At 40.7% G+C, this 288,358-nt stretch overlaps 2 protein-coding genes and 1 long non-coding RNA gene across 6 annotated transcripts; 2 read left to right on the forward strand and 1 right to left on the reverse strand.

Moving 5' to 3' along the window:
* The first annotated feature begins 7,831 nt into the window (after window positions 1-7,831).
* On the forward strand, window positions 7,832-105,726 carry zbtb7c.L (zinc finger and BTB domain containing 7C L homeolog). 3 transcript variants are annotated; one of them, XM_041570269.1, is made up of 3 exons: window positions 7,832-8,180; window positions 97,050-98,222; window positions 104,978-105,726. In XM_041570269.1, exons 2-3 carry the CDS (start codon window positions 97,066-97,068, stop codon window positions 105,591-105,593), a joined length of 1,773 nt encoding a protein of 590 aa, XP_041426203.1. In that variant the 5' UTR covers window positions 7,832-8,180; window positions 97,050-97,065; the 3' UTR covers window positions 105,594-105,726. The 3 variants fall into 3 exon arrangements, with proteins under 3 accessions (XP_041426203.1, XP_041426201.1, XP_018122537.1); XM_041570267.1 differs by lacking the exon at window positions 7,832-8,180 and adding an exon at window positions 53,709-54,102; XM_018267048.2 differs by lacking the exon at window positions 7,832-8,180 and adding an exon at window positions 89,463-89,543.
* Window positions 89,404-116,558, reverse strand: LOC121395843. Its single transcript, XR_005962727.1, has 3 exons — window positions 116,426-116,558; window positions 90,132-90,213; window positions 89,404-89,538 (listed from the first exon to the last, which is right to left on the reverse strand). It is a non-coding gene; the product is annotated as an uncharacterized LOC121395843 (long non-coding RNA).
* A 186-nt stretch (window positions 116,559-116,744) lies between these two features.
* Window positions 116,745-167,415, forward strand: smad2.L (SMAD family member 2 L homeolog). Of its 2 annotated transcripts, NM_001090860.1 has the most exon segments (11): window positions 116,776-117,018; window positions 138,225-138,506; window positions 151,168-151,257; window positions 154,178-154,371; window positions 158,641-158,775; window positions 159,635-159,709; window positions 161,388-161,441; window positions 162,355-162,567; window positions 163,823-163,960; window positions 164,782-164,926; window positions 165,998-167,124. In NM_001090860.1, coding segments are annotated over 10 exon segments (1,404 nt in total). In that variant the 5' UTR covers window positions 116,776-117,018; window positions 138,225-138,270; the 3' UTR covers window positions 166,122-167,124.
* The last annotated feature ends 120,943 nt before the right edge of the window (window positions 167,416-288,358 follow it).

Below are 288,358 nucleotides of genomic sequence, written 5' to 3' on the forward strand. Positions count from 1 at the left end.
ACTTAACCTCTGCCTCTATTGCGGACAAGCTGGTCATCTGCTTCGTGGTTGCCCCGACCCGTCCAACGGGTAAGAGGATTTTTGAAAAAGACTTTTCTGGGTGTCATGTTCCTGTGCCTCTCCTGACTATCTCTTTGTCCTTACAGTGGGGAGACAAGAGGGTCGAACTCCAAGCAATCCTTGACTCTGGGGCAAGCGGTTGTTTCTTGGACAATAGAGTGGCATTACAATTCCAGATCCCGCTCCAGTCTAAGAAGAACCCTATAGCCCTTCGTGTGGCAGATGGTTCTCTGATTACTTCTCTCCCTGTGGTGCAAGAGACTATCTCACTTTTCATTTTGTTAAATAAAGGGCATGCTGAATTCATGAATTTCGATGTGGTTTCTTCTCCTTTGTTCCCTATCATCCTGGGATTACCGTGGTTGCAGAAACACAATCCGTCTATCAACTGGGCTACAGGTGAAGTAACTTTTCTTTCTAACTTTTGTCGTTCCCAATGCATCCTCCCTTCTAATGGTGTGTGCTCCTTATCTCCTGTCTCCGAGACCCAAAATCTTCTTCCTCAGGCATATTGGGAATTTTTGGACGTCTTCAATAAAAAAGGGGCCGACAGGTTACCTCCTCATCGTATTTGTGATTGTCCTATTAACCTTCTTCCAGGGGCTCAAATTCCTTTTGGACGAGTGTATCCATTATCTGAGTCTGAACTTTCGGAGCTTCGTTATTATTTGGATGAAAATTTGGCTAAAGGATTCATTAGGCAGTCTTCTTCTCCGGCAGGAGCTGGAATTTTCTTCGTTGATAAGAAGGATCATTCTTTAAGGCCGTGTATTGACTACCGGGATCTGAACAAAATTACAGTCAAGAATCGGTACCCACTTCCTCTCATTCCAGAACTTTTCCAACGCCTGGCTGAGGCTAAAATTTTTTCCAAATTGGATCTTAGGGGTGCATATAACCTAGTCAGAATAAGGGAAGGGGATGAATGGAAGACGGCCTTTCGCACTCGTTACGGACATTTTGAATATTTGGTCATGCCCTTTGGTCTTTGTAACGCCCCTGCAACATTTCAGCACTTCGTTAATGATGTCTTCAGGGACTTTCTTGATATTTTCGTCATTATTTATTTAGATGACATTCTCATTTTTTCTAATTCTTTGGAAGAGCACAGGTTACATTTGAAGAAGGTCCTGACTCGCCTACGCACTCATCAGCTTCATGCCAAGATCGAAAAATGTGTGTTTGAACAAACTTCTGTAGATTTTTTGGGTTTCTTCATTTCTCCTCAGGGAATTCAGATGGACTCCAGGAAGATTTCTGCAATTCTTGATTGGCCGATTCCATCATCTAAAAAAGCTGTCCAACGTTTCATCGGTTTTGCAAATTTTTACAGGAAATTTATTAAGAACTTTTCTCAAGTCATTCTTCCAATCACTGAGCTGACTCGTAGTAATCAAAAGTTTTGTTGGTCATCTCAGGCTCAGGGGGCTTTTGAGAAACTGAAGAAACTTTTCACTTCTGGTCCAATTCTTCACCATCCAGATGTTTCTCTTCCTTTCACCTTGGAAGTTGACGCCTCGGAACTCGCAGTGGGTGCTGTCCTGTCACAGAGAACTGGGGTTCAAGACGATCTTCATCCTGTTGCTTTTTTTCTGGTAAATTGGCCAAAAGCGAGTGTAACTATGATGTAGCTGACCGTGAATTACTTGCTATTAAGCTGGCGCTGGAAGAGTGGAGGCATCTTCTTGAAGGATCTAAACATCCGATTCTTATCTTTACAGATCATAGAAATCTGGAGTATCTACGCTCTGCTAAAAGGTTGAGACCTAGACAAGCAAGGTGGGCTTTGTTCTTCATGCGATTTAATTTTCATCTTACTTATCGACCTGGGTCAAAGAATGTTAAGGCAGATGCCTTATCTCGAATGTTCCCTCCTGAAGATGAGGTTCCTCTGGTTCCTGAGACGATTTTAAGCTCTGATAATTTCCTCTTGTTGCAGTCTACTTTGGTAGATGGAATTAAAGATGCATCTTTAAACGTTTCCGAATCCTCACTTGTTCCCAAGGATGGGTTTCTTCTTCATCAAGGCAAGATTTTTGTTCCTGAACAAATGCGTCTAGAGGTCCTTAAGAACATTCATGACTCCAAGCTGGCGGGTCATCCAGGTGTCAAAAAGACTATCATTCTGGCCAAGAGATTGTTTTGGTGGCCTGGGATGGCTAAAGACTGTTTTCAGTTTGTCTCATCATGTGAGGTTTGCACCAGATCCAAGGACTCTCATTCTAGACCTATTGGCCTTCTTCAACCTCTACCAGTGCCTTCTCGTCCGTGGGGGTCAGTTTCTTTGGACTTTATTTCAGAGTTACCATTATCATGTGATTGTTCCACCATTGCTGTTTTTGTTGACCGTCTAACTAAGATGGCTCATTTTAAGGCTTTACCGAGACTTCCTTCTGCCTCTGAGACTGCTGATACCTTTATTAAGGAAGTAGTAAGGCTCCATGGTCTTCCAGATGAGGTGGTGTCCGATCGAGGTCCACAGTTCACATCGCAGTTTTGGAAATCTTTGTGTGGAGCACTCAAGATTTCGGTGTCCCTGTCTTCCGCTTTTCATCCCCAATCCAATGGCCAGACCGAGCGAACCAACCAGACCCTGGAGCAGTATTTAAAATGTTATTCCTCGTACCTCCAAGATGACTGGGTTAATCTGCTTTCTCTTGCGGAGTTCGCTTACAACAATGCTCATCATTCCTCCATCCGACAGTCCCCTTTCTTCGCAAACTATGGTCTTCATCCAGTCACCTTTCCCTCTGCCATTGTTTCTGATATTTTGGTTCCTGCAGTTAAGGACCGATTAACTTTCTTATCTGATAATTTTCAGAAACTTCAAGAGAACATGAAGCGGGCTCAACAAGGTTTCAAAGCATATGCTGATCGAGGACGAAGAGGGGATCCAAAATTCAAGGTGGGTGACCTGGTGTGGCTGTCAACTGTTAACCTCAAGCTTTCCTGTCCCAGTAGGAAGTTGGGTCAACGTTTCTTGGGCCCTTTTCCCATCATTCGTCAAATCAATGCTGTGGCGTTCCAGCTTAAACTTCCAGCATCCTGGCACATTCATCCAGTGTTTCATACAGCACTTTTGAAACTGGCCTCAACGTTTCGATTTCCTGGACGTACGGCTCCTCCTCCGCTTCCTGTCGTGGTGAATGGTCAGGAAGAATTCGAGGTTGAAGAGATCTTGGATTCCAGGTTGAGAGGTAAACGTCTTCAGTACCTAGTTAAGTGGAAAGGCTTTGGTCCGGAAGAGAATTCGTGGGAACCAGTGTCTAACATTCACGCTTCTGATTTGTTGGAAAAATTCCATGGAACCTATCCTGGTAAACCTTCTGGTGGTCGCGTCCTGAGGCCGCTTCTTGATGGGGGGCAATGTGAGGATTCAGGTCTGCGTTCTTGCCGGCGCAGGCGCGTTAGTGCGCGTCGGCGCGTGACGCTGGGCGCTGGCGACGGTCGCGGAGGCGCCGGCGCCGGTCGCCGACGCAAAGACGCGGACGCGAGCGCCTGAGACGGACGTGACGTCAGCACAGCGACGCCGGCGGAATGACGCCAGTTGGCGCCAAATTGACATTATTTAAACCTGGTTCTGATTGAGATGCATTGCCTGGTTATTAGGTTATCTAACTGAAACCCTAGCATCTCTTCTCTTGTGATTTCCTGTTGTTGACCTTCGCCTGTTCCCGGATTACGATTTCTGCTGCCTGTCTCGACCCTTCGGCCTGTCTCTCCGTTTACGAACCTTGCTGCCTGCCTTTTGACCTCGGACCTCCTGACCACGACTCTGCCTAATCCTCTTGTACCTTTGCTAATCGTCTCATTGGCTACTCTCCACAACCCTGCTCCCTGTTCCACTCCAGGTGGGTAGCGGTTGTGTGAGGCGCTTGTGGGTTCACTATCTACGGCTCAAGCTCCTTCTACGACTGGATTATACTGGTAAGCTTGACAGATGGTGTCTATAGTAACAGTGGATAATAGTCTCTGGGAAGGGAGTGTGACTGTGGGATAGCACGTATAGTAGGGAGAGATGGTGTCTATAGTAACAGTGGGATTATAGTCTCTGGGAAGGGAGTGTGACTGTGGGATAGCAGGTATAGTAGGGAGAGATGGTGCCTATGGTAACAGTGGGATAATAGTCTCTGGGAAGGGAGTGTGACTGTGGGATAGAAAGTATAGTAGGGAGAGATGGTGTCTATAGTAACAGTGGATAATAGTCTCTGGGAAGGGAGTGTGACTGTGGGATAACAGGTATAGTAGGGAGAGATGGTGTCTATAGTAACAGTGGATAATAGTCTCTGGGAAGGGAATGTGACTGTGGGATAGCAGGTATAGTAGGGAGAGATGGTGTCTATAGTAACAGTGGATAATAGTCTCTGGGAAGGGAGTGTGACTGTGGGATAACAGGTATAGTAGGGAGAGATGGTGTCTATAGTAACAGTGGATAATAGTCTCTGGGAAGGGAGTGTGACTGTGGGATAGCAGGTATAGTAGGGAGAGATGGTGCCTATAGTAACAGTGGATAATAGTCTCTGGGAAGGGAGTGTGACTGTAGGATAGCAGGTATAGTAGGGAGAGATGGTGTCTATAGTAACAGTGGGATAATAGTCTCTGGGAAGGGAATGTGACTGTGGGATAGCAGGTATAGTAGGGAGAGATGGTGTCTATAGTAACAGTGGATAATAGTCTCTGGGAAGGGAGTGTGACTGTGGGATAGCAGGTATAGTAGGGAGAGATGGTGTCTATAGTAACAGTGGGATAATAGTCTCTGGGAAGGGAGTGTGACTGTGGGATAGCAGGTATAGTAGGGAGAGATGGTGCCTATAGTAACAGTGGATAATAGTCTCTGGGAAGGGAGTGTGACTGTGGGATAGCAGGTATAGTAGGGAGAGATGGTGCCTATAGTAACAGTGGATAATAGTCTCTGGGAAGGGAGTGTGACTGTGGTATAGCAGGTATAGTAGAGAGAGATGGTGCCTATAGTAACAGTGGGATAATATGCCTTTTCCCCAAAGTTCTACTTTTTCATCACACATTCTTGGATATTTTTATCTTTGTCAATTATCTGATCTAGCTTTTTCCCCCAGAGAGCCGCATTCTTTCACATATCGTTGGGAGTGGTGTGTAATCTATTATTTACACCAATGTAGTAAGACAAGGCCTTTAGAGATTTATTTAGCAGATGGAAGCCACAAGAATAGCAAACTAAGGACATCAATGAAGAGTAAGAAATACACTATGGAAAAATACACTGCTTAAGGCTATCATTAAACATAAATAGGACTATTAAAAAATGGAACACCTGTATCCTTACGATTCACTCACACAACATATTGAGGTATTACAGCAGCAAGAGAGCAGCAGTTAGGAGGTTGGTGGGGGTCATTCAATAAGGGGCTATAGCACTTCAACATATAATATTTTGTGAATGTCAGGGTGGGTCTTTTGGGCAAAGTCTCCTGTAATTTTTTGTAGTGTGTTCAGGATTTTCTTTTGGTTGATATTGCGTAAACATTTTATTTGAGGCGTATGGAGGTAGGAATGAGTGTACAAATGTTCTGGCAACCACTGCTGCTGCTTCTTTGCAGCTCTTTTGGAATTATTCCCTGGATTCTTCATCCATTTCCCTATATAAGGGGCTACTTTGATCTTGCCCTGTACTAAAATCCTGCTGAGACCCTGCCTTATTCCAATGGCCCATTCTTGTATGTTGTGGCCCACTCACTCTTGCCCGATTTTTACATCACATTACAGCAGCAGGTCGGGTACCCTACGGGTTGCAGGTAGAAGTTTCGGGAGCGGGTATAAACGCGGGTCGGCGGTTCTCTTGCTTTGCGGGTTACGGGTCTTCTCTGTAGCGAGTTTTACTCCTTTTTTTTCTGATCACGCCTGCTTCTAATGATGTCACATCTGGTTTATGACAGCACTTCCTGTTTCTTGATGGTCAGCGGGTCGCAAATCAAGTTGCGGATAAGGTACTTACGGGTCGGGTAGCGGTTCCAAGCGGGTCTGGGTGTGGGTTACACAATTTAGCTATCCTACACAATCTACTATTCATGCACAATCTTTTATTCCTCTTCAAGCTAGTTCTCATGCACAATCTATTTTTCCTGCACAATATTCTTTTCAAGCACATCCTAATATTCCTGTATAGTGTAGTATCCCTGTACAATCTACTATTCCTGCACAATATGCTATTCCTGTACAATCTTCTATTTTTGTACATTCTAGTTTTCCTGTACATTCTAGTTTTCCTATACAATCTAGTTCTCCTGTACACTATAGTTCTCTTGAACAGTCTATTTCTCCTGTACAGTCTAGTTTTCCAGAACACTCTAGTTCTCCTGTACAATCTAGTTCTCCTGTACAGTCTAGTTCTTTTGTAAACTCTAGTTCTCCTGTACAATCAAGTTTTCCAGTACAATATAGTTCTCCTGTACACTGTAGTTCTCCTGGAATACTGGAGAGGTGAGCAAGTCCCGTTTTTCCTCTTGAGCCAGACAACTCTTCTCTGCAGTTTAGTATAGGCTGTATCCATTAGTACATCTGATATTGCCTTTTGGTGGCATAGTAGTACCATAGTAAATTAGCCTGAATAAAGTACATCAACAAGGGCTGTGACCATTTTATGGGATTTTGATTCTCAGGATCACTTAACCTAGCAACCATATCATTCATTTAAAAGATAAAAAAATGAGACCAACTGCAAAACTGCTTACTTCTACACCATGCTACATGTTCATTTCAACGAGACATCTCAAACAGGGTGAGAGCCAGCTCTGATGCTCGGGTGCAACACTCAGGGGCAGATTTATCAAGGGTCGAATTAAAAAATTCGAAATTTATTTATGGAGATTCAATTTGAGTTTTTTTCAAAATTTAAATTCGATTTTTGAGATTAGAGTGCTGTTTTAGCCTATGGGGGACCTCCTAGAACCTATTCAGACTCATTTGGTGAACTTTGAAAAATCTTAGTTTTTCGTTTAGAATTCGATTTAGATTTGAACGATTCGAATACAGCCTATGCACCCGAAGTTACATACTTCGATTTTGATTAGTCTTTTCGAGGTCTATCGCGTTGATGGGAGTTTAAAATAAACTCCAATCACCTTGAAATACGACCCTTGATAAATCTGCCCCTTGCAGTATAAAACTCTGGCTCTTTAAGAACTCAAATTCGACTATTCGCCACCTAATACGTGCTGAATTTGCTGTTTATGTCAATGGGAGATGTCCAGGGATCCATTTGGAGTTGTTTGCTGCCTTCCTGACATTTAATTTTTTTTCGGAGTCAATTTAATTCATCCCAGTTTGAAAGATTGGATTTTTTAAAATAAATTTAGAATTTATGGGAGTTTAGGGGAGCTTTTAAAAATTCACATGAATTCGAAATTCGACCTTTTATAGATTGGGGTTAAACTCCGGCTTTTAGAATGAGACCTTTTTTATTGAATATGGTGCATTATTATGTATTAATGTGATTATAGGCTTTGGGATTAGCCTATTCATTGCACGGAGAGCCGGGGACTGAGCAAGAGAATAAAGGAACGTGTTCAGACAGAGGTTCTTTTTATTATAATGTGATTGTACAGAACACACACACAGTTCTGAGCAGCAGTGGGGCTTCCAGTCCAGGCACCCAGTCAGTTTGGTGAGGGGGAACCAACGGGTCACCTTTCCAACGCCTGAGGGTGACGTGTGTCACATTTAATGAAAATAATGGAGAGAGATGGATCTGAGGAGATAAGTGCTCACACACACACAGAGATGGGAAAGAGAGGAAGAGGAGAAGGGAGGGGGGCTGAGCAAGTGTCTTGGTGGGAGATGAGGAGCGAGAGACCCCCTCCACCACCACCTTGGTGACAGGGAACAAGTGAAGAAGGCGGTTGTGTGTGTGTGAGGGGGGGGCAGCCTGTGAGATCAGGAGGGATCAGGCAATGGGCACAGAGGTAGGCAGTGAGAGTAAAACATCCAGGCTATTGTGCTCAGTACATTTCAGCTGATCACTCTGGAACAGGAGACAGGAGGAGGCAGAGGAGACATTATCAGCAGTGCAATCCTGGCACTAGACAGACGGGCAGGAGACGGGCAGCAGGCGGGCAGAGACTGCATGTGAAGCTCAGCACAGGCAGGTAAGAACTTGTCTCATGAACATTTGTACCTTATTGATGCCCGTCCCTATGGAACCACTCGTGCAGATTCTGCCTTCTGCCCGCAAAGTTCTTTATGGCAGCGAATCTATAAGTTCAAGGAGATGCGGATAGTGTGAAGTTTTTAGGCTGGGGGTTATTAGAAGGGACATTAATGAGACGTGGCACTGCTATATATATACCAACTGCTATATACCATCCCAGGGGGTGACATTAATGATAGATAGTGCTCCCATATACCTTTCCAATGAGTATCAGCATGGGCATTAATTCTATATATAGTATATATAGTGCTCCCATATAGCTTTCCAATGGGTAGCAGCATGGCCATTAATTCTATATGTAGTAAACCCATTTACCTTTTCAATGGGTAGCAGCATGGGCATTCATTCTATATATAGTGCTCCCATATACCTTTCCAATGGGTAGCAGCATGGGCATTAATTCTATATATAGTGCTCCCATATACCTTTCCAATGGGTAGCAGCATGGGCATTAATTCTCTATATAGTGCTCCCATATACCTTTCCAATGGGTAGCAGCATGGGCATTAATTCTATATATAGTGCTCCCATATGCCAGGCGTCTGGAAGCAGCTGGCAAACAGTGGCAGAAAATGTCAAGACCGACTCCTTTGCAGTTAAAGGACTGAAGCCCAATGCAATGATCCAAGCCAAATACCTTTCCAATGGGTAATTCTATATGTAGTAAACCCATTTACCTTTTCAATGGGTGGCAGCATGGACATTAATTCAATATATAGTGATCCCATTTACCTTTCCAATGGGTATCAGCATGGGTATTATTTATATATATATATATAGTGCTCCCATATACCTTTCCAATGGGTATCAGCATGAGCATTATTTATATATATATATGTATATATATATATATATATATATATATATATATATATATATATATCTATCTATCTATCTATCTATCTATCTATCTATCTATATATATATATATATATATATATATATATATATATATATATATAGATATATATATATATATATATATAGTGCTCCCATATACCTTTCCAATGGGTATCAGCATGGGCATGAATTCTATATATAGTGCTCCCATATACCTTTCCAAGGAGGTACAGCATGTTAAAATGAATGGAGTGTGGTGCAGGCATATACAGTACCTTACCAGGAGGGGGCAGTGTGTTAGGAATGGCATTATTTATATGGTAGTACATAGGTACAGTAACTATGTATATCCTGAAGGGTAATATGTTAAGGTAAGATTATATATGAAGTTGATATATACCTTCCATGGGTGTAAGCAAGTAAGGCTTGTCATTAACAAATAAATATATTTGGCATATACCTTTAAATGATGTTTCAGTATGTGTGTATCACTGTCATATTTACCTTCCCAAGGGGGCCTGGTATGGTAAAATGGGCGCTAATATACCAGCCAGTTTGGGGTGGTGGGGTACAGAATGCTAGGACAGCTATTAATGACATATATATCTTTCAATATATAAGGATGACCCTAATGATAAATGGCACTGGAAACTAATTTCCATAGGTGGTGCAGTATGGCAGAAAGAGAAGAGTGTGTAGTATTTATTTAGTGTTTAAGATGTTAAAGGGGTGATTCACATTTAAGTTTTAGTATGTTATAGAATGGCTAATTCTAAGAAATGTTTCAATTGGTCTTCATTTTTTCTTTGTTATAGTTTTTGAATTATTTGCCTTCTTCAGCTTTCAAATGGGGGTCACTGACCCCATCTAAAAACAAATACTCTGTAAAGCTACAAATGTATTGTTTTTGCTACATTTGATTACTTATCTTTTTATTTAGGCCTCTCCCATTTATACTCCAGTCTCTTATTCAAATAAATGTATGGTTGCTAGGGTAATTTGGACCCTAGCAATCAGATAGCTGAAACTGCAAACTAGAGAGCTGCTGAATAAAAAGCTAAATAACTCAATATCCACAAATAATAAAAAAATGAAAATCAATTGCAAATTGTCTCTCTACATAATACTAAAAGTTAATTTAAAGGTGAACAACCCTTTAATGAGATATAGGTAATAATGTATTGAGGATAAAAATACATCTTCCCAGCGGATCCACTATATTAATCTATGTGCATTGAAAAGAAATGGTACTAGAATTATACCTTAGCGATGGGGGACGTAGAAATAGATGTTAATGCAGTTTTAAACAATTTCCCAATTCTTATTCATTACACATATTCACTGGTTATGAAGTTATTTTATTGCTATGGAAAACAGTAATTTTCTGGTTATGTTCTCTGACTCCTGAATCAATTTAGTATGACGATGTCCCCTTACTAGCAACTTTGCAATTGGTCTTCGTTTTTTTAAAAATAGTTTTTGCATTATTTGCCTTCCTCTTCTGCTTTTTCAGTTTTCAAATCACTGACCCAAGCAGCCAAACATTTATTGCTTTGAAAGCTTATGATTTAATTGTTATTTTTTTTTTACTGTCCCTCCTTTAATCCTATTCCTGTCTCTCATTTAGACCACTGCCAGTTTGCTAGGGTAAATAAGAACCTAGCAACCAGATAGCTGCTGAAATTCCAAACTCGAAAGCTGATAAGCAACAACCTAAATAAATGAAAAACCACAAAAGAAAGGAAGACCAATTACAAATGGTCTTAGAATATCAGTCTATATGATACTTGATTTAAAGGTGTACTAGCCCTTTAACAGACCTACAGGACGAGTTCTGCTTGTCTCAGAACAGAGAAGAAGATTCAAATGGACGGCATGGCGGGTTGAGTTTTTCTGCCAGTGCAAAAAAAGTATTTATTTTGATTGTATAATGGTTGTTTAACTTCACATATCAGTGCATAGCATGATACACATATGATTGTAATTGCTTCCTTTTTGGTACAGCAGTGTTGCCTTACTTTACAGCAGGGATTCTGGGTGTACACTCAGCTATATATGTGCTTGTACTTCCAGACTTTTTAGGCACTGCACTATTGCTCAGGTAGTGGGGAATGTAGTTAAGGTAATAGCGGTCACCCCAGTAAGGTGCCACTACGGTTTCCATGGAAATTGAATGAATCACTGGCAAGAGATGCGTCGCAAGTGCTCTGTACGGATTGACAAAGGGAACTGAGGGAACCCTGTCCATGAAACATAGGGGTCTTTCAAATGGGATCATTTGCCTAAAATGAAAGCCCCAACTGTGTACAGAATAATGAAAGTCAGCACCCACAGGGGAAAAAGGTAGGGGCTGAGGGAAACCAGTGCTGTATTCTTATGCACAAAATTTGATCCATTGCATCATTTGTTCATTGTCTTGTATAATAAAACTAGTGGCAATTTGTTCATTGGATGTGTTACTGGCGTGTAATAGGCCGATAATTGTACCCCTGTTTCTTCATTCCTTTACTGAACTCTGTAGCATTATTACAATCTTGTATAATCATGAACTTTACTTACCCTTTAGGAAAAAAAGAGTCTGAATTTATTGGCAGATATAACGGAAATGAACAGGGTTTAGCACAGGTTCCTGTAACCCAGTAAGTTCTTGTAGATCCTGTTGGGATTACAGTATAAGGGCATTGATGAAGGAAGGAATCCGCTCTCCTGTCCATAGAACAGAGAGGTTCTTATTGATCTTTAATGCAAAAGGAGAAGATGAAAGAACAGACTCTCAGGGAATAAAATGATCCATGCGAGAAGCTGTGAAGATTTCCAGTATAATATAAATATATAGTATATAGATATAAATATATAGGGGGTTATTTATTAAGCTCCAAATACCCAAAATAATTCAGATTTTTCGGACCTTAAAATGGCATGAAAAACTCTGAATCCGAAAACCCGGCATCCCAAAGCTCTCGGGGTCAATGGGGAAGGTCCCAGTGTCTGCGCTACTGGGACCTTCAACTTAAAATTCAAATCGAGTTTTGATAATTCACAATTCGAATTTGCGAGTTTTAACCAAAAAAAATGGAATTTAAATTTCCTATTCGACCCTTAATAAATCTGCCCCCTAGGCTGGAACTACGCGGTGCATGTCCTTCCGATCTGACGCGATGACAGGAAACGCAGGCGTCACATCGGATGTAAGTAATACAAATGTCGCATCTACAAACTGACTGCATCCGGCCTGACACGACTGTCAGATGAAGATGCAACGTGCAGCATTCAATCCGACAGTCGTGTTGGATGCAGTCAGTTTGTAGATGCGACATTACATTAGATTCGGCGTATCTAACGTGACGCCTGTGTTTCCTCTCATCGCTTCGGATCGGAAGGACGCGCACCATGTAGTTCCAGCCCTAATCTCTAATTTTGGAAGGAAGCTGCATGCTTTGGGGCAAATTCCCTAACCGGCGAAAATTCGCCAGCGATGGCTTCGCAGCCATCGCAACACTTTGACTGGCGTAAATGCTAATTCACTAAAGTGCCAAGTTGCAACCAGGGCACCGAACGCTGGCAAATTTTCGCTAGCATTATTTCGGCAATCAAAACAAAGATGCGCTAGCGTTGCCTAATTTGCATATGCGGGAAATGATAAAGTTGATTGGACTTATATGTTGCAGCAAATACATTACATTACACAAGTCCAGGGAACCTTAATAAATAAAATAGAGCCCAGTGTATAGTTAATGTTCCATATGTTAGAAAATGGAGGGGGGAACCCGGTTACCCAAAAAATTTTTTACGGACCTTTGCAGGCTACCAATCTGAAAAATCGAAAAGACGCCAGTGTTTTTGGGGACTTCCTCAAAATTTTGCACTTCCCCTGCAGGGTAGGCAGAGTAGGCACGTGCCGAGGGAGCAAAGCTGGGGGGGCCCCAGGCACGTACCTGCTCTGACGCCTACCCCATTGTCCGGTCCCGTCTCTCCCGACTTGCACGCGTATATTTTTGGAATTGCGCATGTGCGCACAAAGTTTCGCGCATGCGCATTTTCGTGCATGCGCGCCAGAAACTACGCTCAGCCGACGCCGTACCCGGCCAGGTTGCCTAGGGCGCCTGGCTGGGTTGGCCCGGCTCTGTTCCCCTGGTGTGAGCTGGCGAAGGCAAGTCTGGCGAATGAGATAATGTTCACTAAAATCCGCATCTTACTGAATTTGAGGAGTTACATGCATTCGCCAGAGTGAAAATTTGCCTGGCGTTTGAGTGTGAAGCAACGCTAGCGTCTATCTCCTTCGATAGCGAAGTGACGCCTGTGCCCGTTAGGAAATCAAAGAAGTTCCTGCGTGCGGTCACGCTAGTGAATTGACGCTAGCGTTAGCCACTTCGCCCTTTAGAGAATTTACTAAATTTACGGGCGAGGGCGAAATGACTAACCATTTTCAGGGACTTAGCCAACTTACTAACGGGCGCAGGCGTTACAGACAGATGCTAGTGGTAATTCACACTCGATCGCCAGGCGAATTTTCACTCTGGCGAATGGACGTTACTCAAATTCTCTAAGATGCGGATTTTACTGAACGTTACCTCTTTCGCCAGACTTGCCTTCGCCACCTCAGACCAGGAGAAGTACAATGGAGTGTATAGATCTTCCTCATTCTTCTGTTACTTACATCATATTTTTTAGTGGAAAAAGGCCAAAAAACTTTGGCGTCTTTTCCTTTTTTCAGAGTGATAGGCTGCAAAAGTCCTTCAATTCTTTTTTGGGTAACCGGGTTCCCCCAAACATTTTCTAACATATGGAACATAAACTATACACTGGGCTCATGTGTAGGGCAATATAACAACTCTATTGTCTTTATTAAGGTTCCCTGGACTTGTGTAATGTAATGTATTTGCTGCAACATATACATCTATTCAACTTTTAACTTTCTGCCATATGCAAATTAGCCTGAACGAAGACGTCTAACGAAGTTGCAATAGGCAGAAATGAGCACTACCGCACCTTTGCTTTGATTTGCTTTCATTGCCGAAGTAACGCTAGCGAAAATTCACCAGCGTTTGGCGCCCTGGACGCAACTTCACATTTTAGTAAATTAGCGTTGTCTGAGCGCTTAGTACATTTACCCCATGGCTTTTACGTCACTGTATTTGGAAATATGTCATTGCCCAGATGTTATTAGCAGAGTAAGATTGGGGGTTTTCTTTATGATCATCCGCTAATGTCTGATCCCTGGTTGTGTCAAAACACTGAACACATTCTTCCTGCCTGTGCTGTGCGTGGGAACAGTAATGTGACTGAACATGGAGACGGTGCTGAGTGAGTGTTTATGGATAATGAATATGCATAGATACAGCCCGCTGACCGTCCATACATACAGTAACTTGTTTGGCAGGAGGATGTAAGGGCAAGTATACACCTTTGCTACAATTGAGCACAATAAGTAGGACTTACATTCTGCCTATTTCTTTAATTTAAAAAAAATCCTATTTGTTTGCCATTTTAAAGCACTCATCTGAAAGTTGTGCTATTGTCACTGCTTTTACTCCCCTTCCTTTATAAACAGGGCAATTTATGCAGAACCGTCGATCTACATTCAAACAGACACACCTCTCCCTTATCTAAGCAGCAGCCTTTGAGCAGCTCATTATCAGGGGTTTCTCGGTGGACTGGTAAGTGGTTCCATCGTCTCCTGTAGGACTGGAAGTCAGAGCAAGTACTAAAGTGAAACTGGCTTCATATTCTCATTTACTGCCAGAAATAATGAAAACCATAGATATTTCTTAAAGGGATTGTTCACCTTCAAATTTACTTGTAGTATGAAGTAGAGAGGGATATTCTGAGACAATTTGCAATTGGTTTTCATTTTTTATTATTTGTGAGTTTCTGAGTATTATTATTATGAGTATTATTTGTTTCTGAGTTATTAAGCTTTTTATTCAGCAGCTCTCCGGTTTGCAATTTCAGCAATCTGGTTGCTAGGGTCCAAATTCCCCTAGCAACCATGCATTGATTTGAATGAGAGACTGGAATATGAATAGGAGAGGCCTGAATAGAAAGATGAGGAATAAAAAGTAGCAATAACCATAAATGTGTAGCTTTACAGAGCACTGGTTTTTAGATGGGGTCAGTGACATTTGAAAGCTGAGAAGAATAAAAAAAAAGGCTAATAACTAAAAAAAAAACTATAAAAAATAAATAATGAAGACCAACTGAAAAGTGGCTTAGAATTGGCCATTCTATAACATACTAAAAGGTAGTTTAAAGGTGAACCACACCTTCAAGGGGCTGTTCACTGTGCAACACTTTTTCAGTAGCTTGTATTTGTGATCGTTTTTCTAACATTGAAATTTTTTTCCCCCCATTTTATGTCTTCCTAAAGCAGCTCTGGGAGGGGGGTCGGCGACTCTGTAGCTGATCTTAATGGATACATTATTTTATAGAATGGCCAATTAAAAGCAATTCTTCAATTGGACTTTGTTTTTACAGTTTTTGAATTATTTGCCTTCTTCTGACTCTTTCAAGCTTTCAAATGGGGATCACTGACCCCATCTGAAAAACAAATGCTCTGTAAGGCTACAAATATATTATCATTGTTACTTTTTATTACTCATCTTTCTATTCAGGCCTCTCCTATTCATATTCCAGTCTCTTATTCAAATCAATGCATGGTTGCTAGGGGAATTTGGACCCTAGCAACCAGAGTGCCAAAATTGCAAACCGGAGAGCTACTGAATAAAAAGCTAAATAACTCAAATAACGAAAAATGAAAACCAATTCCAAATTGTTTCAGAATATCCCTCTCTACATGTGAACAACCCCTTTATAGTATGTAAGTCTCAAAGCACATTAGGGAAGTTTTTGTGGAAGTTATAGAAGTTCTGCTGTAACTTCATAAGGAACTTTTGCAACGTGGCTGGATCCCTCTTCGCTGGAGGATTTCTATGGGCTCCGATCATCTTGTCTCCCATCCCCCCACCCCGATGGTGACCCTAAATACACCCTGTTTTGTCTCTAACAGATGCTCTACCACTTTCACCTGTCAAAGTTCATCTTTCTGTACAAGGGGACAGCACCAGGCCTGTATTTGTGGAAAGGCCACCTAGGCCCGGGCCTAGGGCGGCAGGATTTTATGGGGGCGGCATGCTGTCCAACCACACCCACATTGGTTCAAAAACACTGGGGATACAATCATTTTATAAAACCTCATTGCTCCGGGCCAGATGATGAAAATTTGCACCAATAAAGGGGAGGGGGCAGGGGCGACAAACAGCAGTGGGCCTAGGGGCACTCACTATGTAAATCCGGCCCTGGACAGCACCCCAACCTAGAAGAAGTGTTGGACTGGGGTGTCTGGAGAGGAGGGAGGAGGAAGGGAAGCCGCAAAGAGAGGAGAATAAGAAGCTGTAAAGAGAGGAGAGAAGGAGGCCATAAAGAGAGGAGAGAGAGAAGACACAAAGAGAGGAGAGAGGGAAGACACAAAGGGGCAAATTCACTAAAGGACGAAGCGCCAAACGCTAGCGTTAATTCGCTAGCGTAGCGCATTTTCGTTAATTTGCCGATTCACATTTTCTGAACGCTACCTTTTACAATAGACTTCCTTCGCCACCTCAGACCAGTCGAAGTGCAATAGAGTAGATAGGGATTGCTTCAAAAAAAGTTGAAATTTTTTCAAAGTCCCAAAAAACGCTGGCGTTTTTTCTTTTTTTTGGGTGATAGGCTGAAAAAGATCGAAATTTTTTTTGGGGCTCCCCTCCTTCACCCTATATTTCCTAATGGCACCTTAACTATACAGCGGGCACATGTGTAGGGCAAAATAGAAATATTATTTGATGTTTTGAAGGTTTTCCCAGGCTTGTGTAGTGCTGCTACATATACTTCCATTGTAAATTCAATTTAGCGCCGTATGCAAATTAAGCATCGCTAGTGTAACTTCGCTTTGCCTGGCAAATTAACGCTAGTGCAACCTTTCGTTTCCCCTGAGCGCAACTTCGGATTTTAGTGAATTTGCGTAGCGCTGGTGAAAATTTGCCAGGTGAAGTGCGGCGAAGCGGACGCTGGCGCAACTACGAATCTTAGTGAATTTGCCCCAAAGTGAGGAGAGAGGGAAGCCACAAAATAAATGAGGGAGGGAAGCTGTATAGAGAGAAGAGAGGGGAGCTGCTGCAGTTTTCGTCAGGCATTGGGCCTGGGCTGGCTGGGTCCATGAGCAACTAGGGGGCTGTCCACCCTGCTTATAAAATAAGATAAATGAATGGAATCTCCCAGAAGTGGCATTTTAATCTGAAGGGGCAGCTGTATTCCCTGTTACCCACTGTGCCCAATGCACTAGACAGGAGTTTATTCAGGAGAGACTGGCACATGACTGGATTTAATAATAGTGGCACATTTACAGGTTGGGGTTACTGTCCCACTATAGAACTGGATTGTATAAAGAGCACATTGTATCTAGGACATTATAAGTTAAATGTATAAGGAATTGTATAAGGAATTGTCCAATGACTTTGCATAGGCATCATTCTGCAGCATGGCATTTTGGAGCTGTGCTGGCAGTTGGTGGGGATGAGACTTATCCATTCAGCCAATGCAGCCCGGTAAGCCTGACATCATATCCCAGCACCATAATCGGGAGTTGGGTAGAAGGAAATAAATAGGAAAATGAGGATAAATGGTACCAAAACAGCTAAAGAAATCAAGACATAAGATGAATAAAGAAATAAAGGAGACTGGTCCCAGGTTAAAGGTTGAAGGTTTCTTTTTGGGTCCCTCTGCCCCAATTCGACAAAGATTAAAAAAAGATTCCAACCCCCCCCCTCCATTTGTTTGCTAGTGCCCCTCTGTGCAGCTGCAAAGTGGAGCTTTATGTGAATTTACCGATTGCTTTGCCTCTTTAGTAATGAACGTTATATCTCACATCAGCTCCAGGACTTGTGTGCAGCCCTGCCGGAGATTTGCTGTGGGAATAAGTTCATTAAAGGTGAAGGATGGCTGAAGTTAATGCCGCCATAAAGGTGAAGTATTGGCGCAGTAATTCTACAGGCCGCCCGACAGATCCGAAATTTCCTACGCTGCTTATTTCCTCGGGCAGGCGAGAGGCAAAAAAATAAATAAATAGGAATAGGAAAGAAAAAATGTTAATGTTAATTTCGAACCAGATATTTTCATAGAATCCTAAAATTCTAGATTTATAATGTGAGAATACTATATAGCACTTAAAGGTTAAATGGATCCTGAATATTTAAGGCCCATTTCTCATGGGCTGTTGCAATGTCTCAGGTTTAGGGACATGAGCAGATGTAGGTCACTATGCTTACGCTGCATAATTTATAAGTCATAAATCAGGATAGGAAACAAATTAAAGAAATCATCTCCCGTTGTGCCATTTCCTTTGGTTTATTCCAGCCGTCTCCCCACCCCAGTCACCTCCTTGAGCCGGAAAATAGAGGCTTGGCCGACCTTGATAAAGGACTTCCTATTCTTTTCCTGTATTTATCTGCTTTCTCCAAGCGGGCCGGGAACTCTCTTTCTAACCAGGTTTAATTGGGGAGCTAGTGCTTTAAATCTTGATTTTATTGGGGGGGGAGACCAGAGTTGCTGGCCACATTTCTTCATCCGAAAAATATTGCTACAGGCTGTTGCTTTAAATGTTGTCTGGATATTTAAATCTGGGGGTCTGCAATTTTTGGGGAGATACTCCAAATACTTCAAATGTTATTGCAGTTGCAGCATTGCGCTGGCATACCCCCCAACATTTGAAAAGCAGAAAGAGGGAGAAAAATATCCACACCCCTATATATCACATCTATTTTACAAAATGTAGCAGGTTATGGAAAGTTTGAAGACATTTCTGTTTTTTTTTGTGTTATTCCAGCTTTACTAATGAAGGTGAATTGCCCTTTAAAGGGGTGGTTCACCTTTAAGTTAACTTTTAGTATGTTATAGAATGACCAATTATAAACAACTTTTCAATTGGTCTTCATTATTTATTTTTTTATAGTTTTTTTTAATTATTTGCCATCTTCTTTTGACTCTTTCCAGCTTTCAAATGGGGGTCACTGACCCCATCTAAAAAAACTGCTCTGTAAGGCTACACATTTATTGTTATTGTTACTTTTTATTACTCATCTTTCTATTCAGGCCTCTCCTATTCATATTCCTGTCTCTCATTCAAATAAACGCATGGTTGCTAGGGGAATTTGGACCCTGATTGCTGAAACTGGAAACTGGAGAGCTGCTGAATAAAAAGCTAAATAACCGCAAATAATAAAAAAAAATTAAAACCAATTGCAAATTGTCTCCGAATTTGCCCCTCTACATCATATAACAGTTAATAGCCCCTTTAAAGGAACAGTAACACAAAACAATTAAAGTGTTTTAAAGTCATGAAAATATTATGTACTGTTGCCCTGCACTGGTGTTTGCTTCAGAAACTGATAAGTACTACTATAGTTTATATAAACAAGCTGCTGGTTAGCCATGGGGGTAGCCATTCAAGCACAGGATACACAGTAGATAACAGATAAGTACTACTATAGTTTATATAAACAAGCTGCTGGCTAGCCATGGGGGCAGCCATTCAAGCGCAGGATACACAGTAGATAACAGATAAGTACTACTATAGTTTATATAAACAAGCTGCTGTGTAGCCATGGGGGCAGCCATTCAAGCACAGGATACACAGTAGATAACAGATAAGTACTACTATAGTTTATATAAACAAGCTGCTGTGTAGCAATGGGGGCAGCCATTCAAGCACAGGATACACAGTAGATAACAGATACGTACTACTATAGTTTATATAAACAAGCTGCTGTGTAGCCATGAGGGCAGCCATTCAAGCACAGGATACACAGTAGATAACAGATAAGTACTACTATAGTTTATATAAACAAGCTGCTGTGGATACACAGGATACACAGTAGATAACAGAGAAGTACTACTATAGTTTATATAAACAAGCTGCTGGTTAGCCATGGGGGCAGCCATTCAAGCACAGGATACACAGTAGATAACAGATAAGTACTACTATAGTTTATATAAACAAGCTGCTGTGTAGCCATGGGGGCAGCCATTCAAGGCACAGGATACACAGTAGATAACAGATAAGTACTACTATAGTTTATATAAACAAGCTGCTGTGTAGCCATGAGGGCAGCCATTCAAGCACAGGATACACAGTAGATAACAGATAAGTACTACTATAGTTTATATAAACAAGCTGCTGTGGATAGCAACAGGATACACAGTAGATAACAGAGAAGTACTACTATAGTTTAATATAAACAAGCTGCTGTGTGCCATGGGGGGGCAGCCATTGTTTATAGAATAAGTACTACTATAGTTTATATATAAAAGCTGCTGTTAGCCATGGGGGCAGCCATTCAAGCACAGGATACACAGTAGATAACAGATAGAGTACTACTAATAGTGTTCATAAACAAGACTAGCTGTGTAGCATAGGGGGCAGGCCGTTCAAGCACAGAGATAAACACAGTTAAGAGCATAAGTACTAAGTGATATATTATTTAAACAAGCTGTGCTGTATTCGAGTAAAGCAAACTAATCACAATACATACATTTAATTACTGTTATATACAATGTTGTTTATATTAAACTATTGTTTATGTATATGTCTGCTCCAAGCTGCAAGCACAAGAAATTAGTTTACACAGAATATCTATCTATATAAACAAGCTGCTGTGTAGCCATGGGGGCAGCCATTCAAGCACAGGATACACAGTAGATAACAGATAAGTACTATTATAGTTCAACAAGCTGCTGTGTAGCAATAGTAGTTTTTCTGAAGCAAACACACCAGTTTTACCAGTGCAGGGCAACACTGCATTACATTTTTATTACTTTAAAACAATTTAATTTATTTATGTTACTGTTTCTTTAAGCTGCAAGTCACAATTTCCCCAAGAAATAGTTACAATTGTATCTTTGCTTATCTTAAATTGTTACAAAGTGCAGCTGCTGAGTATTCTGGTCTCCTACTTAATAACAGTTGAGAAACAAGAAAAAAAAAACAATGGCCACCTCTCAAAAACTCACGCTCCCTTCACTGTTCACCCATGTAGGTCCAGGTTCTCTGTCCACAGCGTCCCCACTGTACATACGCAGGATTCTGCAATAAACCTGCTTCTTCGGAGAGTGCTGTCCTTTCTTTAAATAATGAAGACCAATTGAAAAGTTGTTAATAATTAATTAATAATAATGTTGCTTAGAATTAGCCTTTCTATAACAGTTAGGTGAACAGTCCCTTTAACATTATATATAAATGTAATTGCTTTTCAAAGCAGCGTGTCTGTCCCTTGCTAATCTCTGCACTGCTGCTTCTGCCTTTTTGAAATCCATCCGATTAACAGACCGGGGGAGAGCTGCTCCAGTGTCTGAACCAGCAGTGCAAAGAAGGGACAGCCAGATACTACTTTTAATAACAATTAGGGGCACATTTACTATGGGTCGAATATCGAGGGTTAATTAACCCTCGATATTCGACCATCAAAGTTAAATCCTACGATTTCGAATATCGAAGTCGAAGGATTTACCGCAATTCGTTCGATCAACGATCAAAGGAAAAATCATTCAATCGAACGATTAAATCCTTCGAATTGAACGATTCAAAGGATTTTAATCCATCGATCAAATGATTTTCCTTCGATCAGAAATTGCTAGGAAAGCCTATGGGGACCTTCCCCATAGTCTAACATTGATGCTCGGTAGGTTTTAGGTGGCGAAGTAGGGGGTCAAAGTTTTTTTAAAGAGACAGTACTTCGACTATCGAATTGTCGAATAGTCGAACGATTTTTAGTGCGAATCGTTCGATTCGAAGTCGTAGTCGAAGGTCGAAGTAGCCAATTTGATGGTCGAAGTAGCCAAAAAAATACTTCGAAATTCAAAGTATTTTTCATTCTCATCCTTCACTCGAGCTTAGTAACTGTGCCCCCAATATTGATATTTAGCTCAAAAACCACCATGTATATTGGGGAGTTGCTTAGAATTACATTTTTTTTCCATCAGGCATATTTTTATTTTTTGGGGTTTACCTCCCCTTTCATTTTCTGGTCTCTTACAGTGAGAAAGGGAAGGAGAGGGGATTGTGCAAAGTAAAACAGCCGGCGTATTCCGACTTTTTGTGCCTGATCTTCTGATTTAATCTTTATAACTCTCACCTGCTGCTAGTTACTAAGCAACCGTGTCACAACCCCAAAATATAGACATCACTCGGCCGCTAGCTTTGGTTTTTGTAACATTTATTTATGAAGGAAATAGACAAAAAATAAAAAGCCACTTAATGATCATAAATAAGATGTTGTCGCCGGGATACGGGAAATATGAGCTGTTTAAATGACTAGAAATAACATGATGATATTTGCTCCTATACGGGTATTGGACCTGTTATCCAGAATACTCGGGACCTGGGGTTTTCCGGATAAGGGATGTTACTGTAATTACCTTAAGTCTACTAATGAAAATAATATAAACATTTAAATAAAGCCAATAGGCTGGTTTTGCCACCAATAAGGATCAATTATATCTTAGTTGGGATCAAATACAAGCGACTGTTTTATTATTACACAGAAAAATCAATTTTAAAGAATTTTGATTATTTGGATAAAATGGCGTTTATGTGAAATGGCCTTCCAGTAATTCTGGATAATGGATTTCTGGATAATGGATCCCATACCTGTAACAGATACAGTAAATCAATAAAAAACTGATTATATCTAGAGGGGTCATCAAAACTGACTTTTATTTTTATGTTTAGATTTGATTTGGGGCGGGGCTATGACATGGGGGGCGGGGCTGTTGAATCACTTGGGCACCGTAGGGTTGATTTTTACCTGGATTTCAGAATGTTGAAAACTGGGCAGAGACGTTTGAACTGTACAGCCCCTTCCAAATCCTTACTGTCCCGTTTCAAACCAACAGCCATAGTCTTGACCAAAAAATAAATAAATAGTAAATTACTTTAGGAATACATTGTAACACCGGGAGCTGTTGAACCCATTATACTACATAGTTGCCGTACAAGTAAAAGGCAAATAGTACAACCAGCTCAGTAATTAGAACAGAGGGGAAAACTTTCATTCATTTTTTGCCCCTGAATACATTTTATGTATTTTGCATGCGGCTATTTATTACCTGATAAGGGTGCGGGGAGTTGTTGGGGGTAGTGCCCATTATCAGTCTCTTGATGTACAATTAGTTATGTTGATTTTATCATCTCTAAATTGTAAATATATTAGAATCAATTAGCAGTTCGGCAGGTTATATATAAATTTATATAGACTTATAGGCTGAACATGATGGACTTGTGTCTTTTTTCAAGTTAATATGTACATCACTGAGGGGTTCTGTAACCAAATTATACAGGGAACTCATGTATTATAAGGGATAATGTACCCCCTACTGTAAATGATAAGGATATTAGAAGTCACTGAGGGGTTGTTCTGTGACCATATAAAGGCACAAGGCTGCAGGCTGAGTTATACAGGGAACTCTGAGTATCACTCATGTATTATAAGGGATAATGTACCCCCTACTGTAAATGATAAGGATATTAGAAGTCACTGAGGGGTTGTTCTGTGACCATATAAAGGCACAAGGCTGCAGGCTGAGTTATACAGGGAACTCTGAGTATCACTCATGTATTATAAGGGATAATGTACCCCCTACTATAAATGATAAGGATATTAGAAGTCACTGAGGAGTTGTTCTGTGACCATATAAAGACACAAGGCTGCAGGCTAAGTTATACAGGAAATTATTCATATCTAAATAATGAGGAACGTAAATACTAATTATGGTAAATTGGCCCTTGAAGGTGTCGGCAATAAATCAGGAGACAGTAACTGGCAGACACGGACACATTGGAATAATCAAGGGCACATTTATTTCATTTCTTTTCCTGTGTGTTTCAAGAGCCACGGGAAACAGATGTATTTTCTTAGTAAATATTCCCTGTGTATGAGGCAGTATGTGGTGACAGACAAGTCAGATCACTATCACGCTAAGAGCCGGCTTTATTAAAGTGACTCTGCCTATTATTTCCCATTTGCTTATCACACAAAATGACAGTGTTTATCCACAGTCATATATCACAGCGTCTCCCAATCTGAGCACAGGCCAGAGGGAAGGGGAGAAATGTGTGGGCAAAGTAAAGAGCTGGGACTTTGCTCAAACACCCCCCTCACAATATGTACAATAATGACCCCCAGCAACAAACAGTGGGGTCCATACAGAATGGGGTGCTGCGGTGGGAGAGGAAGAACCCAGAGTTGCACCTGTTTGGTTTTGACCCGAACAGTTTGGTTTTTCTAAGGCCTATTCGGGTCTCAACTCTCTGTTTGGTTTTCAGCCTTGTGAAACCCGAACAATAATTTGGCCAATAAATGAAAAAAAATTAAATACCAAGATCACCTTGACGTGACTTAGTTATTATCAAGTGCAGTTAATTTCTTGTTAGTACATAAATAAGCAAATCAATTAAAAATAATAAATGAACATTGTTGTATTTCAAAGTTTTCTGGATAACTGATTTCTGTATAACAGATCCCATACCTGTAGTTAAAGGATTGGTCTTACTCATCGGGTAGAATAGATAGAGGAAAGGTTTCCAGTAGGGATGTACCAAATCCAGGATTCGGTTCGGGATTCGGACAGTATTCAGCCTTTTTAAAGAGGGTTTGGAATCCTTCTGCCCAGCTGAACAGAATCTGAATAGTAATTTGGATATGCAAATTAGGGGCGGAGAGGGAAATTACGTGACTTTTTGTCACAAAACAAGGAAGTAAAAAATGTTTTCCTATTCCCACCCCTAATTTGCATATGCATATGCAAATTAGGATTCGATTTTCTGCCAAAACTTTCGTGAAGGATTCGGTACATCCCTAGTTTCCAGCCATGTGGGTTTCAACTGGACGTCGCAGTTTGTCAAAGGGTTGTCCTTTCAAAACTTTCTGTCCCATTTTAAACATTGCTAAAACTGGACAGAAATCCAGCCAGTTGCATATAAGTGATGTAATAACCCTGACCCGGCATCATAACTCTACGACATCATTGTGCCTGCCTCTGATGTCATAATGCCTACCTCAACATCACTGTTCCACCCCCAATGCTATCTGACCCGTCCCCTTTTGTTCGGGTTTAGCCATCGGCAAAGGAGGAAACCCTAGAAGAACCTGACTGCCCAGAACCAGGGGTGCTTCGCCAATGAGGCGAGTTGAGGCTGTCGCCTCAGGTGGCAGCGCCCTACTAGGTACCAGGGGCAGCAAAAATGCTGCTCCTGGTACTTTAAGAGCGAATTTCCAGGGGAGGGGGGGGGCAGCAACTGCTGCTGCTGCCTCAGGTGGCGGAGGGGCCAGGATCACCCCTGCCCAGAACTCTGAACACAACCCAACTGAACCCCGATGTGATGAATTGGAACCCCGACTGAGCCAGGCGAGATCCCCATCATCACTGCCCAACCTCACTAATGCTATTAACCAAAAACCCTCTAGGCCGGTTCTGCATAGGTTTTTTGCCAGAAAGTAAGGATTATTTTGATAACAGAGTCAGTAGACATGCTTTATGTCACTGCAGAAATGTTGGCATTAGACGTTTATCCAAATTGACTCCAACAACTGATGTTGAACTATAACATTGGAACCCTGGGAGGCTGGTGGCTCAGAAAAAAATGTTCTAATCATAAAGGGGTAGTTCACCTTTAAGTTAACTTTTATTATGTTATCAACTGGTCTTCATGTTTTTTTTTTTTATTTGTTTTTTTTTACAGTTTTTGAATTATTTGCATTCTTTTTTTCAGCTTTCAAATTGGGGTCACTGACCCCATCTAAAAATCAAATGCTCTGTAAAGCTACAAATGTATTGTTGTTTTTATTACTCATCTTTCTATTCAGGCCCTCTTCTATTTATATTCCAGTCTCTTATTCAAAGCAGTGCATGGTTGCTAGGGTAAATTGGACCCTAGCAACCAAATTATTAAAAAAGCTAATTATTAAATAACTCAAAACAACAAAAAAGGGAAAAAATTAAGACTTAGTGCAAATAATCTTGGAATGTCACGCTCTACATTAAAGAAAACATTCATTTAAAGGAAACCAACCCATTTAGAACTGTGCTGATAAGGACATTATACTTTTTCTTTCTGAGAATAGAAACACTTTAAATAAATGAAACAAATCTGTGCCGGAGAGTGGAAATATATAAACACAGTTTTTTTTAAAAAAAGGGCTTTTTTTGCCCAGTTCAGTGCTATTTTGGGGACTTCTGTGGGTGTTGGAGTCCTGGACAGGAAATGCTGGGTGGGTGCTGAAAGGCCCTGGGGTGGGGGCACAAAGCTGAATATACAGACTGGGAAGGAAATGAGCTCAGAGATCAGAGTAGGGAGGTTTCTTTCTGCAACTCATCAGATCATCTTTAGATTCCATTAGTGCATCATCCCACTTCTAACCAACAGCCTTCCCTTCTGGCACATGGGCAAATCAGCCTCCTCAGATCATCCCAATACACTCACATATAAAGAGAAAGTGACCCACATAATATTTATTAAACATATAAATCATAGACTTTTATTATTGGTACAAAAGATTCTGTTATACAAGAATCTCAGCTGCCATAAAGCAGGACAGGACTGCTGCTTACAATGGGGATCAGATAGGATCTGTGCAACCCTATTTATTTTTAGGGTTAAGTTCTCGTTTAAGGAATCTCTCTCTCTCTCTCTCTCTCTCTCTCTCTCTCTCTCTCTCTCTCTTTCTCTATCTCTCTCTTTCTCTCTCTCTCTATATATATATATAAATATACTGTATATTTACCTGTATGAATAAAGCAATTATCACCTGCCACATTATCTGTATGGTGACCGTTTGGTGCTGCACAATTATCCCACCCCCCAAAACTGAAAGTAACGTATTATTATCTGCTCACTATCTGCCCTATGTTCCAGTGTGCAATTACTGAGCAGTGTGTAGGACCGGCTGGTGTCACACATTATACACAGGAGAAATCCTCACGACCCAAATAGAACCATTAGGACTGTGTCGGCACCTCCGGGAGTCTGTTGCTGTGCCGGGGGAAAAGGTCCAAGGTGCACTGATCTGTTTTCTGAAAATGCCGTCTCCAGGCTCATCAGTATTCAGAGATGGTTCAGTGAAGGGCATGAGAATGATCAGCCAGTCAGGAATATGTATTTCATAGGGGCTTCTCCTAGTGCCAGAGAATTGTATTTTATACTTTCACAACAATCCGGATATTTTTAACCTTCTCTTGTTCATGGCCAGGGTCATAGGCCAGCTGCGTGTGCTGTATACACAGGTATATGACCCGTTATCCAGAATGCTCAGAACCTGGGATATTCAGGATAAGGGATCTTTCTCTAATTTGGATCTTCATACCTTAATACTACTAAAGAATCATATACATTAAATAAACCCAATAGGCTGGTTTTGCCTCCAATAAGGATTAATTATATCTTAGTCGGGATCAAGTACAAGCTACTGTTTTATTATTACAGAGAAAAAGGAAATATTTTGATTAAAATAAAGATGTCCTTCCCATAATTTGGAGCTTTCTGAATAATGGATCCGATACCTGTACAACATAGTGGCTTGTTTACTAGTCATAGAGCTCAGGCTGCAAATTGCAACTTTGGATGCAAATCCCCATGTTTCTTGCCCATTATCTTACAGAATAATAACAGTTACATCTATAGACACAACTCACTGGGGGAAACTTGACGCTAGCAACAGCTTCAGGGTGGAGGCAGCACTGAGGATCTTAAAGGTATCTTAAAGGATAAGTAAACCTTTAAAACATGTGAATATAAAATTAATGAGGGTGATATTCTAAGCACCTTTGCAATGTACATTCATTATTTATTTATTTTTAATTCCAGATATTAAAGGATACATGTACTGTTAATATGAATGAATTTTGTTACAACAGCACCACCTGCTGGTCAGTTTCCCACCAGTCTGACCACCAAGTAGTCAAGGAAGTTGTCAGGAGAAAGAAAGAGGCTGCTCTGATGTTCTTCTGCTTAGGAAAGATGTGAGAAAGGTTTCTAATTTTATTCCTAAGCAGAAGAACATCAGAGCAGCCTCTTTCTTTCTCCTGACAACTTCCTTGACTACTTGGTGGTCAGACTGGTGGGAAAATGACCAGCAGGTGGCGCTGTTGTAACATAATTCATGGCTATTAACACTACATGTATCCTTTAATATCTTGGAATCAGGTCTGGACTGAGAATTAAAATAGGCTCTGGCATTTCAGGTGCACAGGGACCCAATCAGCCCACACAGAGGCCCAAACAGCCACCACCAGCCCACTAAATACTGACTTTCTATGGGACCTTATGGCAGCCCCTCTGGCATTTGCCAGAACTCACAGATTGCCAGTCCAGGCCTGCTTGGAATGAAAAAAATTAATGCATGTTCATTGCAAAAGTGATTAGAAAAGCCCCCTCATTACTTTTACATTCACTTACTTTTCAGGTTTACTTATCCTTTAATGAATGGCGACAATATGCATTGCACCACTTATGAGCCCTATATTCACTCTGTGCAAACAACGGTCCTGTCTTGCTTTATGGCAGGCATCCTTTCCATGAACGTTTCCCTTTAAGGGTTATTCAGTAGTCTGATACCGGTCCAATAATAAAACTTTTCCTCTTGCCAGTTGCCTTTAATCTGACTTTGCTGAACCTGCCAGCTCTCTGTTTGTTATTAATGAATATTGCCGGGCTGTTATTATTGCTGCTGCCATCTATTTATTACATTTGCTTAATTAATCACTTGAAAATATTGCTGCAAATGCTTCCCGGACTTAACTGGGATGAAACAGGAGAATACATACTAATAGACTGAAATAGAGCTAAATGTTGTGTAACCATAAAAACGAGTTTATTTGCATAAAATGAATTAGACCTTAGTTACATTGTTTTCTCCTATATTATATAACAGCCTATCATGTTATTTGAATATTCACAGGGCCAGACCAACCTTTAGCCAATCAAATCCTGGCACGAGTATGTTACCATGTTGAAATCACTAAATCCACACACACAGCGTCGAATTGGGGGCCCGGGGCCCGGGGCCCACCAGGACTAGCTGTACATTCCCCAAGGCAATTTCAGCAATCTGGTAGCTAGGGTCCAAATTCCCCTAGCAACCATGCACTGATTTGAATAAGAGACTGGAATATGAATAGGAGAGGCCTGAATAGAAAGATGAGTAATAAAAAGCAATAACAATACAATTGTAGCCTTACAGAGCATTTGTTTTTTAGATGGGGTCAGTGACCCCCATTTGAAAGCTACAAAGAATCAGAAGAAAAAGACAAATAATTCAAAAACAATAAAAAACAAACAATGAAAACCAATTGAAAAGTTGCTTGGAATTGGCCATTCTATAACATACTAGTTACCGTAAAGGCAACACACCCCTTTAAGTTACATTTAAAGCTACAGAATACAGAGAAAACGCAGGTTTTACTTCTGAGGTCGGTGGCACCAAAGTTTGGAATAAGATCTCAAAGTCCCCTTTCGCTAATCCCCCGACAGAGAAACATGGCTTCAGTTTTGTTGTTGTTGTTGTTGATGGAAAATCACTGACATTCACTAAAAGTAAAGATTTAAATGCTGAGTTTAAAATGCACAATTACCATTAAAGAGAAATAACTGTATTATACAGAACAAATCCATTCCCCGCGTGAGAGATAAGCGGAATAGTATGAAAGGTTGTGCCGCAGTATTAATGCTATCACAAGTCACACACACATAGCGGCACATGCAAAGGGGAATTGGATGCGGCAGATAAGAAGTGCGTTGAGGCATACAGGGAAATCATGCCGGGAGATACAGATAGGATCCCAACAGGAGAGAGGAACCGGCCCGCTAACCTGCCTGCTCCAATTATAACATGAGTCGCCTCTGCATGGATAGAGCAATGCCCCCTACTGTACCAACACTCCCAGTGCTAAATATGTATTTCATTATTAAAGGTGAATAGAAATTGATACCAAAACGCAGAGGTGTTTAAACAAATATGTTTCTAAAATAGTAATGTTTTATTAGGGTGTCCACTAAACTTATATGGTCACAGAACCCCTCAGTGACTTCTAATATCCTTATCATTTACAGTAGGGGGTACATTATCCCTTATAATACATGAGTGATACTCAGAGTTCCCTGTATAACTTAGCCTGCAGCCTTGTGCCTTTATATGGTCACAGAACAACCCCTCAGTGACTTCTAATATCCTTATCATTTACAGTAGGGGGTACATTATCCCTTATAATACATGAGTGATACTCAGAGTTCCCTGTATAACTTAGCCTGCAGCCTTGTGCCTTTATATGGTCACAGAACAACCCCTCAGTGACTTCTAATATCCTTATCATTTACAGTAGGGGGTACACTATCCCTTATAATACATGAGTGATACTCAGAGTTCCCTGTATAACTCAGCCTGCAGCCTTGTGCCTTTATAAGGTCACAGAACAACCCCTCAGTGACTTCTAATATCCTTATCATTTACAGTAGGGGGTACATCATCCCCTATAATACATGAGTGATACTCAGAGTTCCCTGTATAACTCAGCCTGCAGCCTTGTGCCTTTATATGGTCACAGAACAACCCCTCAGTGACTTCTAATATCCTTATCATTTACAGTAGGGGGTACATTATCCCTTATAATACATGAGTGATACTCAGAGTTCCCTGTATAACTCAGCCTGCAGCCTTGTGCCTTTATATGGTCACAGAACAACCCCTCAGTGACTTCTAATATCCTTATCATTTACAGTAGGGGGTACATTATCCCTTATAATACATGAGTGATACTCAGAGTTCCCTGTATAACTCAGCCTGCAGCCTTGTGCCTTTATATGGTCACAGAACAACCCCTCAGTGACTTCTAATATCCTTATCATTTACAGTAGGGGGTACATTATCCCTTAGAATACATGAGTGATACTCAGAGTTCACTGTATAACTCAGCCTGCAGCCTTGTGCCTTTATATGGTCACAGAACAACCCCTCAGTAACTTCTTATATCCTTATCATTTGCAGTAGGGGGTTCATTATTCCACAGATTGCTTCTTGTGCTATTGCTCAAAAAGTTGTCATTAAAATATAAATTACTCCAAACTGCAGTGAAGGAAACACAGATATGTCTATTGATGTCTATTAATGGGTGATTTTCTATTAAATACTTTTCATATTGCAGCAGTCCTGCCATGCTTTATGGCAGCTGAGATTCTAGCTATCTGTATAACAGAGTATTCTGTCCCAGTGGCTGCAGCAGTCCTATCCCTGACCCATATTAATGCCCAGCACAGCAGTAAGGCATCATACGTTTCACTCTTTATGTTTTTTTTTTGGTCAGTCAGGCCATTACTAAATGCTGTGTTTCAAAATAATGGTGCACCTGCTTTGTGGCTCTTCTATTACATCTTATCATTTTTATGCTGTGGAATTAGCACATAAATACAGTTATATGTCAGTAAATAACAGCTCCACTGTTTACAGTCTGAGATAATAGCGCCTCTTATCAGAAAGGCCAGCCAGGGTCGCCCGAATGTTTTCTGCCTTTAAGAGATAATCTGCACATCTAGAATTCTCAGCCGTTAATTTATTCTACACTCCGGATAACTTTAATATATCCTACAATTTACAATGTGCGGGGCTATGGATCAGCCTTATAAGTTACCCAAAGAGCAAGGAAACACATATTTACTCACAGCAGATCATACCATTGCTACAATATACACTGGGTTTTATTCTCTCTTTTATTTCTACTTAAAGGAGAACTAAACCCCCGTTAATCAAAAATCCCCATCCCTTTCCCTCCATAGTACCTTAGTTGAAAAAGCGTCCCTGGCATTACCATGGCATATTCATGCAGAGTACATTCGGATCCTCTTCTTTTCTTCAGCAATCTTCGGAGCTTTCCGGCACAAAGCTCTGTGCCGTCGCTCACTTCCACAAGGAACCCGAAGATACAGAAGATGGCACGAAGAGCTCTGCTACTTTGCATGAATATGCCAGGGTTAATGCCACTAAGGTACTATGGAGGGAGAGAGCGGGGAAGCAGCCAATGTAGAGAAGGGGATTTTTGATCAACAGGGTTTAGTTCTCCTTTAAAGGGACATCTAACCAATATAATCTAATCTTTGGCCTGGGGCACCACCCTTCTTTGACCCTGTACATGGGTGGCCATTTGGCATTGCCATCTTTTGATGATCATTCCAAACATCAGATTCGGACGGGGCCAGTGAAACACCAGGAAAAAACCCAGTGGGTCTCGGCCCCTTAATGTGCCTCTCTGGCTCAGGTCCGCTCCCCTAAACAGATGCCCGAGTGATGTGTTGTTATATGCCGTGTGCATGGGGGGTCCTGTGGACGTTGGGAGGAGGGCACATGGAAGACACCCAATGCCCCAGTCTGGCGCTGCCAAATGGGCAGATCTTCCCATATTTGCCCAGCTTTACTCTTTGGGGGATAAAGGAAACATACATGTCCGATTAGAGGACCCTTTACAATCATGTTACTACCCTCCTGCAAACCCTTGGTGCAACTCAAGTCTCTTAACTGATCAGTTCTAAATTTATTTTTCTTATAGGTCAACTGTGTGTAGGAGTCTACCCCTTTAAATGTTCTACGGTCTTTAACATGAACTGCCATTTAGCCAGCTCTAACGACTGGGATATCTGAGATTCCACTGGCCAGAGAGGCTAAGGACTTTACGCATCCTTTACTAATGGTGAACTGTATTATTATATCCGTTTATTCTTTGGGTTGATATACTTTGTCCTCGTTTGTCAACAGCATCGATTAGCACACTGAGCATGTGCAGTGCTACTGACACTACTTAAACAATTACAAAATCCAAGATAGGGACAAATTTGAAGACCTGGATCATAACTTTTAAACGGCTGCTGAACGTCTGAGCTGAGTACAGTATATTAAATACAGCATTTCCAGCCATACTCATTTTAGGTTTTACTTCCCCTTTGTACCTGTACTAGATAAGGTATGGCTCATTACAGCTGAGGAAATGAGTTTCCCATCTGAAATACTATACAGGGACTCTACTCGGCTACTCTATTCATGACTGCAGCCAATGCTGATGGGTAGTGTATGGATATTTGCAGTTACACAGGGACTATTGGGCTGGGATCCCTCTATGGAGAATGTTAGGGACTGGGATCTTTATCTCATGTAATGTTCAGCTTTAGAGAGCAGAGTTGGCTGCCTTGGATAGAATAGACCCGATGGAACAGGCAAGTTCATTCTTTCCTCTATCATCGAGGATTTGAGGCTGTCACTTTGCCACTTGGGCCTTATTAAAGTGGCACTGATTTAGCTGCAGCCAAACCCCAGAAGGTTCAGCACTGACTTCCAAACCTGCTGGGAGGCACATGGATAGGAATCTCTTCTAATAAAAGGGAAATATACCTGATTTATACATAGATTTAGCATTCATTTATTTTCCCTTAAACAGGCAGGGATATTTGCTGGTGAGTGTATACTTTAGCAGACTTATCTGTATATTGATTATTCATGTGAGAGCAAGCTGCAGTATTTCTCAGATGTAGAACATAAAGCAGAGCCAAGCAGCTGCTGCTTATATGTATAGTAAATGCAAAACAACCTGGCAGCTCCCACCCATCATCATCTTTCCCTGCTGTCTCCATCTACTCCTACTGTCTCCATCTCATTCTACTTTTATCATCTACTCCTACTGTCTCCACCTCATTCTACTTTTATCATCTACTCCTACTGTCTCCATCTCATTCTACTTTTATCATCTTCTCCTACTGTCTTCTCCACCTCATCCTAATTTTATCATCTTACCCTACTGTTTCCATCTATTGCTACTGTCTCCATCTCATCCTACTTTTATCATCTTCCCCTATTGTCCCCATCTTATCCTACTTTTATTATCTTCCCCTACTATCTCCATCTTGTATGTATGTATGTATAACTTTATTTGTAAAGCGCTGTTAAGGAGCCACATCGCTGAATGGTGCATAAAAGTACAATATATAAATAAAAGTATACATGGGGGAGACAAATCACATAATAAATATATCTTGTCCTACTTTTATCATCTTCCCCTACTTTCTCCATCTCATCCTACTGTCTCCCTCGTGTCCTACTTTTATCACCTTTCTCTACTGTCTACATCTACTGTCTACATCTACTTGTACTGTCTCCATCTCATCCTATTTTTATCGTCTTCCTCTACTGTCTCCATCTACTCCTACTGTCTCCATCTCATCCTATTTTTATCGTCTTCCTCTACTGTCCCAATCTACTCCTACTGTCTCCATCTCATCCTATTTTTATCGTCTTCCTCTACTGTCTCCATCTACTCCTACTGTCTCCATCTCATCCTATTTTTATCGTCTTCCTCTACTGTCTCCATCTACTCCTACTGTCTCCATCTCATCCTATTTTTATCGTCTTCCTCTACTGTCTCCATCTACTCCTACTGTCTCCATCTCATTCTATTTTTATCGTCTTCCTCTACTGTCTCCATCTACTCCTACTGTCTCCATCTCATCCTATTTTTATCGTCTTCCTCTACTGTCTCCATCTACTCCTACTGTCTCCATCTCATCCTATTTTTATTGTCTTCCTCTACTGTCTCCATCTACTCCTACTGTCTCCATCTCATTCTATTTTTATCGTCTTCCTCTACTGTCTCCATCTACTCCTACTGTCTCCATCTCATCCTATTTTTATCGTCTTCCTCTACTGTCTCCATCTACTCCTACTGTCTCCATCTCATCCTACTTTTATCACCTTTCCCTACTGTCTTCATCTCATTCTACTTTTATCATCTTCACCTACTGTCTCCATCTCCCCCCACAAGTCAATTTATCTTAATTGTCTTCATCTTGCTGATTGTCTCCATTTTGCTATACTGTCACAATCTTGCCCTTATGTCAGCATATATCCCTTTTCCCTTATCCCTATTCTTTTCATTTTGCTCTACTCTTTCCATCTTGCCCTACTGTCACCATTTTTGCTTTTCTGTAAGCATCTTGCCCTTCCCTTTCATTTTTGCCTTTCTCTTTCCATGTAGCCCTACTATATCTACTACACTCTATCAGCTGCTGCTCAGAGGGGCCTCACAGTATTTGAATTCCAGGGCAGCGGCTCTGTGTGCGCTCTCCAATGACAGCTTTGTGTGTCCAGAGCAAAATCCCTGGTTTCATCATTAATGATCCTATAACGGAGGCCAATTGATTTAGAAGCTCGACTTACTAAAAATACCAGTGAATTGGGTCTGGGGCAGAGGAAGCGATTGGGTTGTTTAACCAGGCATTTCCATAGAGCTGCTTAGCTGGCAATAAGCAAATGTGTAATTAAAGAGCAACCCAAGAGAGAAAGAGACGCTCCCAGTAAGAGGTCTGGTTAGCTCAGAGCCTCAAATTGCTACTTCCAAAGGAAAATTCCTCCCACGTGTCTTAATCTTCCTACAGCTACAGGGACAGTTTGGCTCCACATATCTCTTTTTATAATGGTCATTTTCTCAAACACCCTTAAAAAGCACCGGCTTATTCTATGACGTTATGAATTGTGGTTTTGTTGGCCACTGGGAAGCCATAGTGGAATGAGGCCGGTGCAGCAGCCTTAAATGGTGATCTCCACTAAAGTGAGTCTGCACAGCTTGGTGTATAGGCTGTGACACGTTCATATGGCCAAGGTATTACACTCTGAACAGGTGTGTCACGGCCGGCACCCAATACCAGAACTAGAGCCAAGCACCGTGGTCAGAGCTCTCTTCACCAGTATGTGTGACCACTTTTGGGCTTCGGGAAGGCCCTCTGCCTACTGGGGTGCCACCTGGACTTATGAGTGGGCAAGGCTAGAGTTCTGGCAGGCAATGGGGCACGGCAAGTATCTAGAGTCTTTTGGGCCGAGGATCACGGTTACAGGCAAGGATGAGGCAGAGAGGATAGTCAGACAGGCTGGGTCGAGGCAGGCAGATAGCAAGGATCGTCAGGCAGGCAAGGGTCAAAACCGGGTATCAAGCAGAAGGGGTACAGGCAATAGAGTAGTCGGGTAACAGGCACAGGTCAGGATTCAGATGGGAGCGTCGTCAGGAAACAGGCTGAGGTCAAAAACCGGATAACTAGCAGAATAAACACGGACAAACAGCACAAGGCTTCAGGCAAAACCACAGGATAAATCCTATCACGGGCAACCAGCAGTACCAATGAATGGGCTTAAATACAGTTTGAAATTCGCGCCATTACGCGCTGACGTAATTACGCCAGCGCGCCTGCGCCTTTAAATAATGCGCATGCGCGCCGCGCGCGCACTAGGACCCGGAAGCCGACGGAGAAGGAGCGCGGCGGCGTGGCGGCCGTCCACGCCGCCGCGACCCAGGTATATTTCTTACAAGGTGTGTCCCATGACTCCTTGGTAAAAACTTGGTATCGCTGTGTGTTAACACAGGGTCAGTTAGGCTTCAAACATGTTGTGCTAATAAACACATAAAACCTGCAGCTAGTTTTGCGTTATAGCTTTTCATGCGACCTTTTTGTAAGTTTAACTTTTGTGGCCAAGGTAAGCATTGAATTCCCGGTGGGTCCACTCACTGCCATAATGGACCCCACTAATATTCTACTTCCCTCAACTCTGTCCTTAACCAGCCTCTCATACACCTCTATGTCTCACCCCACTCACATTGCTGCCCCTCACACAGAGCCATGACTGCTTGCTTTTGGGTGGAAAGACTTTCTCCTCTTTAGAACCATGGCCATCTTTGATTTGTATGCTGTTGTTTTCACTATCCAGGAGCAGCACAGTACTAAGAAGAAGGACATTTTGTGAAAGTGTGGCTGATTTTAAGCATCCATAATTTGCAGTGATCTTACTGGCATGTCTGAGGATTATATGCTCTCTGTCCATTTCTACAGTGATCATGCTGGCATGTCTGGGAAAATTGTGTTCATAGTCCATTTTCTACCATAATCTTACTGGCATGAATAGGGTTCATATGCTAGTTATCAATTTTCTGCAGTGATCTTACTGGTATGCCTGGGGTTAATATGCTAGTTATCAATTTTCTGCAGTAATCTTACTGTTATGCATGGGGTTAATATGCTAGTTATCAATTTTCTGCAGCGATCTTACTGGTATGTGTGGGGTTAATATGCTAGTTATCAATTTTCTGCAGTGATCTTACTGGTATGCCTGGGGTTAATATGCTAGTTATCAATTTTCTGCAGCGATCTTACGGCTATGCCTGGGGTTAATATGCTAGATATCCATTTCTGTGGTGATTTTACTAGTATGTCTGGGGTTAATGTGCTCATAATCAGGGGCATTTCTGTAAACACCTTGCTTCAGACGGCAGCTCCCCAGAAGTTACCAGGGGTGGCAAAAACCTGCTCCTGGTGACTTTAAGAGCAGAATTTCCGGTTATTAAACTGGAAATTTAGCTTTTCTAGCGCAGAGAGCGCAATTTCACTCTGTGTGCTAGCAATGCGCACTGTCCATTTCTACAGTAATCATGCTGGCATGTCTGGGGATAACGTGTTCATAGTCTATTTTTTGCAGTGATCTTACTGGCATGCCTGGGGTTAATATGCTAGTTATCAATTTTCTGCAGTGATCTTAGTGATATGTTTGGGGTTAATACGCTATTTATCAAGTTTCTGCAGTGATCTTACTGGTATGCCTGGGGTTAATATGCTAGTTATCAATTTTCTGCAGTGATCTTACTGATATGTTTGGGGTTAATACGCTAGTTATCAAGTTTCTGCAGTGATCTTACTGTTAGGCATGGGGTTAATATGCTAGTGATCCATTTCTGCAGTGATTTAACTAGTATGTCTGGGGTTAATGTGCTCATAGTCAGGGGTGTTTGTGCCGTGAGGTAAAGTGACCACCTTGCCTGAGACAACAGCTCCCCAGAAGTTACCAGGGGAGGCAAAAAGCTGACCCTGGTATCTTTAAGAGCCGAATTTCCGAATTTTCCGAAGTTCGGCTTTTCTAGGGCAGGTGAGCAATTTCATTCTCTGCGCCAGCGATGCGCCTCTGGTGGTGTTACAGCCTGAAACGCGCCTGCGCATAATTTTCCGCAGTGATGTTACTGGTACATATGGGTTCAATATGATCATAATCTATTTCTGCAGTGATCTTACAGGTATGTCTTGGGTTAATGTGTTTTAAAGACATGTTTGTTTTTTTTTTAAAATAACATTTTTTATTCGAGCAATATTTCCAAGGGAAATTTTCCATTACTACACATATATTTTCCTGAGCAGAAATCATGTACATCTTCACAGTAAAGGTATGACAATGACCGCAATTAAGACATGTTTGTTAATGATCTTCTGTGCATGTCTGGATGGGGGGGTGTCAGAAGCTGTGAGGGGTCGTGGCTTATGTGTTTGCTGAGTCCCATGGTGAAGTTCTGTGATGAGTCCCAGTCTGACAGTTTAAGTAACAGAGACAAAATACTGTCCTAACAAATGGAAAGCAGGACAAGTAAGTGATGATCATTTCTCTTCAGTAGGAACCAGTGCCAGAGCTCTTGCCATTCATTCCAATAAACAAATAATCAGGCTGTGGTTTCGTACGTGTTTATTTCATACAGGGGGGGACGTAGAGAACAGGTTCCCTGGCGCAGTGTCTGTGGGCAGATAAAAATAACAAGTCTGCCCTAAATTTACCTGGCGCGGAGGAAAGGCTCCAGGCAGCCCATGATTGTGCCCTGATATTTACTGAGGCTGCTTATTAATTTGGGCACATTTACTGATAACTGTGAAGCTCAGTAACACATGGACATCAATAACATGCGAATGTTTCTGCAAAACCTGTATATAAAGAGCAGGGCGTAGCCATTTATACAGCTCTGCCTGTGCTTGTCATCACTATATTCATGGGGGAAGGGATTAGACACATATGAGCCCTTTGCCCCCTAATTTTCCCTAATGTGCCTCATTTAGAGATGTAAATAATAGAGGACACACTGGTGCCTTGTGGTCAGCAGGGACATCTTTGTTACTCTTTGAACTTTTAGGAACAGTTCAGTGTAAAAATAAAACATGGTAAATAGACAGGCTGTGCAAAATAAAAAATGTATCTAATATAGTTAGTTAGGCAAAAATGTAATGTATAAAGGCTGGAGTGACTGGATGTGTAACATAATAGCCAGAACACTACTTCCTGCTTTTCAGCTCTCTTGCTTTCCACTGATTGGTTACCAGGCAGTAACCAATCAGAGACTTGAGGGGGGCCACATGGGTCATATCTGTTGCTTTTGAATCTGAGCTGAATGCGGAGGATCAATTCCAAACTCACTAAACAGTTATGTCCCATGTGGCCCCCCTTATAGTCACTGATTAACTCAGAGTTAGAGAGCTGACCTATTCGGCCAAAAAAAACCCCTTTTTTTAATAAATTTTGGTTGGTCGAAGTGGGATGCAGCATGTTGCATTACTCCTGCATTCTGCGCATACATATTTGAGTGCATCTACTCCTGCGCTCCCCTGCGGCTGAATGGAAGAAATCGCAACGCAGGGGAGCACAGGAAAAACCGCCAGTGTGTAAGAGCCCTTATAGCATACTGCACCATTTTAAATAAATTCAAAATGAAAAAGCCCCGTTACAAGCGAGCACATGTGACATCTAATGGGATTCATGTGTCTCTATTTATCATACTACCCAGAATCCTCTCTGAGTGGTGCCCCTTTATTCTGCCCCTATCTGGAACTGCTTAGACTTGCCTGAAACATCTGCTCTGTCACCTTCATCTTTCCAATCAATTTACTGTACAACCATTCTGTCTCCTCTTTCCCAATGTTATGGCTTCATTATCCAAACCAACCGTTCATTCTCTCGTGCGCCATTAAAAGTGGTTCCGCAGTCACAGTCCTTTAATCACCCGCCTTCTCCTTCACTTCTCCCTTATTATACTGAAAAGTCAGATTTAAATGAGCTTCCGTGTTATAAACCCACTGCCAATGGAAAGATTCATTTCAAAGAATAAGAACAGCGCCTGATCTTTATATGATTTACCTTCCATCACACAGAGCAGGAGTTCTAACACTTGCATGGATTGGCTGACATATTTAAGGGGTTCATTCATGACTTGAGGGGTGCAAGAATACAAAGGGGTGCAAGAGCGTACTCATTTTCTACACATACAAACGCAGGTGCAGTGTGCAAAGTGCAATTTTAGATAACAATATTTATTTTCTGCAATAATCCCAGTATAACTCTGGCCATTCTCAGAGTTGCTACATCTTCATATCAGGGGGGTTCTTACTGTATATCTTGGGGTGTATTGCCTGATTCAGATACATATGACAATAAAATGTTAGCTATTACAGGTATGGGATCCGTTATCTGGAATTATGGGAAGGCCTTCTCCCATAGACTCAATTTCAATGAAATAATTTAATTTTTTTAAATTATCTCCTTTTTCTCTGTAATAATAAAACAGCAGCTTGATTTCCAGCTAAGATATAATTAATCCTTATTGGGGGCAAAACCAGCCTATTGGGTTTATTTAATGTTTATATGATTTTCAAGTAGACTTAAGATCCAAATTACAGATCCATTATCCAGAAAACCCCAGGTCCCGAGCATTCTGGATAACAGGTCACATACCTGTAAAGGTGTAAGATCTGTTATCCAGAAACCTGTAATCCAGAAAACTCAGAATTATGGAAAGGCCATCTCCCATAGATTCCATTTTATCCAAATAACATTCATTTAAAACAATTATTTCCTTTTTCTCTATAATAATAAAACAGTAGCTTGTACTTGATCCCAACTAAGATATAATTAATCCTTATTGGAAGCAAAACCAGCCTATTGGGTTTATTTAATGTTTACATGATTTTTTAGTTGTCTATGGCCCATTATACAAGGGCGTTTTTTCTGCGTTTTCTTAAACACATGCTTAGCAAGAAAAAAACTAAGTACGTTTTTTCCGTTACAAACACGACCCTCTGTTGAATTGATAACTGAACGCACGTCAAGTACGAGAAAATACAACATGCTGCGTCTAAACTAGGGATGCACCGATTCCACTATTTGGGATTAGGCCGAATCCTTCATGAGAGATTTGTCCGAATTCCGAACCGACTCCTAAATGCAAATTAGGGTCAGGAAAGGAAACCTATATATGCAAATTAGGATTCAGATTTGATTTGGTTCGGCACAAGTATACGGTTGAATCAGAATCCTGCTGAAAAAAAACAAAATCCGGGCCAAATCCCAAACCGAATCCTGGATTTGGCGCATCCCTAATCTAAACAAACACAATAAAATACAAATGGGGTAAAACGCAACTCCGAACACTCATAAGTACACTCAGGCCGAATAGAATGAAATCAATTCACGAATGCATTTATTTGAGCTCAAACCTACAGTTTAAACGCAAGAAAAAAAAACACCTATGGGTAAGAGCCTTTAAGGTACGGAGATCCAAATTATGGAAAGATCCCTTATCTGGAAAACCCCATGTCCCGAGCTAAAGCAATATCAGGGTGATGGATAAATTCCAAGCTGCCATTCTTTCCAGTTGGGGAGACCAAAACCTCCCAGTGATACTAAACAACCAATCACACTGGGAATGTGACCATAAAGAGTGTATCCAAATTCTTTAAGGTGCTGCTGCGCTGGAAACCTATACAGGTATGGGACCTGTTATCCAGAATGCTTGGGACCTGGGGTTTTCCAGATAACGGATCTTTCCGTAATAAGGATCTTCATACCTTAAGTCTACTAGAAATTCATGTAAACATTAAATAAACCCAATAGGCTGGTTTTGCCTCCAATAAGGATTAATTATATCTTAGGTGGGATCAAATACAAGCGACTGTTTTATTATTACACAGAAAAAGGAAATCATTTTTAAAAATTTGAATTATTTGTATAAAATAGAGTCTATGGGAGACGGCCTTTCCATAGTTGAGAGCTTTCTGGATAACGGGTTTCCGTATAATGGATCCCATACCTGTATAGGGAAATGCTGTGGAACTTTCGGGCACCTGGAGTGTCACTATATAGAAGTGGCCCCTGTGCCATTACCTAAGAAGTAACATCTCGTCTCTGTTAATTAGTAAACGAATGTAATGATGTTGCAGAATGAGCGCAGCTGCCCTTTCCTTCCTGCAGGCCTTGACTAAGTCAGTTTCACGCTGATGATAATTAATCATGGTGATTAGAAGAGCGTCCCTCGTAGATACTCCAGCGAGAGATTCACAGCGAGACTGCCTTCATTATGTCTGTGTGCCACTATTTATTACCGCTATGATTCCTTTTTTTTTTGTCCCAGGGTGAGAATATTGCTTAGAAAATGAATCGAAATTTCCATTTTGTAACTGATGAAGCCTTTATAGAATATCAGAGTGCAAGTCCTGTAGCAACATGGAGACGCTCCGCACTCGGGTCAAGAATCCTTTGCTGTGACGGGATAAATCCCACACAATCAAAATTGTCATGTATGGTCATTTGGACCCTAGCAACCAGAGAGCTGAAATTACAATCTGGAGAGCCGCTGAATAAAAAGCTAAATAACTCAAAAACCACAAATAATAAAAAATGAAAACCAATTGCAAATTGTCTCCGAATATCACTCTCTACATCATACTAACAGTTAATTTAAAGGTGAACAACCCCTTTAACACTATGTGCCAAGAAGCGTTGCTAGTTAGAGGCTACTATAACAGTTTGATCTCTGATATCCCAGGCTATGTTGTTGCTGCCCTTTCTATTTACTCAATTCTAAGAGTTACAGATACAGAGGGAGCCGTAAAATCAAAACGGTGTTTTTTTTTTTATGCCTCAAATAAAAACAGCAGGTGGCGTTGCTGAAAATGCGTCGGGTTTCTCTCCTTCTTGAGTAGAAAAAAGGAGACGAGCGTTTGACATCCGGCTGGCGCGAAAGCAAATGATTTCTAGATCAATAGGAGAAATCACTGGAGGACTGAAGAAGGAGACGTGGGAAGCTTCCCAGTGACAGTATGCGGGGAGTTGCACCCCGGTGTGACCCTGAGAACATTCTGCCGCTTTATTAAAGCTGGAAAGGTTTTGTCCTTTAAATTTTGTCAACGAAATCACATTTAATTTATAGACGTGTTTGCAGAGAAGGGTTTGCAGAGAGTGTCTCTTAAATCGGGTTCAGCAAACGTCTGTTAGTCTGGTGTCTGGGCACGACTCCCAGTAATGCTCTTGCTGAGCTGCCCAGTCTGTCTGACTATTTCCTAGGACTTAGTAGCAATAAAATAGCTGAATGCCACAACCTTTTACTTCATTCACAGGGTCCCCTCTCCCCAACATCTCTAAGGTGGTTGCTGAAATTATGACTCCAAGCTTTACACTTCCACCCCCTAGTACCAAAGAGAACGAGCCACGTGCTTTCTACCATTATACAAACTAGGAACAGAAATTTGCTACTACACCCCTGTGTCAGTTGGGAAACCTCTTTCCCATAAGGCATAGGTTACAGATGAGGGGCAGTTCCCCTTTAAGTTAATGTTTAGTATAACGTATAGTTATAGAATGGCTAATTTTAAGCAACTTTTCAATTGGCCTTCATATTTACCTTTGCATTGTTTTTTAATTATTTGCCTTCTTATTCTGACTTTTTCCAGCTTTCAAATTGGGGGTCACTGGCCCCATCTAAAAAAAACCAAATGATCTGTAAGACTATAAAGTTATTGTTATTGCTACTTTTCATTACTCTTCTTTCCATTAAGGCCTCTCTGTTCAGAGTTCCCTGTATAACTCAGCCTGCAGCCTTGTGCCTTTATATGGTCACAGAACAACCCCTCAGTGACTTCTAATATCCTTATCATTTACAGTAGGGGGTACATTATCCCTTATAATACATGAGTGATACTCAGAGTTCCCTGTATAACTCAGTCTGCAGCCTTGTGCCTTTATATGGTCACAGAACAACCCCTCAGTGACTTCTAATATCCTTATCATTTACAGTAGGGGGTACATTATCCCTTATAATACATGAGTGATACTCAAAGTTCCCTGTATAACTCAACCTGCAGCCTTGTGCCTTTATATGGTCACAGAACAACCCCTCAGTGACTTCTAATATCCTTATCATTTACAGTAGGGGTACATTGTCCCTTATAATACATGAGTGATACTCAGAGTTCCCTGTATAACTCAGCCTGCAGCCTTGTGCCTTTATATGGTCACAGAACAACCCCTCAGTGACTTCTAATATCCTTATCATTTACAGTAGGGGGTACATTATCCCTTATAATACATGAGTGATACTCAGAGTTTCCTGTATAACTCAGCCTGCAGCCTTGTGCCTTTATATGGTCACAGAACAACCCCTCAGTGACTTCTAATATCCTTATCATTTACAGTAGGGGGTACATTATCCCTTATAATACATGAGTGATACTCTTGAATAAAGTGAGAGCCTATTGGAGCCGTATAACTGGAACCTTTATGCCGTGTGCACAATTTATATGGAGAGGGTGCAACTACGGGTGCTAATTATCTTCACTTGGGGAAAGTGACATGTTTCTCTGTCCCTTAAGGCTTTTCAATTCATTTTCTCTCAGTGACAAATTGTACTGCAGTGTGACAGAGTGATTTGTATGTGTTTGTTGTAATTAGGCCGGCACCTACGCTGTGTCCTTAATGCAGGAGAGACGCCTCCCTTCCTTGTGTTGCTACAAGATGCCGGGTGCTGGGAATGATCTGGTTAGTTTGGGAGAGGAACACATCCCCTCCGGCACATTGTCTCCCGAGCTTGAATTAAATGCAGCCAGGTATAGACTTGTGTTCGAGCTCTTCTCGGGGATGGAGTTTAGTTGTGAGACCTTGGGAAATGCCATTATTTATGTCACTAACATTGGTGCAGCGCAGGTGCGGGGCCGGGGGACTTTACTCCATGGGAAAATGGAACTGTGTCAGCAGCAGGAATTTTATAAAGGAAGGCAATGCTTTATTTCCAGTCCTATTAAATACATTAACTCCCTGTTTTCTCATTAACGGTTCTTACAAAAACAGGATCCACACCCACCATGTTATAAGTGAATCAGTGAAGGCAAAACACACCTACACAAGGGACACCTCATATGAACTACAGCTGTGGGACCTGTTATCCAGAATACTCGGGACCTACGGTTTTCCATATAAGGAGTCTGTATTTGGATCTACATACCTCAAAAGGATTTTTCGCTTTAAAATTAACTCGTAGTATGACGTAGAGCAGGGGTCCCCAACCTTGTTTACTCGTGAGCCACATTTAAATGTAAAAAGACTTGGAGAGCAACATTAGCATGAAAAAGTTCATGGGGTGCCAAAAAAGGGCTGTGATTGGCTGTTTCATAGCCTCTATATGGACTGGTAGTCTAAAGGAGACTCTGTTTGGCAGTACATCTGGTTTTTATACAACAGCCTGGAATTCAAAAATAAGCTCCTGCTTTGAGGCCACTGGGAGCAACATCCAAGGGGTTGGAGAGCAACATGTTACTCACGAGCTACTGGTTGAGAATCACTGACGTAGAGAGTGAAATTCTGAGTCAATTTGCAATTGGTTTTCATTTTTTATTTGTGGTTTTTCAGTTAATTAGATTTTTATCCATCAGCTCTCCAGTTTGCAATTCAAGCAATCTGGTTGCTAGGATCCAAATGACCCTAGCAACCATGCATTGATTTAAATAAGAGACTGGAATATGAATAGGAGAGGCCTATGCGTAATAAAAGTTGCAATAACAATACATTTGTAGCCTTATAGAGCATTTGTTTTTTTAGATGGGGTCAGTGACTCACATTTGAAAGCTGCAAAGAATCAGAAGAAGAAGGCAAATAATTAAAAAAAACAACATAAAAAACAATTAATGAAGACCAATTAAAAAGTTGCTTAGAATTGGCTATTCTATAACATACTAAAAGCTATCTTAAAGGTGAACCACCCCTTTAAGGCTCTAGAAAGGATTTCTTTCTAGAGTTAACTGTACTCCTAGTGTAACTCCCTTTCCTTCTATATAACCCTGTACTCTTTGTGTATCTTACTTTCCTTCTAGGGTAGCCTGTACTCCTGGTGTATCTTCCTTTCCTTCTAGGGTAGCCTGTACTCCTGGTGTATCTTCCTTTCCTTCTAGAGTAGCCTGTACTCCTGGTGTATCTTCCTTTCCTTCTAGAGTAGCCTGTACTTCTGGTGTATCTTCCTTTCCTTCTAGAGTAGCCTGTACTCCTGGTGTATCTTCCTTTCCTTCTAGAGTAGCCTGTAGTCCATGTATCTTGCTTCCTTCTAGACTAGAGTAACCCGTACTTGTGGTGTATTTTGCTTTTCTTCTAGAGAACCCTGTACTCCTGGTGTATCTTACTTTCCTTCTAGAGTAGCCTCTACTCATGGTGTATCTTGCTTCCCTTCTAGAGAGCCCTGTACTCCAGGTGTAATTTGCTTTCCTTCTAGAGAACCCTGTATTCATTGTTTATTTTGCTTCCTTTCTAGAGAACTCTGTACTCCTGGTGTAATTTGCTTTCCTTCTAGAGAACCCTGTACTACTGGTGTATTTTGCTTTCCTCCTAGAGAACCCTTTACTCCTGGTGTATCTTACTTTCCTTCTAGAGTAGCCTGTACTCATGTTGTATCTTGTTTCCCTTCTAGAGTGCCTTGTACTCCTTGTGTATTTTGCTTTCCTTCTAGAGAACCCTGTACTCCTGGTGTATCTTGCGTCCCTTCTAGAGTAGCCTGTACTCCTGGTGTATCTTGTTTTCCGTCGAGTGTATCTTCTACTCCTTATGCGAATTGTTCTTCTGGTGCATTGTTCACTCTTGGTGTATCTTGTTAAACTGCTATAACTTCTGCCTTTCTTGTTCGAGTATCAGGTTCTTTCAGAGCATCTTGAGTTCCTGGTTTGTCTGGTTCATCTTCTAGTGATTTTCTCACTCTGATAAATTCATGTTTCCATGTGCTTTTGTAACAGAAATATAAATAGGTAAATATATCATTTTTTTTTTGTTTTTGCAATTATTTTCTTATATATGGTGTCAAGGTCCAAGTATGGGGCTTTCAACAGCCTGACAAATTAATAATTGGACACAAACCAGCTATATATCTATTGGGCAGTCAATCAGCTGAGGCCTATACTAGTGCTTTGATTCAGCCTGTGCTTGATGAGTCTCCACAGACCTGAAATATGATCTGATCGCTGTCTCTTGTCTAATTACTCATTGTCTGGCAACAACTTCCCTTATGCCTCTGATTGTCCTCATTAGCAGTTACAGACCCCTAAATGTCCTTATACCCTGTATAGGAAAGAACAAAAACTATGGCAGCATAAGTATTCCCATATACTAAGCACAATTCTACAGGAACAGCCCCTAACTCTGTTCATTGCCTTTACAAAGAAATACCATGTTGCTTTGAAGAAATACCTATTAAGCAAAATTTTGTTCAGATGCTGAATTTAACCCTCTGTAAAACAGTTCTAAACGGGGCTAATGCCTGACAGATACAAAGGCCCCAGTGCATAAGTAACAAACTCCCTAAATACTATAAGTGGCATTTAATAATACCAGGTGTACAAATGGGTGCAGGAAGGTGCCCAATAAATCACCCAAAACCTGCCAGTGGATAAGACTGCAATTGAGCCAGCGGTGTGACTATAGAGGAAGCAGACCCAGCAGTCGTGGGGGGTCCCGGGGAACAGGGGTGCCTGGACCGTAGGGTTTGCTTCCTCTACAGCAGTAAAAAACATCCCCCTCTCCAGTCACTTTCCTACCTGCAACTGGGGAGGGAGAACGCAGCAAGCAAAAGATGCCAGTGGGAGGGGGGAGTAAGATGGAAGAGACATGGAGTGGGCTGGAAGAGACAGGGAGTGGGCTGGAAGAGGTGTGGAGTGTGCAGGAAGAGGCAGGGAGTGGGCTGGAAGAGGTGTGGAGTGTGCAGGAAGAGGCAGGGAGTGGGCTGGAAGAGGTGTGGAGTGGGCAGGAACAGGCAGGGAGTGGGCAGGAAGAGGCAGGGAGTGGGCTGGAAGAGGCAGGGTGTCGGCAGGAAGAGGCAGGGAGTGGGCTGGAAGAGGTGTGGAGTGGGCTGGAAGAGACAGGGAGTGGGCTGGAAGAGACAGGGAGTGGGAAGAGGCAGGGAGTGGGCTGGAAGAGGCAGGGAGTGGGCTGGAAGAGGCAGGGAGTGGGCAGGAAGAGGCAGGGTGTGGGCAGGAAGGGGGCCTATGAGCCAGGCACCTCCAAAGATTTTTTGTGGCCGGCCTGGTGCACACTAGTTGCCTTGTTGCCACTGGTGCTGCAATAAGCCGAGGGTGCAGGGTGCAGTCAGATATTGTGCACATACGCCTTTAAGTGGGGAGCAAAGTGTGTCCCTTAGTGCTTCTATACATGTGTCCAGGGTCAAAGTAAATTATTTCTTAAGCATTTGCGCCTAGTTACACATACTTTATGCAGGAGACACAAGTTGCAGTATGTGCCAGAGCAAGGGGTGTCCCAAGGTGGGTGCTAGTAGAACTGAATGCAGCTAAATGACCTGTATGTTTATGTCTGTGAGCTGCAACTCTGTGACACTGGCACCTGACTTTACATGTTGCACCGGTGGCAGGTGCAGTTATGCTGGAATTTTGGGTAATGAATATTGGAGGGAAATAAAAACATGAAAAACTGCTCAAGTTTTTTTTAAATGAACCCCTTATATAACCATTATTGTGCCCCTGTCAGTTCCCGGCAGATAAGGAGTTTGCTCAATGGAGCAGGTAATATGCACTTTCTCAGGGTCACATTTCCTCTTCCTGCAGGATCTAATTGCAGGGTTTCTTCAAAGCGTTAATGGCTCATGAAGGCCACAGAACTGGGCACAGGGGGAACCTCCCACCCCCCCATAACCCGGGTGGGGGCGCAGCGTCAGTGCATTTGCTGTGTGAATCTGTGTAGGAGAGGCTTAGAAAAACATTCCAGTTTGAGCAGAGGGAGAGATTGGGGAGGGGAGGACACTGGGAGGGATGGGAGAGAGCTGAACTAATAGGGTGTTTTGTGGTAACAGCGCATTCCTCATTTTGTCTTCCCTTAAATCTGGATGGTAACTGGCAGGGGAAGAGGTGGGTTGGCAGCTCATTGGGGTGGTTCCCTGGCACACGTAGATGCAGAATGGCTGGCACTGAATCCCAGTAACTATACCTTTTCCTACTTTACTCATTCCCCTCCTGTCTGCCCTACATCTCAAGCTCTGGCCGGGGAGATTCAAACATAAAAGAAAGGAAAACTTGCCCTTGTTTTTTTTTTTTTAACAAGGGCAAGTTTTCCTTTCTTTTAAAAGGAAAACTTGCCCTTGTTTTTAGAAAAATGTGAGCGTTCTGAAAAAAAACAGCATTGCCCAATGTTCTCCCCATCTCCAGTATTCCAAATATCCATGGGCCAAATGAGCTCATACATGAAAATACAGAAGAACCAAAGAAAATCTGTATCGGTTGTACGAGAGTTGCAGTTGAACAACAGCTTTGGGGAGCTCCATTATTATCCCCATACTCCCAGTTTGGGAAGCAGGCCATCCTGCATAGTGACGGAGCTCTAATTCCCTGGTGTATAGAAAATGCCCCTAGAGATTTACAGAGCACAGGAAAAAGGGGAAGTTTGCCTTTAAAATAAACGTTTAGAATTTAAACGTTACCCAAAATAAATTATTCCAAATCCTATTTTATCACATTAGTCAAGCAAAGAGGCATAGAGGAGGGGCAGGCAATATTTGATTGACAGCTGAGATTTTTAAACGCGTTTACAACTATGAACGCTTTAATAAAAAAAATTATTTGGATTTCATGTTTAATTTGAAAATAACTTTTATTATAAAGCTTTTAATGTCTGGGTGACAGGTCTACTTTAATAGACGTGCAATTGGTCCTTTTCTTTCTTCGTTTTTTACATATTATCCTTTGTATTCTGCCTAGAACATGAAATAATCATTATAAAGCAGCAGAAAATGGTATTAAATGTGGTCAGGGGTCGCTGACTCCAATTACCAAAGAGCACAATGGGGGAAATTTACTTAAAGCCGACGCTAGCGAAAATTCGCCAGAAATCCAATCTGCAGGGACATCACTAATTCACTAACAGGCGTAGAGGACAATTCGCTAGCGAGAGAGTTCATCTCTAACGAAGCTTCACGCCCTTTCTCCAAGCGAATTTTTGATCAGACCGATGCAAATTTATCAAAGTGAGAATTTTCTACAACGTTACCCTTTTCGCCAGAGTCTGCTGATCTGAAGCCACATCCTCCTCAACCTTCTGTCAGTGACATCATATCCAGTAAACAGGGTAAAAACAGGCGTTTTTTTTTATATTTTAAAGTGGGATTATGTTGTAACTGTTATATAAATATATATTTTTATTTTTTTTAACCATTTGAAGCACGTGCCACATTAGTTTTAGGATCTCTTTTGTCTTTATTTTGCTTCCTTGGACATGTGTAATAATAAGTGGCCACTTCCAGCATTTGCACCAACATCTCTAATAAAGACGTATATATATATATATATATATATATATATATATATATATATATATATATATATATATATATATATATATATATATATATATATATATATATATATATATATATATATATATATATATATATATATATATAAAGAGTCCCACAGTGCCTGCACTCAAACCAAAGAACGAAGCCAGAGGTGCACGGTCCAAATATAATGCATATGTAGAAAGAAGATCAGCACTCTCTGTAGTTTTGGTGAAAATTGTGTTGATTTATTAATCAAAAATCACATCTTATCCAATAAGGATAAGATGTGATTTTTGATTAATAAATCAACACAATTTTCACCAAAACTACAGAGAGTGCTGATCTTCTTTCTACATATATATATATATATATATATATATATATATATATATATGTACCCGCCCTATGCAAATTCACCTAAGTGTAAATGTTAATGAAGTTTCGATAGGCAGAAATGAACGGAAGCGAAAGTTCGATATGAAAGGATCTTACTTACGAATTTTCGCTGGCGAAGTTCGTCTGCCGAGTTGTAACGAGCATATACGCTATGAATTAACGTCTGATGAAGTGTGGTGGGGCTTTCCCAGGTGAAAATTCACCCTTTAGTGAATTTCCTAAAGCTACAAGGTTCCCTATACCTACAAGGGTTACATTTCATTGGTTTTTTTTCGTTCTTTACTTTTCATCTTCCATTCTGATTTCCAAACTGCTGTCTGGTTGCTAGGGTTATTAACCAGTAACCATATATGGCAGCCCTAGCCTAAACACATTATAAGCAGAACTGCAAATATACAGAATATCAGAGCTCTGAGCACATAATTAGTGATGTCCTAGTGGATAATTAGAGGATAATACTCCCAGCACTTTCCTTCCCAGAACAGGTGTCCCTAGGCTCCCGCATCCCAACCTCATAACTCCCTTAGGAAACCTCTCGGCATCTGGGAACCGTTCCATGAAAGGACAAGGAAAGTCTAAAATAGAATAATGCTAGAAATACTGTATTTTGTATACTAAACATAAGCATGAACTTACTGCACCACAAAGCCTAATCAAACATATGATTTATGCTTTCAAAGTTGGCCACAGGGGGCTGTCATCTTGTAACTTTGTTATACATCTTTGCCTGACCCTGACCCTGCACATGCTCAGTGTGGTCTGGGCTGCTTAGGGATCGTCATAAACAAAGCTGCTTGAAATCTGCATGGCTGGGAAGTAAGGCAGGGGCTCCCCCTGCTGTTCATAAGTATGATTGTTTCCCTGCTCAGCAGTTAGGGACCGTCTGACAATTCCTATCCACAGCAGTAAATGAAGGGAGAATTTCACTGCATACAGTCAGGTTTCTTATAAAAACGGAACATATTTTTTAATTAAAGTATATTGGAGATAGGTTTCTTTTTCATTAAAGAAAGTAAAAATGGGATTTTATTTGTTTGCCTTTCCTTGTCCTTGAAGCACAGTTAGGTCTCTCCAAACCATTCTGTCTCTATGTCACACGTGCGGGAGACGTCATACTGACACATAAACCCAATGCTAATTAGATCTACAGGTATGGATAGCAAATCCAGGATTCGGTTCTGGATTCAACCTTTTTCAGCAGGATTCGGATTTGGCGGGATCCTTCTGCCCGCCCAAACCGAATCTGAATCCTAATTTGCATATGCAAATTAGGGGTGGGGAGGGAAATCACATGACTTTTTGCACAAAACAAGGAAGTAAAAAATGTTTTCCCACCTCTAATTTGCATATGCAAATTAGAATTCGGTATTCGGCCGAATCTTTCGCGATGGATTCGGTGCATCCCTAACAGATATAGAGATCAGATTGTCCAATGATCAGCTGGACAATATACAATAGATACAATATCCTAATTTTTTTATAACAAGGAGCCCTCCATTCTGATTGGCTGGTTCCCTATTGCTTCCATCTTTTATTTAATATATATATTTATTTATGTTTCCAGGTCCACCTGAGCGAGGCCCACCCATGGACTATTATAATGATCTGAGAACAATGGTCACCTCTATACCCCGTCCCTGCCAGTAACACACACACCCAAAAGCCAAATAAGCAGACACACCTGTTTGGAGGAATAAGCCCAGACTCTTACTAAATATTAAACTGAATTTACATCTCATGCCAGAATGAGTCAGTGGGTGCAGGGGAGACCCAGAGCTGCCAGTGCGAGGCCTATCCCTCGGCAAATAGCTCAAACCAGGGCTTTGGTAACACCATAACTCCATGTATTCCATGCCCTGTGCTGTCATTGGCTCTAATGCTCATGTTGTATCTTTATTTATTACACAAGTGATAATATGAAACTGTAACTACTACAAACCAAGTGTTTTATATACAGTGTACAATGTACCTTACCTGCATGAGACCAAGTGCAACATTGTACTGGAAATTGTGTTCATTTATAAGGATACTGCAAGTTCCAGAGGAGTTCCCTCACCATATAAAAATGTACCCCCTACTGTAAATGATAAGGATATTAGAAGTCACTGAGGGGTTGTTCTGTGACCATATAAAGGCACAAGGCTGCAGGCTGAGTTATACAGGGAACTCTGAGTATCACTCATGTATTATAAGGGATAATGTACCCCCTACTGTAAATGATAAGGATATTAGAAGTCACTGAGGGGTTGTTCTGTGACCATATAAAGGCAAAAGGCTGAGTTATACAGGGAACTCTGAGTATCACTCATGTATTATAAGGGATAATGTACCCCTACTGTAAATGATAAGGATATTAGAAGTCACTGAGGGGTTGTTCTGTGACCATATAAAGGCACAAGGCTGCAGGCTGAGTTATACAGGGAACTCTGAGTACCACTCATGTATTATAAGGGATAATGTACCCCCTACTGTAAATGATAAGGATATTAGAAGTCACTGAGGGGTTCTGTGACCATATAAAGGCACAAGGCTGCAGGCTGAGTTATACAGGGAACTCTGAGTATCACTCATGTATTATAAGGGATAATGTACCCCCTACTGAAAATGATAAGGATATTAGAAGTCATTTAGAGGTTCCATTGCTTTCAGGCAGAAATACAAAGATTAGAATTTGATGATATTGTGCCTTTAAATCCTACTTAGAATGAGAGAGAGATTTCCATGTTTTGGGATGAGAGTGAGGGTTTGGCTGGTGGAAAGCCGTCCTGTCCTGTTTATAGAGAGTGATTATTTGGAGAGTTTCCCTGTGCAGATTCAGGTGCTTTGTTCTGTGGGTGCTGGCAGGGTGCAGGGATTGCGTGTCAGATAAAACTGGTACTTGTCTCTCGGGTGCCTGGAGTGTAATTGTACAGGTGGACTGGGGAGGCCGGGTGCCAAATACTTTTGGTTTAGAGGGAGTGGTGGGAGTGAATTCTTGTAGCCACTCCTAGGAAAGCTTTGCTGCCTTCACACAAATCAATGACAACTTCCAGTCTGCCTCACACACATCCCACAGCTTCTCTGATATTTTATATCCCGTCCTTCGGAATCCCTGCTCCGTGCAACTGGAACGTCCCTGGGAAAACTACGGACGCAGAAAGGTCGGTAACCATATTCCCAATGAGGGGATCCCTATCATTTAGCAACAATAAGTCATTGTTTATTTCCATTACTGTTGATATACGGACCACAACTCCCAGCATGCTCACCCCATACCCCCCACTTGCATGATATTCCCAAGGAAGGATTATTCCAACTACATTTCCCAGATGTCCTTTGCAAGGACAGAAGCTGATATATTCCTGTTCTGCACTAAATATAATATCCCAGCCACTCAATTATTTATTAATATTATAGAGCATGAGCTACAAATGCCAATATCCTGGCCAAACTGCTCTGGGAGTTGCTATTTGCAGCCTGGGGTATGGGGGCAGAACGGCGCAGGAGTAGACATAGCAGTGAGCGTAACTTCATGATGTTTAATATGATTGTGCCTATCTTTTATTTTATTACAGAGATGATTTTGGACAATATTCATATTCACTCTAGAGGGCAGATTTATTAAGGCTCGAAAAGTAAATTTGAATTTTGGTCAAAACTCTCAAATTCGAATTGTGAATTATCCAAACTCGATTCGAATTTTAATTCGAATTTCGAGGTTTATCAAACCTATACCCTGGGAATAATTCGAATTCGACTATTCGCCACCTAAAACCTGCCGAGTTCATGTAGAAGTCAACGGGAGAGGTCCAGCGACCCATTTGAAGATGTTCATAGCCTTCCTGACATTCCAGGAATTCTGTTTGATTTTTCGGGTCGGTAATATTAGTTCGAGTTTTAGATATTCAATGTTTTTCTTAAATAACCTCCCAAACGAATTCCAAGTATATTCAATGTTATTAGAGTTAAAAAAAAATCCAAATGAATTTGAAATTTGACCTTTGATAAATGGGCCTCTAGGTGTCGTCTCAGCTAGTTTTTAAGCAGGGCAGAGGGGGGTGTATGCCTCCAGGGCCCCTTACTCGAAAACGGCCCTAAATTACTCGTTACCTTGAATAATCATTGTTATTTATTTTAGGACTGTTTGCTTAAGTGTCTACTTGTAGTATGATGTTCACATTGGTGCCAGACAATTTGCAAGTGGTCTTTTTGTTTCTATGTCCTGTTCTCCTGCTCTCTGGTTGCTAGGACTATTGACCCTAGTGATCAGATTGGTGTGTAGAGTCAGACCGAGGTCCCTCTGGCAGGGTAGCATCTTAGGTGACTCTGGGCCAGCAGGAGAGCCAGCATGAGAGCCAGAGCCCACCTGGTTTATTCCCGGTGTCCCGTCGGCCCAGTCCATCTCTGTTGGTGTGAATGGCAGAATGAAGGATGGAGAGGAGACAACGTGAACACAAATGTAATAAAGTTGAAGCCTCAGTGTTACTCTTTCTGGTTGGTTCTGGTTGGGTTGCTGACTTTACCTTTGAAGGGATTCTCGGTCTGTGGTCCATTTCATCCACAGGAACACAAGAGCTTAATGCTTTAGATGTCTGTTAGAATTCAATAATTTCAAATAATTCCTCCTTTTTTCACTGGGTCCTTAGAAATGCATGCCTCCCAACTGACCCGTTTTTCACAGGACAGTCCCGATGTTGACAGCTCAACTGGCAGTCCCTAGGGGCAAATTCATTAACCTCCGAAATTTCGCCAGCTTCGCTCACATCGCAACACTACGCCAGTCGTAGATTCGCCTTGACAACGCTAATTCACTAAAATACTAAAATCACAAGTTGCGTCCAGAGCGCCAAATGCTGGCGAAGTAGCATTAGTGTTACTGCGGCAAGCGAAGTTGCGCTAGCGCTGGCTAATTTGCATATGGCGGGAAGTTAAAGTACAATGGACGTATATGTTGCAGCAAATACATTACATTACACAAGTCCAGGAAACCTTAATAAAATAAAATAAAGTTGTTATATTGCCCTACACATCAGCCCAGTGTATAGTTTATGTGCCATATGTTAGGAAATGTAGGGGGGAAGCCGGGTACCCCAGAAAAAATTTACGATCTTTGCAGCCTATCAACCTGAAAAATGAAAAGTCGCCAGCGTTTTTTGGGACTTACAACATTTTCAACTATTTTTTGAGCAAGCCCTATCTACTCTGTTGCACTTGGCCTGGTCTGAGGTGGCAAAGGCAAGTCTGGCGCAAGAGATAACGTTCAGTAAAATCTGCATCTTAGTGAATTTGCGTAGTTACGTCCATTCGCCAGAGCGCAACTTTGCCAGGCCTAAGGGAGCGAAGTATTGCTAGAGTCTATCTCCTTCGCTAGCAAATTTACGCCTGCACCTGTCACACTGGTGAATTTTCGCTAACATTAGTCACTTCGCCCTTTAGTAAATATGCCCCCTGGTTTGTTACTGAAATGTCCAGACTTTCTCTTTGATCTCCTGCACTGAACAGTCAGAAAAATATACAAAGTTTCTGACTTAATTTGCTTTTGGCAGAGAGCCCAGAATAGATACTTAGATACTTTTGTAACAAAAACAAGCCGGTCTCTTGGGAGAACTTAGACTTGCAGCTTAAAGGGCAATTCACCTTCATGAGCAAGACTGTAATAACGCATAAAAACCAAGAAATGTGTTCGAACCTTAATAACCTGCCAAATTTTGTAAAATGGACATGGTAATTAGGGGGTGTGGCCACACAATGGGCGTGGTCAAACATGTTCGCCTCGCTACGCTCGCCAAACCTTTTTTGTGCCTCTTTCTATTTCCAAAATATTGGGAGGTATGGAAATGTGTCTCCCCTGAACCATCTGATGTTTCCTTCTTGGTTGTGCAGTTATTCAGAAGGGGGCTCTCTATGGAAGGTGGCGTGGGACCTATCTGGCCTTTACGTTATTCATAGAAGAAAATATGACTTTTAGCTCTGATGGCTGTAATGGGGTTCATGGCACCTCTAAGCTCGATTGTAGGCTGGCACAAAAAATGGACTTCACTCCAAAATATGATGCAAATAAAAAAAGATTAAGGAACATCTCAAAGGGTGGCCTAACGCGTCTCGTGCCTTGTGGGCACCTAGTCCTAGTCATAGTTGTGACATAGTTGTGAAGGCCCTGCAGATCTCCATGTGAAGCACAAAGCAACCCTGACCTACTGGTTATACAGATCAGGGAATTCTAATATAATAAGAATCATAACTAAACACTTTAGACTTGTGTCTATAACTACAGCTCATTTACTAAAGCTTAGGAACCCCCTACTATAAATGATAAGGATACCACAAGTCACTTCAGCGTTCTGTGACCATATAACCCCATGAATATTTCCCATAACTTCCAATAAAATTTAGTGGTTCATAATTTCCATGAATAGAACTATTAGTAGTTAAAAAAAAGAATAAGTTACACCTTTGATCTGCTTTTGTTCATTGACTGGGGGGCAGTGACCATGACAACCAGACAGTGTTTTACTTGTAGACTGGGAAGAGGCAGAATAGGAAGCTTTAAATTCATATAGAACATAACTGAATCTCAAGATAACATACACTTGAACTTCCTCTATCTGTTTATACATTTTCATTTTGACTTTTGTTTGACACAAACTCAGAGGGTTTTAGGGAAGCAGAAATGAGAAGTAATTATTTGCTTTCTCATTTAACAAATCTCTGTACAATGGGACGGCAAACAATCGCCAGTGAATAGCTCTTCCCGTGCCAAACTGCAGCCGATAGGGGGCTGGGGAACAGGTGAAACCTGGGTTTGTACAAGGGATTAATTTATTATTGTATGCTCTGCTTAATAAAAGCAAACAATGTCCTCACACTCTATTCTTCTCTTATGGTTGCATTTGCCAGTAAATAAGGTAAATAAGTATGTGGAAGCTTACATTAATTCTTGTTAGCATTCTCTCTTCTCAGTAGCTATAGCACGGCAAGAAGGTTATAGTAAAATGGAGACAGTAGGGCAAGATGGAAACAGTAGGAAAAGACAGGGACAGTAGGACAAAATGGAGAAAGTAGGGTAAGAAGGTGACAGTAGAATAAGATGGAGACATTAGGGTAAGAAGGTGATAACAGAACAAGATTTAGAAAGTAGGGCAGGAAATTGACAGTAGGACAAGATGGAGAAAGTAGGGCAAGAAGGTGACAGTAGGACAAGACGGTGAAAGTAGGGCAAGAAGGTGACAGTAGGACAAGACGGTGAAAGTAAGGCAAGAAGGTGACAGAAGGACAAGATGGAGAAAGTAGGGCAAGAAGGTGACAGTAGGACAAGATGGAGAAAGTAGGGCAAGAAGGTGCCAGTAGGACAAGACGGTGAAAGTAGGGCAAGAAGGTGACAGTAGGACAAGATGGAGAAAGTAGGGCAAGAAGGTGCCAGTAGGGCAAGAAGGTGACAGTAGGACAAGATGGAGAAAGTAGGGCAAGAAGGTGCCAGTAGGGCAAGAAGGTGACAGTAGGACAAGATGGAGAAAGTAGGGCAATAAGGTGACAGAAGGACAAGATGGAGAAAGTAGGGCAAGAAGGTGACAGTAGGACAAGATGGAGAAAGTAGGGCAAGAAGGTGCCAGTAGGGCAAGAAGGTTACAGTAGGACAAGATGAAGAAAGTAGGGCAAGAAGGTGCCAGTAGGGCAAGAAGGTTACAGTAGGACAAGATGGAGAAAGTAGGGCAAGAAGGTGCCAGTAGGGCAATAAGGTGACAGTAGAACAAGATGGAGAAAGTCAGCAAGAAGGTGAATGTAGAACAAGATGGAGAAAGTCAGCAAGAAAGTGACAGTAGGACAAGATGGAAACAGAAGGACAAGATGTAGAAAGTCAGGCAAGAAGGTGACAGTAGCACAAGATGGAAACAGTAGGGCAAGAAGTCAGTAGAGTAGACGATGACAGTAGAACAAGATGGAGAAAGTAGGGCAAGAAGGTGACAATAGAACAAGATGGAAAAAGTATAGCAAGAAGGCGACAAGATGCAAACAGTAGGAAAAGATGGGAGAATAGAACAAGATGATGACTGCATAACAAGTCGTGACAGTAGGGAAAGATGATGACAGTAAGAAAAGACAGAGAAAGTATAGTGGCAGTGGCACGAGATGGTCACTATATTGCAAGATGATAACGGTAGGACATGATGAGGAAAGCAGAGCAAGACAAATACAGTAAGGCAAACTGGGGACAGAAGGACAAGTGCTTGACAATAGAGCAAAACAGAGACAGTAGGGCAAAATGGCAACTGTATGGAGAATAAAGTTCCTCCCAGGTAAAATGCAGACACAGCCAACCTACATGCATGTTGCTGGATTCAAAGACCTCTAGACCTGGCACCGAGACCAACCTCAAGATTCTGACTAGGATCAGCATCAGATCTCCAAAACAGAGAATATGTTGTCCTTACCCTTAATATTCACTTTATTAGAGACAGGATTATCAATAGTCTCTCCTGGTCTGTGTGGACAGTTGTGTTCATAAAGGCAATTGTAAGTGGTTAAATGTTATCTTTCTCCTATTGTTGTAAGTACCCTGTGATTAACTTTGGGTGTCAGTTAAGCTAGTGAGTAGGCTTTGGGATACTGAGTCACTATATGAACTGCCCATCTATGCCTTTAGGGTCCACTTTTAGTGGTTTTGGTGACACAGTGATCTATGTGATGCATCTCCCGGGGATGAGACACTGGAATATGGGAGATACCAAGTAGAGTTGAGGGGGTGGTATTCACAAAGCTGGAGCAATTTTGCTCTAGATTTGCAACCCCTAGCAATCAGTCAGTGATGAGCTTTGATTGGTAGAACTAATGAAGTAAAATAATGAAAAAGGTAGCAGCCCTACATAAAGCAGTAACTCTGGGGCCACATCTCTCCAATATTGTGCCACAGTGAGGTTTTGTATTTGGTCGTTCTTGCATAAATATCTCTTTCCTTCGCCCTTTCTCCCTTTCCCTCTCCCTTCCTTCCCCTCTTTCAGTTGTTTACAGGATGTGTGTGTGTGGGAGAGAGGGCGAGACTGTGGGACCCCACCCTGGATGATTACCACCCAGGTAATTTGGGCTGTGGGTGCTCTCCGTCTGGCAAGTCCACAAAAATATCACAGTAGAGGTTCTAAAGTTGACACAATGCTCATAAACTATCCCAGGCCAGAACGCTCAGGCACTAACCTGTTCTCATCAATGACTTCTCTCTCTTCATTCCTTTTGGCCCAAGAACTTCTGGGTCAGTATTAAAGCAGGGCCGAAGGGGTAGATCCATAAAATAACAGTAAGTGACAGTAAGGGCTACTTAGATCTTTATTCCAGAGTATGAGATATTTCCCTCTATCTAAGGGCCAGAAACACCCTTCTATAAATTCTCTCTACATATTCCTTCTGCACTCATACAAATTCTTTACATCATCAGCTAGGGTCAGGTCAGTATTATAAATTTACTGGCAATGTACTTGTCCTTTCCTCCCCTTCTTCTATTGTTCTGCCATTACACTCATATTTTAAACTGTCCATCCCCGAGGCAACCGCATACAGCTCCCAACTATCCCTGATCCATCCATTCGCTCCACTGTGACATCACCGACCCACGCTCATGAAGTCATCGCCTGCCCCCCTCACCAGTATAGAAAGGTGGAGACCCTATCAACTGCCCCCTCCAGCCTCTGTTCTGGAGAGGAGGAGTTTTGTATTTAAATCTATGGAATTACAATTTAAATGAATTAGTGATAGGGATTTCAAAACAAAGGGTGGAATGAGGTCCCTGCCCTGAAGAGCTTACAATCAATGAAGAAAATGAGAGAGACAGAAACAAAAAGAGAGGGACATTAATGCATAAATCAGGGGTGTATTGTAGATAAATGTTGTGCGTAGTTTACCTGAAATCTACCTGCCCAGTTTTTGGGTTTGGTTGGTATTTTCCTTTGGCTGGAGGCACTAGATATGAATAGAGGGAGGGGATCAGGGGGACTCGGTGCCAACAGAACTTGGGCGACTCCTCCATGTTAGTCAGAGGTATTTATGTGTTGGGACAGGCTGTGTAACCATGTCATACTGTTGTACTGAATACAAAATCAGGGCACAACCTAATTCTTCTCATAATTCAGTGGACGGTTGTGTGGGGGTCACTTTAAGAGCGAATATCTGGCACTAGCGATGGGCAAATTTGTCCCGTTTAGGTTCACCAAAAAATTTGTGAATTTTCTGCCAAATTCGAGAAACGACAAAAATTTGCAAGACACGAATTTTGACCGCCTGCGTTCGATATTCGAAGTCGAAGGATTTCAATTTGGCAGTCGAATATCGAGGGTTAAATGAGACCCCCTCCCCCAGGCTGCCTTTATGGGTTTCAGAATTAAGAATCTTCTGCTTGGACCCCCAATGAATGTACACGGATTGCTTAGAATTACATTTACTTTCATTGGGGAAACAAATTTGAGTGCAGTTCCCCTTTTACTGTCTTGGATTTGATTTTACAGACTCTGCCCTGTGGGAGCCAAGGGATCTGCCTACTAAATAGTAACCTAATAGCTGAGAGTTCAATTTCCAACTTCATTGTGCCCATTTCTAAGCAGGGGCCCATTCCGTGCAGCAATGTGTTAGCGCCACTATTGTTCTTCTCTAATCCCACTGCGCAGGGCAGGTGAGGGGAACCCTGAGCGCACCTTAGTTGAACTTGGCCTTGACTACACTGTATTGTATACACAGGCATTGTTTCCCTATCACACAGCACTAGTTCCGCATAGTCTCAGCTTCATGGCCTGCAGCACTGGGACACTGAGCTCAGCCCACAGACACTACAGGGCGTAGGTACATTCTCTAGTCACAGCACTGGGGCCAGGATTAGGGAAGGGCACAGATAACACCCCAACAACAGAATAGAGGGGAGCCCTAGGGGAATAACATTATTATTTTTATATATAGCACTCACCCCAGTGGCGCTTACAATCTGAGGTCCCTATCACATTCGCACTTAGCTTCACCTTTAAATTCTTAGCATGACCTAGATGTTGATATTCTGAGCCAGTTTGCAATTGGTCTTGATTTTATATTCATTTCGTATTGTGCTTTTTGTTCGGAAGCTCTCCAGTTTGGCATTACAGCTGCTATCTGGTTACTATGGTCTTATTTACCCTAGTAATGTCTCGGATTGGAATGAGAGACTGCAAAATGAACAGGCGAAGGACTGAACAGGAAGATAAGTGATAAAAAGTAACAATCACAATAATAATAATAAGCAATCGTTTTTTTTGTCTGCAGGGGTCAGTGACCCGCCTTCTAAAAGCTAGAACAAGGTAGACAAATAATGATATAAATGATATAAAAAAATGAAGTAACAATTATACATAATAAACTATAAATAAGACCAACTGCAAAGTTGCTAGAAGTAGTACATTATATAACATGCTAAAAGTTAACTGGCGAATCAGCTATTTAACCTGCCTGTCAGACCTATTCTAATTAACTTTTCAGTTGGTCTTCATTTATTTTTAGTGATGAGCCAATCTGCTCTGAAAAATGTGTGAAAAGCATTGAAGACAATGGGTGCCGATTTTTAGGCACGCAACAATTTTTCTTGCTCCAAATGTATTAAAGTCAATGGGCATTTTTTTCTTATGGCGAATTTTTTGTATAAATGCATTAAAGTCAATGGGCATTTTTTTCTTATGGCGACTTTTTTGTATAAATGCTTTAAAGTCAATGGGCATTTTTTCTTATGGCGACTTTTTTGTACAAATGCGTTAAAGTCAATGGCCGTTTTTTCTTATGGCGACTTTTTTGTACAAATGCGTTAAAGTCAATGGGCGTTTTTTCTTATGGCGACTTTTTTATACAAATGCATTAAAGTCAAGGGGCGGGTTTTCTTATGGCGACTTTTTTTGTACAAATGCATTAAAGTCAATTGGCGTCTTTTCTTATGGGCATTTTTCTTATGGGGACATTTTTTGTAGTCGCAAATTTCTCTGCAGCAAATTTTAGCCCCAGTTTTGCGAAAAATTTTGCAGATGGCGAATTCATGGCTGGAGGAGAAATTTGCTCATCACTATTTATTTAGAATTTTTTTAAATTAACTTACCGGTATTAGCAATCCTTTTTTGGATACTTCCATCCTTTAGCTAGAAATGCTGAGAATAAAGTAACCGATCGGCTTCTGTTTCGAGTTTTTTTCATTGAATTACTTCTTTTCCCATTTATTTCCTCTGCTCTTCAGCTCTTATTTCTACCTTTCATCTTTCATTGTGACGTTAAACCTGCTCACCCTGGTTGCTCGGCTGTAGATTCCAAAATTTGGCCCTGGATTTGGCTAAATTCCAGCAGTTCTTGAACGATTCAGATTTGGCTAAATCCAAACCAGATCTAAATCTTTAAAGTGAATTCAGAAAAACCAAAAATTTAATAAATTGACCTATTTTCTATTTTAAGTGACTTCTGTAGTGATGGGAGAATCTCTCCCATTTCACTTCGCCGGAAAATTCGCGAAAAATCGTGAAATTGGAAAGTTCACGAAAAAATTTGAACGTTTTAACTAAAAAATCGAGCAATTCTAACCTTTTCTCAAAAAAATCAAGCAATTTGAACGTTTCCACTTAGAAATTGTGAAAATCGGAAATTGACACCGGCGAATTTTCACTGGAGATTCGCGAATTTATTCGCCGGTGGCGAAACGCAGGAATTCGCTGAAAAATTAGTGCCAGGCGGATTTATTCGCTCATCACTAGACTTCTGTGATATTTGCCATTTTTTTCAGGTTTTTGGCTCAACAGGACCTCTTTGAAGGTCATTGTGTCTGTGACCCTAAGGGGGTTATTTATCAAGGTCTGAAATTTATCTCAATATCGGCTGCTACAAACTCCGATCTAACCCGTTCGGGTTTTTAACACTTATTTATTATTACATTTTCCTGAAAATGACCTTTGTGGGAAAAGCTCAGATTTTCACGATTTTTTCGTGAATTTTCCCCGAAAACTCAGAATTTTTCGGAGTTTTCACCTGAAGGCTCCGAAAACATAGTGAAATTGCCTGAAACCCCCGACACAATGAAAAATTAATGGGACTGTTCCCATTAACTTTTATGTAACCTCGACAGGTTTGAGAAGTCGTGTTTTTATATTCGGGCTTTTTAGCTCTCAGGGTTTAATAGTCAGTGACCCTCCATTTGAAAGCTGGAAAGAGTCAGAAGAATATGTAAAATATTTCATAAACTATAAAAAAAATAAATAATGAAGACCAATTGAAAAGTTGCAGGTGAACCACCCCTTTAAAATGCACAAAAAAGCAAACAAAATAATGAGAAAAAACACAATATATACAAAATGAAGACCAACTGCAAATTGTTTTAGAAATTTTCTTTCTACATCCTATTTATTTTTTCAGTGTCACTGATATGACATTCCAAGTTGGGAGGTAATTAGGAAGGTGATGGCGACTATGAGACAATGGAGGCTTATGTGAGGCTGAAGCGACAAGTCAGTAATAGACGTTGGGGGAATACAGCAATTTAAATGAATATATAATCAGAAAAAAGGGAGGTTTCAGGCCGGTCGTGCTTGACTGAGACTAAACAGGCAGCAAACAATGACACACTGCATTTTGTAATTCACTTTCAGAGAGAATAATGTAATATATTGGCTGCCATGTGCTTGGGCCTGTTAGTGACAGAGGGTTATTAGAAGGAATAAGGTGGAAGCTGCTTGGCATATTCTGTTATATGATATGTCACTCCAGCATCTGCATGGAAATATATCAATTGTCTTGTCTACATCCATTGTGACACACAGGGGGGACTGCTCTATAGATCGACTGCACTCAAGTGGCCAAAATATGGATCTAGTACTGTGACTGTGTACTGCCCCCCCCCCCCCCGTATGTACAGTTCTGGGATAAAGTAAAGTTTCCAGATCAGTTGTAATATCAGAGATACCTACAAATACAAGAAGGGCTGCACTGGGTTTTTTCTAGCCTGCACAGAGAAATACCATAAAACTATGGCAGCATAGGTATTCCCCTGTACTAAGCACAATTCAGCAGGAACAGTCCCCTAAATTTGCTCATAATCTGTACAGAGAGATCCCATAAAACTATGGCAGCATAGGTATTCCCCTGTACTAAGCACAATTCAGCAGGAACAGCCCCTAAGTTTGCTCATAGTCTGTACAGAGAGATCCCATAAAACTATGGCGGAATAGGTATTCCCTGTACTAAGCACAATTCAGCAGGAACAGCCCCCTAAATTTGCTCATAGTCTGTACAGATAGATCCCATAAAACTATGGCAGCATAGGTATTCCCCTGTACTAAGCACAATTCAGCAGGAACAGTCCCCTAAGTTTGCTCATAGTCTGTACAGAGAGATCCCATAAAACTATGGCAGCATAGGTATTCCCCTGTACTAAGCACAATTCAGCAGGAACAGCCCCCTAAGTTTGCTCATAGTCTGTACAGAGAGATCCCATAAAACTATGGCAGCATAGGTATTCCCCTGTACTAAGCACAATTCAGCAGGAACAGTCCCTAAGTTTGCTCATAGTCTGTACAGAGAGATCCCATAAAACTATGGCAGCATAGGTATTCCCCTGTACTAAGCACAATTCAGCAGGAACAGCCCCCTAAGTTTGCTCATAGTCTGTACAGAGAGATCCCATAAAACTATGGCAGCATAGGTATTCCCCTGTACTAAGCACAATTCAGCAGGAACAGTCCCCTAAGTTTGCTCATAGTCTGTACAGAGAGATCCCATAAAACTATGGCAGCATAGGTATTCCCCTGTACTAAGCACAATTCAGCAGGAACAGTCCCTAAGTTTGCTCATAGTCTGTACAGAGAGATCTCATAAAACTATGGCAGTATAGGTATTCTCCTGTAGAATTTCATAAGCAGTGTTGTACCATTTGAAAGGGGTGCCCAAGGCAAGCCCCCACACTCAATCGCACCCCACTCTCAGTGACTAGCAAGATGGCAAATGACCACCTAACAATACCACCCCCCTTGTTACCATCATTTGTTGCCTACCCCTAGTTCCAGCCCTGTTCATGGGGCAGCAATAAAACAGCACAACTATTGAGCACCATTATTATTGTTCCCTCTTTCCCCCAGACAAAGTGAGCGATGTGCCAGGGTTCCATGTGATTCTTGGGAAGGATATAGAGCAGATTTCAGCTCAGGGAAGAGAAGGGCAACCACAGCTGGTGTATCAGTTTATGTTAAGGGATATAAATATATCCAGACTTATTTATCTAGGGCACTAGGACAGTGATTTGTTACAGTAGTGCAGAAGGGTCGTGGGCACAGGAATTTCGTTCTACAGTAGGTAACGCTATTTTACCTACAACAGACCTGTCAACCCTGAAGGTTTTTGGACATTACCCCTAGAGGGCATGGCTAGTGTGTGACAGGACATGGCTAGTGTGTGACAGGACATGGCTAGGGCGTGACCAGGGCATGGCTAGGGTGTTTTATAGTTTTGAAATGATTTGCCTTTTTCTTGCTCTTTCCAGCTCTGAAATGGGGGTCACTGACCCCATCCAAAAAAACAAAAACAAAGCTACAAGGGGTAATTTGGACCCTAGCAACCAGATTGCTGAAATGTGCATATCTGCTGAATAAAAAGCTAAATAATTCAAAAAAAAATTAAAAACGAAATACAAATCATCTCAGAATATCACTCTCCGAGTCATAATAAAAGTTAATTCAAAGGTGAACAACCCGTTTAACTGCTGTTAGTGCTCCCTAGTCTTTGTATTGTGCATCCAAACGGATACCCATGTACCATTCCAGCCTGCCCATCATAAATACAGCACTGCCATGTTTTCATGAGTAAAGGCGCAATTCTTTACCATTCTGGAGCAGATAATTTGTACAAATTTTTTACGCTTTGTGACTAGACCCCTAATTTGTAAATGAGGCCTTTTGTCTCACATTCTTACACATAATATACCTTTTTTTTTTTTACACAAAACTCTCAAATTCGAATTGTGAATTATCCAAACTCGATTTGAGTTTTAAATCGAATTAGAATTCCGAGATTTATCATACTCTGGCCCTTTAAGAACTCAAATTTGACTATTCGCCACCTAAAACCTGTCAAGGGGAGAGGTCCAGGGATCAATTTGGTGATGATTGCAGCCTTCCTGACATCTAGTTTTTTCGAGAAAAAAAATCAGAATTGAGTTTTTTAAATTCGATTACAGTTTTTCTAATTCGAATCGAGTTTTCGGTTCGATTAAATTTGTCCGCGCTGAGAAAATTCAATTTTATTAAAACATTTAGATTGGTCAAATTTCTAATTTATGGGAGTTTTAAATAAATCACATGAGTTTGAAATTCGACCCTTAATAAATTTGCCCCATAGTATACAAATATGTAATATTTGTAATATGATAGACAAATATACCAATATACAAATTGTGGAATGGAAGGGGGGAAGAAAGTCCACTTAAAAATTTTGATCACCTTAAATACATGACCTAAAATCATGTGGGTTCGATTTGGCCAGACTGTTGGATTCGGCTGATTTGGAATTCTGCTGTAAGATGGCTCGGATTTGGCTGAATTCCAAACTGAATCCAGTATTTGGCCCATCACTACATATAATTATATGATGCTGCATCTGTACTTAACATTTGGTAATATTTTCAGAAAGCCTTTACTTTCAGAATACTTGCTCTTTAAATTGCCCCAGGGAAGGAGGAGCTTGTGTGAATCTCAGTTCTCAGTAATTATGGCAATTATGTGCTTCTTGCTCAAGCTGGAACAAAAGAGGAACAAAAACTTGTGCCATGTGACATTTTTGGCCACGCCCCTTTTATGGCCACACCCTAATTACCATGTCCATTTGACAAAATTTGGCATAATTTATGAAAGTCTGAACACATTTCTGGGAGTTTTAGTGCAATGTTTTATGTGTTATAATAGTTTTGCTAATGAAGGTGAATCATCCTCAGTTCTCGCAAGAGACCGGCTTATTTTACAATTGTATCTTTGCTTATCTTAAATTGTTACAAAAGTATCCACGTTCAGCTGTGAGTGTTCTGGGCTCTCTGACAAAAAGTCTCTTATTTAAATTGTTTCAAAAACATTGTGTCTTTTTCTGGCGTCAGTGCAGGAGATCAAAAAGAAAGTCGGGACTAGGGATGGGTGAATTTGACCCGTTTAGTTTAGTCAAAAATTCGCCGCCGACGCCCATTAAAGTCTATGGGCGTCAAAAAATTTTTGTCGCGTGGTGAAATATTTTTGAAGTCTATAGGCATAATGTTTGCGCCATAACAAGGTGAAAAAATGTGCCCATCCCTAGTCGGGACATTTCAGTAACAATCAGGGACTGCGGGTTGAGCTGTCAAAATCAGGACTGTCCCACAGAAAACGGAACAGTTGGGAGCTATGTCCAAGTAGAGATTTTGGCAGTGAGAGAGTAGAATTGCAGGATTAATAGGTAAAGATGGAGAGATTAGGGTTTTAGGCAGAGCAGGAACTAGGGGAAGGTAGAGTAGGCACGTGTATAGGGCACAAACTTGGGGGGCGCCAGGCAATATCTTCTCTGTCACCTACCCCATGTCCGGTCCCCTCTCTCCCCGACTTTGGGTGCTAATTTTCAGCATAATTGCGCTTCTGCGTATGCGGCGCTCTGCCGGTGCCATGACTGGCCAGGTTGCCTAGGGCGCCTGGCCCGGCATTGGTCTAAGAACACTTATTTAAAGTTTACAACTATTTCTTTATTGGGGGTTTGGCATACCTCCCAACTGTCCCTTTTTCGGAGGGACAGTCCCTCTTTTGACAGCTCAACCCGCAGTCCCTCATTTGTACTGGAAAGTCCCTCTTTTCTCTGCACTGAACAGCCATACAAAGAAACAAAGTTTATCACTTAATTGGCTTTTAGCAGAGAGCCCAGAACAGCTAACAGGTGCAAATAAGATACGTTGTAACAATTTTGAGACACAAAAACACAGTTTAGATAAGGAGAATATTTTCAAACTTTCATAACCTGCCAAATTTTGTAAAACAAACATGGTAATTAGGGGGTGTGGCCACAGAAAGGGTGTGGTCAAAAAATTGCTGCGCTACGTGCGGAAAAAAATTTTTTGTCCCTCTTTTTACTTCCAAAATGTTGGGAGGTATGGGTTTGGTCCCTTTAAGAGGGGGTGTGTTTTCCCTGAGATGTAGGAAGAGGAAGTGATATTCATATGAAAGAGTCTAAACTGTTCTTTGAGTTCTTATTAAGCTCATTCATTTCAGAAAATCCTATTTTATAAGTCATCTGCTTCCTCACCCAATGGCATGAGCAGCCAGCACTAGCTTTCTGTTTCTGCAGAACAGGAAGTGAACTGTACAAAGGGTTATTTCCTTACCTCCATTTAAGAAACGATATTGTACACCTGTATTTATACGTTTTAGCATGGGCCTCAAGGGATTCCTCACTTTTCCATGTAACAACCACTAATTACTCCCCATATATATTCCTAAATATTATTTTCCATAGGTTGAAGGCTTTCCTGTTAGGCCATTTTAAAGTTAAAGCTTAAAGGGGTTGTTCACCTTTAAAGTAACTTTTAGTATGATGTAGAGAGGGATATTCTAAGACAATTTGCAATTGGTTTTCATTTCATATTATTTGTGGTTTTGGAGTTAATTATCTTTTTATTCAGCCGCTCTCCAGTTTGCAATTTCAGCCATCTGGTTGCTATGGTCCTAAATACTAGGGATGCACCGAATCCAGGATTCGGTTCGTGATTCAGCCAGGGTTCGGCATTTTTCAGCAGGATCCGGATTCGGCCCGAATCCTTCTGCCTGGCTGAACCGAATCCGAATTTGCATATGCAAATTAGGGGTGGGGAGGGAAATCCCGTGAATTTTTGTCACAAAATAGAAAGATAAGCAATAAAAAGTAACAATAACAATACATTTCTAGCCTTACAGAATATTTGTTTTTTAAATAGGGTCAGTGACCCCATTTGAAAGCTGGAAAGAGTCAGAAGAAAAAGGCAAAAAAATAAAAAAACTATAAAAGATAAACAATAACAACCAATTGAAAAGTTGACCGTTCTATAACATACTAAAAGTTAACTTAAAGGTGAACCATCCCTTTATGAGTTAAAAAGACAGCCAGGCTGCAAAACTGCAGAAGAAAAGTAGAGTTTCTCCAGGTCTAGTAACCCCTAGCAACCAAGTGTTACCTGCTGATTTGTTGCTGTTGGTTACTAGACCTGGAGCAAACTTTGCACCCATTATTGCATTCCTAGCCTGGACTAGAGTCACAAAAATCCGGCCTGCTCTCAAGCTGTGACGGCAGAAAAATGCGAAGTTTCTGGCGTTTTGCCTGACAAGAGCTTTAACCAGAAATTCAGCTTTAAATGAACTATGTTATAGTCAGAACTAAATCAATTGGTTTTGATTCTGTAATATGAATATACTTCCTGGTGCAAAATAATAAACAAACATACAGAGAAGCCTATAGAGCTTGTATCATTGTGTTTGGTCCTTGAAGGGCACGCAGGTCAGCATAGGGTTAACAATATAAAATGACTGTTTCTCTATTAAAATAAAGCTTCTTAGGAAGTGGCTAAACTCTCGGGATCCCACTAACCATCGTTAGTGCTATTGATGGAGGGTGCTGAGAGCTGCGGGGCCACACCCGAGTTTGGCTGATCTGGTGGGGAGTCATTTGCTGGAAATGATTCACTTGATACCACTGTCCCGGATCTTAGTAACAGAGTGGTACTTACGTCTCGGCATCCCTGAGGTCTTGCCCGTGTGATTTAAAGAGGTGGTTCACCTTTAAGTCAACTTTTAGTATGTTATAGAATGGCCCATTCTAAGCAACTTTTCAACTGGTCTTCATTATTAATTTTTTATAGTTTTTGAATTATTTGCCTTCTTCTTCTAAAACTTTCTAGTTTTCAAAGGGGGTCACTGACCCCATCTAAAAAAACAAATGCTCTGTAAGGCTACAAATGTAATGTTCAGGCCTGGATTTGTGGAAAGGACACATAGGCCCGGGCCTAGAGCGGCAGGATTTTAGGGGGGCCGCAATGCTGCCCAACCACACCCACATTTGTTCAAAAACACTGGGGATGCGCTGGAGATACAATAATTATTTAAATTCCCATGCGCCAATCCGCATTGCTCCAGATGATGAAAATTTGCACGAATAAAGAGGAGGGGACGGGCGAAGAACGGCAGTAGGCCTAGGGGCACCCACTACATAAATCAGGCCCTGGTATTGTTATTGTTACGTTTTATTACTCATCTTTCTATTCAGGCCTCTCCTATTCATATTCCAGTTTCTTATTCAAATCAGTGCATGGTTGTTAGGGGAATTTGGACCCTAGCAACCAGATGGCTGAAATTGCAAACTGGAGAGCTGCTGAATAAAAAGCTAAATAACTCAAAAAACCACAAATAAGAAAAAATTAAAACCAATTGTAAATTGTCTCAGAATATCACTCTCTATATAGTACTAAAAGATCTTCACATTTCTCCTGTTTTATGGAATGTGAAATTTCTTATCAAATCTGAAGGCAAACACTTCAACATCAAGATTCCATGGGAAGGGAGCATGTGATAACCAGTATTATGCCAAGGTGGACTCATAAACATACCAGGAACATAACTAGGGGTTCTGGCATCACTACAATCCTCTCCATGTTCATTTTACAAAATGTGGCAGGTTATGAAAGTTTGAACACATTTCTGTGGCTTTTATGTGTTATTAGTTTTGCTAATGAAGGTGAATTGCCCTTTAAGCTGCAAGTCACAGTTTCCCCAAGAGACCTGCTTATCTTAAATTGTTACAATTGTTTCTTTGCTTATCTTAAATAGTTACAAATGTATCTGAGTGCACCGGCCATGAATTCTAGGCTCTCTGCCAAAAGCCAATTACGTTTTAGAATCTTTTTCTGGCTGTTCGGTGCAGGAGATCAAAGAGATCAAGTCTGAACATTTTCGTAACAATCCGGGACTGTAGGTTGAGGTGTCAAAATCAGGACTGTCCTGATAAAGACAGGACAGTTGGGAGGTATGAGATTGTATTTCCAAGTTAAGAATTTGGCGCACCTTTATCTGCCTCAAACTTCTCCTCTCCCCTTTAGGGTCGACTTCGGAAAACAAAGTGCGCCGAGTGCCTGTCCCCAGGTGATTTACATTTTAGACGGCAGAAGCCAGGGGAAGGCAGATCGAGGCGATTCGTCACCGCTAATCAGAGGAGTCGCCTGGCAACTAATCTCCCCGAATCTGCCCATGTGGCCAGACCCTTAGGGATCTATTACTAGGGAGTATACCACTTAAACTGGCACAATGGCAAACTGTTTTGCTTTTTCCCAAACACCCAACTCGCCTGTAACAAACTAATGAGCTCTCTATAAACAAAACCCTCCCTTCCCCAATCTGTATCTTTTGTTAGGCTTTGAGTTAAGGAGCATCTCTTTATTTAAAATTATCCAAACTCGATTTGAGTATTTTTTTAAAAAATTCGATTTCGATTTTCGAGATTTATCATACTCTGGCCCTTTAAGAATTCGAATTTGACTATTTGCTACCTAAAACCTGGCAAATTGCTGTACATTTGAGTTTTTTGTAGCCTTTCGGACATTCGAGTTTGATCAAATTTTAATCAAAAAAACAGGCTGTTTAACTTCGTCCGACGTTTACAAATTAGATTTTTTTGAGAAATCTCCCAAAGTCGCACAAGGCTAAAGTTTGAGCTTGTCAATAGCAGCAATGATCCAGGACTTCAAACTTGTCACAGGGGGTCACCATCTTGGAAAGTGTCTGTGACACTCACATGCTCAGTGGGCTCTGATTGGCTGTTGAGAAGCTAAGCTTAGGGCTCGTCACTAATTATCCAGCAGAAAATGAGCTTCCCTGGCTGTAATATAAGCTGATGCTACAGGTTTGCTGATTATTAAATTCTGATGCTAATTGCACTGGTTTCTGGGCTGCCATGTAGTAATTATGTGTATTAATTACTAATCAGCCTTATATTGTGACATTTCTATTCTATGTGTACTGTATATTGTGAGTGGCTCCCTAAGCTCAGTAAGTGACAGCAGCACAGAGCATGTGCAGTGAATCAGCAGAAAAGAAGATGGGGAGCTACTGGGGCATCTTTGGAGACACAGATCTTTACTGCTAAAGGGCTGTGGTTGCCTTGGGCTGGTACAGAAGCACAAAACATCATGTACAACATTTCTAGCTACTTCTTTAGTTAGGCTTTAATCACTGCCTACATAATGCAGATACTCACCTCTTATCCCAATCTTTCCCACCCCTCTGGATACTTACACAATCCCTCCAAAGTTGGGGGGTCAAAACACACTTTATATCACAAGGCTATAAAAGCTGATGACCCTTTCCTGGGAGCAATTGCAATTGAAATGAAGGAATATTAGTGCCAATGTAGATGTAACAGTTGGTGTGAGTGTGCGATGAGTATGGCAGTGCCAGCAGAGTAGTTATTCCTACTGGGGTTTCTTTCTATTGATTCTTCACTTACATCCACCTTTGGCCAACTTGCCGTTAGATCAAGAGCCAAGAGCTTGGCCAAACATTGTGACATTTAGTGTTTGTATTATTGCCTACACCCTGCTCCCCCCACCCAACACTAAGAATAAAACTCTGTGTTACCCTCTCCCCACCCTTCTGCCAGTGACTCAGCGCTGCACAGTCTTTCCACTCGCATCTGGTCGTCATTTAACTGCAACCAGCCAACCATTGCTTTATATATATATATATATATTCCACTGGGGCAACATGGGGGTAAACTAGAGCCAGATGTATCAACCAGTGCAGTACCAATTCCAATAGAAATGCTTGGGGTACGGATATAAGGGGATGTGCCAACCTCCATCTCAGCCAATGGCAGTGTTATTAGGGGCGCCACCGACACGGAGATGCAAAACCAAAAATAAAATGTTTCCTAATGAAAGAAAATAATTCTAAGCAGCTTCTCAATATTCATTATATTTAGTGGTTATAAAGTTATGCGTCGATGAAAGCGGCATCTGCCTGAATTTGTCTGTTCTCTGGCTCTGACTCTTGAAACAAAGTAGCAGAAGTCATACAAGTTTCCTCCCTCGGCTCGTTTCTACTACTTTGTTTCACGGCAGCAGTGAATATATATTTATATATATATATATATATATATATATATATATATATATATATATATATATATATATATATATATATATATATATATATATATATATATATATATATATACAAAAGTCATGAATATCTTGTAAATTATATCCTTATAAATGGTGAGTTCTGATGTCATCAGTTATAAACGGTGAGTTCTGATGTCATTTCTGTCACATGACTAACTGAAACTTGTGTATTATAATAAATAAAGTACCCCCAGTTGCAAAATATGAGGATATTAGAATATATATACAGTATATATATATATCTGAGCTGCCCCCGTGCACAGAAACCCAATGTATACAAAATAAAATAAAAAACCAGCACCGGGGTCTTGACTTGAAAAACGTGATATATTTTTATTACATGGTATGTAAAACCGACGTTTTGGTCCCCATTGGGACCTTTATCAAAATAAATATAAAGGTCTGTAAAACGTCAGTTTTACATACCATGTGATAACAATATATCTCTTTTATATATCAAGACCCCTGGTGCTGTTGTTTTGTTCTATTTTATATATACTGTGTCTATATATCTATATATCTATAAATATATATATATATATATAATACACTAAAGCCATGAATATACTGTAAATTAAATCCTTATAAATAGCTCTTAGTGATGCCATCAGTTATAAATGGGGCTTAGTGATGTCATTAAAAATTGTGCATTATAATAAATAAAGTATCCCCTGTTAGAAAATATGAGGATTTTAGAAATTACCTCGGAGTTCCCTGACCTGTCGGCCTCGTGCTTTTATATAGTCATGGAACGCCTCTGTGACTTATAATAACCTTATATTTTACAATAGGGAGAACTTTATTCGCTATATGTTAAAAATAAGTATATTGGAAAAATAGCTCAGAATTAAATTTTCTATCATTAGGCAAAAATAAGGGTTCTTTAATGACACACCCCCATATGCAATACAAGGCACTAAGTTTGCTCAGGAGCGGTAACCCATAACAACCAATAGGATATTTGCTTTTGAACAGGTGACAAGTAATTTCTACCTTCTGATTGGTTGCTATGGGTTATTGCTCCTGGGCAAACATAGTGCATTTATAATAGATGCCAAATTACTATTCACACTATACACACATCATTGCAGCTCCTTCCCCTAGAAACACCTCTCCCTATTATATAAAGTATCCCACCTTTACAGTCTGTACCCCCTAACCATATTGCTTATATACATATTATGCTATTTATATCCTCGTCCCTGACACCATCTTGCTCGGCAATATACACTATGCGACTTACCCCTAACACCATCTTGCCTTACCATACACACCATTCCCAATAAACAGATACATTTGTTCATTATTGCTGCATTAATTCCTGGGCTGCTAGACTACAAAAAGTGTAGGGAACGTGGCAGTTGCTTGTACTTATATCCCCCACTAAAGGCTCCATGATGATTGTACATTTCTTATAGTTTTAATATTTATGACATAGCAGATGCAGCTTCATCCTCTTGATTGTTTGTGGTTTTATTGGGCAAGGGAGTCTGTATTTGGAGAGGAAGGACCCCGCCCAGGGTAGGTTGCTACACTAATCATTTTCTGCAGTCCTTTTCCCCTTTGCTTTATTTAGAAAGGGTAGGAGGGAGAGCCGTTTCCTCCCATCACCTGCACAGTAACTGTCATTGGCTTTAAAGGAGAACTAAACCCTAAGAATGAATGTGGCTAAAAATGTCATATTTTATATAGTGAACTTATTGCACGAGGCTACAGTGTCAGCTTGTCAATAGCAGCAATGATCCAGGACTTCAAACTTGTCACAGGGGGTCACCATCTTGGAAAGTGTCTGTGACACTCACATGCTCAGTGGGCTCTGATTGGCTGTTGAGAAGCTAAGCTTAGGGCTCGTCACTAATTATCCAGCAGAAAATGAGCTTCCCTGGCTGTAATATAAGATGATGCTACAGGTTTGCTGATTATTAAATTCTGATGCTAATTGCACTGGTTTCTGTGCTGCCATGTAGTAATTATGTGTATTAATTACTAATCAGCCGTATATTGTGACATTTCTATTCTATGTGTACTGTATATTGTGAGTGAGTCCCTAAGCTCAGTAAGTGACAGCAGCACAGAGCATGTGCAGTGAATCAGCAGAAAAGAAGATGGGGAGCTACTGGGGCATCTTTGGAGACACAGATCTTTACTGCTAAAGAGCTGTGGTTGCCTTGGGCTGGTACAGAAGCCAAAACATAATGTAAAACATTTCTAGCTACTTCTTTAGTTAGGCTTTAGTTCTCCTTTAGGAAGAAAGAGAAGAAAATAGGGCAAGTGTTTGTTGCAGGGAAGCGCTGTGCTTGGGGTGGGTACAGGCAGGGAAGCAGCTGGAGGCACAGGGAATGTATATAAACTCTCTTGGGCTCTACTTCTTTCTCTATTTAAACACATTTACTAAGCTCGAGTGATGGATTCGAAGTAAAAAAAACTTTGAATTTCGAAGTTTTCTTTGGGGTACTTCGACCATCGAATAGGCTACTACGACCTTCGACTATGACTTTGATTTGAACGATTCGAACTAAAAATCGATAGTCGAAGTACTGTCTCTTTAAAAAAAACTTCGACTACATACTTCCGCAGTTTAAACCTACCGAGGGGGGACCTTCCCCATCAGTTTTCTAAGGTTTTTTTGATCGAAGAAAAATCCTTCGATCGACCGATTAAAATCCTTGGAATCCTTCGATCGATCGATCGTAGGATTTGCAGTAAATCCTTCGAATTCAATATTCGAATTCGTAGGATTTTACTTTGGGGTCGAATTCGAGGGTTAATTGAATAAATTAAGTAAATGTGCCCCCAAGTTTCACCTGGAATCTATGTAGGAGCTTGCTTGTGATTGGCCAGATCAGATCAATAGATAGCACGGTAATATAAATTCCTGCGCTGGATAATATATTATATACAAATGTATATAATATATCAGAGACTGTATATTTATCCTGTGTGAATAAAGTCATTTCTGGCAGGGATTCCTGGAAAGGATTCTATTTCTGATAGTCCGAGGCACAGAGAGAACGAGAGTGAGAGAGATAGGAAGGGAAGAGCCTGCTTCTCTATATAGATAATATACAAAAATAAAATGCTTCCCAAAACCCAAATCATGTTATTTTTGGCTACATAAATAAATGAGATCTCCACAAACCTAGATCTGTATAAAAAAAGCACAGCTCCAATAACAGTCTGTATGTAACTGGGTTTCTACTAGTGATTCTGAATTTAACTTACCCTTTATTTAAATAGTGCTGTTCTGCAGAGACTCCTCCCAGAGGAGCTAACAGTCTGACTTCTCTGGCAAACAGGGCTGTAATTGGGTCTGGTTCTGCCAATGGCACTGGACCTCTGACCTCCCCCCTCTCCTCTTTCAGGTACTGATCATGGAAGTGAGATGAGCCCCATGCACAGGTCAATGGCCACATGGAATGACCAGGTCAGCGGCACGTGTATGGGCCACTTCTTATTGAGTCTCAGGACACTTATTACTGATCCGTGGCACTCACTCCTATGGAGCTTTCAGCACTAAAACAGAGAGAAGACCCCAAACTGTGCTCAGACGTAGGGCCCGGCACAAGGACACTGGTTGCTCTTTCACACTGAGCTCTGCTTTATGTGTAAGGAAAGGCCAAGCAGTTAAAGTGATATTTAAGAGGTTTCCATGCAGCTTTAGTTTCCTTTCTCGGTCTGTATCACTGTGGAAAAATGTCGTCCACCCAAAATTATAATGTTTTCTGTCAGAATAGGATGTGTGTAGCCCACAGAAAGAGTTGTTTATAGCGACTCAGCTCACTCTGAACAATATTTAGATCAACTCCCACCCACCCATCCATAACTGGCAGTAACTACCCATTAAAGCTGGTTATTTCAGCTGCCTATTTGGTCCGTGTATGGGCACCTCGACTACCTTCCAAACAGATATAATAAAACTCCAAATAGTAAGATGATTACTCACCACATAAGGGAAGAGGCCCAGGTGCACAACCCTGAGCCCTCAGTATAGGGAGCGGACAAACCGAAAACACTTTAGAGCAGGCACTAGTATGAAGGCAATCTTCCACCAGGCAGTTAAATCAAAGTAAAGGTGGCCATAGACGCAAAGATCCGATCGTTTGGCCACATCACCAAACGAGCGGATCTTTCCCCGATATGCCATTAACAAACATGGCTATATAGGGGGTAATCTGATTGTTCGGCCATATGGCCGAACGATCCGATTACGATGTGCCGTGGGCTCCGGCGGGATCGGTCGGGTCAAAATCAAACCTGACCAAACAACCGATCTCCGCTGGACGAAAGATGTCGGCACACGTACGATAGGATCTGTGTGTCTATGGCCACCATAAAAGGCATGTAGATCTTTTATCTGTCTAGCCCTTGTTCATGGTCCTTGAGGATCAGTAGATAGGCCTCGCTAATAGCAGCCCCCCACCCTGCTCATTACTCTCTGTCTCTCTCACGTGTGCATTTGGGGTGTGCGGTTTGATCACAGACTACATTGGCGCAGTGTTGCAGTCCAGCCCAGAAGTTCCCGTTATGATCCAATTGTTGGACCAGAGACCAGAAGATTGGATCCATCCAATTTGGCCCAGCATATAAGTGGCTGAATCAGCAAGATCCGCTTGCTTGGTGATCACACCAAATCAGTTGATTCAGTGGCATAACTAGAAGTTAAATTAAATTTAGAGCCCCAAAATATTGATAAATTGGCCTATTCTATAAACATACATTAAAAATGATCATTAATTAGGGCCATACTGGGCCCCCTATGCTCCTGCCCACCTGAAACCACAGGGACTGTTTATAAACTCAAACTATAACTTAGTACCAACCAAAAAAATGGCAACTGTGTGCTTTCTCCTCTCCCAGTGGTGTCCATCATTCATTTCAGTGGTCTAATTTAACGTATCTGAAATCCACGTTATCTGTAATTTTCTGGATTAATTAGATCTTGGCCTAACTGAGATTTTTTGTCCTTTGATCTTATTTATCAGACACACAGAACCTAATGTCCCGACTCCCACTCCAGAGGTTTAGCAGCCCAATGTTATAATCCAGGCCATCAAAATTCACCCACAGGTGATTGTGTATGTTTGGCCAGTGGTACTGCACATGCTCAGTGTGCTCTGGGCTGCTCTTAAATGGTCCTTGGAAATCATCCGGCAGAAAATGAGCTTTGACTGATTATTAATCAATTGTAATGCACTGGATGAGATGAGATGTAGGGGCACATTTACCTAGGGTCGAATATCAAGGGTTAATTAACCCACGATATTCGACCATCGAAGTAAAATCCTTCGACTTTGAATATCGAAGTCAAAGGATTTACCGATATTCCTACGATCGAACGATTGAATCCTTCGAATCAAACGATTCGAAGGATTTTAATCCATCAATTGAAGGATATTCCTTCGATCAGAAAATTGTTAGAAAGCCTATGGGGACCTTCCCCATAGGCTAACATTGGCCTCGGTAGGTTTTAGGTGGCGAATTAGGGGGTCGAAGAATTTTTTAAAGAGACAGTACTTCGACTATCGAATAGTCGAATAGTCAAACGATCTTTAGTTCGAATCGTTCGATTCAAAGTCGAAGGTCGTAGTCGAAGGTCGAAGTAGCCCATTCGATGGTCGAAGTAGCCAAAAAACCCATTCGAAATTCGAACTATTTTTCCTCTATTCCTTCACTCGAACTAAGTAAATGGGCCCCGTAATGTGACACTAAATTATTAGCCTTGTACCAAGACTTTTAGATTATGAATATATATATTGTGTTCTGAGTGGGGCCCTAAATTCAGAGCTTGTGCCACGATTCAGAAAAAAAAAAACCGAGGGGGTTATTTTGAAGGCACAAATGTTACTGCTAAAGGGCTGTGGGTGCCTTGGTGAAGTTATAAAGCCCAAAACTTAAGGTGTAACAGTGTAACACTACCTCTTGGTTAAGAGTCAGTTCTCATATAAGAATAAAGTTGCAGAGAAATTAAACAGGATACCGAGAAGGTCAAGATTAATTAACACAGTTTAGAAGAAATGACTTGCCAAATGATGACCCCTTTAGTAAATGGGCAGGGTAATAAAACAAGAACTGGGGTAAAAACATGTTACTGAGACACGTTTAAGGGTAAATTCTAGTTGAACTACCTTACTAGTATAGTCCTTCAAGAGTTACAGGATGGCAGTAACTTTGCCAACACGAGCTTATGTGAAAACTTGTATATGTTTTTTGTTCCCGGCACTAACCTCTCCCCGAATTGAATAGACACTGGTATTTGCAGCTGAAGAAGCTCCTGCCTATTATTGCTGTGTGAATAAGTGAACTGAGCTGGTTTCCAGGTGCTGCACCACCTTATGGCTGCAGGCAAAGCACGGAGTATTAGGGTGGGTGGTTTTAATAACACATTATCCCTGAAACAAGATGTTCGCAATGCTGGAGTGCAAAAAGGAGGAGACAGAGCTTTGTTCTTTCATTCTGCTTTGTAGGTATTAAACCTTCCTGCGTGTGCCAAATATTCTCCTTGCAAAGGTTTCTAAACACACAGGCTCAATAAGAAGGGAAGAACTGGATAACTCACGGGGACCCTTTATTCTCCCGAGTGTTGAGATCAGCTCAAATAAACGCTTCTGCCCAATACTACGGCCAAGCCCAATGTGAAGCTGTGGGGTCTGGCCTGTGACCCTCTGGCTGTTGGATTAACACTGGGCTACAGGCTGACCTGGTAAATAAGTGACATTAGGACCGCCATCAGAAATCGCAGGGCCCCATACGACAACATTTCCTGTGCCCCCTGGACTGCGCCCACCACAAGCCCCACCTACAGGTCCGCCCTCCACACTCCACAGGTCCGCCCCCCACCACACAGTAAAAAAACAAAAAAAATATTGGTGGCTAGGGTTCCCACATGTCAGGGCCCCCCATAAAAAAACAATTGTGGCCAGGGCCCCCACTAAAAAATATTGGTGACTAGGACCCCACATGAGAAAAAAAATTGGTGGCCAGGGCCCCACCCTACATTATAAGAAAATTGGTGGCCAGGGCCCCTTAAACGTCCAGGCCTTCCCGAAGTCAGCAGCTCTCAGAAAGATGGGGGGCCCGGCTAATCAAGTAAGTGTGGCGTGGCTAGGCCCCCCCTTACCCTTGGGGCCCCCTACAACTCTACCCCCTGTCGGCGGCCCTGAGTGACAGCAACATTTATTATAAATACTAATTTAAAAGGTTTATTTTAAACTGTTATATTGGTACCAGCTTGTTAAACAGTGGTGCAGGTACAGGTACCCCACCATACTAAGGGGTGTGAGTAAACTGGAGACACAGAATAGCTACACTAGGGGGGTTATTTATTAAAGTCCGAATGTAAAAAACTCGAAGAATTCTAATTTTTTTTACCATAAAATATGATTTTTTTTTTTAAAAAAAAGGAATTTTCGTGATTTATTATACCCCGAGGATGGAAAAAGTCTGAATCCGAAAATCTGGCATCTCAGACCTGCCGAGGTTGTATATAAGTAAATGGGAGAAGTCCTGACCTGCGCTGGGTTTCGTGCAAAAATATGAAGATTTCATGATTTTTGGGAAAAATTTTAAAAATTGAAAATCTGAAAAATTCATATGTTTTGAAGTTTCCTATTATCTTCACTATTTTTTCAAGTTTTTTCCCACACTGTAATTTTTCAGGGGAAATGTATTGATAAATGAAGGGGAAATAACCTGTGCAGATTTGGTCAGAGTATATTTCACAAAATAACGAGATAAATTCAGATTTTGATAAATAACCCCCTAGGAGTGTCTCAGTGAGGTTTCTAGGGTAAGGAAGGGCATATATTTATATACCAGCTCTGGAAAACTGTTTATCACCTTGATTTACCCTGGCACAGAGTTTTTATTCCCCCTGCCCACTCGTTAGGGCATCCACTTATGGCACTTCCCTCCACACTAAAGGACTAGTACCAGTACAGAATGTGTTCTACCGTCCAACAAATCCTTATGTAGAATTAAAATAATCAGTTTTTTTAGTGGTGTATTCACTCATTTAATGAGCAGTTTTGTGTCTCTTTACACTGCTTTCCTTTTATACTGAAGTTGCAGACTCGTCCCTTTAAAGCCCAACACATATTAAATCCACATCCTGCACATCTAATTAACCCTTCATTAAAAACAGACTGTAGATTACAGTTCAGCTGAGAATGCCAGGGCTACATGTTCCAATCACACAATCACTGTCCCTTCCTTCTACTATCACCACTGTTACTATAGGCACCATCTCTCCCTACTATACCTGCTATCCCACAGTCACACTCCCTTCCCAGAGACTATTATCCCACTGTTACTATAGGCACCATCTCTCCCTACTATACCTGCTATCCCACACTCTCACTCCCTTCCCAGAGACTATTATCCACTGCTACTATAGGCACCATCTCTCCCTACTATACCTGCTATCTCACAGTCACACTCCCTTCCCAGAGACTATTATCCACTGTTACTATAGGCACCATCTCTCCCTACTATACCTGCTATCTCACAGTCATACTCCCTTCCCAGAGACTATTATCCACTGTTACTATAGGCACCATCTCTCCCTACTATACCTGCTATCTCACAGTCACACTCCCTTCCCAGAGACTATTATCCACTGTTACTATAGGCACCATCTCTCCCTACTATACCTGCTATCTCACAGTCATACTCCCTTCCCAGAGACTATTATCCACTGTTACTATAGGCACCATCTCTCCCTACTATACCTGCTATCTCACAGTCACACTCCCTTCCCAGAGACTATTATCCACTGTTACTATAGGCACCATCTCTCCCTACTATACCTGCTATCCCACATTCACACTCACTTCCCAGAGACTATTATCCACTGTTACTATAGGCACCATCTCTCCCTAATATACCTGCTATCCCACAGTCACACTCCCTTCCCAGAGACTATTATCCACTGTTACTATAGACACCATCTCTCCCTACTATACCTGCTATCCCACAGTCACACTCCCTTCCCAGAGACTATTATCCACTGTTACTATAGACACCATCTCTCCCTACTATACCTGCTATCCCACAGTCACACTCCCTTCCCAGAGACTATTATCCCACTGTTACTATAGACACCATCTCTCCCTACTATACCTGCTATCCCACAGTCACACTCCCTTCCCAGAGACTATTATCCACTGTTACTATAGACACCATCTCTCCCTACTATACCTGCTATCCCACAGTCACAGTCCCTTCCCAGAGACTATTATCCACTGTTACTATAGGCACCATCTCTCCCTACTATACCTGCTATCCCACAGTCACACTCCCTTCCCAGAAACTATTATCCACTGTTACTATAGACACCATCTCTCCCTACTATACCTGCTATCGCACAGTCACACTCCCTTCCCAGAGACTATTATCCCACTGTTACTATAGGCACCATCTCTCCCTACTATACCTGCTATCCCACAGTCACACTCCCTTCCCAGAGACTATTATCAAAAAGTTACTATAGACACCATCTCTCCCTACTATACCTGCTATCCCACAGTCACACTCCCTTCCCAGAGACTATTATCCAAAGTTACTATAGACACCATCTCTCCCTACTATACCTGCTATCCCACAGTCACACTCCCTTCCCAGAGACTATTATCCAATGTTACTATAGACACCATCTCTCCCTACTATACCTGCTATCCCACAGTCACACTCCCTTCCCAGAGACTATTATCCAATGTTACTATAGACACCATCTCTCCCTACTATACCTGTTATCCCACAGTCACACTCCCTTCCCAGAGACTATTATCCACTGTTACTATAGGCACCATCTCTCCCTACTATACCTGCTATCTCACAGTCACACTCCCTTCCCAGAGACTATTATCCACTGTTACTATAGACACCATCTCTCCCTACTATACCTGCTATCCCACAGTCACAGTCCCTTCCCAGAGACTATTATCCACTGTTACTATAGGCACCATCTCTCCCTACTATACCTGCTATCCCACAGTCACACTCCCTTCCCAGAGACTATTATCCACTGTTACTATAGGCACCATCTCTCCCTACTATACCTGATATCCCACAGTCACACTCCCTTCCCAGAGACTATTATCCAAAGTTACTATAGACACCATCTCTCCCTACTATACCTGCTATCCCACAGTCACACTCCCTTCCCAGAGACTATTATCCAAAGTTACTATAGACACCATCTCTCCCTACTATACCTGCTATCCCACAGTCACACTCCCTTCCCAGAGACTATTATCCAATGTTACTATAGACACCATCTCTCCCTACTATACCTGCTATCCCACAGTCACACTCCCTTCCCAGAGACTATTATCCACTGTTACTATAGACACCATCTCTCCCTACTATACCTGCTATCCCACAGTCACACTCCCTTCCCAGAGATTATTATCCACTGTTACTATAGGCACCATCTCTCCCTACTATACCTGCTATCCCACAGTCACACTCCCTTCCCAGAGACTATTATCCCACTGTTACTATAGACACCATCTCTCCCTACTATACCTGCTATCCCACAGTCACACTCCCTTCCCAGAGACTATTATCCACTGTTACTATAGGCACCATCTCTCCCTACTATACCTGCTATCCCACAGTCACACTCCCTTCCCAGAGACTATTATCCACTGTTACTATAGGCACCATCTCTCCCTACTATACCTGATATCCCACAGTCACACTCCCTTCCCAGAGACTATTATCCAAAGTTACTATAGACACCATCTCTCCCTACTATACCTGCTATCCCACAGTCACACTCCCTTCCCAGAGACTATTATCCAAAGTTACTATAGACACCATCTCTCCCTACTATACCTGCTATCCCACAGTCACACTCCCTTCCCAGAGACTATTATCCAATGTTACTATAGACACCATCTCTCCCTACTATACCTGCTATCCCACAGTCACACTCCCTTCCCAGAGACTATTATCCACTGTTACTATAGACACCATCTCTCCCTACTATACCTGCTATCCCACAGTCACACTCCCTTCCCAGAGATTATTATCCACTGTTACTATAGGCACCATCTCTCCCTACTATACCTGCTATCCCACAGTCACACTCCCTTCCCAGAGACTATTATCCCACTGTTACTATAGACACCATCTCTCCCTACTATACCTGCTATCCCCACAGTCACACTCCCTTCCCAGAGACTATTATCCACTGTTACTATAGGCACCATCTCTCCCTACTATACCTGCTATCCCACAGTCACACTCCCTTCCCAGAGACTATTATCCACTGTTACTATAGACACCATCTCTCCCTACTATACCTGCTATCCCACAGTCACACTCACTTCCCAGAGACTACTATCTCACTGATACTATAGACACCATCTCTCCTACATTTTTCTCCTAGTACTGGTCCTGCTACTGATGTTCTGTGTGGGCCCAGGGCAGTCACCCCTTCTTGGACCCCTTAGTACAGCTTTAACACTGTCTCTGGTTATGGTGATGTCCCTTTGTGCTGAGCTGAAAACATAAGCAATACAACTGAGCACCTCCCTCCAGAAAAGCCGACACTGCTGCCCTGATGAGCAGAGCGAGAAAGACCCCAAACAGTTGATCAGCTCTCAGTTCTGCTGCTAATGAGAAGGAATTAAACGCAGGTCACATTATTAACTACCTGGAAAAGAATCTCAGGCCAGCTTATTAGAGGACTATAATAACGACCCTGTCTCCATGTTCCAGGCTCACCCCTTTAGATCTTATCAATGTGCTCATTTCAGGTAGGTAATTACATTATCTGCGGTTTCCACTGTCTGATCACGATTCCCCTTCTTTATGCCAAGGCTTTGTGTTGCACTCCAGCTTCTCCCTTGGCAATAAGTGTCTGTCTCTCTGATAGGGAATGTGAGAAATGCTTTCAGCCAGGGCTCCTCAGAAATATATGTTGTTTTTAAGTGAAGAGTCTGCTGATTCTGGGAAATTGCTTTCATTGCAAATTATTCTGCAAATGACAGTTACTTTGCTTGCCCATAAGGTTGCACAAGCCATACCCCGTGGTGCTGTTCTGTTGTAGTCTATAGAAATGATCTGCCTCTTTATAAAAATGGTGGAAAGCGGTACTGCAGGTAATCAGATCTATTTCAACCCAACCTGTATCTGTAGCTGTTCTCTGGTTAAACCTGCAAACCTCTACTGGTCAAGCTCTAGCAACCTGTTCCTATCTGCATATTTCATTCATCTCGGCTATTTCTGTTTGGATGGGATGGTCTCAGTCTATAAGTTGATTGCTTTGTAATTTGCTGTTAATCGCAGTACCACATGTCACCACTATGGCCTGCAGCAGCACCAATGGTGTTAGACAGTGAATATGTTTTGAAGCTGAACCTTGGAAAGTAGGGCCTAAGGGCACACCAGCAATAAAACCAGCCCTAGGGCTGCCATCAGGAAGTATGAGACCTCATGCTACTTAGATATTCAGCCCTCCAAAATAACCCACTGGCCCCCTGATAAAAAAGTATAAACAGGCCCATTTAAAGGAACAGTTCAGTATAAAAATGAAAACTGGGTAAATAGATAGGCTGTGCAAAATAAAAAAAAATGTGTCTAATATAGATAATTAGCCAAATATGTAATGTATAAAGGCTGGAGTGACTGGATGTGTAACATAATAGCCAGAACACTACTTCCTGCTTTTCAGCTCTCTAACTCTGAGTTAGTCAGTGACTATAAGGGGGGCCACATGGGACATAACTGTTTAGTGACTTTGCAATTGATCCTCAGCATTCAGCTCAGATTCAAAAGCAACAGTTATGTCCCATGTGCCCTCCCCCTTCAAATCTCTGATTGGTTACTGCCTGGTAACCAATCAGTAGAAAGCAAGAGAGCTGAAAAGCAGGAAGTAGTGTTCTGGCTATTATGTTACACATCCAGTCACTCCAGCTTTTTTACATTACAATTTTTTCTAATTAACCTAATTTATAGTTTTTATTTTTATACTGAATAATTTCTTTAATTAAACAAAAATATACTGCCAATATTGCACCCCAGTGTGCGCACCTTGGGGGATTGAGGGCTGCTGGGGAGCGATGTCACATAAGGGGTAGGGATCCGGTCTGGGTTGACGGGGCCCACCAAGTTTTTCCCAGTGTCCCATTGGTCCAGTCCAACGTTGATCACTGCTACTTCCCATCAATGTCTGTATATTAATTCATTATTTAATTCTGGAACTTGTGAGTCAGAGCCCTAACTGTTGTTAACAGCTCTATTAATGCCCTACCCATTTATGTCTGAAAGTCACCCACCTCATTAAGACTGTAAGCTCTTCAGGACAGGGGCCTCTTTTCTTTTCCAGGTTTCCCACCTGCCACGTCATCCCCATTAATATTAAGGCGCAGATTTAAGTGTCGAAGTGAAAATTCGAATTTAAATTTCCATTTTTTTTGGTCAAAATCAAATTGTTAATTATCCAAACTCGAGTTTTAATTTGAATTCCAAGATTTATCATACTGTGGCCTTTAAGAACTCGAATTTGACTATTCGCCACCTTAAACCTGCGAAATTGCTGTATAAGTGAATGGGAGAGGTCCAGGGATTAATTTGGTGATGTTTGCAGCCTTCCTGACATTCAAATTTTTTACATTTGATACGAGTTTTTCTAATTAGAAACTAATTCGAGTTTTTGGGTCGATTCAGTTCGTCCGAGCAGAGAAAATTCAACTTTATTAATACTTTTTAAGTTTATAGGAGTTTTAAAAAAAAACTCACATGAATTCGAAATTGGACCCTTGATAAATGCACCTCCCCATGTATTATTAAGGAGAAGGAAAGACTTCTTTCACTTGGGTGTGCCAAATGTTAAAGGATATCAAGAGGAAGCAGGGCTCAAATGGATCCACAGGATCAGAGAAAATATATTGAAAAATATATTTTTATTCTACAAAGTTAAAATTGTATATTAGCATCTCCATCCGCCCTATGTGTTTCGTACCCATTTGGGGCACTTAATCATGGGCTCTTTTGTGCCAAATATTAGGCACCCCCAAGTGATTTTATTTACTTACTTGAAACCCTGGACTGGTGCTCCTATCAGCAGAAAACTGCACCGGCCCCGGGTTCTTCTAGTGAACACCACGGAGCGATCCTCTTCCACCTTCTTCTTTCTTCTTGCGGCTGCGCAGGTGCATTAAAGTGGAAAGTCGAACTTTAACTAAAAAGTCGCTATTTCGTTCAAATGCACATGTGTCTGCCCCGGGAAATTTGAAGAAAGAAGAAGCCGGAAGAGGATCGCTCCATGGTGCTCACTGGTATAACCCCGGGCCGGTGCAGTTTTCTGCTGATAAGAGCACCAGTCCAGAGTTTCAAGTAAGTAAATACAATCACTTGGGGGTGCATAACATTTGGCACCCCCAAGTGAAAGAAGACTTTCCTTCTCCTTTAATTAGGGATGCAACAAATCCAGGATTCGGTTCGGGATTCGGCCAGGATTCGGCCTTTTTGAGCAGGATTCGGATTCAGCCAAATCCTTCTAGCCAGCGGAACCGAATCCGAATCCTAATTTGAATATGCAAATTAGGGACGGGGAGGGAAATCGCTTGACTTTTTGTCACAAAACAAGGTATGCAAATAAAGATTCGGTTCGGTATTCGCTGAATCCAAAATAGTGGATTCGGTGCAGCCCCCTTCCTTTAATGCATGATTGAGTTTTGTGCCTGGTCTCTCCTATTAATATGCAAAATAAAAGTTCAGCTCTGTATATGTACATGGGTATATACGAGTGCTTTATATTCGTGCCGCTGCCCATGGAAGCCTGCTCTCACTCTTTCCATGTAAACAGCACAGGCATTATAAACTGTGCCAAAGGCACCAGAACTTTTCTTCTTTCTGACTGTTACAGAATCCAGGACTGCATTTTAGCTGTAGTTTGACTTTAAATAAAACAGGACACCCTCCCCTGAAGGGTTAAGTGGAACACGGGCACAGCCAGCAATCAGAATTTTTTTCAGCAGGGCCGGCCTGGGTTTGGCAGCGATTTCTTGAATATTGTCTCGGGTGTGGTTTTTTTTTTTTTTCGGCAGGTTTACAATCCCAGCCTTGGCCTGGATTTCATGTGCTGAATGAAGACACAAGGCTTGGTCTTTTTACCTTCTGATGTGACGTGCTGATGTGGTTGGGTGGGGGGAGAGCGAAATCCTTACAGCGCTTCAGTAGGTGGTGTGACAAGATTAAGAGCCAAAAAAAAATCCTCTGACTTGTTTGGAAATACAGTCTAACCCTAAGGGACTGGGTGTCTCAGCAGTTCTGCATTAGACTCCAGCAGCCGGTGACGAGAGACAGTGTTCCGGTGGTGGTGGGATCCGCATCGGAGAAGGTTCCGTGGAGACATCTGGGTGTTGCATTTGGACAGCCGGATAAATACTTGTCGGTGTCAGTGGGCCGCGATGAGAGATGTCTAAGGTACAGTAAATGTTAGATAGAAACTCCTGCAGACTTGTACTCACTGATCGTGTAACCTTCCAGATGAACTACAATTCCCAGCAGCCCCCAATCACCAAAGGCACTGTTACCCAAACAATAAGCATTAACAGACTCCAACCTGAACTGGTGCCCCTACAAGGCAGCAGCAACACCAATATTTATCGCTATGAGTGATCTGGGCAGCATATATTTGCTTTCCAGATCAATATATATATATATATATATATATATATATATATATATATATATATATGTGCATTGGCACAACAAGGGGTTAACCAGATTCTGAAACTGACTGTGCTTATTTCACTTCACTGTCAGTCTCATCTCCTCCTCGCTGTGCGTGGCATTTAGTATCACGGAGGCTTTTTTTTTTTCCGACTGCCAGCTGCAACCAAAAAAGTTATTAATACAGGATATTTTCAGGAAAATGGATTTTACGGAGTTAAAACAGGCGGCTTCCAGTGCACGGCTTTACAGGGTTAAAAACAAAAAGGTTGTAAATCATAAGCGTTATATAAAGTGCAAGCTTGTGTAAACCAATGAAATGAATGTTTAACCACTTACCTGCCGCAGATCATACAGTCTACAGTCAAGCGCCCGACTGCCACGCATGATAGAGGCTACATTTCCCAGGATCCATTGCATCCTAGGGGGGAAACACGTCATTATTATTTTTATTCATACCATATTAATCTATTTATTCTTTTATTTTTGTTCAGTTGAAGGGGCGTCATTAATAGTTACAGACAGGGGACAGCAAGTAACCAACTGCAATGAATGACTGTAGAAATGAGTGCCCCTGCACTGAAGAGCTTGCAATCTAAATGTATTTTTGAACTATACAAGGCTTTTCTTTTACCGTATTTCTCTGGTCTTTTTTTTTAACAATTTGTTACTATGAGACGGACGACTGTTTTGTAGGAACTGGGCATTACAGGGGGTATGGACAATGTTTTAGGCAGTGGCGTGCCACTAGAGCTGTATTGCCTGGCACGTTGTTAAATACACAGTTAGTTATAAGTGCGTTACCCGCAGCCAATGTCATCGTTAGGAAATATCTTGGTGCAAGACGAACACACACACACACACACACTCACACACACAACCATTGCACCTGAGACAGCACACCTGCTGCAATACCACGTGCCACCAACAGGTGGCAGAATATAGGTGTTCCACTTGCCTAATTCAGCTGGCCAATCCTTTGCAAATAAATATATAATTGGCTGGTGGAGGGGGAGATTTAGAAACAAGGGCAAAGTTGAAAGCACCAGTAAAACCTACCTGCTGACTGGTTGCCATGGGTTATATACAGGTCCCAGAACTCCAAGGTAACTTGGAGTTACCTTGGAGAACTTTATTTATTATAATACACACGTTTCAGTGAGTTATGAGACAGAAATGACATCACTAAGCTCCGATTATAACTGACGACATCACTAAGCACCATTTATAAAGATATAATTTACAGGATATTCATGGCTCTTGTATATTATATAGTGAATAAAGTACCCCCTTTTTTAAAATATAAGGATATTATAAGTTACCGAGGAGTTTCATGACCAAATAAAAACACTAGATAACTTCTAATATCCTCATAATTTGCAACTGGGGGTACTTTATTTATTATAAAACACAAATTGCAGTGAGTCATGTGACAGAAATTACATCAGAACTCACCGTTCATAACTGATGACATCAGAACTCACCGTTTATAAGGATATAATTTACAGGATATTCATGGCTTTTGTGTATTATAAAGATATAATTTACAGGATATTCATGGCTCTTGTATATTATATAGTGAATAAATTACCCCCTCTTGTAAAATATAAGGATATTATAAGTTACCGAGGAGTTTCATGACCAAATAAAAACATATTTTGCAACTGGGGGTACTTTATTTATTATAAAACACAAATTTCAGTGAGTCATGTGACAGAAATGACATCAGAACTCATCCTTTATAACTGATGACATCAGAACTCACATTTTATAAGGATATAATTTACAAGATATTCATGGCTTTTGTGTATTATATACACAAAAGCCATGAATATCTTGTAAATGTATTCACTATATACACATAGATCTAGATGCATTTCTATGTGCAGAATTCTTAAAGGACAAGTCAATGTGCCTAATAAAAGAAAACATCATTCTAAGCAATGTTCCAATATACATTTATTAAACATTTTTTGTGCGTTTAAATGTATATTTGTAAAGTTGCTTAGACTTATGTTTTCCTTCATTAGGCAAAAAAATATTTTTTGGTTTGATTCCCCAGTGTTCCTTAGGGATGCGGTTGGGCGGCATTGCCATCCCTAAAATTTTGCCGACCTAGGCCCAGGCATGAGGACACAATGGCACGGGAGGGGGATAAAAGATGTGAAATGCTCCTGGTATGTTTAATGGTCTGTTCCTCTAATTACAGTTCCTCCTCCTTCCCTCCCACTCACTCTGTAATATAATATTCCTGATAATTATCTGACTGTTTCAAGGGATAAAAGCACAACTAAATTTCCCACCAGACACAATTACACTTAAACCTATGTAACATGTATTTATCTACATTTTTTATTTTTATATTGCTACTTTGTAAGGTAAACACACACACATATATATATATATCCTATGTCTCCTTTAATTATTAATATAAATATAGGCTAAATTATGTAAATTATAATGATATCAGAAGTCACTGAGAAATCTTGTGACCATATAGGCACAAGGATACAGGCTGAGTTATACAGGGAACTCTGAGTATTACTCATGTATTATAAGGGATAATGTGCCCCCTACTGTAAATGATAAGGATATTAGAAGTCACTGAGGGGTTGTTCTGTGACCATATAAAGGCACAAGGCTGCAGGCTGAGTTATACAGGGAACTCTGAGTATCACTCATGTATTATAAGGGATAATGTACCCCCTACTGTAAATGATAAGGATATTAGAAGTCACTGAGGGGTTGTTCTGTGACCATATAAAGGCACAAGGCTGCAGGCTGAGTTATACAGGGAACTCTGAGTATCAACTCATGTATTATAAGGGGTAATGTACCCCCTACTGTAAATGATAAGGATATTAGAAGTCACTGAGGGGTTGTTCTGTGACCATATAAAGGCACAAGGCTGCAGGCTGAGTTATACAGGGAACTCTGAGTATCACTCATGTATTATAAGGGATAATGTACCCCCTACTGTAAATGATAAGGATATTAGAAGTCACTGAGGGGTTGTTCTGTGACCATATAAAGGCACAAGGCTGCAGGCTGAGTTATACAGGGAACTCTGAGTATCACTCGTGTATTATAAGGGATAATGTACCCCCTACTGTTAATGATAAGTCTGGGATAACTTATAGTATTCTTCAATTTTATGCAGAGGATTATTTCAATAAATCATGACGCATGTGGCATCACTAAACAATGATTATATCTTATTCCATCACAAAGCACTTCATGGATCTTGTGTATTATAGATTAAACTATTAAAATTGACAATTTCTGATTGGGTTAGAATTAATTATAAATAGTTATGATATGAGCTTTTGAACTATGTTGTAAAGATGTTTTTTAACTTATTAACTTTTTTAAAGTGTTTTGAAATGTATCAAATTCATATGATTGACGCGGCAATCAGGCAATTGCCGATCGCCAAATCATAGACCCATCCCTGATGTCACGAACCGCCAAGCATCACAACCCCTTGTTTATATAAACTATAGTAGTACTTATCTGTTATCTACTGTGTATCCTTTGCTTAAATGGCTGCCCCCATGGCTACACAGCAGCTTGTTTATATAAACTATAGTAGTACTTATCTGTTATCCACTGTGTATCCTTTGCTTAAATGGCTGCCCCCATGGCTACACAGCAGCTTGTTTTTATAAACTATAGTAGTACTTATCTGTTATCTACTGTGTATCCTGTGCTTGAATGGCTGCCCCCATGGCTACACAGCAGCTTGTTTATATAAACTATGGTAGTACCTATCTGTTATCTACTGTGTATCCTGTGCTTGAATGGCTGCCCCCATGGCTACACAGCAGCTTGTTTATATAAACTATAGTAGTACTTATCTGTTATCTACTGTGTATCCTGTGCTTGAATGGCTGCCCCCATGGCTACACAGCAGCTCATTTATATAAACTATAGTAGTGTTTTTGAAGCAAACACACCAGTTTTACCAGTGAAGAGCAAAAGTACATTACAGTATATGGTCATTTTCATTTTTTTGGTGTTACTGTTCTTTTAAGCATCCGTTCAAAGCCCATCCAGATGTAGGTGGTCCCCACAGCAGCAGCTGGCCTCCTCTATTTACAGATGTCTGCTTTCCCATAGTCCCGCTCTCCCTTCTCCCACACACTGATCATTACAGAGTTGCCATTTGGGTGTGTGGGAGGGTGGGCAGAGATAGCGGCGAGGCCTCACATGCACTTCCTGGGGTTAAAATGAAAACAACCCCCACCACCACCCCCGGCCGGATCATTCCATTCAGTCTCTGCCCTGTCATCTGATCACCAAAGCAGAACCGCAGAGACTCAAACCACATGCAGACAATTATGTATCCAGTTAAACAGATAAAAAGGGAAAGGGAGGGGGTCACATCATCCTCAAATGAGACATGAAATTCCCTTCCTGCAGCTTAAATAATGACTGGCAAGAACCACTGACTGGTAATGACCCCGTGGCTGCTGGGTCTTGTCTAATCCAGTGTGAGACAATTGTAAGAGGGGCTTGTGATCTATTCTCACTCTTTCTCTAGGTGTCGGGGGTTATTTAAAGGCGACGGAAACCCCAAAATAAAGAACAATCAATTGTAAGCAACATCCCAACATACACTCATTACAAATGTTCAATGGTTTGAAAGATATTTACAATAATTGCTATTGTCTGTCCATTTCTAGAGACAATGTAGCAGAAGTCAGCCTTGACTGTATCTTCACAGGTCTGTTAAAGGAGAACTAAACCCTAAGCATGAATAGGGCTAAAAATGCCATATTTTATATAGTGAACTTATTGCACGAGGCTAGTGTTGCCACCCGGCCGGTATTTTACCGGCATAGCTGGTAAAACACCAGCCAAGGCTGGGGCCGGTATTACAAATTTACCGGCAATGTAGCTGCCGGTAAATTTGTAATACACCTAAAAAAGCCCGTGGCCTGCCCCCAGCCTGCTCCAAATTCACCTTTTTTCCTGGGCTTCTTGCCAAATGCGCATGTTTGGCTCCGCCCCCTTTGACGTCACGACCCGGCCAGCCAATACCGCCCCTTTAGCGTCACGGCCTGCCCTTTTAACCCCGCCCCCTCCACCTGCCGGTGAAGATTATTTTAAAAGGTGGCAACCCTACACGAGGCTAAAGTCTCGATCAATGATCCAGGACTTCAAACTTGTCACAGGGGGTCACCATCTTGGAAAGTGTCTGTGACACTCACATGCTCAGTGGGCTCTGATTGGCTGTTGAGAAGCTAAGCTTAGGGCTCGTCACTAATTATCCAGCAGAAAATGAGCTTCCCTGGCTGTAATATAAGCTGATGCTACAGGTTTGCTGATTATTAAATTCTGATGCTAATTGCACTGGTTTCTGTGCTGCCATGTAGTAATTATCTGTATTAATTACTAATCAGCCTTATATTGTGACATTTCTATTCTATGTGTACTGTATATTGTGAGTGGGTCCCTAAGCTCAGTAAGTGACAGCAGCACAGAGCATGTGCAGTGAATCAGCAGAAAAGAAGATGGGGAGCTACTGGGGCATCTTTGGAGACACAGATCTTTACTGCTAAAGGGCTGTGGTTGCCTTGGGCTGGTACAGAAGCACAAAACATCATGTACAACATTTCTAGCTACTTCTTTAGTTAAGCTTTAGTTCTCCTTTAAGTGGGTGGTTCACATTGAAACTTTATTAAGGTTCAAGTTTTGTTTTCCATGAAAATTCAAGTGGATTTTTTGGTTAAAATTCACATTTTCAGGTGAATTTTTTTTTTCTCGAGATTTATTATTCCCTGACCCTGGAAATAGCTTGAATCCAACAATTCACCATCTAAAACTTGTTGAGGTCACGTAGGAGTCAGTGGCAGAGGTCCTTTGAACCATTTGAAGATGTTTATAGCCTTCGTGATGTTAGAGTTTTTTTAAGAGGATTTTGCCTTAAAATTTGAGCAATTCGAGCTTTTTCCAACTGAAACCTCTACAAAATTGATTTGTCGGGTTGTTATCCACGAACTCTCTGATTCAAGTTTTTTTGTTTTTTTAAATTAGAAACCATTCGAGTTTTGAGGTATATGAAACTCTAAAATTCAACCTTTGATAAATAACCCCAAGTGTGCTATAGAAAGTGATATTCTGAGACAATTTGCAATTGGTGTTTTCTTTTATTATTTGTGGTTTTTAAGTTAATTAGCTTTTGATTCAACAGCTCTTCAGTTTGCAATTTCAGCAGTCTCGTTGCTAGGGTCCGATTTCCCCTAGCAACCATGCATTGATTTGAATAAGAGACTGGAATATGAATAGGAGAGGCCTGAATAGAAAGGGGAGCAATAAAAAGCAGTAACAATACATTTGTAGCCTTACAGAGCATTTGTTTTTAGATGGGGTCAGCGACCCCCATTTGAAAGCTGGAAAGAGTCAACAGATGAAGGCAAATAGTTCAAAAACTATAAAAATAAAAAATGAAGACCAATTGAAAAGTAAACACTAAAAGTTAACTTAAAGGTGAACCACCCCTTTAATCAGTTGGGTTCTGCTACATTGTTTCAGGTCAGCACCACCAGGGCAGTGGACAGCAATGGACCCTCATGAGCCAGAACGAAAGCCGAGGGTCGGGTTCAATTTCCGGGTCAAAGCAGGTTCTGGTTGAGCTCTTCCTTCCATTCTCTCCGCCTCTATTGATAGGTGTGCACTTGCCCTGCCCCCTTTGTGACATCAAAAATGGGCGGGTCAGACATGAGTCTACATAGAGTTGCCTTGCCGGGGTAAAGGTTGTGTTTTGGTTGAGAGTGGACAGGTTAGGTCCAGGTGTACTGCTTTCATTACTAATTCATTTTTAATAAACAAATATTTGGAAGTTGCTTAGAATTTAAAAGTTTTCAGTGGATAATTTTTGGGTCTGCATCCCCTTTAAAAAGTATAAGTGAGTTTTATTCTACTCATCAGCTTGTAGTGTGCATAAACATCTTCTCTGTTTATTTGTATTTATACGAATGAGTAGGAGCTGCCATATTGTTTCCCTAAGACAGTACATTTTCAGGGTATGGATTTACGTATGTGGGTGTTTTTTCCCCATACCATTTGAGGGCTGTACTCAAAACTGCTCTGCAGTGCTCAGGACAGTCACCCCTACTTTGTTCCACCATTATATTAGCTCTATCTGGCTCACTATAAAAGCATAATGCAGTCATTTGGGGTGTAAATACTATGGGGTGTAAATGCTACCAGGACCCATAATTTACTTCTCTGCATCTCTCATTCTTTTTTCAGGAAGACACATGAGAATATGGCCAGCACCGATGATGATCTAATTGGTATTCCGTTCCCCAATCACAGCAGTGAGATTCTGTGCGGACTCAACGCACAGAGACAAGATGGCCTCCTCTGTGATGTCATCCTTATTGTTCAAGAACAGGAATACAGAACGCACAGGTCCGTCTTAGCCGCCTGCAGCCAATATTTCAAGAAGCTTTTTACCGCAGGCTCATTATTAGACCAGCCCTATATATATGAGATTGACTTTGTTGAGCCTGACGCATTTTCAGCCATATTGGAATTTGCCTACACGTCCACTCTGACCATCACCACATCGAACGTCAAACATATCTTGGATGCAGCTGAGATGCTGGAGATTCAGTGCATTATCAATGTATGTTTGGAGATCTTACAGACGCCCAGAGACGGGGAAGAGGAAAACGAGAAAGAAGAAGATGAGGATGATGATGACGACGACGATGAAGAAGAAGAAAGAAAAGACTTCATGAATGAGGAAAACCAGAGTGATATCCAGGACTCCAGCTGTCATCAAAGCCCACCAACATCAGACCACCTGGAGGGGCATTATGAAACGCAGAAGGACCTCCCAACACATTTCTCGTCCATGGCCAGTTCAACTGGTCACCAAAGCGCCATCAAAGATTTCTCAATTGAATCGTTACTAAGTGAAAACCTCTACCCCAAAAATAACATTGCCGAGAGAAGGTCAGCCATTTCTCATTTTCTACCTGGTTTCTTCCCCCATCTATGGAACGGTGATTTAGGGGCATTTTCCCAACTCCAAGACCAACCAGAAGACAACGGACCCTTGGATCTTGTGATAAAAAACAGAAAAATTAAGGAGGAGAAACAAGATGAGCTACCTGCACCCCCTTTCTCAAATGATTTTTTTAAGGAGGTGTTTGCCAACCATCCGGGCAACCACTTTGGGCAAATTAAGGCAGAAATGGACTATAGCGCTTATCTCAGCTTCCTCAGTGCGGCACATTTGGGAATGTTTCCTCCGTGGCCTTTGGAGGAAGAAAGAAAATTAAAGCCAAAAGCATCACAGCAATGTCCCATCTGCCACAAAGTCATCATGGGGGCGGGAAAACTGCCCCGGCACATGAGAACCCACACCGGAGAAAAGCCATATATGTGCAATATCTGTGAGGTCCGCTTTACTAGGTGAGTCACGGGCTTCTATTGGGGTGGTTCCATCATTGCTGGGACATGCAATTTCTCTGGGAGTCATCAGTATAACTGCACTAGGACTTCCATTAGAAGAAACTAGACTATTTGGGACCACAGACAGATTAGTCATTTAGGGCATAACATCTGCCCCTGCCAATACAGTGACTCTCTTAAAGGAGAAGGGAAGGTTAAAACTAAGCAAGCCTTATCAGAAAGGTCTATATAAATACATCATTCTCTAAGTAATGTTGCTCTGAGTCCTCTGTCAAAAGAAACAGCACATTTCTTTCCTTCTATTGTGTACTCATGGGCTTCTGTATCAGACTTCCTGTTTTCAGCTTAAACCTCCAGGGCTAGGGCTTGAGCATGCTCAGTTTGCTCCTCTCTCCCTCTCTCCTCCCTTCCCTGCTGTAATCTGAGCTCTGAGTGAGCAGGGAGAGACTCAGGCAGGAAGTGATGTCACACCAAGCTAATATAGCAGCTGCTATCCTAAACAAACAGAGACAGTGTCTAGAGCTGATTATTCAGGTTTGGTAAAGCATTCTGCAGAGTAAATATAGTGTTATATCTTGCACTAGTGTGGTTAATCTATTGGCAATGAACTGTCTCTGTAGCTTTCCTTCTTCTTTAAAGGTACATATTAATGTTGTTTGTAGGATCAGCAGCCCAGAACTCAATCCTTCGAATTACTTTTTCCATTCCACTCGCATGGTCTTCAGGTTCCCAGGGGGCCTATATTAAGGAAGCCTTAGATAGGAGTTTTATGGTCCAACTCTGGTAACCACGTGGGGACACCATACAGGAGCTTGAGGCCAGGGCCACCATTAGAAATCACAGGGCCCCGTGCAAAATAATTTTCAGGGCCACCTAGGCCCCACCCAACACAGCCCCCAAGCCCCACCCCAACCCAGATCCGACCCACCCTACAGTTAAAATTGTGCCACACAGACATCAGCGCAAAAAATCGGTAACCCCCCCCCCACACACACGTTATAAAAAACCATTGATGGTCAGGGCCCCCCTATATGTAAAAAAAAAACTGTTATGCCAGGGCCACCCATTAAAGTTTTTTTTAAAAACTGGTGGTCAAGGCCCCCATACATGTAAAAAAAATTGTTGGTGACCAGGGCCCCCATATAAGTTAAAAAAAAATGCTGTCACCAAGGCCCTCATAAAAGTTTTTTAAAAATCATTGGTGTTCAGGGCCCCCATAAGTTAAAAAAAATGTTGGCACCAGGGCCCCCCCATAAAAGTTTTTTTTTAAAAAAAAAAATCACTGGTGGTGAGGGCCCCTCATAAGTTAAAAAAAATGTTGACGCCAGGCCCCCAACAAAAACATTGGTGGCAGGGGCCTATAGAGTATTACAATAATACATTGTTGGCTAGGGGTTTAAAAAAAATTAAAAACACACATTGGTGTTCAGTAGAATTGAACTTGTGGCTTCAGGACTTCAACTTCACGCTCCTTTCGTGACTTTGGGTCTTTTTGCGGCTTCCGGACTTTAACTTCGGCTTGTTTCATGGCTTTGGGTCTTTTTGGCTGTTCGGGACTTCGGCTTATCGGCTTTTTGGGACTTCGGAAGAGGCAGGGCGGCTTTGGCGCAGTCAAGGGGGGGGCCTGGCTATTTCAAAAAGTGGGTGTGGTTGGTCAGCATACCGCCCCCTAAAATCCTGCCACCCTGGTCCAGGGCCTTGGTGGCCTTTCCTCAAATCCAGTCCTGGGTACAGGAGTACCCCCTGTGCCCCCTTGAAGGCGGCCCTGCTTGAGGCTGCAGGCTGGATAGTAGGTATGGTGAGGACTTTGTGCCGAAAATTCACAAACAGGCTGGAATATCTCTGTCCTAGTTGAAAAATGACAAGCTAGAGCTAGGGCTGTTATTATAACTTTAAAGGCAAAGTACTTGCTGGTAAATCTGCAATTATCAGTCCTTTCCTCCTCTGGCCTGAATTTGTGGGCAGGCCACAAAGGCCTGGGAATAGCAGTGGGGGAGCAGTGGAGAGTAGGTGAGGGAGATGTGAACACGAGGGGGTGTGCAAGTTGGGGGGCTGCAAAGGGACGATAGAGTGCAAGTGGCTTGGTGGGGGAGTTAAATCTGGTCCTGTTCCTCCCCTCTCAAACAGCTCAGAGAGGGGAACTCACTGTCAATGATGGCACCAGCCATGCTATATGAGAAGTATTTGGCCCATTACAGGTCTAAATCTGACATGGAGGAGACTATGGCAGATAAGTAAGACCAAGCCACTATCCCACCTCAAAGAAAAAAAAAACATTTTTTTCTCTTTTAAATAAGTTTATTTAAAAATACCATTCAGTTCTCTTTGTTATTTACCTACAGTTATGAGTTCAATGTTCTAGTTCCATTAACATAATCAGAGCATGTCAATGCCAAATCCATCAGTCAATTGGTGAAAATAGCTAAAAAATTGGCAGAAAATGCTAATTTGGGAGTTCTCTGGTTGAAAATCACCTGCTCCAGCTGCTGGTATGTCTCTACCCTGTGTGCCATAACCCTAAGGCCAAGGCCTCACTTGGATGATACTCAACTTGCAGATAAACACAAGCCGGGAATCAGCAGTAGCCTCCTCTCTCTTCCACATTAAACTGGCTCAGTGTGAAGAGACTCTGTGGGTTTCAGCGAAGAACTGTGAGTTTCTGCATTTTGAGCCGAATTCCTCCAGTCTGTTTACGACAAGCCAATTCATTGTGGATGAGAGAGGGGGCTACTGCCTGTGGTAGGGCAGAAATGAGCCAGTGGATTTCGGCTACCAGTTTTTATTCCCCATGTGGCTCTAGCCTGAGAGTCAGCCCAGTGTGCCCTTGGCCTTACTGAGCTCACAGCACTAAATGAAATAACGAGATTGCTACAATACAATTAATCACATGCCGTCAATCGGATCCTGTGTAAATTAGGCCTTAAAAACTAGATAATACTCCATAATACTAGAGTAAAGTATAATGGTAATCATACTATGTACAGTAAACATCTGCTGCCACCTAGTGGTACATACAGAAAGTTGTGTGTTCTACAATATTCAGCTACATTGGTTCAAGAAACAGAACCAGAGAACAGAAAAGCACGGGCAGATGCTGCTCTCCGTAGCAATTATATTTGCAAATAACTTCATAACCATTGAACAGTTTCATGGATGAATATTGGGAAGTTGCTTCGAATTATATTTTCTTTAATTATGCAAAGAAAAAAGACATTTATGGGTGGAGTTCCCCTTTTAGGCTCCAGACTGTACAGGGTAGAGAAAGAGAATTAACTGAGCTTGACTCCTTCAATAGTGCCACCTACATGGCTACAGATGCAGCAGATTCTATAGAGGCGGGGACAGGGCTAGATGGTTATATAATGGGGTAATTCACACTAAAATGTGGGTCAGGGTCGGACTGGGCCGGCGGGACACCGGGAAAAAACCTAGTGGGCTCCCCCGACCCAGATCCACGATTTGCCGGCTCCTTCCTGCTGCAAACGCCAGAAAAACATAGTGCATGGGCACGCTAGAGCACAAGGTGGGCCCTGGACAGTAGTCCCGGTGGGCCCCAGGCCCCCAAGTCCGACACTGCAAAAAGCGCAATATAGCAGGTGAGACTGTCAAAAGACACACAGCTTTCTTCACATAATGGAGAGAAGTAGCACATGCACCCTGCCCATAGGTACCACTAATGAACTGTACTGAGGATCTGGAAAAAGACATAGAGCACTGGGATGAACAGGTTTGAGCTGCAGGTCATCCAGAATGCTAGGGACCTGGTGTTTTCCAGATAAGGGATCTTTCTGTAATTTAGAACTCCATACCTTAAGTCGTAGGTGTCAACATCTATTAGAAAACCATTACAACCTCTGGATATGTTGGGAGCCCTAAAATTAATTTGCTGTGGGGCCCAGTAACATATAGTTACGCCACTGCCTTAAGTCTACTAAAAAATCATATTAAATAAACCCAATAGGCCGGTTTTGCTTCCAATAAGGATTAATTATATCTTAGTTGGGATCAAGAACAAGCTACTGTTTTATTATTACACAGAAAATTTTTAAAATGTTTAATTATTTCAGTAAAAATGGAGTCTGTGGGAGATGTCCCTCGTAAAAGACAGACTTGATTGGGGGATGCGTATGCCCCTCTTTTATGCAGCAATGCCAGGCTGAGTTGTATTGCCGGATAGTGGCATTCTATCCTTTATTCTGACTGCAAACACCCTGATCTGTTGAAGTTAACAGACAGTCTAGGTGGCCATAGAAGTAACAATTACGATCTTTCTTGGAAAAGATGTTTCCAAGAAAGATCGTTTTTTGCAATAAACACGTGTAGAGCTGAATGGTCAGATATACGGGTAGATATACGGGAAGAAACAATAGAATTCTACCTGTATCTGATGATTCAGCACTAACAATGGCCGATGTTTGGGTCCCTTCAAAGGCACCCGATCAAAATTTTCCTGCCAGCCCGATCCACGAGCCGACCGATATCCACATCTTCTGCTGATATCAGTCGGCTCTTTTCCCACCATACACCATATTGTTCGATATTATCTATGCGTCTATGGCCACCTTAAAAAAGTAACAAATCTGATTTTATAAAAAGGATTCTGAATGAACTGATGTAAGATTGATTGACAACGGCCCTGCTGTCGCCATGTAGTTCTGCTGTACAGCCGCTGGTCTGTGGGACACAACTCTATGCAGTGCCTGTGCCCCTTCTTTTGGCCTCTCTAGACAGCGCTGTATGTTTCTCAGAAAGAGACACAACATTAGCAGTGGAACACTCCATGCCTGGCATATAAGTGCTAGTAACCTTGATGGTACATATCAGCAGTACAATAAATAAAGCCCTTTCCCACACTTGACCCTGATGGAGTTCAGTCCCCATATCTGCCTGAGTTGTCCCGTTATCCTCTTACTTTGTCCTTCACATATAAAAATCTTTTCCTGTTACAACTAACCAAAATGCCTCTGCTAGACTCAACCAGCACCCCCACCAGTCTGCTGATCCCCTGCCAAATTCATGTAAAGGTCACACTCTGTTGTTCTGCCCCTCCTGTATGTGACTTATTACCTCCCCAGAACTGTAGGTTCTGCTCCTGACTTCAGCTGTTCTGCACCGTTCATTACCCAAGGCTCCAAATATCTCTGTATGTAAATCCCATACATTATCTCCCTGACCCCTAATCCAAAGGCATTCCCAATCTGTGGGGTTCCCCCTGCCCTGTAAAACAGGTATGAACTTGGTTATAAAAGGGAATAAATAGTGTGCCACCTGCAAAGTACGAGACACATCAGAATGGCACAATCATTTTACCTAGCTTAAGCCTTTTATTGGCCATCACAGCAGTAAAATTGCTCAAATCTAAAACTTGAACAACCAAAAAAAAAAAAAAAAAAATCAATAAAGTAGTGAGACCTGTTAAACAATAAAGGCAGTAGCTAAAAACCGTTAAAATGTTTTTTTCTACTTCTTGGTAAACCTGGGCCATTACTGGCAAAAATAAGCCAATATCCATATTTCAAGATACAGGTATGGGATCTTTATCTAGAAACCCGTTATCCAGAAAGTTCAGGGAAGGTCACTTCCTTTAGACTCCACTTTAATCAAACAATACTATTTTTTATACGATTTCCTTTTTCTCTGTAATTATAAAACTTTGTACTTGATCCCAACTAACATATAATTAATCCTTATTGGAAGCAAAACCAGCCTATTGGGTTTATTTCATGTTTATATGATTTTCTAGTAGACTTAAGGTATGAAGATCCAAATTATGGAAAGACTCCTTATCTGGAAAACCCCAGGTCCCGAGTATTCTGGATAACATGTACCTGTACAGGTGGAACTTTTCCACATGATTACAATAAGGGGACTACTCTCTATGTAACGAGCATCATTCAGAAGTGCAGTACCTGTTCTGTCCAGTTTTGCTAGGAGGCGCCACTGACTATGATTTAGGATTCAACACATTAATAAAATAATTAAAAAGCACCTGACGAAATAGCACACAAGTCTCTCCTATAGGAAGGGTAACAGGTATGGGACCTGTTCTCCAGAATGCTTGGGATCTAGGGTTTTCCAGATAACAGATCCTTACGTAATTTGGATCTTCATACCTTAAGTTTACTAGAAAATCATGTAAAGATTAAATAAACCCAATAGGCTGGTTTTGCCTCAATAAGGATCAATTATATCTTAGTTGGGATCAAGTACAAGTTACTGTTTTATTATTACAGAGGAAAAGCAAATCATTTTTGAAAAATTTGGGTTATTTGATTATAATGGAGTCTATGTGAGATGTCCTTTCTGTAATTTGGAGCTTTCTGGATAAGGGCTTCTGGATAATGGATCTCTTGCATGTACTTGCCAGATGCACACAATGGAAGCTTAAAGGGGTAGCTCACCATTGAGTAAAGTTTTAGTATGATGTAGGGAGCGATATTCTGAGACAATTTGCAATTGGTTTTCATTTTTTATTATTTGCAGTTTTTAAGTTATTTAGTTTTTTATTCAGCAGCTTTCCAGTTTGCAATGTCAGCCATCTGGTTGCTAGGGTCCAAATTACCTTAGCAATTGATTTGAATGAGAATATGAAATATTAATAGGAGAGGGACCGAACAAAAAAATTGAGTAATAAAAAGTAGCAATAACAATAAATTTGTAGCTTTAAGGAGCATTTGTTTTTAGATGAGGTCAGTGATCCCCTTTTGAAAGATCATCAAAATGACATATTAAGCATTTCTTTCTTTGCCTTGCAGGCAGGACAAGCTAAAGATACACATGCGGAAACACACGGGAGAGCGGCCATACTTGTGCATTCACTGCAACGCTAAGTTTGTTCACAACTACGACCTGAAGAACCACATGCGCATCCACACCGGAGTGCGCCCCTATCAGTGCGAGTTCTGCTACAAGAGCTTCACCCGGTCCGATCATCTTCATCGTCACATCAAGAGACAGAGCTGTCGCATGTCCAGACCCAGAAGAGGGAGGAAGCCGGCGGCCTGGAGAACGGCGAATCTCATGTTTGCCCGCAACAACCGCCAGGAGGAGAAAAATTTCCTGATGATGCCCCCTGGTCTGGATGGGACCATGTGTGCTCCGGGGCCGAGCAAAAAGCATTTTATGGAGGAGGCCAGAGGCATAATCAACCTGCAGGACTTGGAAAGCCAGTTTGAAGACTCCCAAATGAAACTGTTAGAAAAGGCCCATTTGGAGCCGGAAAGGAACGGCAGACTCTTTGCCTATCCGTTATCTCATAATACCGAGACCCTCTCTCCGAGTCAGTTCCTGGTGGGTGGGAACCCTTGGGACCTTTCCTATAACCACTCATCAGTCAAAGAAACAGTAAATAGCTACAGTAAAGCTTTGTAACACGGACTAACAATGTGTGACAATGTACTTTGTAGCTTACGGAATGTTTTATACATATGTAACCCCCAAGAAGGGGGTCTTAAAGGAGAACTAAAGCTTAAATAAGAAGTAGGTAGAAATGTTGTACATTATGTTTCAGGCTTCTGTACCAGCCCAAAGCAACCACAGCCATTTAGCAGGGAAGATCTGTGTCTCCAAAGATGCCCCAGTAGCTCCCCATCTTCTTTTCTGCGGATTCACTGCACATGCTCTGTGCTGCTGTCACTTACTGAGCTTAGGGACCCACTCACAATATACAGTACACATAGAATAGAAATGTCACAATATAAGGCCGATTAGTAATTAATACAGATAATTACTACATGGCAGCACAGAAACCAGTGCAATTAGCATCAGAATTTAATAATCAGCAAACCTGTAGCATCAGCTTATATTACAGCCAGGGAAGCTCATTTTCTGCTGGATAATTAGTGACGAGCCCTAAGCTTAGCTTCTCAACAGCCAATCAGAGCCCACTGAGCATGTGAGTGTCACAGACACTTTCCAAGATGGTGACCCCCTGTGACAAGTTTGAAGTCCTGGATCATTGCTGCTATTGACAAGCTGAAACTTTAGGCTGGTGCAATAAGTTCACTATATAAAATATGGCATTTTTTAGCCATATTAATTTCTAGGGTTTAGTTCTCCTTTAATCGCTGACACACAAATCCTCACCAAAGAGTGAGTGCACACTCACATAAACATGTCAGTATAATAGTGATATACGTATCTATGCCCCCGGGCACTCAGACCCATATATGCATGTACAGTTTTGCTCCCCCCTCCCCCGACATGGGGCGTCAGAAATATTTTAATTTATTATGATTTCAATATCTGAATCCCATTTATTAACGTACAGTGGAAATTGTTTCAAAGCACTTGACAAGGAACCTTTACCAATTTGCTGGTCCTAGTGGTTTACATGTAATTCATCTTAACTGGCGAGGGGATATGTAAAAATTCACACCTGTGAAAAGACATGGATTAAAGGGGAAGTTAACCATTGAACGAACTTGTAATATATGACGTGACAGCGATATTCTGCCATGTATTTGCTTTTCTATTCTGCTTTTTCTGACCCAGATGGCAGGTAAGAAAAATGCACAGACATGCTGTCTGATTATATAGGCTAGTGAGCCCAACAACCAGAGATCAGATGATTTTTGAGACTTTATATTTATTAATGATTTTTTTCTTAATCTTTATGTTTAGGTCCCATCCATCAACCAGTCTTTCATTGACATTGCAGCCTGGTTGCTAGGGAAAGTGGAACCTTAGCAACCAGATAGAAGTAGAAATGGCAAACTAAAAAGTGCATATGTAACATTCACACGCATGACTAGGCATAGGACTAAAGGGGAAGTTAACCTTATATTGAACTTGTAATATATGACGTGACAGTGATATTTTGCAGTGTATTGGCTTTTCTATTCTGCCTTTTTCTGACCCAAATGGCAGGTAAGATAAATGCACAAAAATGCTGTCTGATTATATCAGGCCAATGAGCCCAACAACTAGAAATCAGAGGATTTTTGAGACCATATATTTCTTGATGATTTAAAAAAAAAATGTATGTAATTAGGTCCCATTCATCGTCCAGCCTTTCATTCACACTGCTGCCTGGTTGCTAGAGTAAGTGGATCCTTAGCAACCAGATAGTTGAAAGGTCAAACTAAAAAGCTGCAAACCAAAAAAAAACCCCAACATTTAAAAACAAAACAAAAAGGTATTAAAGGAGCCAAGACAGTAGCTAAATATACAGACACATTACTTCTAGAGGTATCGGACCTGTATCCAGAATTCCCAGGACCTGAGGTTTTCTGGATAAGGGATCTTTCTGTAATTTGGATCACCATAGTCTACTAAACAATGATTAAAATATGAATTAATCCCAATAGACTGGTTTAACCTCCCAATAAGGATTAATTATGTCTTAGTTGGGATCAAGTACAAGATACTGTTTTATTATTACAGAGAAAAAGAGAAATCATTTTTAATAATTTGAATTATTTGATTAAAAAGGACTCAATGGGAGACGGCTTTCCCATAATTCTGAACTTTCTGGAAAACGGAGTTTCGAAGCCGGTTTGGCCAGGAGGGGACTGCAGATTTTGGATTAGTTAGAGTAGGGGAGCTGAGAGGAGCGGATCTGAGGGCAGAACAATAGGGATTACAAATTTACCAGCTAATACATTGCCGGTAAATTTGTAATAATGGCAACCATATCTGTAGGCCGTGCTTGTCCCATAGGGGTGCTGTGCAAGACTGCAGATACTACTGTCGGACTGGGACACCAGGGGCCCACCAAAAGACCTTATATCAGGGGCCCACTCTCAGTACTATTATAATTCCTCTCCTCACTCAACCTCTATTCTGCTAGTCTCTTTTCTTTACATACTATTATCTATTATTCAATCTATTTAGTCTCTTTGTTCTCATAGAAATAGGTAATGGCCATGAAATAGGCCAAATGTTTTGAAGCAGGAGGGTCCACTGACACCTGGGCCCACCGGGAGTTTTTCTGGTATCCCTGTGGGCCAGTCCGACACTGGCAGATACAAAAGCTTTATGGCACAGAAGTTCCAGATATGCCTCATTGTGCTTCTCTTCATGCCCTACCGATACACAGAATGAGCACTCAAGAGCTTACAATCTACAGTGGCCCAGCAGGGACAGACCTGTGGCCTGGTTAGTGGGGATTTATGTTAAACTTAGAACTCCAGTTGCATTTTGGAGGGTATTCCCTATACGATTCTAAGCTTTGTACATACATGGCTGGTGATTCTTTTTTTTTCTTTTCGTGTTTCCCGTGCATACAATTCGGAGGGGTTTTTAATTATCCAAAGAGGGAAAGTACTGTACGGTGTCAAGAACTTGAAACTAACGTTCGACTCGTTGATGTGCTGAAGATCATTACAAATTATTTTTCTATTTATCATAAATTTTACGTGTTGACTCTCTGTAAAGATATATAGAAAAATTAAAAAAAAAGTCTGCCTTAGTTGATTAAATGGAGAAATGTGCTTTGTAAATGGGTTTTAATTACCTTGTAATATCATTCATTTAATGTACTGTATATATTGTCATGAGTCGCAATTGCTGTCATTCTGAGAATCACAAGCACAGCAGCTTGGTTTTTCATACTAAGCAAATATTAAAGGAGAAGCAAAGGATCATTCACCCCAACTCTTACCCCATCCCGCCAGTGCTTATAATAACTTACCCCATACCTGCAAACATTTTGAAAATAGAAAGCAGGACAAAAAGTTTTGCTGCTCGCAGCAAAGCAAACTATTTGACCCAGCCCATTTTATAGCCACACCCCCTAATTACCACGTCCATTTTATGAAATTTGGCAGGGTAAGGACAGTTTGAACACATTTCTGGTGGTTTTAGGGTCAGGCTTTATGTATTATTACAGTTTTCCTAATGAAGGTGAATTGCCCTTTAAAGGGGTTGTTCACCTTTAAATTAACATTTAGTATGATGTAGAGAGGGATATTCTGAGACAATTTGCAATTAGTTTTCATTTTTTATTATTTGTGGTTTTTGAGTCATTTAGCTTTTTATTCAGCAGCTCTCCAGTTTGCAATTTCAGCCATCTGGTTGCTAGGATCCAAATCACCCTAGTAACCATGCACTGATTTTAATAAAAGGCTGGAATATAAATAGGAGAGGGCCAAATAGAAAGATGACGAATAAAAAGTAGCAGTAACAATAAGTTTGTCGCCTTACAGAGCATTTCAAAGCTGGAAAGAGTCAGAAAAAGAAGGCAAATAAGTCAAAAACTTTTATTATTGTAAAGTCCAATCCAGAATGTCAATAATGATAATAATCACTGGACTGATTGTTTTACTAATTGGGTTGTACTATGGGTGAAGAAGGCGGGGATTTGTGGGTTTAAAGGTGAATGTGCACTTGATTCTGTATCCTGATGAAGGGAGGGTTTCCCCCCTCCCTTGAAACGTTAATACTGTTGGTAGCAAAATAAAAGGGGTAAGCTCCCCGACTGCAAACAATTGTGTGTGCGCATCCATTTGAATACGTTTGCTGTTGCTAAGGGACCCGGCCAGGTCAATGGAGGACCAGCACATCCAGTGCAGTGGAAGTGAACTACAGGTGTGCGGTTGAATGATTACATCTCTCTGCCAAATGCCAATTATCTTTTAGAAACATTGTATCTTTTTCTGGTGTTAGTGCAGGAGATAAAAAGAAAGTCGGGACATTTCAGTAACAATCCAGGACTGCTGGTTGAGCGCTCAAAATCGGGACTGTCACGCGAAAAACGGGACAGTTGGAAGGAATGTTTACCTGATTCTCCAGGTCAGTGATACTGTTAGCAGAAAACTGCTCCAGCCCGGGGACTTCTCAGTGAGCAATGTAGATTGTCTTTTTGCTTCTTCCATCTTTACCCAGAAGTGTATGTGCAGTAGAGTTCGGAGTCCGGGGCCACCGAAGAAGAACGAAGAAGATGATTGTACAGTGTTACTCATACAGACTTACTCCAGGACGGTGAAGTTTTCAGGTGATTGTAATAACTGGGCGGTGCTATCATTGACTTTTAGTATGTTATAGATGTATGTTATTAGTATGTTATAGTATGTTTTATAGTTTTTTAAATGATTTGCCTTTTTCTTCTGATTCTTTCCAGCTTTCAAAATGGGGGTCGCTGATTTTTTTATTACTTATCTTTCTATTCAGGCCTCTCCTATTCATATTCCAGTTTCTTATTCATATCAGTGCATGGTTGCTAGGGTAATTTGGATCCTAGCAACCAGTATGTTACAGAGTAGCTAATTCTAAGCAACTTTTTATTTGACCTTCATTTTTTCTTCTTTATAGTTTTTGAATTATTTGCCTTCTTCTTTTGACTGTTTCCAGCTTTCAAATGGGGGTCACTGACTCCATCTAAAAACACCTGCTCTGTAAGGATACAAACATATACTTATTACTAATTTGTATTACTCTTCTTTCTATTCAGGCCCTCTCCTATTCATATCTAGGGATGTAGCGAATGTCGGAAAAAATGTTCGCGAACATGTTCGCGAACTTCCGAACAAAAATGCGAACGGTTCGCGAACGTCGCGAACCCCATAGACTTCAATGGGAAGGCGAATTTTAAAAGCTAGAAAAGACATTTCTGGCCAGAAAAATGATTTTAAAGTTGTTTAAAGGGTGCAACGACCTGGACAGTGGCATGCCAGAGGGGGATCAAGGGCAAAAATGTTTCTGAAAAATACATTGTTGACACAGCGCTGCATTTTGTGCTGTAAAGGGCAGAAATCACACTACGTCACTCAGGTGATGTTTCTGGACACGGAATGTGAAAAAGCTCACACAGCTAGGTGGCAGTTGTTTGAAAATGAAGAACACACTGGGCAAACAAATTGAAACAATGCCTGCAAGGTCAACGTATACACTACAGCAGTGGATACGGAATATATTATTGCTGCTTGAAAAACGTCACTCAGGTGGTGTTTCTGGAGACGGTATTATTATTGATATTTAGACAGAATGTGAACAAGCTCACACAGCTAGCTGGCAGTTGTTTGAAAATGAAGAACACACTGGGCAAACAAATTGAAACAATGCCTGCAAGGTCAACGTATACACTACAGCAGTGGATACGGAATATATTATTGCTGCTTGAAAAACGTCACTCAGGTGGTGTTTCTGGAGACGGTATTATTATTGATATTTAGACAGAATGTGAACAAGCTCACACAGCTAGGTGGCAGTTGTTTGAAAATGAAGAACACACTGGGCAAACAAATTGAAACAATGCCTGCAAGGTCAACGTATACACTACAGCAGTGGATACGAAATATATTATTGCTGCTTGAAAAACGTCACTCAGGTGGTGTTTCTGGAGACGGTATTATTATTGATATTTAGACAGAATGTGAACAAGCTCACACAGCTAGCTGGCAGTTGTTTGAAGAACTCACTGGGCAAATAATGCCTGCAAGTGCACTACTATTGGTGCACTACTATGAAGAACAGCAAACAGCACTGGACACGTTAAAGAACAGTGAGATAAGTAAAATAAAAATATATATATATATATTAAAAAAAAAAATTACTCTGGTTGGTGCTGAACTACTAGGAGCAGCACACCAGTCCCACTCCCCAACACAGCTAGACTAATAGCACTGGGCTCTTATAGTAGCAAAGTAAAAAAACAAAAAAGAAAATAAAAGCAGTCCTTACAAGGACTATTGGGTTACAGGCAGCAGTCAGCAGATGAGAGATCAGCAGCAGTGCCCACAGCAGCTACATACAGAGCACTGCAGTAGAAGGTAGATTACTAGCCAGCAAAGCAACCTAACCTAAAATGTCCCTCAAATCCCTGCAGACTTCTGTCCCTACAATACAGAGCAGTATCAAAACGATTACTAGCCAGCAAAGTTACTATCAACTGTCCCTCAAATCACTAACAGCTCTCTCCCTACACTAGCTCTTCCAAGCACACACAGGCAGAATGAAAAAACGCTGCAGGGCTTCAGTTTATATATGGAAGGGGAGTGGTCCAGGGGGTGTGGGGGTGGTCCATGAGGGAGAGCTTCCTGATTGGCTGCCATGTATCTGCTGGTCTGGGGTGAGAGGGCAAAAGCGCCAGCTAAGGCGAACCCAAATTGGCGAACGTCGCGCGTCGTTCGCGAACATTCGGCGGACGCGAACACCCGATGTTCGCGCGAACTAGTTCGCGGGCGAACAGTCCGCGACATCCCTATTCATATCCCACTCTCTCATTCAAATCAATACATGGTTGGCAGGGTAATTTAGACCGTAGCAACCAGATGGCTGAAATTATAAACTGGAGAACTGCTGAATGCAAATCTAAATAACTCAAAAGCCACAAATTACTAAAAATTGAAAAACAATTGCAAATTGTCTCAGAATATCACTCTCTACATCATACTAATGGTCAGATTCATCAAAGGTCGAATTTCGAATTTATGTGAATTTTTTTTACTGTTAAAAATTCGAATATACTCACAACCCGAATGGGAGGTTATGTAAGAAAAAAATTGAACGTATAATATTTGATCAAATAGTCCCGACCAGAGAATTCGAATCGAGTTTTCCCTCCGAAAAAATCTCGAATGTCAAGAAGGCAATTAACATATTCACAGAACCTCTGCCATTAAATTGTAAATGAACTTGGCAGGTTTTAGGTGGTGAATATTCGAATTACAACTGACTCCAGGGTCGAGGTGTGATAAATCTCAAATTAGAAATTGGGGGATTAAAATTTGAATGTGTGAATTTTTACACCAATTTGTTTTTCTCGAAAATTCGAATTTACTATTCGACTCTTAATAAATCTGCCCCTAAAAGTTAACTCAAAAAATATGGCATTCTCCAGCTCTGTTTAGGCCCTGGTGTTCCCTAGCTTGTGAGTATGAATGAAGGATACCTGTGAATGAAGTGCAGTACTCAAAGGCAGCAACAAAATGCATAGAATCACATTGTTTTTAAGCCATTACTATAGAAATTAATGGGAAGATTCTCAGTATTTGTCGCCAACCCACCAGACAGGGACCTGCTATGCCATTACCCTTAACTGAACATACAAATAAAGATTTCGTAACCTACATTCTGGGTCAAATTGGGCCGATCCACTTGTTTAGCTTGTTTTACTTGTTGGGAGAGGACTGCACCAATATGGAACAAGCAGGCACGTTTCAGGGGCTGCTGCCGCATCGCTAGTGCAGTGAGCGCTATTGCGCTCGCTGCGCTAGAAGAGCCGAAATTTCCGTTTTAAAAAACGGAAATTCGGCTCTTAAAGTTACCAGAGGCGGCTTTTTGCCGCCCCTGGTAACTGGCCGCTCCGTGCCGCCTGAGGCAAGATTCTCACCTTGCCTCATGGCCGGAGCGGCTCTGGGAACAAGAAATGGGGCCACCTGCTAAGAAATATTGTGAATACGGTGCAAATGGAAGCTGCCTTTCAGTACTTAATAGGGATGCAACGAATCCAGGATTCGGTTCGGGATTCCGCCGGGATTCAGCCAGGATTCAGCCTTTTTCAGCAGGATTCGAATCTTTCTGCCAGGCCGAACCGAATCCTAATTTGCATATGCAAATTAGGGGCAGGGAGGGAAATCGCATGACGTTTTGTCACAAAACAAGGAAGTAAAAAATGTTTTCCCCTTCCCACCCCTCATTTACATATGCAAATTAGGATTCGGTTCGGTATTCGGCCGAATCTTTCGCGAAGGATTCGGGGGTTCGGCCGAATCCAAAATAGTGGATTCGATGCATCCCTAGTACTTAATAGACAGTGGCCAAAGATAATGAAATAAATATATGATTATGAATATCAGGAATTGAAAGGGTTACCTTAGCTGTATTGCTGATTAAAAGTCAGGATTGGGAAAACAGCGGGATTCTGTGAGTTGAGGAAGATGCAGGTTGGACTGGTGCTCTGTGCAATCCCAGAAAGTCTGGGTCCCTGGGTGGGAAGTTGCTTCTCTTTGTTTCAGGAGTCAGAACCAGTGGTGCAAAGAATATAATCAGGCTTTCAATAGCAATTATATGTCAGATCACTTTAAAACCATTGAAAAGTGTAATAGATGTATATTGGGTAGTTACTTCAAGTGACATTTTCTCTTTCGATAAACTATTTTTGGGTGCAGTCAGACACAGGGTTCCTCGGGGCATTCATTGGGGGTGTGGTTAAGAATACCTGGGCGTGACCTGTAAGAATCAGGGGAATGGCCTAAATGACATGTTTTCATGATATTTCTTATACTTCTGTCGCACAGACTAAAACACAAAACAGGGTGCAAATACATTTCCTTGGTTTTAGTGATTTTCCACTGACACAAAAAAAAATATATATTGGGGGTGTCTCTAAGTGCGATCCCCCAACCATCTGCCGACAGAGCAACATTACTGATTTATTTGGGCCGGATATTGGCTGAACCAGAGCAAAAAGCAGGTGATTTCAAAAGAGTATTTTGCCTTTAAAGGGCCAGTAACATCAACATTTTTTCTATTTTTTCTAAAAAAAAAATTTGTTACTATTCAACGAAAAAAAAAGACAAATTAAACTTTAAAATAGCAAAGCCTTTATTAAGAAATAACTTACAGAAACTCCACTGCCGCTCCTCTTCAGAAAAGGCGACAGGGCGACCATCCATCCTGCAACGCTAGATTTCTCCTCCCTGGCTATTCACAGACAGGATGCGGCTTCTTCTCCTCCTTGTTGGATTCGGTGCCCAGCAGATTCTGGGTGAAGAAAGAAGATACCCTGGCAGTAGTGGTGCGCTGGGCTTCTGTGGGTTTGCTGTGTCGCCTGCATTGCACGAACGGGTCGCTGTTGGGCAGGAACATGTCTGTCTGCTCATGTTGTTCCCTCCCCAGTCCCCGCGCTCATCCCAGACACTCTTCTGGCGGATATGCCGCTCTGGGCAGCACTGTGTGTGGCTCCATGTATCTGAAACAAGTGATCACGGGGAGACCCCATGCCCGCGTATGGCCGCCTCTGAGCAGACAGACATGTTCCTGCCGAACAGCGACCCGTTTGTGCAACGAAGGCGACACAGCAAACCCACGGAAGCCCAGCGCACCACCACTGCCAGGGTGTCTTCTTTCTTCACCCAGAATCTGCTGGGCACCGAATCCAACAAGGAGGAGAAGAAGCCGCATCCTGTCTGTGAATAGCCAGGGAGGAGAAATTGAACGTTGCAGGATGGATAGTCGCCCTGTCGCCTTTTCTGAAGAGGACCGGAAGTGGAGTTTCTGTAAGTTATTTCTTAATAAAGGCTTTGCTATTTTAAAGTTTAATTTGTCTTGGTGTTTTTTTTTTTCATGTATAGTAATGAATTTTTTTAAAAAAAAAAATAAAATTTGATGTTACTGGTCCTTTAACTTAACTTTTAGTATGTTATACAATGGCTAATTCTATGTAACTTTTAAGTTGCTCTTCATTATTAGGGATGGGCGAATTTGACCCGTTTAGTTTAGCCAAAAATTAGCCGCCGGCGAAATGTCGCCGATGGCCATTAAAGACTATGCACTTCTAGTCTATGGGCGTAATTTCTGCAGTGAAAAAATTTGCCTATCCCTATTCATTATGTATTTTATTTTAATTATTTGCCTTCTTTATCTGACTCTTTCCAGCTTTCAAATGGGGGTCACTGACCCCATCTAAAAAACAAATGCTCTGTAAGGATACAAATTTATTGTTACTTTTTATTCCTCATCTTTCTATTCAGGTCTCTTCTATTCATATTCCAGTCTCTAATTCAAATCAGTGCATGGTTGCTAGAGTAATGTTGACCTTAGCAACCAGATGGCTGAAATTACAAACTGGAGAGCTGCTCAATAAAAAGCTAAATAACTAAAAAACCACAAATAATAAAAAATGAAAACCAATTACAAATTGTCTCAGAATATCCCTCTCTACATCATACTGACAGTTAAAGGGGAAGTTCACCTCTCAGTAGACTTACAGAGCATTTTTTAGATGGGGTCAGTGACCCCCATTTGAAAGCTGGAAAGAGTCAGAAAAAGGCGACAACAAATTCAGAAACTATAGAAAATAAATAAAGAAGACCAAGTGAAAATTTGCACTGAATTGGCAATTGTACTTATAAGTTAACTTAAAGGTGAACCAGCCCTTTAAACCCAACAGTTGAAAAGGACTTTAAATCCAAAGGAAAACACCTCAGACCAAGCTGAGACATGATCACCACATTAATAGCGATTTCAACACCTCAAGGGATAGTAAACAGCTTCCCTGTTACTGCGCACGCGCAATCTTCCGCTTTCGCTCGCCGCCTCACCTGTCAATCACCGACGAACCTTGAAAGCCGCGCCAAACTCGTCGCGACAGAGTGGGCTGACCCGCTCTCCATTCTCGCCACACCCTCAGCAATATGTGCGCCAGACGTCACTCGGCCGAGGGGAACGCCTTCATGGAACGTCGATGGGCGGAGCTCCTATCCCATCAAATATAATTTAATAAAAATGACGTAAAAGTGGGGTTGATTCGAATGGATGCGATTGACAAGACGTTTCTCCAATCGACGTTCGCTTGATGCCCCCGGCAGCCAATAGGCCGTAGGGATTGACAAAGAAGGGCGGAGCCAGTGGTTTTGGCGAGGCTGAGGTTGGCCGGGTGCGATAGCTGCGCGGTTCTGAGTGTGAGGAGCGCAGTGTGTGGGCGAGAAGGGAAAATAAGGACAACAATAATATATAGAGGAAGGAAAGGGGACAGGAACCCGGTGCCCGTTGGGGCCGAGGCGCTGAAGACCTGTCTGTATGAGCGGGGGCTTCCTCTGGCGCCATCTTGGTTCGGGGTCGTTGTTGCGTATTTCCCCCTCCTCCCTCCAGTCCAGTTAGGCCTGACCGGGCCGGGGAGCCGCCACATCTCCAGGTAATTGCGCTTTCCGGCCTCTGCAGAGTTGAGTCTGTAAAGCCGCGCGCGCTGGGCATTCTGGGAGTTGTAGTTCGGGGCACCGAGATATTGGCTGCTCTGTACTTTACATGGGAGAGATAAGCGCGCCTGGCAACTGTTTATTACACTTTATAGATCCCACACTCCAAGTTACAGCCATTGAGGGGTTATTGTGGGACTTGTAGTTCTGCAACTGCTGCATTTTGCTGAGTTTCCTTCCAGCTCTGTTGGATTTAGCGCTGGCGCTGCCCAACTTTCTGCTCTTTCTTTCTGGAACTTTTTAACATGTTTGTGCCACTTTTTAACCCCCAAATACCTTCTCTGTACAGTTCTTTGACTTGTGAAGTCACGACCACTTCCTGTGTCTGCTTTATGGTCTGCACATGGGCCTGGGCTTTTGATTGGTCCAATATGTTAGTTCGGTGCAGCTAAAGGGGATACAACTCCTCCCCCTCCAAACAGCTTTCCATTAATACATTTCATACTTTATTATTGCAACAGTGTCTGTCCATTCCTATTCTCTGGGCTGGTTTCTCGACTATCGAAACGTTAACGGCGAAACCCAACAGACCTGTGAATAGGGTTTCCACCTGGCTGGTAAAAATGATGGCTGATTCCAATGTTATTAATAGGGAAAAAAAAATAAATATATAGGAAGGCCAGTATTTTTTTTCCAGAAAAGGTGGCAACCCTACCTGTGAAGCACCATGCCAGCTGTATTGCTTCAAAGTCAGAACCCGCAGTGCAGAAAGTGCTGCTTTGCTGTTTTTTTCCCAACTTTAAAATCGCTGCATTTTTTAATGACTATATTGGAGGGTTGCTTGGACTTCAGTGTTTATTCTTTCTAATGCTGTTTCATATGCAGTTGATCTATTTATCATGCGATAAGGAGATTAATGGCCACACATTGGAGGAGAGTAATTCAGCAAGTTTTGATACGTTAGAAACGTAAGAATCTTAATAGACAGTAAAACCTAGATTTTACCGCATTTTTCATTTTTTATTTGTGGTCTCACCAATTTATAATGCATTTCCCTGATTTTAAGTAATGGTTTCCTGGATTTTACATCAAAATTTTGTCCTGATGTTCCCAAAAACTGCTTTTTTCCTCTATGAATGTTATTGTCAGTGAAATAAAGAGGTATAAAATACTAATCAGATGTATATGGTTCTGCCTGTAAATGGTCAGTTCCAATGAGTCTGCCCCTTATACAGTCCAGCACCAATCACTTATTGCTTTAGGTTGTGTATGTGACTGACAGAGAGACTTGCACCCCCCATAGTGTAACATTAACACTGCAATGTTTAACCCTTGTTATTAACACACTAAATATTGTATCTCAAAGTAAAACTCACTCCTGTGCTTATATCCTTTCAGTTTTTGAAGAAAATGTTACTTTAACACATTTCCCTGATTTTACATTTTCCCAGATTTTACATAATTTTTTTTTGGTCCCCTGAAAAATGTAAAATGGGGGTTCTACTGTACATAGTTTTTTTTGGGTCACTGGTGTGATTTGTGTGCTTTTTCAGCTGAAAAAGTGATTTTGAGGCTGAAATAGGGTTGCCACTTTTGCTGGCGCCTAAATCCGAACAAAGAGGGTGGGGCGGATAGCATTGGGGGTGGAGCAGTGGTGACATAAGAGGCAGACACATTGAAGTAGGTGGAGTTATGAGGCTAGGATGGGGTTATTGCGTCAATAAAGGGCCCCATACACGGGCCAATAAAAGCCGGCAGACCGAGTCGACAGCTTATTGGCCCATGTGTGGAGCCATCTGACAGGCGTTCCGGAGCGATACCTGGCCAAAAGTCGGCCCGATGTCGATCAGGGAGGGTAAAAAATCCCCTGTCGGATCGCGGCCGCATCTGTTTGTTGACGTGCCCTCGATCCAACCTCCTTTATTGCCTCCATTCTGATCCAATCGTTGGTCCCTAGGGCCCAAGATCTGATCAGCCCGATATTGCCCATCTCAATGTCGGCATATCAGGGAGAGATCCGCTTGTTTGGCCACCTTTAGACACAACTAGCAGGCTTTCCATCCAGTTTTCTCAATATTGTAAAGCAGACAGAAACTTTTGATGTCCAGTTCAAAACCACACTGGTGGCAACCCTATCTCTTATCTATATTCTGCCTGATGAGTAAGCCCAATCCTTTAATTACAGATGTGGGATCTATTATCCAGAAAGCTCTGAAATACAGCAATGCTAATTTTAACAAAGTTTCTTATTTTTGATTGATTTGCTCTTTTGTTGTTGTTTCTGTAATAAGACATTAACCTCACTTGATAATTTATTGGCCAGATTAGTGTTCGGGTTTCACAGGACCCGAACAGACCTTAGAAAAACCAAACTGTTTGGGTCAAAACCGAACAGGTGGCAACCCTATGCTGAAATGAACCAGTACCTCCACTGTCATGCTGAATGGGGTTGGATTAGGCTGCTTTAAAGAAGGAAAGTCTTTTTTTTTTTTTTTTTTTTTTTTGCTGGGGGTGCCAAAAGTTAGCTTATCTGACACCCCAGGCTTGTGCTCCTATCAGCAGAAATCTGCAGCGGCCTAGGGTTATTCCGGTGAGCATCCCGGATCGATCATCTTCGTTTTTCTTTCTTCTCATGGCTGCACATGTGCATTAGAGTGAATAGCTGAACTTAAATGGAAAAGCCGACTATTTCATTCTACTGCTCATGCGTCCGCCCCGAAAAAATTTGAAGAACAAAGAAGCCGATTGCTCCGTAGTGCTCTCTGGCAGAACCCCGGGCCTGTGCAGTTTTTTGCTGATAGGAGCACCGACCGGGGTGTCGGAAAAGTAAATAGAATCAATTGGGGGTGCCTAACATTTGGCACCCCCAAGTAAAAAATTACTTTGCTTCTCCTTCAAATACAGAGCCCAGCAAATATGGCCCATATGCCATCAGCCTAACTCACGAAGGAAAGTTAACCCCAACACTGTAGAAAAAAAGTCACTTAAAGGAGAACTAAAGCTTAAGTAAAGAAGTAGCTAGAAATGTTGTACATGATGTTTTGTGCTTCTGTACCAGCCCAAGGCAACCCCAGCCCTTTAGCAGATAAGATCTGTGTCTCCAAAGATGCCCCAGTAGCTCCCCATCTTCTTTTCTGCTGATTCACTGCACATGCTCTGTGCTGCTGTCACTTACTGAGCTTAGGGACCCACTCGCAATATACAGTACACATAGAATAGAAATGTCACAATATAAGGCTGATTAGTAATTAATACACATAATTACTACATGGCAGCACAGAAACCAGTGCAATTAGCATCAGAATTTAACATTCAGCAAACCTGTAGCATCAGCTTATATCACAGCCAGGGAAGCTCATTTTCTGCTGGATAATTAGTGATGAGCCCTAAGCTTAGCTTCTCAACAGCCAATCAGAGCCCACTGAGCATGTGAGTGTCACAGACACTTTCCAAGATGGTGACCCCCTGTGACAAGTTTGAAGTCCTGGATCATTGCTGCTATTGACAAGCTCAAACTTTAGCCTCATGCAATAAGTTTAGTATATAAAATATGGCATGTTTAGCCACATTCATTTTTAGGGTTTAGTTCTCCTTTAAAGGGGTTGTTCACTTGGCAAACACTTTTTTTCAATTCAGTTGTTTTTAGACTGTTCCCCAGAAATAAAGACCGTTTCAATTACTTTCCATTATTTATTTTTTACTGTTTTTCCAAAATCTAAGTTTAAAGTTGAATGTTTGAGTCTGGCAGCTCAGTAATTCAGGTGCAGACTCTGAACTGTTACAATTTTGTAACATTTAGTTGATATACAGCATCTCTGGAGTATTAGCAACTATTGTATCAATTCTAACAGTTGCCTTTAATGAAACCCACAGATTCTGCTCAGCAGGGACAGATAAGAAATGTATCGATTTAGAACAGTTTACAGGGTCGGCGACCTCCCCGCACTGCTTCAGAAGGTGAAAAATGACACTTTACACTTCATTATTAGAAAAACAGTCACAAAGAAAATATAAAGGCATTGGAAAAAGTCATATCTGGTGATCTATCTGAAAACTAGTTCTTTGAAGGTGAACAACGCCTTTAAAGGAATACTGACACTTAAGCTGGCCATAGATGTTGAGATTTTTAAAAGATCAGATCCTGATCGTGAGACCACGATCTTCTCGGAACGATCAAACGAATTTACCATCAACTAAAAAGACCAATTTGCCAGGAAAACAAAGGGGAGCTGCCTGCTTGGCCCTGCAAACATAGATACATTGCACTGGGACCGACAAAGATTTTTTGACCTGGCCGATCAATTTCCTGACAGATGTCGGCCGAAAAATCGTAAGATCCCACTAACCGCACGATAATTTCGAAGGATTGGTCGGACTTCCCTAAAATCGGTCGTTCGGCAAGAAGAATCGTCGCGTCTATGGGGAGCTTAAAACACTACTCTTTATAATATCAGTCCACATTATAAGTTTCCTGTAGGTCATGTTGACCATTTTTCACTGATTTTTGTAATTGTTCTTACACTTACTAACTCTGACTGTCTTTTGTCAATGCATCAGTTAACAGACTATTGCAGCTCAAATATGACGGCCTCCTTATAGAGGAACATGGGGGGATCAAGTAGGTAATGTAAAAGCAACAGACCATTATTTTACTGCAGAGAATGACCGGGCTATTGACTCGCAGTGACAGGAGGGAAAGTATGTAAATGATAAGAAATTTGTGTATTTGCTTTCTGATAGACTACTTGCCCTTTAGAAAATGCTATTTAAGTAGCTGTCCCTGTGTGACTTGTATTTAGGCTTATAGGGCTCCACTTGTATGAGTGCTAGCTGTTTGCAGGTTTTGCTTCTCAATAAGGTCGGTTTCCCATGGGGTGTTTGCAGTGCTCCAGTCACCCAGAGGAAACGGCAGCGGTCAATACACTCCTGTTTTTCATGATGCAAAAGAGCTGTGGAGTGTATTATTCTGGACCCGTATATGTATTTATGTGGTTTCCCATTTTGTCAGCATCGGCCTGTTTTACTCTGGGGACTCCTGCTATTCACAACCTATTGTGTCCCCCCTCCCCCAGCAGTGTTTACATTCCTGGCTGACCCTCCCCCTGGTGTTTTTGTGCACTGATACAGACACCAGAGCTCCAAGCCCTTCCGCTTGCCGTACATCAAGACAGTTCATGTTTAGATTATGCACAGATTAATTCTGTCCTTTACAAGAAATCGTAACACCAAAAAATGAAAGTGTTTTAAAGTATTGAAAATATCATGTAGTGTTGCCCTGTACTGGTAAAAATGGTGTGTTTGCTTTAGAAACACTACTATAGTTCATATAAACAAAATGCTGTGTAGCAATGGTGGAAATTGAAAAAAGTCTATATGGCACAGGTTAAATAGTAGATAACAGATACTATTATGTTCTACAGAGCTTATCCGTTATCTGTTGTGTAACTTGAGCCCTTTCTCCTTTAAATGGCTGCCCCCATGGCTACACAGCAGCTTGTTTATATAAACTATAGTAGTACTTATCTGTTATCTACTGTGTATCCTGTGCTTGAATGGCTGCCCCCATGGCTACACAGCAGCTTATTTATATAAACTATAGTAGTACTTATCTGTTATCTACTGTGTATCCTGTGCTTGAATGGCTGCCCCCATGGCTACACAGCAGCTTATTTATATAAACTATAGTAGTACTTATCTGTTATCTACTGTGTATCCTGTGCTTGAATGGCTGCCCCCATGGCTACACAGCAGCTTGTTTATATAAACTATAGTAGTACTTATCTGTTATCTACTGTGTATCCTCTGCTTGAATGGCTGCCCCCATGGCTACACAGAAGCTTGTTTATATAAACTATAGTAGTACTTATCTGTTATCTACTGTGTATCCTGTGCTTGAATGGCTGCCCCCATGGCTACACAACAGCTTGTTTATATAAACTATAGTAGTACTTATCTGTTATCTACTGTGTATCCTCTGCTTGAATGGCTGCCTCCATGGCTACACAGCAGATTGTTTATATAAACTATAGTAGTACTTATCTGTTATCTACTGTGTATCCTCTGCTTGAATGGCTATCCCAGATGTATTAGAGCTCACTCAAATAAATGATTCCAGTACAAACAAAATCTAACAAAATAACTGCCTTTTGCACAAATCCTTCATGTAGAGAGACATGATGTCTGTAGAGAGACATGATGTCTTATTCATCTTTTAGGAAAGGAATCCTTTCCTAGGAGATGGATTAGAGCTCACTCAAATAACTGATTCCAGTAAAAACAAAATCTAACAAAATAACTGCCTTTTGCACAAATCTTGCATGTAGAGAGACATGTCTGGTGATTTTAATAGAGTCGGCTCTAATACATCTTCTAGGCAAAATGAGCCCCCCATAAGATATATTTGATGTAACTGTCAATGAATATCTGACACCCAACTTCTGAATGAAGACAGAATGAAGAGAAACAGAGTGAGGGATAGTGAAGGTAAACTTTATTATTTCAGAAACACTACAGAATTTTTAATTGATTATATTTAGAAAGTTTCTTATTTCAGTGGGCTGAAGCTTATATACATTTCTTTTTATCCAATCCACCAGCAAGGGGTATGAATATCCGCACAGTGATCCTCTGATTTATCGGCTATGAATCTGAACAGAAATGAGAGGGGCCTCTACTTCTCTCTTCTGAATCCTAATTTCTCACACACTCACAGAGAAAAGGCATCAGCAGATGTAATTTTCGGTCCGACAGACATCTTGGATAGTTAGGCAATGAAGAGCTCCATTTGCCTGGATGATGTATTAGAGCTCATGCTTTTAAAATTACCAGAAATCTTTTTTCTGTTATATTTTGCTTGTGTTGGAGTTGTTAGCTTAAATTTGCTAGGAAAGGGCTCTTCCCCCTATAAGATACATGGGATCTTAAGCTCCCCATAGACGCGACGATTCTTCTTGCCGAACGACCGATTTATGGCCAGCTTTACTGTCAATGAAAATCTGACACCAGGCTCTTGCATCAAGAGAGAATGAAGAGAAACATATGCTGAGAGATTGATATTGAACATAAACTTGATTATTTCACAAATGTTTCTGACATTTTAATTGATTGTATTTAGAATGTTTCTTATTTTAGTATTCTGAAGCTTCTATTACATTCTCATTTTCACGATAGGTCCCCTTTAAGCAGCTCATGGCAGCTTTCAATGGCAAATGGGTTGTCTGCCACATGATATCTAGCAGAAAACAGCAGTAGATGGTCAGATCAATTTAGCATGGAGCTTCTAAGGGCTCCGTGGGCTTTTTTTGTTTGATATCATAAGGTTAATGTCAGTTGGCCCTTGAACATGCAGAATGGCAAATATTTGGCCTGCTGAGTGTAAAGAAAGATTGTACAGCACTGATCTACATCATGGAGGTAGCTATTCAAAATTCAAATCAGGTTACATAGCAGAAAACCTATGCTCTGTAGAATACAATTGTGTTTTACAGAGCTAATCTATCTTCTGTGTAACCTGTGCCCTTTATCCTTTTTTTCCAGTTTGCATGGCTGCCCCCGTGGCTACACAGCAGCGTATTTATATTAACTACAGTAATCTTTCTGAAGCAAACACACCGCTTTTACCAGCCTGGAGAAACATAACCTTATATTCTTAAACGCTTTCATTTTTTGGCGTTACTGTCCCTTTTATAAGTTTTATTTTAGTATTTATTCGAGTGCCAAATTTTCAGAATATCACTCTCTACATCATAAAGTAATAAAAAGTACATGAACAACCCCTTTAAGACTCTGTTTAGAAGTGCTGTTTCAGATATAACTACAGCACCTGCCAATTTAAAGGGATACTGTCATGGGGAAAAATTTTTTTTTTCAAAATGAATCAGTTAATAGTGCTGCTCCAGTAGAATTTTGCACTGAAATCCATTTCTCAAAAGAGCAAACAGATTTTTTTATATTTCAATTTTGAAATCTGACATGGGGCTAGACATACTGTCAATTTCCCAGCTGCCCCAAGTCATGTGACTTGTGCTCTGATAAACTTCAATCACTCTTTACTGCTGTATTGCAAGTTGGAGTGATATCACCCCCTCCCTTTTCCCCTTAGCAGCCAAACAAAAGAACAATGGGAAGGTAACCAGATAGCAGCTCCCTAACACAAGATAACAGTTGCCTGGTAGATCTAAGAACAGCACTCAGTAGTAAAAACCCATGTCTCACTGAGACACATTCAGTTACATTGAGAAGGAAAAACAGCAGCCTGCCAGAAAGCATTTCTCTCCTAAAGTGCAAGTCACGTGACCAGGGGCAGCTGGGAAATTGACAATATGTCTAGCCCCATGTCAGATTTCAAAATTAAATATAAAAAAATCTTTGCTCTTTTGAGAAATGGATTTTAGTGCAATTCTACTGGAGTAGCACTATTAACTGATGCATTTTGAAAAAAAACATGTTTTCCAATGACAGGATCCCTTTAAGTGTTTATGGTCACTCCCCAAATCGAAAACTAAACTTCTTTTAAAGTTCTGCATCTTTGCCCTTGTCATTGAAATATTCCAAAATCAAGACACAAAACAGGTAAGCAGAAGTTTTTTATAAATGTGGATTACCGGAGTACTGGTTATCTAATTGTCTGCTGCGCAAGAAGCCATCATGGAGTAGCTTCATTTTCCTTCATAAGAAAACAATAGGCAAAATGTGGCACTCGTGTTGGACAAGGGTCATAATGATCTTTAACAAAGTACAATTCAGTGTTTTTTGCAGCAATGGACTTTTTTGTCTTCCAAAGCCCCAGTTAGCAAATTTAGAGCTAATAAAGGGGTTGTTTACCTTTGCGTTAACTCTAGACAATTTGTAAATGATTTTAATTTATTTGTGTTTTTTTTATTTAGCTTTTTATTCAGCAGCTCTCAAGTTTTCAATTTCAGCAATCTGCTTGCCATAGTCCAAATTAACCTAGCAACCATGCATTGATAAGAATAAGAGACTGGGATATGAATAGGAGAGGCCTGAATAGAAAGATGAGTAATAAAAAGTAGCAATAACAATACAATTGTAGCCTTTTTATTCAATGGGACCCCCATTTGTAAGCTTGAAACAGTCAGAACAAGCGGATAAATAATTTAAAAACTATAAATAATTAAGACCAATTGAAAAGTTGCTTAGGATTGACCATTCTATAACATATCCCTTTAAGCCTGCCCTTCAGTTGTGAAGGCTCACTTGTACATACCCCAACCAGTGCGGATTGTTTTGTCTGTTTATTGAATACTTTTAATTTGTGGCTTTTATTCCCTGCAAAGCTTGAAGGTTAGTTTCTCTGTGAAAAAGAACTCTCTGCCTTCCATGTCCAAAATTTGTCCAGTCAGCAGCTTGCCTTGTTGAAAAACAAAAATATTTATGGTATTTGTTATTTATAGCACTAAACTATGCAGAAAAACTAACTTCAAACCTTTAATTTTACTTCTTGGTTATTTGGTGCAATTGTGAGAAGGCAGTTATTCTCCCCAGTTTAACCCCTCGTGCGATAATCTTTTCTGTTAACCCAATTCACACGCTTTCAAGTTCCCTTTTGATGCCCAACATTTGTCCAGGCCTGTCTTGGCTCATAACAGTGTTTCAGATATATGAAAACATTGCTGTATCAGCCATAGTTCCAGGAATATCGAGGACATTTTACCCTAAATGACCTGAAAGCTTTTCTCCAGCTGGCCACAGAGAAGCAGCGAGGAAATAGTGATTAGAAATGGGAACATGCGCAGTTAAGTGGATTTTATTATTATTAACATTAATTTATATAGCGCCAACATATTTCGTAGCGCTGTAAAGTAAATGTGTTTATACAACTAAATCACATGAATTACATACATAGAACATATGGAGTTATATACATCACAATCAATACCGTACAAAAGGTGAGGAAGGCCCTGTGCAGAAAGAGCTTACAATCTAAAGGGAAGGGAATAATACTCAAGGTGTGGGAGTGGGCAAGATCAGAAATAAGTGGGTGAGAGATGTGGTACTGTATGTGGTATTGCATTTGGTAGTGAAGAGTGAGGGTAGGCTTCTTTAAATAAGTGCGTTTTAAGAGATTTCTTGAAAGCAGAAAGGTTGGAAGAAAGTCGGACAGACTGCGGGAGAGAGTTCCAGAGGAGGAGTGCAGCCCTTGCAAAGTCTTGAATGTGAGCATGTGAGGAGGTAATGAGAGAAGAGTTGAGTAGCAGGTCAGTAGAGGAGCGTAGTAAGCGATTTGGTGAGTATATAGAGATGAGTTCAGTGATGTAGGATGGGGTCGTGTTATGAAGTGCTTTGAATGTAAGGGTCATTAATTTGAATTTAATTCTGAAGAGTAGTGGAAGCCAGTGCAGGGATTGGCAGAATGGCGAGGCAGAGGAGGAGCGGTTGCTGAGGTGTATGAGCCTCGCAGCAGTGTTCATTATGGACTGGAGAGGTGACAGTCTCTAGTGGGGAAGGCCAATTAAAAGAGAGTTACATTAGTCTAGATGTGATATGACAAGAGAGTGAATAAGAATTTTGGCTGCATCTTGGGTGATAAATGATCGTATTTTGGATATGTTCCTTAGGTGGAAGTGACATGATTTAATAAGTGACTGGATATGAGGAGTGAATGACAGGGCAGAATCTAGGATAACCCCAAGGCACCGGGCCTGGGGAGAGGGGGTGATAGTGGGTTTGTTGTTTATTATGGATACTTCTGGAATGTTAATAGTGTTAGTTGGAAGAAAGAGAACCATTTCCATTTTAGAGAGGTTTAATTTAAGGTAGCGTTGCGACATCCAAGTAGAGATAGAGGACAGACAGGAGGAGACTTGAGTTCTTGAGTTCTGGGTTGAGACCAGGAGATGTGAGAGAGATCTGAGTATCATCAGCATAGAGAGGATAGTGGAAACCATACAAGCTGATTCATTTGCTGAGGGAGGAAGTTTAGAGGGAGAATAATAAGGGGCCCAGGACAGAGCCTTGAGGAATCCCAACAGAAAGAGGTAGGGGAGAAGATGCTACTTCATTGTAGGAGACACTGAAGGAACGATTAGTGAGGTAAGAAGAGAACCAGGACAGGGCTATGTCACGAAGGCCAAGCAAATTCGGGGATAGGGTTTACAGGGCTAATGTAAGGTAATATAGATACTTTCATGAGGAGGGTTATTAACTAAACCTCAATTTTTTCTGGTTTGGCTTTTTTGGGGCAAAACTGTTTTCAAGGAAAAAAAAAAACTTGCATTTTTTGAGATTTATGCCCCAAAGCTGCAAAAAGCCAAAAACCAAAATTCCACCATCTCAGACCTTTTGAGGTCCTGTACAAGTCAATGGGAGACTCCTCTATCCCAAATTGACGTTATTATGGTCTTCGGTTGGTTTAGCCTGAAAATCCAACCTTTTCGGGGGTTTTCAGGCAAAAACATGAAACAAAATTGAGGAATTTGGGGAGCCTGAAAAATTGGAGCGATATGGGTTTTTGCTTAACTGAGTTTTTCTGCGATCCGATTAATTTGGGTAAATATATATATATATATATATATATATATATATATATTAATAAATAAGATCAAATCTAGTTTGGCTGTTGGTTTTTTTTTTGTAATAAAATATGAGAAACTAATTTAGAAGGCCCATTTATCAAAGGTCGAATTTTGAATTTCATGTGAATTTTTTTTTTTTTTTTTTTTAACTCTAATAAATCCGAATATACTTACAATTCGTCTGGGAGTTTATTTAAGAAAACGTCGAACGTCTAGAGCTCTAATGAATATTGCCGACCCGAAAACTCGAATCGAATTAGAATTGAATTTGACTAAACTCAAATCTATTGTCAGTAAGGCTATTTACATCTTCAAATGGGTCACTGGACCTCTGCCATTGACTTCTACATTAACATGGCAGGTTTTAGGTGGAGAATAGTCAAATTCGAATTAATCCCATTGTCCAGGTATGATAAATCTTGAATTCGATTTTGGATAATTCCCAACTCTAATTTCTGAGTTTTGACCAACTTTGCTGGAACTATGGCTAATACAGCAATATTTAAGGGGGTTATTTACTAGGGGGCAGATTTATTAATGTTCAAATTGGAAATTCAAATTTTGAGTTAGATAATTGGTCAAAACTCAGAAATTCGTGTTGGGAATTATCCAAAATCGAATTCAAGATTTATCTTACCTGGACCCTGGAATTAATTCGATTATCTTCTGCTTAGGAAAGATGTGAGAGCAACCTTTTTCTTTCTCCAATTTCCTTGACTACTTGGTGGTCAGACAGGTGGGAAAATGACCAGTAGGGGGCGCTGTTGTAACAGAATTCATTCATATTAACAGTACAGGTATACCATAATAGCTTGGTATTAAAACAAAATAAATAATTCATGTACATTGCAAAAGTGCTTAGAATAGCACCCTCGTTCATTTTACATTCACTTATTTTTAAGGTTTACTTATGCATTAAATTGCAAACTGGAGAGCAGCTGTGCAAAAAGCTAAATAATTAAAACAATATCTTTTTACCCTAATCTTGATGTATATGTTATTTGGATACAATATTTATTTTTGTAACAATGTGGTGGGATTCGGCCTTTTTCCGCAGAATTCGGATTCGACCGAATCCTTATCCCTGGTCCGAATCCTAAGTATTAGTATTTGGCACATACATGCGTCTGTGTGAGTACAGCCCCCTTTAAAATAATTGACTGCCTCTGCTCCTGCGCTCCCCTGCGGCTGAACGGAAGAAAGCGGAGCGCAGGCAAAAACGGCTGTGTGTAAGAGCCCTAAAGTCAGAACTCCAGCGCTGGAATACATTTCTGTTAATTGCAGAGCCACCATGCTGCCCTATATGTTATGAATTAAAGGCATACTGTCACTGGAAAACATTCCCCCCCCCCCCCCCAAAACGCACCAGTTGTTAGTGCTGCTGCAGCAGAATTCTGCACTGAAATCTGTTTTTTTTTTTATAAAAGCAAACAGATTTTCTATTTCATTTTGAAATTTGACATGGGACTAGACATATTGTCCGTTTGCCAGCTGCCCCCAGTCATGTGACTTGTGCTCTGAGAAACCTCAGTCACTCTTTACTGCCTCGCTGCAAGTTGGAGTGATATCACCCCTCCCTTCTCTCCCCAATTGTTTGGCTGTTGAACCATATCCCAACTAAGATATAATTAATCCTTATTGAAATCAAAACCAGCCTATTGGGTTTATTTCATGTTTACATGATTTTCTAGTAGACTTAAGGTATGAAGATCCAAATTACGGATAGATCCGTTATCTGGAAAACCCCAGGTACTGAGCTTTCTGGAGAACAGATCCCATACCTGTACTGGTTTTTTTTAATTCAGAGAAAAAGGAAATCATTTTAAAAAAAAATTGGTTTATTTGAATAAACTGGAATTTCTGTAATTAGGAGCTTTCTGGATATTGGTTTCCAGATAACAGGTCCCATACCTGTATAACTATTCCTCCACCCGTTCCGTGTTGAATTTAGTCTATTGTACATGTTTTTTTTCGAGTGTAGAATATGTTCAGGAAGCTATTCCATTAGAAGTATTCCAGACTCAATGTAACAAAGTATATATATATATATATATATATATATATATATATATATATATATATATATATATATATATATATATATATATATATATATATATATAAAATCAGCCCAGCTTTTCTCAAGGGATAGAAGTACATTGTCTTGCACTAATTCATCAACTGTTACTAATTATGTCAAGTTCAGTGGTTGCTTTTATTGGGAAACTTTCATCTTCCTTCTGAGACTGCACCGCCCAACTATCTGTAGAAGATGCCAAGGCCATGGAGTCTCCGACACCCCTCAGTTGTGTATTCTAAGCCCAGGCTCTGTGACTCTTGCACACAATTACACTAGGTGAGACACAAGAAGCCTGCTCCAAAAACATCCTTCAATGGAAAGCGTTGGCTTTGCGATCATTGCTTTATATTCACAGACTGGAGTATTTAAAGGAACACTGTCAGTGAGCCAGGAATTATTCATCTGCTCTTACAGGGAGAAGCAAACCCTGCTCTGCTTGTGCTCTTTGATTAAAAACATATTTTTGTAAAGAGGCAGTTCACCTTAAAGGGGAACTATCTCAAAAATGAAAATTTAATATAAGCTTCAGCATACTGAAATACGTTTTCTAAATATAATCAATTAAATATTCTGTACTGTTTCTGAAATAATCAAGTTTATCTTCACTATTCCTCTCTCAATATCTGTTTCTCTTCATTCTGTCTTCATGCAGCAGTTGGGTGTCAGATATTCATTGACAATTAGATCCAATATATCTTATAGGGGGGCTCCTTTTGCCTAGAAGATGTATTAGAGCTCACTCTATTAAACTCACCAGACATCATGTCTCTCTACATGCAGAATTTGTGCAAAAGGCAGTTATTTTGTTAGATTTTGTTTGTGCTGGAATCAGTTATTTGAGTGAGCTCTAATACATCTGCTAGGAAAGGAGCCCCCCTATAAGATATATTGGATAATGAATATCTGACACACAACTGCTGCATGAAGAGAGATAGTTCCCCTTTGAAATCAGCATACGTATATAACATGTTTTTCTAAATTTTGCACTATTTTTGTATATTCCCTAGCGACCAGGCTGTGGTTTAATGACAGATTGGCAGGTGAATAGTGAAAAAAATAGATAAAAAAAGTTACACTATATATCACTGTGTGCATCATGCTAATATTTAACCTTGACCGTTGCACTTTACATATTAGATGTCCTTATATAAAACTCATACATGTCTGTGGAGCCCTCAAGCAGCTTTGGGGTCAAGTATCTGTAGTGGGGCCTTAAAGGGGTAGTTCACCTTTAAGTTAAATTTTAATATGTTATAGAATGACCAAGTCTAATCAACTTTTTAATTGGTCTTCATTATTTTTTTTTTGTTATAGTTTTTTAATTATTTGCCTTTTTCTGACTCTTTCCATCTTTCAGATGGGGGTCACTGACTCCATCTAAAAAGAAATGTTTAGGGATGCAACGAATCCACTATTTTGGATTCAGCCGAACCCCCCGAATCCTTTGCAAAAAATTTGTCCGAATACCGAACCGAATCCAAACCCTAATTTGCATATGTAAATTAGGGGTGGGAAGGGTAAAACATTTTCTACTTCCTTGTTTTGTGGAAAAAAGTCACGTGATTTCCCTCCCCGCCCCAATTTACATATGCAAATTTGGATTCAGTTCAGCCGGGCAGAAGTATTCGGCCAAATAGGAATCCTGCTGAAAAAGCCGAATCCTGGATTCGGTGCATCCCTACAAATGTTCTTTAAGGCTACACATTTATTATTGTTGCTACTAGGTATGCACCGAATCCACAATTTTAGAACCTCCGAATCCTTTGCGAAACATCGGCCGAATGCCAAACTGAATCTGAATCCCATATGCAAATTAGGGGTAGGAAGGGGAAAACATTTTTTACTTCCTTGTTTTGTAACCTAAAGTCAAGCGCTTTCCCTTCCACCCCTAATTTGCATATGCAAATTTGGGTTTGGCCAGGCAGATGGATCCGAATCCTGCTGAAAAAGGCAGAATCCTGGCCAACCCCGAACTGAATCCCGGATTCGGTGAATCCCTCGTTGCTACTTTTTGTTACCCTATTTATTTATTTTTCTATTCAGGCCTTTCCTATTCATATTCCAGTCTCGTATTCAAATCACATTTGGACACCAGCAACCAGACAGCCGAAATTACAAACTAGTGAGCTGCTGATTAAAAATCGAAATGAGTCAAAAACCACAAATAATGATAAAAGAAAACCAATTGCAAATTGTCTCATAATATCCCTCTCTACATCATACTAACAGTTAGCTCAAAGGTGAGCAACCCCTTTAAAGGGATACTGTCATGGGAAAAAACATTTTTTTCAAAATGAATCAGTTAATAGTGCTGCTCCAGCAGAATTCTGCACTGAAATCCATTTCTCAAAAGAGCAAACAGATTTTTTTATATTCAATTTTAAAATCTGACATGGGGCTAGACATTTTGTCAATTTCCCAGCTGTCCCCAGTCATGTGACTTGTGCCTGCACTTTAGGAGAGAACTGCTTTCTGGCAGGCTGCTGTTTTTCCTTCTCAATGTAACTGAATGTTTCTCTGTGTCTCAGTGAGACATGGGTTTTTACTATTGAGGCAGCTGTTATCTTGTGTTAGGGAGCTGTTATCTGGTTACCTTCCCATTGTTCTTTTGTTTGGCTGTTGGGGGAAAAAGGGAGGGGCTGATATCACTCCAACTTGCAGTACAGCAGTAAAGAGTGATTGAATTTTATCAGAGCACAAGTCACATGACTTGGGGCAGCTGGGAAATTGACAATATGTCTAGCCCCATGTCAGATTTCAAAATTGAATATAAAAAAATCTGTTTGCTCTTTTGAGAAATGGATTTCAGTGCAGAATTCTACTGGAGCAGCACTATTAACTGATTCAGTATCCCTGTAATGTGTATAAATACAACTGCCAGTTCTGTTGTATTCAGCATTAACATCCTTTGATAGTGCCTTGCTAGCCGTCAACATATGGTTTCTAATGGGGGGAATAACCGAGATTTATTTCAATGTCATGGGCCTTTAAAAATGAGAACAGAATAAGTAGTTTTTACTGTCTTTCTGCTGCTCCTACTATAGTGGCTATTAAGAACATCTATTGGTAAATGTTTCCATTCATGAGGTCATTGACATTTTGTGTAATACTATAATTCAGTGTGTTTATAGACTCATTATCATTTTATGATGCTATGGAAGTATGTCTTGTTTTACTGCTAAATGGAACAGTTTAGTTTGTGCTATTTTAGAATACAGGGTTCACTCGGAATAGTGGGCCAGACACCACTATAAAATTGTCGTTTCACCCCGTTGCAACGGAGGCTTGAGTAAAGATTATTCTGGTGAATGTTTTCATTAAATCTGCTGATGGAACTATGGGATGGGATGCAACCTGTGTAAGCCCAATCGGTTTACCTTATGGGAAGAGCCTTTAGCATCGTGCTGTTTATACCATGCGGGGAGGCCCATTAATCAAAGGTCGAATTTGTGAATTTTTTTTCAATTCGAATATACTCACATTTCAACTGGGAGGTTATTTAAAGGTGTAAAAATAAAAACTAGGTAAATAGACAGGCTGGGCAAACTAAAAAATGTTTCTAATATAGTTACTTAGCCAAAAATGTAATGTATAAAGGCTGGAGTGATTTGATGTGTAACTTGTCAGTCAGAACCCAACTTCCTGCTTTTCAGCTCTCTTGGTTTATACTGACTGGTTTATACTGACTGGTTACCGTGGCTACCAGGCAGTAATCGGAGACTTGAGGGGGGCCACATGGGTCATATCTGTTGCTTTTGAATCTGAGCTGAATGCAGAGGATCAATTACAAACTCACTGAACAGAAATGTACCATGTGGCCCCCCTTATAGTCACTGACTGACTCAGAGTTAGAGAGCTGAAAAGCAGGAAGTAGTGTTCTGGCTATTATGTTACACATCCAGTCACTCCAGCCTTTATACATTACATTTTTGGCTAACTAACTATATTAGAAACATTTTGTATTTTGCACAGCCTATCTATTTACCCAGTTTTTATTTTCACACTGAACTATTACTTTAAGAAAAAATTTGAATGTCTAATATTCGATCTAGTGGTTCCGACCCGAAAATTCTAATCCTATTCGATTCGTATTTGATTCATACTAATAGCTCAAATGTCAGGAAGGCTATTAACCTCTCAACTGACCTTTTCCATTGACTTATGTATGGGACCCGTTATCCAGAAATCTGTTTTCCAGGAAGCCCCGAATTACGGAAAGGCCTTCTCCCATGGGGGCAAATTCACTAAAGGACGAAGCGCCTAACTAAGCGTTAATTCGGTAGCGCAGCGCATTTTTGTTAATTTGCAGATTCACTAACATACGCTGGCGTAAATTCGCTAGTGTTACTTCGCACCCTTACGCCTGGCGAATTTGCACAACGGACGTAACTACGCAAATTCACTAACGCGCAAGTTAAAAAATGTTCGAAGTCCCAAAAAACGTTGGCGTTTTTTCTTTTTTTTATGGGTGATAGGCTGAAAAAGATCGAAAATTTTTTTGGGCCTACCCTCCTTCCCCCCCTTCATTTCCTAACTCATGGCACCTTAATTATACAGTGGGCACATGTGTAGGGCAAAATAAAAATTTTCTTTGCTGTTTTGAAGGTTTCCCAGGCTTGTGTAGTGCTGCTACATATACCTCCATTGTAACTTCAATTTGGCCATATGCAAATTGCTTGGCGAATTAACGCTAGCGCAACTTCGCAACCTTACGCTTCCCCTGAGCGCAATTTCGGATTTTAGTGAATTTGGGTAGCGCTATCGAAAATACGCCTGGCGAAGTGCGGCGAAGCGGACGCTGGGGCAACTACGAATCTTAGTGAATTTGCCCCATAGACTCCATTTTATCCAAATAAAACCCATTTTTAAAAATAATTTCCTTTTTCTGTGTAATAATAAAACAGTACCTTGTACTTGAGCTTTCTGGATAACAGGTTGCCGAATAATGAAAAAGACTATAATCTATGACCAAATATTGTAGGTATAACACAATAGTAGGTAAACTGATCGATACAGGGGCTAAAGACGGTCCTGCTCAAGTGAGCTTACAATCAAAAAAAGATTTTTACCAGCATCTGAAATTGCAGTGAAGCCGCTGGTGATAACTGGGTCATTCGTGTATTCATTTTCCTGATCTGATTCATGGAAAACTAAATCCTTGCTGGCCCCATTGCAAATTATATCTTTTTGTTTTGTTTTTTTCGTAATTTTTAGCAGAAAACATGTTCAGTTGTAAGTGGTGCCTGGCTAATGTCAGAACCGATAGATATCTAAAGAGCCCAATCAAATGAATGACTTGTAGTTGCAAGCTTAAAGTAGATAACTGTTTCCTATGGGCCTGCCCGCTTTGCCCTTTATAGTTCACGTAGTTTGCCCAGTAGGAAACAATGAAACCTATTTTTAAATACGAACACGTCATTCCTGCAGTTTAAACCCAAAAACACATTTATTTATTTTTAGCTTTATTTCTTTAAGCGCAAACAGGTTTTAGTTACTTGGCAGATAAAAGCCAGTTGCATAAAATCACCCAGGTCATGATTATTTGCACTCAGAGCAGCCTGTGAGTGGTGAATACCTGGCAGCCTCATGTTTGTTTCTCCGGGGGATGCCAGTTGGGCAGTGACTAGCTCAGTAAAACTCATTTTCAATAGAAAAAGCCTAAGCTTGCTTCCTTAGAAGCTGCTTTTAGTTTATAAAAATAAAATAATGAGGACGGTCCCTAGTCTTGGGTTCTGGTTTAAAACACATACATATCATAAGCCAATGAACCGCACTCTCGGGTCTTCCATGATCGTGAAAAAAGTATATTCAATGTTTCGGCCCCTCTTTGCGGGCCTTCTTCATATTATAGATTCCTGAAGAAGCCCCGCAAACGGGGCAGAAACGTTAAATAAACTATATATACACATTCATACAGTTATGGGATTCCTTATCTGGAAACCCGTTATCCAGTCTATGGGAGACTTTCTGTAATTTGGAGCTGTTCATTCATATTAACTGTGTGCCTAAATTCAGAGTCAGTGGAAGACTGCAAGTGTGGATATAATATAAATAATTGTTTCATATTTTTATATATATATATATATATATATATATATATATATATATATATATATATATATATATATATATATATATATATATATATATATATATATATATATATATATATATATATATATATATATATATATATAACAAGGGAAAGTTGTGCTTATCACTAATATTTAAAACCATTAGGTGGGGGTGCAATTAGGCTGTAACCACAAAATACATATAGTCAAATACTCTAGTATTTGACTATATATATTAAATAGAAAATATAATATACTTTACAAGATTAAAAGTATATACAATTTTATTAAAATGTTTACACTTTGGGGGTTATTTATCAAAGGTCAAATGGTTTTTTTTTTTTTTTTTTTTTTTTTTTTTTTTTATACCTCAAATAAACTCACTAGTTGTGTGCGGGTTGATATCTTCGACCCGCACCTGACCCTAACTCGACCCGTCCGCTATTGCCCCCTTATTTATAGACCTGCCCCGCAGTGACGTCACAAATGGGGCGGGCTTGAGTCTATAAATTTAGGTTCCGGAAGTGCTAGGTCGCAACCCGAAGATTTGGTGCAGGAGTCTGCATCATGTAGGCTATTAACATCTTCAAATGGTTCAAGGGACCTCTGTCATTAACTTCTACATGACCTCGACAGGTCAAAAATATGAGTTTTGACCAAAAAAATATACTCAAATTTTCATTGAAAACACAACTCAAACCTTAATAAATAACCCCCTCAATTTATACCAGCAGCAAGATTCATAACTGAGAGCATTAAGATTTATAACTGAGAGCTTTAAGGTTCATAACGGAGCGCATTAAAGGGATACTGTCATGGGAAATAAAACATTTTTCAAAATGAATCAGTTAATAGTGCTGCTCCAGCAGAATTCTGCACTGAAATCCATTTCTCAAAAGAGCAAACAGATTTTTTTTTATATAAAATTTTGAAATCTGACATGGGGCTAGACATATTGTCAATTTCCCAGCTGCCCCAAGTAATGTGACTTGTGCTCTAATAAACTTCAATCGCTCTTTACTGCTGTACTGCAAGTTGGAGTGATATCGCCCCCCTCCCTTTTGCCCCCCAGCAGCCAAACAAAAGAACAATGGGAAGGTAACCAGATAACCGCTCCCTAACACAAGATAACAGCTGCCTGGTAGATCTAAGAACAACACTCAATAGTAAAATCCAGTTCCCACTGAGACACATTCAGTTACATTGAGTAGGAGAAACAGCAGCCTGCCAGAAAGCATTTCTCTCCTAAAGTGCAGGCACAAGTCACATGACCTGGGGCAGCTGGGAAATTGACAAAATGTCTAGCCCCATGTCAGATTTCAAAATTGAATATAAAAAAATCTGTTTGCTCTTTTGAGAAATGGATTTCAGTGCAGAATTCTGCTGGAGTAGCACTATTAACTGATGTGTTTTGGAAAAAACAAACATGTTTTCTGGTGACCGGATCCCTTTAAGATTCATAACTGAGAACATTAAGCAAGAGACTCAATTCTATCTGATTTCTTCCTTTTTTATAGGTAAGAAGCGGATCTTAAGCTACAGCAGCAGCAGCAGTGGCAAAACATGTCGTCCATCTTGCCTTTCACCCCGCCAGTAGTGAAGCGCCTGCTAGGATGGAAGAAGTCTGCAAGTGGCAACACAGGAGCAGGTGGCGGTGAGCAGAACGGACAGGAAGAGAAGTGGTGCGAAAAAGCGGTAAAGAGCTTGGTGAAAAAACTGAAGAAAACGGGACAATTAGACGAGCTTGAGAAGGCGATCACGACGCAGAACTGCAACACGAAATGCGTAACGATACCAAGGTAGAATCTCCATCAAATGCTCTGGCTTTGATGTGATTAGAGACCTTTTATGATTTAGAATTTAGCCGATTTTGTTTGTGTCGTGCTAAAGGCCAGGCATTGTTGCTTCCATTCAGTCCTATTCATTTCCTGCAGTTAGAAGCTGCTTTTACCTAAATGCATGTAACTAAGTAGAGGGGAAGTACAACTGAATTTTGTTATGATGTAGACCATGCAATTCTAAGACTATTCGCAGCTGGACATTTTTCTTTTTAATAAAAAAAAAATAGCTTTTTTAACTTTGTTGAGATGTAATGGCCCAGCAACCGGCCGAACATGCTAATTGGGTATCAATTATCTTTCTCTCTGTGTGAAAGAATAGTAAAATATATTTCATTTTACAATTTCTTAGATTACATATGTTATTTTAATGATGACCTTCCCTAAAGGTCCCTTGTAAAGTACAGGTATGGGGCCTGTTATCCAGAATGCTCGGAACCTGGGGTTTTCCAGATAATGGATCTTTCCATAATTTGGATCTTCATACCTTTAGTCTACTAGAAGATCATGTAAACGTTAAATAAAGCCAATAGGCTGGTTTTGCTTCCAATAATTAATTATAATTAATTATATCTTGGTTGGGATCAAGTACAAGCTTCTGTTTTATTAAAGAGGAAAAGGAAAAATTGAAAAAAAAAATTTGAATTATTTGAATGGAGTCTATGGGAGACCACCTTTACGTAATTCAGAACTTTCTGTATAACGGATCCCATACCTGTACCATGTATTGCCAATGCGTTTGTTCTTCTTGACCTACTTTAAGTCAAAGAAGTTGACATTTATTTCCTTTGGTTGTGGGTTGGAGCATTTTTATTTTATTTCCTTGGTCAACACCTCAGTGGAACTTTTGTACTGGGATACAATTCAGTCCGCAATCAAACAACTGCCCACTAAACAGATTCCGTTACCCCTGCAATGCTGCTCATGACATGACTTGAAATTTTTGTTTGGCTGGTTCCTCCTGTTGCAGGCCTCTGTGGGAAAATGGAGAATATGGGGCAGATTTATTAAGTCAAAACTCAAATTTGAATTGTGAATTATCCAAACTCAATTGGAATTTTAATTTGTGTTTCAAGATTAACCAAACTATACCATACGAATACTTTGAATCTGACTATTCACCACCTTAAATCTGCCGAATTCATGTTCATTTGAAGATGTTATTAGCCTTCCAGGGGAAAAAAACTAAATTCGCTTTTAGTTGAATTTGATTCGAATTCGATTGGACTTTTTGGGTTGGTAATATTAGTTCAAGTTTTAGATATTCGATTTTTTTATTAAATAACCTCGCAGTTGAATTTATATATTCGAATTTATTAGATTCTAAACAGGTGGGAATTAAAAGGTTAAAGGATAGGCTTTTTGTTCACAGCTACAAATATTAAGGGGCAGATTTATCTTTATATTTATCTTAATATTTATATTAAAGGAAAACTATACCCCCAAAATGAACACTTAAGCAACAGATAGTTCATATCATATTAAGTGCCATATTAAAGAATCTTACCAAACTGGAATATATTTTATAGTTAAGTAAATATTGCCCTTTTACATCTCTTGCCTTGAGCCACAATTTCGTGATGGTCTGTGTGCTGCCTCAGAGATCACCTGACCAGAAATACTGCAGCTCTAACTGTAACAGGAAGAGATCACCTGACCAGAAATACTGCAGCTCTAACTGTAACAGGAAGAAGTGTGCAAGCAAAAGACACAACTCTGTCTGTTAATTGGCTCATGTGACCTAACACGTATGGTTTGTTGGTATGTTTGTGAGTACAGTGAATCCTACGATCCCAGGGGGCGGCCCTTATTTTTTAAAATGGCAATTTTCTATTTATGATTACCCAATGGCACATACTACTAGAAAAGTATATTATTATGAAAATGGTTTATTTACATGAAGCAGGATTTTACATATGAGCTGTTTTATGCAATATCATTTTATAGAGACCTACATTGTTTGGGGGGTATAGTTTTCCTTTAAGGGTCGAATAGTAAATTCGAATTGGAATTATCAAGTTTCAAAATTCACACATTTTAATCCCCCTATTTGGTAGTATATTTGATTGTGAGATTTATCTCACCTGGACTATGGAAACGGTCCTAATTTCGAATATTCGCCACCTAAAACCTGCCAAGTTCACGTACATGTAGGAATGCCGCGTGAAAGATTCGGGCAAATACCAAACCAAATCTGAATCCTAATTTGCATATGCAAATTAGGGGTGGGCGGAAAAACTTTTTACTTCCTTGTTTTGTGACAATAAGTCAAGTGATTTCCCTCCCTGCCCCTAATTTGCATATGCAAATTTGGATTTGGTTCAGCAGGGCAGAAGGATTCGTCCGAATCCTGCTGAAAAAGGCCAAATCCTGGCCGAACCGAATCCTGGATTCGCCATTTGGAGATGTTAATAGCCTTCCTGACATTCAAGTTTATTTTCCGGAGAAATACTCAATTTGTACGAATCAAATACAAATCGAATTTTCGGGTTAGAACCATTCGATCTAATATTGGACATTCAAAATTTTTCTTAAATAGTCTCCCGGTCGAATTGTGAGTCTATTCGAATTTAATTCACGTGAATTTGAAATGCGACCTATTCTGAATGGGCCTCTTAGTGCTTAGTATTTGCCTGGGCTTCTCTTCTGTTGACATCAATGGGAAGCATAGCTAGTAACTCGGCGTGGGTGCGTTTTCGGGTTATGATAATTAATTTGGAGCTACACACTGAGCTTTCCATTGAAGTCAGCGGGAAGCAGTTCACAGTTCGGTGCAGCAATCAAAATACACAGTGTGGAATATCCTTTATTGGAGAATTCTGATTCTGAGCAGGTACGTTACAAGTGGTATGTAGCCCTGTTTTACTAACAAACACAAACATGGCCTCTATATACTTGTACTATACTAAACATCAGAGATCGCTGCATTGAATTGTGGTTTTAGTAGCAGTGTTGCGGATGAGTAAAGGTTTGGCTGTTTATGGTTTACCTTTTTGAATAAAAATACAAACTAGCTATCTCTTGTTAGACTGGGTTTATGATGATGCTTTCAGTTATATATTGTAGTTTACTAAAGGGGTTGTTCATCTATAACTGTTGGTATGATATAGAAAATAATATTCTGAGACAATCTGCAAGTGGTTTTCACTTGTTATTATTTGTTGTTTTTGAGTTATTTAGATTTGTATTCAGCAGCTCTCTAGTTTTCAGCAATCTGGTTGCTAGAGTCCAGATTCCCCTAGCAACCATGCATTAATTTTAATGAGACTGGAATATGAATAGGAGAGACCTGAATACAACGAGGAGTAATAAAAATACATTTGTAACCTTGCCGAACATGTTTTTTAGATGGGGTCACTGACCCCCATTTGAAAGCTGGAAAGAGTCAGAAGAAGGCGGCAATGATTAAAAAAACTATTCAAATGAAAAAATGAAGGCCAATTGAAATTTTGCTTAGAATTAGCCATTCTAGAACATACTAAAAGTTAACTTCAAGGTGAATCACTCCTTCAGATTCTAGTTGGATGCCACTCCTATGATTACTGCTGTGTTTATAGTAGAACATGGGGCATGTTTTGGGAGGCTAAATCTATATTTAGTAATTCATAGCCTCATTATTATTAACCCACATTATTATATTTTCAATGTTTGCATTTAAAAATGTTAGGGATGCACCGAATTCACTATTTTGGATTCGGCCAAACCCCCGAATCCTCAGTGAAAGATTCGGCCGAATGGCGTACCGAATCTAAACGCTAATTTGCATATGCTAATTAGGGGTGGGAAGGGGAAAACATTTTTTACTTCCTTGTTTTGTGACAAAAAGACAAGCGATTTCCCTCCCCACGCCTAATTGCATATGCAAATTAGGATTCGGATTCAGTTCGTCCGAGCAGAAGGATTCGGCCGAATCCTGCTGAAAAAGGCCGAATCCCGAACCGAATCCTGGATACGGTGCATTCCTTAAAAAAATGTTTTTGTGTATGATAAAAAAAACTGTACTGCAATACAGGTATGGGACCTGTTATCCAGAATGCTCGCTACCTGGGGTTTTCCAGATATATATTTCTGTAATTTGGATCTTCATACCTTAAGTCTACTAGAAAATCAGGCTGGATTAGCTTCCAATAAACATTAATTATATCTTCGTTGGATCACGTACAAGGTACTGTTTTTTGTTTTAGTACAGAGAAAAGGGACATTTTTGGATAAAATAGAAGTCTTTGGGAGGCAGCCTTCCCATAATTCAGATCTTTCTGGAAAAGAGGTTTCCATATAACTGATCCCATGCCTGTATCGTCTTTTTTGCATATTTATACATGAGGGTGCCAGTTTTTACTTTTTGCCTTATACGCTTATCACTAGGCACCCAGGTTACAGTTTCTACTGTGGATGTTTTTTTTTCTCTCTGTACCATTAGTGATTTATATTTATTTAAACAGATGCAACGTTTCTCCCCTGTTCCCAGGCCTGTATCAAGTATGTTTCATTAAGATCCCTATTAAAGACCTGGGAACCGGGCCAATAAATTACATCTGTTAAATTAAATATTAACAATTCTAATTATTATTATTAATAATTGTGAATATGCTGTGTCCCAACATTTTTTTTTTTGCACTTTTTTGGCGGGGGTGCAATGAGGGTGTGACCACAAAATATATATATATTTATTTATATATATATATATTTATTTATATATATATTATATATATATATATATATATATATATATATATATATATATATATAAGTCCAAGGGTTGCCAGCACTCTCGATAAAGTTATTTAAAGTTGCCTGGGTGCAGTGCCAATAAATTATCCATAACTACTACAAGAAGGTCCGCACTCTCAGGACTTATAAAAATCATAATATTTATTAAAAAATGACTAACGTTTTGGCTAGGTCCTTAGCCTTTTATATATATATATATATATATATATATATATATATATATATATATATATATATATATATATATATATATATATATATATATATATATATATATATATATATATATATATATATATATATATATAATTATTAAATAGACCCGCACTCCATTTTGTGCAAAATTCGAACTCTTTTTATTGTGTACATAAACACGACATTTTGTCCCCCATTGGGGTCTTTTTCACCCACCTGGGGACCTTTTTCAAGGATGAAAAAGGTCCTCAGATGGGGCCGAAACATCAGATTAAGATGTAAATCACTTGAAAATAAAAAGTGATTTTTCTTCACATCAATACAGTGAGTGCTGAAGCTTATATATATTCTCCAAAAAAGAACCAGCAACACCGGGATATTTTCAAAATCAAAAAGCGTGTATTTAGTGAAGCATGTCTTAGCTAAAAACAAGCAGACAACTGAGGGAACGAATCAGTATGCACCGTGCAACTATTCCAGCTGCATTGGATCCTAAACCAAAGAAGGAAACAAAGCAGGACATTTGGAAACAGCCAGTGGCACAACACTGGCTACAAGCTAAACATCCGGCTTCATCATTTAAGTGTATGCCCATAGACTGTATCCCGGATTTACCAAGAGGTAATTCTAAATTGAATTAGAGTGCGTATCCCCCCGGGGTCTGAATAGCGCTCTACAATTCAACTGCTTTTTATCGACCTAAACAAATACTATCTGGGATACACATAATATGTTGGTGTTTAAGTTGTCATGCTTGCTGGAGAGGATTAACCCTATGGGTATTTCTTTACAGGTTTTGCTGCTTTACTCTTGCTCTTCATTTAGGATGGATGCATCTATATATGTTATATGATATGGCGATAATTAGGATATAATATGCCATGACTTTAGATATATGATTAAAGGGGACCCGTCACCCAAAAAAATTATTCAAAATCCCATTTTATCAGATTAGTCAAGGAAAATGAACTTTAATTACACTATATAAATTATTTGAATCTTGTTTCCTTCAGTCTGGGAATTCATGATTATAACAAGCAGGCAGGAGCCATATTGTGGACACTGTTATTAAGACAAGACTTGTATCATCTCAGAATCTTGTTTGTGCACCAGAATGGGGGACCTGATGTCCATCCCCATGTACTGGCTACACAATTAAATGGTGAAGAGAATGGGGGAATGTGGGGAGAGCAGTGACATGTAGGAAGTGCTGAATGGAAAGTGAAAGTAATTGTCTAAGGCATAGAGGAGGGGCAGACAATATTTGATTGACAGCTGAGATTTTTAAATGTGCTTACAACAGCTATGAATGCTTTAATAAAAAATAGAAATGGGATTTCATGTTTAATTTGAAAAGGACTTTTATTATACAGATTTTTGTGTCTGGGTGACGGGTCCACTTTAAATATGTGAATTTAGAGCAGTAGAAAAGAAATATCAGGGGCTTCCTTAGGTTGAGTCAGCATTATAGGATACTGTAGTAGCTAACATGGATTTGTTATATGTATATGGAACATAATTTTAATTTTTAATATCTTTCTTGTTACACATGGTATTCTTAACACAATATGCATTGGATTGGTCTTCTGAAATTTTACAATTATTGTCAATTATTAAGCACAGGTCACTTTATTTACACTATATATGTGGATTTTTTTAATCCTTTTTAATCTTATTTAATTGATGTGTATTCAGCACTTTGATATCTGCACCAATCACTTTAATGCTATGGATGTGATGTCATTCCTTAATTGCACATGGTCTATTGCAGTGATCCCCAACCAGTAGCTCGTGAGTAACATGTTGCTCTCCAACCCCTTTGATGTTGCTCCCAGTGACCTCAAAGCAGGTGATTATTTTTGAATTCCAGGCTTGGAGGCAAGTTTTAGTTGTATAAAAACCAGGTGCACTGCCAAACAGAGCCTCAATGTAGGTTGACAATTCACATAGGGGCTACTAAATGGCCAATCACAGCCCTTATTTGGCACCCGAGGAACATTTTTCATGCTTGTGTTGCTCCCCAACTCCTTTTACTTCTGAATGTTGCTAACGGGTTCAATAGGTTGGGGATCCCTGGTCTATTGGCTATATATCACTTTATGTTAAGGGTGTGGTTGCCTAGAGAAAGGTCCCACTAAATACACGCTTTTTGGTTTTGAAAAATATCCCGGTGTTGCTGGTTCTTTTTTGGAAAATATATGTAAGCTTTAACCGTGCAACTGGGTGAGGTTTGGAAGCGCCCATCACACTATTATTTTTATATATATATACATACATACATACATACATACATACATACATACATACATACATATGATTAGGGATGCACCGAATCCACTATTTTGGATTCGGTCGAAACCCCGAATCCTTCACGAAAGATTTGGCTGAATACCTTGTCCGAATCCTAATTTGCATATTTAAATTAGGGATGAGAAGCGGAAAAAATTTTTTTGCTTCCTTGTTTTCTGACAAAAAGTCACGCAACTTCCCTCCCCAATTCAGCCGGGCAGAAGGATTCGGCCGAAAAAAACCCAGGTATCAAGCATTCCAGAAGTTTGTTCTTTTCCAGGACAGTTAATCATCAAGTTTCTGCCACATTGTTTCAGGAGTCGGAGGCAGTATTGCACATAATGTACATTTGCCATCAATTTGTATTTAAAAGTCACATACAAACAGTGTTTAGATGGCAGTACTCACTCCGCAAGGCTCTAAGGATCCAAATATTCATTCTGAAAGTATTGTGCTTTTAGATGTCTTGGATCAACATATTTTTGCCGATGACTGGGGTACAACCATGTCGTAGGGACACACTGTAGCCATTGACAACTGTAGAAATATTATATACCTGTTTGAGACCATGTCCAGTCAAGAACATTAGAATATTCACTGTTCAGATGTTATGAGAGCAAACAGCAACACTATTTAAATAGAGTTTTAGGGCTAGTCCACACGGGGAGATAGCGACGCGTTTGCGGTCGCGGCGACAAAGCGCCGCGACAGTCGCCGCGACCAGCGCAGGCGACAGTTTTGTATGGGCGCCTATGTAAAAACGCCTGTGCTAACCACACGAGGCGATGCGCTTTTCAACAGTCGCCTGAAAAAGCCTGGCGAGGCATTTTCAGGCGACTGTTGAAAAGCGCATTGCCTCGTGTGGTTAGCACAGGCGTTTTTACATAGGCGCCCATACAAAACTGTCGCCTGCGCCGGTCGCGGCGACTGTCGCGGCGCTTTGTCGCCGCGACCGCATACGCGTCGCTATCTCCCCGTGTGGAATAGCCCTTAAGCGTTAGGGGCATTGTATAATATTTTCTATACTGGTTGAATTCCCTGTAAAATCTAGCAGTGTCTCTGGATTAAGTTTGGGTGTCAGATAAGACCGTTTATCATGTGGGATATGGGTGGATCAGGGGTGTGTTTGGTTGTTATAGGTTATAGTTGTGGTGGATCAATAGCATAGTCGATGTATGGTCATTTTTTTAATTCTTTGGAGCCCTAAACTGCATGGTTGACAGGACCCGCTGCCTAGTGGGTTGGGCAAAGTGATTTCTTATGGCAGCCCACTATTAAAGGAGAACTAAAGCCTAACTAAAGAAGTAGCCAGAAATGTTCTGTACCAGCCCAAGGCAACCACAGCCCTTTAGCAGTAAAGATCTGTGTCTCCAAAGATGCCCCAGTAGCTCCCCATCTTCTTTTCTGCTGATTCACTGCACATGCTCTGTGCTGCTGTCACTTACTGAGCTTAGGGAGCCACTCACAATATACAGTACACATAGAATAGAAATGTCACAATATAAGGCTGATTAGTAATTAATACAGATAATTACTACATGGCAGCACAGAAACCAGTGCAATTAGCATCAGAATTTAATAATCAGCAAACCTGTAGCATCAGCTTATATTACAGCCAGGGAAGCTCATTTTCTGCTGGATAATTAGTGACGAGCCCTAAGCTTAGCTTCTCAACAGCCAATCAGAGCCCACTGAGCATGTGAGTGTCACAGACACTTTCCAAGATGGTGACCCCCTGTGACAAGTTTGAAGTCCTGGATCATTGCTGCTATTGACAAGCTCAAACTTTAGCCTCGTGCAATAAGTTCACTATATAAAATATGGCATTTTTAGCCACATTCATTTTTAGGGTTTATTTCTCCTTTAAGTTTTTTACTCTTTAGTATGATCCTGACATGCTGAAATAATTTGCAATGTAACTTATTTGTGAGGTTTTTGATATTTTTTTTTTTTTTTTTTCGTTCTGTAGCTTTCCGGTTTGCAGTTACAGGTATGGGACCTGTTATCCAGAATGCGCGGTACCTAGGGTTTTCCGAATAACGTATCTTTCTGTAATTTGGATCTTCATACCTTAAGTCTACTAGAAAATCATGTAAACATTAAATAAAGCCAATAGGCTGGTTTTGCCTCCAATAAGGATTAATTATATCTTAGTTGGGATCAGGTACAAGCTACTCTTTGGATTATTTGGATAAAATGAAGTCTATGGGAGACAGTAGTGATGTGCGATCCTAACCCGCCCTTCCTTGGCCCGCATCCACACTTCCCGCCTTCCTTTTATAGACCCGCCCCACCGATTGACGTCACAAAAGGGGCGTGGCTAGCTGGCGCAGCATTTGACTGAAGCGAGCGAGCAGAGCAGGAGCAAAGCTCCACCTGCACCCGCCAGCCACCCACGACAGTGTGCAAGGTCGCCCAAACCCGCCCGACCCACGGGTATTGGGTCGGCGTGCACATTACTATGAGACAGGCATTCTGTAATTCGGAGCTTTCTGGATAACGAGTTTCCGGATCCCATACCTGTATTTGGATGCCAGTGTCCCATTTGGAACCTCACGGAGCAATCGTTTTTTTGACTGCCGGGGTCAGTGACTCCCATTTGAAAGTTGGAAAGAGGCAGGAGACATTTGCAAATAATTCAGAAGCTATAAAAATAGCACTGTCCTTGCCTTTTGTGTTACATATATTTGGTATCTTACATAATATCGTAGCAGATCTTTGTTGACAGTCTATTTCCTCATCCCAGGTTATGTAACGGCGTCTATTCAATTATCTTGTGTTTGCTCTGCGGCTGCACAAATATTTAATGGGAATGCCAGGGGTCATCTATCACTTTTTCTATAGTTTCTAAAGCCAAAGTCTTTCTCAATAATTATTGTGTCTATTTGTAGGCCAGGGAATTGGGTTGGTGCAATTGGAGAGAGTGGCCTTTACTAGCCATTTAAATGTAACCCTTATGCTTAAATAACGTTTCATTATGATAAATTGTATTGTACCATTTCATTGCATACTGTACATCATAAAGTATCGTCATTCTCTATCAACATCATGAGGTATGCAATGTATTTATTTATTTATTTATTTTGGCTCTTTAAGTTTACCCGAAACCTGTGCAAATTAAATTTATTTTTCTAATATAGTTAGCCAAAAATGTAATGTATGAAGGCTGAAGTGACTGGATGTGTATTAGAACAGAACAGAACACTACTTCCTGCTTTTCAGCTCTCTAACTCTGAGTTAGTCAGTGACTTTAAGGGGGCCCATATGGGACATAACTGTTCAGTGAGTCTACAATTGATCCTCTGCATTCAGCTCAGATTCAAAAGCAACAGTTATGACCCATGTTCTCTTGGTTATGAAGATTGATAGTCTGTCCATAACTCCATCTGTATACACGAGTGGCCATTGCCATGACCAATAAATGCTTGGGTCTGACATCAGTAGACCACTAGGCATAGTAAATAAAGGAATTGCAACAGCAAAAAAAGTTTATATATACAAGCTGCTGGTTAGCCATGGGGGCAGCCATTCAAGCAGAGGATACATAGTAGATAACAGATACTGTAAGTACTACTATAGTTTATTTAAACAAGCTGCTGTGTAGCCATGGGGGCAGCTATGCAAGCAGAGGATACATAGTAGATATAAAATAAGTACTACTATAGTTTATATATACAAACTGCTGTTTAGCCATGGGGGCAGCCATTCAAGCACAGGATACACAGTAGATAACAGATAAGTACTACTATAGTTTATATAAACAAGCTGCTGTGTAGCCATGGGGGCAGCCATTCAAGCACAGGATACACAGTAGATAACAGATAAGTACTACTAGAGTTTATATAAACAAGCTGCTGTGTAGCCATGGGGGCAGCCATTCAAGCACAGGATACACAGTAGATAACAGATAAGTACTACTATAGTTTATATAAAAAAGCTGCTGTGTAGCCATGGGGGCAGCCATTCAAACACAGGATACACAGTAGATAACATATAAGTACTACTATAGTTTATATAAACAAGGGGTTGTGATGCTGTAGGGACGGTTTGTGACACGGCTGCTGTGTAGCCATGGGGGCATTCGAATTGTGGATCATCCAAACTTAATTTTAATTTCGAGATTTATCAAACCTTGACCCTGGGAACAAATTGAATTTTGACTATTCGCCACCTAAAACCTGCTGAGTTCATGTAGATGTCTATAGCAGAGGTCTATTGACCCATTTTAATGTTAACAGCCTTCCTGACATTCCAAGTTTTTTCAGGAAAAAAAACGATTTGAATTCAAGTTTTTGAGTCTGTAATATTTGTTCGAGTTTTAGACCTTTCTGTTTTTTTTCTTCAATAACCTCCCATTCGAATTTCAAGTACATTTGAATTTATTAGAGAAAAAAAAAAAATAATTCACATGAATTAGAAATTTGACCTTTGATAAATCTGCCCATTACATTATTTTGGTTTTACTGTTCCTAACGAAGGTCTACATAGCCTTTCTAAAGAGGAACAAGTTCAATGGCTCCTTGCACAGATTTATAAATGTAAATCGGTAGATAGAATGTTCTTTACACCTAATAGGCTTTTTATATATATATATATATATATATATATATATATATATATATATATATATATATATATATATATATATATATATCCCTGTGTAATCTGATTAAAGTAACAAGCCCTTTATTATATATCCGTATATGCAGTGTTCCAGGACTGGAGTTTACTTTGCAGGCTCCATAGAGTTTATTGGTCATACTTGCATTATACAGGTATGGGACCTGTTATCCAGAATGCTCGGGACCTGGGGTTTTCCGGATAACTGATCTTTCCGTAATTTGGATCTTCATACTTTGTCTACTAGAAAATCATGTAAACGTTAAATAAACCCAATAGGATGGTTTTGCCTCCAATAAGGATTAATTATATCTTAGTTGGGATCAAGTATAAGCTACTGTTTTATTAATATTATTATTATTATTATTATTATTATTGGATTATTTGGATACAATGGAATCTATGGGAGATGGCTTCTCCGTAATTCTGAGCTTTCTGGATAACTGATCCCATACCTGTAATACTGTCTTCTGATTAACTGTTGCAACCACAAGCACCATGACGTGTATATGTTGGCTGTGTTCCGCTTCATTGCCATCCGGGGGGACTTGTTGGCCGCAGCATTTTGAGCTCCATATAATCACACGGTATTCAACATTGCCATGACCCTCTCCCCTGTTCCATTGACTCTCTTCCTTTGCACGGGTGATGCTTTGTACCTGACACGTGAAGGAAGTATTCTGTGCATTTTCCCATGTTTCTGCATCATGGTATATCTCAAGTAACCACGCTTCCATGTTCACATCAATTTTTTTTTTGTTTTTTGTTTTTTTCAATTTATGCACAGCACTTGCTCTGAAATTTGGGGACTGAGTACAGCAAATACCATAGATCAGTGGGATACCACAGGCCTTTACAGCTTCTCTGAACAAACCAGGTGAATATTTTGCACTCTGTCGCACCCTAGAGCTCTTTGGGGAGAAAGAGGTTTAGGGGGTTTGGGGGATCTGCTGTAGCGAGATATTGTATTGCAGGATGCTTCTTCTGAAACCAGCCCTGTGCCAGAGATTTTAGCTGATGTTTTGACCAAAGAAATTCTATTTCTGTCTTATCCATTGGACCAATTCAATATTTTTCCCCCCCAAAACAGCCATAGGTTGCAGCCTAGAACAGTTTCAGGAGAGCAATAGACGTAGGTCATTTTTAGCCATTCCACAATTCTGTTTTCAGTCATAATGTTTTCATATTAAAGGGGTTGTTCACCTTCCAAACTATTTTTTTCAGTTCAATTGTTTTCACTTTGTTCACCAGAAATAGACTTTTTTTTCCAGTTACCTTCTGTTTATTTTGTACCGTTTATTTTTTATCAGAAAGGTCTCTATAAATACACCAGTAAAGCCTCAAAGTAATGCTGCTCTGAGTCCTCAGTCAAAAGAAACACCACATTTCTTTCCTTCTATTGTGTACTCATGGGCTTCTGTATCAGACTTCCTGTTTTCAGTTTAAACCTCCAGGGCTAGGGCTTGAGCATGCTCAGTTTGCTCCTGATGTAATATGAGCCCAGAGCTATGAGTGAACAGGGAGAGACTCAGGCAGGAAGTGATGTCACACCAATATGGCAGCTGCTGTCCTAAACAAACAGAGAGAGCTTCTAGAGCTATTTACTCAGGTATGGTAAAGCATTCTGCAGAATAAATATATTGTTATAGCTTGTACTATTGTGGCTTACCTATTGGCAATAAAACGCTTCAATAGCTTTCTTTCTCCTTTAAAATTTAATGTTCCTGTCTCTGGCAGCTCAGTAATTCAGGTGCAGAATCTAAACGGTTACAATTTTGCAAGATTAAGTTGATGCATTTCTCAGTAGGATCTATGGGGCATATTAGCAACTACTGTATCAATTCTAACAGCTGCCTTTAATGAAAGGGGGTTCTGTTCAGCAGGGACAAAGATAAGAAATGGATCAACTAAATGTATCCGTTAGATCAGTTTACAGGGCCGGCGACACCAGAGCTGCTTTAGAAAGTAAAAAAAAATTACACTTTACACTTCAATATTAGAAAAACCATCATAAAAATAATTGGAGGAAAAAGTCTATTTCTGGTGAACTATCTGAAAACAACTCAATTTAAAGTGGAAGAAACCTTCTAAATACAGTCAACTAAAAATTCTGCATTGTTTCTGAAATTATAAAGTTTATCTCCACTATCCCTCTCTCAGCATCTGTTTCTCTTCATTCTGTCTTCATGCAGCAGTTGGGTGTCAGATATTCAATGACAGTTAGATCCAATATATCTTATAGGGGGGCTCCTTTTGCCTAGAAGATGTATTAGAGCTCACTCTATTAAAATCACCAGACATCATGTCTCTCTACATGCAGAATTCGTGCAAAAGGCAGTTATTTTGTTAGATTTTGTTTATACTTGAATCAGTTATTTGAGTGAGCTCTAATACATCTGCTAGGAAAGTAAACCCCCCTATAAGATATATAGTGAATAAAGTACCCCCTCTTGTAAAATATAAGGATATTATAAGTTACCGAGGAGTTTCATGACCATTTTTTTTTTATACAGGTCATCGAACTCCGAGGTAACTTCTAATATCCTCATATTTTGCAACTGGGGGTACTTTATTTATTATAATACACAAGTTTCGGTGAGTCATGTGACAGAAATGACATCAGAACTCACCGTTTATAACTGATGACATCAGAACTCACCGTTTATAAGGATATTATTTACAAGATATTCATGGCTTTTGTGTATTATATTGGATCTAACTGTCAATGAATATCTGACACCCAACTGCTGCATGAAGAGAGAATGAAGAGAAACAGATGCTGAGAGAGGAATAGTGAAGATAAACTTGATTATTTCAGAAACAATGCAGAATTTTTAGTTGATTATATTTATAAAGTTTCTTACTTCATTATGAGGACGCTTATATAAATTTTTCTTTTGCAAAAGTTCCCATAAAAAAGTGTTAGAAGGTGAACAACCCTTTTAAATCTCCAGTCCCTCTCTTATAGGCTTCTTGGTTTGTCTTTTTTATTTATTCTTTTTGCTTTAATTTCTGTCCTTTGATCATTTCACAACCATTCACATCTGCATTTGTGAATATACATATGCAGTTAGTCTCTGGTGGTAACACGTGAGTACCGGCTGTACATTTGTGTTTAACGGAGCCCAAAATTTGAATTCACTTTTTTTTTTTTTTTTTAATTATTTATTTATTTTTTTTGACTGCTTCATAACATGCTTCTATCCAGTGGCAGCTTCTGGCTGATAGATTTGTGCCTTCAGTCTAGCGTAGAGGTGCAGCCTTGTTACTGTGCAGGTCAAAAGCATCCAATGTAGAGCAATGCAGGGAGTCACACTGTGATTTAATAAGAACCCTGCTGCTTTGGAAAAGCCCGCAGAGCATTTTGGTGGGAGCTGCTCTTGATTTAGGTTAAATGTCGCTCTGTGGCTTGCTTCTTGTTTCTGCTCCTTCCGTGTTCCTGCTCTCTTTTGTTTTTGCATGACAATAATGTGTTTAATTCTCTGTATGCCTTAATGCAGTTACTGTGCATTTATCTCATGCCCCCTCCTACTTTTTTTTCTTCTTAACTAATTTTCTCTTGGCAGGTTTGTGTGTAGAATTTAAGTTCCGACTGACCCCTTTGTTTCCAGTGTGTACCTACCTGTGTGTGGCTGTCAATAAAGCTTTGCTTTTTTTTTTTTATTGTGTTTTGTCCTCTGCTGTGAAGATTCCTCCTTCTTTCTCCTGCATTAGTGTTTTTCTTTCTGGTTGAATTGTTGGCCCTGTATTAATTATATATATATTTTTTTTTCTAATGTCCTCTTTTCCCCATGTAGGTCTCTTGATGGTCGACTCCAGGTGTCTCACCGTAAAGGATTGCCGCATGTTATCTACTGCAGACTGTGGCGCTGGCCAGACCTGCACAGTCATCATGAACTGAAAGCAATCGAAAATTGTGAATATGCTTTTAACCTTAAAAAAGATGAAGTTTGTGTCAATCCTTACCATTATCAGAGGGTGGAGACACCAGGTAAGAGCAATTTGTTTTCGTTACCAACCAAAAAGTCTGCGTGTCTGTGTGTGTCTGTCTGTGTCTGTGTGTCTGCGTGTGTCTGTGTCTGTGTCTGCGTGTGTCTGTGTCTGCGTGTCTGTCTGTCTGTGTGTCTGCGTGTCTGTCTGTGTGTCTGTGTCTGCGTGTGTCTGTGTCTGCGTGTGTCTGCGTGTGTCTGTGTCTGCGTGTGTCTGTGTCTGCGTGTGTCTGTCTGCCTGCGTCTCTGTGTCTGCGTCTCTGTGTCTGCGTCTCTGTGTCTGCGTCTCTGTGTCTGCGTCTCTGTGTCTGCGTCTCTGTGTCTGCGTCTCTGTGTCTGCGTCTCTGTGTCTGCGTCTCTGCGTCTCTCTGTCTGCGTCTCTCTGTCTGCGTCTCTCTGTCTGCGTCTCTCTGTCTGCGTCTCTCTGTCTGCGTCTCTCTGTCTGCGTCTCTGTCTGTATTGTGTATCTGTGTGTGTCTGTCTGTCTGTGGCATGTAACAATCCTTCATGTTAAGCTGGCCGTACACTGGCAAATTAAGGCTGACTTTTTGGCCTGTGCAGTACGAGTTAGCAGCCTATGTGCCTGAGTTTTGGTCCTCCCCAATAGATATCTGGCCAGAAATCAGCCAGACATTTATCGAGCAGATTTAAAAATCCTGAAAGCATCACCTTGTTGATGTGGCCCTCTTGCAACAGGTCTGCATTGGATCAGCCAGATTTGGCCCAGACTGTAGGTAGCCAAATTGGATAAAGATAAGTAGATCTAAATGTATATGACCAGCTTAACTTGACGACTGGGCATGATCTAATCTAATATATATAGGGAGACTGTGATATGCTTTGACTGTGTTCATCACATTGAACACACATTTTACTTGGTCGGCCTACGTAAGGGGTTGTTCAGCTTTAAGTTAACGTTTAGTTTATTATAGAATGGCCAAATCTAGGCAACGTTTCAATTGGTCTTCATTTTTTTTTTTTTTTTGTAGTTATTGAATTATTTGCCTTCTTCTGACTCTTTCCAACTTTCAAATGGGGGTCACCGACCCCATCTGAAAACATCTTTCTATTCAGGCCTCTCCTATTCATATTACCGTCTCTTATTCAAATCAGCACATAGTTGCTAGGTTAATTTGCACCCTACCAACCAGATTTCTGAAATTGCACACTGGATGCTGAATAAAAAGCTAAATAACTCAAACCACAAATAATAACGAAATGAAAGCCCATTGCAAATTCTCTCGGCATATTCATGTCTACATCATACTAACAGTTAACTCAAAGGTGAACAATTCCTTTAAAAGGTCACCTTGAAACACTTTTTTTCTGTTTAGTTGTTTTCAGATAGTTCACCAGAAATAGACTTTTTTTTTTAAACTACTTTCTAACTTATATTTGTGACCATTTTAATATTGAAGTGGAATTAAATGTCAATTAAATGTATTAAGTAACAGAGCAAATTGTAACCATTCAGAATCTGCACCTGGATCACTGAGCTGCCACTGAAACACCAGAGGGAGGAACATTAAAATTTAAACTTCAATTCTGGAAAGATGGTAAAAAAGATAAAAGGATGAAAAGCAAATGGGGAAAAAGTCTTTATTTCTGGTGAACAATCCGAAAACAACTCAACTGAAAAAACAACCCCTTTCACAAATTAGACTGAATTTGTCAGTTTTGTCAATTTATGACGTTTTGAATAAATCACAACTTGCTTATTAGGCCAGGTGAAAAGTGGGCAGTTACATGAAACGTTGTTTACTACCCACGGCCTTGTACATCAGCCCAGTATGTGAAAAGGTACAAAATCTTCCTCTTTAGCCTTTATTTGTATGTAGTAAAATCAGAAAAGAAGCAAACGTGCACCTTAGCGTCTGGAACTGGAAAGATCTGTCTTCGCCATGTTCAAAGGTTTAAAAATATTGAGAAAAACTGGTTAAACTAGTTAAAATACTTATTCGTGCCTTCCAAACTGCCTCACCATTATTAGTTTGTAGCAGAGTTGTCTGGTTGCCTTTCATGTATAAAGAAGGGACTATGTAAACCTCTAGCTTCAAATCTGGTAAGTTAGGGGAACTGTCGCAAAAATGAAAATTTAACATAAGCTTCAGCATGGTGAAATAAGAAACTTTCTCAATACAATCAATTAAATATTCTGTAGTGTTTCTGAAATAATCAAGTTTATCTTCACTATTTCTCTCTTGGCATCTGTTTCTCTTCATTCTCTCTTCATGCAGCAGTTGGGTGCCAGATATTCACTGACTGTTAGATCCAATATATCTTATAGGGGGGCTCCTTTTGCCTAGAAGATGTATTAGAGCTCACTCTATTAAACTCACCAGACATCATGTCTCTCTACATGCAGGATTTGTGCAAAAGGCAGTTATTTTGTTCGATTTTGTTTGTATTGGAATCAGTTATTTGAGTGAGCTCTAATACATCTGCTAGGAAAGGAAGCCCCCCCATAAGAGATAGATAGAGATATATAAATATATATATATACATATATATATAAATATATATATATACATATATATATATATATATATATATATATATATATATATATATATATATATATATATATATATATATATATATATATATATATATATATATATAATATATATATATATATATATATATATATACACAGAACTTCTATTTTGAGAGCAAAGCCTATTAGGTGTAAAGAACATTCTATCTACCAATTTACATTTATAAATCTGTGCAAGGAGCCATTGAACTTGTTCCTCTTTAGAAAGGCTATGTAGACCTTCGTTAGGAACAGTAAAACCAAAATAATGTAATGTAATGTAATGAGAAAGGTCCCAGTGGGGACCGAAACGTCACGTTGGCTGGAACATGCTTTACTAACTTACTAAATACACTTTTCTATTGAAAAAAACCTGTGTTGCTGGTTCATTCTGGAAATACATGAAAACTTTAACCGTGCAACTGGGTGCAGTCGAGAAGCGGAGTGCCACCCATCTTATCAATATATATATATATATATATATATATTACACAAAAGCCATGAATATCTTGTAAATTATATCCTTATAAACGGTGAGTTCTGATGTCATCAGTTATAAACGGTGAGTTCTGATGTCATCAGTTATAAATGGTGAGTTCTGATGTCATCAGTTATAAACGGTGAGTTCTGATGTCATTTCTGTCACATGACTCACTGAAATTTGTGTATTATAATAAATAAAGTACCCCCAATTGTAAAATATGAGGATATTAGAAGTTACCTCGGAGTTCCATGACCTGTGTTTTTATATGGTCATGAAACGCCTCGGTAACTTATAATATCCTTATAATTTACAATAGGGGATACTTTATTCACTATATATACATACATACACCCAACTGCTGCATGAAGAAAGAATGAAGAGAAACAGATGCTGAGAGAGGGAAAGTGAACATACACTTGATTATTTCAGAAATGATTCTTATATTTAGATGATTGTATTTACAAAGTTTCTTATTTCAGTATGCTGAAGCTTATATTAAATTAAAATTTTTGCGATAGTTGCCCTTTAAAGAAAAAAAGCTTCGGGAACATCCTCTCTGCATTCAGAAATTTTATTTTTTACACAATATAAATTTAAGTGTGACTTTAAGATTGCTTTATTTTAGCCAGTGTTGTATTTTATGCTAGTATTCCAACGGTCCCTTATATGTAATATGAAATCTTAAATGATCATTAAACATCCAATACCTCTCCCTGGATTCGGTTATTTCCGCTCACTTCAGCTCATGTATATAAAATGATAATATGCTAATTGACCCCCTTTTTTATATACTCATTTGTAATAAAATATTGTAAAGCATTGAGTAAACTGCTGGTGCCATATAAATAATGATGATGAATAGGAAACAACATAAGCCTGTCGGATTCAGCCCATACATGTTTCTACAGACAGCAAGAAATATCTCGCATACCTATGCATCATGGGCAATTGTATTACAATTATGATGTCATATAGAGATGCTTATCGGCAGTTCAGGGGCAATAAAAATCCCTTGGCAATTCAAGGTGCCATAAAAATCTTTTGGAAGGACATGTGCTAGGCCTTTGCTTGGTGAGGTTTTATGCCATTGATATCCCTGTTTGGAGCCCTCTGAGCCTCTGACAGACGTCAAACTAAAATTTATAATCATATATTTAGATTTTTTTTTTTTTTTTTCAAATTCCATCATAACTTAAATACATGACGTGTGTTTGTGGTGTGTGTAACCAGTCTCCTGTTTCCTTCCCTCAGTTTTACCACCTGTATTAGTTCCACGGCACACGGAAATCTTGACAGAGCTGCCACCTCTTGATGACTACACGCATTCCATTCCAGAAAACACTAATTTTCCTGCAGGGATTGAACCTCAGAGCAATTATATTCCAGGTAATTATTTTCATTTCCAGTCTGTCCATTGGGAGAGGCTATTAAAGAGCAATCTTTCTGTAGTTATACCTAGAGTTATACATTCCGTGTTGGCCTGCTTCTGTAGGTACAGATCCCACAGGTCACAATGAAACCAAATACAGGTATGGGATCCGGAATCCCGAAACCAGTTACCTAGAAAGCTCTGAATTACGGTCTCCCATAGATTCCATTTTATCCAAATCAAAATGATTTCCTTTTTCTTTGTAATAATAAAACAGTAGTTTGTACATGATCCCAACTAAGATATAATTAATCCTTATTGGAAGCAAAACCAGCCTATTGGGTTTGTTTAATGTTTACATGATTTTCTAGTAGAATTAAGGTATGAAGATCCAAATTACGGAAAGATCCGTTATCTGAAAACCCCCGGCTCCCAAGCATTTTGGATAATCGGTCCCATACCTGTACCATGTTACTTTGTGGTGGAAGGCAACAAAATCCCCTTCACATCAAACAGTTAAAAAGACCATGCGTACATACTTTAAAGGAACAGTAACATCAGAAAATTCGTTAGTATACATCAAAAAATAAACACCAAGACAAATAAAACTTTAAAATAGCAAAGCCTTTATTAAGAAATAACTTACCGAAACTCCACTTCCGTTCCTGTTCTATTTTTTTAAACATTTTTTTGATGTTACTGTTCCTTTAAAGATGGAGCACTCGGAAGTTACCTGGTTTGGCCAAACTATTTTGTTATCTGCTTGGCCCGTGACCCAGCCTTGCAGTCAGATCTTTTCTTGTGTGTCGTAAGAAATCATTCTCATGATGGGGTTGTTCCTGGAAACGTAAAACTGAGGAATTCTAATTTTTGCAGAAACACCACCTCCTGGATATATTAGTGAAGATGGAGAAACTAGCGATCAGCAACTTAACCAAAGCATGGACACAGGTATGAGTTTAGGCTTTTCATTCCTAGATGTAAAGTTTTATTTTAATAAGGTGAAAATACTGATGTGAGTACACAATTGCTGCGGTATGAATAAGCATGTATGTGGTTAAAGGAATTGTTCAGTATGAAAATAAAAACTCGGTAAATAGATATGCAAAATAAAAAATGTATCTAATATAGTTAGTTAGCCAAAAATGTCATGTATAAAGGCTGGAGTGACTGGATGTATAACATAATAGCCAGAAAACGACTTCATGCTTTTCAGCTCTCTTGCTTCCCACTGATTGGTTACCAGGCAGTAACCAATCCATGACCGGCGGGGAGGGGCAGATGGGTCATAACTATTGCTTTTGAATCTGAGCTGAATGCTGAGGATCAATTGCAAACTCGCTGAACAGTTATGTCCCATGTGGCCCCCATTAAAATCGCTAAAAAATATACCCCTCTAAACTATGTAGGTTTCTATAAAAAGATATTGCATAAAACAGCTCATATTTATAACCCTGCTTCATGTAAATAAACCATTTTCATAATAATATACTTTTTTAGTAGTATGCGCCATTGGGTAATCACAAATAGAAAACTGCCATTTTAAAAAATTAGGGCTGCCCCCTGGGATTGTATGATTCACAGTGCACACAAACATACCAAACAAATGATACTTGTTAGGCCAGATGAGCCAATTAACAGAGTTTTGTCTTTTGCTTCCACACTTCTTCGTGTTAGTCACTTCTTTGTGTTTCTGGTCAGGTGATCACTTCCTGTTAAAGTTAGAGCTGCAGTATTTCTGGTCAGGTGATCTCTTCCTGTTACAGTTAGAGCTGCAGTATTTCTGGTCAGGTGATCTCTTCCTGTTGCAGTTAGAGCTGCAGTATTTCTGGTCAGGTGATCTCTTCCTGTTGCAGTTAGAGCTGCAGTATTTCTGGTCAGGTGATCTCTGAGGCAGCACACAGACCATCACGAAATGGTGGTTCAAGGCAAGAGATGTAAAAGGGCAATATTGATTTAAATATATATTCCAGTTTGATAAGATTCTTTAATATTCCACTTAATTTGAATATTGTTCGAGTATTCCTTTTGGGGGGTGTCGTTTTCCTTTAACTCAGAGTTAGGATAGCTAAAAAGCAGGAAGTTCTGTTCTTTTACACATCCAGTCACTCCAGCCTTTATACATTACATTTTTGGCTCACTAACTATATTAGAAACATTTTTTATTTTGCACAGCCTATTTACACAGTTTTTTTTTTTTTTTTTTTTTTACACTAAACTGTGGCACTAACTACTCTGCAGATTGCAGCAATTCTGTGCCTTTTGTATTTTTTTTTTTACTCTCTCAAACATCCCTTCATATCATAGTATTCTTCTTGTATTAAGAAGTAGATGTCTCCGTGCAGGCTGTTTCTCTGCTGGGATGCCGTAGGTCCAGTGAATAAACAGGAGATTCATTATATGAATAAACAGGAGATTCATTACTTGCTCTTTGAGTACAGTGCAGTTTTCCTTTTGCAGTAGTGTGAAATCTCATTGATGACTGTGTGTTATTGTCTGCCGGACCTGGATATATTTTGTCTTTGTTTCTACAGAACCAAGTTATTTTGCACAAGTTTTATATACAGACAAACTGCATTAGGAAAGCAAGATTAACACCCCTGTGTATCTCATTTTCTTAAATTTACAGGGTCACCAGCTGAGCTGTCTCCGAGTACACTTTCTCCAGTCAACCACAATCTCGGTTAGTTTTCTACCTCTTCCTATGAAATGTATAAAGCAGCCTCTGGTTGTCCCTTAAAGGGATCCTGTCATCAGAAAACATGTTTTTTTCAAAAGGCATCAGTTAATAGTGCTACTCCAGCAGAATTCTGCACTGAAATCCGTTTCTCAAAAGAGCAAACAGATTTTTATATTCAATTTGGAAATCCGACATGGGGCTAGACATTTTTTAAATTTCCCAGCTGCCCTTGGTCATGTGACTTGTGCCTGCACTTTAGGAGAAAAATGCTTTCTGGCAGGCTGCTGTTTTTCCTTTTCAATGTAACTGAATGTGTCTCAGTGGGACATGGTTTTTTACTATTGAGTGTTCTTAGATCTACCAGGCAGCTGTTATCTTGTGTCAGGGAGCTGCTATCTGGTTACCTTCCCATTGTTCTTTTGTTTGGCTGCTGGGGGGGGAAAGGGAGGGGGTGATATCACTCCAACTTGCAGTACAGCAGTAAAGAGTGATTGAAGTTTATCAGAGCACAAGTCACATGACTGGGGGCAGCTGGAAAACCGACAATATGTCTAGCCCCATGTCAGATTTCAAAATTGAATATAAAAAAATCTGTTTGCTCTTTTGAGAAATGGATTTCAGTGCAGAATTCTGCTGGAGCAGCACTATTAACTGATTCATTTTGAAAATATGTTTTTTTCCCATGACAGTATCCCTTTAATGATTCTTTGGGCAGAAAAGCTTTTATTAAGGCCTGTATTATAGAAATTCATATGCACATGTAGTTTTCTCCAGTAGACTTTAGTGCCCAGGCAGTGGATCTCTGGTGAGTTTAAATATTGCAACAAATGGCCCTGTGTCCCTGCTGTTTCTCATAAATAGATGTTAATCATTTCTATTGTATCTTGTAACAAGAAAATTGCATTGTTTTCTCTAGATTTGCAACCTGTCACCTATTCGGAACCTGCTTTTTGGTGCTCTATAGCATACTACGAACTGAATCAGCGAGTAGGAGAAACTTTCCATGCATCGCAACCATCGCTTACCGTGGACGGCTTTACGGACCCCTCAAACTCTGAAAGGTTCTGCTTAGGTTTACTCTCAAATGTGAACCGAAATGCCACGGTGGAAATGACCAGGCGTCACATAGGTGTGACTTATTCGTGTTCTTATTTATTGTGCAGTTGGAATAATCTATGTATTTGGCACAAGCCCAGAAATATAGGACTAAAAAAAAGATGTTGAGCTTTATTATATGTTGTTAAAGGAGACATATAGGATAAATGGAAAAAAAAAAACTAATTTTGTAGGCAATTATAAGTAATATATGGTTACTTTTACATGGTGCTAAAAATGATTATCTTTAAAAATAGCCCCTTTATTGGAGCTCCCTATAGATGTTCTCTGGTCCCTATTTCAAATAAGGGGTGGGCGTGTCCTAACAGTCCCTGCCAGAAGCACAGTAGGAGGGGGACAGCCAATCACAGCCCTGCAGTCACACAAGCAAAGACAGGCTTCAGTTCCCTATCAGGTCCTGCTAGCTGCTGATTGGTTGCTGTCCTACAGTGCAGTGAGCTGAGAGCCGCCGGCTCCCCTGCACAGCCTGGGAATTCAGGGAGCAGGAAGTGGAAGAGAAGGGAGGGATTATTAGGGCTTTTGCAGAAATATTAAATAAATCAGCCTGAAACACTACTTTTTTTAAGCATAATTCTTCTTTATCTAAATGAGTATAATGCACAGGTACATTCTTATTTTTTACACAAAATGTCTCCTTTAATAACATTGCCACTTAATTAAAGGTGATCAGATCACTTTTACAGTTCTGTTCACTACGTAGTGAACTCTACTTATCTGTAATGCTGAGACATCAATTCTAGTAAGTGAGGTACAGGTATGGGATCCATTATCCGGAAACCAGTGATCCAGAAAGTTCCAAATTACTGAAAGGCCATCTCCCATAAACTTCATTATAATCAAATAATCCACATTTTTTAAATGATTTCCTTTTTCTGTGTAATAATCAAACAGTCTCTTGTATTTGATCCCAACTAAGATATAATTAATTCTTATTGGAAGCAAAACCAGCCTATTGGGTTTATTTAATGTTTACAGGATTTTCTAGTAGTCTTAAGGTGTGAAGATCCAAATTTCAGAAAGACCTGTTATCCGGAAAGCCCCAGGTCCCGCGCATTCTGGATAATATGTCCCATACCTGTACTTATACAGGTCTCTATCTCTTGGCAGTAAGGCTAAAAATATATAATAAATGCTTCGACAGAATGAGTGGAGAAAATATACTATTTTAAAATTGACCTTTTTGTTTATTTGGCTATGTTGAATAAATGTTTACTTGCTTCTTTTAACATCCTTGCTAACAAGCTTTTTTTGGCTGTTGCCGTGTCTAGGAAGGGGTGTCCGGCTATATTACATCGGTGGAGAGGTGTTTGCAGAGTGCCTAAGTGATAGTGCTATTTTTGTTCAGAGTCCAAACTGTAACCAGCGATATGGATGGCATCCAGCAACTGTATGTAAGATTCCTCCAGGTCAGTGGATAGCAATGCATTTTTGTACTTTTAAGCTTGGATTTGGATAGAGTTGTACTCTGCATCAGTCATTAATTAAATATCAACTTTGCAGATAATCAATAAAACACTATTGCATTAGACAGGGCTGTGCTGTGCCTTCTCTCCTTTCTCCCAGCTTGAATGGCTGCCCCCATGGCTACACAGTTGCTTGTTTATATAAACTATAGTAGTACTTATCTGTTATCTACTGTGTATCCTGTGCTTGAATGGCTGCCCCCATGGTAACACAGCTGCTTGTTTATATAAACTATAGTAGTACTTATCAGTTATCTACTGTGTATCCTGTGCTTGAATGGCTGCCCCCATGGCTACACAGCAGCTTGTTTATATAAACTATAGTAGTACTTATCTGTTATCTACTGTGTATCCTGTGCTTGAATGGCTGCCCCCATGGCTACACAGCAGCTTGTTTATATAAACTATAGTAGTACTTATCTGTTATCTACTGTGTATCCTGTCCTTGAATGGCTGCCCCCATGGTAACACAGCTGCTTGTTTATATAAACTATAGTAGTACTTATCTGTTATCTACTGTGTATCCTGTGCTTGAATGACTGCCCCATGACTACACAGCAGCTTGTTTATATAAACTATAGTAGTACTTATGTGTTATCTACTGTGTATCCTGTGCTTGAATGGCTGCCCCCATGGCTACACAGCAGCTTGTTTATATAAACTATAGTAGTACTTATCTGTTATCTACTGTGTATCATGTGCTTGAATAGTTCAACTATTTGGAAACCCAAGTAATTGCTGCAATTCTATATTCCCTATCACAGGATGCAATCTGAAGATTTTCAATAATCAAGAGTTTGCAGCTCTCCTCGCTCAGTCTGTGAATCAAGGCTTTGAAGCAGTTTATCAGTTAACTCGAATGTGCACCATAAGGATGAGCTTTGTAAAAGGCTGGGGTGCTGAATACAGGTAAATCTCTCCCCTCCTACATTTTCATTTTCAGTCAACATGTTTACACAATTTTTTTGAGTTTTGGTGATGGTGTTTACATTTTCTTAGCTAAACTTCTCTCTCTCCTGCTCTCCTTGTTACACTAAAGCAAGGACAGTGGTTATTATTGTGTGCCTCACAAATTTGTAGGGATGCACCGAATCCAGAATTTGGCCAGGATTCAGCCTTTTTCAACAGGATTCGGATTCGACCGAATTCTTCTGCCCGGCCGAACTGAATCCTAATTTGCATATGCAAATTAGGGGCGGGAGGGAAACCGAGTGACTTTTTGTCACAAAACAAGGAGGTAAAAAATGTTTTCCCTTTCCCACCCCTAATTTGCATATGCAAATAAGGATTCGGTTCAGTATTTGCCCGAATCTCTTACGAAGGATTCAGGGGTTTGGCCGAATCCAAAATAGTGGATTCAGTGCATCCCTACAAATTTGATTAACTTCTGACAAACTGCTTGAGACCTTTACTTTCCTTGCTGAGCAATTAAGTAGTAGCTGCACAGATCCTATCTGATCCCCATTGTAAGCAACAGTCCTGTCCTGCTTTATGGCAGCTGAGATTCTAGCTATCTGTATAACAGAACATTCTGTCCCAGTGGCTGCACAGATCCTATCTGATCCCCATTGTAAGCAGCAGTCCTGTCCTGCTTTATGGCAGCTGAGATTCTAGCTATCTGTATAACAGAACATTCTGTCCCAGTGGCTGCACAGATCCTATCTGATCCCCATTGTAAGCAGCAGTCCTGTCCTGCTTTATGGCAGCTGAGATTCTAGCTATCTGTATAACAGAACATTCTGTCCCAGTGGCTGCACAGATCCTATCTGATCCCCATTGTAAGCAGCAGTCCTGTCCTGCTTTATGGCAGCTGAGATTCTAGCTATCTGTATAACAGAACATTCTGTCCCAATGACTGCACAGATTCTGATACGAATTGTAATGAAGCATTACTCTGCTTTATCACTGACATTCTACTGTGCCGTTTAAAATTCTGTGTGCATGAGCTTGAGCTAAATCCTCCTCTTTCTCTGTCTGTAGGCGACAGACCGTTACAAGCACTCCATGCTGGATTGAGCTTCACCTGAATGGACCTTTGCAGTGGTTGGACAAAGTGTTGACACAGATGGGATCCCCTTCAGTCCGCTGCTCAAGCATGTCCTAATGGTCTCCTCTTTTTAATGTATTACCTGCGGGCGGCAACTGCAGTCCCAGCAACAGACTCAATACAGCTTGTCTGTCGTAGTATTTGTGTGTGGTGCCCATGAACTGTTTACAATCCAAAAGAGAGGAAAAAAAAAAGCAAAAACAGCACTTGAGATCCCATCAACGTAAAGCACCTTGTTGGATGATGTTTCTGATACTCTTAAAGTAGATCCGTGTATAAATGACTCCTTACCTGGGAAAAGGGACTTTTTTTTTTTTTTTTTTTTAAAGGACATTTAATATTGAGCAAAGAGTGTCCGAATGGTTAAACAATAAACACGTGTAGTCCCTATGTACATGTCCTGTATATTGTTACTCTATTGTGCAGTCCTACATTTTAGTTGCAGCAAATAGTGTGCCTGCTTCCTTCTTTTACTTAGTCCTTTCACAATCCAAACAGATTAAGTTTTGCCATTATTATTATTATTATTATTATTGCCCTCTTATATTTGTATTTTTCTTTTTGACTACTTGCTATTTTTATAAGTTGTTCTGATGAATGAAGCGCCTGTTTCGCTGAGGTGCCGCTCCTCTCTCCAAAGCAACCGTGAACATATCGCCCGAGCCGGTGTTAATCTGGTAAAATGGCAGACCTGTTTTTTTTTATGACCCAGCTCGGAAGTGTAACCGGCAAAGGAGGGGTTATTTTTTTTTAAGTGCATGTTATTGTGAACCCCTGGACACTACATTTGGAAACCCTATACAATATTTAGAATTCTGTTCTATGGATGTCTGAGGATAGGGAAAAGGGTTGGTGGTTTAGAAAGGGTACTCTGGCTTTAATATGTACATCTTACTAACCATTTTGTTCTCCTGCTAACTGTCAATCTTCTCTAATTGTGGCAGTTTTGCCTCCCCCCCCTCCCCAAGCTATAACTTTACACTAGTAGTGTACTTTGTGAGTACAGCTAGTGACTACTCCTTGGCTTTCTGAACAAACAATAAACCAATAAAAAACCAAATGCGGTCAGTGTTAGGATGTCTCCTCATTCAGCGAAATCCCGGAGAATGTGCGTCTCTGTTATTACGCCGCGTCGTTTAGAACATAGAGGCCATTCCAGAACCATGTGTCTGAAAGGTAAGCCGTAGGCCAATACCAGAAATAAACCGTGACTGGCAAAGCGATTCAACGTTCGTGAACTAGTTTTACCAGTAGATTTGTGTATTGGTAGAACTTGTCAACTAAAGACATAAGCTTTGTGCGTGTTGCATTTGCCGAATATGTGAATACGCTAATAAAATATTTCATTCTCGCTGTGGCGTCGCTTCTTTTGGCCGGCGTTGGATCCTCCCATGCTGTTTGCAGTTTATTTACACCCAAGTGTGCTGTGAATATCTTGTAAATTATATAATTATAAACGGCGAGTCCTGATGTCATCAGTTATAAACGGTGAGTCCTGATGTCATCAGTTATAAACGGCAAGTTCTGATGTCATCAGTTATAAACGGTGAGTACTGATGTCATTTCTGTCACATGACTCACTTAAACATGTGTATTATAAAAATAAAATTCCCCCCTGTTGCTAAATATGATTAGAAGTCACCTTGGAGTTCCATGACCTGTATATAAACCCTCGGCCTTCGACCTCGTGTTTTTATATGGTCCTGAAACTCCTCGGTAACTTATAATATCCTTATATTTTGCAAGAGGAGTGCAACGAATGTCCTTCTAATAATACACAAAAGCCATAAATATCTAGTAAATTATATCCTTATAAACGGTGTTATGATGTCATCAGTTATAAACCGTGAGTAGTGATGTCTTTGTGGTCACATGACTCACTAAAACGTGTGTATTATAATAATAAGGTACCCTTTGTTGGAAAATATGAGAATATTAGAAGTAACCTCTGGCCTTTGGCCTTGTGCTTTTTTATGGTTATGGAACTCCTCGTAATAATTAGGGATGCACCAAATCTAGGATTTAGTTCGGGATTCCGGCTGAACCGAATCCTAAATTGCATATTTAAATTAAGGTCCGGGAAGGCAAAATCGTGTGACTTTTTGTCACAAAACAAGGATTTCAAATAATTTTCCCATTTCTAATTTGCATATTCAAATTATGAGTCGTGTTCGGCCGAATCTTTTGCGAAGGATTCGGGGGTTCGGCCGAATCCAAAATAGTGGATTCGGTGCATCCCTACTTATAATATCCTTACATTTTATAATAGGGGGTACTTTATTCACTATATAATCGCATCTTAGTGATGTATCTAGACGTGATAAACATTCCTGAAAATATTGAAAATTGTGATCATAAATTCCAAGGTAAATATTTAATGTGTCCTTAAAGGGCACCTGTTACCCTTAAATAGGTCTAATAAAGTCTGCACTCCAGTTGGGAGAAACTACAAGTTTTTTTGTTTTAAATTTGCCCCTTCCAGTGCTAAGACACCCACACCAGGAGTGAGCTCCCAGTGGCCATGTTGTGTAGCACATAATGCGTGAATAAGCACGAGCTGCTTGTACAAGGAGCTCCGCCCCAGTGCGGGTGTCCTAGCACTTAAAGTGGCACATTTTAAAAATAGCAAAAAAAAATACGGTTGTGGGCTCTATTAGCCTAGGGGAAACTATTTTCAGGTGACAAGTTCCCCTTAAAGGAACATTTCACTGCAAAAATAAAAAGTGTGTAACTAGATAGGCTGTGCAAAATAAAAAATGTTTCTAATATAATTAGTTAGGCAAAAATGTAATGTATAAAGGCTGGAGTGACTGGATGTGTAACATAATAGCCAGAACACTACTTCCTGCTTTTCAGCTCTCTAACTCTGAGTTAGTCAGTGACTATAAGGGGGGCCACATGGGACATAACTGTTCAGTGAGTTTGTAATTGATCCTCAGCATTCAGCTCAGATTCGAAAGCAATAGTTGTGCCCCATGTGACCCCCCCCCTCAAGTATCTGATTGGTTACTGCCTGGTAAACAGTGTAACCAATCAGTGGAAACCACACATCAATACCGTACCCCATTTAAATCATAGTTTTAACACGGGGTTGAGGACACTGGTTTAGAGAGTCGCCTTCCTGCGACAGAGCTTGTATCAGAGGGAAGTGAATGAAACTACCGTAGTTGATTTTTTAAAACACAAATCTTGGATAAAGCAGTAAAAGTAGAAATAAACTGAAAAATTCTCTTTGTGGAGTAATGTTAGGAAATGATAACATGAAGACTTTAATAGTATGAATTTAACAGGTGGGTTTGGTTGCCGGTTCTCTATGGGTCTATTGAGCATCCTGAAGGTGTGTTGACAGCATCTTGATTGGTAATTGGGAGTCATCCGCTGGACAAATTATTCTCCCCCCTCTTAACCCCTTCTAATTCAGTATTTTTGGACTTTTGAGTAGTTCAAAAGTCCAAAGTAACTACCTACCACATTACACAAATTCTATACATTTTTAGATTACAGATATATAGAAACATTGGGGTAACAGTCACCCTGCTATAGTTCCAGGGTACAAATAAGCACCCACCCCAAATCTCCTCCTAACTGGCCTTCAGTCTGGGCCCCCTTAGCTCATAACAAGGTTACAGATATATAGAAACATTGGGGTAACAGTCATCCTGCTATAGTTCCAGTGGTACCCAGGGTACAAATAAGCACTCACCCCAAATCTCCTCCTAACTGGCCTTCAGTCTGGGCCCCCTTAGCTCATAACAAGGTTACAGATATATAGAAATATTGGGGTAACAGTCACCCTGCTATAGTTCCAGGGGTACCCAGGGTACAAATAAGCACTCACCCCAAATCTCCCCCTAAATGGCCATCAGGCTGCCTCCCTTAGTCCATAATTCACAATTGATTCCTGTTTTATGTTAATAAAAAGTATTCTATAGCAACACCAGTAGGTGGCACTGCCTTCCAAGAAATAATGGAAAGGATTGTAAAATTGAAAGATTTAACCCTTACAGCACAAGTCATTGTTTTTTAATTTGTTCATTCTGGAGTTTTTTTTTTTTTAGATTTTGACATTTTTTTCAGTTTATGTGCATTGCTTGTGGGCACATTTTAGTTTATATTTCAAGATGACATAAGATTTCTAAATATGACATAATTTAATATAAAAATGTATAAATATTCAGATGCCTGCCACTGCCTGTAGCTTTTATCATGTAAAGAATATCCATATCTGCTGCAACAAAAAGAACTGATAATGCCATAAGCACAAAATATGATGTGGATTCAACATGACTGGACTGATCTCTCTTATGGCCAACAAATGTTTTTCCCATCCCTCTTCCCAAATGCTCACTTCTCTCCCAGCCCCAGTGCCTGCAACACATATAACACAGAGAGGGAATATTATTGCATTAGTAGAACAAAAACACAAGATAAAAAAGACACCCATAAAAATATACTGCTAGATGGTACATAGACGCCACCAAATGCAACACAATCATGAAGATGTGTCACTAGATAAGAAAGACCAATAAAATGTACCACAAGATGGAATACAACCTATAAGGATGAGCCACCAGATGGAACACGATCCATAAATATATACCACCAGATGGAATGTGACCAATGAATATCGGCCACCAGATGAAACACTACCCATGAAGATGAGCCATAAGATAGAATATGACCCATCAAGATGAGCCAACAGATGGGATGTGACCCATGAAGATGAGCCACCGAATAGATCACGATCCATGAAAATAAACCACCAGATGGAACGTGACCCATGAAGACGAGCCACAAGATGGAATGTGACCCATATAGATGAACCACCAAATAGAACGTGAACCATAAAAATATACCACTAGATCGAATGTGACCAATATTCCCTATAAGCTGTGCCCGTGCACACATTTTGAGGCCAGCACAGACAAATTTGGGGCGCACAAAGTATTTTGTGTGTAAACGCAACATTTTGTAGTCATTCTGATGTGAGCACACCATTTTCTAAATTGCACTCATGTTTAAAATATGCACACAAAAGATTTTTTTGGCGTACATAGCCATGAAGCAATTAGAGTGAACACTGAACGTGACCCATGAAGATGTGGCACCAGAGGGAACAGAACCCATGAAGATGAGTCATCAATGGAACACAATCCATAAAAACTATACGACCAGATGAAACGTGACCCATGAAATTGTACCACAAGATTGACGAAGAAAAGCCACAAGATGGAATGCAACCCATGAATATGTGCCACCAGATGGAGCACGACTCATGAAGATGAGCCACCAAATAGAACATATAATTAACACATAGTTAAATATCTGTAACCTTATATTAATGTGGCTATGCCTGAAAGCCAATTATGGGGAGATTTGGGGTGAGTGCTTATTTGTACCCTGGGTACCCCTGGAACTATAGCAGGGTGACTGTTACCCCAATGTTTCTATATATCTGTAACCTTGTTATGTGCTAAGGGGGTCCAGCCTGAAGGCCATTTAGGGTGGGATTTGGGGTGAGAGCTTATTTGTGCCCTGGGTACCCCTGGAACTATAGCAGGGTGACTGTAACCTTGTTATGAGCTAAGGGGACCCAGCCTGAAGGTCCATTAGGGGGAGATTTGGGGTGAGTGCTTATTTGTTCCCTGGGTACCCCTGGAAATATAGCAGGATGACTGTTACCCCAATGTTTCTATATATATGTTACCTTGTTATGTGCTAAGGGGGCCCTGCCTTAAGGTCAGTTAGGGGGAGATTTGGGGTGAGTGCTTATTTGTAACCTGGGTACCCCTGGAACTATAGCAGGGTGACTGTTACCCCAATGTTTCTATATATCTGTAACCTTGTTATGAGCTAAGGGGGCCCAGCCTGAAGGCCAGTTAGGGGGAGATTTGGGGTAAGTGCTTATTTGTACCCTGGGTACCCCTGGAACTATAGCAGGGTGACTGTTACCCCAATGTTTCTATATATCTGTAACCGTGTTATGAGCTAAGGGGGCCCAGCCTGAAGGCCAGTTAGGGGGAGATTTGGGGTAAGTGCTTATTTGTACCCTGGGTACCCCTGGAACTATAGCAGGGTGACTGTTACCCCAATGTATCTATATATCTGTAACCCTCTGAAAGCAAATTTTTTTCAAATTGTAGCTAACAGTGCAAATTTATCTGATTGTCGAATGAAAACCAATGCAAACAGCCTGAAACTATCAAGAATCCTGAATGTAAAAAAACATGTTCCAATTGTTAAAGGGACCATCTGCCATTGACTTCTACATGACCTCGACAGGTTTCAGATTGAATTTGAGTTTTCGCCTCAACTCAACCAGAAGAAAATCTAGACTTTATAAATAGGCCCCTAAATGTCTTAAAAGCTATAAGAAACAAGTAGCCCATTGGAGGAAATGATTTGTTACCCATCCACTATATTCTTCCCCTTTATAAATATCAATAAAAGACCTCCTACGTAGTGATTGGACCATGAAACTTCAATCTAAAGCAACACGTTTTCTTTTTAATAAGGTACAACATGGGCTTTCTCCTTCAAAGCACACATTCCCCTAATAATTAAAGTCCAACAATAGAGACCGTGGTCATTTATTAATTGTTAATTAGAATATTGAAACATTCTACTTCTGACCTTCCTCTCAGCACAATGGTCTCCCTTCTTTGTGTGTCTCCTCTTTATTTCGTCAGTGTCAAATGTTGGATATAGGCAGGCTGCTTTTTCTTGTACCTTTGTCACACGCGTGGCCTGGTAATTCAAGGATATTCACCGACGTCAGCCTAATTAGTACAAAATTAATTTTCCACTCCTCCAGATCAAGGATAACAAGAGCTCCTGTCTTAGAATAACCAAGGCTTTCGAGAAAGGAATGCATGAGTAGAACTAATCAAGTAGAAAAGAGATATTGATATTTTTGCATGAACCACTCATCCCAAAATATTACTTATTTAATAAGGAGGCAAGGCAGCTAATGAGCTTCCAACTGTCCGGCATGAAAGGGGCTGTAAAATTCTGTATTGTAGTAGTACAGGAACTCATTAATAAATAAGAATTGTAAATGCAGTAAAAGGAGAAATAGCAAAGAGCCTTACAATTCCTTCCATTGTTCTAGGACTATACATACTAAATGCAAGGTTTGCTCTGATACCTAAACAGCTGGTTATAGGTAATGTACATCTTTACAGAGGCTTCGGATTGCATTGCTGTCATGTATCGACTAAATAAAGTATTACTGGAGAACAGTGGTTCAGGCTCCCTCTAACACCAACATTTGTTGAAGCCCTCATATAACTCGTATCAGGGTTAGAGATGTCTGAAAACATTATTTTGTTAGCTATTTTTCCATATCTAGGGCAGTAAAATTAATGTTTACCCTAAATCATTCTCCAACTGACCTTCAAGATGGGATTCAAGGAGTATCTAGGAAAGAATATATTCATTCTCCCAGGGAATATGTCCCTAACTGGCCTTCACCCTATGTCCCCCAGGAAAGGCTTTAGGCCTTACTAGTGTATCAATATGTTCACTCTAAATCATGCTCTAACTGACCTTCAAGATGGGATTCAAGGAGTATCTAGTAAAGAAAAAAGGCATTCTCCCACAAATATGTCCCTAATTGGCCTTCACCCTATGACCCAAGGAAAGGCTCTAGGTTGTACAAGTGGGTCAATACTGTATGTTAACCCTAAATCTTGGTCTAATTGACCTTCAAGATGGGATTCAAGGAGTATCTAAGAAAGAAAATATTAATTCTCCCAGGAATATGTCCCTAATTGGCCTTTACCCTATGCCCCCAGGAACGGATTTAGGCCTTACTTGAGGACCTTGATGTTCACCCTAAATCTTACTCTAACTGACCTTCAAGATGGGATTCAAGGAGTATCTAGGAAAAAAAATAGGCGTTCTCCAGGGAACTTGTCCCCAGGAGAATATCACAGCCTCTAACATCACAGCCGCACCCCCGACATCACTGAACTGCCCCTGCCTGTTTTCATAAAAAAAGTGGCAACTGTACTTGGTCTTTGCCCTATGTCCCCCAGGATAGGCTCTAGGTCTTACTAGTGGACCTAGTCTTACAGTTTTGGAATCACTGTTCTAGATGTTTTCGAAGGCCAACATGTGCTCCTCCACTCTTGTCTAGACCTTTTTTCCCCTGCAATTAGACCAACCCCACTAGTCTACTGGCACCTCTCATCCTCTCTGCTATGAACCACTCTTCAAGTTGCCATTAGACTAGTAACAAGGCCCATTGTATTTATTTCCAAACTCTTACACGCTCAAACTCCTGTTCTTAGTTCAAGTTAGAGATTTGCAAACCATTTGAATAATTAGGAAATTCTAAAAAGTTTCAATGGATTTCATCAGTTGTGAAGCCATGTTGCCAAATGATCAACTAAAAACTCCAAAGGGCAAGCAAAGTATATATTTACTTTTTGTTTAATTTTGAACTGACTATGAAATCATAGTTCTGATGATACAATAAGATTCACTAATGGCCTGGGATGGGCTCATACAATTGCATCCCATGTTAACCAATAACAATTTTGCTTTCATTAGCCAGTTGACCCGTCATAGTTATGTATGTGTTACAGCTATTGCTATCCTTGTAATTTCAGGTGCCGTTGGGAGAACATTCTGGGACCAAGCTGTATTGTTCTCAAATGTTTTTATGGGAAGGAGAATGTACAACTCAACAAAATGAATGTTTTTCCTAGTTTGCTCATGTTTCTTGTTTACTGGTTCATGTTCAGTAAATGATGCCATGTTTAACTGATAGCGATAATACTGGTTGGGCAATTGTAGGATTCCCTGTCCATGACAGTTGACTCTTGTGCCCCATGAAAGAAAGTGGAAGCCGGATGGGCCAAGTGATATATTCAGGGAAGCCTATGGGTGGTAGCGGTACCCAACTTGTTTTAGTTCCACATTTGGCAATGATTGTGTTATGGAGAATGCTCAATGGGATGACATGGCATGTCTATTTCTTAAATGGCTGTTCCAACACCAAAAGTCTAATTTATTTTGAAACCATTCTGGTTGCCAGATTGTTATAGAGGTCATGGTTGCATATCTTTGTGTCCCATTGAGTTTAGAACCTCCTTCAAGTTAAGGCAGAGCTGCCATCAGGGGGACAGTGGGGACAGTTGTCCGGGGGTGAGGGTTTTTGTGTCTTATGGGCACCCGGCTGTGCTGCACTTGATTAGCCGGCCCCCCTGCTGTAAGAAAGCTGCAGACTTCGGAAGGGAGGGCGGAGTTCATGTGTGTCATCCTCTTTACTGTAACTACTTTTTCTACTTGCTGCATGGGGATTGGATAGGCTGTAGGCCAAGTTCAAACTTGACTCATCCAATTCCTGTGCAGCTGTACCGGGACTTAGACTTCAGTGACCAATTGTAAGAAAGTATTTTTTGCAACTCCCTGACAGCAGTGGGGTAAGTCAAACAACTTTCACCCTGGCCACCAATTGTTATTGTTGTTTTTTTTTTAACTTATAGTGGGGGAACTCTGGCCACCAATATATTTTCTTATCTGGGGACCCTGCCACCAATAGATATTTTGTAAAACTTTTGTGGGGGGGGGGCTGGCCACCAATGGGTCTGGGGCTGGCCGGAGGTGGGTGGAGCCCAGGAGGCCCAGAAAATATTGACATAAAGGGGCCCTGAGATATTTTTATTATTATTAACATGTATTTTTAGAGTACGAACATGTTGCACAGTGCTGTAAAATAAATGTGTTTGTACAAAGAAATCACATGAATTACATACTGTACATAGAACATACAGAGTTACATACAGAACAACCAGTACCAGTGCAAAAGGTGAAGAAGGCCCTGTGCAGAAGAGCGTACAATCTAAAGGGGAAGCAAATGAGACACAAAGTGTGGGAGTGGCCAGATCTGAAATAAGCAGGTGAGAGGTGCAGCATATGGTATTGCATTTAGTAGCTTAACAGGGTGAAAGTAGGCTTCTGTAAATAAGTGGGTTTTAAAGGAGAAGAAAAGTCATCCTGCACTTGGGGATGATTGTATTTACTTACCTGAAACTCCGGGCCGGTGCTCCTATCAGCAGAAAACTGCACCGGCCCGGAGTTATACCAGTGAGCACCACAGAGCCATCCTCTTCCGGCTTCTTCTTTCTTCAAATTTCCCGGGGCAAACACATGCACAGTAGAATGAAATAGCTGGGGGTTTCAGGTAAGTAAATACAATCATTTGGGGGTGCCTAGGATGGGGTTTCCTACTCCTTTAGTAGATTTCTTGAAAGTAGAAAGAATTCCAGAGGAGGGGTGCAGCCCTTGTTCAAGTCTTGAATATGCGCATGTGAGGAGGTAATGAGAGAAGAGCTGAGGAGCAGGTGAATAGAGGAGAGTAGTAAGCAGTTTGGTGAGTATCTAGAGATAAGTTCAGAGATGTATGGCGGAGAAATGGTGAGTTAGTAAAATAGTCATGAAGCTAATGTGGTACTAGATTGGGAGCCTCATATACTAAAGGCAAAGTCACTATGTTGACCCTGTAACTCATAGCAACTAGACATTTCTTTTTAATATTATTCTAACTGCAGAAAAGTGGGTCATGCAAGAGATACCAGGAGCGTAATCTTACAGAACAGGAGCCCTTTAACGCCTGTTCAGAAGAAGGTACGATTTGATTTGCTTATTCCCATTGGTCATTGGAGACTCTCTCTAAAAAGAGAAATTGTCAACAATAATCCTAGTACGGCGATGTTGTATCCGCCCGAATCCTTCCAGGTAGCGATACTGCTGCTGCCGTCTGTAATTTAGTTGTTCTGCAGAAAAAGAACCTTTTCTCGGACAGCTCTGATGAACCAATAAAACCCAGATCATTTCACAGCTGAGATACGAAAGTAACGGCACAAAGAAACCAGACGAAACACAGGGAGAAGGGGATCCCTGACCGCAACACAACAGCAGATGTTGTTTGTTTATTTTAAACTCCAGGACCCCTCTCTACGTTGCATTATCTACAGCTTTCCCTTTTCCCTCTTTATTACATCTCGCTTTCCTTTGCACTCGGGGGAACAAGCAAGGAGCTTTGGAAGAAAGAACATAAGGAGTCAAGTAATTGGATTGAATTGAGTTAAGAAATAAGTAAAACACAGAAACCACATAAAAGTATTTAGATTTTGCTAATTGCAGAACTGGCGAGATGCTGGCTCAGCAGGACACAATTAAGCACTCACCCCAAATCTCCCCCTAACTGGCCTTCAGGCTGGGCCCCCTTAGCTCATAACAAGGTTACAGATATATAGAAACATTGGGGTAACAGTCACCCTGCTATAGTTCCAGGGGTACCCAGGGTACAATTAAAGCACTCACCCCAAATCTCCTCCTAACTGGCCTTCAGACTGGGCCCCCTTAACTAATAACAAGGTTACAGATATATAGAAACATTGGGGTAACAGTCACCCTGCTATAGTTCCAGGGGTACCCAGGGCACAAATAAGTACCCAAAATATCCAAGAATTTATGGCAGGATGGCACAATGGCAATTCTCCTGGAAGAGAGCAGGGTGGGCTTCCATCTCTTGCTCTATGTAAGGTTTTGCAGCTGGCTAAACTAGGTAGCTAGCTAAGTAATTAGTTAATTAAGGATAGTTAAAAGGAGGTGTGGAGCAACACCTCAGTGCTGCTGCTGCTGTTTCCTTCTAGAGACCTCCTGGAGTGGAGGAGGGTGAGGGGCCACATGTGCTTGTGAGCACCAGGGAACAAGAGTGATTCCCCTGAGTTGGAGAGAGCTCCAAAGGTCTGGGAGAGGACCAGAGAAACCGCTCCCAGGAGACAAGCGTCTCAAGTGTGATTCTGGGAATTGTGGATTCTGGGAATTGTGGTCCACTAAAAGCCAGTGAGGGCTAAAATTCAAACGTGAGTAAAGAGAACACCAGTGAGAGTGTAAAGCGGGACTGGTTATGTTTATGATTCCCCCATGTGAAAAAGGCACACTGGCACACAAGTTGTTAATGCAGGAGAAAACCTTACTAAATTTTATTACCGGAAGTTCAACGTTTCGGGGCAAGCCAGTGTGCCTTTTTCTCAGTATCTGTTTTGAGGTTGCCGGTTACCTCTATCACTGAGCACCAAGTGGACTTGGATTTATCTGTTAAGACAGGTGTGCGGGAGCAATCCCCAATTCCCCCATGTGAAGCCAGTGAGCTGAAGATTTGTTTTGTTGTTTTGAAAATAAAAGCCAGCAAAGCGGCAATTTAAACTCTACAAGGAGGTCAGTCTCCATTTATGTGCTGAAATCTGTGCCAGGGCCTTGGGTTTCGCTACCGGAAGCTCACAATGGTCACAAAAAGCCTAATTGATAGAGTACAAGTATAGAACACATGACAAAACTTGTCCTTGCAAACAGAGAGAAGGATGAAGCTGCTCATGCCTTACTAAATGGTGAGCTTAACCATAGAAACTTCTTAGAGCTGGTTCTGCTTCTCGCCAAATATGACCCCGTTCTCATGAAACGTGTCAAAGATATAGTGGCAATGGGTGAGGAACGATAGGAACAAAAGGAGAGGAGACCTAGTCACATTCCTATGTAAAACAACTATGAATAACTTGATCCTGCTAATGGGTAAGGTGGTGAAAGGAAAGCAAGAAAGTAAAAGTTGCACTGAAATATAGTGTAGAAATGGTCAGCACTCAATATGTTGGTGTGATGGAGCAGTGCAGCGAGATTCTGGAGAAGCCCTTGTCACATCTCTGAAAGAACAACTGGAAATTGTGTATTTGAGTGTTAGTGACGTCATTAGCTCCTCTTGCAAATATGAGTGAGGGCCCTGAAATGTTTCCTGCAATTCTGTCTACTCCTGGTTCTATGCTCTCATCCTCAATCTTCTCATTGTTGACGTAACCCTGTGTGTCATCCCTGTAAAGTCTTTATTTGGTCTCTTAGAGACCAGAATCTCAGGATCTAACAAGAGGCTCTTTTTGTGGACAGAGCAAGTCTCAGCCCATCATCAAGGACAAGAAAAAACCTTCATACCTAATAAAAATTGATGATACCCGCTGGTGGAGTAAGCCAAGAGCAATGGGTCATGCTCTGACCAATGAATATAGTTATATAGCACACTGGAACAGATTTCTTTATCGCCTCAGTTTAAAAGCAAAATAGAGGCAAAATATTTAATTCAGGGACGGACAAAATTTGCCACATTATATTACATTCATAGATTTTTTAAATTGCCGCACCGATGTCAGATTATCTGCCTACTAGTGGACTGGACATACTGTATTACAAGCTTGGAGAATGATGGAAATGGCAAAAAGTCAACTTCAAAAACTGAGGCCATCATTGCCCAAACTTCTAGCTTTGGTAAATGGTTTAATTGAAAAAGTAGACAGTTCTCTAGATGAAATATCTTTCCACGCAGAAGTAGAGAAAATTCTTCCAGAGAAAAGTGTGGCAAGAAAGAAACAGATGCCTGGAGAGTGGGTTAGGGATGAACCTCCTCTGGATCCAGTTAAAGCATTTGAGGTTCAAATATTCTACACAGTCATAGATCAGGCTTTAGGCCGTATTTAGCAAAAGTTCTCTAAGAACGAGAGCAGTGGCGTAACTAGATATTACTGGGGCCCACAGCAAATTATTTTTCAGGACCCCAAAATGTTTAGAGGTTGACTTGTTTTACCAATATTTATTGAAACTATATATGGATTAGGCCAGGGATCCCCAACCTTTAGAACCCATGAGCAACATTTGGAAGTAAAAGGAGTTGGGGAGCAACACAAGAATGAAAAATGTTCTTGGGGTGCCAAATAAGGGCTGTGATTGACCATGTAGTAGCCCCTATGTGGATTGTCAATTTACATTGAGGGTCTGTTTGGCAGTACACCTGGTTTTTATACAACCGAAACTTACCTCCAAGCCTGGAATTCAAAAACAAGCTCCTGCTTTGAGGCCACTGGGAGCAACATCCAAGGAGTTGGGGAGCAACATGTTACTCACGAGCTACTGGTTGGGGATCACTGGATTTGGGCCCGTGGGGCCCTAATGAGAAACTCATTCAAGATCTTGTGTTTTTAGACCCAAGGCAGTTTTGCCAAATCAGGAAAGAGCAAATTACAGCAGACACCTAAAAAATGATTCCGTATGCACCGAATCCAGGATTCGGTTCAGGATTTGGCCAGGATTCGGCCTTTTTCAGCAGGATTCGGATTCGGCCGAATCCTTCTGTCCAGCAGAAACGAATCTGAATCCTAATTTGTATATGTAAATTAGGATTCAGATTCGGTTCGGTATTTGGCCGAAGCTTTCCCGAAGGATTCGGGTGTTCGGCCGAATCCAAAATAGTAGATTCGGTCAGGGCCGCTCCGGCCATGAGGCAAGGTGAGAATCTTGCCTCAGGCAGCACGGAGCGGCCAGTTACCAGGGGCGGCAAAAAGCCGCCTCTGGTAACTTTAAGAGCCGAATTTCCATTTTTTAAAACAGAAATTTGGCTCTTCTAGCGCAGCGAGCGCAATAGCGCTCACTGCACTAGCGATGCGGCCCCTCCTCCACCCGCTCCGACGCTGGTAGTTAGAAGAGCGGAGCAGGAGGAGGGGCGGCATTGGGGCTGCTGCCTCAGGCGGCAGCAGCCCCTGAAACGTGCCTGGATTCGGTGCATCCCTAAAAATGATACTCTATAGTAAACTGAGTGGCACCATTTTCTAACTATGAGCTTTAACCCAATACTCTGCTCCGGATGTGCCCGCACTCAAGAGAACATACACAGCAGTAATGTTCTGACAGACAGAGGCTGTTCTGATGTTCTTCTGTTTAGGAATAAAATTAGAAACCTTTCTCACATCTTTCCTAAGCAGAAGAACATCAGCCTCTTTCTTTCTCCTGACAACTTCCTTGACTACTTGGTGGTCAGACTGGTGGGAAACTGACCAGCAGGTGGCGCTGTTGTAACAAAATTCATTCATATTAACAGTACATGTATCCCTTAATATCTTGGAATTAAAACAAAATAAATAATGAATGTACATTGCAAAAGTGCTTAGAATAGCCTCCTCATTAATTTTACATTCACTTATTTTGACTTTACATTCACTTATTTTGACGGTTAACTTATCATTTCAGATCCATGGCAGGCCAGGAACTGTTTGAGTCATTTCTTCTTCTTAATATTGAAAGGGACATTGCCGCTAGTTTATTATATTTATTTACGGCATAAATAACAACTTTGCCAAGTCATCTACACTCTTCACAAACTTCTTATATAAGAGGGCTGGTTCTGTGCACTTTTCAATCTGGGAAATCAATGAAAGGTAATGTTTTTGTGTTTTGTTGGTTAGAGTTTGCTTTGCTATAATTTATTTATGAACAAAAGTGTGATAAAAGGTTTACTTGTTTATAGTGCATGTGCGCTTACTTAAAGGGATTCTGTTACGCTTTTGTATTTATGACTAATATTTTAATTTGATGTTGTTATGGTCGTTCCAATTTTTAAATAAAAAATGTGAATAATGATATTTATTTGTGGGCATTATTTTGTACCGGGGAGGGGTGCGCACCCTTATGAGGAGGTTTCCTGGTGGGTCCCAGGCACCCCAGACTAACACTGATAGAAACATTAGGGTGACAGTCACCCTGCTATAGTTCCAGGGGTACCCAGGGTACAAATAAGCTCTCACCCCAAATCTGCCCCTAAATGGCCTTCAGACTGGGCCCCCTTAGCTCATAACAAGGTTACAGATATATAGAAACATTGGGGTAACAGTCACCAAGCTATAGTTCCAGGGGTACCCAGGGTACAAATAAACACTCACCCCAAATCTCCTCCTAACTGACCTTCAGGCTGGGCCCCCTTAGCTCATAACAAGGTTAGAGATATATAGAAACATTGGAGTAACAGTCAACCTGCTATAGTTCCAGGGGTACCCAGGGCACAAATAAACACTCACCCCAAATCTCCCCCTAACTGACCTTCAGACTGGGCCCCCTTAGCTCATAACAAGGTTACAGATATATAGAAACATTGGGGTGTCACCCTGCTATAGTTCCAGGGGTACCCAGGGTACAAATAAACACTCACCCCAAATCTCCACCTAACTGACCTTCAGACTGGGCCCCCTTAGCTCATAACAAGGTTACAGATATATAGAAACATTAGGTAACATTTTAACTGCTCCACTTTTTGACGACTATCTTTCTATCTATCTATCTATCTGTCTGTCTGTCTGTCTGTCTGTCTGTCTGTTTGTCTATCATTTTTTAAAGAGATTCATTGTTGTCCAAAACGTGAATACTCCAAGTGTAAAAAGCACATTTACCATGTTTTAACACTCAAATCACCTCCACTGATAACTGTGCCATGTATAAACAACAGGCACAACTGTATAAATATGGAGTCGCACAGGGAAGGGTCTGGACGCAGGAGAAGGGTCTTTATTATGGATCTGAGCGTCACGCTGTCATTTTACGTATCGGCCTGAAGATGGCAGCAGAGGGAGGGGGAGCTGGGCCCAGAGCAGCAGCTGTGTTTCCAGGGTATAAGCACACTTCTCTGCTAGGAGGGTAATTTAGAACAATTACAACAATTATTATTGCTTTTCTAATTAGTGTTTTTCCTACAGAATTAGCTGAGTGTTTATTAGAAGTCGCTGGCTGCCAACAGCTTAACCGCTTCACTACTGCCTGGCTGTTTCAGTGTTCTGTGCTCCCCCCCCCCCCCGTTAAATGGTTTATTATTGGCCCTTTGCATAAAAGCATCGATTAAATATTTATTTTCCCTGTTACTTTCCCCATTAATTTTTAACTACTTTTATGTCTTCCTTAAAAGGCGGCGTGTTAAATCCTTTCCCAGAGTAAACTTTTTTCCCTTTCCAAAACAGGGATACGAGGAGGGGACGTAAGGATGTCGGTCACTGAGGGGCAATAAAACCACAGCGGAAGCTCTACACCGTCCAGCCTTGGTCTTCTCTGAGGTTTAAACTACAATTCCCATGATACTTTGAAAACCGCAGAGTAGAAAATCTATTATTGGTCTTACGTCTGCAACTTGTAACCTAGATCTTTCTCTCTAACTCCCCTGTAAGCTCCGTGGCATTAATATAGGAATATAAAATACTGAATTTGAGGGTAATGTCCTGGAATAACCCAAGTAGAACCCAGTTAGAGGTAGTCTTTCTCCTTGTCTGCCCTTCCAACTGCCATATTTTCCTTTATATAGTAAATAAAGTACCCCCTCTTGTAAAATATAAGGATATTATAAGTTACCGAGGAGTTTCATGACCATATAAAAACACGAGGCAGAAGGCCGAGTCTTTTTATACAGGTCATGGAACTCCGAGGTAACTTCTAATATCCTCATATTTTGCAACTGGGGGTACTTTATTTATTATAATACACAAGTTTCAGTGAGTCACGTGACAGAAATGACATCACTACTCACCGTTTATAACTGATGACATCAGAACTCACCGTTTATAAGGATATAATTTACAAGATATTCATGGCTTTTGTATATTATATACATAATAAAGTGGAAAGTCTTCCAAAAACCCAGGCCCACTCCTGCACCCACACAGGGCTGTATCTATATATATATAGGCATAGGCGGGTTTTGACCCAGCCTGATACCAGCCTGGTATTTTTAAAGGGCCATACCCCGTTTTTAGAGGGACAGTCCCTCTTTAGACAGCTCAACCCGCAGTCCCTCATTTGTACTGGAAAGTCCCATTTTTCTCTGCGCTGAATAGTCAGAAAAAGAAACAAAGTGAATGTAAAAGTGAACCAACCTTTTAAATTAGCCACCAAGTTCCACAAAGACTCCACAAAGTGACAGACAGGACTGTATTTATGTATAAAGGCACCTGGGGGTCCATGTTTAGAGTGTCAGCTTTGGGGAGGAGGGGGCATGGGTGCCGAAATAGATCTAAACAATTCTCCTGCCCTCTGGCAGACCTCTGGTCACGGGTGTATCTACAGACGAAGCAGACCCTACGGCTGCAGGGGGCCCAGATATATAGGGGGGCCCCATGAGGCCCTAATTAATGAGCCATTTCAACATATTTTTGTAAAACAGGAAAACCTCTGGATTTGTTGGGAGCCCTAAAATTGATTTGCTGTGGGGCCCAATAACATCTAGTTTTACCATTGCCTTTGGCTAAATCCTGAAGCTGAGCTGACAATTAAGGGGTGGATTCCTCTTCCTTTGGGCACTTTTTACTTTACATCCAAGAGCCCCAACATAAATCACTCTTGATTTTCAATTCTGTTACTTACTCTAAATACAGTAGACGTGCACCTTTCCTATGCTGGTTGTGGAATCTCCATTCCTTCAGTTTTCAATGCCCTGTTTGGCACTTTGGATGAAATGTGGAGCAGTGGAACTTGTTTGCAACTGGCTGAAAGTGATAAGATTTTAGAAGGCAGTCTGATCGTGGTAAAGTAAATTGTAGACTGATCAACTACATTTCTTCTATTTGAGCAGAATTTCATATTTCATCTCAATGTGACTTGAATGTGACACACACACATAAACAAATATATCCCCCCTCTTACCTTCAGTATCTGATGAGATCAAAAACTAATTAAAGGTTTCCCAGTATTCCCTGTAGTAATTTACTGCAACGCCCAAAGTTCATACTTTCCATTTCTATTTTTTGTTCCTAAGAATTCCAGTTTTAGGCTTCATTAGTCTCTGACGACTGCTCATCGTGGACCCTAGGGGGGGAGTGCGCTGAATGCAATTAATAATTCAGCAATGATAATAGCTAATTATTAAAATAATGTTCCCCCTATTTCATGGCCTACTTTCAACTGTACCTTTTCTTAAATAACAGCCTGGAAGTTATTTGCAGAAATCTAGTTCATATTACACTTTGCTAAATTAAAGATCTTGCATTTACAGCATTTAGATGGGAAATAAGAAACAAGTTACAGGTCAGTGCCAGAAAAAAACACTGGGCTAATTTCAGGGAGTGTGACTGTGGGATAGCAGGTATAGTAGGGAGAGATGGTGCCTATAGTAACAGTGGATAATAGTCTCTGGGAAGGGAGTGTGACTGTGGGATAGCAGGTATAGTAGGGAGAGATGGTGTCTATAGTAACAGTGGATAATAGTCTCTGGGAAGGGAGTGTGACTGTGGGATAGCAGGTATAGTAGGGAGAGAGATGGTGTCTATAGTAACAGTGGATAATAGTCTCTGGGAAGGGAGTGTGACTGTGGGATAGCAGGTATAGTAGTGAGAGATTGTGCCTATAGTAACAGTGGATAATAGTTTCTGGGAAGGGAGTGTGACTGTGGGATAGCAGGTATAGTAGGGAGAGATGGTGCCTATAGTAACAGTGGATAATAGTCTCTGGGAAGGGAGTGTGACTGTGGGATAGCAGGTATAGTAGGGAGAGATGGTGTCTATAGTAACAATGGATAATAGTCTCTGGGAAGGGAGTGTGACTGTGGGATAGCAGGTATAGTAGGGAGAGATGGTGCCTATAGTAACAGTGGATAATAGTCTCTGGGAAGGGAGTGTGACTGTGGGATAGCAGGTATAGTAGGGAGAGATGGTGTCTATAGTAACAGTGGATAATAGTCTCTGGGAAGGGAGTGTGACTGTGGGATAGCAGGTATAGTAGGGAGAGAGATGGTGTCTATAGTAACAGTGGATAATAGTCTCTGGGAAGGGAGTGTGACTGTGGGATAGCAGGTATAGTAGTGAGAGATTGTGCCTATAGTAACAGTGGATAATAGTTTCTGGGAAGGGAGTGTGACTGTGGGATAGCAGGTATAGTAGGGAGAGATGGTGCCTATAGTAACAGTGGATAATAGTCTCTGGGAAGGGAGTGTGACTGTGGGATAGCAGGTATAGTAGGGAGAGATGGTGCCTATAGTAACAGTGGATAATAGTTTCTGGGAAGGGAGTGTGACTGTGGGATAGCAGGTATAGTAGGGAGAGATGGTGCCTATAGTAACAGTGAGATAATAGTCTGTGGGAAGGGAGTGTGCCTGTGGGATAGCAGGTATAGTAGGGAGAGATGGTGCCTATAGTAACAGTGGATAATAGTTTCTGGGAAGGGAGTGTGACTGTGGGATAGCAGGTATAGTAGGGAGAGATGGTGTCTATAGTAACAGTGGATAATAGTCTCTGGGAAGGGAGTGTGACTGTGGGATAGCAGGTATAGTAGGGAGAGAGATGGTGTCTATAGTAAACAGTGGATAATAGTCTCTGGGAAGGGAGTGTGACTGTGGGATAGCAGGTATAGTAGTGAGAGATTGTGCCTATAGTAACAGTGGATAATAGTTTCTGGGAAGGGAGTGTGACTGTGGGATAGCAGGTATAGTAGGGAGAGATGGTGCCTATAGTAACAGTGGATAATAGTCTCTGGGAAGGGAGTGTGACTGTGGGATAGCAGGTATAGTAGGGAGAGATGGTGCCTATAGTAACAGTGGATAATAGTTTTCTGGGAAGGGAGTGTGACTGTGGGATAGCAGGTATAGTAGGGAGAGATGGTGCCTATAGTAACAGTGAGATAATAGTCTGTGGGAAGGGAGTGTGCCTGTGGGATAGCAGGTATAGTAGGGAGAGATGGTGCCTATAGTAACAGTGGATAATAGTTTCTGGGAAGGGAGTGTGACTGTGGGATAGCAGGTATAGTAGGGAGAGATGGTGTCTATAGTAACAGTGGATAATAGTCTCTGGGAAGGGAGTGTGACTGTGGGATAGCAGGTATAGTAGGGAGAGAGATGGTGTCTATAGTAACAGTGGATAATAGTCTCTGGGAAGGGAGTGTGACTGTGGGATAGCAGGTATAGTAGTGAGAGATTGTGCCTATAGTAACAGTGGATAATAGTTTCTGGGAAGGGAGTGTGACTGTGGGATAGCAGGTATAGTAGGGAGAGATGGTGCCTATAGTAACAGTGGATAATAGTCTCTGGGAAGGGAGTGTGACTGTGGGATAGCAGGTATAGTAGGGAGAGATGGTGCCTATAGTAACAGTGGATAATAGTTTCTGGGAAGGGAGTGTGACTGTGGGATAGCAGGTATAGTAGGGATAGATGGTGCCTATAGTAACAGTGAGATAATAGTCTGTGGGAAGGGAGTGTGCCTGTGGGATAGCAGGTATAGTAGGGAGAGATGGTGCCTATAGTAACAGTGGATAATAGTCTCTGGGAAGGGAGTGTGACTGTGGGATAGCAGGTATAGCAGGGAGAGATGGTGTCTATAGTAACAGTGGATAATAGTCTCTGGGAAGGGAGTGTGACTGTGGGATAGCAGGTATAGTAGGGAGAGATGGTGCCTATAGTAACAGTGGATAATAGTCTCTGGGAAGGGAGTGTGACTGTGGGATAGCAGGTTTAGTAGTGAGAGATTGTGCCTATAGTAACAGTGGGATAATAGTCTCTGGGAAGGGAGTGTGACTGTGGGATAGCAGGTATAGTAGGGAGAGATGGTGCCTATAGTAACAGTGGATAATAGTCTCTGGGAAGGGAGTGTGACTGTAGGATAGCAGGTATAGTAGGGAGAGATGTGTCTATAGTAACAGTGGATAATAGTCTCTGGGAAGGGAGTGTGACTGTGGGATAGCAGGTATAGTAGGGAGAGATGGTGTCTATAGTAACAGTGGATAATAGTCTCTGGGAAGGGAGTGTGACTGTGGGATAGCAGGTATAGTAGGGAGAGATGGTGTCTATAGTAACAGTGGATAATAGTCTCTGGGAAGGGAGTGTGGCTGTTGGATAAAAGTAGTAAAAGTATAGTAGGGAGAGTTGGATGAGATGTGAGAAGAAGCACATACATAATTACCAGGCTGTAAACTGATTCAGGATTAACTAAAGCTTTTTGGTTATCCAAAATATAGTGGAAATGCATCTTTAATTTTCAGGACTAATTTTAAAGACCTTATATAGGAAAGCAGCTAGTAAGTTGCAGGTAAAACTTAGTCCCATTTGTGAAAGAAATTTCTAAATTCCATTTAGAATTCCTAATGAATCAGATGCAAGTTGAGTGTAGGACTGGCCAGATATGGGATGAGTGTGACGTAGTTGTTCAGCTTAAATATATTGCAATATATGGACAAACAATCCCTGTTTTGTTTAAAGGGTAAGGCATTTTTTAGTAGCAGTAGCACAAAATGTCGCTGTCTTAAATATATTGATAATGGGTTGAGTGCAGAGGACTCTTGTATTTGTCTATATGTATTTTGTGGTCACACCCTCATTGCACCCCCGCCTAATGGTTTGAAAAATTAGTGGTGAGCACAACTTTCCCTTGTTTGTTATAGTAGGACAAGCTGGAGACAGTTGAACAAGTTTGAGATAGTAGGACAAAACAGAAGAGCAATATGGAAACAGTAGGCCAAGATGGAAATAGACAAGAAGGCAACAGTAGAACAAGATGGCACAGAAGATCCAGATAGAGACAGAAGGTCAAGATATAGACAGCAGGACAAGTTGGAGATAGTAGGACAAAACAGTAGGGCACTATGATAACATAAAGGACAAAATGTTAATAGTAGGACAAGATAGCACAATGGGGCAAATTCTAAACAGTAGGGAAAGATATAGACAATGAAACAAGATGATTACATTATGGCAGTAGGCCAAGATGGAAAAAATACAAGATGGTTTTAAAAATTAGTGGTGAGCACAACTTTCCCTTGTTTGTTATAGTAGGACAAGTTGGAGACAGTAGGACACGTTTATGATAGTAGGACAAAACAAAAGAGCAATATGGAAAAAGTAGGCCAAGATGGAAATAGACAAGATGGTGACAGTAGGACAAGATGGAGACAGAAGGACACGATGGAGACAGAAGAACAAGATGGAGACGGTAGTTGGAAAGAGTTGGAAATAGCAGGACAAAACAGCAGGATAATATTGTAACAGTAGGACAAGATGGAGACAGTAGGATAAGATGGAGACAGTAGGATAAGAGTGTGACAGTAGGGCAAGATGGGGCAAATTCTAAACAATAGGGCAAGATAGAGACAATAAAACAAGATGTAAACTGTAGGAAAAGATGGTGACATTAGGGCAGGAGGGCAATATGGTAACAGTAGGCCAAGATGGAAAAAGACGAGATGATGACAAGACAAGATGGAGGCAGTAGAACAAGTTTGATATAGTAGGACAAAACAGAAGAGCAATATGCAAACAGTAGACAAAATGGAAATAGACAAGATGGTGACAGTAGGACAGAAGGACACAATAGAGACAGAAGGACACAATGGATACAGAAGAACAAGATGGAGACAGTAAGACAAGATGGAGATAGCAGGACAAACAAGATGGCACAATGGGGCAAATTCTAAACAGTAGGACAAGAGAGAAACTATAAAACAAGCTGGAAACTGTAGGATATGATATTGACATTAAGAGAAGATAGAAACAGCAGGGTAATATTCTGACAGTAGGACAAAATTGAAAGAATATGGCAATTTAGTGACACAGTAACACTTTGAGGCTGATTTAGTAAAACTTGGGACATTGTGAAACTTTGTGGAAAGTCATTGATAGCCTGATTAACATACACACACTGCTACTACTAGAATTACCTAGTAATTACTATCTAGTAACGAGAGTTTTCCACAGCTACACTACACAAAAATACATCATTACACTATTTATTTTCCCTTTAAACATCTTGTTGGGTAAAGTAATAATGGGTGCAAAGTTGCTAGACCCAGCTGCTCCCACCACCATGTCTATCTTTTAGCCATCAAAGTAGTTTTCCAGTGACAAAGAAGACACAAAGAGTAGGGAAGCGATAGAGCCTGATGGAGGGATGCAATTTAGCAGGAATAAAATAGTGGGGTTGCATTCCTCCAGATCCTGCACCACTGCAACCACTTTTGTGCTTCTTGCTTTCTCCTGTAGTTGTAATGACATTTGTATAGAAAGGCAATATTTTATAGACACCTGTAGGCCAAGTTCCAGGGAACGCCCTTACTCAGACCACCTATAGCCAAGTGCAGGCAGCACTGAAAGGAGACCCTTCTTCTGCTCCATTCTGGGAGTTCAAGGAGTTGTTACTCAGGTTGCAACTTTGTACATTACCCAGTGCTCCATAAACAAGGCCTTCAGGATCTGTTTAGTCATTCCTTCCCTGACTTTGTACTGTAGCTCCCTGGTCTTCCAGGAAAGGTGCATGGCTGAGGCCTTAGGACCTTGATGATGAGATAAAATTACTCCAATGACAAGGTCAGAAAGATATACTTAAGCAAAGGAAAGAAAGGAAGGACCTGGCTCAATAGCACAACAGCTAATGTTGGTAAGTAGTGTAATTCCCCAGGGCAGAAAGCCCTAAACAAATCAAATATTAATATAATTTATACATATTTAAACATAGTTAAGGTAGCTTGTGGTGAGAACTAAATCATGGGCTTCTCTCAAAATGGAAATTCGAACATTAGTCTGGGCTAGTTGAGCATAAACGACTTCACTTTAAGGCTGGTAAAAATGATGCTTGATACCAACGTTATTGAAGGAGAATAAAGATAAAAAAATGTAAAGATTATATATATAAATATATATTATTCCAGAAAAAGTGGTAACCCTAACTGGTCCTTTATTCACATTCCTACAATGGGAAATGAAAACTATAATTTATCAGCAGCTGTACCTGTAAAGATGTAGGTATTTGGAGGTGCCAGTTTATGAAAATATGACACAGGGAAATAGTTATGGCTGACACATGGGTCTTACACACTATGGTTTAGCATTTGTCTGAAGATAGACTTGTCACTTAAAAACCCCCTGTATTTCCTGGTTATCACATCTCTACTTCTGGGGACAAAAATAACTATCCTGCCATGCTTTATTTCAGGGAATCTAGATACATACTCAGGATTAAACACATGTTTTACAAGGTGTAGAGCAGGGGTCCCAGACCTTTTTTTAACCCGTGAGCCACATTCAAATATAAGTTGGGGAGCAACACAAGCATGAAAAAATATCCTGGGGAGGAACAAATAAGGGCTGTGATTGGCTATTCTGTAGCCCCTATGTGGAAGGTCAGCCTACAGGATATTCTATTGGCATACAGGTTTTTATACAACCAAAACTTGCCTCCAAGCCTGGAATTCAATAATAAACACCTGCTTTGAGGCCACTGGGAGCAACATCAAAAGGGTTGGGGGGCTCATGAGCCACTGGTTGGGGATCACTGTGTAGAGGGAAAGAGGGGCCTCTCCCCAATTCTGCATCACCCTCAAGCTGTCTCTCCAGTGTGGGAGAAATCCAATTATTGGAAGGTAGGAGCATCTAGGTTGAGTATGGATTTGGCACCCAATCTGGTGGCTCCACCAGAGACTTGCTCAGAGGAGCTTAGGGGGAGATGGCCCTGCTGAATTGGTTGAGTAGTTGCAACCTGGAGCCCCATTACAACACAGAGAGACTTACTCTACCTGCTGGCTTCCAAGCTACAAGATGCCCAGGTGGTGACTGACACTTACTCACTGCATCTTATGTCCATTGAGCCTATTCCTAACTATGTTGGCAGCACTCTATTCCTGATGGGTGACAGTGGGAGGTACATAGGCACCCATTCCTGCCCTATCCCTCAATTAATTTCTGCATCATTCAGACAAAAAATTTAGGGAACTTATTTCCTTGTGAGATTCTTCAGCACCTGTTAGATGTAGGCAGTTCTAGGCTTCCCAGTCTCTCCTACCAATACCCAGGTTCCCGGGTTTGCCTGATCACTAGGAGGTAGGTGTCTTGCATATGTTGGCGTGTGATCCTACCAAAAAATGGACGACAAGGACACATGGAAAGGGTCAGTTGTCCTTTATCGAAAGGTTCCATTAACATTTGTGACTCCGCTATTGGCTGATGCTGGGACAGCAGAGGAGTTCGATTTAATAAAAAGAAAAAAACTCATTTAACCAACTGTAACTTTATTTGCTCAGAATATTCCTTTATTATTATGTTTCTAAGCAAAATCCCAAAAGTAAACAGTACACCCACCGATATGTACAGCGGCAGCCCCCGATTGGATGTCAGATTGCTGCGTGGGAACGAGCAGATGGCTCGGCGAGATTCAGCCTATTAATCTACAAATTAGAGCAACAGATGCTTTCACATGTTTTCAAATAAACACAAGTCTGGACCATGAGCAAATAATCCCCCTCCTTTATTTTCACTCAAAAGTACAGTTATGGGATCCGTTATCAGGAAACCTGTTATCCAGAAAGCTCTGAATTACAGAAAGGCCGTCTCCCATAGACTCCACTTTAATCATATAATTCAAATTTTTGAAAATGATTTCCTTTTTCTGTGTAATAATAAAACAGTAGCTTGTACTTGATCCCAACTAAGATATAATTAATCCTTATTGGAAGCAAAACCAGCCTATTGGGTTTAATTCAAGTTTAATAGACTTAGGGGCTGATTCATTAAGGCGCGAATAGTGAGGGTTAATTAACCCTCGATATTCGACTAGAAATTTAAATCCTTCGACTTCGAATATCGAAGTCGAAGGATTTAGCGCAAATTCTGCGATCGAACGATCAAAGGATTATTCCTTCGATCGAACGATAAAATCCTTCGAATCGAACTATTCGAAGGATTTTAATCCAACGATCGAAGGAATATCCTTCGATCAAAAAAACTTAGGAAAGCCCATGGGGAAGGTCCCCATAGGCTAACATTGACTTCAGTAGCTTTTAGCTGCCGAACTAGGGGGTCGAAGTTTTTTTTAAAGAGACAGTACTTCGACTATCGAATGGTCGAATAGTCGAACGATTTTTAGTTCGACTCGAAGTCGTAGTCGTAGTCGAAGGTCGAAGTTTTTTTTAAAGAGACAGTACTTCAACTATCGAATGGTCGAATAGTCTAACGATTTTTAGTTTGACTCGAAGTCGTAGTCGAAGGTCGAAGTAGCCCATTCGATGGTCGAAGTAGCCCAAAAAATACTTCGAAATTCAAAGTTTTTTTACTTCGAATCCTTCACTCGAATTTAGTGAATCGGCCCCTTAAAGTATGGAGATCCAAATGATGGAAAGACTCCTGATCCAGAAAACCCCAGGTCCCAAGCATTCTGGATAAACAGGTAGTATGGATATAGTAAATGGGTATGTTTGATGGGAAATTAATATCAGGAGGATTGGGTAAGGTTTTCCTTTTTTCTTTAATGGGAATTTCTGCAATTTTTTTGCCGCCCTGTGTCCGTGATAAGGATTCCAGCAGAACGTGGGCTGAAATGAGTTTGACTTGCAGCCGAGAAATAACCAGTGGCGATGTACAATGTCCTCTTCACATGCCGGTTCCTCAGCCACAGGAACGGAGAGCGTTATTGATGCCTTTGCCTTAGGGATGGAAGCCAATAATGGATGTGCAAGAGGGGCTGTGCTTTGTCATCAAACGAGGGGCCTGAAAGATGGCTCGCTGAAATATTATCAGTCATCCCTTGATCAAGATGTAATACTACCAGCTTGTCCCTCTCTTTCTTTTTCTGAAATGCCCCAAAAAGTAACTGTTTTACAATAAAAAAAAAAAAGCCTTAGGCAAAAAACATCACATTTTGTCTTTAAGATGCTCGGAGAAAGGAACACAAGACGCCTTGACCCTTTGAGTGCCTGGATTTGCATTGTGTGTCTCCTCCATGTCGATCGGAGTGGTCGAAGCCACCCTGCCGTTGCTATCTGCCTTTCTGTTTTGCCCAGCTGAAATTTAAAAAGGCTATACGGTTACCGAGGTCGCTGACCCTAGCAACAAGATAGCCGTTTTAAATGCCACCGGGGAGAGTTGCAGAGCAGAAAATTGTTAATTTAAAAACCACCAATACCAGCTGCACGTGGGCTTGGGTTACCAACCTGCACAGCAACACAGACAAGGTTCATTTTGAGGTTGTCGGCTACGTCGGCCGCTCGTCTGGAAGACGGAATTGAAGAGACAACCTTCTACCCATCTACTAACCCAAATATCATTTTTCACTTTACCGAAATGCTCAATCAATGTCCAGTTACTGAAAGCAGTTGCATTAGTTCTGAAAATGTCAAAGTGGGATCAATCTTGAGATCCAGCCTTGGCCCTTCCCTAATAAACGAAGGGCAACATACAATACAGGGGCAGAAGGATGTGGACACCCCTTTTAATTATAGGAAATAGAAATTGGTTTAATTAAAGGACAGAGAAAGTTAAAATAACTTGGGGTGTCCATTTGTCAGGCCCCTTAGTGATAACAAACTTTTCAGTGAAATGCAACTGCTTTATAACTGCCCAACATTGAGCAGAGTTGCCTGTCTGGATCCAAAGGGATCTGGTGGCATCTTGGCCACACCTGCCCAGGCTCTTACCCCTCATTTGGCTCTAGTTCTGCCCATCCCTAACCCCCACTGTGCTTCCAGCTTCACTGTGTCAAATGGATATCAGGTTTTGGGTGTGAATTACTGAGAGAGGGTGATGGAGCTCATATAGCAGATGATGGAGTAAGTGGTGCTTAAATCAGTGTGACTCCAGAAAAATATGGGTGGGATGACTTATTGAGAGCATGGGCAATATGGAATACCTCCCAACATTCTGGAAATAAAAAGAGGGACAAAAAAGATGCCATGCAAACTTTTTCAACCACGCCCATTTTTGTGGCCACACCCCTAATTACCATTTTTATTTGGCAGGTTATGAAAGTGTGAACATATTTCTGTGTGTTTTTCAGTTATTACAGTTTTGCTAATGAAGGTGAATTGCCCTTTGAGCTGTGAGTCTAAAGGTGGCCATACACGGGCCGATAAAAGCAGCCGACAGACCGAGTCAGCAGCTTATTGGCACGTGTATGGGGCCCCCGACGGGCTTCCCCAATCGAGATCTGGCCGAAAGTCTGCCAGATCTCGATTGGATGGGACTAAAAATCCCATCGAATCGCGGCCGCATCTGTTCTTTGATGCCGTCCCGCAATCCACCGTTAGGATCCAATCGTTGGGCCCTAGGGCCCACGATCGGATCAGCCCGATATTGCCCACCTTGAAGTGGGCATATCGAGGAGAGATCCGCTTGTTTGGCGCCAAACGAGCGGATCTCTCCGTGTATGGCCACCTTAACTTCTCCCAAGGGACCTGTTATCTTATATTGTTACAATGACTTATTTGCTTATCGCGAAATTGTTGCAAAAGTATCTTATCTGTAGCTGTGGCTGTTCTGCCAAAAGCCAATTAAGTTAGAAACTTTGTTTCTTTTTCTGGCTGTGAAAAACGGGACTTTCCAGTACAAACGAGGGACCGCGGGTTGAGCTGACAAAAGAGGGACTGTCCCTCTAAAAACGGGACAGTTGGGATGTATGATATAGTAAAAATCAGAAATGCAACAATACTGCACATGCAATAGAAGAAGGGGTGGTGGCCAGTATAAACAAATTCAGAAGGATTATGTCCAATTCCTTGAGGGTAGGACTACACGGACGTTTTGGGCGCGAGCCGACGCGTTGCGACAAAAGTATGTGACGGAAATAAGGTAAGAGATAGAAATGTTGGATGAAGTCACAGAGTTGATGCAACACGACTGTCGGATGCAGACAAAGCATGTAGCGTCTGCATCTGACAGTTGTGTTGGATCAACCTTATTTCTGTCACAATGGATTTGTCACATGCGTTTTGTCGCAGCGCATCGGATCGCGCAGAAAACGTCTGTGTAGTCCTACCCTTATGGTTGATCAGTGCTGCAACTGATTAATGAAATGCAAAAACCAGGAACTCCAGCAGTATTACTGCAAAAACTTTATTCCGAGTAGTGGCAAAACTACATGTTTTGGGTAAAATACCCTTTATCAAGTGAATAAAGGACCATTACCAAGTGCCCCTATTTAAGGGTCATGTGAACTTTGACCTGTACAGCTCGATGCATTTTGGGTAATCAATTTAAAGAGAAACACCTTAATTACTCAATCCATTTAATTACAATGTAGCCATGACAATATAAACATCATAATGACACAAGCATTGGTACAGAGGCCGTACTTAAACAATGAAAATCAAAATCAAAAATTTAAAAAATGTGAAAAAATAGAACAATAGTCCAGTTTTTAAGTGTAAGTCAAGAATCCTTAAGGAGTCCAAGTAAAGAATCCAAATTGCGTAAAAGTGAAATAGAGTCCCACTTTAGAGAAGCCACTGCGGCTACTAAATATACAAGGTCATTACTGTAATATTGATTCAGACCCTACAAGTACTATTAAGAACACTATTGACGACATGGTCAATGATGGTTTCCTTTTGGGTACTATTGACAGATTTTCCTCAAATTCCATTATGGTACATATTGCCCAAAATTCACAAAACTTTGATTGACCCTCCAGGGAGACCAATAGTTTCAGGTGTAGGCTCAATATTAGAGCCCCTCTCAAAATAAGTTGACTCCCATCTACAAAAATGAGTCACTAATTTACCAACATGTCTCAAAGACACCACTGATTTGTTAAAGAAATTACCGTATATAAGCCGACCCGTGTATAAGCCGAGGTACCTAATTTTACCTACAAAAACTGGGAAAACTTATTGACTCGCGTATAAGCCTAGGGTGAGAAATGCAGCAGCTACTGGTAAGTTTCAATAATCATGTCACGCCTCCACACTTTTTTTTCATACATAAACCATATTAAGATACTTGCAATTGGTCTTCATTTTCAAATTTTTAGCATCTTATTCAGCTGTCCAGTTTTGAATTTCAGCACTGATCTGGTTGCTAGGGTCTAAATTACCCTGGCAAACAGGTTTGAGTCAGAAGAAGGCAAATAATTTGAAAACTATATAAAATTAAAAATGAAATGAAGACCAAGTGAAAAGTTGCTAGTAATTGGTTATCTAATAAGATAATAAAAGTTAACTACTACTCCTTAAGAGGTTAAAAAAAACTTGCAACACTGTTGAAATATATGTTGGACAACTTTTTGTCTGCTTATCCCAAGCCAGTAACAGTGACATAAAGAACATTTACACAAATTTTGAAATAACTTTTTTATTCTTATTTTATATATAAACTTCTCTTTTGCAAAAGGATCAGCGCAGGCAACAGGACTGGGCCAGCGCACTGCGGGCACACACACTCCCTAGCATGGGAGTCAGGGGCGGCAGCCAGGCAGCAGTCAGCAAGAGAGGGAAGGCGCAGATGCAGCCATCAGCACGGAAGAGGCACGCGCATCAGTCAAATAGGTAATTTTTTTTAACTGACCCGCGTATAAGCCGAGGCAGCATTTTTCAGCTTATTTTGGGAGCTGAAAAACTCGGCTTATACGCGAGTATATACGGTAAATAATTTTGGGCACTATCAGTACCACTGATGGTGACAGATTGATGTTTGTTGGTAGGTTTGACAAAAAGAAACTACAAAATAGAGGGCATCATTAAGAAATGTTGGCCAATCTTACAATCAGATGGCAAACATGGAGGCCTGTTTATGCACTATCCTAGTTTTGCCTACAAAAGAGGGCTTCACTTAAAGGGCATGTAAAGGCAAAAAAAAAAAAAAACCTTTCTCCAATATTCTTTAATTAAAAAATGTGTACCGTTTTTATAAGAAACCTGACTGTATGCAGTGAAATTCTTCCTTCATTTACTGCTGTGGATAGGAATTGTCAGACGGTCCCTAACTGCTCTGCAGGGAAACAATCATACTTATGAACAGCAGGGGGAGCCCCCGCCTTACTTCCCAGCCATGCAGAACTCAAGCAGCTTTGTTTGTTTCCCTGTAGAGCAGTCGGCGACTGTGTAGAGATTTTATCGGTTTTATTTTTGCCTTTACATCCCCTTTACTGTTTCCAACTCCAGCTGCAGGGACAAAGATCATGGAGCCAGATTTAAACAGATAAACTGGGATTCTACTTGGAGGATTATTATTGCTGCAACCACTGGTTCTGCAGAGTTGGAGAAAGTTTGTATTAAACAATACAAAAGCTATAAAATCCACATTAGATTACATGACAACACAGGAGCCAGTGCAGCCTGTATATTCTGATTATTAATCAGTCTTGTTGTATCGGCTTCTGGCAGATATTATTTGACTTGTGCTGTTTTGATAATTTATGATGATCCCTAAGCAGCCCAGACCACACTGAGCATGTGCACAGTCTTGGTCTTGCAAAGATGTTCAACAGTTACAAGATGGTGATCAGGCTTGTGGTGCAGTGAGTTCATGTTTATGTTTAATATACAAAATACAGCAGCTCTAGCCTTATTCTATTTTAGACTTTACTTCCCTTTAAGGACTTACTATGTCCAACACGCCCTATTCATGAGAAAAAGCAGTTTGAAGGCACACCAAAAATAGGCACATTTCCTTGTTTTGAATGCAACTGTTGCAATTCCATCATTGAGAGGCCTAATTTACAGTACACCACCCTCTAAGCAGGGCTGAAATCCGGTTGAACACATTTAAAAGTAAGTTTGTGGTTTATGTATAGTGATGGGCGGATAAATTCGCCAGGCACGAATTTCATAAAATTTCATAAATTCACGAAACGTCAAAAAATGTGGGCATGCGTCAGAAAAGTCGCTCACATCAAAACCATTGTGCATCAACACTATTCGGATGCCCATTGACTTAAACACCGGTGGCAAAATTGAAGCGGGTGTCAATTATCGTGTTTCGCAAATTGTTCGGGAGATATTCGCCCATCATTATTTATGTACTTAAATGCCCTTGTGGAATGCTGTATGTGGGTAAAACTATACACCCAGTGAACACCCGTATAAAAGAACACAAGGGTAATTTTCGTAATTTCAAGAAAGACACCTATACTAAAGGTGGCCATAGACTCAAAGATCCGCTCGTTTGGCGACATCGCCAAACGAGCGGATCTTTCCGTGATATGCCACTAACTGCATGGCTATATCGGGGGTAATTCGAACGTTCGGCCGTATGAAAATCAAACCTTCCCGATCGATATTGTGGCCAGATATCGATCGGGAAGACCCGTCGGAAGCCCCCATACACGGGCAGATAAGCTGTCAAATTGGTCCAAACGATCGATATTGGCAGCTTTATCTCCCGTGTATGGCCACCTTTACACACCTGTGTCTAGACATTTTTCTAACAGCAAACATAGTGGGGTATATTTATCAAAGAGTGAAGTAATAGTGACATTCCGCCACTAGACTGAAATTCCGCCACTCTCCATTCATTTCTATGGGATTTTTATAGGCGTATTTATCAAAGGGTGAACTTTCACTTTCACCCATTGATAAATACGCCTTTCAAAATCCCATAGAAATGAATGGAGAGCTGCGGAATTTCACTCTAGTGGCGGAACTTCACTCTTTGATAAATTTACCCCAGTGTCTGCTATTTGAAATGGAAGGTGTTATAGGTAGTCCAGAAAGAGGTGGTAACTGGAATAAGCAATTACTCCAATAAGAGGCCGGGTGGGTTAGACGTTTGGATAGTGTTATGCCAAATGGGATGAATGAACAGTATCGTTTGTGCTGTTTCTTGTAATAAGTATTTACTGCCTCGTCCTCTTTATTCAGGTATTAAGAATGTGAGAATTGGGACAACTAGTCACGTCCTCACACGGATCTCCTGCCGTGAGTTTAATATGGATGAGTTACTGGAGATAAATGTCTACTATATGTGCTGGCATAAACATTCAACATAATCAACGCGTTTTGTAGTGAATCTTCCTTTCCGATAATGTTGTAATAATTCGGTCCACCATGAGTATAGCACATTTCTCTCCTTGCAGTATATGTTAAGGTTGCCTTTACCTGGGATAGACATTTAGTGCATTTTCCCATCAATAGTGAGGCCAGGAGTTGTTTGCAGTGGCTTCTCTAAAGTGGGACGCTAGTTGACTTTTACGCAATTTGGATTCTTTACTTGGACTCCTTAAAGGGATACTGTCATGGTAAAAAAAATTTTTTTCAAAATGAATCAGTTAATAGTGCTGCTCCAGCAGAATTCTGCACTGAAATCCATTTCTCAAAAGAGCAAACAGATTTTTTTATATTCAATTTTGAAATCTGACATGGGGCTAGACATATTGTCAATTTCCCAGCTGCCCCAAGTCATGTGACTTGTGCTCTGATAAACTTCAATCACTCTTAACTGGTGTACTGCAAGTTGGAGTGATATCACCCCCTCCCTTCCCCCCCCCAGCAGCCAAACAAAAGAACAATGGGAAGGTAACCAGATAACAAGATCTAAGAACAACACTCAATAGTAAAAACCCATGTCCCACTGAGACACATTCAGTTACATTGAGAAGGAAAAACAGCAGCCTGCCAGAAAGCATTTCTCTCCTAAAGTGCAGGCACAAGTCACATGACCAGGGGCAGCTGGGAAATTGGCAAAATGTCTAGCCCCATGTCAGATTTCAAAACTGAATATAAAAAAATCTGTTTGCTATTTTGAGAAATGGATTTCAGTGTAGAATTCTGCTGGAGCAGCACTATTAACTGATTCATTTTGAAAAATTTTTTTTTTTTCCCATGACAGTATCCCTTTAAGGATTCTGGGCTTACATTTAAAAAATGGACTTTTGTTTTATTTTTTCCCATTTTTTACATTTTGGATTTTCACTTTTATTGTTTAAAGGGGAACGATCGCGAAAATGAAAATTTAATATAAGCTTCCTCATACTGGAATAAGAAACTTTCTAAATACAATCAATTAAATATTCTGCATCGCTTCTGAAATAATCAAGTTTATCTTCACTATTCCTCTCTCAACATTTTTATGATAGTTTCCCTTTAAGTATAGCCTCTGTACCAGTCATTGTGTCATTATGATGTTTATAATGTCATGGCTACATTGTAATTAACAGGTTTGAGTAATTAAGGTGTTTCTCTTTAAATTGATCACCCAGAATGTATCGAGCTGTACAGGTCAAAGTTCAAATGAACCTAAAGGCCCCCATACACGGGCCAATAAAAGCTGCCGACAGACTGAGTCGGCAGCTTATTGGCCCGTGTGTTGGAGCCATCCAATGGGCTTTCCCGATCTATATCTGCCCAAATTTCCGATCTCGTTGGGCAGTTTAAAAAATCCCGTTGGATCTTCAGCCGGATCTGTGCGTTTATGCGGTCCCGTGATCCATCGTATCGGATACATTATGATCAGCCTATCCCCCACTGCAATGTGGGCATATCAGGGAGAGATCCGCTTGTTTGCGACGTCCTTTATTCACTTGATAAAGGTTATTGTACCCGAAACATGTCGTGTTGCCACTACTCGTTATAAAGTTTTTGCAGTAATATGGAGTTCCTGTTCCTTTCTTGTTCTTTGGATTTCAATACTGCACATGTACATGGTCTGGACAGTCAAAAGAACCATTTGTAAAAGGCTGAAGGTGGTGGGACAGAGATGTTAGGAACATATGTTGAGGGGGTGGTGATTGTAATCGCTGGAGGGAGGCTTGACAAATAGGCACCACCTCAATGATTTTATCTTTCCACGTCGTTTAAGCCTCAGCCATCATTACTGGAACATGGGCCACTAAATCATGTATCTGACAATTCTGTGTTTTCTACCTTGCGGAACAGTTTGGGGAAGGCTCTGTCCTGTTATACAGTAGCTAGCATATTAATGCCGCCATGAACAAAGCCATTTCCACACATAATGGATTTGCTGAGACTGGAGTGGAAGAACTTGACCTCACGAAACCCTAACCTCAACCCAAATGAACCCCTTTGTTACCCCTTGGACTGTGGCCCAAGTCTGATCACCAGGATCACTGCCCAACTATGTAGAGAGGAAAGGAAACAAATCCCACCAACAATGTTCCAAAATCTAGTGGAACCTTCTCAGTAGATGAAGGGCTGTTACAGCAGCAAAGGGAGGAAGAACTTCATATAAATCCTCTTGGTTTGGGATTGAGAAGTTGGACAACTGGTGTCCCAATACTTGTGACCATAAAGTCTATAAAGAGGTTTTCAATGAGATGCTGGAAATTGTGGTTGATACTTTGTCGGGGCTGCCGGTTGCCCAACATAGTAAAGAGATGCAGCATTTGCTTCAAGGCTACTAAAACATAGAGGCTGCTTTAGAAAACCATTAATGTATTGTCACTGTGACGGTACCTGTGCGGCGGGGTCGTCCGCTGCGCCATTGGCGGGGACGCCCGCCGCACCATTCCTCTTCCTAGCCGCGCCAGCGTGTTTTCGCTGGCGCCGGCTGCTCTATAGGGCGCATGCTTGTTCTAAGTGGTTTTCCTGAGCTTTGTGCGTTTGTCTTGGAAATTCTGATCTGATTATCTGTGTTTGACCCTGTCTGTTCCGGACTACTCTCCAATCTGTATCCTGACCCTTGCCTGCCTACGACAACTCTCCTGCTTAACCCCTTGATTGACTACATGGTTTTGACCCTTGCCTGCCTGATGATTCTGATATCCGCCTGCCTCGACCCAGCCTGTCTGACCATCTGCTTGCCTAACCCTCTTGTACTGTGACCTTCGGCCCAAAAGACTCTGCTTCCAGCCATGTCCCTTTGCCAGCCAGAACATCTCGCTTTGTACTCCTCGTTAAGTCCAGGTGGCACCCAAGTAAGCTGAGGTCTCCTCCCGAAGCCCAACGGTGGTCACATTACTGGTGAAGCCGAGCTGAGACCAGGGTACTTGGCACTTGTTCTGGTATTGGGTGCCGGCCGTGACAGTCACGTAGCCTTAGTGTGTATTTAGGTACTAATACCCTGTATTGAATTCTCTTCTTCCAACATACAGTCAAAGACAGCCTGAGAACATAAAAGCCAAGGAAGAAAAATAAGACAGCAAATATGTTTGTCGGACACGAGACAGTGGTCACATTATTAAAGTGTATTATGTTACTGTCCATTAAACTGGAAACTTTTCATCTTGGCCCTAACCTCAGTAGATGACCCATAGTAAATACAGAGTCATATTTAGCTTTTTGTAAATAGCTGAGCACTCATGAATGTTTTAAAGTCGGGTGAATATCATATTCCCCTCACTTATTTACGTCTTTGCATCCTCGCCCAGGACTTGTGGCCGTGAAATATTAATGGTCATTTCAGTGAAACTCTGTTTGTGTTGCTAGGGTGCTCGCCCCATGTATCTCGCTGCCGGGCGCAGTGGCGTTTCGCTATAATGGGAAGGTTTGTCGTTTCCAATCACTGTGTGAATGCGGTTGCAGGATTACTGGCTTATGTTGTAATGCAATAGCACTGCGGTTTAGAGAGGCTTTATAAACATACTGTCCCTTGTGAACACAATATCTGCTATTCAGTCTTTGGGTTGAAGTCATATTTCAGGCTTTCTTGTAAAATAAAGGACCATTGTGAGCACAGCTATCATGTTTTTTCTTAGAGTGTTTGTCTCTTTCCTTGTTCTAGTTCAAAAGGTTGTACCATCCATTCAGCCTCCATGTTGGACATGAGGATCTGATAGGGTTGAGATATTTCCCATTAGTCCCTCAGTAACTCAGAGCTTTGACTCCTAGACAGAAACCCAAAGCAAAAGACTGGGTGCAAGAAGGGACCAGCTCAGCGGCTCCCTAGAGATGTCTAGAACCTACTACATCTTAAAAACCCTACTTACCACTCATTCCATTTCATTGTGTTACATTATGTAATAATCATAAAAGGCCTTTGTTTAAGATGTAAATGTATTTTTCCCAAAAATAGAAGCACTGCAAAAATGGGCACACGTCCTCTGAACACAATGTATCTGAGACTCTTGAGTTACCTAGAACCAGCATATGTTGGTCTTCATAATTATTCTTCTAAAATAAAGGACTATTGTGAGCACAGCTGTAATGTTTTTTTCTTAGAGTGTTTGTCTCTTTCCTTATTCCACCTCAAAAGGTTGTACTAACCATTCATGTTGGCCATGAGGCTCTGATCCAAATCTAATCCAAAGCAAAAGATTGGGTGCCAAAAGGGACCAAGGCTCGTGGCTCTAAGATAGATATTTTGGCCTTAAAGGAGAAGCAAATTTAAAATCAATGTGAGAGGTGCATATTTGTAAGTTGTCCCATGAGATGTCTACAACCTACTTCTTGTTAAAAACCAAACTTACCCCACTTATTTGCATTTTGTAACATAATTATTAAAAAGCCTCTGTTTCTGGTGTCAATGTCTTTTCCCCAAAGATAGAAGCACTGCAACAACGGGCATGTTCTGGGCACAAGTCCTCTGAGCACAATGTATCTGAGACTCTTGAGTTACCTAGAACCAGTATATATTGGTCTTCTAAGCCTTGAGGTTCTGATAGAGTTTTATCATGACTACTTTTTAAAAACCCTACTTACCCCTCATGCCATTTCATTGTGTTACATTATATAATAGGTTCATTAAAGGCCTCTATTTATGTATGATGTAAATGTCTTTTTTCCCAAATATAGAAGCACTACAGCAATGGGTATGTTCTAGGCACAAGTCCTCTGAGCACAATGTATCTGAGATTCTTGAGTTACCTAGAACCAGTATATGTTGGTTGGTTGATTACCTTTTCAATTAAAAATGCTCTGCTTTATAACTGCCCAACCTTGAACAGAGTTGCCTGTCTGGATCCAAAGGGATCTGGTGGAATCTTGACCACACTTACCCTGTCCTAGCTCTTACCCCCATCTAGTCACACCCTGTTCTCCGCATCCCCACCCCGACTGGGCTTCCAGCTTCACTGAAAGCCACTTTCTGAAGTAAGCCTTGAGGTTCTGGTTTTATCATGATCCTGAATAATTTTTCAAAAACAACTAATGAAAAGAAATATTTCTACCCAATTCTGTTCCTTTTATCGAAAACCTGACCTGAAATCATCGAAAAGATTTGCTTCGTAGCAGCCTCAACTTATTTACCAAGGGTTTCTGCTTTGTATCCACTTTATTCTAAATAGCATGTTACTCAGGGCAAGTGCAGGGAACAACAAAACACCATTAGAAACCACTTAAGCCCTTTAGCATTTCCTAACCCCTAAAATCTCCTTTTCAGAACTCAGTGAGAGCGCTGCTGCCACAACTCTAATCTCTCCATTAAAGACTTTTCACCTATTTCATAGACAGGGCACAATATATGTATTTAGACAAAGACCACCAGCTTGGAGGGCCATTAAAGGCTCAGTCGAAGAGGAAAATTATTTTCTTATTGCTCGGGATTTCCGACAGCCTCCTCTTCCGAACGAACAAAATATCTTTTCTGTCTGACCCTTATTTAAGGCAGGGCACAGCCTGGATTTTTGTAGTCTAACTGCCATTATCTGGGATTTTCATACCTAAACAAGAGGGTAAAAAGTATAAGAACTATTCATAATACGTATTAAAGGGCACGTTAACCCAAATGATTACATATCTTTGCACAATGAAGGAAAATGAAATACGAAGCAACTTTCCAGAATACAATATACATTTTTTTTATTATATTAAATGAAATAGGAGTACAAATCAGTTTATGTTTGTCCTTTGGTTTTCCCTTCTTAGCACAACCCACAATGGTTTACACATGGGTTATTCTTCTTTTCAAATCTGGTAATTACAGAACATGCATGGCTTACTGAGCACTGGAGTATTGGCTGCAAGGGACTACTGATGCTGTATTTCAATGGTATGAGTAGTCAGTGAGTAGTCAATAGTGACAAACAGGCTAAAATTTGCTGATCCATGTTGGGTTGCAGTTTGGTTATGGGTCAGGCCTGGTTTTCTCTTGATATAATGTTGCTGGACTCCTTGTGATTGATGCCAGTTGACAGTTTCCCCCTGCTGCAGTTGAAGCCCACCCAGCTCCCTGGTGAATTGTCTACACCTGGTGGACTAGTAACCCATCCTCTATGGTGTCATTGGAGATGGCAGGTTGGACATTGGATATTTAGTCTCTTCTCATCCTTGGGGTTGTCCCAAGTTAACAAATGGAGTCTTAAGTGGAAGAGATTTGACTACTAAGGCACTGTTTCAATGGTATGTGTAGTCAGTAGTGACATACAGGCCAGTTGTAAACCTCAGCTGAAATTTGCTAATATGTGTTGGGTTCTGGTTGAGTGCAGGTCAGTCTGGCCTGGTTTCTGTACTGGGTTTTAAACTTAAAACTTGTTTCCAATGCCGAACTCATAGACAACTCACCTTTCTGAATCCAACATGGTCTCCCTTGGTGCACCAGTAGCCCCTATCTCTGACATCATCTCTGACATCACAAGGAGACATTATTTTAAAATTAGTGGTGTTGAGCACCTGTATCTTCAAGCAGGAAATTCTTCTGTAGGGACTTATAGGTTAAGTAAGCCCCTATGGCTTCAAATCCATACCCCTTGTTTTGCCAGTTATTGGGAAAAAGCTGTATCCATGCAGTGTCGGACTGGCCCGGCGGGAAACTGGGAAAAAACCCGGTGGGCCCTGACCCTCGTGGGCCCCCGCCAGGCCAGACCCCCTCTCCCGATATCTAAATTTTTGTGAAAAAAAAAGTTTTCGGTGGCGCGCATGCGCACTGAGCGGCGCAGCTCGCGCATGTGCATGGCACATCACAGTAGGGGGCCAGGGGGGCCGGAGGGGGGCCCTGGGCCCCCAAGTCCGACCCTGTATCCATGTATTCATTTACATATCTGTATCATTGGCCAAAAGGTCTATGACCACTTCCTGAAACTTATAGGTGGATCTCTCTCTTTGGGAGAGATGGTTCCTATAGTAACAGTGGGATAATAGTCTCTGGGAAGGGAGTGTGACTGTGGGATAGCAGGTATAGTAGGGAGAGATGGTGTCTATAGTAACAGTGGATAATAGTCTCTGGGAAGGGAGTGTGACTGTGGGATAGCAGGTATAGTAGGGAGAGATGGTGTCTATAGTAACAGTGGGATAATAGTCTCTGGGAAGGGAGTGTGACTATGGGATAGCAGGTATAGTAGGGAGAGATGGTGTCTATAGTAACAGTGGGATAATAGTCTCTGGGAAGGGAGTGTGACTGTGGGATAGCAGGTATAGTAGGGAGAGATGGTCCCTATAGTAACAGTGGGATAATAGTCTCTGGGAAGGGAGTGTGACTGTGGGATAGCAGGTATAGTAGGGAGAGATGGTGTCTATAGTAACAGTGGGATAATAGTCTCTGGGAAGGGAGTGTGACTGTGGGATAGCACGCAGGTATAGTAGGGAGAGATGGTGTCTATAGTAACAGTGGGATAATAGTCTCTGGGAAGGGAGTGTGACTGTGGGATAGCAGGTATAGTAGGGAGAGATGGTGCCTATAGTAACAGTGGATAATAGTCTCTGGGAAGGGAGTGTGACTGTGGGATAGCAGGTATAGTAGGGAGAGATGGTGCCTATAGTAACAGTGGGATAATAGTCTCTGGGAAGGGAGTGTGACTGTGGGATAGCAGGTATAGTAGGGAGAGATGGTGTCTATAGTAACAGTGGGATAATAGTCTCTGGGAAGGGAGTGTGACTGTGGGATAGCAGGTATAGTAGGGAGAGATGGTGCCTATAGTAACAGTGGGATAATAGTCTCTGGGAAGGGAGTGTGACTGTGGGATAGCAGGTATAGTAGGGAGAGATGGTGTCTATAGTAACAGTGGGATAATAGTCTCTGGGAAGGGAGTGTGACTGTGGGATAGCAGGTATAGTAGGGAGAGATGGTGCCTATAGTAACAGTGGGATAATAGTCTCTGGGAAGGGAGTGTGACTGTGGGATAGCAGGTATAGTAGGGAGAGATGGTCCCTATAGTAACAGTGGGATAATAGTCTCTGGGAAGGGAGTGTGACTGTGGGATAGCAGGTATAGTAGGGAGAGATGGTGCCTATAGTAACAGTGGATAATAGTCTCTGGGAAGGGAGTGTGACTGTGGGATAACAGGTATAGTAGGGAGAGATGGTGCCTATAGTAACAGTGGATAATAGTCTCTGGGAAGGGAGTGTGACTGTGGGATAACAGGTATAGTAGGGAGAGATGGTGCCTATAGTAACAGTGGATAATAGTCTCTGGGAAGGGAGTGTGACTGTGGGATAGCAGGTATAGTAGGGAGAGATGGTGCCTATAGTAACAGTGGATAATAGTCTCTGGGAAGGGAGTGTGACTGTGGGATAGCAGGTATAGTAGGGAGAGATGGTGCCTATAGTAACAGTGGGATAATAGTCTCTGGGAAGGGAGTGTGACTGTGGGATAGCAGGTATAGTAGGGAGAGATGGTGTCTATAGTAACAGTGGGATAATAGTCTCTGGGAAGGGAGTGTGACTGTGGGATAGCAGGTATAGTAGGGAGAGATGGTGCCTATAGTAACAGTGGGATAATAGTCTCTGGGAAGGGAGTGTGACTGTGGGATAGCAGGTATAGTAGGGAGAGATGGTGTCTATAGTAACAGTGGGATAATAGTCTCTGGGAAGGGAGTGTGACTGTGGGATAGCAGGTATAGTAGGGAGAGATGGTGCCTATAGTAACAGTGGGATAATAGTCTCTGGGAAGGGAGTGTGACTGTGGGATAGCAGGTATAGTAGGGAGAGATGGTCCCTATAGTAACAGTGGGATAATAGTCTCTGGGAAGGGAGTGTGACTGTGGGATAGCAGGTATAGTAGGGAGAGATGGTGTCTATAGTAACAGTGGATAATAGTCTCTGGGAAGGGAGTGTGACTGTGGGATAGCAGGTATAGTAGGGAGAGATGGTGCCTATAGTAACAGTGGATAATAGTCTCTGGGAAGGGAGTGTGACTGTGGGATAACAGGTATAGTAGGGAGAGATGGTGCCTATAGTAACAGTGGATAATAGTCTCTGGGAAGGGAGTGTGACTGTGGGATAGCAGGTATAGTAGGGAGAGATGGTGCCTATAGTAACAGTGGATAATAGTCTCTGGGAAGGGAGTGTGACTGTGGGATAGCAGGTATAGTAGGGAGAGATGGTGTCTATAGTAACAGTGGATAATAGTCTCTGGGAAGGGAGTGTGACTGTGGGATAGCAGGTATAGTAGGGAGAGATGGTGTCTATAGTAACAGTGGATAATAGTCTCTGGGAAGGGAGTGTGACTGTAGGATAGCAGGTATAGTAGGGAGAGATGGTGCCTATAGTAACAGTGGATAATAGTCTCTGGGAAGGGAGTGTGACTGTGGGATAGCAGGTATAGTAGGGAGAGATGGTGCCAGTGGCGGAACTACCGGGGGAGCAGGGGGTGCGAGTGGGCCAGGGCCTGCACCCCCTCAGGGCCCCCTGGCAGCTCACGCGCCACTGAAATGCAGGCCGGAAATCACGTACGGAAGGGGGGGCGGGGGGGCCCGGCTGCGTGTCCCACACCAGGGTCCGCCTCCCTCTAGTTACGTTACTGGATGGTGCTAACCTGTGGCACTTCGTCTGTTGTGGTGGTTCCTTACCGTTATTGCTCTGCTATAGGTTGGCCAATCCTAATGTAAACAAATATAAGTTACAATAAAAGCTTGCTCTGCAATGCCCCCTTAAAACCAAAGACAGACTGCCCTTATTTGAGAAAGTTCAATACTAATACAGGAATATTATAAGATGAAAGCTGTATGTAAGAGGCAAAACAAGTCATGTAAATCTATCGGCATCTGACTCCAGAACACGTACAATTCATTTCACTGCTCTATGGAAAAAGAATGAATTACTGCATGAAAGAAGAAATAATAGCCTGTAAGTACTTAAAGGCTTATGGAAAGGAAACTTAAAACTGGTCGGATTCAGACCAAATCCTATCAGATTTTCTTGACTCGCATAAACCTTTAATCAGCTCCCAGGGGTCATTTTAGCTAACCATAAAACATGAGATTAAGAAAAGATGTAGGAACTATGAGAATTATTATAAACACAGAGACGCGGCCTTTTAACCATCGGAGTTGCAATGCTGACAAGTTCAGTGGCAGTTACTGGTAACAATGTGGCCTTTAAAAAAGGGCGGGGCCTGAGACAAAATACATTTTGTTCTGTCCATTATTTATATAAAGTACAATGGTCCAACCTATTAAAGATTAAAGGGGAACTAAAGCGACAATGAAAATTTAATATAAGCTTCATCATACTGAAATAAGAAGCTTTCTAAATACAATCAATTAAATATTCTGTACTGTTTCTGTTTATCTTCACTATTCCTCTCTCAACATTTTTATGATAGTTTCCCTTTAAGTATAACCTCTGTACCAGTGATTGTGTCATTATAATGTCATGGCTACATTGTAATTAACAGGTTTGAGTAATTAAGGTGTTTCTCTTTAAATTGATTACCCAGAATGTATCGAGCTGTAGTTGGGTGTCTGATATTCATTGACAGTTAGATCCAATATATCTTATAGGGGGGCTCCTTTTGCCTAGAAGATGTATTAGAGCTCACTCTATTAAACTCACCAGACATCATGTCTCTCTACATGCAGAATTTGTGCAAAAGGCAGTTATTTTGTTAGAGTTTGTTTGTACTGGAATCAGTTATTTGAGTGAGCTCTAATACATCTGCTAGGAAAGGAGCCCCCCTATAAGATATATTGGATCTAACTGTCAATGAATATCTGACACCCAACTGCTGCATGAAGACAGAATGAAGAGAAACAGATGCTGAGAGAGGAATAGTGAACATAAACTTGATTATTTCAGAAACGGTACAGAATATTTAACTGATTGTATTTAGAAAGTTTCTTATTTCAGTATGATGAAGATGAAGAATAATTTTTGCAATAGTTCTCCTTTAATATCCGAACTGAGAAATCAGTGGCATCATTATAGAAGAAGCAGCCCCTGCAGTTGGGGTTGGATTCCCCCTGCATCATAAAAATCCCCCCCCGTCCCACTCTTCTTTTAGTTACTTTTAGTGATGGGCGAATTTCTCCCGTTTTGCTTCCATTTTAAGAATTTCCAGTGAAATTTATGAAATGACGAAAAATTTATGAAAATTTGTGAAACTCTAAAATTGACGCCCACAATTTTGGATGCACGTCCGAAAATCCGCTTGCGCCAATTTTGATGCCGGCTTTAATGTCAATGGGCGTCAGAATAGTGTTGACGTGCTGCGATTTTGAGGCGATCGACTTTTCAGACGTGCATCCACATTTTTTTGACGCCGGCGAATTTTCGGGGGAATTTCACGTTTTTATTTCCCGGCAGCAAAACGCAAATTTATTCGCCTATCACTAGTTACTTTTAGTATTATGTAGAGAGTGATATTCTGAGACAATTTGGATTTCAATTTTTATTATTTGTGTTTTTTGAGTTATTTAACTTTTTATTCAGCCATCTGGTTGCTAGGGTCCAAATTACCCTAGCAACCTTGCACTGATTTGAATAATAGACTGTGATATGAAAGGGGTCTGAATAGAAAGATTAGTAATAAAAAGTAGTAATAACAATGAATATGTAGCCTTGTAGAGCATTTGTTTTGTAGATGGGGTCAGTGACCCCCAGTTGAAAGCTTGAAAGAGTCAGAAGAAGATAGCTAATAATTTGAAAAGTATAAAAAAAAGAAAAAATGAAGACCAACTGAAAAGTTGCTTAGAATTACCATTCTATAACATATTAAAACTTTTAATACTAACTTTTAGATTTTAGGAAGATTTTTGTGGCTCCTCCAAATTTTTTTGAGTGGCGGCCCGGTGATCTCTTGTTCCCCCGATCACCACCACATTCAGGGTGCTACTGTATGTCTGTGAAGTTTCTCATTTGTCCAGGTCATGGTATATCTAGTAGAGGTAAATTAGGCAACTGGACTTGCTGATTAATCGTTGAAGACGTTTCACTTCTCATCCGAGCAGCTTCTTCTGTTCCACTGACTTGTACGTTAAATCCTCGGCATAGAAACTCTTCCAATAATCAAAGTAACTGGGTCTATTTATTTAGAAACTTTAGAAGGGTGAAAAAAAGCAATTTATCTATTTATGGGTAAAGATTTTGAGATCCGACGAGATATTGTTATCGGTCAGGTTTGAATTGTTCCATCCACATAAACTCAATATTTTTTCTTTTTAAACTTATGTCAGACACAGTGATGTTAATTTATTCTTTGGCCACATGGTTGTTTCCAGTTATTACTTTTTATTTGTTTTCACTGGATTCAACTAGTGTCGGTTAATATATTTCTATTAATCTAGCGATTATTTTATTTAATTTGCTTTGCAATCGTCACGTCAGTTTATTAAATGAATTGTTGATTGCTGTATTATTACAAAATTCTATAAAAAGAAAGAAAAGCAATGTGGTAGAGGGATAGGATCCCTTATCTGGAAACCCAATATCCAGGAAGCTCTGAATTACAGAATGGCTGTCTCCCATAGACATTTTATACAAATAATCATCATTTTTAAAAATGGTTTCCTTTTTCTGTGTAATAATAAAACAGTAGCTTGTATTTGATCCCAACTAAGATATAATTAATCCTTATTGGAAGCAAAACCAGCCTATTGGGGTTATTTCATGTTTAAATGAATTTCTAGTAGACATAAGGCATGAAGACCCAAATTAAGGAAAGATCCGTTATCTGGAAAACCCCAGGTCCCGAGCATTCTGGATAACAGGTGCCATACCTGTATACACAGACCGGTGTTGCTGACCTTTACATAGAAACAATTGCTCACCAAGCGAATGGCTCAGCATAGGAGGGTGAACTGTACAGGGCAAGACTCAGTTTCTTTCTACACCTAAAACACAAGGGACACTCCTTTGAAGAGAGGAATGAATAAAACTGTGGAGAAAACAAGTATGAAAAAGAATATGAATATCAGGGGGTAACTACAGATGAAGCAGACCCTGTGGCTGCAGGGGGCCCAGGAGGTATAGGGGCTCCACGAGGCCCCAATTCATATAGAATTTCAATAAATACTGGTAAAACAAGTCAACCACTAAAAATTTTGAGGGCCTGAAAAGTAATTTGCTATGAGACCCAGCAGTGCCGCCATCAGGGGGACACAGGGGGTACAAGTGTACTGGACTGAAGGGGGGCCGCACTTTTTGAAATAGCCTCCTTGACAGCGCCAAAGCCGTGAGACCTCTCCTGATGTCCCGAAAAGCCAAAATTCCGAAGTGGCAAAAAGACCCGAAGACACGAAAACAGCCAAAATGGAAGTTCCGAAGCGACGAGTTCAATTCTACTGAACACTGATGTGTGTTTTTTTATTTTTTTAATCCCCTGGCCAACAATGTATTATTTTAATAGTCTATAGGCCCCTGCCACCAAATTCTCTGGGGCCCCAATGTTTTTAGAACATGTAAAAGGGGCCCTGGTGCCAATGTTTTTTTTTTAAATTTATGGGGAGCCTTGGCTCCAGTGGGTTTTTTTTTAACTTATAGGGGGCTCTGGTTACTAATTCTTTTTTTTAACTTGGTGGGGGGGGCCCTGACCACCAATTTTTTTAAAAAAAACTTTTTGGGGGGCCCTGGCGCCAATGTTTATATTAAAAAATATTCTCTGGGGTCCCAAATTTTGTTTAACTTGTAAGGGGGGCCCTGGTGCCAATGTTTTTTTTAAAGAAACTTTTATGGAAAGTCCTGGCACCAATGTTTTTTTTTACTTAAAGGGGGCTCTGGTTTCTATTTTTTTTAACATTTAGGGGGGCCCTAACCACCATTTAAAAAAAAAAAAAAAAAAACTTTAGTGGGGGCCTTGGTGCCACTGTTTTTTGTTTAACTTATAAGGGGGCCCTGACCATCAATAGCTTTTTTTTTAACTTGTGTGTTACCAATTTTAGTGCTGATGGGCGGGATCTGGGTTGGTGCTTGAGGTCTTGGGGGCGGGGCCCTGGGAGCCCCCATGATTTCTAATGGCATCCCTGGGGCCCAGTAATATCTATTTACACCAGTGCTTACATGACCTCCGCAGCTTTTAGATACCAAAGTTTTATATTACAGATTTTCATGCTTTTTCCCGTTTAATAAATATTAAAATATTGGGTTTAAATAAAGATACTTATATTTCATCACTAGCGCAAGAAACGTGTTTAGGTACAAGGATGAGTTGACTCTATTGACATATTTTTGGGTTTATAAATGAAAAATGTTCACATGCAGCTCAAACATAATATCTGTTGAGCAGGCACTGAAATAAGACAATCTTCCAGCAGGAGTTTTAGATTTTTTTTTGTGTCGTTGATAAGTAACCTTACGCAGAGGCTCTATAATAGTGATGGGCAAATTTCTCCCGTTTCGCCAAAAAATGTGAGAATTTCCAGCAAAATTTGGGAAATGGTGAAAAAATCATGAAAATCTGAAATTTAGAAAATTTTAAATTTTCACAAAAAATCGTGAAAATTGGAAATTGACGAAAAAATCGGAAATTGACGAAAATGCCACTCGTGTTAATTTTAATTGCTGGCGTTAAAATCAATGGGCGTCAGAATAGAATAAAATAGTGTGTCCAGAATTTTTTTGGCACCAGCGAATTTTCGCAGGAGTTTTGGGAATTTATTCGCCGACGGTGAAACGCGGAAATTCGCCGCAAATTCCTGCCAGGCAAATTTATTCGCCTATCACTACTCTATAACTAACCCGTGTTTGTAACATGAAACACGTAAGGCTGCTAATCAATGACATAAATAAAATCTTAATTTTTTATCCGACTGGTGGAGGATTGCCTTATTTGAGTGCCTGCTCAACAGATATTCGGCAAGATTATTTTGTGGCTTGATAAATTCAAGTAAAAACTCATTAGGCACATGAATATCTGCAAGTGCAGAGAACACAACTAAACACAAGAGGAAGGAGCGGATTTTGATGCGACTACTTGTAATGAAAGTTGCACTGACTCGATGCATTTGTGGAACTACATGTGCCGTATTGGAACATGCCGAAAAGTTAAAGGGAATATTTATAAATGGAAGTGCAATGGGCAAAGTGCAACTTTGGACACAAATCGCCATGCTTTCTACCCAGAAGGCATTGTTTTCCCCACAATTTCAGCATAATTGCAGCCTAGCGTTGTCAACTGATGGTAACTTGGCGTCATACGCGCAACAATTGCTTCTGTTTTTGTGCAACTGCTATTGTGAAATAGGCCCTAACAATTTCTATGGATGCTGCTAAGTTGGTGCTATAATATATAAATTACAGGCACAGGTATGGGATCTGTTATCTGGAAACCCATTTTCCATAAAAACTCCGAATTACGGAATGACCATCTCTCATAGACTCCATTTTATCCAAATAATTCAAATTTTTAAAAATGATTTCCTTTTTCTGTGTAATAATAAAACAGTATCTTGTACTTGATCCCAACTAAGATATAATTAATCCTTATTGGAAGCAGAATCAATGTATCAGGTTTAATTCTTGTTTAAGTGCTTTTCTAGTAGATTTAAGGTATGAAGATCCAAATTACAGAAAGATCCATTATCCAGGAAACCTCAATCCCATTCATTTTCACGAAAAAATCTTGAAAATCAGAAATTGACGAAAAAGTCGCTTGCGTCAATTTTGACGCTGGCGTTAAATTTAATGGGCGTCAGAATAGTTTTGACGCTCGCCGATTTTGATGCGAGTGACTTTTTGGACGTGCGTCCACGATTTTTTTAACGCCTCAAATTCGTGCCAGGCGAATTTATTTGCCCGTCCCTAGAAGTCACAGAAAATACCAAAAAAGGAAGACCTGGTATACTTAATAGACTCTAACTTTACCTTTGAAGGTCTAATTGCTAAAAGCAAAATAGCTTTAATTAAAGTCCAAAATGGCAGGTATGGAAATGTATATACTTTAACCAGCATTGATGCGAGACTCATTTAATACAAGAAGAGACTACCTATCTACCAACTACCTACCTACCCTTATTTTTATTTTTCCACCCTACCCCTTACTTACCTGCTTGTCTCTTTTTTCGTCTTTCTTATAATTAAGGTATAAGATGATTTTTCCTCTTTTCTTTTTCTTGTAAACAAAAAAAAAGATGGAAAGTGAAAAAAAATGTGTTTTTAAGTAGATCTAAGTCATGTAGATCCAAATTATTGAAAGACCCCTTATCCAGAAAACCCAGTGGGCCAAGCATTTCAGATGACAGGTCCCATACCTGTACAGTTAGGGGATTCAGAAACCTGTTATCCAGAAAAAAAACTAATTATGGGAAGGCCATCTCTCATTGTGTCAATTATAGGTGTGGGACCTGTTATCTGGAATGCTCAGGACCTGTGCTTTTACGGATCTTTTCACAATTTGGATCTCCAAAGATAAAATCTACTCAAAATGAATGTAAACATTAAACAACCCCAATAGGATTTCTTTCCACTAACAAGGATTAATTATATTTTAGTTCCGATTTAGGGCTCTTACGCACGAGTGGTTGTAGCTGCGCTCCCCTGCGTTCCGTTTTTCTGCGTTCAGCCGCAGGGGAGCGCAGGAATAGACGCATTACATTTTTTCCAATGGGGCTGTACTCACACAGGCGCGTGTAGGCGCCGAACGCAGGTTGAGACGCAACATGCTGCATTTTTCCTGCGTTCGGCGCCTACACGCGCCTGTGTGAGTACAGCCCCATTGGAAAAAATGTAATGCGTCTATTCCTGCGCTCCCCTGCGGCTGAACGCAGAAAAACGGAACGCAGGGGAGCGCAGCTAAAACTGCTCGTGAGTAAGAGCCACAAAGGGGTTGTTCACCTTCCAAACACTTTTTTCAGTTCAGTTGTTTTCAGATTATTCCCCAGAAATAAAGAGTTTTTTACATTACTTTCAATTATTTATTTTTTACAGTTTTTCCAAAATCTAAGGGGCCCATTCACCAAGCTCAAGTGAAGGAATAGAGGAAAATAGAGGAAAAATAGTTCGATTTTCGAAAAGGCTACTTCGACCATTGAATTGGCTACTTCAACCTTCGACTACGGCCTTCGACTTCGAATGGAACGATTTCAACTAAAAATCGTTCGACTATTCGACCATTCGATAATCGAAGTACTGTCTCTTTAAAAATTTCTTCGACCACCCTAGTTCGCCACCTAAAACCTACCGAGGCCAATGTTAGCCTATGGAGAAGGTCCCCATAGGCTTTCTAAGGTTTTTCTGATCAAAGGATAATCGTTCAATCGATGGATTGAAATCCTTCGAATCGAACGATTCGAAGGATTTAATCGTTCGATTAAACAATTATTCCTTCGATCGTTCGATCGAACAAATTGCTCTAAATCCTTCGACTTCGATATTCGAAGTCGAAGGATTTTAATTCAGCAGTCGAATATCAAGGGTTAATTAACCCTCGATATTTGACCCTAGGTAAATGTGCCCCTAAGTGTAAAGTTGAATTTTTGTGTCTCTGAGTGTCAGCTCAGTGATCCAGGTGCAGATTATGAACTGTTACAATTTGCTCCATTAGTTACATTAGATACATTTTCAGTAGGATCTATGGGGAATATTAGCAACTATTGTATCAATTCTAACAGCTGCCTTTAATGAAACCCAAAGATTCTGCTCAGCAGGGACAAAGATAAGAAATGTATCAACTAAATGTATAAATTTAGAACAGTTTACAGGGTCGGCGACCCCCACCTCCCAGCGCTCCTTTAGAAGGTGAAAAATGACACTTTACACTTCAATATTAGAAAAACGGTAACCCATAGGAAATAGAAAGCCGTTGGGAAAAGTCGTTATTTCTGATTAAGTATCTGAAAACAACTAGTTTGAAGCCCTTTAAGTACAAGCTACTGTTTTATTATAACAGAGAAAAAGGAAATCATTTTAAAAAATTTGGGTTATTTGATTACAATGGAGTCTATGGGAGATGGTAATTCCGTAATTTGGAGTTTTCTGGATAACAGGCCCGAATACACAAATCTTTCTAATTTTTCAAATATTTGCACAGGGCAAAATTCATTTAAACATTTTTTTTTCTGAATTCTGTTTTTTAAAATTCTGACATGTTGTAGTCGCTCTGGGATATTATTCACATGCCGAATATTTGATGACTTTTATTACAGGAAGGAGTAACCCTTCGGACACATTGAAAGATGGTCCCCGCTAGGTTGAGCCGTCGCTTTGGAAAGTGTGCGCACTGCCGACCATCTCAGCTCTCCAGTCTCATGAATGTAAGTGAATTAAAGGGCCAGGCCGTATGATATTAACATGGAAGCTCAATTCATTACAGACCCGTAACGACGCAGACGCTCGCCCCGGAACAATGAAGCTCGTTACACGCGGCCTCTCATGTGAGGTGGATTCACTCATTTTTCCCATATATTTAGGTAGAGCCAAACCTGCCGGATCTATAAATAACTTGCATATTTTAAGGAGAAAATGTATCTTTTGATGGGTCATTCGCACAGATGGGGGGGGGGTGCTTGTCACTACTATAAATATAATTGATTTTGCATTTGTACATTCCGAGGCGAGAATTACTCTCACGTCCTATTTCCGAAAGCAGCGGAATCAGCCAGATCTTTAAAACCTTCTCCCTTCTGTTATAAAAGATAAACGGCAAATTGACAGCCGCGCCGCGTCGTTGTAAAAGTCACAAGAAAGCAAATTGATGGTAGTTTTAATTCTCGGCGCCATCGGGTTACGGAGCCAATGCCATTTGCAACCGCCGACAACAACAACAACAAAAATCCCTCATAAAAGGCAAACCAACGAGTCAGCTTTTCCGAAAGGAAGATTCATGGGACGTTCCATTGTGAAGGAAGGGGGTAACCATTTCGCTTCTGCGCTCACAAGAGCCGCTGGATTATTGATAGTTCTGATTTAGACAAGGGGGGGGGCAATTCGATTTTTTTTGGGAAGGAAACAGTGGAGGAACTAAATATTACTTGGCCCCACAGTTTATTATTTTTAGGGTCCCCAATATATCCAGAGGTTGTCCTGTTTTACCAATATATGTTGAAATTGCTCATCAATTAGTCCCTCATGGGGCCACTATATTACAGACCCGGACTGGCAATCTGTGGGTTTTGGCAAATGCCAGAGGAACTGCTATAAGGTGCCATAGAAAGTCAGTATTTAGTGGGCTGGTGGGGGCTGTTTGGACCTTTGTGTACCTGAAACGCCAGGGTCTATTTTAATTCTCAGTCCGGACTAGGGTTGACAACTTTTGCCCCAGTAAAGACCAGGCAGGAGGCGGGTCGTGATGTGTTGGGGCGGGCTGTGACATATAGGGGCGTGGCCATGACACAGAGAAGCGGACCGTGACATTGAGGGGCAGGACTATGAAGCGGCGATCAGTGAATGGCTGATCGCAGTGTCAATCATGGGGAATCCTGCCCTGTTTTCCTTATTTGGAAAACCGGGCAGGAAGATTTGACCCGGTGAGCCCTTCAAAATACCGGGCTGTCCGGGTCAAACCCAGACAGTTGGCAACCCTAGCTGCCCTGCAGATGGCGCGTGTCTATAAAACAGGAAGCCAGAAGTCGGAAGTCTAAGGTCAAGGACGATGGGTCCAGTGTCGGACTGGCCCGGTGGGACACTGGGGAAAAACCCGGTGGGCCCCGACCCTCATGGGCCCCTGCCGGGCCAGACCCCCTCTCCTGATGCACGTTTTTGTTTTTTTAAAGAGAAAAGATTTTTGCAAAGCGCAGTGCAGTGTGCGCATAGGCGCCGATGGGGTGCTGCTGTGTGCGCATTAGCGCCAAGGGGATGCAGCACAGCATGTCATAGTAGGGGGACGGGGGGCCTTTAGGGGGGCCCTGGACTGCAGTCCTGGAGGGCCCTGGGCCCCCCAGTCTGATCCTGGATCGGTCCCGTGGGTATCAGACCAGCCCGCACATCAGTTTGCATCAGTGTCACCCAATATATATTTCTAAACCATCCTGAATGCATCCAGATCCCTGGCACCCATCCCTGGCTAACAGATTTAGACCTTAATGCTGCAAGAATATGTTTTCTACGTATTTCTAGAAAGCAATTTCCTTAATGACATATATATTATAATTTAATCTAATGGCCCCATTAACAAATTCCCCCCTAAGGGCACAACACTGTAATCTTTTATTACACAAAAACACAGCGTAAACGTTCAGATGTGAGTGCATTAGGAACAATGGAAAGGAGACCACGTCAATGTATTGCTCATCTCTCTGGCCCAGTTGTAGGGTTACCTGCATCATATGTGTGACAGTGCAGTCGTTTCCTAAAAAGTCAGTTATCTCTATAAGGATTTATTCAGTTACTCGCAGTGCCTGCCTTATTAGTGATTTCATCTTACCAAAGGGGAACTAAAGCTTAACATAGACGTGCAGAATTGGATTGGATTCAGTACAGGTATGGGACCTGTTATACAGAATACTCTGGACCTGGGGCTTTCCAGATAAGGGATCTTATACCTGTACCACTAAAGATGCCCCAGTAGCTCCCCATCTCCTGTCTGTTACCTGAGCTAAGGGGCAATATACAGTATATTTAGAATATAAAAGTCACAATACAAAGGCTTATTAGTAATTCATTTACATTTTCATTACATGGCTCAGAAACCAGTGCAATTAGCATTGGAATTTAAACGGGTGGTTCACCTTTACGTTATCTGTTAGTATGATGTAGAGAGTGATATTATGAGAAAATTTATTTTCATGTTTTATTATTTATTTAGCTTTTTTATTTAGCAGTCTGGTTGCTAGGGTCCAAATTACCCCAGCAACCATGCCTTGATTTGAATAGGCGACTGGATTATGGATAGGAGAGGGCACGAGTAATAATAAAATAGCAATAAATTTGTAGCTTTACGTAGCATTTGTTTTTTAGTTGGTGACCCTTAAATGAAAGCTGGAAAGAGTCAGAAGAAGGCAAATACAACTATAAAATAAAATAAAACTATAAATAAAACTATTAAAATTAATTAATAAAGACCTATTGAAACATTTCTTAGAATTGGCAATTCTATAACATACTAAAAGGCAAACCACCCCATTAATAGTCTGCCGTGTAACATCAGCTTCTGTGTTGGACAAACCTTATTTTCTGCTTGATCATTTACAGTGACCCTAAACTTATCTTCTCAGCAGCTGCCCAGAGTACACTGAGCATGTGCAGTGCCACTGACTCGCAAAAGGTGGCCGAAAATAATCCAAGATGGAGCTCCCGTGCCCAACTTTGAAGGTCTGGATCATTACTGTTATAGAGATACTGAAACTTTAGGTTGGTGCACTAAGTTCAGTATTTAAAATACAGTTATGGGATCCGTTATCCAGAAATTTCACCATTAGGGTGTTGGCAGACGTGTCTACTCGGGGAGATAAGTTGCCCATCGACAAATCACCAGCGGAATGGCACTCAGATAGCTTTGGCTTTCTGAAGTTGCCCGAAGTTTCCTCGTCTGCCACCACCCTCAGGATCAAATAATTCAAAATTTTAAAAATAATTCCCTTTTTCTGTGTAATAATAAAACAGTAATTTGTACTTGATCCCAACTAAAATATAATTAATCCTTATTGGAGGCAAAACCAGCCTATTGGGTTTATTTAATGTTTACATGATTTTCTAGTAGACTTGAAGATCCAGATTATTGAAAGATCTGGAAACAGCCAGGTCCCGAGCATTCTGCATAATGGGTCCCATATATGTACAGTATTTCTAACCATGTTTTTTTTTTAGTTTAGTTCTTCTGTTGAATATCAGGGCTGGTTAATCTTAGGGATGCACACAATCCAGGATTCGGTTCAGGATTTGGCCATGATTCGGCCTTTTTCAGCAAGATTCAGATGTGGCTGAATCCTTGTGACTGGCCTAACCAAATCTTAATTTGCATATGCAAATTATATGTGGGAAGGGAAATCATGTGACTTTTCGGCACAAAAAAAGGAACTAAAATCTTTTTTTCCCACTATTTCCTTACCCTTCCCTAATTTGCATATGCAAATTTCCAGTTTTCAGTTTGCATATACAATTAGAATTTGGTTAGGTATTCGGCCGAATCTTTCATGACGGATTCAGTGATTCGGCCGAATCCCAAGTAGTGAATTTGGTGCATCACTAGTTAAATTGTATGAAAATTACGTATATGGCAACTTCATAGAGAGAGAGACAAAAATCTGGACAATAGAGACAGCAATATAGATCATACGTATGGGCTATTCTTTATACAATACTTTTCACTATTGGCGACTAGTGAAACAACATGATTAAAAGTTGCCGATTAACATGTTTTCTATTGTGTGTTGATGAATGTGACACTTAACTGATATTGTTTTATTCATTGCAGAGGAACGAGGGAGGTCGAACGTCATATTCCTGGGAAAATGTGACCTTTGAAACATTTCATCAGAGACAGGGAAATAATTTGACGGCAGATAAGAGACAATTGGCTTCTCCAGGAGTCGAGGGAAGGAAATTGTTCCGGATTCTCTGGAGGGTCATGAATACGAGTGTCTGATCAGTCGCAATTGCAGGTGTGTTTGTCTGTGAATTGTCCTTTGTGTTTCATTAAATTCTAAGTGCAAATGTTCACATACAACTGTCCCATGTGAATGTCTTGAGCCAGAACCAAGAGCATAGGCTGGTTATGTCTGAAATAGAAAGGTTCCAGAAGTGTGGGGTTGGCCCTCTTGGGGGAGTTGAAGTTGTGGATGGGGCTCAGTCTGGGGGCTAATTGAGGTGAGTGATTATGTGATGTACTACATATTCTGGGAACTTCATCAGGGTGACTGTTACCCCAATGTTTCTATATATCTGTAACCTTGTTATGAGCTAAGGGGGCCCAGTCTGAAGGTCAGTTAGGGGGAGATTTGGGGTGAGTGTTTATTTGTGCCCTGGGTACCCCTGGAACTATAGAAGGGTGACTGTTACCCCACTGTTTCTATATATCTGTAACCTTGTTATGAGCTAAGGGGGCCCAGTCTGAAGGCCAGTTAGGGGGAGATTTGGGGTGAGTGCTTATTTGTGCCCTGGGTACCCCTGGAACTATAGCAGGGGTTTGGGGTGAGTGCTTATTTGTGCCCATCACTAGTCAAAATGCAGAGACTCCCCAGTTCTTCAGTGAATCCCACCAAGTCTGTTCATGCCGAGCTGATTCAACGAGGAAGAAAGAGAGGAGTCTACTGCCTGCGGTTGGGCAGAATCAGCCAGCGGATTTCGGCTAGCGGTTTTCAGCGGTCCTAGCCTAAGGGCTACTTACTTATACAAGTACAATGTGCAAAATGCTTATATTTTCTACCCATTTCTGCACGGGTTTCCTCCCACACCCCAAAACACATACAGGCAAATTAATCTGATAGTTGAAGTTTGAGAAAACTAACCCTACTGAGCGAATGTGATTGATTGTAAGCTCCTCTGGGACAAGGACTGATGTTAAATCTCTGTGAATCACTGAAATATATATGGGTGCTATATAAATAAACAATAAATATGACTGATATTCACATTACTTAAGATATAAGGACAACAATGGAACACCATGTCTGAAAAACATTTAGAAATTAAAAGAATATTGTATAAAAAAATTGCTGGTTAAACTGTACAGTGTCACTATCTGAGGTCTCTGGTGGGTTTCCGGACATTACAGCCCGTACCTGTGCTAGGAGTTATTAAAGGCAAACTCCCCATTAAGGAATTTCCTTTTCTTTCAGAGTATTTCTCTCTTTATTTTATTTTAGGCAACATCCGACAAGATCAAATGCCCATAGAAGCTCCGGGTGAAATTATGATAACAAGAGGAAAGAAAGCTATTACTGCCACTGCGCTTTCATTATGCAAATGATATTAAGATAGGCCACACAACATCGCCCGTGGCTATGCTATAATCTCCATGCAGTGATTATAATGTGTCAAACTTAGTCATTTTGATTATGACATGTTAATTACATGCCATACGCACGCAGACATGAATATTACTCGCTCGCAAACAGAGCAGCGATTGGGGGCATTGTTTGTCTATATAAACACCGTGCCATCATTTAATGGATTGTAAGATAAAAATGATTTGCAAAAAAAAAAAAAATGTGGGTGAGAATAGAAATGGGTTTGCAGGTCGCTCAGTCAATTTGCAACCTAGAGCGTTGAAGGGCAGGTTAAGAAAACCGTTTAAAATAATTTATTGCTAAAACGTGGTCTAGAATTGATGTCAAACAAATTGGCATCCATGTGCCATGGAACTGTTGGTCTACCATGATCTGTGCCATAGGCAAGAAGTGCCCTCAGTTCTCTAGTTTGAACAAGTAAATCAGTGGCGTAACTAGTTGTTACTGGGCCCCATAGCAAATTCAATTTAGGGCCCCAAAATATTTATAAGTTGGCCTATTTTACCAAGATATATTAAAATTGCTAATTACCGTAATTAGGGTCTCACTGGGCCCCCTACACTCCTGGGCCCCCCTGCAACCGCAGGGTCTGCTTCCTCTATAGTTACGCCCCTGAAGTAAATGATGTGCAGGTTGGGGGCGTTCCAAGGCATAATTGTAAAAAAGAGGTTCTTGGTCAGACAATCTCACCAGTTTATACGTGGGGGTCTGGGTGCACATGCCCAATACATACGGCTCAAGGTGCCGGAATCAGACCAAGGAAAGAAGCAGCAGGCGCTGGCAGATCCCACGGACAGGCACTGCAGACTTTATTAGGCAAATAATAGACAAACGGGGGAATGTAATAAAAGTCGGTAACAGAAAAACTATTCTCAATGCGAATAGTTATGCCTTTGCACAAACAAATTTTGCTAATATAGCTTTTGCGAACCCGGAAACTGTTTAGCGACCACTTCCGACAGTGGAAGACCGTTTGAGGATTTTATAGTTTGCGCCAATGAGCAGTAAATGTAATAAAACTTCTTACTGAAAAATTAGTTACGTTTGCTCCAAAAGATTACAACACCTTCAAGTACTTCTTAAGAGCGCGCAATTAAAATTCGCAATGCAAAAAGTTTAAGGAACAATATAACATTGCGAGATGTGGATTTTTATTCTTATTGGTGCGAATTGTTTTTCTCTTTGTGACTTTAATTACATTCCCCCCTAAGCCTTATGCGTTTCATGCACTTAGGATAAGTCATTGGCGTTCCAAGGTTTGCCCAAGTGTTGCCCACCTCTTGCCCACACTATATGTGCCGCTAATAATACTCAAGTATCAATACACAGAGGGGCAAATTCACTAAGATTCGAAGTTGCGCCAGGCGCAACTTCGCCGCACTTCGCCAGGCGTAGTTTCGCCAGAGCTCCGCAAATTCACTAAAATCCGAAGTTGCATAAGGTTGCGAAGTTGCGCTAGCGTTGATTCGCTATGTAAAGCGAAGTTACGTTAGCGAAGGCTAATTTGCATACGGCGCCAAATTCAAATTTCAATGGAGGAATACGTATCAGCACTACAAATGCCAAGAAAACCTTCAAATCATCAAATAAAATTGTTATTTTGCCCTACACATGTGCCCACTGTCTAGGTAAGTTGACATGAGTCAGGAAATGTAGGGGGGAAGGAGGGGAGCCCCAAAAAAATTTTCGATCTTTTTCAGCCTATCACCCATAATGTAGAAAACACGCCAGCGTTTTTTGGGACTTAGAAAATTTTTTGACTTTTTTTGAAACAATCCCTATCTACTCTATTGCGCTTCGCCAGGTCTGAGGTGGCGAAGGAAGTCTAGCGTAAAAGGTAGCGTTCAGTACACTGCGCAAGTTAGTGAATTTGCGTAGTTACGTCGCTAGCGAAAATTCACCAGGCGTAAGGGTGCGAAGTAGCGAAACTACGCCAGCGTTCGTTAGTGAATTTGCGCAGTAACGAAAATGCCAAACTCTAGCGAATTAACGCTAGCGTTCGGCGCTTCGACGCTTAGTGAATTTGCCCCAGAGTGAGAGACAACAATGGTCCATTCTAGAAGTGCAAAGAATCAGGGTAATATAAGCTATGTAGATATATAATAACTTCATATGAATAATCTCTACAAGAGGTTCCCAAACTGTGGAGCTAGCCCCCCTAAGGGCTGGTCTTACAGTCATTTATTACAATCCATTTTGCTTTGTTCTTGTGATATTTTCTGCAAGAAGGATACTCCAGCTTCCAACTCCAGCTTCTTACTTCATCAGTCAATGGCTGGCAAAATCAATCAACCAGTCTTACGTTCTAATTGACCGTTGGCAGGCTCTTTCATTGGAGTCTACAGAAGACACATTGGGGTTTATTTATCAAAGTCCTAAGGCCAAAAACTTGAAAAAATTGATTTTTTTTAAAAATTAAAATTATAAAATCTGAATTTATTGAATTATAAAATCTGTATTTATTAAACCTTGAGTCTGAATCCGAAAATCCAGCATCTTAGACCTGCCGAGGTTGTATATAAAGTCAATAAGTCTTTTTGGAAGTTTCTGTGGTCTGTGCTGGAATTAGCCTTAAAATCCGACTGTTTCGGACTTTCAGGCTAAAGTTTCTTTTCAAGTTTAGGAAAATGGGATACGATTTATTCGGCTTTTTCCCCAGACGGATTAATTTGTGCTTTTTTTTAATAATAAATAAGGTCAAATTGTGGATTCTAGTTTGGTCTGACTTTTTAAATTGAATTCAGATTTTGATAAATAAAGCCCATAATCATCAGACACATACTAATATAAGATTCTTTGTGAAACATCTTACTAAAAGGGTTTTTTTTTACATTTAACATTGCAAGAAATAAACCTTTTTTTTAACGACTAAAAGTGTACGGAAAAGGCTTAAACCAGGAAATGGAAAGTTTTCTCTATCAAGAAGGAAGTAAATTGTTTTGCTTTATACATAGCATTTAATCTCCAAGGCAATAAGTTGCTCCTTAATAATTGCGAGTAGACGTTTGGTTTAACTGGCTATTGAACAGCGACGAGATAGTAATGATTTTTGGCCAGTGTTGACCTGAGTTGCATTTCAAGGCGGCAGTAGATCTCTCACTGCCTGTTTGTTCTAACTACACCTGTCATTAATAAACCAGATCCATGTTTAAACCTCATATTTGGAAAAAGCTAAAGAAATTATATAAATCAATTCTTATTTGTTTTTGTAACCCTTCCAACCTTTCTTCATAAGCAATTTATTTTCCTTTCAAAGCCCTCCATTAAGTGTTATGTCCGTAACAAATTCTCATTTTATATTCAAATGTTTTAATACATTTTTTCTTCTCTAACGTATAAGAATTATAATAAGAGCTTGAAATTCAATAAATTCCTTTTAGAAACGTTCTCTTTAAAGCCTTCTGTAACATGTCCTAGACGTAGAAAGCTGCAAAATAAAATAAATAACAAATGAATCAATCTCTTGTTTCGCGCTTAAATGAAATGAACCCTTTTTAGAATTCTCTCGTCAAGGTCTTGTATTATATTTTAAATCCAATAAAACCCACCCAGAAACCTCTCACGTGTATATTGTTTGGTTTCCAATGTATTTCTCCAAAGGTCTGTATTAAAATGGCATTAAATTCCTTATTGTAATGGAGATTACATGTAGAGGAATTCATTAGTTTCCATATTTCTCAGTGGGGGGCTGCATGGATATTTAAATAAATTCAGATATTACAGAGGAAAAAAAAAAAAACAACCATTAAAGCGGAGCCTGCTCAAATCCCTTTAAATGACTAAATAGCTCATCGGCTTTTTTTCCCGTGTCCTTTTTTTTTTCCGGAGCAGTAACGGCCTCGGCAACGTCAATTCCGATTAAACAACATTTTCCCTATGTAGAACTTTTTTTTTGTCAATATGTGAAATCTGGCTTTAAATAATATTTGCAATGTTCGATTGTCACGGAGATTATTTTAAAAGTTATTTAGCTGCTTTCGTGACGCCTTTGTAACCACACAGAAAAGGTTTTACTATATTTCTGATTGCAACATTTCTTTTGGGATTCATAAATATTGATTGTACCATAAAAAAATTGATGGAATCGTGAAACAGGCTGCAGCGCCGGTATCTGGGGACTTTACTCAATTTTTCTCAATAGCTGCAGTCTATAAAAAGAAGAGATATTTGCAAATTGTTTTTCACTTTGTCTTTTTAGTGTTTAATAGCTTCGCCGTTCAGAAACCTTCAGGAACCCACGGGCTGCGCATTTTTATATCTAATAATTGGCCCTCGCCAAATTAATTAGGAGAGAAGTTATTATGGCGCGTAAGGAAATAGTTAACACGTAGTGATTACTACACGTTGTAATTAAGATTCATGGGCAGTTCAATTGCTCTTTATAAGCAGTCTTGGGAGGTAGGCAGTTACGAGCTCCCATCCCTGGATTAAATGTAAACATAATAAAACACAAAAATCAATTTTGATGCACATTTTAGCACAAAACGGTATAGGAAATATTTACCAGGCGGGATTGTTTTCTCTCGTATAATAAAAATCTTCCCATGGTTATTTATTTGTCCAGAAATTTATTGTGGAAATTAATCACACAGAAAACTTTGTTAAAAAGATGCGGTAGGGGCAACCTGTTTGTTAGTCTGCTGATTGACATGCCTTGCTCAGAAAGGCTTTATGGGCCCTTTGAGAATGTTCGCTGAAATGCAGGCTGAACGTGTTGAACTGCACTTTTTACAGTTAAACATGCATTTCTCTATTTGAAAACCCTTTGAACACTCCACAAACACACAATACAGATATTGGGAAACCCATTATCCAGAAAGTTCAGAATTAGGGAAAGGCGTCTCCCATAAACTCCATTTTATCCAAAATAATCTAGTTTTTTAAAAACGATTCCCTTTTTCTGTGTAATAATAAAACAGTAGCTTCTACTTGATCCCAACTAAGATAGAATCAATCCTTATTGGAGGAAAAAACAGCCTATTAATTATTTTTTAGTAGACTTGAGGCATGAAGATCCAAATTATGGAAAGATCCCTTATCTGGAAAACCCCAGGTCCCGAGCATTCTGGATAACAGATCCCATAACTGTAATGCAGCATGTTGCATTTTAAAAACACAATGTAAGTAAGTAAGAAAAGTACTATCACATCTAAGCTGAAAGCAAAAGCTCCCACATTGCTGATTGGTGCCCAGTGTGGACCGAACCAACACAAAATGAAAATAAAGATGTGTTTTCACAAAATTAAACATATTTTACCTTCTTTGAACTCCCTTCTTTTTTCACCCAGCCACCATTTATCTGTCACTCCAAGGCACTTCCACATTTTTGTATGATTCCTCTTCTTTCTCCCAAACATGTTCTCCCCTTAAAATGTTGCCTCTTACTTTCTGCACTTTCCGATTTCTCAATCTGCCCTTATACTTTATTTGAACATCTCCTGGACAGTCCTTCTGTCTCCTTATAGGCATCTACTCTACAGAATTCACTCACTTCTTTATATTCATGATTATTAAACAGATTCAGTCATTTTATTTCTAAATGACACTGTTTAAACTGTAAATAATTCACTCTACAATATAAAATGTCATTCCTGAACCAGCAAGTGTATTTACACTGTAGTTGTAATATTGGTGTGTAGGTGCATCTCAGGTCATTTTGCCTGGTCATGTGATTTCAGAAAGAGCCAGCACTTTAGGATGGAACTGCTTTCTGGCAGCCTGTTGTTTCTCCTACTCAATGTAACTGAATGTGTCTCACTGGGACCTGGATTTTACTATTGAGTGCTGTTCTTAGATCTACCAGGCAGCTGTTATCTTGTGTTAGGGAGCTGCTATCTGGTTACCTTCCCATTGTTCTGTTGTTTGGCTGCTGGGTGGGAAAGGGAGGGGGTGATATCACTCCAACTTGCAGTACAGCAGTAAAGAGTGATTGAAGTTTATCAGAGCACAAGTCACATGACTGGGGGCAGCTGGGAAATTGACAATATGTCTAGCCCCATGTCAGATTTCAAAATTGAATATAAAAAAATCTGTTTGCTCTTTTGAGAAATGTATTTCAGTGCAGAATTCTGCTGGAGCAGCACTATTAACTGATGTGTTTTGAAAAAAACATCTTTTCCCATGACAGTATCCCTTTAACAGTTCAACCTGCCTGAACCTGAAGGCAAATCTCTGTCTCCACCATGCACAACCACCCAACACCATTGCTTGACTCAGTTCATCAACTCAAATGCTCCAGCACTTTATTCAGTCTATGGAAATCCTTTGGATGACATTCCTGTTTCTTCCACGTGAAATGTTGTGATGGGCGAATTTGTCCTGGGCAAAAACTTCATGAAATGCCGATCTTGACGCCGGCGCCCATTAAAGTCAATGGGTGTCCGTTAATCGTCGTCGGTGTCTAAGTTGTTGCCGGTGGCGAAACACGCAAATTCGCGCCTGGCGAATAAATTCACCAATCACTGGTTGCATGTTCTTTTAAAGTACTGTAGTCAATAAACCTACATAACTGAACATTTTTCTTAACTACATTATCTCCATCTCCTATGTCATTTCCATCTTTGTCACTATCCGAATAGAAATGTTTACCCTTTGAAATACATTTGGCTAAACATTCCCAGAATACACAATTTATGTCACCTATAATGGCTTATATTGCTTCTTTGTAGCTTCTTGTTCTCCAACTCTCCATTCAATCAATTATTTAGTGCAGGGCTGTCCAGTTGAAGACCCACAGGCTGTATTCATGCCTTTTTTTTATGGCCCTCTGAAATGCTGTATGTATCAGATATTCATCTCTCCGCTTAGATGAAGTTGTACAACACTGCTGTAGAGACCTACCTCTTTTGACCTTTCAATTGATGTTCCCTAAGGTTCAGTCCTTGGGACACATCTGTGTCAACACTTATCTTAACATAGGGCTTTAGATAATACCTCTATGTATACAAAACATGTATTGATGTGTCTGTTCCTGACCCCACTGCCTTAATCCAACCAAAATTTACTGATTTTCAGAGTCCGGTAGATGATTTTCTTTCTGAAATGTAACTGTGCTTAATCATAAAGCATCAATATTGGAAAAATAGTCGACATTTGAACAAAATATTGCCAATTCTAGCGATAGCCATTTGTAAAAATAACAACTTAAAACAATATTCAACTTCTTCCTAATTCACACTGTTTAAGATTAATTTTGACATTTTCTTTGACCAAAATAATATTGGAATGACTGTATCTGCTGTAATGCAGTATCTGCTAGGTCAACCATTACAATATTTTACTGGCCTAATTTTAAGAAATTCTCTCCACACCTTAAGGGGTCCCTAACTTTTTTTTTTACTCGTGAGCCACATTTAAATATAGAAAATATCAACGGCAGGTAGGTGGGAGCAATACAAGCATGAAAAAAGTTCCTACGGAGTACCCAATAAGGCAGGGGTCCCCAACCTTTTTTTATCCGTGAGCAATATTCAAAAATAAATAGAGTTGGGGAGCAACACAGGCATACAAAAACTTCCTGGGGTGCCAAATAAGGGCTGTGATTGGCTATTTGGTGGCCCCTATGTGGACCGGCAGCCTCCAGGAGACTGGAATTCAAAAATAAGCTCCTGCTTTGAGGCCACTGGGAGCAACATTTTTTTTACAAATGTATAAGAGTCCTGCAATGAAATCCATTTTTCAAAAGGGCAACCAGATTTTTTTATATTTAATTATGAACTCTGACATGGGGATAGACATGTTGTTGGTTTCCCAGGTGCTCTCAGTCATGTGACTTGTGCTCTGATAAACTTCAGTCACTCTTTACTGTTACACTGCAAGTTGGAGTGATATCACCTTATTCCCTTTCACCCCCAGCAGCCCATCAGCAGAACAATGGGAAGGTAACCAGATAACAGCTCCCTGACACCTGCATTGCTACCACTTAGTGGTAGATATGAGGACAGCACTCAACAGTTAAAATCCAAGTACAACTCCTTTAGTTACATTGAATAGGAGAAACAATAGCTTATCTGAAAGCAGTCTCATTGTCAAGTGCTGGCTCTTTCTGAAAGCACATGACCTGACACACTGACCCAAGATGGCTGCCTACACACCAACATAACAACTAAAAAAACTACACTTAGGGGCTGCTTTACTAAAACTTGAATTTATCTAATTTTTTTCTGAGAACAAAGTTGACCTGACTCCCTTCCACTATTTTAACTCATTTATCAATATTTAAAAAAAAAAAAAAATCAGAGCAACAAAATGTCACAACAAAATCGAGCATTGTATAGTAAGTATCATGCTGCGACAAAAAATTTGATTTTAATTAGGGATGCACTAAATCCACTATTTTGGATTTGGCTGAACCCCCAAATCCTTCACAAAAGATTCGCCCGAACCAAACCCCAATTTGCATATGCAAATTAGAGGTCGGAAGGGAAAACATTTTTTACTTCTTTGTTTTGTGACAAAAAATCATGTGATTTCCCTCCCCGCCCCTATTTTGCATTTGCAAATTAGTATTCGGATTCGGTTCGACCTGGCAGAAGGATTCAGCCGAATTCTAATCCTGATGAAAGAGGTCGAATCCCAAACCAAATCCTGAATTCAGTGCATCCCTAATTTTAATGTTTCATTGTGAAAACTCAAATTTTTTCAGATTATTGGTTGAGCACAATGTCAAGAAACAACTTTAAGGAACGTCTGCCATTGACTTCTACATGACCTTGACAGGTTTGAGATGGAGTATTTTTGGATTCAGATTTTTAGCAGCATTGGGGTATAATTAGTGTCAGACTGGCCCAGCAGGATACCGGGAAAAAACCCGGTGGGCCCTGACCCTCATGGGCCCCCGCCTGGCCAGAACCCCTCTTCAGATATTTAGATTTGAAAAATATTTTTTTTTCAGGCATGGGCGCCTAGCGACTCCTTCGCTGAGCCGGTGCGTCTTAGTAGGGGGACAGGGGGCCGGAGGGGGGGCCCTGCACAGCAGTCCCGGTGAGTCCTGGGCCCCCAGTCCGACCCTGGGTTTAATAAATCTCTAAAAATTTGCTCAAGGCTGAATAAACGGGCCCCTTATTGTTTTAAGAATAAAACATTAAACGGTCGACTGAAATACTTGCAATGTCCACAGTGTAATTTAGTGATAAAAACTAGGGATGCACCGAATCCAGGATTCGGTTCGGGATTCGGCCAGGATTCGGCCTTTTTCAGCAAGATTCGGATTCGGCCGAATCCTTCTGCCCAGCCGAACCGAATCCTAATTTGCATATGCAAATTAGGGGCCGGGAGGGAAATTACGTGACTTTTTGTCAGAAAACAAGGAAGTAAAAAATGTTTTCCCCTTCCCACCCCTAATTTGCATATGCAAATTAGGGTTCGGATTCGGTTCGGTATTCGGCCGAATCCTTCGTGAAGGATTCGGGGGTTCGGCCGAATACAAGAAAGTGGATTCGGTGCATCCCTAATAAAAACTATACCCTAAAAATCTTGATAAAATAAATTTAAAGTGGATGATGAACTCATGTAAGTTTCCCCTTTAATAACAGTCTGCTCATGTACAATCCAAACAGGACACCAGGTGGGATTTAAACACGAAACAAATTGTATTTACAGTGTTCTGCAATAAAATAATGGGCCCAATTTTTATTAATGTACAGCCTGCCCTCGCTGCCCTCGCTGGAAAAACCTTATTAAGCCGCTGTCGCTTCCCTTCAATAAACGAGACTCTATTTTTTAACATCTTTCCTAATTCACCGGCGTTGATCAGCTCCTGTAAACACCGCGCCAATTAAAGCTGGCTACTGCTGCGGCCGCCGATAATGGAACACAAAAAGAAAAGTCACTTTGTTTTAATGGGCCAAGCGCAGCCTAATTCAGCTCACAATTTACTGGCTAAATTCCGCGCGTCCATCAGCCCCGGGGTCTCTTGTCCTTTCCGTAACGTTGGATTGTTACTTTGTCAACCTCTTGTTAGATTGGACGTACAACACAAAGGTGAAGTCCTGGACTCAATTGATGGTGTGACATGTCTGATCTTGCTCCCTTCGCCAGTAAGCGATTGTGGCAATGATATGCATTGAATTTAATTACTGTGCCTGCCAACCGTACAGCTGCCTCCCTCCATTCATAATAGAACCATTTACAGGAGTTTGTTAAAGGGGATGGTGGTGTCACTTTGTGTTTGCCGCTGCCCAGACAATATCAGCAGAGCTCAAACTACCAACAACAACAACAACAACAACCAGCTCCCCGGCTGAAATAGGCAGAATAAACTCGTTCCATTTGAGGCATTCGCTGAAACGTTTCACTTCTAATGCCGATACGTAGGAATCAGAGATTAATTAACGCCAAATTAAACACAAAAAGTCCTCCTCCTAACGAATGGCGCAACGGTGAGCGCATGTCATTGCCCAATTATTTGATTTTTTACGGTTTGTTATATTTTAAGGAGCTGTCATCGCCAGTCAACGTGACAAACATTTACAATTATGCCAGACAGGGTTCCGCCGGGGCCCAGTGGGTGTTTTTTTCTTAGAGATCAGAGAATTGCAAATTTTCTTGGCTACTGAACATCATTATTTGAGAATTCGATGTGTCACTGGCTGACCTGTAATGCTGCCTTCATGCGTCTATACTGTTCTTTATACTCACAGTTTAAAGGAAAAATAGAATACAGGTTTAATGGATCTCTCCGTAATTTAGATCTTCATACCTTAAGTCTACTAGAAAATCATGTAAATATTAAATAAACCCAATAGGCTGGTTCTGTTTCCAATAAGGATTAATTTTATCTTAGTTGGGATCAAGTACAAGCGACTGTTTTATTATTACACAGAAAAAGGAAATCATTTTTAAAAAGTTGGATTATTTGATTATAATGGAGTCTAAGGGAGACAACCTTTCCGTAATTCGGAGCTTTCTGGATAATGGGTTTCCGGATAACTGATCCCATACCTGTAATTTGTATTATTATAAAAAAAACAAAAACAGTGCCTGCCTATAACCCAGTGTCTGACTGGGCCTACGGGATACCAGGAAAAAACCCAGACCCAGCCGGGTTCCGACCTCCCTCCCTGGCCCCTGGTGTGGCTGAAAGAAAAAGAAGGTAGGTGCAGGGGGCCCAAGGAGGGGTTGTGACTCGGGGAGGGGGGCCAGAGAGTGATTTGTCACTGGCAGGGTCGGACTGGTCTGTTGGGACACTGGGAAAAAACCCGGTGGGCCCAGGCCCTCGTGGGAACCTGCCTGCCCGCCCAGACCTGCTGGCCCATAAAAAAAAAATGGCGCGGCCACCATTCACACATGCGCACCGTGGGGGCCCCAGAGGTTTGGAACTTGGTGGGCCCCAAATCGTCCAGTCCATATATAACCAATGCTTTTCCGTTATTGTTGTGCAGATTTTATGTTAATTCATGTTTTGTTCTGCTGTTAACTGGTTGCCAGTGTGATTGACCTTAACAATCAGAAAGACAAAGCAAGTAAAATGCACATTATATTTGGCAGCAGTGAGGGGGATGAGGAGTTTTTTTTCTGGAACAAAGGTTCTAACAAGAACACACTGGTGACATCTTACAGACAGGGCTGTATTTTTTATATAGGAATCCTAGGGCCAGTGTCTAGGTTGGTACTTGGGGTTGCCTATACATATGGGATCTATTATCCAGAATGCTCAGGATCTGGGATTTGCAGGGTAAGGGGTCTTTCTGTAATTTGGATATCTATACTTATATTTTATATTCACTAAAATCTGATTTTATCTCATATTTTAAATTTAAAAAGCTCAACCAAACTCCCCTCCCCAATTTTGCCTTATTTATTGATAAAATAAATAAATCAGATCTGAAAAAAACAGATAAAATCAAGCAAAAAATTTGAATCAATGGATTTTTCTGACTTTTTCCCTGAATCTCTAGTTTTTTCTCTAGTTTATTGGATTATGGGGCTAACTCTAAACCCAGCACAGACCACAATATATTCCAATTGGGATAGGGACATCTCCCATTGACTGTTACAAGACCTCAACAGGACTGAGATGGCGGATTTTCAGATTCTGGATCAGTTTATAATAAATCTCTAAAAAAAAATCAAGTTTTATTTCCTTTAAGTTTTTGACCAAAAAACCTTGATCAGAAAAATTGAGTTTAGTAAATAACCCCCTGACTGCTAAAAAAATGATTTAATCATTAAATAAACCCAATAGGCTAGTTTTGCTTCCAATAAGGATTAATTATATCTTAGTTGGGATCAAGTACAAGTTACTGTTTTATTATTACACAGAAAAAGGAAATCATTTTTAAAATTTTTATTACGCTATAATGGAGTCTATGGAAGGTGGCCTTTCCTTAATATGGAGCTTTCTGGATAACGGGTTTCCAGATAATGGATCCCATACCTATAAATAAACAATTGCCAGTTGTGTTTTTGTACCCAGCCAATGACTGTACACTTCCTGCAGCATCTGTAGATGGATCTAATGGGGATAAGATTTGGTGCATGCTCATAGACTGTGTTGCATATGCACCAATTAGAATGTAGAGGGGGTGGGCAAGAGGGTGTGTCCATGACAACACCAGGCAAGGGGGCTTGAAGGAAAGGTAGCTCAAGCAGAAGGATGATGAGCATATGGGGGTAGGAAAGGAAACAATAATAAATTTCACATAATAAACATTCCATTCCATAATACAATGTATAATGCAGTTGTGTATTAGGATAGAGTACCCAACATTAAAAATATATTTGTAACAAGAGAGACATGAGAGCCAATGGCTGCCCTGTAATCTTGGTGTATAGAAGGCCCGGCTGGAATACTAAACGATGCACAATTTAAGTATAAGAGATCCCTTCCATGAAGTTATGTGGGATGGGGCCATTAAAAAGGCTTTGCTCATTTAATTCTAGTTATGCCATTGTGTTTGCTGCTCTCGTGTAAAACAGGCAATTGCCACAAAGTCATGGTTCCCAATGGGAATTGTCTGTAATCAGAGTGACCTTTTCTTTCCTGGCCTTGTCTTTAAAGGCCACTGGACATCTTGGTCAGATCCATAGGTGTAACTACAGAGGAAGCAGCCCTTGTGGTTGCAGGGGGGGAGGGGGATTTAGCGGCCCAGTAAGGCCCTAGTTAATGAGCAATTTCAATATTAGCATTTTCAGTCTTGGTAAAATTGGTCAACTTACCAATGTTTTAGTGCCCTAAATTTAAGGGAGAACTATTGCGAAAATGAAAATGTAATATAATCTTCCTCATAATGAAATAAAAAACTTTCTAAATACAATCAATACAATTCTGTACTGTTTCTGAAATTATCAAGTTTATCTTCACTATTCCTCTCTCAGCATCTGTTTCTCTTCATTCTGTCTTCATGCAGCAGTTGGGTGTCAGATATTCATTGACAGTTACATCCAATATATCTTATAGGGGGGCTCCTTTCCTAGCAGATGTATTAGAGCTCACTCAAATAACTGATTCCAGTACAAACAAAATGTAATAAAATAACTGCCTTTTGCACAAATCCTGCATGTAGAGAGACATGATGTCTGGTGAGTTTAATAGAGTGAGATCTAATACATCTTCTAGGCAAAAGGAGCCCCCCTATAAGATATATTGGATCTAACTGTCAATGAATATCTGATACCCAACTGCTGCATGAAGAGAGAATGAAGAGAAACAGATGCTGAGAGAGGGATAGTGAAGATAAACTTGATTATTTCAGAAATGGCACATAATTTTGAATGTATTGTACTTAGAAAGTTTCTTTTTTCAGCATGATGAAGCTTATATTAAATTTAAATTTTCAAGATAGTTCCCCTTTAATTTACTGTAGGACCCAGTAACATGAAGTTACGCCACTGGTCAGACCTGCATTAAAATCACTCTCAATAGTATAGTCAGAGCTCCAACTTTTTACTTTCTCCCTGGACAATCTCTCTCTCTCTCTTACCACTGGTTGTACCTGCCTCTTGCTGGACAAAAACTCCATGGGACAGATGTGACTAACGTTAGCGAAAATTCGCCAGCGTGACGTCATTTCATTACTTCGCCAATTCACTAACGGGCGCAGACGTAACTTCGCTAGCGAAGGAGATAGACTCTAGTGGTACTTTGCTCCCTTATGCCTGGCGAATTTGCACTCTGGCGAATGGACGTAACTACGCAAAGATGTGGATTTTACTGAACGTTACCTCTTGCGCCAGACTTGCCTTTGTCCCCTCAGACCAGGTGAAGTGCAATAGAGTAGATAGGACTTCCTCAAAAAATAGTTGAAAATTTTTCTAAGTCCCAAAAAACGCTGGCGACTTTTAATTTTTCTGGGTGATAGGCTGCAAAAGATTGTAATTTTTTTCTGGGGTACCCGGCTTCCCCCCTACATTTCTTAACTATACAGTGGGCTCATGTGTAGGGCAATATAACAACTTTATTTTATTTTATTAAGGTTTCCCAGGCTTGTGTAGTGTAATGTATTTGCTGCAACATATACGTCCATTCAACTTTAACTTCCCGCCGTATACAAATTAGCCAACGCTAGCGTAACTTTGCTTAACTTGCCGCAGTAACGCTAGCGCTACTTCGGCAACGTTCGGCATCCTGGACCCAACTTCGGGTTTTAGTGAATTAGCGTTGTCCTGGCAAATCTACGCCTGGCGAAGTGTTGCGCTGTGAGCGAAGCCGTCGCTGGCGAATTTTCGGAGGTTAGTGAATTTGCCCCATGTTTCCTACTGCTTCCTTCCCTTCACTTTTCTCCTGCCCTCTATTATACTTGTCATTATTCTGTAGGAAGTGGGAATTGCCTTGGAAATTAGAATTTTTAATCTTAAACTGTTGACTAATTTCCAGTCCAGAATATGTAATTACAGTGTAGGAAATGCCTAGCGTGAATTGTCACCAATGTACAGCGTAAGCTGGTTCACCAGGAGAATATTATTGTATGGTGTTATATTTATAAATATAATTTCCTCCCCATTTCTTGCCTTGCCCACATTAACTCATTCCTACTTCCAGCTGATCCAGAGGAAAGGACACAGCACAGGGAATGTACCTGAATTAGTCCAATCTCAAGTCAATCTTCTGTCTTTCTCCTTTTCTTCTATAATGAAAATGCCATATGAAATCCCTTATTGACACAGAGCAGAACGAGAGTTTAAACCGACTGCGTAACAATTAAACTTCTCGTTCTTTTCTTCCCTCCTCGCACCCCGGCGTTTAAACAGGATCTCGAGAAAATGTCCACCAGAGCTTTGAGTCCTACACGATTCAATTAACCTTCCAGTTGGTTTTGGGAGACACTTTCATTAATTGCGAGTCTGACACAGGCAATTAAGCTTGATCAACTGAAGAGGGCATGAGGGACATCATTACCATACTGTACTAAAGACTACGTAGCGTGGAAAAGTTGTTTAATTTATGTCAAGGAACAAGCAGGAAAAAAAAAAAAAAGAAAGAAATCCGTCACATATAAACACATAAAATGAATGTAGAAGCCTGGTTGTGCTGTGATGCTTGTATCTGCTTTATTATGGGATGTCTTGCAGGGTCTTTACTGGATATTGGGTTATTGTAGTTAATAAACCACGTTACCCTTATTCTGCAGGGATACACACAACATAATTCTCAGTAACGCAGTCAGAAAGTAGATGAATATTTAAATATGTGGCATAGGCAACTATCTGACCCCCTCCCCAGTCTGCTGCCCTGATCATAATACCACAAGGGGGCGGTACAGTCAACTGCTGTAACTATATAACGGGGGATTATAAATCAGTTCCGCATTTCTGATAATCCCGATTTGCAGAGGATTCGGTTCTGCTGGGAAACGTTTCTAAATAATCATCAAGGTTTCATGAAATAAGATCTGTTTTAGCCACTGTTTGTCTGCTCTGCTTCGTTATTTCTGAAGCTTGTCATACATAAATATCGTCTGGGCAGGTTGTGCCGACTTCTTGCAACCATGATAGTTGGCATCATTGGGCATGTTGCTTGCCTTAAATTCTCATATCCCAGGAGTGAGATTTCAGCCCTTTCCTTAAATTCTCACTTCCAGTGAGTGAGATTTCAGCTCATGATTAAGTGTCTATTGGGCATGAAACGCATAGGGCCTATGGAGATGTATATTTTTTCAACTTTAACAATAAATTATTACTTAATTCTATACTTTTGGCCATGTGGTCCTTTTCTTTTTATCTGCGTAAAGTATTGCTTACCCATACACCTCCTCTTCTCATTTCCAAGTGCTCCTCTAGGGGCATCTCAATGGGAGATGGCAGGAATGTCACTCAAGTGCAAACAACTTCAGTTAAAGGCACGGTGGGTGGCCCCCCATTGATTCTACAAGTCGTGTCTATGGCTGAATAAACAGTTGCTAAAGACCAAGAAGTGAGTGCATGTCGTTCTTATCTTTCTGCCATTTTCAGTAGGTATATGCCAAGTCATGGCGTCTTTATAACACAATGGTGGCACTAGGAGTACTCCATGATGCAGGTAGTTTTGCCTGATTGTAGGTCTGGTTTCTACAAATTTCTCTTCTGGTTCTTGGTCTGTTTATGCTGATTTGACCGTACCCATGTCTGACCCTTAGCTTTGGTCCTTGCCTAATTATCCTGAATAATCCTGAATAATTTGGTCTGTATTGTGCAATTTCCAGTACCTGGGTACCCAGTACACCTCCTGGTCCTGATGGCCTTGTAGACCTGACATTTTGCCATTCATGGGGTCAAGCCATTCCACCGTATCAACTGATATCTGCTGGGTTAGTCCAACAACTTTGGAGCTAAAGTTGCCATCCATGTGATTCAAGGGGCAAATATTCCCCCATAACCAGAGTGACCAAAGCGCATGTAGCTTTTAAATCTTCACTACTGAGAAGCATTCATAAAAATGCAATGAGTTGCAGTGGGTCTCAGGGATAGCAATATGTATTGTAGTGATTCACCTATGACAAATGATGGTTAACTCTCTGGTGTGTTTTTGGTACTGCTTCCATGGTCCATGCAGAAATCCCTGGGTTGTCATCTGTGCAACTTAATAGTATACTGCTCGGGCACAGGGGATCTCCTTGGTCTGTACCAGACCCCACTGATACCCAACCACACATGGAATCCTGGCATTACTGACAACTCTATCTGTAAAGATAAACTCACTACCAATGGAGCAGGTTTTATCCAAACATTTGGCTTCTACGGCTCATCATGTCCCACCAAGTCCCACAGATCACTATTACACTTTTTTCCCTTGAAAATAATGGTGCATTGTCTGAGCCATATAATGCCAAAATGCTCTCCATCTGGGCATCTCACAGAAGCCAAGGGGGCAGCAGGTAAAGATACTATAAAAACCCATATTAATGCAGCCTGTCTATAAGAAGTAGGGATGCAACGAATCCCTATTTTCAGGATTTGGTGAAACCCTGAATCTTTCACAAGGGATTTGGCTGAATCCCAAACTAAATCCAAAAATTAGCAAGCAGAAATCGGAAAAAAAAAAATTGATCCCTTTAAATAAGTGACCTAAAGTTATGTAAATTTTAAGGGTTCGTATTCTGCCAAATTCAGTTCCTGCTAGAATTCATCCATATCACAGACCAAATCTAGGATTCGGTGCATCTCTTATAAGAAGCGATTAACGGATAAATAATCTTTTCTTGCTCATTTTTATTTTAATATCTGCTCTTCTGAATATTTATCTTCTTGAGCCCCAATTAAGGCAAGCACCCAATAGCTTGCAACATTACTGACCATTTTATGACAATAAAACAAATAGATATAACAACGATCTTCTCTTTTCCATGTAGTTCCCATTTCTGTGCCTCCGACCCCCCCTTTACAGTGATGATGACAGAGTGAGATTAGAATTTTATTCGATGATACTCGTGCGACTTACTCCTGCGCCTATACGCTTTTATGACAATGTTAACATACAGATGTTCCTTTAATCTGCTTCCTAAATGACTTTGCATATATCCCCATTGTACATTGCCTCACGAGCTACTTTATTTTGTAGCAGTTCATTTATTTTAAAAGTTCTTTTTCCGCCTGTATCATCTCTACTAATGATATTTATACATCCCTTCCCTTTAATCGCACGTCGCCTGGTCTTATTGCTGAACCTTTCTGAGTTTCTTTTTATGATTCCCTTTCTCAACTTTAATAAATATATTTATACATTCGCTGTAGGAAGTCATTTGTTGTGTGAGCACCAGCCATTACTCCTGATGGTATCGGTTGCTGACAGATGATACATTTATTACACCTTTGATCAGACACCGTTTTCTCCTGTGAATGATTTCACGTTGCCAGAATGTATTTGCTCTTTGATGGGGGTGGTATGCTGGACTCCTGCTATTCCCAATTATCCATAAAAGTTTTGAAGGATGGCTACGTCCATTTTTTACCCCTTTGTTTGCTTACTTGGCTGTAAAATGAAGACTTCTCCTTCGGATGACAGAATATGCGCAAAACATCTATTTTATTCCCCAACTACAGCTTAAAGGAAACATAAAACCTCAAAACCAATGAATGTTTAATTGCTAGGAACACTTTTTCTGAGCACTTTTTCAATTTACATATTTTTATTTGTTGATTTCAAGATATTAGCATTTTTTTTAAACTGCTAATACAATGGAATGGAAGCATAAGCGCCGCCTGCTGGTCAGTTCTGCCGGGACATCTTCTTAAATGTCCTCCCCATTACCAGATGGTTAGCATAACTGAAGAGCAGGTGGCACCAGTTTCATTAAATTAGCATCTTTAAAAATGCTAATATCTTGAAATCAAGAAAAATAAAATAATTTATGTAAATGGCAGAAGTGCCAATGAATGGAATTACATTTAAAATACTACTGCTTACATTAATGGCACCCCACTAAACGCTTCCCCATATGTCTCTCTGACGCTCCCCTAATTGTCCCCTGCGTCTTATACGATCTTCTGCTTTTGTCTTCCCATTACATCCTTCAATGTTCAACTCCAGGACTTCTCCAGCTCTAATAATTCCTTCCTCACTCCCCACATTTACAGAGAGGTTTACCCTGTTCCTTCCTAACAAATCTCAATCCCAGCTCTCTTCTCCAATGTTCCATAAAACACTTCCATGCCTCTTGCAGCCGTGTCTAGCATAAACCTTCACTATTGTGCAACAATTGCTCAAAGCCATACTTCAGGCACCATTTCTGCCCCAACCTACAGGTGTAACTACAGAGGAAGCAGACCCTGTGGTTGCATGGGGGTCCAGGTGTGTAGGGGGCCCAGTAAGGCTGTAATTAATGAGCACCTTCAATACATTAGCAATGTTTTGGGGCCCAAACTTGAATTTGCTGGGGGGCTCAGTAATATCTAGATATGCCCCTGCCCTATGAACCCATGTTTCAATTTACAATTCATTGTTTGTTTAGCTGTTTTGCATTCTCCCAAATTCACTATTGAAGAATATGATGATGCTAATATACATAAACTATGACTGTATCTGTAACGAGACCTTTCTCAGACTGTGATGTAACCAACTTCCTGGCCCCAACAAAAAGTAAAAGAGAGATCATAACCTTCTTCCTCATATTTATGGCCACCAATGGAACTTGTATTTTTTGGGGTTTCCAAACCAGCACTTGGTTTCAGGTCTTAATTTTTATGACTCTACTGAGACCCTTTAGATGTTATTAAACTATCATCTTAATAGTCATACTGGTTTGCTAAATAAGGTTATCATACCCACCAGCCAGTTCATTGATACTGTCATGAACGGCACCCTACATCCAGGACCCAAGATAAGTTCACTGGTCTCGGCTCTCACTTCTGCCTTTAACCGCCGCCTTTCACCTTGGGAGGAGCCCTCGGCTAATTGGATACCTCCAGGTCTTATTTGAGAGAGGAGTAAAGCTAATGGTTCTGGATGAGCAAAGGGGCACGATCGTCTCACCAAGGATACTGGATGGAGGACACCAGATAACACAGTGTGGAACAGGCAGGTTGGGCCAGCGCAAGCAGAGTAGAATCGTCAGACAGGCCGGATTTGAGAGCTAGGTGTGAGGACTCAGCGCGCATGAGCGCGCACGCCAAGACGGACGCCGGCGCAAATGGAACTTCTTCTGGGCTCAGTCTGAAGCCAGTGAGATATTGGGTCAAGTCCTGTTGGGCTGATAGAGAGACTAGAACAATTAATGGCTGTTGTAGAAATTCCTGGAGCTATAGCAAGATATCTGATACAACTTGAACCCAAAGAGTCTGCTAATCTTTTTAAAACACTGGAATATTTTGTTTGCATGGCGGGACCTTGAACCGTTGAATGGAATTCTTGCATTGTACTTCTTTTTATTACGTTGATGTAAACAACTTAAAAAAGAAATATTAAAGCAAACGAAATCTGATTACTTTTTCTGTTTGTTGCCGTTCACATTACACAACTGATGAGACATAACCATTTTAATAATGCCTCTTGCCATGGATTTACTGTCTGCTTAATGATTTATACCCAATTTCCCTCCCATGTGAAAGTGATTTACATAGGGCAATGTATTCATTATGGGTTTGATTTTTCTAATATGATTTTTTTCCTTCCTTCTCAAGGCTTAGGCGGTTTCTTGAGCAGCCCACACAAAGGAAAGGCTTCTCAAATCACAAAGGAGTCTCCATTTTGCCCAGAGCAAAAGACACTTCCCCATGCATGGAATAGTCTCCTACTGTTTCTCATAAACCCACTGTGCTTCTGGCTTCAGGACGGGAGAGCAATGCCTTAAACAACACATTTCCATTCAAACTATTTAAACAAATGTGCTAATGGTTTAGTGAAGGACAATAATGAGCAGGGCTACAATGGAGCAATAGGAATATCAGGAAATATTCAATGCCAATTGATTCCATGCTTCATAGAATAACCAAATAATAATGTTAAACCTTTTAGTGGTTGTTACCATGAATAATGACTCCAGGGGTGGAGTATTTATATATTCATTATAGAGTTCCATTACACATGTAACACAGAATGGCTTGCAAGTCGATTTTTTTAAAATGTATCCGCATATTTACATAGATATTTGCATGCATCTGATTACTATTGTAAATGTGTGCATACTCTATATATCACTTCCAGTCCATATGGAGAGGTGGGCGCAAATTTGATTGATTCATTTTCCCTGTGTATATTCTTTTGATGGAATACATTAAACATTGAATGTATAATTATTTTCTTGTTGGCTTTTTCCCCATTAGATTTTTATGTAGGTCTTACTGACTTACTGGCTTGCAGTTTCAGACTTGTGTAAGCTTCCCTTGTTCTCAGACTGCCTTGGAATGACATCTCTTTTTAATTTTCATAGCTATGCTTCAGTGTCCACCACAACCATTATCTTTGACCAGGGGTCCCCAACCTTTTTTAAAGATGAGCTGGAAACAAAAGTTCAAAATAGTTGGGGAGCAACACAGGCATGAAAAGAGTCCCTGTAGATGCCAGATAAGAGCTGTGATAGGTAGTCCCTATGTGGACTGACAGCCTACAGGAGGCTCTGTTTGGTAGTGCACCTGGTTTCTATGCAACCAAAAATTGTCTCCAAGCCTGGAATTCAAAATAGAAGGCCACTGGTAGCAGCATCCAAGTAGTTGGCAAACAACATATTGCTTGTGAGCCACTGGTTGGGGATCACTGCCTTAGACTATAATTGCTTTCTCTAGTTGTTTCTTCCAAAAACAATTCTAGAATCCTTTTGGTGACTCCAGCTTCCTCCCTATCTTGGGCTTTTCATTTTTCTCATTGATCCTTCTCACTGTCCCATTGGATCTCCAGCACTGGACAGAAAGAAGCATGAAAATTCATCTACACTATTAGATCATCACCTTATTACATTAACTTCCATATACCCTCCTTTTTCCTCAAACCTCTGATGTCTTCTGGGAATGATCTCTGCTTTAAACCTGATTTGACGTCTACGCTTGAGTCTATCCTCACTGATGCCTTGCTTTTACCTAAAATGTCTAGCATCTACAGTTGTTGATGAAGAGATGACCGCTTTAGAAAGTTCACCAATTCAATGGAAATTGCCAAACCAAGCCCCAAGCCTTCAGCTAGCAGAATGGATTACCAGACATCTATTTCAAGAGGCTGGCTTGCAGGAGAAAGGCCCAAATTAAAGCAAATAAAATGTATTCAAAAAAGATGTCCAAAAGAAACAAAAAAACGTTGACCTGTTTGTGGATCTTTCTTGACATATGGCACACTAAAGATAGAAAACAGCGATATAGTTTATTAGTATTTCTATTATTGTTTGTGCATTGACATATTCTATCTATCCAGTTATATACATTATAACTTAATTTCACGTTTTATGGCGGCTACTAAGAAGGCCATATTTCGGTTCTGGATTTTGGAGTCTCCTCCCTCCACAAAAGAAATCTTAGCACAATTAAACCAACTATGTTGCCAAGAGGCCATTAAAATCAAATCCGAGGAACCACACTTCAAGCTCAGGTTTACTGATATTTGGTCTCTTTATTTTGACTCTAAACATAAATCTAAAATTTTGAAGCTACTAAAATTTTAACTAACTCAATTTTAGGGGTATTAGAAAAGTGTCATCACAAAACTTTCTTGAATTGTAAATCCACCATGCGAGATTTAATGTTAAGTGGTTTGGTTATATACTATTTTTCCTGGTGTTTTTGTTTTTCCTGGATCATTTTCCTTGTGCCTAATAGTTTTCATATACATTGTGCCTGCCATTGTTCCAGCATGGAGCACCTCTTTTCCTCTGCAGCAGAAGCTCTATCCAGCTATGCAGCACATAAGCCCTTTAGTAATCCTAGAAACTGCAATGTAGGTCTGTAATGTGCCGTGCAGTGAACATAATGCATCCTCTCAGGGCCAATTTGCATAAAGGATAAATACAAGAAACGCAATGTGAAGTTTATTCATTTTTAAATCCTGCAGCGTTTGTGATTGAAGGCCCAAGCTCAGATGTTTTCCTGATGTGTCCCATTAAGAGTCATGGGTTTGTTTAATGCCTCTTCTGTTACTGCGAGGGGATGTAATATGAAATGTTTTTTCATTTGCTGGTATGATTTTCTGCCTCTACCGTTCAAACTACAGAGAGTGCTAAGCTACGGGTTGTGTTATTCTGAGCCGATCTCCCCATCCCTCTTGTATGAGAGCCAACGCATAAATGCAAAACATATTGAAGCTCAACAAGAGACCCTGGGGGGCTGCTGCAGTCCCGAATGCTGACACACAGCCGTCAGATGCAGAAATAATCAAGGAACATTGTCCCCGTGTCCGTATACTTGCAGGTTCTGAAAACGACACGGATCTGGAAGGCACTTTGGCATCTTCCATGCAGATGATGGACCTTTATAGAAAATAGCTCTTGGGTTGGATTCAAATAGCTGGTTGGCTTTGCCAGCATTGTTACTGAAACAGTAATAGCGTTTAAGATGTTTTCAATGGATTCCCATGGTATTTAAAATTTAGAGAAACATTTAGAGCAACATCAAGTGTACCAAGCCATTCAATTTCGGCAAGAGCCATGTCATACTGGATCCAATATCACAGATTGTAAATAATGTAATATTATTAGATCAGGGGCGTCAGATTGAGGTTAAGGGTGCACACCGAGGCTGAAACCATAAGTCCTAGTTATTTGCTTCACATACTGCTTCTCAAAATAGTTTTAAATATATTTGGCTGAAAAAGGGTGAGAATAAAATGTACATTTCCACCAAGATCGTTTAAATCATTTAAACTCTTCAAATTGTAAACATAATGTAACGCTTTCTTGGCCTATCCCGCCAATTAGGGGTTAAGGGTGTCCAGCTAGTGTATGAGCATGGGTTACACTGTGAAACTACACTCAGGGCGGAGCCTTCGCTAAATGGAAGCTTCCCCTTTAAGATGGTGTAAAACTACAACCCACAGGCTAATTAGTGTGAAAGATAGAATAATGGACGCCAGGAGGTTCTTTAGATAGTGAAAACCAGTGAGATGGTTTATTAGCACAACAGATATGCAAAAGCAATTGACCACAGGTTTACTCACGCAGGAGTTGTAGTAGGAGTTAACATATCACAGAGGAGAAAGGATAGCATTGATGATGATGCAGTATGTACAGATGTCACTCCTCAAGTCAAACAGTAGGAAGAATATCTCACTCCCAAAGACCAGCGACCAAAGGGAAACAGGATCGATCAAGTAGGGGTCAGGCAGTGCTCTGCTAAACTGAGTTCCCTATCACTGAGTTCCCTACACTAAAGGCACCTTAAAAGCCTTTGGGAGGCTACTCCCTGCTATTCTCCTTGTTGGAGCACAGAACTGCTCATACTACTAAAATCTGACTATCTCTCTCTCCTAGAGAGACTATTACAGAATCTGCCCTAATGATATCTAATCCTCGTTCACGGGATTGCCTGGTTCCCGACTTCAGCACCAAAGGTTCAGGTCCCTTTGGGGTAAATGGCTTTACTGGGGCCTTGGTGATCCCAGGCTCAATGGGAAACACATAGCAGCACAGACACCAGGAGCCAAAGAGGAAGAGGCCACTCCCTGCACAGCACTATATAGCAGTGTGGCAGGGGAGTGTCATTACACTATTTGTCCAATAGGTGTGGATGTTACACTTTACCAGTTAGAAGGGCTAGGCCCAATAACAAGGGAAAAGAGAACATAAAGAAAGGTAGGGGATTAACTCTATGGGAGCCGAATAGATCCTATAGGTCCCTACAATAAGAAAACAGATCTCCAGAGGAGATATAAATTCATCTAGTACAGTGTTTGTGGGTTGAGCTCAGATCTTGCAGGAGTATTCTTTTTCCTGAGAGAGCTAAGTACACCCCACATGCTTTGGACAAGTGGAGGTCTTCTCTCCTGATACTCTTTAGCAGGGTTGGAACTAGGGGTGAGCATAAGAAGCACCTGCCTAAGGCACAGTTATGGTGGAGCAATGGGCAGGTAACTCTTCTGCCTACCCCTAATCTGGGCTGTCTTGCCTCCGCCGACGCTTGGCACCATACACTACCTTCCCGCTCTTTCGCACGCAAGTGGGGAGAAGGGATAGAGTTGGCAGGCCAGGTTTCCTAGGGCATCAGGCCGACTTTGCCTACATTTTCTATGGAGCAGAGGTTGTCAAACATTTTCAGTAAAAGCCGCACTTGAAGGTCCAACCTTTGACCATGGCCCCTCTTAAAGGTCCAACCTTTGACCATGGCCGCCTCTTAGCTCTTGAACAGGGTACAGATATAGGAATATTGTGTTCTGTCAGCCATTTAGTCATAGCTCAAATAATATTTAGGGCAGCAAATACATATTTACTTCTAAATATAACTTTCCTCCTTTTTCATTGTGGGTTTCAGGTGTATCTATAAGAGCAAATGGCAATTATCTACTGATCTTACCCCAACCGGCCTCCACTGCAGCAAGCCTATTGCACAATTTGGGAGCCGCTGTTCTAGAAAACAAAGAGAAGGCTTTCCATATAAAACAATGTGGGATTTTTATTAAGCCACAAATGTGTAGCATGTAACACTAGAGACAAATAGTTGAACCATGCAGGAAAACATAATAATAATAATTTATTATTTCTACACCTTGACTAGGAGGAACCTTCTTTAACTACATCCACACTCAGCATTCCAAAGAGCAACCCTTCATCAGAATAACTTCAAATTTAAATTTTTTTTTCATTTATAAACATTACATATTATTAGTATTGCATATTTGCAGTCATCAAAAATATCCAGTCTAAAGTTTTGGTGGAAAATAGTCTTTTAGATATACATTCTATCATCGCATTTATGGATTGGATCTCGGTTGAGCTTGGAGAACGAGTTTGAATTCATATTTTGTTATCTCCAAACATGGACTTAACATGCGATTAGTGAGAGTGTTATTCATTCAGAAAGACAAAACTTGAGAGCAGTAGAAGGAATTTTTCCCTTTAGAAAGTGGATGTGTAACTTTAACAGATAAGCAGCACATTCCCCCTTCAAAATGACATTTAAGAGTCTCTGTGAATGTTTGTTTCATTCAGAATTGAAAGCTGCGCTCTAATTAACTACAACAGATTGAATCCAACACTCGGCAGTTCAGATAAAATTTGAAGGAAAATTAACAGTTTAAAGGGCATTGAAGGACTGTTTTGTTGGCGAGTAAACTTTTTTTCTGTATCTGGGGGAGAACATTGTTCTAGATATTATAGCAGCCATATTTAAAATACTATTACACTATTTTTATTGTTTGTCTCATGACCAATTGATGGATCTTCAGAGAAGACATGAACTAAAAATGTCAGAAAACCTCTGTTCCAATGGAATAGTAAAAGGACAATGTAGAATTAATTCTTCTTGCTTTTTTACCTTCTATGGAGATCTTACATTCAATTTCAATATGCCATTACAAGTATGGGACCTGTTATCCAGAATGCTCAGGACTTGGGATATTCGAAATCTTTCGATAATTTGGATCTCCATACCTTAAGTCAACTAGAAAATCAAGTAAACATTAAATAAACCCAATAGGCTGGTTTTGCTCCCAATAAGGATTAATTATATCTTAGTTGGGATCAAGTAACAAGCTACTGTTTTATTATTACAGAGAAAAAAAAATTGAGCTGTCTGATTATAATGGAGTCTATGGGAGATGGCCTTCCCTTAATATGGAGCTTTTCTGGATAATGGGTTTCTGGATAATGGATTCCATACCTGTACTACCATTATCTCATGCAGTGCAAAGGCTTCATTATTACAAGTGGTGTATGGTGCAGTGACTAAAGGGCATAGTATAATGTTGCATTACAGTATATTGTATTTTGGGATGTGGCTGTGAATCTCCAGGTTTAGCAGCAGTAACAACAATGATGACCCAAGGATGTTTATAGCCTGTAAAGCGAGATACTATATATATAATACCATCATTGATATTACCATGTACAGTTGGGCAGGAACAACCCCCAAGGTTACTCATAACCATACTTGAGCTGCCATAAAACTTTGTCAGCATAGATGATAAGCCCAGTTCAGCAGGAACAGCCCCCTATATTAATCGATAGCCTGTATTGAAAGATACTATAAAATTGTGTCAGCTTAGTTATAGCCCTTTTGAAGGGGTGGACCTGTGTTGGTCTTCATTTTTCTACTTTCATATTAGAGTGTCTTCTCCATATCCAAATAAAGAAGACAAAGGATGGGTGGACACCTTAACCCAGTGATCCCCAACCAGTAGCTTGTGAACAACATGTTGCTCTCCAACCCCTTGGATGTTGCTCTCAGGTTCTTCAAAGCAGATGATTATTTTTGAATTCCTGGCTTGAAAGCAAGTTTTAATTGCATAAAAACTAAGTATAGTGCCAAGTAGAGCCTCTTATAGGCTGCCATTCCATATAGGGGCTACTAAATAGCCAATCACTGCCCTTATTTGGCACCCAAGGGACCTTTTCATGCTTGTGTTACTCCCAAACTCTTTTACAGTTTTTACAGTTGAATGTGGCTCGCTGTTTAAAAAGGTTGGGGACCCCTGCCTTAACCGTTCAACGTATCCAGCAACATACCGCCGTAAAACTATTTCTTCCCCTCATCATAAGCGGGATCTACAAGAGGGGCTAATATAGAAAATGACATGAACATAGTCGGAAGGCGAGTTTGTTTGTTTGGGGAGGCTACAGATGGACCTAAAGCTAACCTCAGACACTGATCTGCTGGTGGAAAAATGATTGACTACTAGCATTGTCTACTAACTTAGACTAGCCTCCCCAAGACTTATTGAAAAATCTGCCTATGGACATGAAAGAAAATACACCGGAAAGCCTCGGAAACTTTTAAAAGTTGGTGTTTTAAAGACAATTACTTGTAAAAAAAAATCAGAAAACCCCTGAAAGTCCAGTAGATTCAGCAAAGCTCCCAGTGACTTCTGTAAGACCTTGACTGCTTTTACTAGACACATTTTTGAGGTTTTCTTGGTTTCTCTAATTTAAAAATGTATTCATGAAAAAATAGGAATAGACCCCTAAGGTTCCTTTGTCACCAAGGTCATTTTCGGGAACTTATGAGACAATTTATAAATTGTGCATTTTGTGCTTAAAGACACAGTGAAGTCAAATGTCAAATGGATTATACAGGTATGGGATCCATTATCTAGAAATCAATTATCCAGAATTCTCTGAATTACGGGAAGGTAATTTCCCATAGGGGCAGATTTACTAACCGGCGAAAAGTCGCCAGTGTCCACTTCGCAGCCAGCCCAGTGTATAGTTAATGTTCCATATGTTAGAAAATGTATGGAGAAAACCGGTTACAAAAAAAATACATTTTAAGGACTTTTGCAGCCTATCACTCTGAAAAAAGGAAAAGACACCAGCGTTTTTTGAACTTTGATGAATTTTCCACTCACAGAATATGATGTAAGTGACAGAGGAATGAGGAAGATCTATACACTCCATTGTACTTCGCCTGGTCTGAGCTGACGTAGGCAAATCTGGCGAAAGAGGTAACGTTCAGTAAAATCCACATCTTAGTGAACTTACAGAGTAACGTCCATTCGCCAGAGCAAATTGTCGCCTGGTGATAGAGTGCGAATGTGCGCTAGTGCCTGTCTCTTATCTACCCCAGAGACTCAGTTTTATCCAAATAGTTCCAATATTTACAAATGATTTCCTTTTTCTGTGTAATAATAAAACAGTAGCTTGTACTTGATCCCAACTAAAATATAATTAATCCTTATTGGAAGCAAAACCAGCCTGTTGGGTTTATTTAATGTTTTTTTGTAGACTTAAGGTATGAAGATCCAAACTACAGAAAGATCTGTTATCCAGAAAAGCCCAGGTCCCGAGCATTCTGAATAACAGGTCCCATACCTGTATATATATATATATATATATATATATATATATATGTAATATATGAACACATAAACAAGATTAAACCCCAAAAAACCTTTATCGCACTCTTTAATCAGAACTACAGGAGGAGATACTTAATCAAAGGCCATTCCAATGTTACCTACAGTTTTACAGATTCTCTAGAATAGTTGTATTTGTTCATTTCAATGCCCCCCCCCAGAGCTAATTGTTCCGCAGAGATCTTTATGTAAATCTGGGTGCATGTCTGTTTCATTTCCGATTCTATGAAAGTTTATATGACTTTTTCCTAAATTGTCACATCTGTCTGAGTCGGCGTATCTATATAGATGTCATGGAGGCACGTTAGAGATAAATACATCCCGAAGAATAATGGCATTGTCTCTCCTTAAACCTGTCATGTCATTCCAGCTTAATGCAAATTCACCTCTTTATGTGACATCCATGCAGGAAAGTGATGGCAAAGAAATTCTCTACAATTCTCACTGCAGCTCTGACCTCTGGGGTAAAACAATCCTAATGGGTTTAATTAATCATGAAATGATTTTCTAGTAGACTTAAGGCAGGAAGATCCAAATTACGGAAAGATCCCTTATCTGGAAAACGCCAGGTCCCAAGTATTCTGGATAACAGGTCCCGTACCTGTACCTACACTGTGTTACTATGTATCAGTTGCGCCTTGTCTACAAGTTCAGAAGCTGCTCCTGTCCACAGCAATTTCTATTCTACTGCTTCAGATGTGCCCTAATCTTGAGCAAAATAACATTTAAACCATAGTATTACATAAGCAAGAAGAATCAGGCTTTTAAGTCACTGCCTAACTGCACTTTTAAGGTTTGGGTAGGGGATTATTTTTCTCTTTTGGGTATTGGTGGAGCTATAGCACCATGAGTAATATAACTGTCAGGACTGATAACATGCCTGAAGAAGGGACATAAGTAGTCCCAAAAGTAGTGATGGGCGAATTCGCCCGCAAAACTCGAATCAATCCTGATGCTCGCGTCAATTTTGACGCTGACTTTAAAGTCAATGGGCTTCTGAATAATGTTGACGTGCGGCGGTTTTGATGCGAGCGACTTTTCTGACGTGCGTCCAAAAATTTTCGCTGCAAATTTATTAGCCGGCGGCGAAACGCAGAAATTTGCAGTGAATGTGCTTCTGGCGAAGTTATTCGCCCATCACTACCAAAAGCTTGCATTTTATTATCTACTAAATTAGTCAGTAAAAGGTATTGCCTACTTTACATTTTCTGGCAGGGTCCAACTGGGCTGGCGGGACACCAGGTAAAAAACCTGGTGGGCCCGACCCTCTTGGCCCCCCGTCCCAGGCCAGCCTGGAACTGTGGTCTCTTTCTATAGAACAGGTAAAACCGAGGGGGGGATATAACATAGAATCTGTATATGCATAGGAGGGAGGGGGGAGCAGCGTCAGAGTTGGACCTGATAACTACAGCAGGGGCAGGGGATGATGTGAGATGGCAGCCCTGGTGGGCCCTGTACCCACCAGTCCGACAATGTTTTCTGGTTTTGATACATAGGTAACATGATAAAACACACTGGTGTAGACAGACTGGAGTCAAAAGTGATGCCAGTTGATGGTTCCATGAAAAGTGGCAAGGTGTAATAATCACTTATAATACACAAAAGCCATGAATATCTTGTAAATGATATAGTGAATAAAGTACCCCCTCTTGTAAAATATAAGGATATTATAAGTTACCGAGGAGTTTCATGACCATATAAAAACACGAGGCCGAAGGCCGAGTGTTTTTATACAGGTCATGGAACTCCGAGGTAACGTCTAATATCCTCATATTTTACAACCGGGGGTACTTTATTTATTATAATACATTATAATACACAAATTTCAGTGAGTCATGTGACAGAAATGACATCAGAACTCACCGTTTATAACTGATGACATCAGAACTCACCGTTTATAAGGATATAATTTACAGGATATTCATGGCTTTTGTGTATTATATCCTTATAAATGGTGAGTTCTGATGTCATCAGTTATAAACGGTGAGTAGTGATGTCATTTCTGTCACATGACTCACTGAAATTTGTGTATTATAATAAATAAAGTACCCCCAGTTGTAAATTATGAGGATATTAGAAGTTACCTCGGAGTTCCATGACCTGTATAAAAACACTCGGCCTTCAGCCTTGTGTTTTTATATGGTCATGAAACTCCTCGATAACTTATAATATCCTTATAATTTACAAGAGGGGGTACTTTATTCACTATATAATGAGCAGTACAGATGGTAAGTCCAATATCAGGCCAAGTTTAGGGCAGGCAAAGTAAAGTCCCAAATACTGGTCAGGGCAGGCAGCAGAAAAACCGTCCAAATTACCAGCCAGATGTTAGAACCAGAAATTCATGGCAAAATTATGTGCCTCTTGCCTTTTACATGAACCATTGTGATGGAAGTCCTCCCCACCCTTCCCCTATGTCTATCTAAGGAGCTGTCCAGGCACAATTTTTGGATGATATTGGCAACAAGGGAGCTTATTTAAAATTAAAAACAGTTGTAGCAATCTGTATTGGAAAACAGCTTCTCTAACAATGTAGGACAATGTTTTGCAGAGATACAATGTAAGACCACTGACCCCAATGCAGTTCTGTAACATTTTGCTGAATTTCCGCGGTTTCGCAAATTTTTGCAAAAACACAATGTGGCAGTTAATCATTACCCATCAAATTTGATATTAATTATTATCCGAGTTTTAGGGACTCATTACCTTACCCCAAAAAAGTCTGACATTTTTCATGTTGAGTTGATCAGTATCAATTTTTATCTAATTGAGGCCTCCTAGAGGCGAGATATGGAATGACTTTGACATAGTTGTTCAGCTTAAATATATTGCAATATATGGACAAACAATCCCTGTGTTGTTTAAAGGGTAAGGCATTTTTTAGTAGCAGTAGCACAAAATGTCTCTGTCTTAAATATATTGATAATGGGTTGAGTGCAGAGGAATCTTGTAGTTGACTATATGTATTTTGTGGTCACACCCTCATTGCACCCTGCCTAATGGTTTTAAAAAATAGTCGTGAGCACAACTTTCCCTTGTTTGTTATAGTTATACAGGAGCAGTGACCAGCTCCATGTTGTAGCTCCCACCCCTCCCAGCTATAGTCAGGTGATCCCACTGGTGTCTAATAAAAGGGCAGCCAAGTTTGGGAGTTTTACTTTGAAAGCAGCAAGTAAGTTGCAGGTAAAACTTAGTCCCTTTGTAAAATGTATAATGAAACAATAGAATTCTTAATGAATCAGATGAAAATTGAGAGTAGGACTGGCCAGATATGGGATGACTTTGACGTAGTTGTTCAGCTTAAATATATTGCAACATATGGACAAACAATCCCTGTGTTGTTTAAAGGGTAAGGCATTAGCAGTATGCACAAAATGTCTCTGTCTTAAATATATTGATAATGGGTTGAGTGAAGAGGACCTCTTGTAGTTGACTCCTAGAGGTGGAGCCAGATTCGTTTGTTACCACAATAAATCTCAAAATCGTTATGGCTCAATAGGAATTAATCAATCCTTAATCACTGATAAATCTGTCCCTGTATGTGTGCAGAGTATCCAGTGGGTTAAGTCATGTATGTGTATCGAGGGATTGTCTATGGAGTGAATGAGTAGCTAATGTGTAGCTCAGCCTCCATCGATGTGGTGTTCATGTAGTGAGTTCATTCATATGTACAGGAGAATCTCCAGAACGACTGCTCAAGTGCAGTTGCCAATAACAATCACTCACCAGGTCTGTGCTGTGATTTTCTCTGAATTTGTAACAGCCTGAGAAAAGAAGATTTGCTGATTGAGTCTTAATGGACAGGACAACGGAAAGTGATGTACAGTAGGCTTTGCCCTTGTTTGAAAACAAAAGACTTTAATGATTCAAAAATGTTTTAAAAAGACCAGTTTCACATTTTCCAAGATTTTTCCAAGACTTGGAATTGTCAGCAAATAATAAACACCATGTCCAACGGCGAAAAAAATTGTGAAATGGCATAAAATTTGCGAAACACATTTAAGTCACTGGGCATCAAAATAATTTTGACGCAAGACAATATTGACACAAGCGACAATTTTTATATGCGCGACTCTTCTCTCCAAAGTCCGAATAATTTTGACGCACAACAAATTATGTTTTGTTGCACCGAATTTTTCCATCGTAAATTTTCGCAGCAGTTTTGCAAAAACATTAATGGGCGGCGAAGTGCGGAAAATTGCAGTAAATCCATGCTTTGTGAATAAATTCTCCCACCACTAGTCACAGTCCTACAGTAACACAACTTCTCGTTGGATTGTGACTTGGCTTAAAAACTTTAAATATCAAGTCCCCTCTGTGCTCTAATTTCTTTCTTGATATATTACCAGATATATGGAAATGTTATACAAGTCATTCTGTTATGGTTCTAGGAACATCTGGGACACCCGTAACCCTTTATTTTAACAGAATTTGCCTTCAGGTTGGACTTTCAGGTGCATCTGGGAAATATAACCCCATCTGGCCTTTAACCCAAACCTTCCATCCAATATTTTGGGTCCTAGATAGGGGTGTATGACTTATAGGGGGACTCTTTTCACAATAAAAAATGTTTAATAGACACCAAGACAATGTCTAATACATTTTTTTTACTAGTTTGGGGGAATAGGATATACTTTACTTGAAAAAGTTAGACCCTTGCATATAAAAACAGCAGTCCTGTCTTGCTTTATGGCAGTGATACTGGTTTCCATATACTTTGGATGCAGTTGCCTCATGTAGGGATCAATCACCTGTGTCTGAAAGACTCATTCACTAAACTCTTGTATAGGGAGATTGTTGTCTAATTCAGCAATAAGAGTGGGAGAGAAAAAACAGACCAGGAAACCCCAAGCAGGACCGTATTGGGCCAGCAGGACTCTGGGAAAAAACCTGGTGGGCCCCAGCCCTCGACCCGACCCTCAACCTGACCCAGACCTGATCTCCGCCTTAAATTTTGGTTTTCTACTTATTTTAATCTGTTGAACAATTTAGATGGCGTCACCAATCATATTTACTCTTCATTTTCCCATTAGGCATTTTTGCTACAAGTTGTATTGGTGTGCCTCATTGTTCTGCTTTGATCTTTTGTTGAAATTCCTGCTTGTTTAACGTGGAAAACAATAAAAACATTTTCAATGAAAAAAAGAAAAAGAAAGGGAAACAAATAAAAAAAGGAAGAGAGAAATGAGAAAAAGGAAAGAAAGAAGAAATGAGAGGAACAAAACGAAAAAAGAGAGAGAAAATGAGAAAAAGAAAGGATGACTGAAAAAGATAGAGAAAAGAAAAAAGGGGAGAGAAATTCTGGTTTTGCTCCCTGACCTGCACTAGTGGCCCTGATCACAGAAGAAGAGAAAATAAGGTACATACAGGGTGGGGGAGGGGTTGGTTTGCAGTTGTGGTGGGGGCCTGGGGAGGAACAAGTGGAGTTGTAACTGGTGCAGGGGGCCCGCGGGGTTGTGGGGGCCCCTGAGGTGGCAGCTCCGATGAGCCCTGGAACCCTCAGTCAAACCCTCACCCCACCTTATAGTTTCCCAATGCATGCTGGGAAGTTGTCATGTAACTGAACACAATACTACTTTATTAAAGGGTACAGGTATGGGACCTGTTATCCAGAATACTGGGGACCTGGAGTAACGGATGATGGATCTTTCCAATTTTTGGATCTTCATACCTTAAGTCTACTAGAAAATCATGTAAACATTAAATAAACCTAATAGGCTGGTTTTGCCTCCAATAAGGATTAATTAATAATCTTAGTTGGGATCAAGTAAAAGCTATTGTTTTATTATTAAAAAGAAAAAGGAAATCATTTTTAAGATTTTAGATTATTTTGGATAAAATGGAGTCTATGGGAGATGGCCTTTCCGTTATTTGGATCATTTTGGACAACAGGCTTCCAGATAACAGATCCCATACCTGTATAGAGAAAAAGGGAATCATTTTGAAAAATCTAAATTATTTAATTAAAATGGAGTCTATGGAAGATGGCCTTTGTGTAATTTGGAGCTTTCTGGATAATGGGTTTCCGGATATTGGATCCCATACCTGTATATATATTTTCCTGACTGCTTTCTTATTTTTTCAAAAAAAAAAGTTTGTCCCCTAAATCTTGGTAAAAATTGTATTTCTTTGAAAATAATGTGATAGCAACATTATACATGGGGGTGGGGGACCAATTTAGGGGATCAAATATATATAAAAATATCATCAATATATCTTAGTTGGGATCAAGTACAAGCGACTGTTTTATTAGTATAGAGAAAAAGGAAATCATTTTTAAACATTTGAATTATTTATGGGAGACTGCCTTCCTGTAACTCAGAGCTTTCTGGATAACGGGTTTCTGTATAACGGATCCCATGCCTGTGCCTGACAATACTGCATCTTCCAGACCTTCCCATGCCCTCGGTACTACAGCTTGTTCTGCCGCAATGGTTTAGACATTTGTCTTTCGGACACACAAGTCTGGATTTTCATGAGGGAATATGCAGCTCTAAACCTTGCTTCTCTGTATGGGACCTGTTATCCAGAATGCTCGGGACCTGGGTTTTTCCGGATAACGGATTGTTCCATAATTTGGATCTTCATATCTTAAGTCTACTAGAAAATCATATAAACATTAAATAAATCCAATAGGCTGGTTGTGCCTCCAATAAGGATTAATTATATCTTAGTTGGGATCAAGTACAAGAGACTGTTTTATTATTACACAGAAAAAGGAAATATTTTTTTAAAATGTGGATTATTTGGATAAAATGGAGTCTATGGGAGATAATTCAGAGCTTTCTGGATAACAGGTTTCTAGATAACAGATCCCATGCGTGTACCACTTAAAAAACAAATAAAATCTTGAGAAAAAGGATTACAATCAGTTGCCAGTAAATACACGCATTCATTGAGTTCATTGAGTATTTCGGTAGTTTAAATGGCAAAATAATTTCAATTCCATTCAAAATAAATGATAAACACGTCGTTGATTGGCTAGAGAGCTGGGAATCTGCCGAGTGTTGATCAAACCTAAAATCTGAATAAGTGTAATTGATATCTAATTAACAATAACATTTCTGAAGCCAAACTGGGAGACAATATTATTGGGTATTTGTGTTCAGAAGAACGGACATAATTCATCGCTTTTATTTCCTTTCGCCGTTTCTGCTCCCCATTCAGCCCTTGTCTCGGGCTATTTCTATTCAGCGGTGACTTGTTTGTGCTGTCAGCAGCCGTTGTTTTGGTAAATGGCGAGTTAAACAGATATATCCAAGCGTGAAATCTAAAAAATGCTCCCAGTGGGCGCCCGGGGGCTGTTGTTTGAAATCAACGACATATCAATTGAGAGGCGACGAACAGATCCAATGATAAATTCTATTCGGCGGACACGTTATAAATTACATTTTTTTTTTGTGTGTGTCCCCCAATCTTGCCTCATCTCACCTCCCCAGAGGCCCTTTTGGACTGAAAACTCTGATTGTGTTTGTGGAAACGTTTGCTTGAGCGAGGCCATGAGCGGGCGCGTGTGCCAATCGCCTTCCTCCGAAGATACCCCACTTGTACCCCCCTCCCCCTGTTTAACAAAACATGGCCAATATGTGCCTGGTAATTTTTCTGTTCATTATCCCATTGTTTTCTGTAAGTACAAGGTTCGATTGAATTACTGGAGGCTCTATTGTCTGTTTGGAATTCTCCCCTCATGCCGCGCTGCTAATGAATGAGCAATTTAGTCAATTCTTTCAAACGGCTTCTTCCGTGCGTCAGCCACTTAATTACTCCGAGCCGCTCTTTTATTGCCCACCATCCGACAGCTTCGTAGGCTTTCACTCAAGGTCCCCAGTTACTAAAAGGGCTGCAGTTATTGAGCTTTATTTTTTGAATTTTTCTGCCTAAGACAAGATTGGCCTCATATGTTTTATTTCATAGTGTTTAATCTGTGGCATTGATGGAAGCTGTCACTGCAAACAAGTCCTGATATGGACAATATTACTTCTCTTGCTACATTGCTGCACTAATTTACAGCCCCTGATTTGCTTCATGTTTCATAAACACAACGATAGGTCAAACATTTCTAACGTTTTTTACATTCCTTAAACTTTACTGCATGAGTTTTCCCTTTAAAGCATTAAAAATGAATTCAACAAATTAAGAAACATTTGGAATGTCAGCTTGTTTTTTGATCATTTTTGCTTCGTGTTTCATAAATACAATAATAGCTCAAACATTTCGAACGTTTTTTTTAAATTCCACCCCACCTTAAAGTTTCCCAATGCACGCTGGGAAGTAGTCGTGGGCGAATAAATTCGGCCGGCACGAATTCTCGACAAATTCCGCCGCCGACGAATAAATTTGCGATTCTCCGACACCAATTTCCGATTTTCGCAATTTTTCCGTGAAAACATTCGAATTGCTCGATTTTATAGTGAAAACATTTGAATTGCTCGAATTTTTTGTGAAAATGTCTGAATTTCAAGATTTTTTCGTGAAAATGGTAGAATTTCGCTTTTTTTAGGGAATTTTCCAATTTCACTATTTTTTGCGAATTTTTCGCCGTTTTGCAACTTTTGCAGGAAATTCGTGAATTCTTCGGTGAAGCGAAACGGGAGAGATTTGCCCATCACTACTGAGAAGTTGTCATGTAATAGAACACAATACTACTTTATTAAAGGGTACATCTGTACATGTATGGGATCTGTTATCTAGAATGCTGGGGACCTGGAGTTACGGATAATGGATCTATCCATAATTTAGATCTTCATACCTTAAGTCTACTAGAAAATCATATAAACATTACAGTACTTGATTAGTTGGCCATCATAAATTAATCCTAATTTGCATATGCAAATTAGGGTCTTGGAGGGGAAATCATGTGACTTTTTGTCACAAAACAAGGAAGTAAAAAATGTTTTCCCCTTCCCACGCCTAATTTGCACATGCAAATTAGGATTCGGACTTAGTTCGGTATTCGGCTGAATCTTTCGCGAAGGATTCAGGGTTCAGCAGAATCCAAAATAGTGGATTTGGTGCATCCCTAATATATTTTACAATAAACATCAGAGTAATGAATTAAACAATGAGCAAAGTAACTTGTATAATACAAAAATAAATGTATGCTCTGTAAAATGTGTTTAATGTCTATTAATAATTGCTTTTAAAATAGATTGACACAGTCATTTGTAAAATTATATTCAGGAGGGCTGATTAATAGTGATGGGCAGATCTGGTCAATGGGTGTAATTTTGACGCGCGACAATTTTTATAGGCGCGACTATTTTGTCCAAATGCATTAAAGACAACGGGAGTCCAGATCATTTTGACGCAAGACAAATTTTTTTGTTGAGTTGGATTTTTTCTGGCGAATTTTTGCAGCAGTTTCGTGAATTTAAAAAAAGCAGTCGTTCTTGATCACATCGGGGTTTTTTTCACTTCTTTATCTCATTCAAACAACTTGTCACATAAAACCTGGTGAGGTTTTTTTTTTCTTTTTGAAGATGATCCTGAAAAATAATTTTGACAAGCAACTATTTTTTTTGTTGTATGAAGATGATCGTGATCGTGTTAAAAATGTGAAAATTGTGATAAAGAACAAAACTGAGTTTTTTTAAAATAGGAATATTCGATCCCCTTACTTAATGTGTATGTATTTTATAATATCAATTTTTTTTCAAACAAATAAAATGTTCACCAGGATTTAGGGGACAAACTTTTTTTTTGAAAAAAAAAATAAAGCAGTCAGGAAAAAAAAAATATATATACAGGTATGGGATCCATTATCCAGAAAGCTCCAAATTACAAGAAGGCCGTCTTCCATAGACTACATTTTAATTAAATAATTCTGATTTTTCAAAATGATTCCCTTTTTTATTTGTACAGCTTTGGATCTGTTATCCGGAAACCTGTTGTCCAGAAAGATCCGAATTGCGGAAAGACCATCTCTAATAGACTCAATTTTATCTAAAATAATCCAAATTTTAAAAAATTATTTCCTTTTTCTGTGTAATAATAAAACAGTAGCTTGTACTTGATTCCAACTAAGATATAATTAATCCTTATTGGAGGCAAAACCAGCCTATTGGGTTTATTTAATGTTTTATGATTTTCTAGTAGACTTAAGGTATGAAGATCCAAATTACAGAAAGATCCATTATCCAGAAAACCCCAGGTCCCGAGCATTCTGGATAACAAGTCCCATACCTGTATATATATATTTTATATATAAAACAAATTATGTTTTATATATAAAATTACTTGAGCATTAACATTTAGTTTTCTCTACTAAATGTAATCAGATTCACTGAAAAAAATACATCAAAACCAATGAGGTTAGTCGACAGTGAAATATAAGAACTTAATGCCGTCTTATAGCGTTAAAATTGCAAAGTGAAAATTCTGAGAACATTGAAGTTAAGTAAAATCGTTTAAACATTGATTAAAGCCAATAGGATTGTATTGCCCACAGTGAGGATTAATTATATCTTAGTTGGGATCAAGTACAAGTTGTTGTTTTATTATTACACAGAAATCATTTTTAAAAATTAGAATTACATGTATGGGACCTGTAATCCAGAATGCTCGGGACCTTGGGTTTTCAGGATAAAGAATCTTTCCGTAATTTGGATCTTCATACCTTAAGTCTACTAGAAAATCATGTAAATATTAAATAAACCCAATAGGCTGGTTCTGCTTCCAATAAGGATTAATTATATCTTAGTTGAGATCAAGTACAAGTAACTGTTTTATTATTACAGAGAAGTATAAATTCATTTTAAATTTTTTTAATTATTTTGGATAAAATGGAGTCTAAGGGAGACGGCCTTTCCTTAATTCTGAGCTTTCTGGATAACGGGTTTCCGGATAATGGATCCCATACCTGTATTTGACTTTAGGAGATGGTCTTCTCGTAATTTGGATAACGGGGTTTCTGGATAATGGATCTCATACTTGTACTTCAAAATGTGAGACATATATTGAAATAAAAGTGGGAGATGTCTACTGTAGATGTGATAGTGTAATGATAAAAGAAGTTTGAAGAAGAATTGATACTGTAGGAACCATTGGACTACCATGACCTTTAATGAATGGCATCAGTTCTCGCAATGGCCACATTGTTTTTTTGCAAATATGAACTGCGGGTAAAGGTAGGAAATAAGCCCTATAATGTAGCACTTATTCAGACCCAGGCAGGTCTTGGCCCTCAGGGCTGTTCAAAAAAGATAATGTTGGTTGGTGCTCATGGCCATGTGGAAATTCAAGGAACCCTGGTTGGGAAGGGGCAGTTAAAAGAGAACTAAACCCTAAAAATGAATGTGGCTAAAAATGGCATATTTTATATAGTGAACTTATTGCACCAGTTTGTCAATAGCAGCAATGATCCTGGACTTCAAACTTGTCACAGGGGGTCACCATCTTGGAAAGTGTCTGTGACACTCACATGCTCAGTGGGCTCTGATTGGCTGTTGAGAAGCTAAGCTTAGGGCTCGTCACTAATTATCCAGCAGAAAATGAGCTTCCCTGGCTGTAATATAAGCTGATGCTACAGGTTTGCTGATTATTCAATTCTGATGCTAATTGCACTGGTTTCTGTGCTGCCATGTAGTAATTATGTGTATTAATTACTAATCAGCCTTATATTGTGACATTTCTATTCTATGTGTACTGTATATTGTGAGTGGGTCCCTAAGCTCAGTAAGTGACAGCAGCACAGAGCATGTGCAGTGAATCAGCAGAAAAGAAGATGGGGAGCTACTGGGGCATCTTTGGAGACACAGATCTTTACTGCTAAAGGGCTGTGGTTGCCTTGGGCTGGTACAGAAGCACAAAACATCATGTACAACATTTCTAGCTACTTCTTTAGTAAAGCTTTACTTTTCCTTTAAATCTCATGGAGAATCACTGCCCCTGGGCCTCCAGATGTAAATGTTGGTGGGGATAAGGATCATGGAATATACCCAACTGTCCAGCTTTGACTAGAACTCGATTGAAAGCTGAAACACTTGTATTGTATCTCAAGTCCCAGTCCGATTGGGATTACTCAGGGCGCCCCATTATCTGAATATCCTCATAGGTGTCAATCATAACAGTCCGGCATCTAATAAATCACTCTGACAGCTCCTCCTGATTTCACACAGTTTCGTGGGGATTAAAAACTACAGTTCTCCAGAGATTAGTGACATCCAGGGGGGGCCAGGTCTTTGCAACCTTTTTCCTCTGTTCCAAGTAGGAATGATATTTCCCATCATCCTTGTTATTTCTCATGTTGGTGTCCCACTGTACTGTCTCTTTAACCTTGAATAACGGCTCGATGTTCACGGCAGATGCTTAAACACGAGCGCATCCCCCAATAAGTGTATCTTCCCCGGAAACCATTTAGAAATCATATTATGTGACACACGGCTTTCACCTTGTTATCTTTTGCCAATCAACATAGTGAATAGAACACGGCTCCCAACACCCGGCTCTTTAATGAGATCCAACACGAGGTGCTTCCCATCCCTGTAGAAGGGCGCCGCTTTCCTACGGGGGGTTACGGATGGCGTTTTCTATGTAAAATACTTTTAGCAAGATCATTGCATTTCAATAAATAGTTATTTAACAAAAGGCGGCCCAGGAGGAAAGCAGCTATCCTCCAGCTAAATAGGTTTTTCTCCTTCTCTGTCATAATACTTCATTGGAAGTGACACTTTGATGGCGGCAGTTTTTCTGCTAAGTGACCTTCACGCCGGCCAGCGAATCCCAGTGGCCATCAACTCTGAGCAATTGCAATGACAGGCCAGGTCAGAGGTCGGCCCTTAAATAAAGCTTCTGGATTACTAAACATTTGAAGTTTCAATGAAAATGGAAATCCACCGATACATTTTGCTTGGCATGTTACATTGCCTTTAGCCGGGAGGCACTTTTCTGGGGCTTATTTTTTGCACACGAGGGTCATTGTCACCCAGGATTCATCTTCTGAGGGAGCCAGTGCCCACGTAGGAGCCATGAAACACAACGCCGTTATCTGTCAGCTTCAACTGTGCATATGATATCTCAGCCCGTCTCTGTGTTTATCTGTTTGTTTATAGAGAATAGAAATCACCATGAAATACAGGCAGAACATAGTGTAGCCCTTACACAGACACACACAGACACACACACTAGAGTCACTTACATTAAAATACAAATCCACAAGTGTCAGTTACATTACATGACATGAATACACATGCACTAGTGCAATTTGCACGGGCACACAGACATACTAGTCATGTATATAACACACACACTAGAGTTGCCTAAATGAATAATATATACACACCAGGGTAGAGTTCTGCGCGGGTCCAATCGAGCACACCCATGCCTGACCCAGACCCGCAGACCTGCAAGCCGACCCACACCCGCCACCCATTATGCCCCACCACCCTGACCCACTACCCAACCCAGCCCGCAAACAGCTTGCTTACCCCCCCGACCAGGTTCCCACATAAACCGGAAGTGATGTCATTTTTAACCGGGCGCAGGGGCGCTCCGCCAATGAAATGACTTGAGAAACTCCCCTTAGGCTCCTGGCAACTTTAAGAGATGAATTTCCATTTTTCAACCCGGAAATTTGGCTTTTCTAGTGCATAGGGTTGCCACCCGGCTGGTATTTTACTGGCCTAGCCGGTAAAACACCTGCCAAGGCTGGGGATGGTATTACAAATTTACCGACAATGAAGCTGGCGGTAAATTTGTAATACCCTTAACAAAACCCCCTTGGCCTGCCCACAATCGCTGCAAACTTTTGTCCTCCTTCTGGCCTCTGCTGTGATGTGGCCTTGCCCTTTTTATGTCACAGCCCGCCCCCTTTTATGTCATGGTCCGCCCCCTTTTGCCCCCGCCCCTCAACAGTTGGTAAAAATTTTAGGAAAAGGTGGCAATCGCGCTCTCTGCACTAGTGGCGTGAACCCCCTGGCTCCCTCTGGCACTGAAAAAGTGAGAGCTGTGGGGAAGGGGTGACTCGCGCACCAAAATGGCCAAAAGTGACATTACTTTTACCCGGAAGTTACATCACACAGGGCCCTATTCTGTTACCACAAACTCAGGAGAGAGTAGGAGGGACCAGTCCTGCAACATAGCCGGGTACCCAGACGGGTTACTCAAGGATTACCCACACAATCATGTACTCCGAAATTTCTGCCCAAAATCCGACCAATTATATGTGAACCTACTTACAAACTAGGGTCAGTTACATATCAATATGCACACACACCAGTCTACTAAAAAATCATGTAAACATGAAATAAACCCAATAGGCTGGTTTTGCCTCCAATAAGGATTAATTATATCTTAGTTGGGATCAAGTACAAGCTACTGTTTAATTACCATAGAGGAATAGGAAATCGTTTTTTAAAATGTTGAATTATTTGATTAAAATGTCCTTTCTGTAATTCTGAGCTTTCTGGATGATGGGATAACAGATCCCACATCCCATACTGGTTTTAGCAGGTGTGGGTCGAAGGCTGGTGGGTACAGCTTAGTAACTCAGTACACTACTGTTATGTCGGGTGTGTGGGCTTTGACTGACCGATTGTCCTCTGCTGTAGGTCGTGGGCAGGTGATGTGCCATATTCGCTTCCGGTTTATCTGTTCCCTGATCCTCCCTGTCCTGTCCCAACCCAAAGTTTTACAGCTGACATGGCTGTGTTTTTATATACCCATGCCCACTGTTCTGCTCCCTAAGGTTAAAGTCAGAGATGGGAACATTAGTTGAGAGCATATATGGTGGGCCGGGCCAGGTTCTGGTTGGGTTAGAGCAGGTTAATAGTATACAACTCACACATTACTACTATACAGGTCTATAGTTCAGCCTGAATATCTAGGACAGCAATTAAGTGTTCCCATATCTCACCTTTCAGGTTGAGCTTCAAGGAGTATCTACAGCCAAGTAGACCAGCCTTATCCTGAAATCTTGTTCTTTCTACTTCCTGTGATATTTATTTTTGCTGCAGTATTAATACATTTCTTTGGCAGAATTTTATCCTCATTACCATTTAAAGCAGTCTACTATCTGAGGCATCAGGAGTCCCCCCACCACCGCTGCCCCTCTACCTATCTGCCAGGACCCCCTCTTGTGCAGCTCCAAGATAAGACATCTTCCTGGAGTTGATTTCTGGCAGTTAGTGCTTTATAAAACGAAGTGTCGGCCTATGTTGAAATCGAAGGAATTTAAGGGCAAGTAAAACAGTTGTAAGGATTTGTAGCCCAATATCACAGTAATGTCAGAAATGTTAAAACGGGAAAAAATAGTCCCAAAGGTGATTTGCAAATCTTCTGAAATCCAGAGCAAGCTTTGATTTAACCAACGCTTGAAATGCCTTTTATTTACTGTCTATTGTGAAATAAATGACATCTCATAAACAGGTTTTATACATTAGCCCCGAAACGCGGATGGTGCGGGCAGGGACACGTTATCCTCTTGATATAAAGCCAGATATGCAGTTTTTGCCTTATTAGAAACACAAAAAAAATCAATGCGGAAACACAAGCAACTCTGAAATTTCATTTACCAACAATGTATTCGCTAATAAAAAAAACGTCTGGGGAACCGAAGGGATTTGCTGAGCCTGAACAAAAAAAAATAAAAAATAATGGTGATAAAACTGGATAAAGTGGTAAATTCATTTCCCCCCCTTTTTCTTTACATTAGCTACAGATCTCTGCACAATTACAGGGGAAAATGCAACATGAACATTCGCTGTGTTTAATGTCTCATATTATTTTATCTTATAGGAAGTCTGATACTTTCTTAATAGATGGGACGTTGGGTGACTATTAACACACAATTCCCATCGGCAGGAAGATGGGCGATTTCATTGAAAACAATTACAACTCCCAAAATCATTGCAACAATTTCGTTTTCCAAGGATTTTAACAGAGGGATTTCATTGTCCTTTTAAAGAGGTGGTTGGCCTTTAAGTTAACTCTTAGAATGTTATAAAATGGCTAATTCTAAGCAACTTTTTAAGATTTTATTTTTATATAGTTTTTAAGTTATTTGCCTTCTTCTTCTGACTCTTTCCAGATTTCAAATGGGGGTCACTGATCCCATGTAAAAACCAATGTTCTGTAAGTCTACAAATTTATTGTTATTAGTGATGGGCGAATTTATTCGCCAGGCGCGAATTCGCGGTGAATTTGCGCGATTCGCATCCAGCGAATAAATTCGCGAAACGCCCGCGAAAATTCGCCGAAAAAATTCGCCGGCGTCAATTTTTTTTTCGAAAAACGGACGCCGGCGTCGAAAAACCGGGAGCCGGCGTCAAAAACGAGACGCCGGCACCGTTTCGCGAATTTTTCGCCGTTTCGCAAATTTTTCGGCGAAGCGAAACGGCGCAAATTCGCCCATCACTAATTGTTATTGCTAAGACGTTATATGCATCGAATCCACTATTTTAGGTTTAGGCCGAATCCCGAATCCTTTGTGAAAGATTTCGCCGAATACAGAACTAAATCTGAACCCTACTTTGCATATGTATGTAAACATATATACACAATAGGCAGGTATATGAAGGGATAAAGAGGCAGTGGTAAAATATTTTTGACTTTCTTGATTGTGTGACGAAAAGCTGAATCCCGTACTGAATCTTGGATTTGGTGCATCCCTAATTGCTACTTTTTATTACTCTTCTTTCTATTCAGGCCGTCTTCTAGTCATATTCCAGTCTCTTATTCAAATGCATGGTTGCTAGGGTAATTTGGAGCCTAGCAACCAGATAGCTCAAATTGCAAACTGGAGAGCTGGAGGACGTCACTTGAAATAAGGTTTTATCTTAAAGGGCTGTTTCACCTTTAAGTTAAAGGGATACTGTCATGGGAAAATGAATCAGTTAATAGTGCTGCTCCAGTAGAATTCTGCACTGAAATCTCAAATTTCTCAAAAGAGCAAACAGATTTTTTTATATTCAATTTTGAAATCTGACATGGGGCTAGACATATTGTCAATTTCCCAGCTGCCCCAAGTCATGTGACTTGTGCTCTGATAAACTTCAATCACTCTTTACTGCAAGTTGGAGTGATATCACCCCCTCCCTTTCCCCCCAGCAGCCAAACAACAGAACAATGGGAAGGTAACCAGATAACGGCTCCCTAACACAAGATAACAGCTGCCTGGTAGATCTAAGAACAGCACTCAATAGTAAAAACCCATGTCCCACTGAGACACATTCAGTTACATTGAGAAGTAAAAACAGCAGCCTGCCAGAAAGCATTTCTCTCCTAAAGTGCAGGCACAAGTCACATGACTGGGGGCAGCTGGGAAATTGACAAAATGTCTAGCCCCATGTCAGATTTTAAAATTGAATATAAAAAAATCTGTTTGCTCTTTTGAGAAATGGATTTCAGTGCAGAATTCTACTGGAGCAGCACTATTAACTGATTCATTTTGAAATTTTTTTTTTTCCCATGACAGTATACCTTTAACTTTCAGTATGTTATAGAATGTCCAATTCCAAGTAGCTGTTCAATTGTTCTTAATTATTTATAGTTTTTGAATGATCTGTCTTCTTCTGACTCTTTCCAGCTTTAAAACAGGGGTCACTGACCCCATCTTAAAACAAATGCCCTGTCAGCCGACAAATATATAGATATTTCTCTTTTTTATTACTCATCTTTCTATTCAGGCCTCTCCTATTCAAATTCCAGTCTTTAATTACAATCAATGCATGGTTGCTATGGTAATATGGACCCTAGCAACCACATTGCTGAAACTGCAAACCGGCGAATAAAAAGCTAAATAACTCAAAAAACACAAATAGTAAAAAATTAAAACCAATTACAAATTGTCTTAGAATATCACTCTCTACATCATACTCAAAGCTAATTTAAAGGGGAGCAACCCCCTCAAAATAAATCAGTAAAAGGATTCTAAGAAGCAAATGAATTAACTTTTCAAGAGAGCCATTGGCTTGTAAGATTTCTTTTGTAAATAAAACACATTCATTATTCATTTTGTTCTGCATTTTCTTTTCAGTGCTGGGATCCAACGCTGCAGATTTGCTGCTGACCAATCAGGACCATCCTCGGCCTCCAGGAATGACAGACAGAAGTCCTTATTCCAGACCCACTCTGGCCAAGGCCTTCCCAGCGCCTCTGATATTTGAACTCTTTTACGGAATAAGATCTTAAAGGTGGAATTGATCAGTTATCGATGACATCATTACTGCACGGAGCTTATGAAATCTCCAGGAATTGATGCAGGAGCAGTTTCCAAACCTTATGTCCCAGCAAAGCTTCAGTTTCCCGTAATGCCTGAGTGCTTACGCCGTGCGTTTCTAGCTCTTTCTGGGCTCCGCATATCTCATATTCGGTTTAAAAGGGTTACTTTGTTGTCTCAGAACGTTTTCCTTTTTTTTTCCCAGTAATATTGATACAGGTCTTGTTTGGGCCCAGATGAAGGTATAAGATACCTGAAAGATTAGATTTCTGTTTTTAATGGAAAAAAGGGTAATTACAGGAACTAGAGGATATATCTATCAGCCTATCAATGTATCTATCTATTCATACATAATACACAAGAGACACAAATTACCTGTACTAAATGTCCATATAAATATCGCTTAGTGATGCCATTGGCTATTCTTGCTCCTTTGTGATGTCACTTGTGCCACACAGCTAAATGAAACCCGTGTTGTATATAAAAATAATATACCCAGTGCTATAAAACATATTATAAGGAACTTGGAGCTCTGTTACTGCTAACAGAGGCAGACGTTTGCCTTTATATGGTTACAGAAGCCCTCAATTACTTTAATATCCTTATCATTTACAGTTGGGGTACATTATCCCTTATAATACATGAGTGATACTCAGAGTTCCCTTTATAAATCAGCCTGCAGCCTTGTGCCTTTATATGGTCACAGAACAACCCCTCAGTGACTTCTAATATCCTTATCATTTACAGTAGGGGGTAAATTATCCCTTATAATACATGAGTGATACACTGAGTTCCCTGTATAACTCAGCCTGCAGCCTTGTGCCTTTATATGGTCACAGCACCCCTCAGTGACTTCTAATATCCTTATCATTTACAGTAGGGGGTACATTGTCCCTTATAATACATGAGTGATACACTGAGTTCCCTGTATAACTCAGCCTGCAGCCTTGTGCCTTTATATGGTCACAGAACCCCTCAGTGACTTCTAATATCCTTATCATTTACAGTAGGGGTACATTGTCCCTTATAATACATGAGTGATACTCAGATTTCCTTGTATAACTCAGCCTGCAGCCTTGTGCCTTTATATGGTCACAGAACAACCCCTCAGTGACTTCTAATATCCTTATCATTTACAGTAGGGGGTAAATTATTCCTTATAATACATGAGTGATACACTGAGTTCCCTGTATAACTCAGCCTGCAGCCTTGTGCCTTTATATGGTCACAGAACCCTTCAGTGACTTCTAATATCCTTATCATTTACAGTAGGGGGTACATTATCCCTAATAATACATGAGTGATACTCAGAGTTCCCTGTATAACGCAACCTGCAGCCTTGTGCCTTTATATGGTCACAGAACAACCCCTCAGTGACTTTTAATATCCTTATAATTTACAGTAGGGGGTACATTATCCCTATATAGTACATGAGTGATACTCAGTGATAGATGATTGTTGTTGAGTTTCTTGCTATCTAAAAATTTGCTATGTAGAAAATCGATTTTTATATAAATATCATTAACATAAAATTGCACTGAAAGTCTTTGTTCCGAGATGATTACAATTGCAGGTATGGGATCCGAATTACGGGAAGGTCGACTCCCAAAGACTTCATTTGAATCAAATAATACATTTTTTTTTAAACGATTTCCTTTTTCTGTGTAATAATAAAACAGTCGCTTGTACTTGATCCCAACTAAGATATAATTAATCCTTATTAGAAGCAAAACCAGCCTATTTGGGTTTATTTAATGTTTACATGATTTTCTAGTAGACTTAAAGTAGGAAGATCCAAATTACGGAAATATCTGTTATCCAGAAACCCCTAGGTCCGAGCATTCTGGATAACAGGTCCCGTACCTGTATTTAAAAAAGCAGCTTAACTCTGACAGATGCCTGTTTTACAATTCAGTTTTATTTCTTTATTTTTTTAATTTCTGATAAAATCTGTATATTTTCAACAGAAGGGTCAATAGGTGTCTTTTATAAGTCTGAACTCAATCAATTTGGCAGGTTTTCACAATTAACATAAACAGGGGGGGATACAATTGCCATATACAAAATAGTAGTTCTGCGTCCTCATTAGCAGCAAACAATTTGCAGGAAAAAAAATTAATTTTCAGCGAATGGAATTATTTGATAAATAGGACATTTCATTTTCCATATGAAGCAATGCTCTATTTTTTTTTTCCCAATGTTGGTGTCGTTTAGAATGAAGGAAAACGTTCTATTCACAGCGGTGATACAAGTGAAAAGCAAACCTTGCACCCAAGGGAGACCACATATTTATCTCACCTATATACTCTTCCCAGCAGCAGATACACATTACTGCCATTTTTTTTTTGCTTTGCATTTCTATAGTGATATTAATGTAAAGGAGCCAGATTAGACCATTTGTGAGGTCTAGGACACAGGGAAGGAACATGTCAGGGGGATTGTCGATGTGCATTTTATATACAAGTCCATATGAGGGTCACCCAAGCAGAACATTACTCCCAAATAAGTTGCTCATGTAGTCACACGGCTGGAACTAGTGGGGTGAGGAATAGGTCAAGGGGTGCATTTATCTCGCCCTTCCCCAGAGAAATAACCATTGTCATCTCCAAAGGTCATTGAAGTTTCCTCATCACTTAATATTAATTATGACAATTGTTGGTGTCCACGCTCTCTCACATGGTTGGCCGCACAGATCTCAGATGAAAGGTTACCATATTTGTTTTAATAGAGTGACCTGTTTATTGGCAGATGCCGGCTGTTGGCCGATGTGGAAGCCATGCATGGAAAGAGAGTCGGGCCAATGATTTGCTCACGGGATTGACTTGCATTATTTTAACTAAGAGGAGTTAATAGCCTCAGAGATCAGAAGGTCACAAAACATCTACAGGTTTCGGAATGGTAGCCAGAAAAATTGAAATCACTGGACTGTGTCGTGCAATGTGCAGCTGCAAAAACTCTGCATCATATGGATTCTATAGGATAAATGGGTGGAAGAAGCATGGGAGAAAAGAATGGGAAGAATTAATAATAATATTATAAATAATAATAATTCCACTGGAAACCTATGCAGAATATTGAAGTAATTGACACTTGGCAGGTTTTTGTGGTGGTGGTGGTCGTAGGGCCCTGCAGCAGGTCATGTAAAAAATATATACCCTGCGGGTTGCAGATAGGATTTTCAGGTGTGCGGCTCTGCGGGTAGTGGGTCTCATCTATGTCCTTTATCTTATATTGTTTATATTTTACTCCTCCCATGTCTGATGATGTCACTTCTGGTTTGTGCCAACCGCACTTCCTGTAAAATGGTGGTCAGTGGGTTGAAGATCAGGGTTGGGTAGAGGGTCCAAGTGGGTGACAATGTGGGTTGAAGGTCGGGGTTGTGGGTTTGGGTCAGGTCTGGGCCGCCACCAGGGGGGCACAGAGGCTACAAATATACTGGGCCTGAAAGGGGGCCTGGCATTGCTGCAGTTTTGGCCGAAAACTGAAATGATTTGCCGAAAACTTGATCAATTCGAGTTTTTGGGTTGGGGACTCAAACTCTCAGAATCTGATTTTTGCCATTCAAGTTTTTTCTCAAGTAAGATACCATTCGAGTTTCAAAGTCATTTGAGTTCATTCGAGGTACAAAAAACTCTTGCCTTTGACCTTTGATAATTAACTCCCTATTATTCTCTTTAAGGGGGTTATTTATCAAAGGTCGAGTTGTTTTTTTCCACAAAAAATTAGATTTTTTTTTTTAGGCTATATTTCAGTCAAAACTCAAATTTTTGGGTAAAACCAATCGATATTTATTATACCCTGAAGCTGGAAATATTTAGAATCCAAAAATACACCATCTAAAACGTATTCGAGTTTTTCACCCCGACTACACTGATTAGAGTTTTTTACATTCAAGTTTTTTCTTAAATTAGAAACCATTTGAGTTCATTCGAGTAGTGATGGGCGAAGTTGCCCCGTTTCACGGAAATTTTACTAATTTACTAATTAGGGTAACGGCAAAAGATTTGTGAAATTCTAATTTTGATGCAAGAGTCAATTTTGATGCTGGCATTAACGTAAATGGGCATCCAAATGATGTTGACAATTTTTTTACGCTATAAAATTTTCGCGGCTGTTTTGCAAATTTATTTGCCGCAAATTCAAGGCCTGGCGAATTCATTCGCTGCAAATTCAAGGCCTGGCGAATTTATTCGCCCATCACTACATTCAAGGTCTAAAAAATCTCACAAACCTCTAAAATTTGACCTTTGATAAATAACCCCCTAAATGTGGCTTATTATTTCAAACACATCATCACTTAGCACCCTCATCATCACTTCTTACTCTAAGTCTTCCCTTTTACGTAGAGTCTCCACAAGCCATTCTACATCCCAAATCTTCCCCATCATCCTTTGTACTTTACCTTCATATGTTTAACTTCTATTAGACACATACCAGTGTGTTCAGCAATTGGTTCACAGTCATTTGTTGCAGTTGGTCACACTGCAATTTAGAATAAATATATATATATACAGTATGTACATGTGCCATTTGTATTGAGTCTCTGCGGGATCCAGTTGACTTTTATAAAATACACAAAAGAGAAGACGAAGAGATCATTCTGTGTAAAAGGCGTTTAGGGCATTTTTTCATATGTGATGTCAATAGCCTTTTAAGAAGTTTAGTTGCTGGAAGTGACCCCATATTGTGAGTTAATATATTGGCTGAAAGCAGAAGGGTTCATCAGGATCATCTCTACTTGTGGTCTGTGCCCAAGGCTCTGGCCTATTAAGACATAGTTATTATAATCACTGAAATGACACAAGATAAATCATTAGCCTACAAAGTCAAAAAATAGCTCCTTTTGTGGATATAATGTTCACGTTCTGGATATATAGAAACTAGAAAACACTTTTCCTAACAATCTGATATTATCTAACACAAGGTCTTTTGTAAGGCCAATGTATTATTTTTTATCTTCAATAATAGTCCAAAAACAGACCTGGACCCTTTAAAATAACATTTGTGGGTACGAAAACTGTGGTAAAATGCAAAAGGCATCTCATTTTTATCAGCCATTATTGTAGAGAAGGTGCCTATAGTAACAGTGGGACAATAGTCTCTGGGAAGGGAGTGTGACTGTGGGATAGCAGGTATAGTAGGGAGAGATGGTGCCTATAGTAACAGTGGATAATAGTCTCTGGGAAGGGAGTGTGACTGTGGGATAGCAGGTATAGTAGGGAGAGATGTGTCTATAGTAACAGTGGGACAATAGTCTCTGGGAAGGGAGTGTGACTGTGGGATAGCAGGTATAGTAGGGAGAGATGGTGCCTATAGTAACAGTGGATAATAGTCTCTGGGAAGGGAGTGTGACTGTGGGATAGCAGGTATAGTAGGGAGAGATGTGTCTATAGTAACAGTGGGACAATAGTCTCTGGGAAGGGAGTGTGACTGTGGGATAGCAGGTATAGTAGGGAGAGATGGTGCCTATAGTAACAGTGGGATAATAGTCTCTGGGAAGGGAGTGTGACTGTGGGATAGCAGGTATAGTAGGGAGAGATGGTGTCTATAGTATCAGTGGGACAATAGTCTCTGGGCAGGGAGTGTGACTGTGGGATAGCAGGTATAGTAGGGAGAGATGGTGCCTATAGTAACAGTGGGACAATAGTCTCTGGGAAGGGAGTGTGACTGTAGGATAGCAGGTATAGTAGGGAGAGATGGTGTCTATAGTAACAGACAGTGGATAATAGTCTCTGGGAAGGGAGTGTGACTGTGGGATAGCAGATATAGTAGGGAGAGATGGTGCCTATAGTAACAGTGGATAATAGTCTCTGGGAAGGGAGTGTGACTGTGGGATAGCAGTTATAGTAGGGAGAGATGGTGCCTATAGTAACAGTGGGATAATAGTCTCTGGGAAGGGAGTGTGACTGTGGGATAGCAGGTATAGTAGGGAGAGATGGTGCCTATAGTAACAGTGGGATAATAGTCTCTGGGAAGGGAGTGTGACTGTGGGATAGCAGGTATAGTAGGGAAAGATGGTGCCTATAGTAACAGTGGATAATAGTCTCTGGGAAGGGAGTGTGAATGTGGGATAGCAGGTATAGTAGGTATAGTAGGGAGAGATGGTGCCTATAGTAACAGTGGAGATAATAGTCTCTGGGAAGGGAGTGTGACTGTGGGATAGCAGGTATAGTAGGGAGAGATGGTACCTATAGTAACAGTGGATAATAGTTTCTGGGAAGGGAGTGTGACTGTGGGATAGCAGGTATATCAGTGAGAGATGGTGTCTATAGTAACAGTGGGATAATAGTCTCTGGGAAGGGAGTGTGACTGTGGGATAGCAGGTATAGTAGGGAGAGATGGTGCCTATAGTAACAGTGGAGATAATAGTCTCTGGGAAGGGAGTGTGACTGTGGCATAGCAGGTATAGTAGGGAGAGATGGTGTCTATAGTAACAGTGGATAATAGTCTCTGGGAAGGGAGTGTGACTGTGGGATAGCAGGTATAGTAGGGAGAGATGGTGTCTATAGTAACAGTGGATAATAGTCTCTGGGAAGGGAGTGTGACTGTGGGATAGCAGGTATAGTAGGGAGAGATGGTGCCTATAGCAACAGTGGATAATAGTCTCTGGGAAGGGAGTGTGACTGTGGGATAGCAGGTATAGTAGGGAGAGATGGTGCCTATAGTAACAGTGGGATAATAGTCTCTGGGAAGGGAGTGTGACTGTGGGATAGCAGGTATAGTAGGGAGAGATGGTGCCTATAGCAACAGTGGATAATAGTCTCTGGGAAGGGACTGTGGCTGTGGGATAGCAGGTATAGTAGGGAGAGATGGTGTCTATAGTAACAGTGGATAATAGTCTCTGGGAAGGGAGTGTGACTGTGGGATAACAGGTATAGTAGGGAGAGATGGTGTCTATAGTAACAGTGGGATAATAGTCTCTGGGAAGGGAGTGTGACTGTCGGATAGCAGGTATAGTAGGGAGAGATGGTGCCTATAGTAACAGTGGGATAATAGTCTCTGGGAAGGGAGTGTGACTGTGGGATAGCAGGTATAGTAGGGAGAGATGGTGCCTATAGTAACATTGGATAATAGTCTCTGGGAAGGGAGTATGACTGTGGGATAGCAGGTATAGTAGGGAGAGATGGTGCCTATAGTAACAGTGGGATAATAGTCTCTGGGAAGGGAGTGTGACTGTGGGATAGCAGGTATAGTAGGGAGAGATGGTGTCTATAGTAACAGTGGGATAATAGTCTCTGGGAAGGGAGTGTGACTGTGGGATAGCAGGTATAGTAGGGAGAGATGGTGCCTATAGTAACAGTGGGATAATAGTCTCTGGGAAGGGAGTGTGACTGTGGGATAGCAGGTATAGTAGGGAGAGATGGTGCCTATAGTAACATTGGATAATAGTCTCTGGGAAGGGAGTATGACTGTGGGATAGCAGGTATAGTAGGGAGAGATGGTGCCTATAGTAACAGTGGGATAATAGTCTCTGGGAAGGGAGTGTGACTGTGGGATAGCAGGTATAGTAAGTGAGAGAGGGTGGCCTATAGTAACAGTGGATAATAGTCTCTGGGAAAGGGAGTGTGACTGTGGGATAGCAGGTATAGTAGGGAGAGATGGTGTCTATAGTAACAGTGGATAATAGTCTCTGGGAAGGGAGTGTGACTGTGGATAGCAGGTATAGAAGGGAGAGATGGTGTCTATAGTAACAGTGGGATAATAGTCTCTGGGAAGGGAGTGTGACTGTGGGATAGCAGGTATAGTAGGGAGAGATGGTGCCCTATAGTAAACAGTGGGGATAATAGTCCTCTGGGAAGGGAGTGTGACTGTTGGGGATAGCAGGTTATAGTAGGGAGAGATGGTGCCTATAGTAACAGTTGGGATAATAGTCTCTGGGAAGGGAGTGTGACTGTGGGATAGCAGGTTATAGTAGGGAGAGATGGTGCCTATAGTAACATTGGGATAATAGTCTCTGGGAAGGGAGTGTGACTGTGGGATAGCAGGTATAGTAGGGAGAGATGGTGCTATAGTAACAGTGGGATAATAGTCTCTGGGAAGGGAGTGTGACTGTGGGATAGCAGGTATAGTAGGGCAGAGATGGTGCCTATAGTAAACAGTGGATAATAGTCTCTGGGAAGGGAGTGTGACTGTGGGATAGCAGGTATAGTAGGGAGAGATGGTGCCTATAGTAACAGTGGATAATAGTCTCTGGGAAGGGAGTGTGATAGCAGGTATAGTAGGGAGAGATGGTGTCTATATAGTAACAGTGGGATAATAGTCTCTGGGAAGGGTGTGACTGTGTATAGTAGGGAGAGATGGTGCCTATAGTAACAGTGGATAATAGTCTCTGGGAAGGGAGTGTGACTGTGGGATAGCAGGTATAGTAGGGAGAGATGGTGCCTATAGTAACAGTGGGATAATAGTCTCTGGGAAGGGAGTGTGACTGTGGGATAGCAGGTATAGTAGGGAGAGATGGTGCCTATAGTAACAGTGGATAATAGTCTCTGGGAAGGGAGTGTGCTGTGGGATAGCAGGTATAGTAGGGAGAGATGGTGCCTATAGTAACAGTGGATAATAGTCTCTGGGAAGGGAGTGTGACTGTGGGATAGCAGGTATTAGTAGGAGAGATGGTGCTATAGTAACAGTGGGATAATAGTCTCTGGGAAGGGAGTGTGACTGTGGGATAGCAGGTATAGTAGGGAGAGATGGTGCTATAGTAACAGTGGATAATAGTCTCTGGGAAGGGAGTGTGACTGTGGGATAGCAGGTATAGTAGGGAGAGATGGTGCCTATAGTAACAGTTGGGATAATAGTCTCTGGGAGGGAGTGTGACTGTGGGATAGCAGGTATAGTAGGGAGAGATGTGCTATAGTAACAGTGGATAATAGTCTCTGGGAAGGGAGTGTGACTGTGGGATAGCAGGTATAGTAGGAGAGATGGTGCCTATAGTAACAGTGGGATAATAGTCTCTGGGAAGGGAGTGTGACTGTGGGATAGCAGGTATAGTAGGGAGAGATGGTGTCTATAGTAACAGTGGATAATAGTCTCTGGGAAGGGAGTGTGACTGGGGATAGCAGGTATAGTAGGGAGAGATGGTGCCTATAGTAACAGTGGATAATAGTCTCTGGGAAGCGAGTGTGACTGTGGGATAGCAGTGTATAGTAGGGAGAGATTGGTGCCTATAGTAACAGTGGCGATAATAGTCTCTGGGAAGGGAGTGTGACTGTGCGGATAGCAGGTATAGTAGGAGAGATGGTGCCTATAGTAACAGTGGGATAATAGTCTCTGGGAAGGGAGTGTGACTGTGGCGATAGCAGGTATAGTAGGGAGAGATGGTGCCTATAGTAACAGTGGATAATAGTCTCTGGGCAAGGGAGTGTGATTGTGGGCATAGCAGGTATAGTAGAGAGAGATGGTGTCTATAGTAACAGTGGCATAATAGCTCCTCTGGGAAGGGAGTGCTGACTGTGGCGATAGCAGGTTATAGGTAGAGAGAGATGGTGTCTATAGTAACAGTGGATAATAGTCTCTGGGAGCGGAGTGTGACTGTGGCGATAGCAGGTATAGTAAGGGAGAGCATGGTGCCTATAGTAACAGTGCGATAATAGTCTCTGGGAAGGGAGTGTGACTGTGGCGATAGCAGTATCAGTAGGAGAGATGCCGTGCCTATAGTAACAGTGGATAATAGTCTCTGCGAAGGGTGTCGTGGACTGTGGGATAGCAGGTATAGTAGGGGAGAGATGCCGTGCCTATAGTAACAGTGGATAAATAGTCTCTGGGAAGGCAGTGGGTGACTGTGGCATAGCAGGTATAGTAGGAGAGATGGCTGCCATAGTAACAGTGGATAATAGTCTCTGGGAAGGGAGTGTGACTGTGCGATAGCAGCGTATAGTAGGAGAGATGGTGCCTATAGTAACAGTGGATAATAGTCTCTGGGAAGCGTGTGTGTGACTGTGGGATAGCAGGTATAGTAGGAGAGATGGTGCCTATAAGTAACAGTGGATAATAGTCTCTGGAAGGGATGTGTGACTGCTGGGATAGCAGGTATAGTAGGGAGAGATGGTGCCTATAGTAACAGTGGATAATAGTCTCTGGGAAGGGAGTGTGACTGTGGGATAAGCAGGTATAGTTAGGGGAGAGATGGTGCCTATAGTAACAGTGGATAATAGTCTCTGGGAAGGGTTGATGGACTGTGGGATAGCAGGTATAGTAGGGAGAGATGGTGCCTATAGTAACAGTGGATAATAGTCTCTGGGAAGGGAGTGTGACTGTGGGATAGCAGGTATAGTAGGGAGAGATGGTGCGTGAAGTAGCAAAATGAATACACATACAACCATATATCTCCGAATTGTACTCACAAGACTCAAAGTTTTATTGAGATCTCAGAGTAACCCCCTTCTACAAGTGGCCAAAGTACTAAATAGAGTGTCATGTTGTATCTTCCCTCATGGACAGGTGTTTTGTTCTCAATGGGAATAGTGGCCTTTGGGAAGGGACTGTGGCTATAGGCTGCCAGTCGTAGTGGACTCACAAATAGAATTTAATCACATATTCACAGTTGTGTGTTAGATTTATATCATTTCTATTCTTGTTTAAGAGGTTAAAATTCATATAAATATTTTCAGACATCTGGGATGTACAGAGGGATAAGGTGCAAGACCTGAGAGAGGAAATCTGAATTCAGCAGCTTAGTCCGTCTGTCAAACATTTAGTGCAGGCGAGTTGATTGTTGGGAGCCGGGCAGAGCTCTAGGCCTTTTGTCATGTTAACAGCGGCCGATCAATGGCTTGAGGTCAGGACTTGTAATGTAGGTGGAAGCTTGGAGTGAAAAAAAAGTCTCAAAGATTCATTTTTTCTCGTCTGGTAACACTACGGTCACTTATTTTTTTTCTCAGCCTCTGCTGTTCTAAAGTGGATATTGATCAGTGCTTTAATGCAAACCTGTCAAATTAATTTTGCCCAGCCGGGATATGACTGGTCCAAAATTGCCTGTGCATCTGCTCTCTGTAGCAAGCCTATGAATTTTAATCACGCTTACAATAGGCTGCTGGCTTTTTTTTGTTGGAAACATGAATAGGAAAGGTTTAAACTGTAAATTCCATGGAATGATGCCGCTTTGTTCTTTCCCAAGCTCATGTGGCCTGGGTCAAAGAAATTATTAGGTCTGTTTGGAAGATGCAGGAAATTTTCCTAAAGATATTGCCAGCGGCTGGGAGAGAAAAAAATTATGCAGGAAACCTATTTCCCTTTCTCTGTACCAATCAGGAAGCCAAATACTAACAGGTATTTACAATTAGTTTTTTTCATAAAAAACAAATATGTAAGCCACTGTCCTATGTATTGACTGGATGAAGCTTTTATATAGGGTATGTGAAGGAATTAAAGGGATACTGTCATGGGAAAAAGCATTTTTTTCTAAATGAATCAGTTAATAGTGCTGCTCCAGCAGAGTTCTGCACTGAAATCCATTTCTCAAAAGAGCAAACAGATATTTTTATATTTAATTTTGAAATCTGACATGGGGCAACAACACTCAATAGTAAAAACCCATGTCCCACTGAGACACATTCAGTTGCATTGAGAAGGAAAAACAGCAGCCTGCCAGAAAGCATTTCTCTCCTAAAGTGCAGGCAGAAGTCACATGACCAGGGGCAGCTGGGAAATTAACAAAATGTCTAGCCCCATGTCAGATTTCAAAATTGAATATAAAAAAATCTGTTTGCTCTTTTGAGAAATGGATTTCAGTGCAGAATTCTGCTGGAGCAGCACTATTAACTGATGTGTTTTGAAAAAAACATGTTTTCTGATGACAGGATCCCTTTAATGATCCTTAATGCTAGAAAATAAATGTATTCCTTTGGGAAGGGATGTGGTCCCATATCCTCAGGGGTAGCTCCTGTTTCATAGTCTATGTCAGTGATCCCCAACCAGTGGTTTGCGAGCAACATGTTACTTCAACCTCTTGGATGTTGCTCTCAGTAGCCTCAAAGTAGGGATGCACCGAATCCAGGATTCGGTTTAGGATTCGGCCAGGATTCGGCCTTTTTCAACAGGATTCGGGTTCGGCCAAATCCTTCTGCCCGGCCGAACTGAATCTGAATCCTAATTTGCATATGCAAATTAGGGGCAAAGAGGGAAATCATGTGACTTTTTGTCACAAAACAAGGAAGTAAAAAATGTTTTCCACTTCTATATGCAAATTAGGATTTGGTTCTGTATTCAGCCGAATCTTTTGTGAAGGATTCAGGGGTTCAGCCGAATTCAAAATAGGGGATTCGGTGCATCCCTACCTCAAAGCAGGTGCTTATTTTCGAATTCCTGGTTTGGAGGCAAGTTTTGCTTGAATAAAAACCAGGTGTACTGCCAAATATCAGGTAACATTTTCATGCTTGTGTTGCTCCCCAACTTTTTTTTACATCTGAATGGGTAGAAAAGGTTGGGGCCCCTGGTCTATATAAAGGGAAGGAGGACATGTTTATGTGTCTTTTGACTCCACCTGGTGCCAAGGGTGGGTGTGCTGGGGAGCCTGAGGAAGTAGGCCTCAGAAAATGCTTAGTGCCCAAATGGCAGGGGTTCCCAACCTTTTTTACCTGTGAGCCACATTCAAATACAAAAATGTATTTAATGTTATTTTCTTTTGAAAAATAGCATGCTATTGTGTCAATTTTAACATGTTTTAAGAGTCTGAATGGTATGAGCTGTCATATTTATTTTAAACATAAATACAAAAAAAGCTGGAGAGCAACACAAGTATATAAAAAGTTCCTGGGGCGCCAAATAGCCCCTATGTGGACTGGCAGCCTACAGGTGTCCATGTTTGGCAGGACACATGGTTTTATGCAACTAAAGCTTGACTTCAAGACAGAAATTCAAAAATAAGCATTTGCTTTGAGGCCTGGGAGCAATATCCAAGGGGTTGGTGAGCAACATGTTGATCATGAACCCCCTGGTTGGGGATAACTGCTCTATGAGTTATAGGCAGGCCTGGATTTGTGGAGAGGCCTCAAAGGCCCAGAATTTTAGGGGGGCAGCATGCTGCCCAAACATACCTGCATTGGTTCAGAAGCACTGGGGATTCACAGGAGATATACAATAGTTTTTAAAGTTTCCTGTGCACCAATCTCCAGTACTCCAGACCCAATGCTGAAATTTGCACTTGTGCACAAAGGAAGGGGAGGGGGTGGGGGCGATGAACGGCAGCAGGACTAGGGGCGTCTGCTATATAAATCCAGCCCTGGTTACAGGGTGAGCTAGTAAGAGCTGCTTTGTACTCCACCGAGGAGAATTAGTAGAATTGTAGGTGTTCAATTGTGAAGGACTCAAAGAAATCTGTAATCCCATTGAGAAATTCTGATACAGAACTTGTCTATGGTGTGATTGGTGTACAAAGGAAGTAGTTTCTGTCCAATAAATTTGCTGTTCTTGTTTACAAAACACTAGTGGCCAAGTTTCTTCATGAAAGTGATTGAGCTGAGGGCTATAGTGGAGAATGAAGATACTTCTTCCAATGCTTTGCAGGGCCTAGCAGAGGTGAGACGTATCAATGTAATGGCGCACAGCCTAGGAAAAAAATGTTACATATATTTTTAGCAAGCCATTTGAGCCATATGACCTGCATACAATGGCTACAACATAGGCCACTCAAAATACACCCAGTACACACCATGACACCCCTGCTATGCTTCAAACTCCCAAAAACTGTTTTATAAGCTCCAGGCCTCTAATTTAGGACTGAACTCTAGACTGAAACAGTTGGGATACACAGAGATAAAGTAGAAGTCAACAATGACTTGGGGTTTCCAACCTGTTGCTCCACAGCCATTCCCAAGATGTTGCAGCTGCTACTAATACATTGATTACATAGCTAGTGACGACCATCTCTTTAAGTCAATGCAAATACTTTTCTTCTGATCTATAGCCAAAGCCACCAGAGATGAGTTGTAATATATTAAGAACAAGCACCAGTCCCACTCAATATGAATGTATGAGATGTATCAGCTGTTGTTTATCTTCGGGAAACCTTGAACATCATCATATTAACATATGTCAAGGGGCAGTTTGAATATACAAAGGACCACAATGAAATCCATGCTAAGTAAAACTAAAATTATTTTTTTTGGCGGCTGATATATTTGTTGTGTTTATATACTATACTCTCTATTCCCAAGATCTACTCAAGGGACAAGCAGCTATATGACAACATTCAAGAAATTTACTGCTTTCTCCAAAAAAGAAAATACCACAATCCAACCCAACAGATGTCAGTCCTTATAAAAGAAAGATTTGGTGCCGGGTGAAATTTTTTTTCTAAACCACAAAACACAATTTCAAAATGAAGTGGTCGAGTCTCCCAGTAAATCAAATGCTTCAATCCAGGTGAGGTGACGGGAGGAAAAGGGGAAAAAAAAATAAAAAGAGAAAGAAATGAGAAAATCAATGTTTGTTCCACCATAAAATAAAGCGAGATTTATACATTGCGGGTCCTACGATATCCCTCCCTAGATTTAAAGCGATAGCACAAGGCTAGGATAATGAAAATGAAGCATGTGAGCTATGAAATGTAACAACGTTGTCCTACAGCTTGTTGCAAGTCCAATAGAATCCATCTTCAATAAAATGATAAAACAATTTGGATGCCTGAGCTTATATGGATGCCACATATATTTTAGTGCTCTGTTAATGCCATTGGCTACTTGTTCTATTAACTCTATCCCTATGAATATTCTTCTGATCTGATTGGCTACAGGTTGTTCTAAGTTTAGATATTCTGCATAGCTATAGGTCATTCTGGTACAGGTATTTTTGTTCTGATCTGATTGGCTAAAGGGTGAATGTTGTATGGTTCTAATTGGATAAAGGTTGCTTAACCTACAGTCTAACTGGCTGCAAAATGTTGTAGCCATGTGATTTTTTTAATATTCTAATTGGCTACTTTTTAAGCCCTGTAAAATATCTAAAGCTCTGCATTAGGCTGGTGTAGCCCCAGGGCCGGATTTCTAAACTGGATGCCCCCAGGCTAGCTGTAACAATGCCGCTTACTCAACCGCTTGGCAACCCAGCAACTCAAAGCACCCTGTCTCCTGCTCACGCATGTACACCCACCTGGCAGCCCAATACTCTTGTCTTCCATACAGGCACACCCACTACTCTGGCATGCCACTCCTAATTTTGTGCAGCCCTAGGTCTGGGGCTTTGAGGCCTTTCCACAAATCTGGGCCTGTGTAGCCCTGTAAATTCATTGGATACCTGTTGGATTAGCGATGCTATGACCATAGAAACCAACTATCCCATGAGGGTCCATGTTACCATTTAGCGTAAGAAGGAATTTAAGTTTCAAATCCAGAACTGGATCATTATGAGCCTTGTGACCTGGGCTCTTTGACATCTCTGTATGTCTGTTTACAGGTTCATCTGCCCAGTAAACTTTCTAATGCTCAGATTGGATACAGGTTTTTATAGACATGTGAAAGCTCTAATTACAGTTATGAAACCTGTTATCCACAGGCCCAGATTTGTGGAAAGACCACCAAGGCCAGGCCTAGGGCAGCAGGATTTTAGGGGTGCTGCCCAACCACACCCACATTGGTAAAAAAACTCTGGGGATGCGCAGGAGATACAATCATTTTTAAAGGGGAGGGGACAGGGGCGACGACCGGCAGTGGGCCTAGGGGCGTCCACTATGTAAATCTGGCCCTGGTTATCCAGAATGCTCAGGATCTGGGGTTTACTGAATAATGGATCTTTCTTACTAGACATCATGTAAACATTAAATAAACTCAATAGGCTGGTTTTGATTCCAATAAGGATTAAGTATATCTTAGTTGGGATCAAGTACAAGCTACTGTTTTATTAATAAAGAGAAAAAGGAAATTATGTTTAAAAATTTTGATTATTTGGATAAAGTGGAGTCTATGGGAAAAGGCTTTTCTATAATTTGGGACTTTCTGGTTTCTGGATAACAGAGCCCATACCTGTATTCTAGCCATGTAAATGTCCAAATGCTTTGATCGGCTCCAAGTTGGCCGAGGCTTATGACTGTGCTCACACAAGAGTATGTCAGGACACCTACATGACTATAAGCTTAACTTTTAATAATGGCATAGTAAATTTCCACATACATATGTTATCAGAGGATAGGTAATGATATACTTAGTCATGGGACTACTGTATCTGTCAGAAATAGGGAAGGGTCCTTACCTAAGCCTACCCTGTCTTCATGGAGTCTACAATACCTTTTTAAAAGGAGAAGAAAAGGTCCATGATGGGTGCTAAAGGGCTGTGGTTGCCTTGGGCTGGTACAGAAGCACAAAACATAATGTACAACATTTCTACCTACTTCTTTAGTTAAGCTTTAGTTCTCCCAAGGCAGCTCTGTCCTTTACACTCTGCATCCGCTCCCTGTCCTACACATTGGAATAGGGGACAGATAGGGGGGCAGAAGGGAGGACGAATAGGTGCCTCCCCTACTTCTATGGCTGCTAAATGCAGGCAGAGCTGTATTCATACATGTTCATGTGCAGATCCTTATGCTCTATTCTGGAGAGCAAAGAACTGTGTCTCTTCCATGGGGCAGCGTGAAAATGGCAAAAACCTAGTGGCATGCTCCTGTTTTTGCACTTTCCACCCATGAGTGATAAAATGACCCCTATAGTCATCGGGGTCATTGACCCAACCAATACAGAAGTGGTTTGCATGAGCGCTCAGAAGCCAATTAATCTGCTTTTTGGTTGCTTGGGTTTCTAGCCCAAATATGTTTAAAGAGTGGCAGCCCCTTGTTCTTCCAGAGAGAGATTCATGTGACTCAAAACAAGAAATAATCTAAAAATAAATCAGTAAAGTACAAATAAACTGAGAGCAGCTTCAGAGAGCATCTCCCTGCACTTTTAATCGACTTTGCCTGAATAACAAAGGCACTTTTATGACCCCTCTGATGCATTTCCAATGAGTATACAGCCCGTGGCACTTTTTCTTAATGTATTAAAATCCCATATAAGAGTTGCAGCAGCCTGTTAAAGATTGGCCTCACACACTGAGAATCACTGAGCTGAATATCTGAAGGGAATCCATTACTCTTGATGCCAAATTAATTGTGGATATTGGGTAGCATGAATAATACACATGCAATTATAGCCCCCTGACAGCTCTGCAAATGGACCTACTAGGTGACGTTCCTGCTCAGGATGGTCCAACTTAAAAATTAGGTGGAAAAAGTCAGAATCTTTCATGCATCAGCTAATTCTATTCTAGGCACTTATTATAGGGAATGGCTATTAGCATTGGGGACCTCATCTGCCGCTCAACCCAGTCGGTCATTGCTTTGGTTGTTGAACTAAAGCCTTAATCACATTTCAAAAACATTTTATGTATGTGATCCTGGTGGATTTGTGGAGCCACACAGTCATGTGCACTAGTCAGCTGTCCAAATCTCCTATATTTTATGATCCACCATTGGTGAAAAGTTTTAACAAACACTGGAATCTGGTAGGACTCCTTCGGACAGGGCCCTTGTTACTTCTTATATAAATCATAATACTAAGGCAATGGTATATCTATACAGGCATGGGACCTGCTATCCAGAATGGCTTGGACTAGTGATGGGCCAATAAATTCGGCAGGCGCGAAGTCGCGGTGAATCTCCACCGTCGAATAAATTCACCAAACTTCAACAAAGATTTGGGCGTGAATCAGATTAGTCACGTGTATAAAAATTGTCACACGACAAAATTAATCGGACGCCCATTGACTTTAATGCATTTGGACAAAATAGTCGCATGTATAAAAATTGACGCGGCCGCCAAAATTGTCACACGTCAAAATTATTTTGCTTTTCGCGAATATTTTGCCGTTTTGTGAATTTCTCGCGACAAATTTGCCCATCACTACTCAGGACCTGTGGTTTTCCAGATGGATCTTTCCCTAATTTGGA

This window comes from Xenopus laevis, chromosome 1L (genome assembly GCF_017654675.1).
Source record: "Xenopus laevis strain J_2021 chromosome 1L, Xenopus_laevis_v10.1, whole genome shotgun sequence".
NCBI classification, from domain to species: domain Eukaryota; kingdom Metazoa; phylum Chordata; class Amphibia; order Anura; family Pipidae; genus Xenopus; species Xenopus laevis.

Bases quoted from the DNA above. Each gene is read 5' to 3' on its own strand.
- smad2.L (XM_018243400.2), top strand. From the start codon at position 138,271: ATGTCGTCCATCTTGCCTTTCACCCCGCCAGTAGTGAAGCGCCTGCTA. The intron at 162,568-163,822 runs GTGTGACTTATT...TGCCGTGTCTAG, and splicing joins AATGACCAGGCGTCACATAG to GAAGGGGTGTCCGGCTATAT. The intron at 164,927-165,997 runs GTAAATCTCTCC...CTCTGTCTGTAG, and splicing joins GGCTGGGGTGCTGAATACAG to GCGACAGACCGTTACAAGCA.
- zbtb7c.L (XM_041570267.1), top strand. From the start codon at position 53,981: ATGACAACTTCCAGTCTGCCTCACACACATCCCACAGCTTCTCTGATA. The intron at 54,103-97,049 runs GTCGGTAACCAT...TTCTTTTTTCAG, and splicing joins AAAACTACGGACGCAGAAAG to GAAGACACATGAGAATATGG. The intron at 98,223-104,977 runs GTGAGTCACGGG...TTTGCCTTGCAG, and splicing joins TGTGAGGTCCGCTTTACTAG to GCAGGACAAGCTAAAGATAC.